General features: G+C 36.1%; 2 protein-coding genes and 1 non-coding gene across 4 annotated transcripts; 2 read left to right on the plus strand and 1 right to left on the minus strand.

Moving 5' to 3' along the window:
* Nucleotides 1-28956: 28956 nt before the first annotated feature.
* PUDP (pseudouridine 5'-phosphatase) lies at nucleotides 28957-92759 on the minus strand. The gene is made up of 4 exons (XM_014884526.2): nucleotides 92293-92759; nucleotides 68932-69150; nucleotides 56752-56981; nucleotides 28957-29542 (listed from the first exon to the last, which is right to left on the minus strand). Exons 1-4 carry the CDS (start codon nucleotides 92372-92374, stop codon nucleotides 29366-29368), a joined length of 708 nt encoding a protein of 235 aa, XP_014740012.1. The 5' UTR covers nucleotides 92375-92759; the 3' UTR covers nucleotides 28957-29365.
* LOC148224918 (small nucleolar RNA SNORD36) lies at nucleotides 58556-58629 on the plus strand. The gene has a single exon (XR_015802016.1). It is a non-coding gene; the product is annotated as a small nucleolar RNA SNORD36 (small nucleolar RNA).
* Nucleotides 91871-215094, plus strand: STS (steroid sulfatase). 2 transcript variants are annotated; one of them, XM_088160179.1, is made up of 11 exons: nucleotides 91871-92323; nucleotides 93155-93328; nucleotides 115833-115985; nucleotides 117683-117804; nucleotides 120743-120865; nucleotides 126417-126840; nucleotides 136602-136738; nucleotides 159531-159668; nucleotides 167194-167353; nucleotides 170024-170145; nucleotides 212862-215094. In XM_088160179.1, coding segments are annotated over exons 2-11 (1395 nt in total). In that variant the 5' UTR covers nucleotides 91871-92323; nucleotides 93155-93326; the 3' UTR covers nucleotides 212876-215094. The 2 variants fall into 2 exon arrangements, with proteins under 2 accessions (XP_088016305.1, XP_088016304.1); XM_088160178.1 differs by having other exon boundaries at nucleotides 91884-92323; nucleotides 194852-215094.
* The last annotated feature ends 73264 nt before the right edge of the window (nucleotides 215095-288358 follow it).

Consider the following 288358-nt stretch of genomic DNA (forward strand, 5'->3'; position numbering starts at 1 on the left):
ATAATCATAAATTCAGGGAAAGCAATTTAAAAATTTCAAACTCTAAGTAGGAAATAGGTCTCAGGAGAATGCCACGCTGACTATGTTAGATTCATCTCATATTTCTAGCTAAGTTCCTTCAGGAATGAGCATTCAGAAATGTAGTCAATGTAATGAAAGGAGGAAATAATACTCAGGTAATATTGCTAAATATGAAGCTTATGGAAGTTAGCATTGCAATAATTACATATAAATTGGTCCCACTGTTGTTTTTTCATACAAGTTTTTCCTATTAATACAAACTGTAATCCTCCTGTATTCTCAATCTTTTATCATTTAACATCACTGAAATTCAATATGTAAATGAAAAGTTTAGGGTTTTTTTCAGGAGAAAGGATTAAGCCAACCAAACATGGACTCAGACCTTGAGGGAAAGAAGTGGAAATTTTGAGCTTCATACTTCTATACGGCCTTACATGTTCAAACTGCTGTATGAGCATTCATTAGTGAAAAATGTCTCCTTTCATCATCTCATGCTAATTACTGAGAGAAGCAGCAAAATGTTAGTAGCACTAATGTACTCTGCACAAGATAGTACCCTGCTATGTATTAATTAGCATGAGAGTAGGAAAGAAAACTGTCTTTAGGAAATATCCCAGGAGTGCAAAAGGAACAGGAAGGGATAATCCTGTTTCAAAGTACTTGAAGGCAACAAGAAAAAAAGCCAAACAAAATAAGCAAATCTTAAGAGCCGACTGCAACATTTTGTTGTTGTTCTTTTTCAAATTGTCATAGCGAAAGGGGAAGTATCTTTTTAATGATGAATCTTCATTCATTCTCATTTAGCTTGTTGCTTGTATTCAGATAAAATAGTAACTGTCTGCACCTCAATTAAGTATTATTACTAAGTAGTCTTTGATTATTACCCTGTTTGTTCCCCATAGTGAGCTTGTAAATCACTCAAATTGAGCACTGTGACTTCCTCAGATGCCCTGCAGGGTGAAGACTGATTTCTCAAACATTCCTTGGGATCGGTCTCTTCCCCTAGGCATTCTCTTACTGGAATTTTAATGTGATTTTCCACTGGTTTGTTCTGTTTTAGAAGTCTGTGGCAACATTTCCTTTTTATTTTAATCAATTTTCCCAATGATTTTCTTTTTCAATGAGAAATGCAAAACTTCGCAATACTTTGAAGAACAGCATCTGTTCATTTGCATGGAGAAGATTTTATTTTGTCTGTTATTTTTCATTCCACTAGTAATTGACAAGCAAGAAAAATTGAAGTATCTTCTGGCAGAAGGAAGGGAAATAAAAATTATTTTTTTCTCACATGTATATAAAAGTGAAAACTATACAGTTGTTTAAAATTATACCAAAGATGTTGTATTTAAAAACTTTCAAACAAACAACCATAGCCAAGATACTACGACTGTTCAAAAACAATTTACTCCAGAACAGCCATTTTCATTAAATAAAAATAAGCATTTCTGTATGTCAGACTTACATCCCTCAAAGCCACATGTGGAAAGTGCTGCTAAATTTTTCAATAACATGAAAGCTTAGTCCAGTAGGAAGTGGCTTTTCTCCCATCACCTCTTTGAGGTTTGAAATCTTTATGGTATGGGATACTGCTTAAAAATGTAATCCACATCTGGCTTCTGAAGTTTCTAGGCACATAAGGAAAGACAGAATATCCAAGCAAAATTCAAAGTTAATTAAGAGAAGACTGCAGCCATGTGGAAAATCATATTACCACATGTGATTTAAAAATACAGATGAGGACTTAAACAAATAGAGTAATAATTTGATGTTGATTTACCCGCAGATTCAAGGATATGCTTGAACACTGCAAACTAATTCAAGGGACTAATACTGTATGTATTAGTTATGCACATTCCTTCTTCACTGATTTGTCAGAAAGCACCTTCCCTAGCAAAGAAACTTTTTTTTTTTTTTTCAGGAGTCCATTACAGCCTCCTCCATATCTTTGTTAGCATAAAGGTAAATTTGATGCCAATTGCTCTTATACTTTTTTTCCATAAGTATTTCATAATCTGTCATTTAAGGGCTTCCTAACACCAATATTTTGAAAACCAAAGCAAAAGCAAGCACAGAGAGTTTTCTGTAAAGCCACAATTCATATCTATGATATTACACAAAAAATATGAAGACCAGATGTCATTAATAAATGATGTTGATCGATATCTCTATGCATTTCACATAACAGAATTTTGGATAAATGCCTCTGTGTTTTACAATAAGTCCACAGGGTATGGAAATAGCTGTGGCAATTTTTTTCCCACTGTTAATTATCTCTTTTTCAGGACAATCATAAAATCATCTCCACTGTAGAAAAAATAGAAGACTACATGGAAGAAAATTACAATGGATTTAGAATTCAATATTCAGCGTTTAAGTTTACTTTATTGCACAAACCTTACACATTTTGACTTGACCAATCAAAGAAAAAAAATATTCCAGTAGGCATACTTTTCTTATTTCCGGTAGCAAATATTAAATCATATTTGAACACAGAAGTAAAATCTCAATGAAAGCAACAACAAAAAAGTCAATTTGCAAGTATTTTTTTCCCATGTAAGTAATTGAAATTGTGAATAATTTGTGAATATATTTTATTCTGGCATATTCAAAAACTAATTATAAACTTCTAAAATCTTAGGTTTGTAAGTTTCAGTTTTGCATCTATAAAATATACTGGTATATTGCTCTGAGTCCTGCTACTGTAGCTAAGTCATATTTTGCATGCATGTGAACATACTTATTTTCAATATTTCAGTCACTTTGTCAACAGTGAAATTTAGAGCTTGGAAGGTGGCAAAAGAAGCAAGTAAATGGATATATTTAGAGAATATATTCTTCTTTGTTTGCATCATATATAGCAGTCTTACTTGTATCTTATAGATACTGGTAGTATGGCAAAGCTCCAAATAATTTTCTTACCTGAAAGAGGACAATAAAATGTGTCAGTCATAGATCAGGTGAAACACTGAAGACTTTTTCATTGCTCATATATTCAAAGAACTGTACAATTTAACTCCCTTGTGGAGGTGTTGGTCTGTTGCTTGTTGAGTTGGGTTTTTTTTCTCTTTTGGTACTTTAAAGAAATTATTTCAAAGTAATGAAATAATAAAATAGATATTTTTTTCCTCTGGAATCTTCATATTTGTTTTTTCAAAAAGTACATATATATATGGCTATGAGGATATGGGTACTATTTTAAAAGAAGGCTCAAGAGACATATCTAGGACTTCATATGGCCATCAGTCTTACTGTCTGGAGCATTAAAAATGAACACTTATATTTTAAACTTGATTTTGCTTCCATTGTTCCCACACTGACTTTCTTGGACTGCAGCACTTATTCTATACAGACAGTTTTAAAAAATATAAGTTTAAAATAAATGCAAGGCATTGATAAACAAATACAACAGATACCATCTGAAACAAGCATCACCCATAAGAAGCTATCAGACTATATATCCATTGGAATATAGTATATAAAGTATATCCATTGGAAAGTAATATCATAAAAATCCACAACATTTTTATCACAAAGTCATTGAGACTTTGCATGCATCATCCTGGAAGAAAGCCAGTGGAAAAATGCACAGACCTGGAAATCTTCAATGTAGTTTCCCTCACTGGAAGCAGTAGCTAGCAGTGACTTGGCTCCCATTCTGTGCTGTGCATTGTGCCAGGGTTTCTTTGCTCTGTTTATTAAGCTGGAGACACAGGCAACTCTAACCCTGGCATTGCAATTCTGTTTGCAATCAGAATCGGTTGTTTCAGTCAGAAAAGCCAAGCTGAGAAAGTGGCAGCAAACTGGTCATCTCTCAATAACTTTTCATCCAAACTTCCTCAGGGAATGTGAGGGAGGAAGGGCACTTTGATCAGAAAGCCAGTCCCTGAACAGTTGAATCTGAAAAGCAAGTTTTCACCCAGCTCAGTCATGTCATCTCCCTTTAATCTGGGAGTGTGGTGGATTCAATATGCTGGACTAAAAAGCAATGGCAATAGAAAACTGAATGTAAGGATGCTCAAAAGAGCAAGAACAAGATTCTTGTTGCAATTGTGTTTCTATTGTGTCCTGTTACACCGTATGCAATTATGCAGAGAACTAAGACATATCTCAAGAGCCACTCAAGCTGTTCTAGGCAGGAGCAGTAGTTTATTTAGATTTGTAGAAAACATGTTAATAAAGATATCTGGATGTCAACTAGTTTGTTCCCTGGCCCAAAGGCAGGGTCCACTGAGAGGATGCAACAGCTGGTGTAGGCAGTACTGAGCTGCAGTCTGCCCAGCACGTCAACATCTGCTCTGATGTGAAGAGCTGAGACAGAAAGGTCTAAAAAAAAAAAAAACTCCTTCCTGCTGTTCCTACATTTTGTTCTTTCTTGAGAAGTACAGTTCCTCATCATACTGGTAAACCTTACTGTCACTGCAGTTCATTGTTAGTTTCATCTATCCTAGGAAATTATATCTGGCAGAAGCATGGTCTGAAGTACAGGCATGAGAGCATCTCATGCAGAGGTCAGCTTGCTTTCAGGCATGGCTGCAGTTTGTGCCAAATAACCTCTGCCTGGCTCCTGTTCAAAAGACAGCACAAGCCAGAGATGCTTCCGAGTCTGCAAACAGTAAAACCCAAAGAAGCACGAGGATTTAGTCACACACACAAACTCTGCTGTGCCAGGGCCACAGAACAGGATCTCGTCAGGTTTTCTTGCATTAGTACAGTTATAGGCACTCAGGAAATGAGCCAAAAATCTAATTTTCCTTCAACTTTTCCCGTCTTTGGAGATCTGGGATTGATCACTTCTTACTTTTGGATCAAATTTCTGTATTTACTGTTGAAGAAACAGGGATACATCCTTGTCCCTCTACCAACACATATTTCTGGCATCACAGAACTCAGCAGTCACAAATTTTCAGTACTCAGACCTCAGTACTCAGAAGAAAAGGAGGTTCACAGAAGAACCTGAAGCTGGGTCCATTTCTTTGGAATTCTATATCAACAACTGAATCTCAGGGTGGTCCTTTATGTTACTTAACAAGTGTTTACTATTTGATTCTGTCTTTGTGGCATTTTTTTACAAAGGTGATATTGCATTATATCCCACTTCCCTTAGTGCATTCTGAAATCTGTCCAATCAGTCATTTTCCACATTCATAGCATGTTACAAACAACCCAAGCCAGCTCGATGCATGAATGACATGCCAGAAAGGCACAGTATAGTCACCATAAAATGAACATAACATTGCTCCCAAAATTGACTGTAAACTAGATGAAAGCATAGGGAGATGCTTATTTGTTTTTCATGAGAAAAGAAAATTATGCATCCGGATAAGGAGATTGTGCATTACGTATATTATGTGCAATAATTATGCTACCATTTGAATCTGTTCCAAGGAGTTCCATTTTACACTTGAAAAAGTCCTTTAAGTCTGCCATAGCCCCTCTGAATTCTTCATAATGTTGACTTCTTTCTACTCAATAATGACATAAGACACACCACCATCAAAATACAATTATATAACATTCCTGTGGCAAATGAAAAAACTACTTACATGTAAAATTTATATTAGGAGAGTAGCATATTTTTTGACATCTTCTAATACAATTTTGCTGCTGGAAATCTCCAAGGAAAGGTACCACTGTGAGCTGATGCAGCTCCTTGTGGCACAGAAATAACTGCTCTCTGAAACAGAAGACTGCTATGTTAAGTGGCCACGAGGAGCCTAATTAACATTTTCACTCAGTACTGCTTTCTTAATCTGAGAGCCAAATCAGATTTCTATTCCAAGGCATTGCATCTAAAACAATAAATCAAACTGAAATATTGCTTGGCCATCTTCCAATGGGCTGCTAAATGCTAGTTCCTCTAAAAATTAGAGATTAGAATCATTATCAATGCAGGAAAAAAAAGCATAAGTTTTGATCTGTGAGTATATTGTCCCTACCTATTTACATTTTATTGTCTCTACGTATCTGCATCTTCCATTCTTTCTTACAGTCATAGCCATTTTCAAATATCTTGAAGCACTGCTGAAGAACAAACAACAGATAAAGATGCTGAGCAATCTTAATCGAAAAAAAAATTATTTTTCAGTGACTTCAAGACATTAGTCCTTGCACAAAACCCTCTAAGAGTAAGCAACCAGACTTTGTATGTGCTGATTTGGCAGCATTGTGCCAATTTGCACTGACATCTAATGCATTGCACTTGGCAAAATCTGGGGTGCATGCTGGCTGTGATGTTGAGTAGGCAAGTATATATAACAAACTGTTGTCTGACTGTATTTTTGTAGGTTTTGTGTTGTTTTTTATTCCCTGTAACTTGGCAGCTCCAAAACGCAACCATTTACTTTATCATTTAGGAACAGCTTTTAAATTTGCTACAGTCCCTAGAGGATCTGGGGTCTTCTAAATGAATCAAGTATTTATGATAAATAAACAGTGTTTTATGTTTGTGATGGATGAAATTTTTCCCCACAGGTCTTTCTGGCCTGTCTAGGAACTGAGGACTGCTGTTGGGTGAAAAACAGATATTGCAATACGTTTCCTGAAGAGGGTTGTACCAGAGAAAGAAATGAGGGAGGATCTTTTCCATGAGCAGTTATACAACCATAAATTTTATTTTGGATATTCTAATTGTGGGAGGTTATTTAGTTTTGATTATTTAGATTTGAATACTAAGAACATATTTCTTCCATAACTTTCTTACTTGCACAAAATTCTACATTCCATAGAATATTTAAGGAAAATATTAAAACCTTTAATTAATATAAAAGAAGCTCCACTGCCATGGATGAAGTCACAGTGGTGACATCAACTGAGAATCTATCACAGAAATGAGATGTGGCTAATGATTGTGAAGTGCACTTCTTTTTGCAAATTGTGGAAGACAAAAATGTGATATTTTTAGAAGCAATATTGTAAGAGACAACTTATGCATGCATGATATTAATGGCATAAGACATTAAGCTCTGAATGATTGCTTTTCCTTGCTTGCATACCAATGCATTATTTTATACTTAACTGATATCTCATATGGCTATCTATTTTTCCACTCCTTTATTTATGTAAGATGTTTTCTCCTTTTTCTCTTTTGCACATTTTGTTTGTCTTGTTATTTTTAGAGTCTGAACATTTATTCTGGGAATAGGTTTTGTCTGTTAGAATGAGTCATGCCCTACCTCCTTCTCTCATCCATACAAGCACACAGGCAGAACTGAAATGTCCCTTATGTCTTCAGAGCAGGAAGAGACTCTCTTGGTAGCATGTAATTTATTTCATATAATAGAGCTCTTATCACAGGTGTACAGTGAACAACAGTTATTTTTGACTTGTTTACAGATGAGTTTGGTTTTGGTTTGTTTTCTTTTAAATCCCAATGGAGATAATCTCTACTAGATTCACACTTATGACCTGCAGACTAATGCAAAACTGTTGGATTCCTTACTGTTTAGTAGAACACATACTTATTTATTCTTATATATTTTTCCCCTGTTTCTCATACTGTTATGTCAATATTGCGTGCATGGCCATACATTATTTTATAGACAGTGTGTTTTATGTCTCCATTGAGAACTTATCTTTCATGTTTTTTGTTATAAAAGTGAAGTTTTTGGTACCATTGTGTGTTTCCTTTGGGCAAATAATATTTCATTCAGTTACATCTCTATATTTCCTTTAAGCTGAGATGTGTTCATGATGGCCATCAGTAACAGTACTTACATTATCTCTTGCAATTAGGACAATGATCCTTTTGCTTCCTGACACACACTCACACATGTGATGCATACATACAGGGAAGTAGCAATTCTAAAAGAAAATTTATTGGAATATATTGGATAAATTTTATAAGTAAGTGTATCCATTTTAATCAGCAATTTTGCCTTTTTTAAAAGATAGATTTATGGATAAAACCTCACAGTAAAACTGGAACTATAGAGAAGATTTAGAAAGTAGGTTTCTTTGGATAATTACATCATCATAACCACTGTAAGCATAGTTTACTCTTTTTTTAAAAATTTCAGTCATGGCCACAATATGTAAGATAACCTTTTTTGTTCCACTTTCAACTCCCACACTTCACTCAATTTTTCTTCTTAAATTGGATTAGAATCTCTTGAGTAGAAGCAATTACCTTGATTCTTTAAATTCTCTGTCGAAGAAAGAAGGTTTCTGAAACACAAGAAAAGAACAATCTTCAAGATTGTTTTTCCTATGTTGCAAAATCTGCCAATCACTTTCCAGGGAGGAACTGAAAAGAAGAGGAGGAGATGAGCAGGGAAACGAAAAAACATGTCAGACACTGTACATGCACTGCTGTCTGTACTTTACATTTGTAACTTTATGGTCAAAAGTCCAGAACTATAATTATTTTAAATCTGAATAATTTGTAATCTTTTAATCCTTTTACTTTGCACCGATCTTTGTGATGTACTCTTGAGAGCATTATGCTCAGACTGTACAAAATACAACCGTTCCATAGTAGATGTATGAAGCTTGTAAACAATTGTATTTTTGGACCTTAGATTCACAGAAATACACTGAAATAACAGACATGTAGGGAAATACAGCTTGCAGACTTCTTAGAATATACAGATTTGTCCAGTGATTCTAACTGAACTTGAGACTAAGTTTGCATGAATTGCATACAGAAGGATCAAGAGAGAGGTGTAGAAGGCAAAGCAAATGTGTAATGCATATTCAGCAGTTCAATGCACAAAGGGAATCTGATGAATACTTTATAAGACTAATTTATAAGTGTACCCCCACTCCCTCAGTGTGCACCGTTTAAGTTAAAAGTTTGTACATCCTGTATGACATTCTCAGATTGTATCAACCTCAGAGTGCTTTGTCTCATTCCTAGCAATGGAATGTGGGTTTTGTGCACATTTTGCAGAGTAAAATGAGCCCAAATACCAAGATACACAAAGAGAATGTGGCCGTCAGCTTTGAAAATGTGTTGGCTCATTTCCTTCAATTCTTCTAATTGCTTAAAAAATCTAATACATATGGGGATTTTTGTCAGCTTAGTTAAACGCTGCTGCTAAACACTTGACGAATAGGTTGCAGATGTCACACACAGCTAATGTAGGCCAAGACAGAGCAGTTGAGTTAAAAGGACTGCATCAGTGGATGTATGATAATTTAGACCTACACTTGATACTTTCAAAAGCTTAGCTTTAGAACACCTCCATTAGGAATGGTATGTTCTAAACTCAGAGTAAGTGAATTTTAAACTCCTCATCCAACAAAAAAAGCTTAAGTAATGCCTGAAAACTTACAGGTACAAAGCCTTTAGCAGGCATGATATTAAATCAATCAGGTTATGTTAATTTTCAGGTCAAAAAGAAATTACTATGTATTGAGAAGGATTCTTGTCTTCTCAAGCTGAATCATTAACTAATGTCTTCACAAATGCATAAAACGCACCAAGGTAAGGATACACAGTATTATGGGCAAGTCTATAGATCTGAACATTTATCAAATGCCTGACTTTAGGTCCAGATATGTGGCGAAGGTAAAAAGTACCACGAAAATTATGGACTATCACTGAAGGTAACTAGTGTGTTTACAAAAGAACAGAACTCCATCTGTTTTGCTAAAAAGACATTCTGTCAGGAAGAACGACCAGCAGAAATTATCCCTTTTATGCATTGAAGAACATATTCTCCCAGATCTTTTTCAACTACAACATACTATTATAATTACTTTTGGATTTAATTTCTCTAAATTTAATTTCTCTAAATACCAAAATCCAATTTATTTTAACTTTCTAGTTAAATTACTTTAAAAAGTTTTCATACCTTATTTCTTTGCTATAAATTCTAAAAGTAAACTTTTATCCTAAGAAATTTTCAAACCCTGGTTATCTTTTTATGTTATTGAAATGGTTTCATAGAGGGTTGTTTTATCCTGTTTTCCAGTGTCTACATCTTCAACCAAATTTGGCAATATAGCCTCTTTTCTAAGGAAACACTGAAGAATTAAATGCTTCATGGTCATGATACTATAAACTCAAGTTCATATAATTAAAATAAAGTATACTTGATTGTGAATCTGTATTATTTCAGTTATATAAATCATCAATAACGCTGACTTTTTTTTCCTCTTTCTTCACTTTTAAAAATGAACAGCATTGCACTAAATGAGGGTGTGTTTACTCAGGAAATGTAATAACAGGAGCAGATACAATTATTTTAATCACTGAAGCATTGTCTGGCAAGTAGAAATTTAACTGAAGATTTGGGCAGATCTGGGGTATCTGTCACCAGGAAGAGTTAATTTAGTGATGGTGCATCTAGAATGCTCCAAAAGAATAAGAAAAGTAATGCCTGTAGGCAAAAGGAATAACAAACAAGAGGCAAATGTACAGAGATTTAATGCCAAGTAAACAGTGTGATTATGAGTATTCAAAGCCTCTAAACAGAGATATTTGACAATAGTCTGTGGTCATTTGTTTTTATAACACAGTAAATAAAATAATCTCAGCGCAGTGAGGTCATAAAGTTCCTACAGAGCAAAGGTCCTGGGTGCTCACACCTGTCACACGATTCCCAACTCACAGATTCAGATCTCTGATCTCTCAGCTTAGGGAGCTGCCAGCAATGAGGATCCTGTAACTGGTCTGGATCATGAATTCAAACTGAAAATTCAAGCATAATAATAAATAATTATTCATAATAATGAATAATTGTAGATCTTAGAAGATCCACTGGAGAAAGTTATATTTTATGTTTCTACTGGTGAGATATGATGAAATACTTTTATTTCATCAAAATGTGGAGGAAGATCCCTCAGCTGAATGCTTTTGAGTCCATAACCCTTTGGAGGAAGATGACATTTTCTATGGAAATCCGTGCTACACTATTAGATTAAAATACATGAGGCAGGTACGTACTGAAGGACATAATATATGCATGATGGAATAAAAGAGAAATGTCACTGTAGCACAAAGAGGTTACTAGAGGTTATTCTCTTAAAATCTTTCAGTCTGGGGGAGGTGGAGAGGGAGGCAACTTTTATATCAAAAGGTCATTTTGGTCTAGCAGACTAGAGCTATTCAGCTAGGCAATCTGTTTTTCTCTCTGTTTGTTTCACTCTTTTAAGTCTATGTCTTTAGCACTCAAAACCACCTGGAATGAAATGTTTACTTTTGAAAGTCAAATAATTCCTTTTTCCCTCTTTAATAAATATGGAGATGCAGAGATATGCAAAAAATAGCTATATTATGAAAACATGCATGTGTATAATGCATGCATGTATACACAGAATCACTGAGGTTGGAAAAGACCCTTGAGATCATTGAGTAAACCCAGAAATGCCAAGTCCACCACTAAGTCATGTCCCTATGACCCACATGTCTTTGAAATACATCCAGGGGTGGGAATTCCACCACTGCCCTGGGCAGCCTGTTCCAGGGCTTGACAACTCTTTCAGGGAAGAAATTTTTCACTACTCTGGCTCTAATTGAGGTTGTTTCTCTTGTGTTATCACTTATTACCTGGAACAAGATATTGACCCCCAGTTTGATATGCCCTCCTTTCATGTAGTTGCAGGGAGTCTCCCCTGAGCCTTCTTTTCTCCAGGCTAAAAAAACCCCAGTTTTCTCAGCTGCTCCTATTAAGATTTGTGCTCCAGACCCTTTCTCACCTCCACTGCACTTTTCTGCAGGTGCCTCCATGTGTTCATGTAGTGAGGGATGGCCTCAGTAGTACAAGAGGACGACCCCTGCCCTGGTCCTGCCAACCCCATTATTTCTGACACAGGCCAGGCTGCCTTTGGCCTTCTTGTCCAGCTGGGCACACACTGGCTCATGTTCAGCCACTGTCAAAGAGCACCCCAGGTCCTTTTCCACTGAGCATCTTTCCAGCCACTCTTCCCCAGCCTGTAGAGCTGCATGGGTTTGTTGTGACTCAGTGAAGGACCTGGCTCTTGGCCTTGTTGAACCTCATGCATTTGGCCTCAGCCCATTGCCTCAAGCAGTCCAGGTCCCTCCATAGAGCCTTCCTGCCCTCCAGCACATCAACAAACATCCTGCCCGACTGAGTGTCATCTTCAAACTGACTGAGCTTCACTCGACCCCCTTGTCCAGATCATTGATGAAGATGTTAAACAGGACTGGCCTCAAAACTTTGCTTTTTTACCCAGCAAAGTGAATGCCTGTCTAAGCCATGGGCTGCCAGCTTCTCCAGCAGAATGATGTGGGAAACAGTGTCAAATGCTTTACAAAGTCTATGTAGATGACATCTACAGCCTTCCCATCATCTATCAAGCACATCACCCTGTTGTAGAAGTAGATCACGTTGGTCAAGCAGGACCTGTCTGTATTAAACCCATGCTGACCGGGCCTGATCCCCTGGTTGTCCTGTACATGCCATGTGATGACACTCAGGATGATCTCCTCCATGACTTCCCAGGCACCAAGGTCAGGCCTTTAGTTCCCAGGATCCTCCTTTCAACCCTTATTGGAGTTTGGTGCCACAGTTTTTAACATCCAGTCAATGGAGACTTCTCCAGTCAAACAGGACTCCTGGTAAATGATGGAAAATGGCTCAGTGGCACTTACACCAGCTTCCTCAGTGTCTCAGGGTGGATGGATCCCATCCAGTCCTGTAGACTCCTTGGATTGTGGGGGTTTCATGCTGGTCCCCATCCATCTCATTCCAGCTCAAGGACAGCATAACCCAAGAACAATTGGTCTTACTGTTAAAGACTGAGGTAAAGAACGCATTATTTCACTCAAGCCTTTTACTCATTCTTTTTCACTGTGTTTTCCTCCACATCCAATAAAAGACGGAGACTTTCCTTAGCCCTTCTTGTATTTTTTCTGATGCATTTATAGAAATGGTTTGTTATCGCCTTTTACTCCAATAGTGAGGTTAAGTTCTAGTTAAGCTTGGGCCTTTTTTATTTTCTCCCTGCATAACCTCTCAATATCTATGTAGTCCTTTCAAGTGGCCTGCTCCTTCTTCCAAAGATAATGAAATCTCTTTTTTTCCCCCTGAGTACATAGATAGTATTTATGTTGAACTATGAATCATTTATTTAGTTTATGAATTTTTATTTAATACTATATTAACCTAATTTGAATACAATACTGTGAATTTGATAATATTGAGAAACAGGAGTCCACATTCATTAAGATTTTAAATATCATTATGGATGAGCTAGACAAAATATTTTCTTCTTCTCAACAACTATTATATGACCTTCTAACGGGTTTTTAATTATATCTACTCTAATAGAAAAAAATAAGCAGTTTGGGAGATTTTTGCTTTTAAGCAAAATATGAAAATTATCCCTGGAGCCTTTGCCTTCCCTCCCTCTGGTCACACTTTTCAGTTTTTGTTAGTATCCTATTAAAAGCAACAGCAAAAGGATTAATGTTTTCATAGTGCTTTTATATTAGTGATTGCATGAGATCACTATGGGGGCAACCCTTTCATTTACATTTTTATTTCTTTCTCTGAACTGAGAAAATAATGGTTTCTTTTTTCCTAGGAAGGCAAAGTTGATGGCTACATTGCCATCCCAGTTCTCAGAATTCTTGTGAGAAGGGGTGTGTTTGAAATTCTTATTTAGACAAAGAAACCCCACAAAACCCAAAATTATGAAAATTTATTTTTAAGGCATTTCCCAAGAGAGTATGTTTGACATATTATACCTTAGGAGATTTAAAGCTGAAGTAAATTTGGAAATGTGAGGTTGTATTTTACAGTGAAAATTTCACAATACAGCCATGTGTCCCTAAAGTCCTTAAAGAATGATGGTTGTCCTGATAGCTATCTTATGGTTTCTAAAAAATGATGAATTGCTTTTGAGATTTATGCATCTAGTACTAAAAATGCATGAAATGTTATGCCTGGCTGTTTTTTTTTTAGAAGAAAACCCTTCACTTAGCAGACCTGGACACGATGTAAAAGGATATTGCAACTCAATGTTTCAATGGCATGAAAGATCGGAAGCATTTTTCAGCTAGGACCTAACAGCTCCTACAGCTCGTCTTCACAATGTATAAGGCAATGCAAAATTACTATGGTCTTCACATCCGAACTACTTTTTGACAGACAATTAAACATTTCCCTGAATTAGGGCTTACATGAATTAAGCATTAATTAAAAACAACAACCACCATACAAAAAAAAAAAAAAACCCTCAACCCAAAAACTTTCTAGTTTTCATTTCTACATTTTGAGAAATAACGAATCCACTACATCAATTGATAAGTTCTCCTAGCAACAACATTCCATTCCAAACATTCATACTTTCTCATTTGAACTTATCTAGCTTGAAATGTAATAGTTCTAGATTACAAAAACTGTGCTAAATTGAAGATCTCCTGGAAATTTCCTTTATCACAGAGGTGGTACCAGAACCAAATCTAGAGCCTATTCTCTGCTTCTACTTTTCATCCCTCTAAACAGGTGCATAAGACTGGTGCACAAGGGAGATCCTCAAGTACAGGTGCCTTTCTGTACATTAGGAAAGCTAACATGACATGTGCCTTCCAGCCTGGGGCCCAAGGACACATCTGCTGGAAATGGGGACATGATCCTCTCACTGGTCACCAAAGGGACCAGTGCTGCTCCTCTGCTTCCCCTCTTGGGGAAGCTGTAGACTGCTACAATGGCGTTGTTCTAGTTCTGGCTCAAAAATTAACATGTCTAAAATGAACATGTCCAGGCTGAGGATAATGTCCGGGTGGGTGATAAAAGCTCTGGTGGGCAGCCTGGCTCTCTAAGCACAGCTCTGGCAAAGAGCCTCAATGCTGACAATGTATTTCTATATTCTCAGTAGCCAACCCTCACCCAGCTCAGGCAGAGTGGGACAGGCAGGATGAGTCCCTTGGCACTGCCCATGTTTGTGTGAGGGCTCTGTGTGTCTGTCTGCGTTACCTGTGTGATGGACAGCTTACTGAACAATAATGAATGACTCCTGATATTTAGGTGGCGCTTAATTGGCTCTAGTCACTTCTGTTACTGATTGTTGCAAAATTCTCTCACTTTCCTCTCAAAGATACAGTCAATAAAATACAGAGCACATGCCCACTGAGGGGTGGTCATATACTGAATGGGGATAACTTTGGGATAGAGGTGTGCAATTGATATTACAATTAGGTTACAATTAACCAAGCTCATTGGAGGAGAATGATTTCACCACAGGTGCAGGCTCAGCAGCAGGACATCTCCCTGTCTGCCCTGGCTGGCAGGTGTTGGGCCATTTCTCAGCTGCAAGCTACCATTGAGTTCCCCTCCCTTTCAACAGAGCTGGGCCATGGTGTCTCCACACTGCTCCCCTCCCTGATCCATCCTCCTTAGCAGGTGCTATGGATGCAGATTGTGGGTGAGAGGAATTATCATGGAATAGCTTTTGAGTATGCCAACTGCATTCTCTCCAGGGAGCAGCAACTGTATTTTACCCTAAAATTCCTGTGCTGCTATAGCTTCTGTTAAGGTGCAAATATAACTTCTCAGTTCCCTCTAATTTCAGCCCCAGTCCCATACCAGGAATTTAATTTTTTTTCTAAGTCTGATTTTATTATGACAAGCTTATTCTAAATAAGTTATTCTATTTTGTCTTTTTTCTATATTGGCAGAACAATAATTTTTGTTCCAGATGTTTCCTGAACATCCTCTATATTTCAATACTTTTGAAAATCAACCTTGACAGTGTAGAGAACTCCTCTGACACTTCTGTTATAATTCTTTCATGTAAATTACAGAGACATGCTGATGGTACAAGGGAAAAGGAGAGTTTAACATCCTTGAGAGTAACTTTGGTAATGGAAATATTTTTAATTGTGAACTATGAAGGGACTATACTATCTGGCTACTTCCCAAAAGAGAACAGAAATACTGAAGGAAACATTTTACTTTGTCCACTGGATTCATTATATTTTATTTTACTTCACGTTCAAACGCAAAGAAGCCAAGCCCCAAACAGAAAAACTAACCACGTATTTTCCTTGCTTACTTGCTACTCTGGAAGCTTTGTGTCCATGACTTAGAACAGTGTGTTGAAACAGCTTTGCCATGATGGGCATGGATGAGAGAATTCCCAGGAGGCCTCCTGATGCTCTACAGTCACATTAGCTCACAGAAAACACATAGCAGGAAAAGGCACAGGGATATTAATTTCACTAAGCAGCTGAAGGGTTGCAATTACATTTTATAATGTCTTTACTTTTACATGGTGATTGGTCACATTTACACTAGAATAAAAGTGAAAAGGAGGTAGAATCAACAATCCAAAAAATCTACTTGATGGATATCTTAACCCTACTCCTACTCCTTAGGCTACCTGATGTATCCTTTGCTCCCATCCACAGTGTGGAAAGATAGCTTAAAAACATTGCTTCCACTTACCCTGGCTTAATGTAGGAAAAGTGATCTTTTTTTCTCAGTCTGTAATACTTGTTTATAATTCTGAGATGCTAAGTTCCTCCTGTGCTGATCAGAGGGAGTACACTTGGCAATCCTGAATTCTTGAGCTCCGTATTTGAAGGGATAAAAGAGAATGAGGGAAAAAGAGAAAAAGGGATAAAAGAGTGGTCTCTTCATAGAGAGAATGGACAGCTAGGGCTTTATGCGTATTTTATTTAGGATCCATTACTTTGTTTGATATTACAGGTTTGTTTTACTTTATTTTCTCTTAATTTTTAGATCCGAAACAGAAATTTTTATTTGCAAGATGTACAGCCATAATTTTAAAATTAAATAGGCAAAATACTGCATTTTGGTACATCTGGCATCTTCTTTTCAATGTTTATTAAGGTGAGGAGTTACAGTTATAACATTCCTGGCACCAGTGGTCTTATAAAAATAATTACAAAATATACTTAAATACTTAATACTTATAATATAATAATATTAAAGCAAATTTCCTTTAAAAGGTTAAAATGTATCACAGATACTTTTCCAATATTTCAAATGCTGTTAGCGCTCTGGCTTGTAAGTTTTTAAATTATCACAATAACCTTTCTTGTTTGTGTTTTGTGATTAATTGCATCTGCAAAGCTCACTTCTGCTGATTGTTTATGTCTGTAATCAGCTGTGCAATCAGACAACTAAAGGAGTTGGATAACTCAACTAGTTTGCATGCATATCCAGAAAACCCTGCAAGTATGGGGCAGGGGGAGTATCATTAGTGAGCAATAATCGAAGACTTCTCAGCTCTGTGTTGGACTTTAGAAAGGGGTAAGGCTTTGCAGTGGTGATGAATCTCACTGCAAGCATTTTGAATAAACAGATCTGCATTCCTGGTGTAAGGTGTTCTGAGCACTGAAGGTGGCTCCTGACACCAAAGGGGATTTGGTGAGGTCTGAATTGCCATGGGGCCACTCTGCAGCAACCACATGATCATTGATCGTGTGCACATTTTGCTCATGGTCATTGATACCTCTTCCCTACCTTTGCCTTGGGATAACATGATGAATGTCAGCTACTTTATGTCATAGAAGCTCTCCTAGCTAACAATAGTTGAGTTATTTGTCCTGAATGTACGTGGTAAATGTGGTCCAAGTAATGGGTTGGCTTTTCATTTAAGGAATCCCAGTGAATTAGCTTTAATCTTCAACATCAAAAGGGATTTTTGTTCGAATCACTAGTGATAACTGTGCCAGCATTCTGAGCTGTAAACTGAGAAATATGAGGATAAGATTCACTGTAAAGCAAGGAACTAGGTGGTGTTTCCCCATAAAAATCCCTCATAAGGTGATAAATTTTACCTTTTAAAAATAAATCTAGGATTGTTTTTCATTTAATTAATAGAATATACATTTTCCCTCTTCACATTTCAAGTAGCTTGTGCTTTCCCTGGGTATCTTTTAGGTCAGAGTCTGTTATCGGCGACAAGGACTGTCTAATTAATAAATGCAAACAACCATGGGAACTCAGAATTCTTGGACATTTTGGTTTTGAATGAATTATATAAAATTTTATTAGACATTTCTTCAAATATTTTACATTTAAGGATAAAAGTTACTGAACAAACAGATAAGAACAACAAATTTTTGCTTTTTCTATGGGTACAAACCTCAACTATAAAAATTATATTAATTTGGCAAGAATAGTTGAATTTTTTTGGTTATCAAGACAAATGACATTAATTCAAATATTTAGCCATACATTTGAGGAGAGCATATATCTTATTTCCTTTTATGTAAACTTAACTCAAAAATACCATACCAAGAATGACACCTCAGCCATGAAACTCAGCAGGGAAGATGGTGTTTAATCACCAGTATTAGAGTCACATGCATTCTGATGACTTCTTATCTTCAAAGATGAACTCATATGAACCATAGTGATCAATCTTGCCAAACACACTGATCTATTGTTAGGAATTTAAATATATATTAATCCTTGGATTTAAATTGAAGCACGCATTAAGCCCAAATGTTTATACCTGGCAGGGGGATGGGAAGAGGAAGGTAACAGGGGGGAGAGATGGGCTAAAAGGAGATTGCCTGCCTATACTTGTGATGTATAGCCCATTTAACAGAGGATTTTATGAGCTGCAATTACCCAGGCCTCTCATGAGAGATATTTTTCCTTCATTCTAGCAGTCCTAGTCAAACAAAAAATGTGTGTGGCATACCTTTGTTCTTATCACTGCCACCAAAATAGGTAGGAAGATGCTACCATAATTTGTTATAAATCATTATAATCCGCAGTATTTTTAAAAATTTTCTACAGAATTGTTCACATCAATTAATTGTTGATGAACTTTGCCTAGCCTGATGGCACAAAATGGATTGGATATTTAGGTATAGAACAAATTCAGTGCACAGAACTAATGGAAGTCTTCCAGCAATACACAACCCTCCTAAACCCAGATGTTTTTCTAGTCTTTAATGGTAATTTGTCCTTATAAAGGTCTTAGAAACAGCACATCTGAGAAAATAATTTTATTCTGTCCTAGCTCCAAACAGGACAGGGTTAATTTTTGCAGTAGCCAGGAGGGGATGCGGCTGAGATCCACCTGATGTTATTGCTGGGGGCAGGAGGAAGCGATTCTCTCTTCCAGGGAGAAGGTGTTTCTTCAAGGAAATGTGGCAGAGGGAGACATCTGATATTGTCTATTATCAGGGAGTTTTTCCTGTGTGAATAATTCCTTTTCTTATACTATTTGTTATTAATATTGTTGTTACTGTTTGTTTTCTGCATCTCATTGCAGTTGCTAGGAAATTGTTCTTATCTTAGCACATGATCTTTACTTTTTGTCCCTCTAGTCTCCCACCCACTGAAGGAGAAAGGGAGGGAAAAATTAGGTGGAGCGAATGGTAGCATGGATTTAGTGGGAGCGCTTATTTGGAGAATACCATTCCTAAATCATGACCACTTGGATGTCTCTGAAGTGACTATTTTGTTTGGTAGTTACTTAACTCTCATAACCAAACACCAAAAATGAACCAAACAACAGCAACAAAACACAAAAACAAATGAAACCAAACCCTCCCAAAACCAAACAAATCAACTAATACTTCTGTTAAAAAGACTTTTTAATAACAACCAGGTTTATGGGAATGAAAAGTGAAAGCAGAAAATTTGTAAATTAATGAATTAAGAATGCAGGGTATTATGTAAAAATAAGAGGCAGACTAGAACCAATAACTGTGAGAGCTCCCAAAGGATGGTCTATCACTTTTGTAAGAACACATCTCAGATACTCAGTATGCTATCCCTCCCATATAGGCTGGCCTAAATTTGCAATTCAATTTTTGGTATGCTCAATATATCAATTAGAAGCAGATACAATAGAATGACAGATGATTTACAGATTAGTTATATTGGGTACTGATACTAGCACAGATTAGAGGTAGCTGTAAATCTTGGTGCACAGCTGAGGTAAATGTTAATGCAGTTAGCTTGCTCTGCAAAGGATGCTCCATGCTGGGTGCTGTTATTTGCTTAACATCAGTCTAGGTCATCTGCACCTGGAAGTGTCACCTACACTGTCACTGGAAAAGGAAATGTAAACGTCCCCATGGGGTGCTCATACTAAGTGTTTAGTCCTTTAAGCAGTGTCTCTTTAAAGAAGAGTTTATTGTGATAATTCCATTCTCTGGGGAAGGTTGATAACCTAAGTATCACAGAATCACTAGGTTGGAAGAGACCTTCAAGATCATTGAGTCCAGCCCATGCCCTAACACCTCAAATAAACCATGGCACTGAGTGCCACATCCAGTCTGTTTTTAAACATATCTAGGAATGATGACTCCACCACCTCCCCAGGCAGACAATTCCAGTATTTTATTATTCTTTCCATGAAAAACTTTTTCCTAATATCCAACCTATATTTCTCTTTGTGCACCTTAAGACTGTGTCCTCTGGTTCTGTCAGTTGCTGCCTGGAGAAAGAGACCAACCCCGCCTGACTGCAGCCACCTTTCAGGGAGTTGTAGAGAGTGATAAGATCACCCCTGGGTCTCCTTTATTCCAGCCTAAACACTCCCAGCTCCCTCAGCTGTTCCTCACAGGGTTTGTGTTCCAAGCCCCTCACCAGCCTCGTTGCCTCCTCTGGATGTGCTCAAGCGTCTCAATGTCCTTCCTAAACTGAGGGCACAGAACTGGACACAGCACTCAAGGTGTGACCTCATCGAGTACAGGGGAAGAATGACCTCCCTGCTCCTGCTGGCCACACTGTTCCTGATCCAGGCCAGGAGCCATTGGCCTTCTTGGCCACCAGGGCACACTGCTGGCTCATGTTCAGTTGGCTGCTGACCAATACCCCCAGCTCCCTTTCTGCCTGGGCACTGTCCAGCCACACTGTCTCCACTCTATAACATTGCAGGGAGTTATTGTGGCCAAAATGCAGTAAATAGTAAAAGTAAATATAATTGAGAAATATCTTGTTTCTTTAAAGCTTGGAAGAAGAGCCAAACAGATCTTATAACCAGAAATATCTTCCACATCAATACAGTGAACAGGCTGGCCTTATGATCTTCCCTTCCCTTCCCTTCCCTTCCCTTCCCTTCCCTTCCCTTCCCTTCCCTTCCCTTCCCTTCCCTTCCCTTCCCTTCCCTTCCCTTCCCTTCCCTTCCCTTCCCTTCCCTTCCCTTCCCTTCCCTTCCCTTCCCTTCCCTTCCTTTTGTCTTGGTTTGAAAGACAGGTGTCTGCTAAGGAAGGGAGGAGCCTCTCTGGAAATGGACAGTGTAAACCCCGTCCCTCCAAATTATAATAATTTTGAAATTAAAGAGTTCTCAGGCAAAGATATGGGAATAGGAATAACAGTTCTTTACTAGGAAAATTAAAATAAAAATGCAGTAATAAAAGAAAACCAAAATAAACCAACCAACCAACCAACCAACCAACCAACCAACAAACAAAAACAAAACAAAACAAAAAACAAACGAAAACAAAACAAAAACCCCCCCAACAACAAAAAAAAATCCCACCAAAACTCTGATAGAGTCAGCACACAACCTGACACTCCATCAGTCAGGCTGTTGGTAGCAGTCCCATTAAATGGTGGCTGTATCCTCCTGGATGACAGATGTGGTTCTGCTGGAGCAGTGCTCCTGTAGAAGGGTACAGTTTTCCTCTGAGGGTCCAGTGGTGGTGCAGAAGGGTCTGGTTTTCCTCTGGAATCCAGTGGAAAAGGCTGCTCTGATGTTCCAAATCTCACATTTCATCTGGGTAGGAAATGCTTGGCTCCTCCCCCTGGCTGGAGCATCTCACTATGGGATGATGTCATTTTATCAGTCCTGCAGTGGGACTCAATGAGCCATTAACAGAAGATACTTCCCTGGTGGAAGGCTGGGTGTGGAAAAGATAAAGAATACTGCCCCACCCAGTTTCAACAGATAGTAACAGAATACATACTTTTGATTGCATCCTGCATTGCAACCCAAGACACTCTTCCTCCCAGCAAAATTTCACACAGGTGTGAACTTCACTAAGGATACAACACTCTCTGCTGACGTTATAAGGGGTATTAATTTCCTATCAGATAAAGATTTGGCTTTAAGAAAAGCACAGATGACAGCTGTGCCCCAGCTCCTTTCATGTAGATGTCACAAAGTCCTTCATATTGGAAGGGGTTTGCAACCTATTCCTGATACAGTTGAGCCTTCACTAGAAAATCAGAACTGAAAGGACCTATGCCCTTTAGACAATTTCATAAACCAAGTTCCTTCAACCAACAAAAATAACAATTATTTGATGAATGGAATGTGTTTAGAACACATAGAAAGTGTTTACGACACTCCAGACCAAAAAAAAAAAATTTCAAACATGGATTTCAATCACATATGGGCTCCATAACATTAATAAAATCATTACTACGAGATACATAACAGGTTAAGGAAATGTGATAGGATGAAATTACATGATTAATAAATCTTACAGTAAGATTTGCTTTAAAGAGGGGGAAAATCCACCATGTTTTCCTGTCTCATATTGCACTGAAAAACATAAAATCAGTTACCTAATACGTTTGGTCTGAAAAAACCAAATGCTGTGGGTTTTGCAATGTTTCAGATGCAGCCATCTGAAATAAGAACAATGTTGAGGGCTGTAATGGATCAGTTTACAAGGCTGCAGTCATAGGCCTCCAGGAAATCCATTTTGACTTAATCAGCTTTCCAATTTTTCAGGTAAAATGTAGCAGTTCTGGATCATATCCAAGAATGAGGACAGTAATAAAAAGATTCAATACATTTTGCATAGTCTTCACATTTAAATCAAGATGCTATTTTAGCAAGGATTAACACTTGTTTTCCCCCATGTTCCCTGTTCCTCTCCATTTTTTGGTACTGTAATGAAAACTCTTCTCTCCCTACTTGAAAGCAGTTTATGATATCCATGTCTCTGCAGATATTCTGCAGCAAGTTAAACACATGAAATATGTGACAAAACTGCTGTCTTGAAATTACATTCTGCTACAGCAAAAAGACACTTCTCAAGGTGTAGCACTATTGAACGTCTTTCAGCATTTTCTGAAAAGGAAAAACATTCCCTAGTGTAGCACTTACCTTCTCTTTCTTCAGCAGAACTACCACGGTCCAGTGCTTGACCATGTCTCTGCTGATTAACTCAGGAGCATGAGAAGCAGCAGCTGAGATAACCACTGAGAAATGTGGCTGTTCTGGTGTGTCACGAAGTCACTTCTCTGCATTTCTGGCAAAGTGTACAGAGATTTTTCTGCAAGTTAAGCCTAAATGTATTCCAGTTTTGGTTTTTTGTTACCTCTAAAGTTCATGTGCAATATAAAAACTGAGAGCAGAGATAAAACTTGTGCATTTCTGAATTTGTTTGGTTAACAATTAGAACCAATTTCATTTTCATGGTCTCAGGCAGAGAATCAGAGGAGGCTCAGAATGATTGATGTGTGTGTGTCTTCCTCTTTTCCCTACATGTTTGTACCTACACTGCCTTTGGAAAAAGTCATTGGGAATTAAACTATTTTGTAGAAAAGAAATATTTACATTCTTCCCCAAACAAGCAACATCATTTTGTGAGGAGCTGGTGGCAAGTATTTTTCTATCAGTGCAGATCAGTGTGATCTCCTACTAAACACTTCCTTTTCACAAAAAGTAAGACAGTTATCTGGACAAAGAATCTCTTGTTTGAAATTCCTAGTGTTTTTAATTTTATCATATTGGAGAGTAAGATAGCAGTTTTACCTGCAGCCATATAGTGATTTGGATTGGATACTATTACTATTAGACACACTGCCCACACTCTAGGTGTGTAGGTAGAAGTAATCAATTAAATTACTAGCAAGACATGGAGATGATACAGTGGAAACTGCTTTGTCAGATTTACAGGAAATTTAATTAACCTTGGTTATCCAACTTCAGAAGTTCTCTCAATGAGGAAAAGTTGCTGCCTGTCAAAGAGCAGTCAGTAACACCGCCATAATACACTTTGCTCAAGTAACCATAATAGCATGGATGAAATGCAGTCAAAATCACTATCCCCTTCTATGGACAAATTTCTCTAGTTGCTATAGGGGCTTCTTATTTGTAGAAACATATATTTCCTAACAGAGTGTCTTTGCAGATGTTTTTGAGTTTTGCTCCTGTTAATGCAGAAAAATTTTCCCATTATAATTGCTGCTTTTACAGTTTTGGTAAGGACAAGTGGAAGACTTTACTGTTTCTCTTCTTTCATTTCACTGGAGTGCTAGGTCCTAGATGGTTTATACCATGGGTCAAGTCCTGGTCTCCAGCTCCCTTCTTCTACCATTCTGTTCTTCTCCACTAAATAATGCTCTCTCTGCTACTTTTAGAATCACAGGAACTTTGGATATTAACAATGAACCTGTTAATATTTTATTTCATGTTCCAGTTCCATATTGCAGATATTCTGGGGAAAGAATCACTAAGAGAGAAGCGAGAGCTGGAATGTTCTCTCTCTACTGAAGCTTGTTTTAATCACCAGGGTGAGCCAGCACCTAACATTTTGAATATGATGGCTTAGAACCCATGAATCAAAGGGCTGAAGAGCAGGAGAGACCAACAGTCTTTCTTATGCCGCCTCCTATCCTCTAGTATATAAATATATATATATATATTTTTACACTGAGCTATCTGGTGCAAACAGAGCCACTGGCAATGCAGTGAGCCCTCCTGCCAGAGTTGGCTTCCTTGGCTCTTGGAAATTCTGGAAGATGTTTAATTTGAGTCCTTGTCCTTCTTCAGCCCTTCATTGTAATAAGGTAATTAGACCCACAACTTAGACTTGTTGGCCAAAGGGAAGGTTTAACATAGTGTTGATCAGAGTCATGTTTTCCTTGGACAGAGAAGTGTTCTGAGAGGATTCTTTTTCATCCATTCCACTATTTCCATTTATGTCCATTAATTTGACAAAAAAAGCAGTCCTATCTTCTCAGTGCCAAAATACAGTAAATTCAGAGAAGATACAAACTGATTAAATTAAGAACAAATGCATGGAAAAAAATTAATTGGAGAAAAAGGGGTTGCGATATTTTTATTGTTTAACAGTATTCTAATATCAAATAATTAGTAAAAAAAAAATTATATGGCCCATAGAACTGTGGAATTTACTGCCTAGCTAGTGTTTTTAGTATCTAAATTTATATAGATTTAAAAAAATAAAGCAGATTTTGATATGGATAACCAGTATCTAAAGGTAGCAAGAAAGCAGCAAATTTCAAGCTTCATTCTCTATTTGTTAAAGGTACATATGAGTTTTAAAGTAGTAGAAAATAATTGCATTTTTTCTAAATATGATTTTTTTTCCTAATTTGGATTCTACTAAAGACATTTTTTGGTATATATGCAACATATGTATATGCAACATGAGTGATTCTGGGCAGAGGCTTCTTCGGTTTCAGTGTAGCATTCTTTAGAAACACATCTAATCCAAATGAGGAGTGAATATCTGAGCTTTTTCTGATCTTTATTTGTAGAAGGCAAATGCCAAGCTTCACAGAAGTCAGATTGCATTTTAAAATTAATCCTGTTCCAAGGCAATGAATTTTTATTTGAATATATTCAATGAAACCCTATTTACGTAGATCTTTGCAATCTGGAAATTCTACCAAAATTAATCACATTGAAGTTCCAGTAAAATGTAAATCCTAATTCACTTGTGAGGTAGAAAGGAGTTTAAGTTCCAGTACAATAGTTTGTAGATCACAAACTTGTCTTTCTTTTTTTTTTCTTAATTTATTTTCATGACTGAATTTAGCTCAATCTTGCTATGCTGATCCTATTTTTCAATGGTAAAAACTTGGTCATTAATCTTTTGCATTTATTTTCTGGAGGCTGGAACCCTTCTCAGGATATGCCTGAAGCACATGTTCTATATTAAGCCAAATAAAATTAAATGTATCCTTAAAATTAAGCTGGTGCTTATTCTTTGCTTAATAAAAATGAATTAAGCATATGTTAACTATTTACTGGGATTGAAGTCTGCTTGCTGAGTTAGAGGATAGACTTTTTGGATTAGTTTTTAACAGTCCTCATCATAAAAACACAGATGGAGCATTCAAATGTCCTGATTGCTCACATGTTCTCATGATCTGTAGCCAGGATCTGGTATGGATTTTTTTCAGTTCAGTCAGAACAGGACTTCATCTGGAAAGCAGCAGATGGAAGGAAGGGAGGGGATCCAAGTTTTTAATCCTTTTTTTCTTTTTTTCTTTTCTGAACAGATGTTGTTGAGATGATCGAGCTACAGAGCCACAAATCCAACCAAAAACTGGGTAAAGAAATATATACAAACATATGTTGATACTTGGTACATGCTTAATCAGGCAGGCTACAGTCATCTACTGCAGACAAGAATATCTCCCTCACATATAATGGAGATGACAGGATTTTTAGGCCTACTGTAGAGGAAGGATTTAATTTCGTGTGCTGTTTAGATTTCTCATTCAGTCAAGAAAAAAGTTAAAAACAACAGTCAAAATTCCTTTAGTAACAGTTAAATGGTTAAATGGACAGGACCAGGAAGTTGGTGAACAAGCTGAAAAGGACATGGAAGAAATTTTACCAGAATGATGGGATGGTTACGGCATATGACTCAGGTTCAGAGACTTCAGTTTGGAGCCATAATTTCACTGACAACTGTCAGGTGGGATACTAAATAAATGGAAAAATAATTGTATGTGATAGGATTTGCTGATGAGTTAAGGAGAAGTATTTTTCTGATCATTAATTTTCATAAAGATAAGGCTATTAAATTAGAACTGTGCAGATCTTACCATGGCGGTCACAATGAAGTAATTCTGATTTTGTCAGTGATATATTCATTGCATCTACATTTTTAAAAACAAAATTCATTACTTCGATGACAATTCCTTCAAAGTAAAGTAGAAATGAGATGTCTCACTTCTCATTTTTTGCAAAACTCACTAGTAAAATTAAATATATGCAAAACTTTGAAAAAGTTACTAATTACAGCTTATTAAAGCTTCTTCTACATAGTAACTTCCTTGTTGAAATTCAGTAATTATGAACAAAGGGGATCCCAACAGGCACCTGTTTTACATTTGAAAGCTCAGAATTATTGCTCTACAGTAAAATTTCGTGCTATGTAACATAAGTCCAAGGAGGAATTATACGGCAATGGTTCTGTTATCTCGTCTGGGAAGACCAGAAATGGAGTTCCGGTTGAATGGGACAGGTCGTTGTCACTATACAAATTGTTATGACTGCAATATCCATGACTAAAAGAAACAACATACTATGGAGAATAGTTACACTGAATTAATATTTACTCTACTTTGAAAAAATGCCTCCAGATCCTTAGAATGGAAAGCATTTAACTCCAAAGCATTATACTACATGTATAAAAAGATTCTGGTATAATCTTGGTCATTTTCAACTGACTGTATAGAATAAAATGTCTTTAATTTCTTGAAGTATAAATGGAACACTATAAAATAAAATAATAAAAGTCTACACAAAAGATGTAAATTATTTGAGCATTTTTATAAATACAGAAGGAAGAAAATCTAAGAAAATTCACCATGAATACTGAAGGGTCTATATTTCATTAATTTATGTTTCTGACAAAATACCCTTAAATCTGAAACAGTTAAACACCAGGAATGCCTAGAAAATATTTTTGTGAGGAAGATCATATATAAACATATTTAAAAACCCTAAATTCAGAGCAGCCTTCTCGTAATACAAGGAAATTATCCAATTTGATATATTTCAGGATATTCATGGATACTTATTACAAATGTAGGGATTTAAGTGCTGAATACAATAATTAATTTTATAAAACTGTCATAAAGCTATATAAATACTATAGCTTTATTATATATATTTTACTTTTTAGACAAGGTAAAAGACATTGCTACCATCATGTCATACATGTAATTGTGGACTCCACCAAAACCTATGTATCTAGTATTTTATAAGAGGCCCTTACTCTTGTACTGACAAGATACCAGAAAGAGACAGAACTAAGAAGGACAGCTGACAACATAAATATTTAATGGAAAGTATGGTAGCCAGAAAAATACATTTTAAGTATTTATCTAAACCAAATCTGCAATTTCTGCACTTTAAAATTGCATAGTTTAAAAAAATCTCTGTAGAAAAATTGGTGAAAAACAAGGGCTCAAGGACAGGGTAAGAATGGAAATTAAGTACAGCCTACAGAAAGCTATTTGGATAAAGGAGTTAGGGCCATAACTTTATCAAAACTGAAGCAGAGAGACAGAACACGCTTATTTCACAAGAATGAAAGAGAAGGCTACATGACACATGGACTATAAGAAGGATATAAGGAAATGAAAAAAACAATATGCAAAGCATTTTGGCTAAATTCCAAGATCATATAACCTTGTATAGCTCCTAGCAGGTGATCAAAATATCAGAAAAGATAACGACAGAATTACAGACTAATGGAGGTTTTAAGGGATGTCTGGAAGTAATCTCATTCAATCTCTAAGAAAACAAAAAAACACAGAAAGTACAACAGTATCCTTGTTGCAAAGTGGGGGGAAAAGAAAGGACAACACAATACAATTGGAATAGATGGGCAAGTATGGTGATGCCTTAAGATTTTAGCCTTTATATTTTTCAGATCCTGTGCTGCATTAGTGCTTAACTCTAAGCTTCATATAAAGTGTTAACTACAGTCTTCACAGTGTGGTCAGACAAAACAATTTCTTGGGGCCTGAAACCCAAGGACACCTTACAGCCACAGGCCCTAAACAGTATAAACAAAAGTGAATTGGAGGGGGGAGAGTGAGCTGGGTGAATATGACTTCATTACCTGAGGCTGTAATTGGACAGTTAACCTCTGATATGCAAACAGACCAAACTTATGAAAAACTCGTGACCATCATCCATCTTGGGCGTAGCTTCTGGAAGGCTTTTGACTGTCCAACGTATATATATTGAAGGCCTTTAATATCCACTTTATTCTTTTGACTTTGTATACCCTCTGTTCTAGGTAGCCAGGCCAAGGCATCAATGAGATGAGGAAAAAGATGAACATATTGACAGCAATAATGGTGTCAAAAATATTTTAATGGGATAAAAGGCAAACCAGAACAGATTTCTGATCATGATGTAAACAGTAAGTAATTCAAGGGGAAACAGAACAAGAAGCTTCCAATGCAGTTACAATAAATTGTCTAAATAATTTCATAATATTCCCAGAAAACATTATGATGTGAATAGAACAAGGCTGGATTCACTTAACAGAAAGATGCTGCTTTAATTTAGCATTTATCAAAAGGACAAATCATAAACATTCCAGACAATTCATGAAAGGTAATGCGTAAAAGACTGAGTGTTAACAGGATTTTTTTGCTCTAGTTTTGAGAAAGAGAGTAAAAGATGGTAATAAAACCAAAATAAAATTTCATTTAATTTTTAATTTATCTCCAGTCAAGAACATGTTCATAGGCATAAGTCATCAATCATATGCTGGTAAACCAAACAGTTCTGGTTGGAAATCTTCCATGGACTTCAGCAGCAGTGTTGCATCCTTTTTAAGATCTGGATTTAATTTTTCATCTGGAATCATAACCACTTGCATTCCTGCTTCCAGGGCTCCTTTGACTCCCTGTGGTGAATCTTCAAACACAAGACACTAAGAAACAAGAAGGTGAGGGGAAAAAATAATTATAATGTTACTGTGAACTTCTGATAGTTTGTTTTAAAAGAGAGAATGATCCTGAATGAAACTTAGTAGGAAAACTAAATTTCATTCTTTGCTTAGACACCCCTAACTAGAACAAGAGCGAACCTCTCGGTTTGTATATCTGCATGGTAATTAACCTTTAATTAATTTCAATTCAAAAAACATCAATACACTTACTTAAATCCCAGAAACTGGTCATCCAGATGTTCCTAAGTGCTTTTATAGAGATGTGTTTAATCACAAGCTTAAAGTAAAATTAAGCAAGTGCCTAAATACCTTTATAAGAAGGCAATTTAACTTTTCCAGACCATCTTTAAAACCTGCAAAATGGCAAAAGCAGTGTTTTCACTCACAGGTATAGCACTTCCTACATACACAAGGTATGGGGAACACAAAACTACCTAGGTCAACAGTAGGACTTTGGATGAGTGGAGACGGACACTACTTATCAGAAGAGTGCTGTCAAAGTCAAACTCTATTTGCTTAATTCTTCCAAAGCAACGATGAGAAAGAAAACAAGCAATTATACAGATATATATATATATATGTACAAAGATACATATATATGTCTTCCAATATATATAAGATAAATATATTTAGAGAAGAGAGAGTTTAGTTAGGTAAAACTTTCGTGCCGTACAATAGCCACAAATCATTCCAGATTGCAGTTTGGAAGCAAAGTTTTTAAAAACAATCATACATTATTTATGTGGATTTTGTAATTTAATGTCAGAATATTGAATAATAAACAAATAAGATATACATATAAAAATCATATGGTCTGAAATTTTATATAATGAAAGATAATGTTTCTTGAACTCATTCCAGAATTTATATAATGAAGCATTTCTCCCTGCCTCTTCCTGTCCATGACCTGCAAAGTCAGTTTGAATTTTTGGTCATGGATAACCCAAAGCAACTTTTGGCATCCAATGACCTCAAAAATCCTGACCTACACTGATGCATGGTTTCTAACACTTCTCCAATTCATGCTGCATTTATTATCAGTATTATTAGCACTGCTACTACTACTAATGCCAAAATCACTGCCACAAGTAATTTTAGTAACTGAACACAGATGTTGGGATGGTTATGGCAATTTTCCTCACATCTACTAATCAATGATCTCAGGAACATGGTGCAATTCCTGAAGCTGTCCTGTGCAGGGCCAGGAGTTGGACTTTGATGATCCTTGTGAGTCCTTTCCAACTCAGAATATTCTATGATTCTATGAACATACAACATCATACTGCAGCTTTTAGGTTCTCAAACACACAACTATTTCACTGCAGAACATAAAGGATGCACAGTGTTTGGTCTGGCTGTTCTGGTGCTCTAAGGAAACCAAGTTGCAACTTGCAAAAGCTTTACTACATTCAAAGAAAAAAAAAATCAAGATGTATTAAATGTCTGCCCTGTATAAACCCATCTATCAGGGACTGTAGAAGGGGAAAAATGAAAGAACCCTCTCCTGATTTCCATTCTTTTAAAAATATTGGTTCTTGCCTTTCAAGATATCAGAAACAACTTGGAGACTGTCAAGAGAAAAGTAAAAGATGCTTTCTACCTTGCATGTAATAAAATAAAACTTAATTAATGAATTTTAGTGAGCCAAAGGAATCACACCGATCTCTTTTCTGCTCATTTCCTTCATACAATCACTGCATTCCATTTTGAACAATGGGATACTTTCAAATGTTGATCATTATCACTATTACTAACTACAAATATGTAACTGGCTGATCCTGGAAAGCTTTGTGCAATTGCTATTAGAATGGAAGCATGGCTCTGCCTATAGGTTTTGTTCTTAACAATGGCTTAGTTCATGACCTTAAGCACTCTGAGGACAATAAATGAAACTCTGACAAGCTTTGCTTCTTGAAGAATAAGCTTAAATGTTGCACAGAAGAGCATTATCAAGACCTTTCAGAAACCTTTTCTGATCCAGCTCATACAAAAGAATGTACTTTGCTGCTCTGCCTTGAAAGACCTAATTGACTTCCACGACGTCACTAAGCTTACTGTACAAGAGGAGCTGATGATTACAGAAGGCAATATGCATAATGAAAAGCTTAACTAATGCCCTGGAACTAGACACAATTAAAACTCTTAATTACCAAAGAAACCAGGCAAATGACCCATAATTACAGTGTCTTGCATGTTACAGGAAATAAGTGTACTAGGTCTTCCTTAAGTCTGTCTTTCTACTGCAACTTATTGTCAACAGCAGTCACAATTTTAATGGATGATGAAAGGTTTACAGAGGTTCACACACAAAATAGATTTATTACTACATGGAGATGTTATAAACTCTTCACTGTCCTGGACCACCCACACACTAAATTTAGAGATACGAAAGCAGCCAAGTTCTTTCCCATTTTGCGTAAGTATTGCAACATCAGCATCACTCCAACTGAGAGACAGATGAGATTTATACAGACTTCAGCTGAGATTCTGGCTGCTCCTCTGCATTATTTCTAAAACTTGTGTCACTGATCAATATTACTCCTATGAGATCTCTCAAAAGGTCATACTAATATAGGACAGTTCTCACTTTGGAATTAACTAAATGCTTAAAAAAGTATAGCAAAGTGTATTAATTTATATTTCACTCTATGAATCTAGAAAAAGAAAAATTAATCACTTAACCAGAGAAGAAATAATATTACTGCAGCACCTTATTACCTCATCCTCCTACATTAAATGTATGAATATAAGAAAAGAGTTAGTTAGGCTCTTGGTATGTACAGCAGGCCCTCTCTACCCTATACACTGCAAAAGTCTGGATGGAATAATTATGTGACTTAACAGGGATATCCATAAGTATTATTGTGGTTAGTGATAACCAAGAAGGCTGGAAGGATAAAAGATTAAAATCAGTTTTAAAATTAAGATTTTGGGAGACCTGTGAAAGTAATATATATGCATAGGGAATGCTTATCAAACAAGTATCCCTTGACGACATATGATACCACTGTATCAGCTCTAAAACAGACTGAAGGATGAGACTAAAGATGCCATGATTTATACACAGAGAATTCATCTGCAAGTTTAACACTACCATCTATTGTTCTGTAAAGAAAGAATGAAAAGAAAGTTTTCATCATCTGTCCTCAAATGACATAGAAACATTTGGTATTGGAATGTGACATGTTTTGGGCTTCTTATGGATTGCATCTTATACTCTGTAACTTCTCTATTTTTAATTGATGCTTTCCTCCTTCATAATCTTATCAACTGGTCAAAAGCTTGATGGGTGATTTGTAAAATTTGCATTGCAGCAATATTTGGTACCCCTATACATTATGTATATGCTCACAATACAGTCTTCTATAAGTGTTTAAGGACTAATTTAAATTTCACCATATCTCTAAAATAAGCCCCAAGACAGACTTCAGGAAGAAATTCACCAAGTACAGCCAGGTCACATGGATATCAGAATGACATTTGATTTATGTAAACCAGAAGGTGCTAAGGCCTTTCATTTCTACAGATAACTTGCTGACTGTTCATTGCTGGAAGTATTTTTACTTTTTTCTTTGTGAAAAACTAGCCCATACTATATGGTTAAAATTCAAAGCTAAGTAGCATTTAAGAAGTAAATTATCAGTCTCAAAGACATTATTACTGCAATGACTGTTTGTGGCTTGTTCAACAACTTTTGTAATTTTTCCTTGCTCAATGTTTTTTAGATTTTCAAAATAATTCCAGTACTAACTGACTGCATTACTCATGTGAGCAACCCAGAAATTTTCAAGAACCTAATATAATTCAGAATACAACACAGATTCCTCCATATACTATAGAAAAATGTTGAGATGCTTAAAAGGTTCTGTTTGTCATTTATGGGAGGTGGTGGAAATTCACAAAAAATAGAGGAAACAACAATTTTAACATCATAACACAGATGCTGGGCTGTTTTTTCGCTCAACTTGTGTTCTCATTTTTCCTATGTTTTGATTTTCCAAACACCTGGGAAAACAGGAAAATGTATTTCTGGGTGACCCATTTACCACAAGAATTACTTAAACATTATTGAATGAATTCATTTTAAGTAACTGCAATATTTGCAACTTTGATCTCCTACTGTGTTAATTCTCTGATGAAATAAAAAAAAAACCCATAATGAAATAATGCGATTAATGTTTCTCTCCTAATCTTTGGATTTACACTCCTTCCAGAAACAGGTGGGAAAAATTCCAATAGTGAATACAATAATGAATTACATTTCATTTTATTTTAAGGACATGCCAATTTGACCAGCCAGGGATAACAGAATTCTATTAAATATGCTGTTATGAGAGTAATGCAGCTTAAAGCCCCACAACTTAGTTCCATTAAGGAAAATGAGGAGTAAGCCAAGATGCTTTCAAATGCTATAACAAATGAATAAACTGCAAACCTAAAATCAAATGAATTAAGCACCAGAATATTCAGCATACTAACTACAGCCACCATTCTTTATGAGTCAATGATTCATATTAAGAACTGTTTGGAAATTACATGCACATATGCTTTTTAATTCAGATTTTTATTAACTCACTACTAGGAGTACGTTGCAGACCAATAAAAGAATCAAATTATTTACTATAAGACTTACAAAACAAAAAATAATTTGCATAATTTCAAAAAAGAAAAAAAAAAAAAAAGGGTTACATCTGCACATAATTAGATCACTCTGGGTTTCTAGCTCTTACATAAATGCCACTTCACATTTCAGACCACACCAGCAGTTCCTCTCTCACAAACCAGTTCACAGAATGTTATCTCAAGGAAGGCCAGAAGGAAAAAAATGGTTTGTATGGAGAAGAAGGAGGAGAAATTTCATATTTCTTGCTAGTTTTCAAGACTTGATCAAATGAAAGGAAGTGTTTCTGTGAGTGACAGTCAGCCCCAGACACAGCGGCTCTGTGAGGCAGGGAGAAGGTCACATTTACATGCGGGGTTACTCTGATCATTCCGGATGGCTGGAGCACTCTTTTCACAGAGCACTGTGTGTTTAAGGACAGCACACTGGGAACTTTGTATGGTAACTTGTGTTACAGGCCTCAAGAAATTCTCAGGCATTTCTGAAACAGTGTCCAATTATCCCAGCAACAGCAATCTAACTCAATCAACTGCAGCTTGGATTAGCCATAGAAGGGTATTGTTCTTTTATGGAGAACACAAGACAAATACTCCAAGATCTTCTCTACTGAGGCTACTCATATTGCATAACATGCTGGAGTTTTATGTCACTTATCTCTAAAGGTAGCCTATAAAGTAATTCTGTACAATGAAATAGCTAATTTGTGCTGCCTTCCACAGAGAACTATCTTTATCAAACCCACTGACTTCCTTGACATGTAATACACAACACATTCAAGCAAAGCACCTTGCATGCAGAGCTCAGAACTCTAGGACAAAATACACTGAGGGGGTGCATGAAGGCCATTTGGAAACACCCTATTCAACACATGTCCAGCCAAAGCAGGCTGCTCAGGCTTGGTCAGGAGAGCTTTGAGCATTTTCAAGTATGCTGATTCCACATACTTCCTGGACACCTGTTCCCATACAGCAAAACCATATGGTGAAACCAGCCCTATGGTGAAAATGGTTTTCCAAGAATCTAGGAGTTTCTTCTGTTCTACCTTCTGTCTGTTGCCTACTGCATGATCACTCTACACCTCGGAGAAGAGGCTGGGCTCATCTCATGAGCAAATACATCAGAAATACAAACCAGGTACATCCAAAGGAGGAATTGTTTTGATGCATCCAAATTCTAAGTTTCAAACTGAAACTGGAAGTAGGCAGCAAAAGTATTTCTTGAATAACAGCAATGAAGTTTTTTCCACAGGGAATGTGGACAAAACCATAGGTCAGGCTGCCAGAGCAGGTACCCTTCCTGCTTGTTTTGGGTAACTGGACACCATCACTTGCCTACAGCTGCCTCAGCAGGTGCTGCAGAAGGTACTTGATTCTCATGGAGAAAGCTATTTTTTTTTAAATCTATTTTGGCAATAGTTTGTTTTTGTTCAATAACACCTCCTTGACCAGTGTTATTTTCCCACAGAGAAAGATCAGCCTGCATAGTGAAATAGACATGAATTTGATCGAAACATTATTTCGCGATTGTGCAACCTCTGATGGAAGCGTTAATAACAGCCCCTATATGCTTCAGACATAGGTCAATTCTTAATTTCTTCAATAAAGAGAGAAAAGGTGAGAAGAGGCATTAACCTTTAAACAAGTTTTCACAGAGAGTGCAAAAACGCCATGGAAAAGGTACTTTTTCTCCTATTCAGTACAAGCTTCTAACTGAACCATACACAGAAGTGTCACCAGTCTGGAGTGACTCAGTGAGATATAGCTGTGTTACACTTTAACTCTTCCTGATCAGGAAGAAAAGAGCCTTTCTCTCAAAATTCAAAGCCGAAAGTAATTGTAGAAAATATTTAAGATTATCAGCATAAAACTCCAAGCAGAAAGCCAGAAACTACTGCCTTTAAATAAAACAAACAAAACACTAACAAAATTATACTAATTATTTTATATGTATTTCAACTACAGAGAAACAACCCCAAAAACATTTAAAATGGCAATTCTCTCTTCTCAATATAGATTTTCAGAGGAAAGTGAAGAAGAATGAACAAAACTAAGTTGGAAAAAGTATTAACTCCTAAAGTTAAGAGGAATATAAATGTTCTTGTTGGGCAGTATCTGAATCATACAGGTTCATTCCTTCAGCCTACCATCTTACACCTGGCATGCCTAAAGCTGATTGTATGTGTGAACCCACAAAACGGCTGTGCAAGTATTTATGAACATGCTCTTTCAAAAGTAAAGCACCTGTGGGCATTGAGTTATGGTTAGTAATGTCATAATTCCATCATTTATTTTTGTAACAGCAATCTAAAAATACCACATCTGAAATGAAAAGCCTCATTACATAAATAATCAGATCTATTTAAATAACTCCTCATGATTTCAAAAGATGATTTCTCAGCCTCTTAGTTTGCAAAGCTTCTTTGACTCTGCCAGCAAATGAAACTCAAAATTTCTTACAGAATTCTTTACCTGAGAAATTATTATTTCTGTGTGCTAAATACAGTATTTCTAAAGAATTTGAAATCTACCACCAAAAGTAAAAGAATCAATTATAAAACCCATATTTCTACATAAACTATGTATGATACAGTCTTTTTGAACTATTTATTATGAGAAATAATTAATTAAATGGACCCACTCTCCTAACCCTGAAGGATTAACTGTAAGTGCACTGAAGTTCTACTAGATCAATACAATTATTATTGGTAAAAACAAAACTTTTAATAAGAATATATTATGTATTAAGAGGACACTTAACAAAAAGTCAAAATTATTTTTTGAAAATTCCAGTAGAGAAGTTGTGCTTTTCACATTGATCTCTTAGCTTGTTTTTATCAGCATCCTTTGTTTATTTTAGAGAAGCAAATACCTAGGTATTTCAAGCTATGAAAAATGCAGAGAAAGAAAACAAGTGAATATCAAGCATTTTGATGTGAATCAACCATTAAAATAGACTGTTCCTCTAGAAAATTTCTTTCTACTGTAAACTCCAAGCCCAAATAGTTCTGTAAATAAGACAAGCAATATACTTTTAAAATGAATTTACATGTAGAAAGTTATTTGAGTCTTAATCTCAAAATATCTCAACATGCTTTTGTTGAAATTCCCCTAATATGATCTAGCTACTTTACATACCATATAGAAACACTTTTTAAAATGCATTGATGACACACAGTTATTAAGCTGTGCCTATTTTTCTATGAGACCAGCTCTACCAGCTAAGTGAATGCTAACAGTCACTTCAGCCAAAGGCTCTCAGTTCTTATTTTGACTCAGGCATGCTTACAGGAAGAGTAACAGGTCATTTTCCATGAAAGGAATAAAGTGTGCATATAAATGAATGCACAGGAGTAAACAAAGAACAAAAATAGAAAACCATGTTTATTTAACTCTGTGTATGTATTCATGTGGATAAATACATGGTGTATGTGGTCTCCATACAGATAATCTCTCTCTCTGTGGCATGAGGCTTAGATATATATTGGATTAGTGACTAACAGAGCCATGACACTGGCTAAACATGAACATTACTTTGAGAATACCAGCCATGGTATCAGTTATTAGTTATCTTGTCACACAACTTCTGCCATAACTTCTTCTGGGTACTCAGTTCTTCAAAGAAACAAATTTATCAGTATCTGGGTTCACATTAGCTTTTCCTAATATCATTTTTTAATCTAAAACTCCCTCCCATTCTGTATATTTCAACCACAAATAATGTTCAGATTCAACAGGGTATAAAGCTGACAGATGGCAGACAATTTCAAAAGGAAAACTACCATGTATTTGCCTGTAAAACAACCTCTCATGGGCAAAGTCCTCAAAACACTTCCTCAGGCCATATGCTCAGGTGAAAACTACTGGTTCACCTAACATAATAATGATTTTATATTAAAAGTAAGAATCACATAGTGAATCTGCTGATCTGAAGTATCCTGCATTTGCTGACCATCAACAGTTTGAGTGAGTTTTTAGAAAAGGGATGAGAGCTAATTTCCCATTTAAACTGTGTCCACATCTCTGAGACTGTTTGAATTGTTACTCTAAAGCTTGCTGCCACATTATTTTGCTATGCAATTATTAACAACTTATTGCTATGTAATGGACCTCACATAATATACATATATATAAACAGAAAATATGCAAATGGTATATAAGTATTGTATGGACTTAGAATCACATGATTCCCAGATGTCTGGTTACAGTATGGTGTTGATAATGCCAAGGTTGTAGATTTGAGCTCTGCATGGGCCATTCACTTAAGAGATGGACTCATGTTCCTTATGTATCCCTTCCAACTCAAAATATTCTGTGATTCTGTGATGAGATTGGAAGCAACCTCTGAAGGTCACCTGAGCCAACCACCTGCTCAAGCAGGGACACCTACAGCCCAGGACAACATCCAGACAATGTTTGAGTATCTCCAAAGAGAGAGACTCCACCACCTCTCCGGGTAACCTGCAACAGTGCTCAGTCACCCTCATGGTGAAAAAGTGTTTAATGCTCAGAGGGAACCTCCTGTCTTTCAGTTTGTGTCCACTGCCTCTGGTTCTTTTATTGGGCACCACTAAAAAGTGCCTGGCTCTTTGCATTCTCCCTTCAGGTATTTACTTACATTAATGTTTCCCTGAGCCTTCTCTTCTCCAAGCTCACTTTGCCTTTCCTGGCACATTGCTGGCTCATGGTCAACTCAGTGTCCACCAGACATTGTAATTACCTTTTTTCTGACTGCAGGAAATCAGTTGGGTTTTCTTTCCTGTTCAAATATGTGCAGCTAGATTCACTGATGCAGAGACAGAAGGCACTGTAATGGAACTTCTAAATTTAAAGGTCTGAATGACAAATGTACAAAAAATACAGACAAAACTTATCACTAAGTGACCATTAGAAAACCTATGATGAGAATATAAAACACTCCATTAGGAAGTGTCTCAGTCACCCCAATACTGATATAAACACATTTCTTCACAGTTAAGTCAAAGACAAATTGCCTTCTCTGCAAATGCCTGCAATCAAATTACAGAGAAGCACCTGAGTGAGAGTTAATGTGCTTATAACACACACTTGTTTGGAAAAAAAATCCGAGGTGTCTCTGCATAAACACAGTCCATTCTGCTTTTCTTCTATTTATAAACAAATTATGTGTATTTATATATTAGTTAGACTACCATGGCATACTGGAAAGAATGATTTTACATTGCTCTAAACATCACAACACATGACCTGAAAGAAAGTACCTCTAATACAGTAATATAGTCAGTTCAGAAAGATGCCAAGATATTGCCAAGAATCTGGATAAACTGACAAACAGCTGAGTGCTACAAGCAACATTTTACTGATAACTTGGAAGCTTCAGCACCCAGACATTATATAAAGATTCCCTAGGGAAGCCAGACTGAAGCAGGTGTGTCAAGGTGAAAAAGTATCACTGCCACACGGTCCTCTGAATTATATGTTCTGGCTACCTGGTAAAATATGCTGTGACTACAGAAAATAAAAGAGGACAGTCTGCCTGTCAGACGAACAAATTTGTGATTCAGCACACAGGAAAAGGCTCAGGTAATTTTTTTTTCTCTTTTTGTTTTTTTTTTTTAAGAAGTTGTAGTGTTCTATTATATGATATTTCTATTATATTTCAAGTCTTTGCTAATTGATTCCAGCTGCTTCTAATGAGCTATAGGTAAGATTCATCATTGAATGGAGAAAATAGATAAATAAAATAACAAGTATGTCTAAAGACTGAGGACTGAAAATCTCATCCACACATAAAGATTGAGATTTATGTTCTGGGTCTGCAGATCTTTGAAGGTGTGGCTAGAAACATCAGTTTCATAGTCTTCAAAGGTTTGTAAGTTCTAGTCTCAACAAGAAGAAAGGTGTGAGAAAAGACACTAAAAATTGTTTTTCTCCATTTACCCTGCATCTACAGAAAAAAAACACTTCAATACTTTTAAAGCCATAGAGAACAGTCTCCTTATTGACAACAGAAGTAGGAATTTAACAGGTAGTTCTACTGGATATCAAGATGATGGATTAAAACTGGAAAGAAACAATTACTCTGTCTAGAAACACTGTTATTATACGCTCAACTATGCTCAACTAAGTCACATTTTTACTTTGCTACCAAAAGTAACAAGAAGAAAATCTTACAAAATCAAGTGACAACTGTCCTTTTTGAGCTAGTTCACATAGATACCCAGTGTCTTACACCTCGATGAACAGCAAAGATGTTGCTCATGACACTCAAAATGTTTTTGTCAATCAGATGTTCTTGTGCTTTCCACTGGTAGCGCCGCAGGCTTCCAGCCAAGGTTCTCTTCATTTTTTTCTACTTCTCCTATAAACTTAAAAAGTTTTTCTCTCTGCTTTGGTTGCCTTCCTGACTACGTTCCTTGAAGAAAAGGAATACAGTTCAGGTAGGCTCGTCTTAATAAGAATCTTTCCTTACAAACACTCTGTGGTTATGAAACGTCATATTACTACTAATTTCAAAGACCATGTGTGGAACAAAAGCACTTAAAATTGCCAGTTTTTCTACAGAGAAGGATCTGTACATTTTCATATGCAGAAATATGTACATATATGCACACATTAGTTTATATGACAGAACTGTACAGAGGAAGAAGAATGGCAGAAACAACAAGGGCACGTGGGGGGAGCCTGAAACACCCTGGGCCAGCTGCTCCCAGACACACTCCAGCAGTCACACACCCCATCAACCCACCAGAAACTAACTCCTGTGCTGCAAGATGGGACAGGATAGCCCCAGCAGCCCTGTGAGGCCCTGGGCCAGCCACTCTGGGTGCCACCAGGCCAGACCCGCACAGACATGCAGAAGCTCCATGGGTCAGGACACCCTGTGGGAATGTGAGTGAGAAGGGGCTGATGGGGTGTCAGTAGGGGTCATCTGTTCTTGGCCATTCCTGCATCAGTCTGTGTAGTCTGTCCTGTCTCCTCCAATTAAACTCCCTTTCTAACAATTTTTATCAGAAAAGGGCGTAAACTGTGCACACACTTGTGCATGGAGTTCTCAGTGTCAGTCCTGCCATGGGACCAGGAGTCCCACGTGCCCACAGTGCAGCAGTGCAGTGATGACGGGTGGGCAAGTGAGGGTGTGAGGGCTAGCAAAGAGCATGCTGGAGTAGCTGGCAAGTAGGTGAAGTGTCCTGGAAGCCAGGCATGACCCTATGGGCAAGAGCACAGTCAGTCCTGACTCTTGGAGGAACAGGGTAGGCACAGGGCAGCCTTGGCCAGCTGTTGCATCTGGGATGTCCAAGAGATCTGTCCTCAGACGGACGCTGTGGAATGATGGAAGCACAAGACTGGGATCCAGGGAAAACTGAGTACCTAAATCCAGCTGCTGGAAGGATCCTTATTGCAGGGTGAATGTGGGGTAGACTTGTCTCGTATGTCTATGCAGGAAAGTGACATAACAGTAACACCACAAGATCAACATAGGTATAGGTTTGAAAACAGGTTTGATTTAAATTCTCTAAAATTTCCAGGCTTATTCATAGCTGCAAAAGTTACTGGAAGCTGTCTACACCATGAACATGGGTACTTGTCGAAGAAGTACAGCATTTTAAACATTTAAGGTGATTTTGGTTTATATTTTCCACACAAACAAGCAAACAAACCCCACCCGAAAAAACCATACAAACTGCATGGAAGACCCATAGATAAAGGCTTTGCAAATAAATTGAGAGCCATGGTCAATTGAAATAATACTGAGACCCTTGCTGTATTTATAAAGAAGTGCAAAAAGATAGTTGGCTTATTTGGTTTTGTCAGGCAACACAAGCTTTTAATATCTCTAGTCATTCAGACCTTTGACTAAGATTTATTAACCTGCCAAACAAAAGCAATTTTACAACATATACAACTGCAGTTCATTTCAGAACATTTATTGCTCTGTAAACAGAAAATCCAGGTTCTGCTTAAACAATCTATTCCTTTTCTTCCTCTTGATGCAAGAAGGAAGGCAGGGTAGTAAGAGAAATTCTAAGTGAAAAAGAAAGAAGTATTTACAAACTTATTTGCACAAATATATAAAAAAAAGCATAAAGTTAGAAATTTAAATAGATTTTTATCTCAACTGAGAAAACATCCTCCACCTTTGAGCAGTATGGAGAGGGGAAGGGGAAATAGAATAGGGGAACAGCTTCACATTTAATTTGCATATTTTCTGCTATGCAGCTCAGCTCAAATGGCTCTGAGAGATGTTTAGAAAGGAGGCAGTTTATTAGGAGGCTGAAACAGGAACATGATACCTACCTGGAACACAACCAGGTTACCCAGTCTCCCTTTATAGAAAGAAATGTGATGCTAGGGAATGGGTTACTGCTATTTAGGGATAGAGCCTCATCTAATAGCCTGACAAAAGGGAGGCAGCCACAGCTCCATGCCCCCACCCAAACAGTAGCAAGGCTGAGCACATATCTCCCAGCAGGCACCAGCAAACACACATAAATATATATATAAATAAATAATAAATAAATAAATATGTATGTGTGTGTGTGTGTATATATATACAGATACATAAGGCTAGACACACAGATCAGTGCAGTTATACTCAGCACTCCCAAGGACCCACAGGGTCGTTCAACTGCCTCATTCTCTAGAGCTCATATGCTTGCACTCAGCCTGGCCACTGGCTCTGCAAATGCCTGGGCTAGGCCCCTGTGACCTGCAACCCTAGGCTGTGGCTGGCACCTCATTTTGCCCAGTTGCTAGCACCCAGACTCGTGCTTGCTCCAGCTGCTGGCACCATGAACAATGGGCCTCTGCCTGGGTCTGGTTTCTGGCCACCTACACAGAGACCGTAGACCAGATGCCCTTCAGCCAGGAAGAGTTAGAAGTGGAATTTGCTAACACAGGAGACACTGCACTGGTAAGAAACCGTGCATGGCCAGACAAATGTCTGGCCTATTTACACATCCAATGTTTTTTATTCTCTTATCCCTCTACTTCCCTGTAATTAATCCTGATCAAACCAAAAACTCTCTTCCTCTGCATCTCATACTGAGTGCCACACCCTAGGCAGCATCTCCCTTCAGTCCAAAAGGCTTAATCCAGAATTGATTTACCTTGATAGCATTTCTGGGACATAGCTGGGAGGGCCCAAACAGGCTGTCCCTCCCTTTGAGACCTTAACTGAGCTTCTGTCTACCTTTGGGACTCTGTGCTGCCCTGGCCATATGGAGATGGGCACCTGATGGGATGATGACTTCTGTGACAAGTGTCAGAACTGTTGGGAAGGTGTGATTTGGGATCCCCCATGTGCTGTCACCTCTTAGCTCTTCTGTGAGCCTGCAAACAAGCTTTTAACACAAACACAAACATCTGCATCTGGTAGCAGATCTTCCTTAGGATCCATCCAATTCTATGCAAGTCTATGCATCACATGCTGATTGATTCCTAATATGCAAGACCAGGAATCCAATTACTTTCTTTTACAGGTCTTTATAACAGGGGCCTGACATGCCATACACTACGCTAAATATAGAAATAGAAGAAAAAGCAATGCTCAAATCAGACATCCTATTTTTCCCTTCTTCTCAATGCTGCTATTATTCCAATGTTCAGTTTGATCCTAAAGCAATACACCACAGCATGTCACAAGCATTATTATGTCTTTATACTGCCGAGTAACTGAAATCCTTTTATTAAAATACAGCATTCTGTGATGGATTTCTTCATCCTTGGACTGACATTGAGCCTGAAGCTCTTACTAGTAATCACTTTACACAAAGCCAGATCACATACTCAACTCAGACAGAGAAGCTAAGGACTCAATTGACAGATTTTTAAAAATGGTGTGAAAGCTGGTGAGACTGAATTGTTCTAGCAAATAATAGACACATTTCAAAATTTCTGAGAAAAACTACACTGAAAGCCTTTTCTAAGTATTCAACTTATAGAACATTTTATTCACCATTCATTAGCACTGCTTTATTTAAACAAAATCAGAGAAACAACAAAGTTACTGCACTAAATAATGAAGAAAATTAAGGCTGTCATTTAGTAATATCACCTGTAAAGAGGAGCTGTAAATATGAAGATATCAATAAAACAGTTTTCCACCAGCCTACTCGTACTCAAAGTCAACAATCATCTTGCAAGCATACTTGCTCTTCTACTGATTGCTAAGATGATAAGGAAAACAAATCAATTGACAGGAGAAAGGGACAGTAATAAATTGTCCAAACACCTTAGAATTAATAGTTAAAGCAATACTAGAATAGAAGATGAAACTCTGACATGAGTGTTTCCAAAGAAAACTTCTTTACTTTGAGAGTCATGCCAAAGTGCACATTTGCAGCCGACTCTTCTTTCCACTATCTTCATGAGATTTTAAATTTAGACATGTAGCATCCTAAATGTTTGAAGAGTTTTTGCTGCAATGTTGGGCCTGTCACATCATCTACCAATCCTCTTGAGACAGAATACTTAGCCTCAAAAAAGTACATGCTTTTATTATTTCAGTATATACATTGTTAACTTATAGACTATTTCCTCACTCTTCATCTACACTCTTTAAAAAATGCTTGAGAAAGCCATAAGGACAAATGGGCTACCACACACTATTAACTCTTTATTATTTATAATGAAGGTATATAGATTTCCTTAGTGCAGTTACAAATTCAAGTTTACATTTTCACCTCCAAGGCCCTATATTATCTTATCCACAATTATTTATGCCTCGCTTTTATTTCTTTCTACTCCCTAGATATCTTCTATCCTTTCACTTAATTGCATTCTTTATCTCTTTCTCCCACTTTCAGCTGTATGTCTTATATCATGCTGACCTCTGTGCCTCGTACAATCTTCATGCCTACATTCTTCATCCTTCTCCAGAAGTATATTTAAAAGTACACTCTTTCAGGAATCATTGGTACAAGCTCTTCTTCCTCCCTTTCTTATTGCTGGGTTATTAAATAAAATTTGTCTTGCTTAAATCGCTTTTGCTCCTTGTTGGACCAGGGCAGCAGAGAACACAGCTGAAAGCAGAACTGTTCTGATTTATATCTTATTTCTATCAGGAATGACCTCTGTTAACTCTGACTCTGAGGAGAATTGAGGGACAATACTTGCTTACCATCTAAAATAAGAAACTGGAATCTTGTTCACTAAAAAAGCCACAATGTTCATTAAATAAATGCCCATCAGTATGTGTATAGTGCTTAGTTTCTACAAACTACATCTGTACTTATAGTCTTAGATGTTTACATTTATTTCATAGTGCTCCAACAATTGTCCAGAGCAGGTTCCACGCCAGTGATCTAGCATACATGAATATGATGTTTTTTATCCCCTCATGGTTTAATGTGTACTTAAATGTAAACATGATGACTACACTGAGCAGCACACTAGCATCAGAAAATCAGGGAAGCATTCCCAGATGCAGTATTGGTCATAGTATGGTAGTCATAGCATTATTTCTGACTTCTAGAACACCTGACCACAGGAATTCCACTTTTCCAAACTTCAAACACCTGCTCCACAATATAACTCTTTATGGAATTATCATATGACCATTGTACTAGTTATTACTATAATTGCAAAAGTACTATCTTCTGAGGAACATCTTCAAAAAACTGTGAACATTTTTTGCTGAAATTAAATAAAAAATCTTCTCAATGAAAATTTTTGGTCTGGAAATTTAAAAACTCACAACTGATATCAGTCTTCAAATGATATATTGTAGCTAATGTAAAGACTGCAAATGCATTCTACCTCAGATACATGATCATTTTTTTCTAAAATGAAAGGTTCTCTTTTAATTTGCTTGGGATAACTGCATTGCTGAAAGTGAAAAGTAGTAAGATAAGTTATATACTATTATGCTTTTTGCCTATGGTAATTTATTGAATCAGTAATATTCTGAGTCTGTAATAGCTCTGAAGTTCAGGAAAATAGGCAATCTCTAATGTCTCCAGCCTGAGCTACAGGATGCAATAACATGTTCTGGAGACAAACTGAATAGATCACTGTGACCAGGTGTCTGTTCAGGAGAAAGAAGATAATTTCTTAATAGAGGAAAACATGTTCTGTAACAGAAGATATTTTCAGCAATGGATGAAAGCTCACCAATTAGTCTTTGTTTGTCAGCAAAACCTTGAGGCTTTGAAGCAACTAACCTATGAAGTGAAGGAGTTACTAACATCAAGAGCCAGTTCCATTACCATGCCACTATCTTAGGAAATAGTTGCAGTTGCATTTTAAAATAACTACGGTGCTTTTCAGGGAAGTGTTGGCTAGTAATCCTTATCTCTATACTTGGTAAAATCTGCTGATAACTCAAAGTTTTATAGGTCATCTGGGATAACATCTGTAAGAAAATTGGAGTGAAAAAGTAGTCTACTGGGCAGTCAAGTGTCAATTGAAACTAAATGGTCAAGAAACATGGCAGTACACATTAGCTGGAAGAAAATAAATTACATATACATTTTCTAACATTTGGTTTAAATACTGGACATCACTGTAAACAGCTCAGTGAAAACTCAGAACTTGGGAGACCAGCTCAGTGAAAATTTAGAGCTTGGGTGATAATGTTTATATTCACAGACATATAAAGTGGTCTCATGTGAAATGCTCTATGTACTATATCCCAAAGACATTATTCTATGTTAAAACGTTTTTGATAGAAGGAGTCTGAAGAAATGCAGTCAGAATGCTTCTGAAGAGAAAAAACCCCAAGCAACCAACCACATCACTGCCCCCACCCCAACAAAAAAATCCCAAACACAACCCGTTCAGATGGTGAGGCTTTGAATAGACTCTAAAGAGCTCAATTTATGGTGCAAAAAGTAAAAAGGGATGTGACAAGCAGTATTTACAATACTGAGTGGCAGATCAATTTCTTCTTATCATTCTCACTCATAACATATAAAAAGCTGACACTGGAACATATACAACATATACAGAATTCATTGTCCCAGGCACACATCAGTATAAAGAAAAACCACACATCCTGTGGAAGAGTTACTACAGCCTATTATTTTTGTTAAAAATTACTTGATATGGGAGCAACAGAATTTAAGTAGATAAATTAACCACCTGTAGCTAAAAAGTGATTCTTAAGCTGTGATTATTAGCTATCATCAGAGATGGTACCAAATAATCTGGACTATGAATGTGAGCATGAACAGCAATTCCTATATTTAGTATCATTTAGAAAAAAAATTAAAAGCTTTGTTTCAAAAATGGAATAGGAGGGAAGCATTTCTACCACTACCTGGAATTGTATTCTACTTTAAATTAGAATCACTTCAGTCTTACTGAAGTTTAACTTGAACCATTTTCTTCTTGGCTTTGGATTATGCTATTATTCTAAGATAAAAAGATGCTGAAATGGAAATATTAAGCATCCTTTTTTAGCAGACCAGTCTTCATGTCTTCAGTTCTTTTGTATACTACAAGGTCTTTTATCTTTATAACACCTATCACAATAATAATAAAACAAAAATCTCCAATACTGCTTAATGGAGTACACTTTGTAATCACCTTCTAAGTGCACTTATTTTGTGATGCAGCAATCAGTCTGAGCAAAAAGCTATGCCCTGTTTAGACTATAAATAATTTACCAGTGTTAATTGATGGTTCTATATGTAGGTTTTCTGCAATCATGCCAAAAAGACAGACTCTTACAAATTCTTTATCACACAACAGAATAAGAAGCCTACCATGTAATACCAGCTCTCAGAAAATTGCCTACAACCGCAGCTCCACAAAGAACAAGTAATTTAAACAAACTAAGAGAAAAAAATAAACTTATCATCCCCTAGCCTCAGTGCATTAAAACAACACATAGCTGACTGTAGTCTTTCAAAGGTTTCCAAAGATTTCCCTATGACAGTAATTTAAAAAGAAGCAACCAAAAAATATTGGCAACAATGCAGTTCCTTCTTTCAGTCTTCATTCTTTGTCCTGAAACTGTTGAAAACCACTGTTACAACAAGCTCTGGGTGATTACAAAGGTAACTCCATATACAGAGAGAATCAGTGCACTAGATCTTATTGAAAGAGGTATTCATTCATGCTTGCTATAACTCAAAAGACATTAAAAACATTTTTTGTGAAAATTCTTGTTAATTAAAATCTAATTATTCAATGACTGCTGTTTGGCATCTCTAAGAAAACGCTCAAGGTCTTGAAAGAAAGAAAAGATAACTGAGTGAGCAAGTTATCATAAAACAAGGATTTTTTCCCTTTTTTCCTACTTACCATGCATAATTAATATGTGATAATACCCATAATGAGTTCCCTAAAACAATTAGCAACACATCTCCAGTGACCTGCTAATCTGAACATAATGCTTTTTGAATTTGGAGGTGCACCAGTCTCTTTGTGCTTACACACTCACCTCACGTAGAAGCAAAGAAGGCTGCAGAGCATAATTTATTATTCTGCATCACATTTCATCAACTCCCTTAGCAGCTACTTGATACATTATCAAGACAAATGCAAGGGAAAAAAAAAGTATTCCTACCTCTCCACCCCCCAAGTAGAGTACCCCAAAGACTAAGAACTAATTATAATCCTTCTTTCCTCTTCCAATCATTAAGATACCTTCAGTGAAAGCAAACCTTGACCAGGTTACTTTTTGTGTGGAATTTCAATGACTTTTTCATCTCCGTAAGACAAATACATCCATAAATAAACATGCACTGCAGTAACAAGGGCAATGTCTGGAACACTTAAAAGTTAAATTACTTGCAAGCCATACAACATCTCACTTTTCTTGCCAGCATGGGGAGGGGTAGGTTGAGAGAGTGGGTGAGTGCACGTGTGAACACACAAGTACACCTGCTTCAGAAGAAAAGGGAGGAAGTAAAACAATCACAGGAACTGAGAGCATGATAATTGAAAAAAAAACCTGAAAACAAACAAATAAACAATCTTTTTACTTTAATTATCTTTTAAGTATAAAATAGTGGCCTATTACGAATTTAGGGAAAAGATGCCTGTGTATAGTAGTGTAGAGGACCGGACTTAAGCATGTTTTGTCTCAAACAGTCAGAGTGTTGCTACAGGAAAGGTGATTAGAGGAGAGGGTCCCATGGAGATGTGGCAGTGCTGTCCAGAGCCAACTTCCTGCTCACCTTCAAGACTTGTGCTCCGTTCCCCCACCCCAACTCATTACCTTTGTGTAGTGGTGTGGTGGCTTGTTTGTGAGCCAGCACCTTCTAAAGAGGTTTTTTAGAGTTGTGAAGTGTACTGTACAAAACTAAGGGCCTGGTAGCTGATACCTTTTGAGTGTAAACATTGAGCTGGCTGCCACAGTTAAGAAGACTGTATAATAAAACAAAAGAGTTCCCTGACATGTGGTCCAGTGCCTTTGCTCCACCTGACAAGAACCTACAACCAACATCACACCCTCTACCCATGGGCTGCAACAAGTAGATCTTCAGAAGTCCCAGATTGTGAGACATGGTTAAATATCTCATGTTCTTTTCTCTACAGATGGAAGGCAAGCTTCCTAACAACAGACTTCATCATCCAGCCTGGGAGACACAAGTAAGGGCTACATGCTTAGACTGCAGCAGCTGAGGAAGGCATTGGATTCAGCCAACAGGCTGTTCACTGATGTATCACAATGGAAGTACATTCCACTGGAGTGCTGTATCTTTGCATCCCAAGCAGTAAACTTCTAGAAATATAAATAAAATGATATTGTTCAATACCTAATTACTTTAAATTGCTCAGTACACAATTTACGAGTATGATTTATTAATAATTTATTCCTTTAAATTTCTCCAGTGTTTGTCTGATATCAATAGCTTCTCCAGTAGGGAGAAGAACCCATAAAAAAAGCTATGCTGTTTATTATTTTGCAGCACCCCATAATAGCAGGAATTCAAGGACTAGTCCAGCAACATACACTAAATAATAAAAAACAAATTGCCATCTAGAAATGCCTTCAGTGACATTGCAGAACAATAAAAGCAAAGGCTTGAGGAATTCAGGAAAAAGTTCTGGCCAAGAACCATTCTGAGCAAAGAGCTGATGTATCATGTGGTAACATGACAATTCCCAAGGAAGTCCAAAGGTTGGGAGACTGAATTTCTCAGGTTCAAAAGTTGCAAAAAGATGTTTTCCTCAATTTTTTCAGGAAGTAGTCCACACAGTGGACAAGACAAGGATGAAACTCTCTTCTGATCTGATTTAAAAGGAAAGCTGAAATTCCAGATTGCTGTTATGTTCTCAATGGAGAATTTTTCTTGGCAGTGTAGAAATGTGCTGGAACTACTTTTCCAATTATGCTTTACAAAAGACTAACTGCTGGGTATTTTTAGTTCCTGATAAAAAGATACAAGCTGTTAAGACTGGGCAATTTTGCATGCATACATAAAAGCAAAAAAATCCATTTCTCCAAAAAGCTAGAAAATCAGAAAAAGGGATGTTCCTTGGACTAGGCACCTCATATTGGTTAGAAGGCAGACAAGTTGAAACATTCTGTTCCCAAGCCATAGATACACCCTTTCAGACTTCACCTGCTATCCACTTTCAACACTTCAGGGCATGTTTTACATGACATAACTAAACTAATCTGGGTACACACAAATGCTGGGACATAGTTCATTCGCTTTTTAATCACTCTATGTACAATAAGAGTAATGTAATCCAAATTTGTTAAGGGAGTGAACCCTGCTTTTGCTGCAAAATACTTAAGCAAGGTGTGAGTACTCAGGAGCAGTGGTTTCAACCTCTCATGGCACTGAATCAGTTGCTGTCCTACCACCTCCCAGGGTGTACCATCCCCACCACGACACACTTCTCCCACGGGAAAACCTCTGCTAAGTTTGGATGCTGGTCACTGTGTAGCACAGGACGCAAGGCTAACAGGAACACTGCCAGAGTACAACCCTGCAGATGTGGGACAACAAGAAAACACACCCCAGAAACACTCAAATATCCCAGACTTTCATTCAGTCCAGTAACCCCATGGCTACACTGGAGTTGATATCAACAAAGCAGACAAGGCAAGAAGTTCTTTACTGACTAACCCATCAAATGCCGAATTAATTAATGAACCAGTGCAGATAAGAATTTCCAGTGGCTTCTGAAAAGAAAGAACGAATTCTGCTTTCTACCTCAAAATGCACCTTCAGCCAGAAGGAGTTGCAGAGCAACATTGATTCTTCTTTGTAATAGGCAGCCACTGGCATATGCTGTGTATGCTTCTGTCAAACCACATGTCTGAGAACAACAGTGATCATCTACAAATTCTTCCTCATCTCTCTTCCTGAATGCAGCCTAGCACTTTATACTCTGACCACTATAATCACAGGTTATATCCACTGGAAAAGAAAAGTATCTAACAATATACTAAAACAGCTGGTAAGAACTGTGAGTCCAAGGATATAAGACAGCAGGGCTTGGGTAAATCAGAATGGTTTATACCATGAATAGCTCTTTAGAAGGCTATTTCAGATGAGAAAAACATTGGTAATCTAGGTCTATGCAAAGAAAGACACAGCCATGGATGTATATTTGAACTAAGCTGAAAAATGTCTGTGTTTTTACATTTAATGCCTTTATTTCTAAAATAAAAAAAATCGTGAATTGTAAACATTTAGGAAAGGGTATAAGCCAATAAAATTGAAAAGGGACAGATTTATGGTGACTAAAACATTTGATTTGAACAGCAGGGATTCCAATTTACAGCTCAGTGCACCACCTAGAATTGCTGTTCATGTCTGTATGTACTTTAAATAAAGTACTCCTAACACATTCAACCTCCAGGTATACAATGAGTAACAGCAATGTTACTAATTAAATATCTGCTTATCTGAAAACTATACTGAGTAAAATATATACGCTACATGCATACATTAAAAATGGAGGAGTTGAGTGGGGGAAAAAAGTAGAAAAAGTTTAAAAATGAAGGGGATAATACAAAAAAATGGTTTTAGCATCCTTTTTTACAAAAGCTCACAATAACAATGTTAGTCACATTAAGTGCTAAATCAGCCTTCTTTATCCTGTTCTAGTTGTATACAATATAGAATAAAATTACAAAATATTTGAATGTCATAATGTTCTGAATCTACAGTTCTTTCCTTATATCTTCTAGAGCAAAAAAGTAGCAGAAAATCTCTTTGAACTTCTCTGTTCTATGACAAAATGCCCACTGAGACTCATAAATCCTAATGCCATTTAATCAGTGTGGAAAAATTTTAATGAGCTCTCTCTAGATTTGGTACAGAGATTATTTGTAACTATGGGATCAATTAATTAATTAGAAATGGAAGAAACTGCAAAGAAATAGTGTTTTAAATTAAGGCAATGATTTACATCACTTGTAACTTTTAAAATAGAAAAGACTGATTCTTCATAAGAGAGTTATGACCATTTGTATTGCTACAATCTATCTGTTTAAAAAGTGGATATAAATGGATTTATTTGCTTTTAAACTACTAGTAAGGTCCTTTATTCTACAGAAAAGCTATAGGCAAATCAGCCAAAATACTGGAAAGAAATGCCTTAGCCTTCAATGCCCTTAAGCAGAAAGTTAATTAATCCATGAGGTTATGATGACAGAAGTATATTGGAAATATGTATAAATCTTGGCATGCAGATGTCAGAAACTCTCTGATTCAGAGTCATATCTAAAATAAATTTATTTGCATACCATTTTTGCTATTATGAAACAAAACTTCTTCAAGATAGCATTGAAAAGTTATAGTTGATATATAAATATATATGTATAAATTATAAAAAATACACACAAATGGCCTGGTTACTATAAACTCTTTTAAGTCAAAAATTAATATTCTAGTATTTCAAATTCTAAAAACATGATTTCAAGTAATGTGAGTCCTATAAATTAAAGCGGAACAGAAAAATATTTTTCAGAAGTATTTTTTTCCCTTATTTTTTTTTCCCAGATCAAATCTGTGAAGTTAATCACTGAATCACAGGATGAGTGAGATTGGAAACGACCTCCAGAGCTCATCTTGTCCAACCTCCTCTGTTGCACAAGACTGTGTCCAGACAAATTTTGAGTATATACACAATCTCCTGGGCAACCTTTGCAAGTGCTTGGTCATCCTCACAGTAAAAAGAAAGTATTGCCTTGTGCTCAGACAGTCTCCTGTGTATGTCTGTGTCTATTGCCTCAGGTTCTGTCACTGGGCACTGCTGAAAAAAGTCTGTCTCCTTCCTCATTACAGTTTCTCTTCAGGTATTCATATGCATTAGTAAGAGCCTATTGAGCATTCTCTTAATTCATCCACCCCACTAAAGAAGATGTTAAACAGGGCTAAATATACCCAGTATTCACCCCTGGAGCACACCACTAATCAGTGGCACCCAACTAGACTTGTGCCACTTATCATAACCCTCTGGGCCTGCCACTCAGCCAGTTTTCAAACCACCTCACTGTCTGTTCATCCACACCATATGTGTGAGAGTGTCACAGGCACTACTGTAGTTCAGGTACACAACAGCCTCTGGTCTCACCATGTCCACCAGGACAGCCACTCCATCAAAGAAGTTTATTGGGTTTATTAAACATGACTTTCCTTTGGTGTAGCCATACTGACTATTCCTAATGGTTTGCTTGTGATTTTCAGGAAAAGTTGTTCCATCATCTTTTTCTAGGGATTGAGATGAGGCTGAGAAGCCTGTAGTCCCCTGAGTCATCCTTCTTGCCTGGCTTCAACACAGGAGTGACATTTGCTGTCTCCAGCCTTCAAGCACTTCTTCCAATGGCCACTATAGATCAAAGATTATGGAAAGTGGTCTTTCAAGGACATCTTCCAGATCTCTCAGTGCTTGAGGGTGCATCCCATTAGGGTCCCTGGATTCATTAATGTCCAGTTTGACCAGAATCCAAACAGAAATAATACTTTGAAAACTATTTTTCAATCATTTAAATAACATTTATGAAAAGAACACAGTGTTTTGAACATTGTGGCCTGAAACTTCTATAACATTCAAGAATACATTGTTTCTACAGATCTACATCTCCAGATGGTTTTCAAAGAAGTTGCATCTGTGCATTTGAGAGCAGAATTTGGAATACATTTTTAAAAAAATTAATTAAAATACAAAATTTCTAGTATTTGATTTCCAGTTAATATTTTGATTACCTGACTGATTTACTTATATACTTATATGATTTTGCATTGTTACTAGTGTTGGAAGTTCATATGATGCTTCATGCAGCACAAGATAGGAGACCTAGGCTAAATTTACAGGCTGTATCTTTTTTGAAATTCCTATTATTTCATCATTATGTTTATTAAGTTCCTAGTTAACCAAAGACTTCAAATCAAAAGGTCAACATCTAAGAAATTTCGAGATGGATATTTATAACATCCTTCAATAAGAGTAAAGCAGATAGCATATCCATTTATAAATCACTTAAATACTGATCTACATGCAGAAGTATGCCTGCATACTTCTGTATAGCCAGTGGCTATATGTACAGCCACTGTGATATGACACTACAGCTAAATTCTATGCCTACATTGTACATTTTGCTAACAGCAGCAACAAAGTTTTGAAGCAACCTTGAAAGTTCTCACTCTCTCCCTTACTGTTTCACTGAGCAGTTATGGTATGCACTAGGTGCCCTAGCAGGCAGCTCCAGTGGAAGTTCTCTGCAGGCACTCATCAAGAAACCTCCAATGTTTAAGAATACAAAACTCCAAAGAACTTTATCTCGGCCTGGAGTCACAGTCAATCCAATCCATTACAAAATGTTCAAATAATATATAGCATCTATGTATGGGCCTAAGCACTACTTACGATGCTCTAACAACTTGTTTTGCTTAAGTCCAATTATTTGCTTATGTAGACATTACCTCCTGACACTTGGCTGCAACCTTGCATGTTAATGATTGCTGGCATGAAATCCAAACCTGTAGCTCTATTAGTTCACTGCTTGGCACAAAACACTGCAGATTCTGCAACTGATCACAAATGTTTTGGGTAGTTTCACATGTCTTGTTTTCATTTCCTTCCTCCTGGGAATTCTGTGCATATGTGAACTTCCCAGATTTTAACATTTGTGACTTTTGTTGATGAAACAAAAAAAGTTCAGTTGAATTATCTGCACTAAGGGAATTTGATGCTGTAAACTTCTCAGAACGGAAAAATATGGATTCAAACATCTATGCTCTTTTTCAAAGAGAAGTTAACAAGATTAAAAATATAAAACTACTGTTAACAATCTATACTTTTGATTGTCTAACATACCTTTATAATTTAAAAATATTAATTGTAATACAGATGCTAATATTTCTTCATATTTTTTTCAATGCTAACACAACTAAAGGATACAAGTATCTACACAGTGTCACTGGTTCACTGCTTTTGTTGGTTCCTTTTGGGTTGTTTTTTAATGTTTTTGGTTTTTTTAAGTATAACCACCTTGTGTGTTTTCTGAAATAGAACCACATAAACTAAGAAAGATCTCCTTCTGCTCCTCCCATGAAATTATAGTTTAATTTGCCATTAACACAGCTGACATTCAATTTCCTTCGTTATGTACATTTGGTGAACATGCAAGCTTACAAATGAAGTAGATTCACATATATAGAACATCAAGAGTAGTTGCAACAGAAAAAAATCAAACCAAAACATAAACCCGGTTTGGTTAACTCTGTTCAACAGTAAACCACACCACATCAAACTTAATTCACTTTGTATTCCCAGGCAATGAAAATACAATTTAGACTCTAGGTGAGAATTTGAAGTATGAAAGGTGTGGAATCTTAGCTAATCATTCCATATGTATTTCTGTAGCCTTTTTTTCCCCCAGTAATTCTACAGAGAGAACAGTAACCACAGTCTAATCTACCTAATTTTTTTCCTTAAAATTAGCATGTAATGCATTTTTCTGCAGTAATGAAACTAACTCCAAAAATGCTGAAGTTATGTTCCACTTGGGACAGTGAAGAAGTGAGAAAAATATTTTAAGGATAAAGGCAATTTAATTTAAAATAAAATGAAGACATTATTTTAACTCTCAGTTCATGTGAAATATTCTCCCTACAGATTTTTATTTCAGAATAGTTTGTAAAGTTATATATATGACAGGAAAACTAAACACATCTACCATTTGAGAAAGACTGCTCAAACCGATATTTAAAATCAGAAACAATAACTGTGATCTCAGAGATTTAGACTGCTAGTAGAAAGAAAGAAATAGCTTCAGAAAAATATGTCCTCTTCACAAATAACTCTATTTAATGTTTTGACACTTAAGAGGTAAATCAGCCATGAATGTATGAAAAATAAACTGACCTATGTTTAAATAACTGTTTACAAACTCTGAATGGTGAAGTTAAGCTTGCAGATTTATGTATACAGCAGAAAATCATTACACTTTCCTATACTGCATGCTACCATGTATCAAATCAGAGCATTCTGCATAACAAACTCTAGATGTAGTGGGGGGAAATCTCTATCTTCAAAAGTACAAACATTTTTGAAAACAGGGGTTGCTGATTTTTATAATGTTTATGTTAATCTAAGTCTTTATCACATTAAAAAAAATTCCAAATATAGCCCAAACAGAAAATTCCTAAATTTAATTTGTGCCCTCCCCCTCTTACCTTTTCTGGTGGTACAGGAGGTTGAAATCTCTTTGCACAAAGTAAAAATGGATCAGGATGTGGCTTGCCACGCTTCAACTCAGGGTCATCTCCCAACACAACATGATGAAAAAGACCAAATAAGTCTTTGTGTCTGGTTGTTTTTGTCTGAAATGACGCTTCACTTGAGCTGCTGGCAACAGCTATGGGTACCTTGTGTTTGTGTAAATGATGGATCAGCTTACTGACCCCTGCAAGACAAATAAATACATTTCAGTTGTTATGTATATGCATGTAAGTTGGTATATGTATTACATAATTACATAGCATTTAGCAATACTTCAACAATACTGTCTTACTGAATGTAATAAACCTATTTCAAACCGTCATTGTAAAAGAAAATTCTCACTATATCTGAAATGTTCCTTCTACACTCAAAAATCATGGAACATTTTGTAAGTTATATACATACTTTTTCTGTTATCAAACAATGTTTTTCTCAAAATATGTAAAAAATGTGATTAACATCACAACATAATGAGACCCACTATAAACTCATTAAGCAATGTCCCCACATTATGTAAATTTATTAGTTGAAACTCTAAGAGTTTGGGAGAACATTTTCTTTCATATACAGTTATGCTCCTGGGAAAAAAAGAAATCAAAGAAGTATATTCTTCTCACTGGATTGCAGAGTTTTAACTTCTGAAGTAAGTATTCCGCTAGTTCAAGCCAGCCTGTAAGAGAGCTGTTTCTCTCTTTTGCAATTACTAAAGCAAGTCACACTGGGCAGAGGAGAGCAGCTGTCAGTCATGGTCCCTAATACCAGAGCTTTATCTATCGATGCTGTGAACCCAGAGTAATGAACACCTCAAGCCTAATGGGTAGAAACTTCAATCTGATCCAGTCTTCTAGGGAAGGTTAATGCAATGAACAGTGAAAACACAACCAGTCTGTGTAAGAGGGAAACATACTTTGTGATTCAGTGCAAGTTTTGAGTTTTCTCTGAAGGGTTTTTAATGTTCCTTTGCTGAAGCATTCTGAATGCCGGATACTTTTCTCAGACGAAATAATTAGCATTATCTAATGAAGATCAAGTGTGGATATCTGGTCTTTACCAATTCAGAAGAGAAATTCCTCCATACCTGTAAAATAATTTTAGCTGTGCTTTTTTGGCATTAATCCCAACTTTACTGGACACAGGATATTAGTTTCAGGTAGTCCAGCTGACTTTTGGCTCTTTGAAACAACTTGAGCACAATTCTGTTTTCATCTTCCAACTAAATTAATTCTTATCCTATTTTTCATGCCTGGTTATACAAAAATAATCTTATTCCTTTCCTCCTGATTCATTGCCATCATTATGTCTAGTCCCCACTCCCTTAAACCATTCCTACTTCTCCTCTGCCACCTCAGCACCTCTGATTTGTATTTCCCTTGTGATCCAGCCATTCAATTCTATAAACAATATGGTTATTTTTTCCAATTTAGTCATATGCCCACCTTTGAGAAGTTCTAAGTACTACTGATAATAAAGTGTGTAGATTAGTAAATAGGTAGAGCAACTAATCTACCTATCTGGAAATAGGACTTGTAGGAATGACTCTCTGCAGATTTCTCATTTTTTCTCCAGAATCTAATCAAACAATTAATAACTGACATTTCCAGCTTCATGCTTGTATTTGAAGATGGCCTTTAAGCTAATGTTAGATTTTGAGATGGACAGACATAGCAAGCACCACTGCTCCTCTAAGGTCAATATATCAGCCATTTAAAAGCCTTCCTATGCTCCCTTAAGTGGTTATATTAAGAAAGTGCATTTTTTCCCAAATGATGCTACTATGTCCTCTCACTGAAATACGATCTTAAATACAAGCGAGCTTTTTATTCCAGATGGCTTATATCTTCAGTCTGAATAATGTGAAATCTATATTAAATTAATGGAAGCACTAAGATTCCTTAATGTAAAGCAGTAGTATAAGTGTCTCTTCCCTAAAATAAAATGCATTCATTCGAAGGAATTTAATAAAGTGCAATGTTTAGCAAGGCTAGCATACATAAGTGTGGTAACATAAAGCAGTCCAAAGATTACACACACAGAAGACTCTTCCTATCTCCTACACCCTCGCTATGATATGGTTAGTTTTCTCAAAAGTTGTGCTCTTTTCAAATAGCTAATTTTCTTCAGTCCCACTGCATCACAGCTTCAGTTCATCTCTCACTGGGTATGTTTATTCTATGTTTCTGTTGGAGGTAGCCAGCCACAGAAAAGCACTGTTGCAGAAAGGTTATTTCTCTTTTATATTCCTAGAGCATGTCATGATTTCAATGTGTAAATGTGTATGCATGCGTGTTTGATTTCTCTCACAATAAGGGAGCTAAAATGCAGCTGTCCCTAGTACCTTCAGAGAGAAAATATTTACATTTTTCAGAGAACATGCCACTTAAAAAAAATATTATTTGCATACATGTAAATAGAGCGAGATAGAAAAAAAAAAAAGTACAAGGGGCAAATCAGCTGCCCAGAAAAAAAAAAATTAAACTGCATTTGGAAGGATAGCTAGCATAACATGACAAGCTCTAAGCAGTAGCAGCTGAAAAATACTTTCATTCCAGGTTTGTTTTCCTCTTTTTAAAAGCTACAGATCAGGAAAATCCATTTTTGTTTGCATCAATTACCACCAGTTTAGCTCTAGACACTTTGCCACCATGTCAAATTACTGACACAATTATTGTACTAATTCAGCATACAATTCTTCATTAAGATAATATCTTCCTTAGTATCTTTGTAATTTTTTTTTAAAGAAAACATCAACAGAAGGAGAATTGAGGAAGTGCTTTAAAGACCTGTAAGAAACTTCTCCTGGCAAATACTGTGTCATTATATATTCTATAGTTACAAAGATTTTTCAATGAAATGACAATCAAAACCAACCAATTCAAAGCTCCATGGCTAGGAAGAAGTATACTGAAAATTCCCATGATCTTCCTAACTTCTAACTTACTTGTGGCTACTATGTAAGGGATCAACGCCCATCTATCCTAGACAGACCCCTCTGCTAGACTCCCTAGGGGGGACTACCCTCCACGTCTCCTACTGAAAACTTAGACATACACAGCAAGAATAAAGATTAAAGAAAGATCAAAAGAATTAAGGATCTCTGTTTTTCCAGTATAAGAATACACTCCAAATGCGGCACACAGGCAACAAATATCTTATGCAGAATCACATAAATTCGTCAAGTAGTTATAAGAAAATTAGGAATAAATATCCCACATTGCTATGATTTATTTCCAAATGTACCCTTGTTTTCAGATAGGTAGAGGTATGTTTTTGCTATCTCTTTAAATAAGAAGTTTTAGATTGACACAGAAGCTTAATATATACTCGCTACAACAGTTAAGCATCAGTGACTACTTCACAGAAAAATAAGTGTAAAGAATTGTAAGCAGAGTTTCATTACAGGACCTGCAAAGAAGGAGGACCAACTTTAAATGTCAGCATCTTTAAAACCCAATTAATCACAAATGTCAATGAAGTTATCAACTTCAAGGAAAAAAAAAGAAAACAAATTAAATCAACAGAAAGGACCTTTTTCTTCTGAGACTACAGACACATCTAAAAGAAAGAGATTGGCTCTTTTGTTCTGAAAATTGCAGGAAAGCATATATATTATGTTTTTGGAAAATGAACTTTTATCCCTCCATTAGACTCCAGATGTGGTGTTGTCCTCTTTAGATTCAGCAGACATAATGGTCACTAACACACTGGATCAACTGACAAACTAAAAATAAGACATATACTGAACAACAAAACCCTTGGGCTAACCCACATTTTCCTTCTAATTGACTAATACAACCATGTACACCAAGAGTTCAAGAAACCAAAAAATGGTACACTAAAATGATCTGAGAATCCCTATCTAATTGCTTACATGCTATTACAACACTGTTTTCTACATTACTCCTTTTAAGCTATCACATTTTATAATCAAATGACATTATTGATCATGAAGTGAAAATTAACAAGACAAAACTCCCGAAGACTAACTAAAATTGATGGAAAGTGAAGAGAATTTTTTTTTCCTTTTAGCTTTAGACAAACATGATCTCTGTGTCATGCACAATAGTTTAGAACAGTGAACAGCACATACATTTTTGCTACATTATATTTTATATAATTTCAAATTTTTCTACCATCCCTTTTCTTCTATTTCTCTATCTCTGAATGAAACACTGTTCTTAACTTGTACCACTTCTGCCTGTCCAGATTCAGATCTATTTCTTTTGAAACGCTTTCAGATAAAGAAGGAAAGATTATAAAGCTCTTCTATTTTTTCAAATGTTCATCTTCAACCAAACTTCTGTCTATGCTACAGAATTATACAGGAATGTTTTTCAAGATAAGCAAGAAAGTGACCTCCATGATAAACTGGGAAAACACTTGACATAAGGAAGAGAATTATACATGCTGCTTCAGGACTGAACCTTAATTTCAGTTTCCTCAGCTCCCCAACTGAATATCTTGTGTGTTGCATGTAGGTAAGCCTTACAAAGGGAAGACTTTGTAAAATCATGGCTCAGGCGTGTTACTTTGGCTAAGCAAAAAAGGACTGTGGGAAAGAGGCTCAGCTGAATTAGGGGTAGAAAAACAGGTTATGTAACCATTATGTGTTCACATCCTGGTGTAAGGTGGTTGGTTGAATTATGTTTGTTATGATTTAAAACTACGCAACTGATAATGGGCTAACAGCTTAAAACGGCCCGGTTTTTGCAATAAAATAGCTCTCCTTTGCACCTGCCTGGGGATTCTGCATCTCTCACCCACACTGGGGTTTTTATTTCTGTTTGCAGTTGATTGACTTGAAGGCATAACACCATCATAGACACAATCACATAGCAAGCTCTGACAATACCTTAGCCTGAAAATCCACTGTTCAATGGTCTTACACATACAGGTGAAGTCCTACAGTCTTCTAGCTTCAAGAAAACAGCTGGTTTGTGTACTACCAGCACAGAGTGCAGGAGCAAGGTCACATAAATGCTCAGGCCTACACAGACAGCCCCCCTGTCTTCTCTAATGTCTCAATCCTAAAATGATGAACATAAGCTATGTAAGAAAAAGCCCTTGAAAATGAACTTCAGAAGACCTTCTCTCAAGAAAAAGCATATGTTGAAAATAGGACAATATTCAGTTAAACACCTAGAATTTATAAGGTAGATTGTATGAAAACTAAGCTTCAAAATCCTTTCGCAAACACCACAGTGTACTATAACCCTCTTGCCAGTGCTTAGCTCGTCCTTGAGTGGCACTTAGATACCAATTACAGCTTATTTCTGATTAAGAGTATTTTATCCACAATGCAATCCCAGAAAGCAAACCAAGAAATCAATAGGCAATAGAGAAATAGCAAATGTGTGTGTGTATTGCTCTTAATTTATCTGAAAGCTAACATTCTCTGGTAGGAAGGACATACAGCAGACATATCCACGTTTTCCCACCCTTAAACAAAATCCAAAGAGCTCACAGGGCTTTCAGATCTGCTCCAACCATCATACATAATATTCCTTTATAATTTACAACTAATTTAGCTAAAGCATTAACCAACAGAAAAATATTTTGAGCAGGCTGGAAGACAGAACCCTCATATACAGTAATACCTCATACTCTTCTAAATGATCACTGTCCTTATTAAAGGAATTACAATGTCATACATCTAATAATCTAAGAAACAATATAATGTAGGATTACTTCATAGTAGGTTTTTTTCAAAAAGTAAACACATGCAAACTCTGAAAACAACTCAAAATAGAAAATGGGTATTTTAAAACTGATATGAGGATGACTTACTATGTTCAAAAGCTTCTCCACACTTTAATTAGTTTGATAAAAATACTACTTCTCATTTCCCAGAATCACAGAATAAGCTAACTTGGAAGGGTTTCACAAGGATCATTGAGTCCAACAACCTTTATTCACATAGGCCTCAAATAATTATGATTGAATTAACAACTTTAGTGCTACCCACTGCTGCTGGGTATCCTTTAACATACAAAAGACTACAAAAATACTTAGAAAAAGTGAGGTATTTAGAAAATTTTACAGATTGTCTTATCCCTCTCCCGAGGTCATTATTGGTTATTTGGTATGTGATCCAGTTACAATCCTCTGCTATGTTTGTCTGTATTTTATAATTCCAATCATTTGGTTGCCAGTTAATTTTCATTGTTGAAAAGATACTCATTCTCCTTATAAGTAAGCTATAAAGACAACTTTCCTTTTTAATATGTACCAATAAGTACTATTAGTCATATTTATATTATTGCCAACTGTAATTATGAGCCAAAGGAAAGATTTTCTTCCCAAATTTTTTGATAAGAAATGTGCTGTTTTGAAAAAATAGAGTATGGGAATACATTACAAAGTTCTTTTTAACAGAGAACAAAAACTGTATTTCATGGGCAACCAGATCTTTCCTTATGCATGTTTTATTTTATCTATACATGCTTATGCTTTCTTGGGAGGGGTAGTTGGGGGTGGTGTAACTTATTTATTTCTTTAAAATAAATTTATTTAATTTATTAATAACATTAATTAATTTTTATTTTTTAATTTATTTAATATTTTAAATATTTAATCACTTTCTTTAATCAAAGAAAAGTTAACATTAGTACTCAGAGCTTTGTCAGGTTGATTAAATTTCTAATCAATTCCATGTTAATCCTTAAGTTCACAAAAACAAATCTATGGCAAGAAACCTCAGCAGCCTCTGAACACTAAAAGCACTCAGCAACAACCTCACTTAGATAAAGAAGATGCTGTTTGCTAACTTAAATAACAAAATTATTTTAAAATATTTTTTATGTAATCTGGTGTGCTACAATAATGTCAAGCCCATCACTGGAGCAATTAATTTTATATACTTGGTCGCAATCCTTAGGTGAAGTCAGGATTGCTGCTGTGAAGGTGACAGTGTGACAGAGGTGGGGTTACCCACTGCTTGGTTTAATTGCCATGAATGCTTTAACTTGGTTAGTCCTGAACAGGCAGTTGGACTAGATGACATTTTTAAGTCCCTTCCAATTGAAATAGATCTGTTCTATTCTATTCTATTCTATTCTATTCTATTCTATTCTATTCTATTCTATTCTATTCTATTCTATTCTATTCTATTCCTGAATCTCATGAAACTATAGAAACACATCTCACATATCAACCTGCTTCTTTATTTGTTATGAAATACTGTTCAAAAATGCTTTTTGCAATGGGATGTCATCTTTTCATTAAGCTACAAAAGTGAAGGTGGAAACCAGCAGCCTACCTCCCACTTTGGTAGGCCATGACTATTAATAAGGAATTTTGTCTTCTCATCTTATTGTTCCCTAAAAAATATCAGAGATCCTAGACTTCCTGTTCATCAAATTATTACCCTCATTTTAATCTAGACAACTGGCACATGCATGGCCATAGAAAGAATGTAAGTACTAAATATTACATAATTCAAAACCTGCATCAACTGTGTTGCTTATTTTTTGATTAAAGCATGTTTAGGATGCAGTCCTTTAGGACTTGATGTAAAGGCCAAATGTTTGGTATCAGCCAAACAGGAAGCATCATTCCAAGTTTGCAGTTAATTGGCTGATCTCTAGGGGTTACAGGCCCACTGAGCACAGACAGCATGGACTCATTAGAGCTTCCTACCATTAAAACAAAAACAGCAAGGAAAAGAAAAGATCATGGTAGGAAGTCTGTGTCAAGGGCACAACATGAATCAAGGAAGCAATAATTAAGCAAATTAGACTGTTGGTTGAATAGAACTGTTCAAGAAAAAAGAAATTTGGAGTGAGTTGCCATTGAAACTTGATCTGTTATCCTTTCTTCTCTTTTTGTGCTTTCTGACTTGGCTTCATTTCGTACTAAAATTGAGGTATGAAACTATCTCTTCATGGCTGCAAGGGACAGTCAACTGTACTTGAACTGGAAAACAGTATGCACAACACATTCTGCACTGGCTGAAGAGATGCAACAACTAAATCCCAGTTATCATGAAAACAACCCAGGAATGGAGAATGTCTGAAAGGCATACACAGCCACACAATCCTTAAAGATCTGTGCTTTGTGATAATGATGATGAGCCAAAACCCAGAGATTAAAGTGAAAGAATAACTGTAGTTTCATAACCCTGACATGATTATAGCAACTGCTAGCAGTTGTATAATTTGGAATTCAGTTTTTCTCACTCTTTATAGATTCTAGGATTATGCAAAAGCACACCTATATACGTATAGGTAAATATATACATGCATGTTTTTCTTCTGTTCTGCTTGTCATTCCCTCATCTTCTGACTATGCACTATGCACTTCTACGCAACATAGAAATACTCAAAATGCATTTGCAGAAACAGAAAGCCTACTGCATTACTCTTGTAGATAACAATGTCTATACTCTGACAGAAATATTTATAAAAGTAGCACAGTGGCAGGCCTGTCATTTTGTAAGTGTCATCTTGGATTAATTTCTTTCTCCACTGAATCAAAATTACCATTCCTTAAGATTCTTTTAGAACTAAAAATAAATCTAACTGTGAAAAACTCTCAAATAGTTACCAGAAAATTCCATATTAGAAATGGATGGAGCTTCTTAGATTAAATTTGCATTTTGACCACAGCCTGATGTATTGAAGCTTGTCTTTCAGTTTGGCCATACCAATATAGCCAAAATTCTGTCTTCAGCCACTTATGTCTCAGAGGTGTAGCAAGCTCAGTGGTATGTCTGTCATTCAGCCTGTGCCACGGCTTAACCCCAGCTGGACACTAAGTACTGCACAGCTTCTCACTTAGTGTGTGTGTCCTACCTGATGGGTCAGAAGGAAGAATCAGGGAAAAAATACAACTTGTGGGTTGAGATAAGAACATATTAATAATCGAAAGTAATCAAATTAATAATGGTAATACTACCAGTTGTAAAACGAAAGGGAGAGAGGGAGAGACAGACAAAATCTAAGAAGAGTGATGCACAGTACAATTGTTCACCACCTGTACACTGATACCCAGACCATCCACAAGCCAAAACTGGTTCCTCTCCTGGGTAACAACCCTGGTTTATACACTGGAAATTTATTCTGTGCTATGGTATGGAATATCCCTTTGGCCAGTTCAGATAAGCTGTCCTCGCCATGTTCCCTCCTGGCTTATTGTGCACCTATTCACTGGCAGAGTATGAGAGAATGAGAAATCCTTGATTTTGGGTAAACACTACTTAAACATCACTGTGTTTGTTATCAACTTTATTCTTGTACTAAATCCAAAACATAGCACTGCACCTGCTGCTAAGAAAAAATAAACTCTATTTTGGCTGGAACCAGAACAGGTTCTAACTTGTCAGATGAAGAACTGCTTTGCCAATTAAATACTCATTCAACCTCCACACTATCCTTAACCATCACTGATATACCTGTCATTTACTTGATTTAGGAATTTACAGATCTTACTTTGGCAAGATCATGTGCATAGCTCATCCAGAAACAAGTGCCACTTTGTTTGAGTCACTTTTCCAAACATCATTGATCATTGTTTAGCAGTGCTTTCCACCAAATCAAATGTCAAACCAATTTTTTGGACAGCCTTTAGAAACTGATTGAAAAACAGAACCTCACCTGCCCATTAAATTTCAAAAGATGACCAAAGACATAGCACTTTAGAGTCCTCTTACACTGTTAATATGACAATTAACTTTCACTTTCCTGTATTTACCTGTAACCATCTGAAAGATTAGTTTAGTCAGAGTACAATGTAAAATCAAAATATTACCACAAAATCTTACATCTTGCACAACACACGCAAGAAGCTTATTCTTAATTCAAGAACATTAAGTGACTGTAGAATAAATTCACAATCCATTAATAAACATCCTCAGAAGATACAAAAAGACAGAATCAGATTTAAAAATGTGGTTAACTGGAGAACAGTTCTTAAAGAAACTGAATAGTAAGTAGCTAGAGACATTTTCCTCTAGCTTATTAGCTGTCATCAACCTGGTTCCCCAAAATTCATGGCATTTTAGCTTGCATCCTAGTTCACATCAATTCTACTTTAGAATATAGATTGAAAAAAGTTATCACGTATATTTAGTTGAATTGAAAAGATAATCAGTTGAACAATTTTGGTGATGATGAAAACGTTTATTTGCTTTTCCTACTATGAATTTTGCTTGTTTTGATGCCTTGAGAGGCTACCTAGACAGAGGTGTTAAAGGAATAAAGTAGTTATTTATTAAAAAGGCCTTCAAAGGATACACCTTGGGCAGTACAAGAGCCCGGCCATGGCTCCACCCAAGATGGGTGCTGGGTCACACATTTTCACACTTTTATAAGTTTGGTCCATTTACATATTGGGGTTAATTGTCCAATTACAGCTCCAGGTTATAAAATCCCATCCTCCCAGATTGCTCTCCTCAATTCACTGTTGTTCATACTTTTTGGGCCCGAAGCTGCAACAGTGTCCTTGGTTCTCAGGCTGGAAAAGGATTGTTTTGTCTAACTAAACTGTGAAGAGAACTCGCTAAAACTTCATATGAAGTTCAGAGTTACATACTAATGCAGTACAGAATCTGGAAAAGATGAAAGCTAAAACTTAAGGCATCATCCATAATAGTCCAGTTTCAGTGAGGTCAAAATTCACTTTCTGAAGCAGGAACAGTAGAAAATTTCATGTTTCCTTTGGCTTATCTGTTCCATCACCTTTCTAACTCTGTTCAAGCCAGCTCAGTCACATTATCACAGTCTTCAGAAGGCAAGGAATATCCACCTAATAGCATCAATTACTTATATTGTTTCTTTACAGCAACTCTTCCCTGTGCCACCTAACATTTTACCTAGTCTGTTCATCAGGCATTTTCTAAACCCAGACAAGGTTTATTTTGTTTGGCTTGCAAAAGATACATTTGAAAAGTCGATCCCAGAAGCTTGAGATGAAAAACGAAAAACATATAAATCCAACTTTCTTGTTTTTCTGAAAAGTTTAACTAGCCTTACAGTTTCAGGTGGATCTGTAAGTGAGAGAGATGCAATTTAAAAAATTTTGCATATAAAAGACTTTAGAGAGATAACTAACAGAGAGAACTAAGTTAGACACAGAATACACTATTTTTTTAAAACTGCTGAAAAAGTCACATTTTTGCTACTTGTTTTTTATTCCTAACATATCACATATTTTAAACGTTTATCTTCTTAATGCATTATGAAACTAGGTATAAAAAAGCATCTAAAAATTAAAATATTAACGCACTGTAGAAATTGTCAGAACAAACGGGCACATGTTCAAAGAGAAAAAATGGTAACTGTTAAACATGTATGGTGACATGCAGTTATTTCACTTCTAATACTCTTCTTAGAGTTGTCTCCTTCTGGGGTTTTGTTTTTTGTTTTTTTTTTCCCCATCATAAATTATTGATATTTGCTCCAGAAAGTTTAACATAGTATATAAAGTTAGCAGCAACCCTATTGATATGTTGCATGGCTGAAGATTTTTCTCTAAGCATTTCAAATCTAAATGTAATTGAATACAAAATAATGTATTTACACTACAGGTAAGATTCATCCTCTTGCTTATTTTGAGTTACCGCATTGAAGCTACTCACTTGAGCATCCTGCACAATCACTGGTAAAAGACATATCTTCAGAAGGTAAGGAAACTCACCTGTCAGGATAACCTGAAAAACCTTCCTTTTCCACTGACACACTCAGACACTGTATTTGAATTACAGTTTTCGAGTTTCATCTCAACAGAATCCCATGGGCCCACATACTTTTAGATGTGCAGGCAAATGCATCTGTGCTTAACAAAGTCAGACTATGCTCATGGCCAGGTAAAACACAGCTGCCAACAACAATTACAAAGAATGTCTAGTTCACCAAATAGAATTCATGCACATGTATCTAGTCTTTTTTGTTCTTTTAAAATATGAAAAAAAGCTTTTCTCCAAGTAAACAGAGAAAAAAAAATCTGTCAACTTTAATAGGTAAAATATCCTTTTAAACAGGTAAATAAACAGGTAGATTTGGGTAAATTTTCTAAAACAAGAGAAATGAAATTTAATGTGTAAGAGCAACTGCTTTGTGGAAAGCAGATTACAAATTTCTACCTTGATTAGCATTTAATTAATTCCATAAAGAGTTTATAAATGCTGCAAAGAAACATACCTGGCATCAACTCAGCAGTAGGGAATATCTTCTCTAGCTTCATTCTACTCTCCGTTAAAAACTCTTCTTTGGTTATTGGAAGATCCAGAGCATTTTGAATAAGCTCTGCCACTTCTGGAGCTTGTCTACCTAGAACCCTGGATTTCACATCCCAGCCGTAGGTCTTTCCAAAACGCTCACAGATCTCTCCATACACTTTTGCATAGAGACTCTCAGTATCTGGAAAAAAAAAGATTATGAACAAACAAGTAAGCAGCTGGTCTTGCCAAGAGATCACATAAATGGTCAGACATAAACTGCCAGGAGCCAGAGGGCACTTAGCAAAGCGGACAAAATGCCTCCCTTTATTTGCAAGAGGGAACCAAGGCTTCTACCATCACTCAGAGGTCTTCCAGGTTTTCCAGGCTGTCATTTCTGCATTAAGAAGAGGTAACTTAGGGTCTCAACAAATAACTATCTGGACCTGCTCTTCCATCACCTTTCTTTACTATTCAATTTAGCAAGCAGTGTCTTAATTAAAATACTCTATTTATGATTTTCATGAGAAAAAAAAGAAAGGAAGGAAGGAAATCTGGTACTTGGGGGGAATACCATTACATATTCCATATAAATTGAGAAAAGAAAAAATATTTAATTATTTAAGAGTGTCTTCGAGAGGAAGCTTCTAAGTGCCTTCAAAGACATCATGGTCATTATTACAGCGCTGCTGGCACCACTGCACTTACAAGAGATTGCTCAAGCTAAACACACTCACTTGTATTTCCAGGGGATTTCAGACAAGAGTAAACTTCAAACTGAATTTGGGCAATGATACTATCAGCTCATATGTCAAAGGTGGTTTTAGGCTTAAAGCTATATTTTTAAATACAAACAAACAATTCGTCATTTCCTCCCCTCCTCCCCCTGCAAATTTTTGAAAAAGAAGGTCATTAACATTTAATTTAACACGAATATGGGGACGAAATGTACTTCCAGCTCTTGACTTCATTTCAGTAAAGATCTCAAACACTGGCTTTTCTACCAGTCTGTTTATCTTTTTAAGTAGTCTCCTCTGAAAAGTCGGCTACTGCTGTTAACCATACTTTAATTTCCTTCTCACACACGTCTGCCTTCTGTATAGCTAAAGAGATGTTTATTATGATCACTTTAGAAATGAAAGGCAAAAGTAAGGAAAGAAGGAAGTTACTCTTATGAGATTTATTTAGAAAATTAAGGACTTCATTTATCAACATGTCCTTTGCCATGTAAAAATATTTTTAATGGAGATAATAAAATAGTGAAGTTATTTATGTGGATATTGTGTCACTTTCTGAATACATAAGAATTATGCAGGAGTGATTAAAAAACTTTAAGCTTTAACAAAGATACTGTGAAGAGAACAGTCTGAAGAAAGAAGCACAGAGCCTATGAGTACAACACATGTATGTCTGATAAATGCTCCCTAACTCACCACAGTAATCACCACAGTGATCTGAGATCAGCAAAAGACTCTGATCTGAAAGCAAAGGAGAAACACAGGGGCCCATTTCACCATCATGTGAACATACAGCAGTGCAGAATACATTCTCTGCCATCTGCCAGAGTGCTCTAGTCCATGTCTCCTTTCAGTAACTAGAGGGGACATTGGGCCAAAAGACCAGATGAAGACCCAACATACTTGTCTGGAGTTTTTAACAGAGTGGCAAAGGGTTCACAAAAAACTCTCACCTTAAAAACAGAGGCAAACCCCCCTCCCCACCTGTACTACTCTTTGTAAACACTCCATAAACAACTACAGTTAAGGGAACAAAATTACAAGTGATCTTGGAGACCCCTCAAACACACAGGAAAGTGAAACACATGTAAATGGGCTCTGAAAAATTTTAAGCTGGCTAACACAAGAAAGAAAAAAAGAAAAAAAAAATAATAACAGAAAGTCCTCCATTTTGCTTGAAAATGCCAACCGGTACTTTCTGTAAGCTAGGAATGTAAATTAAGAATACAGTTTTTAAAATTCACAGTTCTCACTTTCCTTCTTTTTAATAAACTAGTTTTTCTTCTATATTTCAGGCTCACCAGGTGAAGGACATAAAATCCTTATCTTAAGTTTAAATTTGAAACTGAAAATCAATCCTTATCCTATTAAATAGTACATATCAAGCTAAGTAGAATTAAAACAAAGCAAGGAAACAAAGTTCTAGAACATGAATATTTTCCTATGAGTCTACAATACTTACATGTTAATCTATTTGAAGTGAATACTATTTTTAATAGTTTCCTGCATTTTAAATATCACATAGCTGACTTATGAATTAAATTTTATTTATTTTCCTTAAAAAAAGCTTAACAATATCCAGATTGCAGACCTAAAAGCAGTCTTTTATGCCATGTTGCAGTTTGTCAATGGAAGAGCATTTATGAACAAGTTTGAGTCAAACCTATTAAAAGAGGTAATGGCTTACTTATTCATACTGTGTTAGAAAGTAGTTTTCTAGGTGCTGAGAAACAAATAAAACACAAACCAACCAAAGAAGAATACCCCCAAATTATTCAACCTGTTTGAATCCCACATTTAATTTAAATATACCTAAATCCCATAAACCAATGTATATGCTCCAACAAGCAGGATGCCAGAGAGCCTTCCTTCCTTTCCTCCCCTGATTGACTATAGTTTAAATACCTGGCTTACAAAACCTTCAACTGTTCTTCCAAAGAGATCATTTTCACTCTGCCTTAAATCATAGCATTTGAACTCTGGACATTGACCTTTTGTAAAATTCTACATATTTGTATTGCTTGAAAATCAACATGATTTTAATTTTCATGAGTAGATGACAAAAGTATGAATGTGGACATTTTACTTGCTCAAACAGATATGTTACACTACAGCACATGAATAAAATCTGAAATCTGAGGAAAAAATTTTGTACACGTACATTGTAAAATCCAACTGGAATCTGAGAAGATCACTGCTGATAAAGCTGCATTTCCTATACACATGTATAACTAAGGACATGTTTCTTTTGATTGAAGACAAATGAAGATCTATATGTTCCCCTAGTAATTACAGAGCAGTAAATAAATACTAAATAATGATACAACTTCAAGATTTCTTATTCCTATTAGAAAGGAGGAATCTCAAAAAAAGGGCAGGCTAGCTTTTTTACCACTGCAACAAGAAAGAAATCACAGTTCAAAGGATTGATCCAAATTTAAATATATCAGTGAAGCCTAATTTCATACTGCTATAAATCTACTATACAAACAAATTGTGTCTAGCTCCCACACACAAATAAAACCCATTGATGAAATGAAACAAGCAAGAAGAATTAGAATTTCAACTCAAATGCCTAATTATAGGCACCTACTGGTATTTACTCTGGTATGCCCAAGACATCCACACACATCCAATATTAAAAGGTAATTTGGGCAAGACTCATACTTCACATCATGAGCAGCCAGATTCCCTGCAGCACCCCAAGTGTTTCACACTCACACACACATTTCAGCAAGCAAATGCAGCCCCAGCTGCCAGCCTCCATCAGGAACATAAATTGAGAACACAACAGGATATATGTGGCAGTGGCTTGTCCTAATAATGGGAAGGAAAAGCAAGAAGTCTCAGGTTCTGCAATTTCGAGTAAATGCATAAGTTTTCAAAATACTCTTTTTATGTCTAGCTCTCATCTCGAGATATCTTTTACATGGAAATTATCAGCACAACATATTGTCCATCTGCTCGCTAAATTTCACTAGTAATGAATAATACTCATTGCCTAGTCACATATCATCTTCTAGTCCTTTTTATAGTGACCCATCTTCAATGTAAAAGCACAGTCAGCTCCACTGGTGTTGTTTAGAGTCTGTAAAAGCCAGCCACAATAAACACAAATAAAGTGACTAAAATGACAGAGGCACTGGATTAGTCAATTTGCGATCTGGCACAAAAATATGCTGACATGTATTCAGAAAGACCTTCAGGTCACTTGGCAACACACCACAGGGAATATATGAGTGCATGATCTGCTCAAATCACTGCAGAGTCACAAACAGAGGTGCAGATCTACCTAGGCTGGGGCTACAGCAAACATCAAAACAGTATGTAAGCGTTATCTTTATCACTCACACATAAAGACAGTTTAAGACAGAAAAATTCTGACTTAATGAATAAAAAACTTAATTTTTAGAAGGCTACACACCTTCTAAGAGAATATTATGTTATTGCTATTATAAAATAATCTCTACTTTATCAAGGAGATTAGATTAGGCATGAAATCTCCTTTTAGCCATAGATCACCTTCATCACTAGCTTTGAGTTCTTTGTTTAAATAACCCATCTCAATTTTGCATTAAGCTTCCCAGATGAAATACACCTATGATTTACCCTTCTGCAAGGAGCCTAAACCATTTTAAACAGTTTTAATTGTGTGCATTCAATATATTTCCGTAATCCAAAATCAGACCTTAGACAACTAAACGGCAGGATTTTTTTTGTTGTTGTTGTTTTTTTTTGTTTTTTTGTGGTTTTTTGGTAAGAGATAGAAAAGTGATCAAAGAGAAGAATTTTAAGCAAAGCAACAGGTTTCTTGTGTCCATAGCTGTGAGGCAGATTTCTATTCACATGTAGAAGAGAATAATTTTCAGTATCCAATTTAGCCAAATTTAGACACAGTCAGTCATTTTTACCAATGTTTTGGCCCAGGACTGAGAAAGACTCATTAGATTTTCTCACCATCAATACTGAATGAACACATAGGTGACTATGATTTTGCTTTACTATCAGTCTTTCACTTTATTCCCATAATCTCTTTAGAGTACATAACAGTGTAAAAAACCATACAAATTACTCAAATAGAAGTAATTGGGGTACAAGAGATAAATATAATTGTAAATCAGAATAAAATTATAGAATTGGGAATTCTTCCTTTGCTTTTTCACAACTCATTTGGTGGTATTTAGTACAGTATAAACTGTTAACCTGCAAAAAAATCTATGTAAGAGCTGAAATGGGGACAAATTTGGGCTAGATCAATCAAGATTAGATATTTCCTCTACATTTAGAGTTACAGAAATGACATTCACGTTTTCTCACACTTCTGGATTAAGATATAACACAGGCCTTTGTGTATTTATTCTCCCATTGTTATCAACTGAACAGCGTTAAAGAACATGGGATTTAAACAAAGCAGTGGCAAAGCCAAAATAGTGACAGATTTCCCATCAGAAACACTTGCTTTGTCTAGGCCAGAGCATCATATGCTCGGTCATTGACCCTTATGCCCACCTATTTCAATATCAGCAAAATCATGTACTCACAGTTCTTCTTCCTTTCTCTCTCTCAAGCACACAAAAGACATCACTGAGCAGCTCACTGACTGGTGTGTCAAGTCTGTGAGACTCAGGAGTAAAAAAAATGCTGGAGCACTGCATGAAAGCCAGGGAATGGATGTCTTTCAGCTAAGTCTCTGTACTCCAAAGAGATCTCTCATCAATCTTGCCATTCTACAACCTCTCTCCCCACAGAAAGTATGTGCTCTTAGCTCATCCAGTTACACAAATTAACCAATTCTTGAAATATGTGGATTGCAACTGAGGATGTGAGTATCAGTGAGCCATTCAAGACATTTCCAAATGGTATGTGGACTTACCACAAACTTTAGGAAGCAGCACTGGCAAGATAAAAGCCACATGAATATCCACAAACTTGCAAGATTCTACTGGTGGTTTTGGTAAGCAGAAAAAGAGAAAAGAATGGGAACCAATGCCCTCTGAACAGCAAACTTAAAATGGAACAAGGAACATCCTCTCAATGCAAAGAAGAAGTCAAGGTATTACTATCCATAATTTATAAATTACAGCTCCATCTCAAAAAAGACCCAAAAACCCCACAAAACACAAAACCAAAAATGGTCACCGAGGGAGAAATAGCCTATGTCACTGAATAAACATTTGTGCATAGCTCATTCCTCATAATTTTTTCTCTCTTATTTCTTTCAGAGAGAATCCAAGACTTTGCTCTTAGAGTATCAGCAGTCAAACAAGACAGAAAAAACCAATACGAGCAATGCAAAAGAGTAGCAAGTATACAACTGTCACCAAAACAGGTCTGAAACTGCAAAAGTTAAACCACAAGAATCACTTAGGAATTAGTGCTGAAGCCTCCTGAGTTAGCTAAGCAAATAGAAAATAAAGGAGATTTCCTTTGTTTGTTTTTTTTTTTTAATAAACAATCTATAGTACACAACTATCTCGCAATTTGTGTCAAAAGGTCCGTTTTGCACTGCCCCCTCAACATTCTTCCATTCACACTTTCATTACTTTGAAAGTTAATTTAAAAATGCATGACTGTGGTTAGCCATGATGGCTAGCAGGAAAAAAAAAACAAACTGACCTTGAAATCACTTACAGCAGCCCAGTAAAAGTAGGGATTAAGAAGGCAGGCAACAGAAATTACCTTTTGTATAATAGCCTGTTAGAGCACCAGCTCAGAAAATGAAACTCAGTCTCTCAATCCATCCTAAGGGCCTAAGGCTGTTTCTCCAGCATACCTTGACATTTTTCATGCTATTTTGTTATGTACATATACACACTTTTATACAGATAAACCATTTATATGCTTGTACATATATATATATATAACTATAGCATACAGGCATTTATTTTCATATATTTACTTATATATAGTGTATGTATAGAACTGTGTTTTACAGGCAAAAGTGTCTTTTAAAGAATAATACTCAGGATGAGTACTAGCCAATGAATACAAACCAACCTGGAGCCTCTAGATTTAAAGGCTCATTAAAAGAATGTGGTTCAAAATACTTAGCACTGAAAGTACACAAGGAAAAGGAATGTTCAGTTCTTTACTGTAGTATTCCCCCATTCCTTCCATGAACTTGTTTAGGAAGAAAAATGAAATCTAACTTTATCATCTTAGACATACCCATTTCACTGCCACAGGAGGAAATAAGCTGTTTTCTCATATGCTCAAGTGAAATATTTGAGCCGTGCCTAAATGCCAAGGCTGAGGTACCCAACCAGGAAAACTGAACCTAAAGGGAGTCTGGACCACCAAACCAAGGGAAATGCTGCTGCCGTATTCATGCCTTCTACTTTTCCACTCTCATAACTACTACCACTTAAATTCACCTTATTGTTCCCTGGAAGTTAAAGGAAGGTGAAGTATTTATTAAAATAAACATCAAGCACCAAATAATGGCTACTTCACAATCATAAGCTACTTATAAAAGCAAGTTATTTAGTAAACCATTTTACATGATTGATAAACCGTAACTTCCAAAGATAAAGAAAAAAATAAATTATAATAACTGAAAATTGAAATTACTGCTTCCAACTTAATTCAGTAATGATTTGTAAATCATTACATTTTTGAATAGCACTTAAAAAAACTCACTGAAAAGATCCATTATTCATTTTAGTAAGGAGCAGGTATAAGTCTATTCTGGAGCTTTAATTTTTGCAAACCTACTTCTTATTTTCCCTTGTACTTGAATATTAATATAAGTACACTCCAAGGTAGGCGAGATCATGTTACATTGTGATTACTTTACTAAGTCCAGAGAAACATGCTGCTACAAGTTAATTCAGTGCTGTCAGTCTGTTTGCCCTTCTCTGAGAGATGCTACCCTGAATTCAAGTTATTGCTAACAGATTTAAAAAGGAAGTAAATTTGATTCTCAAACAATAGCAGCTGCATGAAACTGTTCCCAAATGAGTATCACGTATTTGCCCCTCTGGGTTTATATTACTGGGAGAATTTTTCAATGGCAGCTACAGAGGAAGCCAATTTCTCATTTTATATGCAGAGAAAAATGGTACTTCTATGGGAAGAGGAAGAAGTTTCTGAACAAATTCAAAAGGCTTTTAGTTTACATTAATAGAGCAGACATATCTTAATGCTATCTTGTATTCATATATACACCTTATCCTTTTTTAATGCCACAGTGAAATGAAAGAAACAGTTCACTAATAAAGCATGCAAACTCTTCCGATGGGGAGCTGTAAACAAATACTCCGGCACTAATGCAAAGCAGCACATGAAAACGCAATGAGAAGTCTGTATTTCAATTCCAGAGCATGAGGGAATCGAACTTCAAAATATAAAGGCAAAATATATAACTTAATACAAAACATCCTAACATGTACTTATTAAGCATCATCTATGTGACAGCATCCCATTAGTTTAAAAATAGAAAAGCTATTGATTCACAGAAACTGCCTGATACGCTTTCTCAGGCTCTTAACCATTAAAGACAGAACTATGCAAACAGCAGTTGATATGGTGCCTGCAAAACCCTGCTTGTTGGATGGAAATCTACAGTTTACAGAGACACAGCTTCTTAAAATATCTATGGAGACACTCAACTCAGGCAACAGTTACCCTGTCATATACTATCAATAGTATATGAGCTAATATACCATGGAAATTTATACAAGCAGTGCTCTCAACCAGAGGAGCAATTACCAGCTCTGAACACCTATCAGCTTTAGCATATTCACAAGGAAGTTAGCCTTTCACCAAGGGAGTACCTCCTCTTCTTGAGATGTTGCTGATAACACAGAGCAGCAGTTCACTGGCCCAAGGAATGCAAAACAAGGTTTAAAAAGTTGTTTTGAAATGAGATGTTACAAGGCACTTGTATAAAACCACTCCCACACAAGGAAGATGAAACCAGAAGGATTAATGTGATATCAAATTCAGCAGAAGAATAGCTAACTGCATCTTCCTAATGAAGAGTCTGGTGGGTTAGCCCTGGTTGGGCTAGGTACCCAGCCAAGCCCCAAGCTACTCTGTCATTCTCCACTCCAGGGACATTCATCTGCAAAAACTTCATCAACCTCTATGCTGCTGTAAGGATTTAAAATTACGGTTGCCTGCCTCAAACACCGTTACCACTGAAGGACTTTGCCCATTGTGGCAAACTGTGTAAAGAGGCAATTGCTCATCTGCAACCACTGAAAGTGTCGCCCCCAAATATACCTGTATTGAGTCCTAGAACTTGAACTGTAAATTAAGCCACCTGATGGAATTTGAGAAAAGATAAAGGTGGTACTATTGTCTGAGTGTTACCTCAGAACAGAGGGAGGTAAAAAAAGCTGGGGAAGAAGAATATATCACCGATAATGGACAAAGAAAAGCAAATGAGCTACACTGCTAAAATCAGCTCAGACTAAATCCGGCAGGGGGAGATCAGCACCCACTGGCTCAAGAAACCCACTGACTCAAAACTCAAAAAGACTGAGCACAGGATTAATTAGCATTAGAAGTGAAGGAATCACTTAACCAATAGAATAAGAGAACTATGTAGCCAATGAACATCAATTCCTTTGTTTTCTAAAATGTATAAATAGTGAGAATTTTTCAACTACTTCAGGACCCTCACCACGAAGAAGCCCAGGGTGAAGAAGGACTAATGGGATGCTGCTGAATCCATGGGTGGTGACTATATTCTGCTTAATCTGTCTGTTGGTCTGTCTGTCTCTCCCTCCTCTCTTTTTTATCTTTCTGCCTCACATTTTACTGTTAAATGAAATCCATACTATTGATTTTGGCATATGCTTGCACCTTAATTTGGATAGAGGCATCTCTCGATAATCAGATCTTAACAACTGCACACAATTATTTTATTGTAGTTGAAGTGACACAGACAACACTTAAAATTTGGCACACGTCAGGTACCTAAAGACTGAAGCACCCACTTTCAAGTAAAATATTTTAGCTTTTAAAGCTTTTCTAAGAGTGTCACTTTCTTGGCAAAGAGGAGATGATCAAGAAATCTTAATTCTTGAGTCAAACTGACCTTGTATTATTTTAGCACATTACGACAACTTTGAAGTAGCATAAGGTCTTCAAATATCAAAATCCATTTAACCTAAATACTACTATCTCTTGTTTAAAACAGGGAAAAAATAATAAAACAGCATCAGAGATGTTTTATAAGAAGACATAAAACTTATTCACACTACAATCCCGAAAGAATACTGTAATTACAAAAAGGTTCAGAGAGAGAATCTCACTAACACGTCAGTGAACCCAATTCACATGAGAACTACAGGAAAAATAGAAAGCTGGAAGAACACTCTCTGAAAGTAGCTGTTAGGGTTATAATTTTATCTATCTCAAAGGGGAGAGGCTGAATCTGCTTTTGCCAGAGAGTGGTTCTGGGCATTATGGAAATATTATTTTATAACTCTGTTTTGAGTGTGACAGCTTAAGAGTTACAAGAAACACTGCTGTGTATCCTACTAAATGAAATTAAAGAAAAATGTGTTCAGAGACTCATAGAGTGCAAGAAATTTCAGTGTATCATTTCATTCTTCCATATGAGTAATGTGATAAAAATAAAAATAGATACTGAGAACTGAACTAGAAGTCATTCCACTTTCCCTCAATCTTTCTTCCCTTCTGCCTCAGTTCTGCAAGTTGAGGTCAAAGTTTACATCTTGAGATACAAACAGCTTCACTCTCCAGTGACTGAAATTTAATAAGCCTGACACAGGAGTTACTACACTGGAGTGTGCTTAGTTTTACTGTAGCAGTGTTTGCAAAAGACAGGCTGGGAAATAATATGCTCAATAAGCAGATAGAAGAGATTTTTTACTTTATTTACAAAAATAGCCTAAACTTCCTTCACTCTATCTAAAAACTAAAGAAGGAAAAAACATCCAGTAGCCTTTCTCCCACAATCTGCAAAAAGAAAAGTGTTTGATTTATTTGCTGAATATATTAACCAAGCCACTGAACTTAATGACTTTCAGATAAAAAGTCCTATACTTTTTGACCCATTATGTTTTTAAACTGTTAGTACACATGCTAGGCATATAGATAGAGCTGCATAACCAGTTAAACAGGGTAACTTACATGTTTCCTAAATGTAAGGAAAAAATAACTGAGGTGTACAAGCTCAATAATAATAAAACAGCTGGTCAACCAAAGACCTTTCTTTTCTGCAAGAGGTGCACACATTCTAGGCCACATCTTTCTAACAACCTCTGGATAGTAGTTTTCAAAGGGATTAAAAACTTTGCACAAGAATGCAAACCTGGTAATCCATCAACAAGAAGAAATACTTATTTTTCTTCTATTTTCTGAAGAGTAAATCTAACTATTAATAAAAAAATCCAATAGTATAGAACATTGCAAACAGAGAAAAGAGAACTGCACACTACTGACTATGGCTACTGTCTACACTCTCTAATACAAAGGGCTTCTTTAGTCATTGACCTCATAAGCAAAGAGATTGGAGATTTTCTCCTTGTGTCAGGTTGACACAGATCATAGTGGTATTGCTACAGGGCGGTCAGACTCTCATCATTTCTTTGCTATGAACTTGTATTCTATACAATTTTAAAATTTTGCCACTAACAAATAAAATTAAAATTACACAAAAAAATTAAAGCTTTTTTTTTCAGGAGAGGGATTTCTTCTTGACAGTACTCTCTACCCTAAGTATTAATTATAGAAAATCTAGCATGTCTCCCGAGAATTTAATTCCCTACACTGGACTCACAGAGGAGCTTAAGTAGCTCTTGAACTGGAAATAGGAAGCATCTACACTGTCAGTACTAAAGCCATTAAATTACATCATCATCAGTATTCTGTAAAAAAAAAGGATTTCCTTGGTAGTTGCAATTGTTCCCAAGGCTCTACTATAGACAATTAAAGTGACTAATACCTTTTCCAAAATTAGACTGCCATTAAGTACAGATATACAACAGCTATAATCATAGATAACCGTAACTTACTTTGTTGAATTCATGATTTATGCTGCTGGGCCTACATTTTCAATACTTTTTTATAGCATGAAGAAAGGGAGTAGCGATTGTTATTTAAACAGAACTATAAGATATCTTCACCAATTCCTTTACTTCTACCCATGGGAGGTGCAGTATTTGTAAGGTACTCCATATTACACCTTTGGTATCCTACACTGCCTAGGTATTGGGCATCTTGTAATCAGTTATAAATACAATCTTTCTGAATTATGTATTTATATGATGCTCACCTCTAGGAAAAGAATGGCATAAAGAACATGGGGTTTGGGAAAAGTTATTGATATGCATTATCAAATCAGCTGCCAAGTCAAGACAACTCAGTTAAAATAGGAATTTCAAGATGGTTGTACGAATAATTTCTAGGAAAATCAGATCAAATCTCAGTTGAACCTAAACTTAAAGAAGTTTTTTTGTTATTCTAAAGCAAGCCTGTTTTTAATTCACAACACAACAACACTTTAAATGAACAGGATGAGAGAAGGAAGGTACACGTACGATCCAACCCTGAAAAAATGAATGGGCAATGAAAGTATTTTTCATATTGTAAGTCTCCTGAGCTATACTTAGGAATGTTAGACTATCAATGTAGTTTCTCATACATACAATGTTATTTCTCATACATACAATTAAAATGTAAAGCAGAGAACTGAAGTTCACAATTGCAGCATGTAAGAGAATATGAAGAGAAAGGCAAACTAAATATGTACTGAAAAGTACCCTGGGGAAAATAAATACCCATGCCTTCTTTTTTGTTACATACAAACACAGAAACATCTGGGTCAAACAGGAATACTTACATTAGTACCTGAATGCTGCAATTATAAAAGAAGGTAGAAAAAGAAAACATGAATCTATTCCATGTTGACCTATAGTATTAGAAAAGAGAATGGATTAAGATAGGAATAACTCCCATAGATTTGTGACAAATTTAAGAATATTGTTTTTCTTTTTCCCCTCTTAATAGAAACTTCTAAGTTAGAACATAGAGCCACTTCTTAATTAACCAGGGGAATGAAGAATATGAGTAATTGTATGTTAACATACAATTTAACATCTTGTATTATTGCCTATGGGATAGCAGGGGAAACATGAAGATTTATACTGAGAGCACTTCAACCAGAATAATGCAGACAGGTACCAGCTACAGATCCTGAAATGCCAGCTCTTAAGGCCAAGAGTTTTGAGTGGGGAAAAACAAAGCCTAGTTTAATAAACATAAGCCCTATAATCCAGTTACTGTTAGCGCTCCACTATGCTAAGAGACTTCTTCAAGAAATTTTTGACATATCTTTAAGGCATTTTTCTTTGACAACTTCATAGTTACTGAAGAGCTGTTCATTATCTTAATAGTAATTTAAATTGAAACTATCTTCTCCTTTGTATACATATACACACATGAAAAGACATCCCCTGTAACTTTAAAGCTTTATATAGGAATTGTAGGGTTTTGTAGAGCACTGTAAAATTTCCAAGCATAAAGAATATTATTTAATGAGTTCTAGAGTGAATGAAAGAAACAGATACCTAGAACAAAAAATGAATTAGCAATACAGAAATGCTAACACTATAATGAACATTTCAAAGATCTTCTATTTATGAAAAGTATTTGAGACAAAAGTAACATTAACATAACATATCCAAAGAATTATATCCTTATATCCATATCTAATATCTGCAGAATTTAGAGCAATATTAGAAAATAACTTAATCAATAAAAAATAAATTTTAGAAAATTCTAATGCTATGACACCTTCCAAGAAGCAAGTAGAACTAAGACATTCCCTGGGAGACCAAGATGCCATATGAAAACTGCTGTATAAAGTATATTTGCATACACGTATAAGTATAAAATCTTAGACACTGTTAAGGCTGCCATTAATATGTGCAGTTACACTTTGGCGTCCAATGCATTGGCTTTGGAAATCACAGGCTATTTGTGCACCCTAGGACCTAAAAGCACACATGTCATATGTTATTTCAAGTCCTGTCCCAATATATGTGCAGACTGTCACCCTTCACTACCCTGCTTTCCCTAGGAGAGGAATGGTCTGGACAGCAGAAGTGCTGCCAGAGCAGACAGCACGCTCCTCTGACGGCCAGTCAGGGGCCAGCCTGGGCAGGGGAGATTGTGTGTGACAGGTCACAGCTACCCAGAAATTTTGCAGTAGTACTTTATGAAAAGAGGCATAAAGATGTAAAACTTTTTTTTTTTTAACCTAAGAACCTAGAATTTTATCTTGCTACTGTTAAATCCACATACTAATTACTTGTTCTTTATAACAAGTTGCAAAAGAATGAAAGGGGAATAGTTCACTTCCCTTTTGAAAAAGGCAAAGCCATGACAGCAAACTATGCCAAATCAACTCCAAATCAAACATTTCAAGAAATTAAATTTTGCAATACTCTACAATTTGCAATCAACTGGCACATAAAACACTTGACATTTTAGAACACACAAAACCAGTACAGCAACACTACTTCTTGCTCTTTACTCCTAGGTGCCTTCATTAATGAAAAATGAGAACATTTAAATTAAAAATGGTAGAAGGATAAATATAATAAAAATATGATCTACAACAACAATAACAGTGCAAGTTATTAGGCAGCAGAATAGCAATTAGATATATACACAATACCTTAGTGGCCCAAATACTTTCATTTTCCTGAGACATGATCCCCATGAAACACTGTTTTTAATTTTTAAAGGCTAAAAATTTATTACACTGTGATAAGCTCTTTATGGCTCCATCTCCCCTGAGCCATAAAGCAAAGAACATTTGGTTAGTCCAGTAATAATATAATGTTACAGAGAAGACTCAATCCTAGAATGAAAAGATCCACCATTTCACTTGGTGCAACTTTTTGTAATAATGATCTTGTAGCAGAATGCTGACTTTATCCAAGGTTAAGTCACTTTACAGGCATGCATGAGTATACTCTTTCGCCCTGGACAGACAGGTCAAAGGAGGTTTCTGTACGTAAACTACAAAACAAAGAAAAATATCTTTACCATAGAAAAATTTATTCAAATTAAGTATGTCTCAGTATACTCATGCTCCACCTTAATCCATTAATTTCTCGTACTTCAAACCTCCTGATACACTACAATCCTAATTTTTTTTCCATTAAACACACATTATCTTTCACTTCATTCTTCTAGTACTAGTAAAGTCTTTTTCCTCTTGCTTAGAAATGTTCCCAAATGACCAGTACCACTGTCAAACTCTTCAAACATACCAATCCAAAAATTAGAATCCCACTTACTATTGGTCAAATAAAAGGTAATCAAATAAAAGTATATTCTATTAGTTTGAATATGTACTCCGTGTCAGTTTACATTACACACAAATGGAGTGATTAAAGCAGAACATAATATTGAAGACACAACATTCCAAAAGATGTCCTGACATAAACAGGCTATTTTCTGTACATGGTGACACTGTGAAAGAGAACCTGAGTGAACTCATTTATGCACAGCAGACAATCCATGCCCAGGGCCGAGCAGCTTGGCAGCAAACCCAGCGAGTGCAGCACGTGTGAGTGCAGGGCTGCTGCAAAGGCCCGGCACGAGCCCATCCTCTGGAGAGCAAAGGTGACACGGGGGCCCTATTACAGCAGGTCAGAGAGCACGCATTAATGAGCTGGAAGAATGAGACACTGTAACACTCTTCATATTATATAATGACAAAGGTCATCAGTAAATTCACAGAGATGTTAGACAAAAAGACTGGACTGACAAATAATAAAGTGGGCTTCCCTCTCAAATGCTTTGCTTTACCCTGAGACAAACTGCATGTGAAGCTTATCCAAAAGAACTACACATAGGCCGAGGCAATTCAAAAATGAACAGCACAGAAAAAAGCAATGTTTGGAGTGTTAACCCATAAGTGGTGTCCTGTAACGACTTAGGCATGGACTCAGACCAGCAGGGAATCTCAATCATTTATTCAAAGAAACGACTTGGTTTCATACACTTTTCAAGGCACAGCACTTCTTTACACAGCAATTCTCACTAGTGACCTACCCCCTTGTTGCTACATCAGCAACACATGTTCTAGATGTCCTTCTATGGGGTGATCATGCGCTGTTCACCTGTCTGTCAGCTTGCAGGCTCCTCTCCCGAGGCCTCTACGCGTGGCACCTCCTGTCCCCAAGGTCAGGTGGAGACAAACCTGTCCGTGCTGCCACGTGCTTCTTTGTGGTGCCATGTGCTTCTGCAAGCGCGTGCCATGGCCTGTAACTCAGTTCTATCCTATCTCTTCCCACGGGACAGAAATCATTCAAGAACTAGAAATAAACTTGTTTCATGAGACACATTCTATTAGTACTTATTTGATGACTTTTACAAAAATATGTCATATATCTCTAAGGGAGACGGGAAGGAGGAAGAAAAGTAAGAATAAATTTAAAAAGAAACCAGCCATTATATATAAAAATAGCCTAGAAAAGTACTTCAGCAAGAGCAATATATGCTTAGACAAAGCTTTTCCAAAATGCAGCATCAGATATACTGCCAAACTACTACTGAATAGGGTATTATAAGAGGAATAAAAAAATTATTAAAAGCTGCACAAGAACAGAAAACATACGTGGAGACCAGCAGCAATTGGAACTGTCAACAGGTATGCAACCCTTCAAGAAACAAAATATTCCCAAAAAAAAGAAAAAAAATTGAAAAAACTTTTTTTTTTTTGGATGGCTGAAAAGAGCCACAAAAGATACATTCTTCATCAGTTATTGAAGTAAAGGAAGCCAAAAACAAAGATGAAAAATACAGGATGTTTTTCCCCTAAGTACCAAAAAATAATCTTGATGAAGGTAAACACTACCTCAACAAACCTTAGGTCAGAACAACGATTTTCTTCTTATTATTATCAAAGTGAGGGGGGGGGGCAAAAAGGGAGAAGTCAAGGTCAGGAGCCTCTGAGAGAACCATTAGAAGCCAGAAAAAATTATCTTGGTTATATAATTCTCAGTAGTCTTGTGAAAGAAATTAGTATCAATACAAAGATCTACATAAATACATAATAGGAGCCGCAGCAATCATTAGCAGTATCTACTTCATGCTAGAGATGTCTATGATGAATGCAATAAAATTTGAAAGGAAAATATATTTGGCTTAATTGCTTTTGTATTTTTAGCTAACATAGTTCCTGGTCTTAAAAAGAGCAATGGTCATAGTGTGAAAATTATCACTTCCATTTAGGTCTGTTGCCAATATAAAAGAGAAAAAGTTAAAAATAATAACAATTACCCCTCCTCCATCAGAAGTATAAATGCCAGTATTCAAGAGCAGGATTGTGTCTCAGAGAAAATATACCAGCAGAATTCAGAGACCAGAAACCACCCTGCTCAAATTAAGATGTTCTGAAAGACTCCATCCTCAAGAGCTCAATTAGCCAACTCACAACAAGGCTACATGAATGAATTTCAGGGACTCAGAACAAAAGCTGCAGAGCTGTGTCCAAGATGGTACAGAGTGTAACTATTGCCAGTATGTAGAGTAATAAATCCAGGGCTGTTAATGCTGTTTTTCTTCTTAAGTAAGAAGAAAATTGGAATACAGTACCTAGAGATTGTGTTATTATAATGGAAAATTCTATGCACCTTTTCTTTGTGTGAAATTCTGTTCCATTTATGACACCTCATTATTTACATTCAAAGCAAAATAATTGGAACTTTATACACAAAACTGTTTACGTACGCAACAAATCCTTATCATCTACAAACAGATTTGAAAATCTGCTTTTAGGCATAGGAAGAGACTAATTTTTCTAAATGGTCAAACTGCTGTATGCACCTCTAAAATAACTAAACAGAACCTTTAGACTCCTAGCATTTTCAAAACATACCTCTCCATTTGCTACAGGCTCTTTATACAATTGCAAATGTGTGACAGAAAATAAGCACCAATACATACAGCACCAATACAAATGAAATACATTTCATTTGTGTGTAATTTCTGTGCAATATTAAAATCAAATCATGGATCTTTCAGCTCGGGAGCATTGCTTGGTTAATTTCTCGAGAAGAAAAAATTATCATTGTTAAGGCTGCCCATGGCATTTTGAAATGTGGTAGCCACTACAGAAATCAAAACCGAAACCCACAAAAAAAACCCCTGTTGAATGTTGAACTTAGCTTTGGTTCTGGACTATTCTAACCACAAATAACAAGTAACCATGTGGATGGGCAATTTGCAAATTAATCAAAGGAATAACAGAAGTCAGACGCTGGGTTAGTATATTTGTTAAGTTCTTGTCAAAATTTTCCTTGCTGTTAAATTAAAATGTTAGCATTCAAGCATATGACAAATCTTATTTACTGTATTTATGGTTAGTTAATTCTCAATGAGGAGTTTCACTTATGCCCAAGATTTGCTCATGAAGCATCTATAGGGTATTTCAATCTAATAATATCCTTAATCTCTTTAGTTTTGCAACAACTTTCGAATACTGAACAGGGGCAAGAGAGTATTTTCTCTTCTCTCTTTGTTCCAAAAATCAGATGGCAAGTGAGAATGACAAGTAAGTAAGTTTCCACTACACAGAAGCAGAAAATAGGCTTACAAAGATTGCTAGGTTATAGCCTAAGAAGATTAATTCCTACATTTAAGGCATAACATAGACCAATCTAGAGAGGACTGATGTTTAATTGAATTGGTGTTGTTTGCTTGGATGCAGAATAGGAAGCTGTTTTAAATAAAAGCATGCACATAAGCAAACTCCAGCATGGAACTCTCATCAGTTTTCTTGTAACAGCCATCTCCCAGGCAACTTGTGCAATAAAATGAAAGAGTACATTTTTGACTTCTGACCTTGTGACAATGAGTAGGTAACACGGGGGAGAAAGAAAACATGCTGAAATTCTTATGAATCTCACAACACTACAACGAATTTAATTGCAAGCTAACTGCTTCTGTATTATAGACCAGAAATGATCTGTCTGGCCAGCCATGCAGCAGTGTCTTCGAAGTTGCACAAAACAGAGAGGTCTTCACACAATGGAGACAGCGGCCATGAAAGTAGCAACTTCTGATCCAGTTGCCTTAACTACTTTTCATCCCTCTAGAAATGATCATAAGCTGGCATACCTGTGCCTGTCAGTCCAACATGACTCCCAGTAACAGTGAAGGTATCCTGCAAAACTGACCTGCTTTAGGAACCACCTCTCATACTTGAACACACTGACTTACCTCATGTAAAGATACTGTTTTCCAACACTAAGAGACACTGGCAAGGAAAATAATTTACAGAAAACAATCCCTTCTTATAGCAGAAATTTAAAAATAAATACATGACTAAACTTCCTATACTTCCTATATTGTGTCATGTTCTTTGTGTATTAGTTTAGCTCTAGTTCAGCTTTGAGAACAATGCTAAGAAACATCTTTGCAGCCATTTTCCAAAGTTCATTTGTTTGTTGGGAAAGGTTAATATTATACATGCAGCTTGTAGAGAATTTTAAATGTTTTCAGCCCCCTATAAGTTTAATCACAGATCAACAAAGGCAACATTCAATCCTATTTGTGTTTTGGTAGTAGGGTAGCTATTGGCTACAATTATATAACAAAAACACTTGTCATAGCTTAAAAAGAAACCAATGCAGTAAGTTTATAAAATAGATCCTGGGGGACATTACTCTAGTTGTATATTTTGTACAAATTAAATATATTTTTCCTTCTCTATCTCTAGCATTGATTTTGTATGTTTTTACAATACAATAAAATGCCAGGATCCAAACTGTACAATTGTAACAACAGGATTTATTTAGGTACCAAATATCTCTAGTTTCTGTTGTTGTTGTCATTATTGTTATTATCTGTTAACTCTGTACTGTGTGTTGGATAAGTGCACACAAAAGTAGGTTTAATATTTTTAACTACACTACATACTAGTGGTTAGAACAGTACTCTTCTGTAGGACCACATTTTAAGAAAAAACAATCTACAATTCTGATAATTTAATGTTATTATTTGCTGTAGGAAATCAAGTAGAAATTTAACTTAAGAAATGTAATGCTTTAATTGAAGTGCTGGGAAGTTTTGTTGTGGTTTTTTTGTTGTTGTTTGTTTTGGGTTTTTTTGAGAAAATATAGCAGTACAAAAAAATCAAGATGTAGTTATTCCTTTTCCTCTGGTTTCTACTACACAGTGCACCACTAATCAATTAGGCTAATTAATGAAGCTGCATTGAGAGAGTGATCAGTCACTGGCTCCCTCAAGCAGTCATCATGGCACCAAGGCAGTCAGAGTTCAAGGAGCATTTGTACAAGGCTCTTAGTCCTCTGTTTTAGTTTTCAGAAGTCCTGCAGGGAGCTGGCCTCAATGATCCTTATGCTTTAGCAAGAGATGGGATGGAGCTGAGCTGCAGGCTGTAGCACACACCTGCAGAAGCACATGGCAGCACAGAGCTGACCTGACCTTGGCAGGAGGTGCCACGCATAGAGCCCTACAGAAAGGAGCCTGACAGACAGGTGAACAGAGCGTGATCACCCCAAGGAAAGATATTTACAAAGAGTTTTGCTGATGTGGCAACAGGGGATAGGTCACGTACTGAGAATTATCAAGTAAGGAAATACTGTGCCTTGAAAAGTGTATAAAACCAGTTTGTTTCTTTGAAAAAATGATTCAGATTCCCTGCTGGTCTGAGTCCGTGCCTCAGTCATTCACATTATGTGTCCCTTCAACCTGAGATATTCTATTATTCTATGTATAACAAAGCAGAATGCAACTGCTGTACATTAGCACAAAGTCTGTTTTTTTCTGTTACAGTTGGAGCTTCCTACAAAAAAGAAGTCCTTCAATTAATTTTACCTATTAAAAAATGAAATATCTGGAAGTGCTGTCACATACTTCACTTATGAAATGAGCGCACTGCTTTACAGTGCTAACCTCCTTGCAACTGGAACAACAGGCAAAACCCCTAAGATTTCATCCAAGAGTTCAAAGGGAAAGATTAGGTAATAAAAAATAAAAATAAAAAGTAATACAAGTAATTTAAGAAAAGAAGGGTAGATTGCATTTATTAGAAATGCAGATAACAATTGTATTAGATAACCTTTAAAACAACTATACAGAAGGACTCTGAATGATAGGGTTAAAAGTATTTGCACAGGCAGTTCAGAGGCAGTAACTTTGGTATTGAAAGTAAGCTGATCAAGGTGTGACTCAAGGACAACTTAATCAGTCTCAATTATGCTACAGAGGGAGAAGGGAGATAAAATATCAGTTGATAGACTTAGCACTTTCACACAGCCAAGCATCAGCCAGTAAAGTATAGGATGCAGGTTCTATAGGGTAATACTTGGATTATTTCCAAAGTCAAGAACCTTGTAAACACCTCAGACCGCATTTAAGGATTTTACACTCACAAAGATTTTGAAAATCTTTCTATCAGAAGATATCCTACCTTCCTTGACCAGAAGCAAGCAGGTCAATTACAGAAAGCAAATTCATGGCACGTTACATCAGATGAATTAAAGGCTCAATTATTTTCTCATCATTTATAGATCAATTTATATTTGTTCTATAAAATCAGTAGGGTTCAGGTGAAAACATCTAAAAATAGTCATGTACATTTGCAGACACTACTTTGGTGGGAAAAACAGCAGAATTTGAAGCTTCAGATTCTAAAAATTGCAGCCAACTATGGGGGCACTTAAAAAAAGTTAGTAATACATATTCAATACCAAAACTTTCATTTCTGCTCTTTGAAAGGAAGTAATTTTGGGCCTCTTTCTGTAGCTTCTTGAAATGTGTGTTATTCACTTTATCACCTCCAGTGAACACTATGTGACACATTAAAAACGTCGTAAGAAAATTACGGTGTTCTTATGTAGGTTAACATCAATATGACTATTTGTCTCATTCATAAGATGAATGAATCTAATTTGTGTATGCCTTTTAGCATTCTTTCCCCTAAATTATTCCAAATTTCTTGAAACATTTAGGAATCTTGGGAAAGTCCAAGCAATTTCCTGACTGCCTTCTTGCCTCCCAAGGGTCACTGCTCATCATGAGACAAACAGATTCACTAAAAATGTTAAAGGTTTCATAGTATTCAGAAGCTGAAACATACTAAAGTCCTCTGAAATGTAGCACACATTATGAGAATGACCAAGGTAGTGTCAGTGGAAGATACTTGAAGAATATTTTCAGTTTAATTCCTTACAGCTGAAAGATTTCTGAAATACAATACATACTTTATATGTAAGTTTTTTAAATAGAAGAAATCATATACCTTTATCATTACCATCCTGTTAAGATGAACATTGTCTGTGTGAAGCAGATTTCCAACTTCTGACAGAGAGCAGTAGTAACTAAAAAAGGCTTTCCTGAAACTTCCAAGGATGGAATTAAAACAACTAGGTCTGGATTATAGGATTACACACACACATATATATGTGTGTGTGTGTGTGTGTGTGTGTGTGTGTATGTGTGTATCCCCAGGCAATTTCAGACTCCAGTGATGAAGTTGAAAATGCAACTAAAATAACTCAATCACTGTTGTGCATAGCATACCCATTTTTGGTTTAAAATGTTAAGTGTGCATTACCTTCACCTCTTATAGCCCTGAAGGAGGGAAAAGTGTACATTTCTTGGAAACACAGCATCATTCACCAGACTTCACAGCAGTCTTCCCAGAAACTGCAACAATTCAGGCTGAAAGAAGGCACTGGAGGTATCTTTTCACCTCATCTTTTCAACTCATCTTTTAAGAGCTCACCTACATCCTACAGTAACTTCTTCTGTGTGATAACTCACATGGACTATTTCAAAAACTAAGTCACATACCAAAATATTCTATTATTCCTCAGCAGAGGGTCCTGATTCAGCGAACAGTTAAGAGCAGACTTTAAAACTGTCCTAGTTACAGCGACTATTCAAACTTCAAAACCCAATCGAAATGTAGAACCGGAAGTGTCAGGTTACAGAACAACCCTACAAAGCAGAAAGTCTGCTGATACCAAAACTAAAAGAAGACTATCGGGCTCTTCAGTGGAGATTTTAGGTCGGAAGGCTGCCGAGCGCTGTCCTGTCCGAGACTCACTGCTCCCGGCCTCCGGCAGTGCGCGGCCCGGGGCTCCCTCAGCCCCGCACTGCATGCCCGTTCTCCTCCGTACCCGCTTTCCCCGGCTTTCAGCCCCAACCTGCCCCTCACCGCTCTCCCCACAGCCACTCCAACCTCGCTCAGCCCATAGCCAGCCAGAGCAAATGTCCCGTTTACATTTAGCTCCGGGTCTGTTACTTTAAGGCGAAATCTGCCCCCGAAAGGCAGCGAGTAGCGGAAGGAGGAGAAGGCATTAATTCGTTTCCTGTTACTTTAATCCCTTCACTCTGGTTTTAGCAGCGCCGCCCGGGGCGTTCTGGCTGCTTGCCCGGAGCGAGGAGGCTGTGAATGAGCAGGGACAGCCTGGGCCGCTCAGGCGCGGGAGGCGGAGGGGGAAGGGAAGGGGCAGAGGCAGAGGCTGCCCGCCGCTAGCTACGGCCCCTCGCCTCCGGGCAGGCGGGCCGGGCCTGGCGGTGCGGCGGAACCCACCGCAGCGGGGCCCGGCCGTGCTGGGGAGAGGGGTCCGGCTACGCACCCAGCAGGAGCCCGTCCATGTCAAAGATCAGGTGAGTGACCGGGTGCAGCGATGCCGCTGAGGAGGAGGAGGAAACGGCCATGGCGAGGCAGAGCGGCCGGGGCGCAGCAGGAGCCGAGGCGAGACTGGCCGGGCCGGGAGCAGCACGGGGTGGCCGGGCACGGGCGGCGGTTTTAGTAGCACCTTGGGGCGGGCCGGGCTAACGGGACTTTTGGGCTGTCTTGTTCGACTTCTAAAACAAAGTCCATTTCGCTTCTTGGGACCTCTTGCACAACAGTGCTTCTTGCCCAGAGAGGTTGTGAAGTCTTCCTCTCTGGGAATATCCAAGAACTATCTGAATGCAATTTTGTGCAGTGTGCTCTGGGATGACCCTGCTTAGACAGGGAGGTTGGACCCACGGTGGTCCCTTCCAACCTGACCTTTTTTGTGATGCCTAAATCCCGTTTGGTGCTGCTGGCGGGAAAGACAGAAAAGCTGCTCTCAGGCTGACAAGCCTTAGACAGTGTCTCCTCCGCATGCTTGTGTAGAGATTTACAGGGGTAATAACACCAGACTGTAGTTGAAACAAAAAGGTGTAAATCCGTGTAAAACTGTGAGGAAAGAGTAAAGCAATGGGGAGAAAAAAAATCTATGAGGAAGGAGTAAATCTTTATGTTACAGGTTGCTGAGTGCAAGAATGCTTAATTGAAGGCTGTTGTGTGTTTTTTCTAAAGCACTCAAGTTCTGAACTTCAAGAAGCAAGAATGTTCTTGAGTTGAAGCAAAATCTTCCTGCATGGACACATCATCTGATTTTTACTGGGCAGCTGGGAGGGAAAGAGGGCACTTACATCAAGTTTTTCCTTTTGTATTCTTTCATGCAGGTAACTCTCCACTGGGCATCAAGCTCATTGAAGCACCAGTTGCAGAGGCAGACATGAGAAGAGCTGTGTCGGGCTCCCAAGGTGACATACTGGTCTGAAGATGTGTTGCTGTGCCGTTCTGTGTGAGGGCACTGGTTAGTTGCAGCTTAACATAGGGGAAGCCCTGTCGCAAATGTAGGTAGGCCTTGCAGCAGTTCTTTTTTCCTAACAGTGCCATCATTTGAATTGGCAGCGCGTCACCATTTTAGCAAATTAGTGGGGGCTCTCAAAGCCTAAACTGTAGGTGTCACATAGCTATATCTGAATTTTAATTTAGCCTCATTAAGCGTCTTACCTACCCCCAAAACCTTTCCCTTGCAAGTACACTCCCCCTACATTTGTGTGAAGTGTAGATGCAGAATTATCCTCATACCTTCTCCTATTCGGAAAATAAGACAAATAAAATATTCTTGGCCTTTACTTGTATGTTTTGAATAATAAAACTTGACTTTGAAACAAAGTTTTTTGAGTTTTGGGTTGGTTTTCTCTTTATGTTGTCTCATTCTGTAATGATAATGCTGCTTTAGGCCCTGTCTGTGTAGGCTAGGAAAAGGATTGTGCACAGTACCTTCAATGTCTGTTAAAAATTCCATGTGTAGTCATGAAATTGGTTCCTGTGTAGATATAAGAAAATGGCTTCTGAGCTTTCAGATTTTTTTGGTAACCTTATGAGTATTAAAAATGCCCATGGCTGTTTTGTTTCTGCAATAAACAGTGTGCAACAAGTCAATATTCCAGTTTTGTTTCCAGCAAGTGTTAATAGTTTCTTTTGCAGCACACTTAGGTGGGAGCATAGCTAGAATCAATAGAGGTAAAATCCTAAATACAGTATGCTAAAACAAGTGTTAAACTTTTAAGGGAAATTTAAAAATAGTAATTTCAATACTTATAATAGTAGTGTTGTGCTATCCTAAGAAAGAATGTGATTCTGCTGTAAGAGTATATACTTGTGACAAGTACTTAAAGAGGATGGGTAATGGTGTTGTATAACAGTGGTATATTTATCAACTTTCTAATTAGCAAATATTCTAAAAATCTGTTTTTTAATTGTATATATGGTGACAGGGTAAAACCTTTATTTGTTACTCAACAGATGTAGCTTTTCTTGTTACCTTGATTTGTTGTTCTAATTAGAAAAAAAGTATTTGGTCACAACTTCTGTTGCTTCTAGCCTCCTAAAAAGGGGAGAAAATCACTATTTTTAGCAAGCATATTTAGCAAGTGTTTTCATCTGAGGAAACAAGGGTTTTGCAAAACTTTTGAGTATTTAAGTAGAAATAAGTCATAGGCAATCAGTGTGAAAGTAGCCCACAAAATTAAAGTGTAATACAGAAGCTGAGCATTTTTAGGGTTAAATGGTCTGGGTTACAAATGCTATGGTACACGTTTCAAGACTGTCACATTGCTGACAGGCTGATGACCTCAATTTGCTTTGCTTTGCTCTGGCTCATCAGTGATAATCAGTGTGATGTTAGCTTACTTGATTCTTCAAAGCTGTGTTCAAACACAGCAAAATCTTCCCAAGATAGACAACTGTTTAGGTTTATTCTGTGTGACTAAGTCTTTTTACCAACAGAATGAAATTAAGTAAAAGTCCAAGCAACTTTTAATTCATGATGGTGCATAGTTTTCTAGATATATAAGAGAATGTGCTGATCTAAGTTTTGTTTGAGCTGTCTTAAATATCTGTATCTAATGACTCACCAGTAGTATTTGGTTTTGTTGTTTTTTTCCTTGAAAAGGAGTAAAAATTTTATATTGAGAATTGTGCAATTGATTTTTTTGTTTCCTACTATTTTCCTATTACTTATTTGAAGCTGGCTTTGACTTATAAGGACTTCAATAACTTTAGAGTTGTGGGAAGCATAACGTAGTTGAGTTGCTGTTAACACCAATAATTAATTATAGTCCTACAAACCTGATGTATACCTATTGAGGAGAATGAACCTGGATGTTATAACCAAGATGTAATTCTGTAACTAGACTTGAATCCTGGAAAGTCTGAAGAGTGCAATTAACTTCATGTATATTTAAGAAATTAATTAAAGTTGCTATGGATATCCTGGTTTTTAAACAACTGTAAATTAGCTGCCTATATGTAGCCCTACTTAACACCAAGCAAATCTATTTTCATTGGTTTAGTAATAAATTAAAATCTCATTGGTTTTATTGTTCTTGAATGTGAGATAAAGTGAAAATACTCAGGCGCCATGGGGTTATTAAGTATACAACACCATGTTTTATGTACTTGGACCTCCTAACCGTTTTTTAACTCCTATATTTGTTTGAGTTTTCTTTACTTTGAGGCTGAAAGTTTTGTACTTCACTAAAATTTTTTGTGACTGAGTTCTTTCCTGGAGGGTAATAGCTTCAGAATATGTTTAAGTGTTTTCGTAGGTAATACATTTCATTCAGTAATTGTAGTTTACTATTTCACTATTTCATATTGTGCTCAAAGCATGGATTCACTTACCTATTTCTTATGCCATTCGTAGGAGCATCAGGCACTAAGTTTCAAACTGAAATGACTGACTTTTTCTTTTTCTGCAGGCACCTTGACAAAGAGGCTAAACAGATTATAGTCCGTTTTGGTTTGAATATTGAAAAAGAATTGAAAGACTTGAATAAATCCAGTAATTTAAAAGCTTTCATAATGATTTACATAAACAGCTGTTAAATCCACTATTAGTAACAAATTACTTGGAATGACTTAGAATTAAATGTAAATTCAGGTATCAGCTGAGATTCTCAACAGTTGCTATAATTAAGGCTGTAAGCCTTCAGAAAATGATGCCCTTCTCAGTGCTGGATGTCACCAAACATGAGCTTTTCACCTTAAGATTATGAATTAGATGAATTGTCTTGTTTCAGTTCATGTTTTTATAGGTGCAAAATGGAAGATGACTATATGTCTTAACGCAATTAAATAGTACCGTGCAACTCCTGATCTAGGTCATATTTTATTGATATAAGTTAAAAGGGTGTATATGCACTTAATCACGTGTGTCTTCTCTCAGACAAGCAAGCAGGGATAGGAGAGCCATCTGTTTTCTAGATTTTGGTATTGACCACAAATTACAAGTGTGTTAATTACAAAGGCATGGAAGATGATGTGTTACCCTGCAGGAGAATGAAGTGAAGATATATTTTTCTCACATGTGTTTATCTTAGTAAGATGAGGCACTAGAAAAAGGTTCTTAAGCAAGAATGAGAGGTGAAATTCTAGGAAAGCTAACCAAGCACACTAGAGGGAACAAGGGAGTAATGCTTTGAGATTTTTAGATCTCAGTTGCTGTATTTATTGATGGGACTGTACAACAGAACAAATTTTCTGAAGCTGGGAAAGTAAGCCTTAATATCAGGCTTTAGGGCCATTTTTGCTTCTCTTAAAGTCACTGAGAACCATTTACTCTCCTTTATGGATTGTGACTTGTTGACATACTTTTTAGTCTTCTAATAAAATATTGGCTGCACATAGGCAAATTGTTCAGGTGATTAGCAGCGTCATTGTAATGAAAAACCTGAGGTGCCTAACAGCTGGGTCCTGCTTAGCCTTAAACTATCAGAAAGATTAGGACAAAAGAGATTGCATCATCCCCTGATAAGATATGAAGTATTGTATCCTGCTTTATTTGTCCTGTGATATGGTTTGCTGTATAACTTTGATTTATTCGTCTAACTTCCCATTGTTACAGGAACTTAAAATATTTCTTACTAACTTGGTTTTATTTTTTGTCTGCATGTGGATTTAATTGCTTTTTTGTTCGTTTTACTACGGTTTGATTGTTGCAGATTATAGGAAAAGTTTTGTATTTGTACTGACATGTGGAATGCACATTCTGTGAACCTTTCTGAGCAAGTCATCTATCACTTGGTTGCTGGTAGTAAAGGTGAAACTGAATGCAGCCACCCTGCTAGTGGTCCCTTTCAGTCTTGGGTTGCAAAGCTCAACATTTTCAAAGGCTGTGGTAATTAGATCTTCTGATGGAGAAGAGAGAGAAAGCATTGTATTCTCAGGGTCACAAGATCTCTAAGCCACTGATCTGTAATGCTGCTCCATGTTCAGGTTTTATATGCATGTTCCCTACTTGGGATGCAACAAGCTGCAGAGTTGAATCTCCACAGCTCAGACATTCAGCCTACTCTGTGACTGTGTGCCCTTAAAAGTTTGTATCTATCCCGAAGAGTTGAGTAGAAATAAATGAACTGGCTGACAGCCCAGAATGTCTGCATGATCAGAGAGAACATACTGACAACCTGGGGAGTGCAGGGAGGCTGCTGGAGGCCAGCTATCATACAGTACTGTGACCTTTCTTTCTTTGCAGTGATTCTGGTGGTATCACCTTCTAGAACTATCTAGGCAGAAACGCAATAGTACCGTGCTGATACACATGAAATAGCAACTCTGTTTGGGAAGCTGAAGTGGTGGAGAGAAGAGAAGGGGCAGTGCCAAGCAGAGTTAGCCAACTTCTTGAGCCTCCATTGCAGCAGAGTTGTGTTAGACATCCAAGATTTTCCTTACTATGGGAGCTGGGACTTTTCCTTGGCTGCTGGAGTTCGTATTCCTCCCTACCAAGTCATCATTCAATTTTTTGAATTCTCTTGCTGCAGAAGCTGCTGTTCTGTTCTCCTTCTCCCATGTACAGACACGCAAATGTACTGGTAGTATATCTCAACATGCTCTTGTGCACAGGCAATGGCAAATACGCTTTGTGACCACTGACATGTAAAGCACTGATTAATTTTTGGTGAGGAAATAGTTCCTCACTAGGATGTCCCCTTACTTTAAGTTCAGCTTATGTTTACCTACCTTAAGGAATTAGGTTGTGTATTGTTAGAAAACACACGAGGAAATGTTGTAGATTTATTTCTTATTTTAGACTTGCAGTTTAAATGTTCTTTGTAGAAGACCAGTAACAGACATACTTGTTTTCATAAAGCATTTATGAAACAAGTAACACCAGTATAAATACTGATACAATTAGATGGTTAGATATTGGGGATACCTTGAAGAATGCAATGAAGTTCAAGTGCTGTCAAGCCAATCAGGCCCTGACTTTTTTCCCTAAGACATCTAGCTCCACTTGATCAGGTAATTTCAAACATTTCATTTTGAGCTCTGTAAGGTGAATGATTGCTTGCACTGACACTGCAGGTTTGCAAAAGTCCTCGATTTCCATTTCATGTACTTAGAGGTAAGACTGCAAGAGACATTCAAGATCTAGATGAATTCTTTGCAATAGGATTGTATAGGCTTAAAATATCTGTCCAAACATTATGCCTAAAATTTTCTGCATCTTTCAATGAATCTTTTGCTCTGCTAAGATATCCTGTGTTTTTCCTCTACTCTTTTATTTTACAAATTTCTTTAAGCTATTAAGTTATGCTTTCTGAAGCTTTTAGTATTTTGATTGCTTTTCAGCATTTTATATTTTCTGTATCCTTAGAGAAGTCCAGCATGCAAGTACATTTATTGTAGCTGCGGGGTTTATAAATGACAAATGGGTAATTTTTTGCTGTTAGATCAACACCTTTGAATTAACATAAGAGCTGAATTACTGTCTTTGCCATAGTTTGGTTTTGATTGTTGATTAGTCAGGTTGTACCAAGCCAAGAGCTTAAAACTTTTGTTGCTATTTGTCCAATTTAAAATTTTGTTTATGGTTCACTTCTCTATGTAGTTTCACTAATAGTATCAGTATCATACTTCAGTGAAAGAGATCAGGGACAATATCTCTAGCCCATTAAGAGCTTATTACCTCTTCATACAGTTCAAAATCTCTTACGCATTTTTAAGTATGAAAAACTACTATCTTGCAAGCCTAATGAGGCAGATATCTGCAAGAATCTGTGCTACAGAATGAATTGTTGTATCCCTGTTTCAGAAATGTTGTATGTGTCATTTAGACCAGTGGCTGTTACAAGCAGAAGGGGTAAGTATTATATTAATGACTATGTTTGACAGCCTGGCTCCATAATCTGTTTTTCACTGACTTTTCCTTTTTATGCCAATAATTATGCTCTCATCTGGAAAAATTAGACTAATGCAATCTTCCAAAAGCTATTAACAAGACTTTTAATATTAAGATGGCTATATATCCTAATGTGCTGTGCCAAAACTAAGCTTATGTTGTGGTCATGAAATGGGGCACGTTAGGGTGTATTCTGGAGTTGCAGAGCATAGTGGAGGAAAGCCTACAGGCTTCAGGGGGCATAGAGCTTCACTCAGGATGTGGCATTCTTGTCACCAGGTTTCTACCAGCATCAGCTAGGGTGATGTTTGCACTTTCTGAAGTTGGTGGAAATAAAGTAAAACCTTGCCTGATTTCAATTTTTCAGTATTTGGATGATTGTTGATTCTTGAAGGACCTGACAACGTGTGGGGACCTGAATATCCATATGCTTTTTCTGACTTCATCACATCCAGGAAATAAAATAAATTACCTTGTAGATCAAATGAAAAATATTTTTCCTACCTGTTTAAGCCCATCTTTCTTTAAAAATCCTGTTCTGTTTATGAGTCATGGTGGCTTAGACCTGTACTATTTGATAGTCAAAAACTATGGTTATAGCAGCTATAAAACCTGAATCTTTATTCTTGCATGGCATAGCCAGCACGTTCTTTCAGCTAAACTCCTCTTAACAAAAGTTAATCACAACCATTAAAAAAACCTTTAGACCAAAACCTTTAGACAATGTCATAGAGTTCTATGTATAAAGGCCTTTGGGGCTTCCTCAGAGCTGTATAAAGTCCTCTGCAAGCCACAGATTTCACAACTTCATGTAATGACTATCAAGATGCCTACATGACTACAGAATTTTTGGGGGAAACTTGGCACTGGCTTTTTTTATTAAGCTGAAAAATGAAGTTTAAGCATCTTTTTTCACTGAAGATTTGTTCATGTTCTCTAGAATCCAATAACCCAATTTGTACAAAGTCCCTAGAACAGCAAAACCATTATCTTTAAATTCTGGGTAAGTAGCTTTCAAAAATATCCTTTGATATTAGCTATATTCCTTGGGTTTCACTATGATGAGAAGTTAACAAATACCCTTTGGTTCATTTTAGTTCTGTAGCTGGTATGTTTCATTTGAATCTAAGTAAAATACAAGTTTGTATTAGCAGATTTATGTGGAAGCAGAAATATTTACATGTGCACCAGCATCCAGCCACGCTAAGACAGCAGCTTATCTGTTTTGTTTTTACTAAGACACTGTACTGTACATGGTAGATGGACATTTAGTGGTATGGTAAAGTTGGATCCTAAACTTCTAAAACTTTGGCACAGATGTTTTGATGAACTGAAACAAAGGGTCTGCCTTGCTGCAGCTCTGCCTTACCACTAAATTCCCATAAATTGAGTCATATATCATTCTTCCTCCTTTTCATTCCAAACACTAACTAAAAACATAATGTCCTTTACCAGTTCAATTAATTGAACTCTTTTATGCATATGAATATTCATAAATAAATTGGTAGATACTGACTCACATTTGTGACCAGAAGTCCAAAGTACCTTAAAAATAATGTATCTAACATTATGAAAGAAAATAAATGGACTCTGTTAATGTCCGTGTGGAAAAAGTAACCCAAACTACAAAAATACCTGTTGGCCAAAATGGATAATATAATCTATTAAGTAACATAGATCGTTGGAAAATACATTACTGGGTAACATAGTCCTCTATTGGCCATGGCTAAATGCAAGCCTCCCTGTTGGCATTTCGGTTTTCACTCCTGCTTAAGCTTTGAAGTCAGCAAGTAATTGTCACTTTAGCACTCTTTAGTGAGCACCCTTTAGTGGTGTTTAATCAAACATGGAAAAGAAAACCAAACAAGCAAACCCCCTCAATTCAGTCTTCATTCAGTACTCTAATTTGAATATGAGAGGATGTTTACACTCATTAACTCATTGTAATCTTTTGCATACTGTTACAGTTAGAATGAATAGATCTTTATACACTGCATTTTGGTATTCTATATCAAATGCCTTGAATTGTCATGCTAATTAGCATAGACAAATCTGGTTTTCATTCATTTTATCTATATTTTGTCATACATATCCTTGTTGTATCATTACTTCCTTCTAATTTACATAGTCACAAGATTTTGAATTAATGTCAATAATAGTTTGTTTTAATAAAATTTATAGTAAATAAGTAGTTATTATTATGCATTTAAGAGTTGCAGTGTATGTATGCAAGAAATGGTGTTTTGCCAGTGGATGTTGCTTCTCGTCTGTTGTATCTCTAGTACTGCTGCTTTTGTCCATATACAGGGGTATTTTTAGTACCTTCTAAAATATTACTAATCTAAAATTATTATTAATCAAAGGGATTAAAAAGTAATTGACTTTTTTTTCGAGAGATTGACAAGATTTTTGAAAATTGTCTTTATATTAACTTGTTAAAGCTTTGAATAAATGCAAGACAGTAGTGCAGTTTTTCAAAGGCTTAAAGTTACTATTTTCTACCAGTATTTGAGATTGATAATTCTTTCAAAGTTGTTAAAGTAGAATGTTATTTTAAGAGAGACAGAGGAAAAATGCAGAAGAAAGCTCAGGATAATCTGTACTGATTTCCTTAATCACAGAAAAATGTAATTTAAACTTTGCATTTAGGCGGCGGTTCAAAAATCTTGGTTCAATTTCCAAGTGACGATTTCTCACCATCATTGTGAGCTCCCAGGTTTTGCCTGGAAGAAAAATAAAATTTCATACTTAGGCTGTAAGGCTTGGATTCTGTAAAGTTTCATCAGCAGTGGTTGTCACACATCTTTGGAGATCCATCTTTCTTTTCCTGATCAAATTTCCTTGTGACAAATACATGAATTGGGGTGAGGAGGACAGTAGCTGAGAAGGAAGGTAATATGTCAACTAACTAGGACTTTTTGAAGTTTAATGAATGATTTTTCACTTTAGGGTCCTTGGGCTTTCTGGAAGCAATAATTTTCTGGGAACACATAGTTTCTAAGACAATGCATATTAAAGAAACCAGGATGGGCTCTAGTGTATGGTGTTTATAAAAAGAGAATCTCAAAATATTCTGTGCCTTCAATGGAAAAGTTTGAAAAACAGTGATCTGAAATTACAGTTTAAAAGTTGTTTCAGTGCTTTTCCAGAGTTGCTACGTAGATATTCTGTAGGAATGCTTCCCATGTGTACAGAAGGCAGAAATGTACCTGAGATTCTGGCACAACCCTTGTTTTCCAAAAATACAATGTAAATTCATGGAAAAGTCAAACAGGAAATCTTCAGTAACAAACTAAAACAAGCATCTTGGTTAGGCATATGTATATATCCATTATGAGAACTGCTGAGATTGTTTCATATTAGTGAAGCAGTGTCTTAGCAAGAAATCCTGTCAATCTTGTATAAATTACCTTTTTTAGTGTTTTCCTTCTTCCCCTCCACCTTTCTGTTTCACTTCATATGACTGGACTTTGTGCTCATATACTGATAAGTGCGCAGCCATCTTGTTTGCATAGGAGAGGCAAAAACTGAAACAATTCCGTGCTGCAAGGTAAAACACCTTTTCTGCCCGAAAGTCTGTAATTTATATATAGTTTAATCGTAAACATTTGGATAATATGTAGTTGGAGTTCATATTTCACAGCTCAAAGAAATTCTTCATGGCAGGAAGTTAGCAATTATGAGAAATAATAACATATTCGGTGTTGTCTTTTCTGCATTAGCTTAATACAGTGTATTTTTTGCAATGAAAAGGAGGTTGCTGAAACCATACACTCATGTCTTTAAGATACTATCAAATATAGTGGCAAATTATTTTGCAACAGAATGCACTTTGTTATCAGGTATTGCAATGGAGTAGAACGTTCCCTGCCTTGAACAGATTAGAAAGAGTATAAGCATTATTTGACTTTTGAAAGCATTTTAGGAGAAAATAGAAAGCAGGGTCTTTATGAACTAGATGATTTTCCGGCTGTGCCACAGCAGTTTTTTTCTTAGCACTTAAACTCTGGTTGTTTAAAAAATAATGTTAAAAGTGTATGTAGTTTTGATTATGGAGTCTCAAGGATCAAATAGAAATGAATTGTTAAATAGTTTTGGAGGAGAGTAGGTTCTGAAATAAGCTTCTAGTTTTGAACTGGTTCATGTGCACTGTATGTAATCTGAAATAGTCCATTCAGTTCAAAGGTGGAAGTAACTTAAAGGGATATTAAATAAATCTAATATTTTCCTTTGTAAACTCATACATATTCAACTTGCAAACTTGGTATAAACACAGCTACTGAGAAGACAGTATCTGTAAGAGGAATCTCTGAGAGAGAGGAGAATGACAGAGTAACAGAAACGGAAAAGGTAAGGAAAAAATCATCACTTCTGGATAGGTTGCATCTGGCTGGCAACAAAAAAGTTGCGTTTGAGCAACCATACTGAGACAAGAAGAAGGAAGATGAAAGAGAAGCCTATGTAACCAAAACAAGCATTGGGAAGCATCTGACCATACGTATTGCTTGCTATGCAATTTTGTAATGACTCATAATATGTATTCCATACATCCTGTGTTCTCACAAACATGTATTTTGGTTTTGCCCTTAGGATGCTCTGTAGGTGGATTTTAGTAAGACCTGTATTAAAGCCCCGTCAGTCCAACAGCTGACACTCACACAGGGAGAGCCCCAGTTGCCAGTAGGGAGCACTGTGTACTGCTGGCCCCTGGAAGAGCCTGTGTTGAGGGAAGTCATGGAGGAGGCAGGCAGCGAGGCACAGCAGCCCTGAAGTCAGTGACTAGTGCTAGAGGGGCGGTGACAATAGCAGTACCTGGGCGAGCAGATTTGGAGGAGTCGAGCCACTACATCCAAAAGGTATTTAGCCTCAGTTTCCATCGATGGCACACTGATACGGGATTCTTGAGTTAGAAGGGATTTGAAATAGGGTAGGGCATGGTTTAGAAAGATTAGAATTGCAGAAGAGTTTGTGGAGTGGCTTCTTGACTGTATGAGCAGAAGTTTGGGGATGAGGAGGAATGAAATAAAAATATTTTAGGTGAGAAGTTTGATTGAGAGGAGGACCACAGGAAAATTGAGATGCCTTTTTAAAAAGTGCTTAACAAGAATTGTGGCTATGGCACTCTAGGCTATGAGTACACAAGTTTGAACAGCTTCAGGTATGCAATGATACTGATTCTGGATTTTTTTGCATCCTGGACAAATGTTTCAAATTTGATGCAAAAATGGCCTCTTCTTTTTGTCTACCATGCTAAAGAATCAGTTGTCTAGCTATACTCACAGGGAAATCTTACAGTACAGAGCTCAAACAGATCTGTTTTTCTCTGTTATTGTTTATATTCTGCACTGTTGACAGAACTATTATGATGAAGAAGATTAGAAGCTATTGACACGGATTAGTCACTTAAAAGAGCAACTCCAAGCATCACATCTCCAGGTTTCCTATATTATTATAATAGACAACTGAATATGTTCTCTAGTATAGCACTTGTCTAATAATAGCAGTGAAGTATTGTCCTGAAAAAAAGTATTTTGAACAGAGGAATTCATATGTTCTTTCTCATTGATGAGCAGAATCCATCCTTTAAAACATAAGGTGGTGGTGTACCTGAAGGCACAAAGCAAAGGAAAACATCTTTTCTTAAAAACTTATTTAAAAACATTCTCATATAATAGGAAAAACATGTTATTTGCTTCAGAAGTACTGGCAGCATGCTCCAGACGAAGCCAAAAGATAATGAGACCCCTGGAGCTATTACTGAGAAACTTTCAAATGTTAATGGAAACGCTAATGCTGGTGTACCACAAGAAAAGGTGTGCCATAAGAAAATAGAAAAATGCCTTTTCTGAATACCTTTTAGTTTATTTATGATCTTAAAATGTCATACAAAATAAGGTGAAAATGTAATTAATTGCTATAGTTTTGAGCTACTGTTAATTTTCATTTTGTCATGTTGGGATTTTACCTCAGCTCATATGTGCAAAAAAATACTGTTCTAACAGCAAGAATTTACAAGTTTCATAGAGTTCCTAAGTAAGCAAGGAGTAAAGAACTAGAGAAAAAGAAGGGGAGGAAGGAAGGGAAGGAGCAAGAGTTTTCTACTTACACAGGTCAGAACAAACCCAGATACCTCTGGCTTAAATTGCTATTTTTCTGTACTACTATAAAACCATATTTGCATTTCTACACTGTTTATTCTGGTATTTTTATTTTCTGTCTTTATCTAAGGATCCACTTAGCCTCTTCTTGCATTGTAGACATTTATTTTTAGTCTTAGAATTATTTGCTGTTTCAGTCATCTTTCACTTTAAGACATTCATTTTAATTTTTACTTAATCCTATGATATTTAAAGTCTATCCCCCAAATATTTTGCCAAGGTAAGTATAGTCACAATTTTTTTTTTTAATTGATGGGAAAGTCGGTTATTCTTTTGGAGAATTATTAAAATTAGTAAATGGTCAAATCTTTGGAATTGGGATACAGATTTGGTTAATGTGTGTATGTCTTGTTTTGTAAATGTCTTTTGCCTTTTTTCTGGCACATTTTTTAGCAGACTCTTTTTCTATGTAGTTGGCAATCAGATGGCTGTATAGCCACTGTGCAGTTCATCATCCTTCTTTTCCCAATTGTATAAATAGTCTTTCTAGGGTAAACATTTTCCTAGTTTGTAAGACCTCCTAATTTCATTATTCTTACATATTGTTTTCAATTTTATTTTGCAATGATTGAATTTTATTTTTAAGCTTTTTTGTACTTTTCTTGTCTAGTGAATAATGTTAGTGGAGTCTCTCTTCATTTAAGGTGGTTAGAAAATTACTTGCCATCTTACTCCCCTCCTCCCCCCTTTTCTGAAGCTCTCTTCATTATGTTACTTGGGGGGAAAATAGAAATGGTGAATGGATAAAGCTATTATCTTTGTTTTAATTTTGCATAAGGTGCTAAAAGTTGGGTCATTTGAGAGTTAATCTTTTAACTCAAGTCAAAGTAATGCAGTAAAAATATCTCCCAGGCCAAACGAACAAAAAAAGTAGTTTGTTTTCACCTTGTAAGTGCTAAACAGGCTATTTTTTATGTTTAAAAGTAAGGGAGAACAATTTCATTTTGAAATTGACTCATTTAAAAAAGAAAAAAAACCCTTTTTTTTTGTTTAAACCCACTTTTTTTTCCTGCTCGAAACACTTTTGTAAAAAAAATTCCAAACATGAATTTCATTCATAACTATTTGCAGAGTGAGAACAACATTCCATGAATATTAGTTGTAGGACAAACGTAACATAAACCAGATTTTCCGGTTTTAGAAACTGTAGGGAAGGAGCTTGGTCTTTAATAAGCCACTGCTTGTCTATTTTTAATGTCTCTTACCCATGCAAATTAAAAGGAAGGAGAAGTTGTTTGTTTATGTCCTGTGAGCCTCCTGCTTATAACAGCAGCACCATAAATCAGTTAGTCTTAAGTTATTTTTTGCTTAATAAGATTTTCTATTTCTCTCCCTGGTAAAAAGTTCACTTTAAGCTCTAGGTGGATTCAATAACAGCAAAGAAATTTTTGGCTCCTGGTAATCAGTGAAAGTAATTTGCCATTGGATCCATTTATTCCTTTTCATTTTAAATGTGAAGGGTTGGCCCTGGCTAACAGCCAAGAACTCACACAGCTGCTCACTCACTCCCTTCCTTCCCTCCTTCCCCGGGGATATGGGGAAAAATTAGTAGGAATGCAAGTGAGAAAACTGGCGGTGAAATAAAGACAGGAAAATCCCTGTCATAGGCAAAACCACTTGGGGAATACAAGTTAATTTATTTATAGGTAGCATAAATATTTAATTGGTTGGAGTATTGAAAAACAAAACAAAGAAAAGGACAAACATTTAATCCTACAGCAAAACCAGTTTTCCTCCTACTCTTCCAGGTTCAGCTTCAGATTCCTCTCTTTCAACTTCCTGGTCTCCTCGCCTTCACTCCAGACACCTGCTCATGCTGCGTTACTGCTGCAGGTTGTGCACAGTCCCTTCAGAGAAGCACTGGGTGGCACACAAGGCTGTAGTCAGTGCTTGGCTGTTTGCCTATGCTACTCCTTGCTCCACAGACCACAGTGCCTTTGGGCACATTCCTGATCCGGTGTGCGACACTTCCTACTGCTCTGGCCTTTTTGTTCTTTCCCCTTCCTCTTCTCCCACTGTTCCTCACAGCCTTTTCTCTCTGTTCCTCCTCACCCCCCACCGCCCAGTATTTTTTGCACTTTCTTAAATATGTTTGCCTAAGGGCTCACCTGTGATCCGCAGTGGGTCCATTGCAGAGCTGACTGGAACTGACTTGTGTTCAGCACAGAGCAGCTCCTGGTGTGTCCTCACAGAGGCATCCCCTGGAGTGCCCCTCCATTGTCAAAACAACCTACCTCTTCTTCTGCCTTTTATGTGACAGGGCAGACATGTGCATCACTGTTCCATTATTAGAATGAATGAATTTCCCGTGGGGTGATGGGGGTCAGGAGAACATGTAAGATACTTGTATATGTGAGTGGTATCATGACCATAGTGTTCACTGTCCATGTGACTTGCTGAACAGTACCCATGGACACTAACAGACTTTTTCTTACTGTGCATCAGGAGCTGAAATGTTTTTTTATTCTGTGACAAGGACCTCATGAAGGAAAGTAACAGGATCTAGTGATCACTAGTGAATCACAGGCTGATATGGTTGCCTTGTGTGTGCTTCTTGTAGGAAAGTAGGCAGGGAGTAGATGGGCTGAGCTCACAGTCTGTTGGCTGATCACCTCTGACAAGAGCTTCTTGATATATCATCCTGCTTGAATAAATTCTGTTTTTTTAGAACTTTATCAAAATAAAGTTTATTTTTCCAATGAGATTTGTGACTGCAACTTAAACACATGCTGGCTATAGCTGACTTCAATTAGAGAATTACCAATATTCCTGTAAAATTATCATTGCAACAGGAATCGATCCAACGGGATCAATCACTCTTGTCTCTTTTGCTTTAGAGTGATGAAAGAATAAAATATTTAAGATGGAATATTCATCATATTGCTATACAGTCTGGAAAGGAAAAATACTTAAATGAGTCCCTTGGAAGAAAATTTTGCTACTAATACTCATTGGAATATATCCCCAGTTCTTAAGATTTCTAGTAGGAAACCGTTACACCAGTAAGGTTGATAGAGCACATACTAATTGAAGAACTTCATGTTTGTTTATTACAAAAAAGTGTTTTTCTCATATTTCGTGCTGAGAGCATATAGGCAACCCATCATCAGGGTAGGATTTATTTCATATAACTATTACTTTTGTATAAATCTAGTCTAAATTAGGTGTTAAGACTTTCTAGTCTGCGGAAAAAGGTCATAAACATCCCTTCCAAAATTTCTTTATACCTGTCTTAACAAGAAACTCTTAAGATGCCTGTGTGTTCCTATTAATTAAAAAGAAAGCTTAGGTAATTAGCTCAGACTAAATGCCTAACTTAAAAATGAATAAATTCACATGGATTGGTTTGCACCCATGAGTGCCTATTTGCTGTGGGCCATATAGGTACTTAAATTCTACATGGGTAAAATCACTACTGGTTGAATTTAGTCTTGTCTTAATTTTTCTATCTGGTACAATCAGCACTATTGAGAGTCCTTAAGTGTTATCATAATGGAAGTATAAATAACAATAGAACTGGTATAAAAATAATAACTCTTTGAGAACAAACTAATTGAAATGCTTTTTTTCTTTAAATGAAGCATCATTTTGGAAATAGCATAACATATTGGGTCATTTTGTTGATGTGTTACTTGCTAGCTTTATGTAGCAAAGAAAAATTAATTGGCCATTTCACTGCAATTTTCTCTGGTAAACCACTCTGTCTAGAGAAAGGATTGTTGGTAGAATAACATGGTATTATAAAATCCAAAGCTTTGATCTTGGCAGACTCCAGATTCTATTAAGTAATTCAGAGGAGAGAGGTGTGTTTTGGTTGAGGTTAATTTGTTTGGTTTTTTGAGCTTTTTTTCTGTTTGGTTTCATGTTTTCCTCTGATAGACATTCAAAGGCAACCATTTCAGAGAAAAGGGTTTAGAAACTGTTTTCAAATTGAAGAAAAATAAAATTAAGTTTTAAGTGTTTGGTTGTGCTACTGTCCCTTCAATGACTTACTGCAGGACTTGAATACCATCCTTCAGATCTGTGCACTATTCCTATGAAGGCAGTGTGTTGGTGAAGTTGAGTGTTTTTAATCCAATATTACTTGTAATTACAACTTCTACTTAAATTTGTTTAGACCACTGCAATGAATATGAATGAAAACTCAAAGGAGTCTAGTTTGGCTGCAGTGAAGATTTCATAACCAGTGAGATGAAGCTGTGGTTTCTGTATTGTCCAGTTCAAATGGATTTAACCAAACTGTTAATTTTATGTGTAAGAGTCACAGTCTTACAGAGCTTTACAGTCCTTATCTGCTTGCATAACTCCAAAGTGCAAAATTTTAGGCGCATAAGTTCTTCAGCATGTCCGTTTGACACTCTTGAAGAAGACATTGTCAAAAATAGTCATTTCACTCAACATCTGTGTATATTAAAGAAACCCTGACTCAACATCTTTCAAAACTATTAAGTATGCTAAATATCATGGCTGGGTTTAGCTAAGCCCTCCAAGTATGTAAGAAAAATTTCTTGTAATTGTTTTGGATACTTATATCTGGTCTCCAGGAAGTGACATGACATTGTTGCTAGTAGTTATTTACTCATGATTGGCTTTTTTTTTTTTTTTTTTAAGATTCTTTGTTCTGAGGATGATGCATACCTGGCAAATAAGATTACTACCTGTCGTATCTCAATGATCTTTCTTACATTGCTGACCAGAGCTCATAACCAAAATCAACTTTTTAATGAGTGTTTGGCTAACAGAGAATATTATGAAACAGTAGCAGGGTAAAAATGTATGTGCTCTAATGCGTGTATCTAATTATATAGGATTTTTATTATAAATAAAATAATGATATTGTATCACAAAAGGTTATATTTTACTCCATTCAGGTTATAATTTGCTACCAGAAAGAATGTCTATTATTTATTAATTCTGCTTTTAGGTTCTGCAATTTAGTTGAGACAAAAGTAGAAAATTCTTGAGGGACTATTTTAAAAAGATACCTAAACTAAACTTAGATCTCATAGGGGCTCTGTGGCTTCATCTCTGTTTAATTCAGATTCAATAATTATTTGAACTTAAGAAATGTGATTATTTGTTTTAATGTTTTCACAGCTTATATTAAGTGAAATTTCTTTCCTGCAATGAGATAACTTTTAGTCAATTAAATACAGATTTTCATATATGTATATAGTTAAGATGCACATTGAAATATAATGAAAAGTTTCAGGAACGCAGTTATATTGCATCAAAGATTCAACACATATTACCGACTTGTAAGAGGAATTAATTGAAAGAATTTAGCAAATCTTAATCTGACACCAGAAAATAATCAATTACACATAATATTACTTTGCTATTTCGTAAAATTTAAAATCTTAATTTTTTTGTGTGTTTGTTTCTCACTAAGCTGAAGAATTTTCTCTGCAGAATCTTATGGAGGGCAGGATTTTCTCTATTTTGTTTACATTGTGATTTTTTATGACTTCAGAGAAATTTTTGGAGTTCGAGCATTCAGTTAAGCAAGCTAATTTTCTTTCTTTTTTTTGCATACTGCTTAAGGATAACACAGCAATTTTTAATGAGGTCAATATCTTTAAATGTTGCTTATTTCATCAGAAAATACTGTACCTTCAAGGATAAAGTATATTAAGCATTTTCTCAAAGGGTTCTGTTACATTAAAAGAGTAGTTTACAGATAAATTGCTTAATCAAAGTTAATAAAAATGCTGAGATGATTCAGTTGGGAAGAGATGTTTGAAAGACTTTCATTTAATTGTTCTTGTAACGATGCATATGTCTGTAGTAGTCAGATGATTATCCAACACACAGTTGGATAAATACATCATGTGACAGGTGAGCAACTGGCTCATGGGTTAGATGCAAAGGGTTATAGGGAATGGGATGACATCAGACTGGTGACCTGTCACTAATGGGGTTCCACAGGGTTCCATCTTAGGCCCAGTACTCTTCAACATCTTCATAAACAATGTAGGACTGGAAAGTATACTAAATGAACTTGCCAATGATGCTAAATTGGGAGGAGCTATTCACTCCCTTGAAGACAGAGAAGCCCTGCAGACACTGCAATAAATTAGAGGACAGGGCAATCACCAGCCATATGAAGTTCAGCAAGGACAGGTGCCAGATCCTGCACCTGGGATGGTGCAACCCTGGATGTACAAACAGACTGGGGAATGAGATGCAAGAAAGCAGTGCCTGGAAAGAGACCTGGGGGTCCTGGTCAATGGCAAGTTGAACATGAGCCAGCAGAGCCCTGGCAGCCAGGAGGGCCAAGCCCGTCCAGGGGGCATCAGGCACAGCATGGCCAGCCGGGCAAGGGAGGGATTGTCCTGCTCTGCTCTGGGCTGGGGCAGCCTCACCTCCAGTGCTGGGGGCAGCTCTGGATGCTGCAATAAAAGGAAGACATTAAACTATTAGAGAATGTTCAAAGGCGGACAATAAAGATGGTGAAGAGCCTTGAGGAGAAGCCATATGAGGAGCAGCTGAGATAATTTGTTTTGTTCACCCTGGAGAAGGGGAGACTGAAGAGAAACCTCACTGCAATTACAACTTCCTCATGAGGGGAAGAGGAGGAGCAGGCACTGATCTCTGCTCTCTGGTGATCAGTGACAGGACTCGAGAGAATGGCCTGGAGTTGTGTCAGGAGAGGTTTTTGTTGGATATTAGAAAAAGGTTCTTCGCCCAGAGGGTGATTGGGCACTGGAACAGGCTCCCCAAGGAAGTGGTCAGAGCACTAAGCCTGACAGAGTTCAGGAAGTGTTTGGACAGAACTCTTGGGCACGTGGTGCAATTCTTGGGGGTAGTCCTGTTCAGGGCCAGGAATTGGACTTTGATGATCCTTGTAGGTCTCCAACTTAGGATGTTCTATAATTCTATGACAGCTGTATCTTGAGTCAGTTATCTTTATAGGGGAAAAAAAAAAAAAAAAGAGAGACTATTCTTTCACCAGCATTTTTTAATGAAGAAAATTAAAACTTAAGTATTCGGTGAAATCATGGTATGTATCTGCTTGGGGCTTTTCTTTCATTTGTTCTTACATATTTATGCCTTGGGTTTTTTTAATGCAAATAGAAAATACGTATTAGAATCCCAAAAATACAGTTTGGAGATATGTAGAAAAAGTAGCACATGTATATGCCCCACATACATGTGTGTATGTATGCATGTCTATAGGTTCCTATATAGTGATTAAAGTAGGTTGAAATAGGATATGTGAAATACAAATACTTATTGTGGCTGTTTTTGTAGGAGATTAAGCACTTCTTGAATCTATTCAACTTATCAGCTACCTTAGAAAGGAAGAAGCTACTTTTAGTTGTATTATATCATGGGGAAAGTGAAGCAAGGGTTAAAATTTGCACTTATGTTCCCCACATACAAAAAAGAAGTAAAATGTTGCCAGATAAATGTGAAACACAAGCCTTCAAAGCTGATGCCTATTGAAGGAACATCTAAAAACTGTTATGGAAGTAAAAAAAAAATTGTTTCAATGCAAAAAACTGCCCAAACCAAAAGTTAATTAATTAAACATAAACTGTAACAAATCCATGAAGGTTAAAAGATCCATGGAGAAATATTCATTACAATATCTCCTCTCCAAAATGACTTTAATGCTGACTGCCAAGAGCTAAAATGGTGTGCTAGTAAAAGAATTTTTTTGCCAATTAAAAAAAAAAATCTTCTCTTAAGCATTTGAATTGGCTCTGGACAGAGAGGAGACATTAGTTAGCTGGAAGCTTAGTCTGATTTTGTGTTATCATTTTTGTGTTAGATCTACACATGCCTGTGTTTTCACCAGGAGAAACTCTGGTGTAATACAGACAGCCCTCAGAATTCTCAGTGCTACATTCTTCTCACGTCCTTCCTTTTTAGCTCCTTTGAATTTCTTTGCTGTTGTCTGTTCCACTCAATTTCATCCATCTGATTTTTGTTGCTTTCTATGCACATCCTTTCAAGACACATGAAAATCTGCTGCAGAAAGAGTACACCAGAGAAATCATTGTTGTTTGGATTATTTCTTTTCCCTGTTTTCTTGTTGATTTCACTTCAGGGACATGATATCAGGTGAAGGCAAATAGCTCAGTGTGTGAGAGTATCTACAGATACTCCTTCAGAGTAGAGAAGTATCCAGCAGTATTGTATCAGATTATATTGTATTGTAACCTTCAATAACTCAGCTTTTGGCTGATTTACAAAATGAGAAATGGAGGTATTACATGAAACTATCTTCTGCAGGTCTTGCAAACATGCATGCAACTCTACTTTATGTCACCAACATACAATGTCACCTTTTTCAACATGTCCATTGCCATTGGCCTTTGAGACCTTTGCAGTCAGAACATAAGAATAGGAACAGATCTGGCAGCAGTTTGTTCCTGTCCTCTTGGGTCAATTTGGGTGTTAATTGTTCTCTTGGAATGCATGGGAAGCAAATCACATTTGTTTATCTTTTCAGGGAAGAAAGGTAAATCTGCACCGTGGTCGGGGCTACACAGCTTCATTAGTATGGTTATTTGATGAAGGATGTGTTAGATGCATCCTATGCAGAAATGCATTTACTCTTTTAGACTTACAGTTTGTATATTTATTTTCCATGTCTGAAGTGAAGTAGATTGCTTCCCATGGGATAAATAAATTAACAATATACTGCAGGGATAAGGCTGGGATCTTTAGAGGCTTCTGGATTAAGTCTAGGCCAGAACTATGGTCACCAAAGTGTTTATAAAATGTACCTTAAGCATGAAAAAATAGCTAATATACTTATTAGTGTTTTGTCTGTATGTGAACTAGCACTAAAAGAGTTAAAGCCCTCTTTGCACCTATACTTTCTGGCAGAACAGCAGTAATGAATTCGGGAATCAGAAGTCCTAGTCTGTTTGGATCTCTTCTCACTTACGTTAGTCCCAAATCTAATCTTCCCAGGTTCTTTCCAATCAGTTTTCTTCATTTACTATTAATCATAACTCCTCAGCTGTTTCCTCCCAGACATTCCCAGTTCTCTCTCACCTCTGTTCCTCTGTTTTGTTTTCCTGTTCACTGTCATCCCTTCCAATTTCTTTATTCCTCTACCATTTCTCCTCATTTCTGTCTGCAGTTCTCATTCCAGCTGGTTCTCAACTTCCATTCTTGCTGTTAAAGTCAGAGTAAACTCTTCTGCCTATTTTGACTCCTCTACTAAAAATTTTCCCCACCTCATTTCTTTGTGAATCAGTCTCCCTTGATGTTTAGTCTCTTTACATCAGGTCTTTCAGTTTGACTTCTTTATCTTCTCTCTAATTACTTTTATCCATCATAACTCATTGATTTACAAGATATTTCTTTCTTGACCAGCTGTCCCCATTCTCTCTGGAAATTGACTCTACCTCCTCTTTCTACAGGTTCACTTACAAATTTCTACCTTAGTCTTGATTTCTTCCACTTCTTGTACAATAATAATGCAGAGGGCAGGTGTGATTCATGCCTCGCCTGCATTTGGAAAAGGGTGGCTGCATCCAGAAAAGATGGGAATCTTACTAAGAGACAGAAGAGAGTCTTGTGTTCTTTTTCATGTGTATGCCTGGCACAGTCCATTACAGCCTGAAGGCATTCAGTTTCATCCAGGGCATGGTCAGCATGGTTTAACACAGAGATATGACAAGTTCTGATTGAGGTAAAATAGCATTCACATCATGTACATCTGCAAATACTCTGCTTTTACCATAAAAGTGTATAATGATATGTTGTATTGTGTACAATGCATCCTTCTTTCTGGTTTAGGTTGGATATGGCATGAGCATTGTTTATGGAACATTGTGATATGATATCAAATATTTTTAATTGATTTTGCTGTAGAACCTGGTGTTTATAATGTTTGTGAAGAACCTTTTCTTCAACATGCTCCTTACAATAATTTCATAGTGCATCTCTTAACCTTATTTTTCATAATATTTATTCCTTTCTGGAAACTTCAGCTGGTTTTTTTTTTTCTCGTTGTTGAAGAGAAATTCAGTCATTTACTTCATTGGTGGAATTGATTAACTTTTTTTTTCCTGCAGTGAGCCTTGGAGGTTTTGGTCCTAAATGATTTCAAATTCTGTATTTTTCAAATAACATTTGTAGCTAGAAAAAAACAAACAAAAAAACCCCCCAAAACAAACCCAAAACCCAAACAAACACACACACAAAAAAAGAAAAAAACTCATAGCATTGTTAGCTCTTATGGTTTATTGCTATATAGAGCATGTGTATATGCAAAATTGCCACTTAAGTTGTACCTAGTTCTTTATTTGTCTTTATTTAAAAGCTTCAGCTGTGTAAAGGAGTGGAAGGAAAAATTAGCAATATACTTAAATATGCATTTTTATTTTTAAGAAGTATGAGAGAGAAAATGTTCTAAAAAACTTTCAAGGAATAAGAATGCCAACTAAAAGTATTCAATCTTTTTTACTATCCAAAGCTGATTAATAAGAACAAATTAGATTAACAATCTATTTATTGTATTTTCCACCTGTTCTTACACACCAGGAAGAAGATGGGGCTCCTTTTACTTCTAATAATTTGCCAGTGTGCTGTAAACAGTGTCAAAACACACAGTGTTTCGAAGCCCAATATAATTTTACTGATGGCTGATGATCTTGGTATTGGAGACCTGGGATGTTATGGGAACAGAACCTTAAGGTAGGATGATAATTTGGTGGAGTCATAGCTTTACATTTAGTTTTCAATGGATTTTAAAAATTAAAATGCCAGAATATTCAGAGGGTTGATTAAGTTTTTTATGAGTAACCGAAGTTAATAAGTTTTCCAAAGATTTGAATATTCAATCCTTATTTTCTTTTTTTTGAACAAAGACTTAGCTAACACATTTATCCTTCTAAAAAGTTGCATTATAAACAGAGGACTGAACAACCAAGCAAATAAGGGTAGCCCTAGAGAAATAAAGTAAAATCAACAATTTTCTTCTAGAATATACATGACACAAGTACTATGAATTAAACATATTTTGAAGCACTCATGATTTGGGACAAGCTTGTTGTTAACTAATTGGAAATAAAGAGCTGATATTTGCCCTTCATTTATCTTCATACAGTAGTCAATATATTAATTAAAACAAATGTTAATATACTTGAATGATGCATCAGTGTGCCCCAGGATGTTTCTTGCTACCAGCGTAGATGTGATGGTTATGTAAACAGAGCAAGTGATATCTAGACATTGTGTTCCAGTGGTGCAGTTTTTGGCAAAGTTAAATAAAACATTCAGACAAAAGCACTGTTCTGTGGAATTTTAAATATTCTTGTTCCTGTTGATGTTAGAAGTAAAATCTTCTCATAACTCAGAAAAAAAATAAAATTCAAGTTACATCTTGGTTTTAAACAGGGGAAAATATATACAATACTGATGCTTGTATTACTCCCCTCACAGGCACCAGAACGACCCCAAGATCTATATTCTGTGCTGGGAGAATTTGGAATTAGATTTTTGGAATATGATGAATTTTCATCTTACTGATTTTTATCAGTAGGTGACTTTACAGATAGAAAATAATTCCGTTTGAAAATTAGTGTTTCTGATTATTCAGTCTTAGATGATGGGAGCACTAGTGTGCCTTGAGGTCATGGTCATTAATCTCCAGGGTCAGAGAGCTATTAGAGCATGCTGCAGCTGCTGGCCAGTCTGCATTAGTAATTTTTATCTGTAGAACCAAGGACACAGGATTTCTTCCTGAGGAACCAATTTTAATCTGCATGATGAGCCAGGTCACAGACAAGTTTCCCATACAGATATGGAAGCTAGGTTGTGCCCCGAGTCTAATATAGCAGACATAATCATGTCAGACATGTAGATATTGTTAATATAAAGCATAACACAGAGTCATAATAATTTGAATCTCTTCTAATCGGTTATAGCACAGCATGACATTATCCCTACCCCAAAAACCTTTTTCTGGGGAGAGACAGAAGAGACACCTAGTAGGGAGCAAGGAAGCACAGCCTTTCTCTAGTCTCTCTTGCCCTCGTTACTGAAACATAAAGGTTGTAAAATTACAGGTCTGGTCAAGGAAAACATTAAAAAGGGTTGCAATATTAATGTCTAGATGTTGCAGTTTAACACTGGCCATGAAGAACAGAAGAAAGTGGGGAAAAAGATTTTCACTGCAATATTATAGTGTCTCTGTTCAGACACCTAATATAAAAATGTTTGACATGATAATATTTGGAACTGCAACCTTGCTACACTTTTGATAATTTATATATAATAAATTTAAACTGGATTTTCCTGATAGTTCTTGCCTCAGATGCCTTGTGCATACCATGCCTGTATCCAAATAGTCATCTTTGTGTATATTGTTTCACCTACTTTTGTTTTTCCAGAACCCCTAATATTGACAGGCTAGCAGAGGAAGGAGTGACACTTACTCAGCATATAGCAGCATCCCCACTTTGTACGCCAAGCAGGGCAGCTTTCCTGACAGGGAGATATCCTATAAGATCAGGTAAAATCTCATCAATTTATTTATATATAAATATAATATTTTATTTACAGTAAATTGTATGCAGTTTTTTTGTCTGGCCTTTTTTGATTTGTTTATCCTTACCAGGTTAAATAATGGTAAATTATCAGTCCTTTCAGTGACTGATCAAGTTCAGCGGAGTTGGTCTACATTTGGAATATTTCTTACATATGGGAATTTTCACATTTCAGAAGAGTTGACACAAAGATAAAGTTTTTTTAGTGATTAATTCTTTTTCTATTTAAATATTGACAAAGCAGTCTGACTATGGTTATTTAATGCCAGCCATGTCCTGGACTGCATCAGGCACATCGCCGGCCAGGCAGGGGAGGGGATTGTCCCAAACTGCTCTGTGCTAGGGTGGCCTCTCACCTCAAGTGCTGTCTGCACCAAACCTGACAGAGTTCAATAAGTGTTTGGACAATACTCTGGGGCACAGGGCAGTGACTCATGGGGATGTCCTGTGCAGGGCTGGATGTTGAATTCAGTGATGCCTGTAGGCCCCTTCCAACTAAGCATATCTTGTGATTCTCTGTGATTCTGTGAAATTCCTCCACTATTCAGTGCAGGCTCTTCGCCTGCCTCCACAGTTGCATTCAGGCTGCTCCCACTGTGTTGGTGGGCAGCCCAAATATTGAATGCCACAAAGATGCGTCTAGAATGACTCAGTGGAAGAACCCAATGTAAACACTTATTCTCAGACATTTCTATTTCTGCTAAACCTTTTTTGTTTAGACAAAATGTTGGATTTGTGTCTTGGGTTTTTTTGTGGTTTTTTTTTTGTTTTTGTTTTTGTTTTTTTTTTTTTTTTTTGTTTTTTGGTTTTTTTTTTTTTTTTTTTTTTTTTTTTTTTTTTTTTTTTTTTTGGTAGGGGAGAGGTAGGGGCAGGACAGTTCATTAAGGTACTCAAGTTGCCCTTAAAACTGGGAAGAAAGCAAAAAATCTCTCATCTATTTGAAATGTTATTTTTGTTCCGTATCTACCCATACACATAGAGCATTAAGTATCCTGTGAATTTAATTTCTTTTACTTTTAAAGTACCTGATCCAAAGCCTATTTGAGTCAATGAAGATCTAGTCTGTTTATTTTAGTGTGCTGGGACTGAGCCTCTCAGTGCTTAGCCATGCAACTTTAACATTCCCTTAACATCATTTTTAGCAAGGATCATTATACATTAATCAGATCACTTGTTCATTAGTGATAAAACATCCTGTCCTTGCTTCTGGGAATGAAAGCAAAGCAAGACTCTGGAGCCTACTTGATACGTTCATGCTCACTCAAATCAAGTAACAAGCTTCTGCAAAAGTGCCAGCTAATATAACTTGCTAAATTTTCCATTACATCCATCTGCAAAGGAAAAATTTATATACCTGTTACAGATATATTGCTATTAATATTTACTGTAGGTAAAGTCATGGGTCACTTTCCATTATGTTCCCTGTTCTTATTTCTGAAAAATTAGCTCTTGAACTAATTTTTTTCTTCACTGATCAGCTCTCAGACATACTTAATCATTTCCATGTAGGTACAAAAATTGAACTTTGTCTTACTTAAGTTACAAAATTTCTAAATATAGACTTCTTCCAAATATCACTGAAGAACTAGTAAAGGTTTATTACAGAAGACACTAGAATCATCATGCGGACAAAATGTTGGAAATATAAAACTCCTGCTAATAGACCTGAAGAAAAAGATTCCAAAATGCAGTATTGGATGAGATACGTGCTCAGAGAAAGATAACGATGAAAAAAGAGAACTGATGCTTCTATACTTTCATTCTGATAACTTAGGGGAGTTACACTGATTTCAGTTACAAGATCTTAAAATATGTAAAAATAAATATAAGTAAATAAAATAGATATATGACTAAAGCTATATGAAGCATTGATCAGAAAAATTATTTGGCATAAAAAACTGAAGTCAGCATTTGAAGGGTAGGTTGAGCTCTCTTTAATAAACCAGTCTAACGAGACTTTTTCTCATGTAACCACAAGGGATACCTGAGGGAGGATTCTGGTTGTCTACATCAGTCATGTAACTTGGGAACTGTAATCATCCAGTTGCATAATTTAGACTTCCTGAAGATACATCTGCACAGATTTGCATAGATATTCTCTGTTCTTACTGTCTATTTTCAGTGCCAGCTCTCATCTGGAGTCCTAGTAATCTAATTTTCATGAACCTGAGCTCTCAAGTTTCTCATCCTGAGAGCAGTTTATAAGCTCATTTGTGTTTCTCAGACTCTTAGTGTATAGAAATGCCTTATTTAGATGTTGTCTTGTTAGCCGGTACCTGATGCTCCTTTAGTGCTCTCAATCTGCATGCATTGGATGATGTGTCTTCAAGCCACTGGAGCACCTCATCAATGCTGACAGCTCAAGCCACTCTATTTGCAGGATCAAATTCTCTCTTGCTCTTTCTGACCTCATGACATTTACATGCCCAGCAGTAAGACCGCCCTATTTCAGTATGCGTTCTCTCAAAAAAACCTTAAAGGCTTGTAGAAAATCACATATGAAGATGGGAAATTCTCAAAGTAGAACTTGAGAATGATCTCACATAGTCCTCATCTTCCTTCCCTCTCTATGTACTAGAAAAATAAATTATACAAGCTCAACTTCTTAAAATTTTGCTACACCTTAGAAAATCTACAGAAGGGCCTGCAGCCGTTTATGGGATGGCTGGCCCCATGGTTACAAGCTCAGAAATTTTTTCTCCACGTCTCAGTTTCTGATGTCAATAGAGAAAGGACCTCACTCCACTAAATGAACGATTGTATCTTCCAGTTGCAGCACTTAGTGTCTGATTGTAATATGTTATTTAAGTGATACGACCTAAGGCAAAAAAGTGCATGCAGAACTAGTGAATGGAAATTCTTTCTTTGTGTTTTCCTGGTCTCATTCATTTTTATTGTATTTAGGAATGGCTGCCTTCTCACGAGTTGGTGTCTTCTTATTTTCTGCTTCTTCTGGGGGACTTCCTTCTGAAGAAATAACTTTTTCCAAACTTCTGAAGCAGAAAGGTTATGCAACAGCTCTAATAGGTAAAATTGCAGATATGCGCAGCACTGTTTTCCTTCATTTCAGTGAAAAGAACATTAGCTTCCCGTACAGGCTTTTAAGGGCCTGCATTAAGCTTTTCTCCCCCACAGAATAATGAATTTATTTTTCTGGAACAAAGCACATTCCCATGCCTATGTGAAACACTAGTCAGGTAAGTACATCTAATTCACTTGTGTAGTTATAGTCTCATTTTGCAAGATACTGAAGAAACATGATAGACAAACTGAAAATTAGTCAAGCTTTTGAAAAGTTTTCCGTATAAATAGGAGTTTGATTACACCTGAGAGACAATGAGGGATTGATCACTGGGTACAAGTCAGCACTGCGGTTATTTTCATTTCGCCGGTGTTCAAATTCCCATAAAGTAAATAACATTGTACCTGGGCTACCATCTTTGTCATCAGACAGAAATGAGCATTTCTAGGAAATTCTTCATATTTGGTAGGTATTTAATATAAAAATGTATTTCTTTCTCATTACAAAGATAGTTCAGACAACTGATTGCAGCATAAATATCCAGTGATGGGCAAAAGGAATCATATAGATTAACATTAAATAGAATTGAAATTAATATCATAAAAGTTAATATGATAACATTAAGAATGTCTGAACTTTTTTTCTTAATTTGGCCACTGAACTTATTCCACATTGCTTTTATTTTTGAAGATTCTTGCGAAGTTCAACTTCTATTACATAATGTGTTTCTGTACTGGAATTTCCAGGGAATAGTTGTACTGGGATATTGCTAAATTAATTTAGATGAAGGATGCGTGCAATTTGTTTTTTAAATGAAACAGAAACTTACAATTTTGAGAGTAATTTTTGTTTAAAAAAACACGCTGTTTAGCAAGGTTAACAATTCATGCCACTGTTCAAAAAATGTCTGTCTTATGTAGATATACCAGAGTCAGTGTTCTCACTAAAAATCTTCCTTAGCTATACTCCAGTCTTATAAAGCATAAAATACCATGATTTCCTAAAAGAATGAAAATAGAAAACCAGAAATTCTAATCAGAAGTTTATTTAGTGTAGGTGTATTAGAAAAATTGTACAAGAAAGCTGTTCATAATTTGTCATGTTCCTTATGGACTTAATTCCTATTTCTCCATATTCAATTTTTTTTTCTATTTGTAACAAGCAATGTAATACAACTCATTTTCTGGGGCTGACCTAGTTACTGTTCTTTTTTTAACTACTTTTGCTGCAACATGACAGCTTGCCACTTAGATCTCCAGAAGTTATCTCCATGATGCTTAATGAACAGTTCTTCCAAGTGGCCTGAATGATAGCTATGAGACCATAAAATGTAATATTACCATATCCTTAGAGTATAATGAAGGTTTCCGAAAATCAAGAAGTGCATTAAAATTAGGGATAAAGCATATGTAAATGACAGAAAGAAAAATTATGTAGATTTGAAGATTAGATAGGCAGTCTGATTCACAACCAGTCCATTTTCTGCTTTTGCTGGTATTCTTGTCACATCATATTGGTCTAAGTCAGGGAGTCTTTGCTTGGTTCAGTCTAACTCAGCAATTCCCAAGCAATTAATATTCAAATCCTGCACCAGTGATGGAGTGGCATAAGGGTAATTTTAAAGCTTTCTGTTCCTCAAGCCCCTAGTGTCATTTCTATTTTTTCTGCCAATCTCTTCTCTAAGGATAATTTTTTTTTTCTTCCCTAGGTGCATTTTTGTTTATTTTTTTTAAATTTTTTCGCCTCTGAATATATGCTTCCTTTTGTTTGATATGTTCCAAAATAGATTTTAACTATAAATCTACTTTATATATACAGTTTTCTACCTTATTGTTTTCTCATGTGATATGAAGAAGGTGACAACCAATAGATCTGTCAGGAGAGCACACAATCAGATCTGCGACAAAACCAAGTTCTATCAAAAAAAAAGCAGATGCATAGAATACATAATATTCATAATATGCTGATATTCTCTTGGAAATAGCTATTCATAATGCTCCTAGCTATTCAAAAATTAACCTTAAATTTGATAGATAGTATTTTAACTACTGCTATACTCAATTACAGTTGAGTAAAGGTTGATTTTTCCTCACTATTACTATCCAGTGTATTGTCCAGTATCCAGAGAAGTTTGAAATCTAAATCCAATCTCCAAAGCTAAAATACTAATTGATTACTGAAAGTTATGTCTTCCAGAATGAAGTATTGTAATGTTTGGACACATCACAGTAGTAAGTGTCCAATTCAAGATTGACTGACCTATGGAATAGAGTTAGTACAACAGTTATTCATAAAATAGCTTAAAATCTGTCTGTGTTAATACCATATGCACACACACTTTTTATAATTTTTGCTGTGTACTTCAAATAAGTATATTTCCTTAAAAACATTAAATATTTCTGTTTGCGTCTTGCTCCACATCTTGTGCCTTGACATTTATCTGAAAAACATAAAATCTTTCCAAAACAAATATATTATTATATAAAAATCAGTCTTTGTGTTGCTCCCTTTTTCACTGTCTGAGGGAAAAATACAGGGGAAATGTGGATTCTGCATTCTGAAAAATAGATTTTCAAATCAAGTTTCTTGGCTGAATGGGACTTGTCTCTCACTCTCACTTGCCTTTCATTGCATTGCTTTCACTCTGCAGAAATCTTAATTGTGGCTGATGGAGAGGGAAAAAAGCCTAGGTCTCAAATTATTATGGTACTCCTAATTTACAATTAACAGCGTAAATTTCACTCAAAAGCTTGGTAGAATCTGCTGAAATGCTTATGATGCTTGTGTGAAGTGTCCATTCTATGAAGCATCACTTGGCATAGAGATGAGAGCATTTTGCATTGCACTCAGATTCAGAAGGGCCCCAGAATCTAAAGCACATTACAGTAATCTGTTCAAGCACTAGCTCAAGGCAGGGGTTATTGTCACAAGGATTGAAACAAAACATGTATTGTGGACCCAGTCATCACTTGCTTTTTTAGAGTAGTGCAGGATCTATCAAAACCTTCTACCTCCCCATCCATTTGAGAGTGGCAATTGTGTCATTCTGTCACACCTGCCGATATAATTTTAACTGGGACTTCTGTTGCTTTTCCTGCTAATCTGATCTCTGCTTTGTTTGGCTTAAGTTGCTTCTCAAGAAATCTTTTTCTGAGGCCCAAGTTCGTCCTGACATTGAACAATTTGTTGTGCTTGCTAAAGTCCTTTCAATAAAAATAGGACCTATATTTCCCCCTGTCCTAATTTGTTATTGCAAGATTTTTCTATCCTGGATTGTAGTTGAGATCCAGCTAAAAAAACATTCCGTATCATAATAAGTGACCCTGAAGGAATACTTAATTTGTCTGAGTTTCTTTTTTTGTATTTTCTTACTGAATTATAGGTGCTTTGAGATTAACATATAATAGCAAAAAAATTAAAATTAAAGCCTGCAGATCATTTGTGTTCATGATTATAAGTCTCTACCTTTAAATCACTTATTTCATTTGATGACAGTTTTTTCATGCTCACTTTGTTACACATCTGGCTTTATGATTATTCCATTAAGACACTCCTCCAAACCTAAGAGAAAACTTGAAGCATTTATTTTCAAAAATCTGCATCTTTGGGTGCTGAGAATGAAAATCAGAGTTCCAGCCTTACCTAGCCCTTTATAGCACCATTATAACTTCTAAAATTACAGTACAATGGTGTGTACTGCTTGTTTTTTTAATTTATCACAATAATTTTCACTGGAACATGTCAAAAATAGTGACCACAACCACTCTGTTCACAAAAAGCAGAATACCACCTCAGGTTAGGGGCCATCTGACAGGGAAAATTTAGGATGGAAGGAGAAAGGTATAGAGGCCTTCATTTCACTGGCACCTAAGCAGACCTGAAAATGTTTTATATTTGTTTTGATGATCTACAGAAGTTATTTTAAACTTCAGCCCATCAAGAGTTTTATAAGGATAACTGGACTCAACTAAGTATTCAGATTCAAGATTTCTGCTTTTTCTCCACCTTAGCTGACAGGTAGACTTAGGCATATTACATTCTCATTCTATACCTCAGTTCTTTTATTTGTGGAAGAGAAATAAGAACACCCAGCTAATTTGCTAAATTTTAAAAAAGCAGAACTGATCCCCATGTTCACCCTCTTTGGTATTGCAGTACCTGAATTTGTCACAGCTGAAGGAAAAAGTGCAGAATGAATATACTGTTCTGGAGACTCAGGAGGAGATGTTCAGGACTGTTTGCATCAGGACTCTTACGAATATGTAAAAGCTGGGATGCTTTGGAAAAGATGAAAATTCTGTATATGCTTTTTTTTTTTCTGTTTTGCATTTACTGCCATGTGTGCTCTGAAGTCTCTAAAACAAATATTTCAAATTTCTTTGGGCTAAGTTATGGGACTGAAGACATACCAGGTTTGCAGATTTTCTTGTTTATTTCTTTTACGATCTCAACTCCTAAATTATGCTGGTCATGTTTAGGTGTTTGATTCGGAAAAATGAATAAAGTTTGGCCCAGTAGTATATAATGTCATCTGTTTTGTCAAGACCAGCATGCTTTTTTTAAATATTCAGCACATTTTCTTGCTGAGAGCAAAGAGCATAGTTCTATCCATAATCTATCTCTATAAGCTTAACTGAATTTTACTTATTTTTATAATTATGCATTTTGATTCAAATAACAGCTACCCATTAGGTCTGTTGTGCAAAGCAATGCATAAGCATATGGTAAGAGGTTGTACTTGAGTCATAGAATGAATTATCTAGATACTTACCATAATCAGCATGAATATAGATCACATTAGTATAATGCAAATCAGGCTCCGTGGTTTCTTGTGTCAGTGTCCAACATTATTACAGAATTAGAGTGATTTCCTAGTGGGACAAAATGCTGTAAGAGATAGTATTTGACTGCAATTTACTTGCTGCTGTTGCTTTTTATTTGTATACATGAAATATATAAATATAAAATAATCAGCCTCTATATATGTGCATTTTGAGGGCTATTGGCAATTTCAGAGATTTTGCAATAATTTAAGTAATATATGCTTTAATAATTTCCCTATTATTGATTTTTTTTCTATTTGTTACTGTTTTTTCTTCCTCTTTTGTCTTTTTTTTTTTAAACAAATCAAATTATTTGCTAAAAATATTTTGGAAAAGTAATTCCATATGGCTTCTTCCTCTTCAATCAGTAGATGCTACAAAATAGTATTTTCATATGACAACTACACATGCACAAAGGCTTAATTTCCAAAGTTAACTGTCTGTTAGGGCTCTGTTGCTCTTCAGTGATCTGCTAGCCAACTCAAAATTTAATGCTCTTCAGCAGCAGCCATGCCAAACTATTTTTAACCGAGATGAAGAGGCAAACATGAAAAAAAATCTTTGATGAGGGCATAAAGAAAGTTTAAATAGAAAATAGGGATCCACACAATAAGTGCTGGGAGCAGGGGGATATCATTCAGACAGTGATGATTACGTGCTTGAAATAATGCACATTAAAAGTAAGTTTGATGATTTAACTACAAAAATACTCCCTGTCCTTCTCTCTTTGTAGGAAAGTGGCATCTTGGGATGAACTGTGAAAGCAGTAATGACTTCTGTCACCACCCCCTCAGTCATGGATTTGATTACTTTTATGGCCTTCCTGTGACCAATCTTAGAGACTGCAAGCCTGGCCAAGGCAGCGTATTTTTAAAAGGGGTTCAGAAAGGCCTTGTCATCCCAATCCAAATCACTGGAATCGCCCTTGTGTCTTTGGCAATAGTGCAGTACATTGGCCTTCTCAAAGTACCCTTCCAAGCATTGAGTTACTTCTTGTTAATAATCACAATTTCACTTGTGGTTTTGATTTTTTTCTTCTATAATTTTCGACACCTAAACTGCTTTTTAATGAGGGACCATCAGATTATACAGCAGCCACTGTCCTATGAGAATCTTACTCAGAGGCTGACAAAAGAAGCCAAGCAGTTTATTGAAAGGTAGGTTTCTAACTGTGTTGTAAGTTAATGTTGGCATTTCATAATGGCAGTGTTTCTGAAAATTATAAAAAAATGTGGGCATAAGGAATATGTCATTATATACTATCATAATTTTTTCCTTTAAAAAATGACTGAAGTTAATCTTTTTGGTAGAAGTGACTCTTGGGTTTTCTCCTCTCAGGTATGTAATTAATTTCTCTATAAAAAGGGAAATATTTAACTCTTAAGAATTTCATGTAACTTGAAATATGAAAAATCTTTTGTGGTGTGACTTAATTCTGTGAAAGCACAATGCAGAGTCATAATCTCTATGACTTTTCTGGAATGGGGAGCTGTTCTTCATCATGGAGTTGATGCATCCATTAAAAGGAATTCCTGTGGCAATTTTTTAAAAAAATACTGGCATTTTAGATTACTCCACTTTTATGACAGTAATTTTGAAAAGATTTAATTTTTAGAAATCAGGGTGTTAGCTTCTGCACCTGGGACAGAATAAGCCCGGCACCAGGACAGGCTGGGAGTGATTTTCTGGAAAGCAGCTCTGCAGAGAAGGACCGTGGGTGCTGGTGGACAAGTTGTCCATGAGCCAGCAGTGTATCCTTGTGACCAGGAAGGCCAGTGGGATCCTGGGGAGCATTAGGGAGAGCATTGCCAGCAGGTCAAGGGAGGTGATCCTGCCCCTCTGCTCAGCCTGGTGAGGCCACATGGAGAGCTGTGTCCAGCTCTGGTATTCTGAGGACAAGAGAGACATGGAGCTCCTTGAGCAGGTCCAGCAGAGGACAATAAAGTTGATTAAGGAGCTGGAGCATCTCTCTTACGAGGAGAGGCTGAGGTCGCTGGGCCTGTTCAGCCTCAAGAAGAGACGGCTGAGAGAGAACCTCATCAATGTACATCAGGATCTGCAGGGAGGGTGTCAAGAGGATGGAGCCAGGCTCTGCTTGGTAATGCCAAGCAATAGCACAAGAGACAATGGGCAGAAAGTGATGCACAGGAAGTTCCACTTGAATATGAGGAAGAACTTTTTTTACTGTGCAGGTGACAATGCCCTGGAACAGTTAACCAGAGGTGTTTTGGAGTCTTCCTCGCTGGAGATGTTTAAGAACTGTCTGGACATAATCCTGTGCCATGTGCTCTGGGATGACTTTGAGAGAGGTTGGACCAGATTATCCCACTGTTGTCCCTTCCAACTTTACTCATTATGTATTTTATGATTCTGTGAAACAATTAGGTGTTTTGAAAACAATGTTTTTAATAGCCATCATATTGGGCCACCTAAACATTGGGTTTGCAAAAGCATTCTAAGTCATGGTTCCTTTTTGCTAAATCAGTTACTTTGCTGCAATTGTCACCAAAGGGCTATTAATGGGATTAAGTCAAAAAAGTATACATTTGTATATTCTAAAATAGAGATCGATGTATTTGGAGAAAAACATATTTAATCAGTTTAACTTCTGGAACAAAATATGTGTATGTATTTTTCTCCACCACTTTCAACACAATTTGCAGCATTTTTAAAAATACTAAATCAAGGTAAAATCATATTCTAAGATATAGAATTACTATTATTCTGAATGTCTATTCCACATCCCTGAATTACTATTCTTTAAAGTACATATCATTATTTTCTGTGAATACATGCATATGGTGTCATTGCTGATGGAAACATGTACCAAGAATCTGCAGCTAAATTTTCTAGACTTAATGACTGTGCAGAGCAGCTGCTTCTAGCTGTTAGCAAAAAAAAAAAAAAAAAGTTTATCTAAAAATCGTGATCTCATACTGCAATTTTTTATCATTTCTATCCTTATGAATATTTGATGTGGCCCTTACTACACATTATACTGAAAAAATGTTTTTTATAACTAATTTATTTAAATGAGTAAGTGTTCCCCACAATCAACATTCTCATAAGTATTTATACATTAACTAAACCATCTTTATTTCCTCTTGGCAATGGGGATAGATATAAAGATGCCTTCTCAGATATATTGTAACTAATTTAACAGTGAAGTACTTTGTTATTACAAATGCAGGAACAAACACATTTGAAAATTGTTGAGAGATTACTTGCTTAGTGACCGAGTATTTGGAGATTTCAAGAGACTCTCAAGTACATTAACTGTATGCTGGTATATTCTTCCATTATTTACAAGAATATAAAGAGCCTGTTGTGATACTGTTTTAGGTATCTATGAATGTTTCACTGATTTCAATGACATGACAATGAAATGATTGCCTCAAAATAAGTGAGTTCAAGATGAAAATCAATGGTAGAAAACTACTAATTCTTTTAACTGCATTAATATGTTTAATGTGCAGTGTTACCATGTAGATTAGTGTTGTTGTTTGACCTCAGTGTTTAGATCTGGAAAAATAATGTATCATCTAAGTCAGCATAGCTTTGTTGACCTAGCTGAAGGTAAGTGGCTTTACATCATTTAGGCACTTGGCCCCAAATGTCAGTGTAGTTTTCAGACAACAGTGATGTTAAATTGAAGTCAAGGTTAATAGCACATATTCATAATTTACAAAAAACTTTGTTAATAGGAGTGCTGCAATTACAGTGAGAATTATAACCTAGACTCTTCATAGTCAATGTTATATTAGAGAATATCCAGACATGCTAAAGTATTAAGAAGCAATTAGGGCATTTGAGTAATCTTAACTGTGCCCTTTAATGAATCCACATGCAAAGTATATGACCATAAACCTTACTCCTGGGGATATGAGTAATTAGATTAATACATGGGGCAGATCAGTTCAGTGAATATTAGTGTGAGCAACAAAATCAATATTTGCTTTGACACACTAGTTTTGACATGATAGAGTTCATACCCATTAACTTCAGAGCACCTATAGACCATTGCTTTTATGACTAAACCACTGACTTTGGCCATTTGCAAGTGAATGGCCACCAAGAGGCAACCAGGTTGGAGAAGTGGAGGGCCACAAGGTTTTTGGAAGGCACAGTGCCTGACAGCATTCTTGTCATACCAGTTCTTTCAGCCCTTTAGCCACACGTTTGAACACTGTATTTGTCACAGTCTCCTTTTCTTTATCTGATACATTAAGTAGCAAACTCAGTCATATACACTGTTAATCCTTGTGCACAATTATACCAGAGCACAAACAATCCTGAAGTTAAAGAATTCAAGCTTTCACCTTCTGAATACACATTTCATCATCAAAATAAAAATCATCAGATATCACGTATCTTTTAGTTGGTTAAATATCTTTACAATATATATATGAATATATATTAATTTTCTCATGTTTTATCTGTGTAAGTTTACTTACCTAATGCTTTTATTACCTCTATAAGTTCTTCAGAGTTCAAGTGATGGACTTCCAGACATTCTCTTTTCTGGCTGTTTCTCAGTAATTTTCAGTTTTGTCACTTCTTACCATGTATAAACATCAAATTCTTCAGAAGGAATAGGCAAAGAAGGAGAGGTGGTGGGGTAGACCTTTATGTTAAGGAGTATTTTGATTATCCAGAGCTTACTGATGGTAGTGATAAGTTTGTGTGTTTATAGGTAAGGATCAGGGGATAGGCCAACAAGGTAGACACCATGGTGGGACTATGTTATGGACCACCCAGACAGGTTGAAGAGAAAGACAAAATATTATATAAGCAGCTGGGAGAAGTCTCGCAATTCCTGGCCTTTGTTCATGAGGGGGACTTCAGTTTATGAGAGCTGAAATGCAGTGCAGTGAACAGGAAACTGTGTAAGTGGTTCTTGGAGTGAATGGAAGACAACTTCCTGACATAGCTGGTGAGCAAACAAACCTGGGGAGGGGCTCTGCTGGACCTGCTCTGTGTGAACAGAGAAAGACTGGTGGGTGCTGTGGTGGATGGAGGCTCTTTGGGCACAGAGATCACAAAATAGTAGAGGTTTTGATTCCTAGGAAAATAAGGAGAGGGGTCTTCAGAACTACTACCTCAAACTGCTGGATATCTGACTTTGGCTTGTGATTCTATATAATCATTAGAATTTTTATTTTTAAAGTCTTATATTGTCTTCATAGTGAATAGCTATGTGCTGTTGTATACTTACTTTGGTCTGGTTTTTGGAGAGGAGGTATTGTATTTTATCTTCCTTAGTCCAGTGCATATTACAATTTTTGTTCATTCCTTAATAGACTGAAAGAGAGCAAATACAAAACTCAATGCCCAAAAATGGCACTGGAGAAGAATGTGTGCAATTACAAGTGTCAGATCTGGTGTGTGAGAACAGGTATTATTTAGTTGCTCACTCTAATTGTAAGTGGGCAGGTCAGCTCTGTGTATGTTAATTCTAATTGTTTTTACCTGAGAGGAAGTGTGTTTACATGTCTTAAACTATCAGAATGCTCTCTTGATACTACAATGTATTTGAAAGTCAAATGGATGATAATTATTTTATGTTAAATTCAATGTAGTTGTCATTCATACCTCTTCAGCATGCCCTTCAATGACCAGCTGCACAGAAAATCCAATTTTGCAAAATGCCAGAGTCCAGTTTCTAGCATATCAGAAACTGACAACATAAAAAATACCACTGTGTGGTACAGAATACTTCTCTGAGAAACTTCCATACCTGATCACAAGTAATAATAATATTTTTTAAAAGTCTAATGAAATCTAGTTTCTGGAAAACAGTATTTAAATACAAATATGATTATATTTAAAAGCTGTGGTGAAGGTGAATTTGAAGAATTTTCTTGCCTAGTTTTACCAGTCATAGACTGCATAAGCATAATTTTCAAAATTTTATGATAACAGTTAATAATTGTAAATTTTCTTTTTATCTATTCTATTTTAGTCCTTGAAACACTGTTGCAAGGACTAGATTGCACTGTTGCAACATATTAAATTTTTTGTTATCTGCTCTAGGAGACTGTGGTTTAGAGTTTTTCCATATATCACCAGGTCTTAAGATCTAACAGTTGTCATGTTGTACTGAAGTTACAGTTCTCAAATCAAGTGTTTTTATGAATACTAGAAGAATGTTCCTTATAGTTTACAGGAAAATAAAAATTACAGAGAAGAGTTTGTGTATTTCTGTGTACATAAAAGTATATGTGCACGAATATTAAAAAATACAGTAACTTACAAGCTGTAACAACTCTACTGGATCTTTATGCCTTTTCTCTCAGACTTCTGATTATGCCGTTTGAACAAAAAGAAAACAGGAAGAAGGGGTGGGTTCATAGAGGGCTTTACTCAATCTTTAGATCATTTAAGAATGATTAGGGACCTCACTAGTTCTGCAGTGAGTGGCAGACTGAGTGGTCAATGGAACACGTCTGAAACAGAAGTAGATCTTTATACTGGACTCCAAAGCTTTGTGGATGAGAGGGTTTAGTAATGAGTTTAATTTGTACTAGATGATAAATTTCTTTTTTTTCTCCATGCTTACAAAAATGTTCTTGAGGAGGGGGAGAAAAATGGTTATAGAGAAAGGAAATACAAACATACGTGAATTGTTTACCTTAAGTATTTAAGGGAAGCAATGAAGTCATGAAATTGGAAAAGTAGAAGTGTCTTGTCTATTGTCATGGAAGAATAATTTCAAAAATGCAGATATAGTAGTAACAAATCCTACTTTTAATATCTACGAGAAAGAGTCAGATTTTCTATATATATTTACATTTTTCCACTTCTCTCTGTTACGTTTTCAACACCTTTTCTGGTTCTGATAAGTTACCTCCAGGTGGTCTTGAGTTCTCTTTCTGATTTTGAAAAAAACTGAAAATAGGACATCTGTGTTTGTAGGTGTGTATTTTAAAAGAACAGGACAGAAACATTAATTCATGGATTCATTCAGACCAAGAAGAGTTTTAGCCCTGTTAACAGTCAGAACAAAACAAAATCCAGCATGTAGAACAGTCCTGCTTTGATACAACTAAGTCAAAATTTGGCTTTTCCTCCTGCAGGAACCAGAAGGTTTAATGAAGTGTATTCATCCAGTCCTATCACAAAGAGCATTGTCTTACTGGTGATCTAATCTACAAGTAGCAGAGGCATCCATGGGGAATAAGCACTAATTAATTTATCCACTGAGAGGATACTGAATAAGAAGAACTTTTATAGTAAAAGGAAAATTGCAGAAGAGGAGATGTTATGTTTCTATCTGCTTGTGTTGACACACTGCTGCTTCACTAAGAGTACTGCATCTAGGTGTGAGCTGCTCAGCACAAGAAAGAGGTGGACCTCTTACAGTCGGTCCAGAGGAGGAGATGAAGAAGATGATCAGTGGATGAAATTCCTTTTCTATGAAGACAGGCTGGAAAAGCTGAAGTTGTTCAGTATGGAGAAGAGAAGGGTCAAGAGAGACCTCACTGCAGCCTTCTTGTTTCTTGAGGGAGCTTATAAAAGGAGGGAGAGGGGATTTTTATAAGGACAGATAGTGAGATGTGATAGTTTTAAACTGAAAGAGGGCAGGTTTAAATTAGATGTTATGAAGGAATCCTTTACTTTCAGGGTGGTGAATCACTGGAACATGAAGAGCAGTGGTAGAGGCCCCATCCCTGGAAGTGTTCAAGGATTACTTGCTGGTCATGCTGGTTTTGGTGAAGCCTGGGATACCATCGGCTTTATGGGCTGCAAGTGCATATTCTGCCAGCTAATGTGGAGCTTCTTGTCAACCCACACCCTCAAATCCTTCTCACATCTGTTCTCAAGCCATTCTTCATCCAGCCTGCATTTGCACTTGGGATGACATGACTCAGATGCAGGCCTTTGCACTTGGCCTTGTTGGATTTCATTAAATTCTCAGGGACCAAGCTCTTGAGCTTGTCCAGACACCTCTGGGTGGCGTTCCTTCCCTGTAAGGTGTCAACTGTGCCATTTAAGTGCACAGAAAAGCAGACAGTTGCCCAAGGAGATTTCAAAGCAGCAAGCATTTAGAGCAGATTTGCAGGGAAAAAGTTAAAAGACTCATATTTGAAGCACAAAGTCAGGTTAGTTTTAATTGCTCTCTCACCCACTTTAAAGCTGTATTTTACAGCTCAAGCCTGAGCTGAATCCTTCAGTAGTATAAAGACACCCAGTCTTTATAAAGTCTTATAAAGAACCCAGTACTCTGCAATGCAGAAGAATCACCAGCAATGTGATGCTTTAAGATGTTTTCAAGATCCATTAAAAATACCCTGAAGAATATCTTATGTCAGATGTATGTAATCTCTCTAGCTACTCAATAAATTGAAAACTGTGTGACTCATGTGAGGATAAAAAAATCTCAAATCTTTTGAAACAGAGATTCTATGTGTTTGGGCTGTATAAAAGATAGTGGGAACACATTTTTGAAAGAGCTGGTTTTTTAAGTGGTTCAGGAGTTAAGCTGTTATTGTCAAATTTCTCTCCTGCCTACTAGCTGGTATTGTGATTCCATTTTCAAGGTCAGAGTAAAGGTATTCAGTTATGATTCTCCTCAAAGTGTTTTGGCAGGAGATAAATAGCTGCCTCTCTGATCTTTTATAGGATATTAATAGGTGAGACACTTCTCCACCTGACAGCAAGCTGTCAATCAAAAGCTCTCAATTTTAGTTGGAAAAAAAAAGAATTATGTAGTGCTCTTTCATATCATTGATTCGATGACTCTTCATGAAAGTTAGATCTTTCTGTGAGTTCAACAAACAAACGAAATTACAACAACAAAACAAACTTGAATTATTACACTTTGAAAATAACATTTGTAATTGAAGCTATTGATACTTTTAGCAAAGCAAGTAGGCAGTTACGAGAATGCAGTCTCTATGGCATTAGAACAAGGTAGTTTGCATGAAAACTAAATTTAACCTGCAGTGTTAAAAGTACAAAATAATTTTTTGTGGTGTTTTACCCTAGAATTTGTATATTAGTCTCAATTCAGTGAACTGTGTTTAAGGATACATAATCCAAGGCATTACAAAATGCAGGTTGTAAAACAAAAATCATCTGCCACGCAGGAAAATTCTCTAGTGAAAGGTCAGTATTACATTTATGTATATATTAAATATATACATATATTTACTACTTTTAAATATAGGTCTTTTTTTTTACTTCAATTGGTGATATTTTCTGCCTTTTTAATTGTCTTAGGGATCTCCTGGTATTTGTTGCTACAGTTGTGAAAAGTTCTCACATATATGACCTTTCAAATAGCAACAAACAACTTTGTATCTTTGTATCAAAGTGTATCTTTTATGTTAAGACAAAAACATTGTCTTAATTTTTTGGATCAGTATATTAATAGGGTAATACAGGATTGATGCACAAATGTTTGCAAGAGAATTAAAATATTTTTAATCTATTTTCTATGTGAAGAATGTTGTATTTCTTCTGAGTTTCCTAAAAAGTGAAATTTTTTAATGAAGAAATAATCCACATCAGAAATACACTTATCAAATCAGTAAAATGGATAAAATTTTCCCATTTCTGTTTGTCTACTACTGTATATGCCAGTAGGAAAAAAACTTTAACCATGCAACTTTTGAAAGAACAAATACAACCAAGGTGAGTGGAAAAATGGATCATAAACATACTAGGTCAAGCAATATTCTTTTTCTTTAAGCGGAAATTATTGATATCAGATTAATCTCTTCTGCTGAAAGACTTTGTTTTAAAGTTCTGAGTGTTAGGATATTTTTTGTTAATTTTGAAGAAATTCTTTTTATGAGCATGCCTGTATTGGACCTCCCCTATTTAAAGGGTGGATGAAGCAACTGCTTGAGAAAATACATGGTTTCCCTTTGATGTTGATGTGAATCACAGGTATTATCCACCACAGCTTGGTGAAGGAAAATATGATAAATGAAACTAAAAGTAGTGTGCAATTAGCTGTGTGCTTTAAGGTGAGATCCAGACAAGTTTTGTGGATAGTGCTTTTGAGGTTCAGCAGATATTTACAAAATGTATATATTATAATACTTCAAATGCTGTTATAGCATATAGCAGTAAATTTTACTAGTATGGCACAATTTTAAGTAAAATAGTATAAATAATGCATAAGGAGAACTACTTGTTTGAGCTGTGCTTTCAAAGCCTGCTGGAAGTGATCATAAATATCATGTTGACAGATTACATGAACAGCAAAATTTACAGAGAGTCTATTTATTGCACTCTTTCTTTTTCTTTTCTTCTATTGCGTTCATCTCTTTAGGAAACAGAGAGAAGACAATGGAGATTGTTTATTACTTTGAGAAGAAAAATTTTTATATTAGTATGACTTTCGGGTTATGTAGAGTCACATGCATAAATATACAGAGCTTTAAAAGAAAAGAGATTTGGTCATATACCTTAGACCCAGGTCCCCATAACAGTTTAGTTCATCAGCTTCCAAGCGACTTTGTGAGGAAGGAAATTGTATTTCTCATAGATATGTAGTGTATGTAGTGCTGAAGGTATGTTTTTGAACAGCAATTGTATTCAAGTTTATAAAAATACACTTGTAAAATGAGGAGAGGTGTTTGTTTTCAGAAACTGCTAGATTCCTGCCTTTAAACAAATCCTTTTTCAATATATAGAGCAAATAGTATTTAGATAGATTTGCCATTTATTTTTGCTTTCAGTTCAGTAAAAGAGTGGCATTTTTACTGGGTATGCATTTATTCAGAATTACCTTGTAATCAATTACAGTATTCCTTTTCACCTTTTGTTTTGTTTTGGTGTTAGTTTGTTTGCAGGGGGACAGGGAGCCTTTTTTTTTTTTTAACTCTATTGAAGAAAGATTTATTTGTAGAAATTTTGTTATAAAATATACTAATGGGCTGTGGTTTTGGTTTGTTTTGTTTTTCAGGAACACTGATAGACCATTTCTTCTTGTCTTGTCTTATCTTCATGTCCATACTGCTCTATATGCTTCAGAAAAATTCAAAGGAAAGAGCATGCATGGTTTATATGGTGACTCAGTGGAGGAAATGGACTGGAGTGTAGGTATGTTATATGTGCTTATAACAGCAGTGGAAGGAATTTATGATGACTTGTGTTCGTGTTCACCAAATTGAGACCAGCAATTTGTGTCTACAATATATCTGTCACACTTGTCCTTTATACTTAGGGGAAAGAAACAGTCATTTATAAAGCACGATAATCTGAGCTTTTTCAATATCTACTTTATTGTCAAATTTATTGTGTCTTACAAAAGCCAATTCTCTTCTTTGACTGTAAAGGTGGCCTATACAGCATGGAGTTATCAGAGATGTTGACATCTAACTGTAAACTTTTGAAGCTGAGTAGTTAAATCCAACCCTCTGAGCTTCTGAGTGCGCCTATTCAGATTATTCTTATAAAACAATATCTTAATTTAAAAAGTGACCATATGATATCAGGATCAAAATATTTTCAAATGACATATATAATATGCACTGTTGCCAAAACTAATTTGCTAACTATTTCAGTGAGTTCTCTGAGTTACTGAAATCACTAAGATGAAGTCCACTTCTGTTTATGAAGAATAATCACAAAACATGAATTTGCCTTTCATTCTATCTGAGGCTGGAGAGGAATTGGTTCTTAAATCTTTAAACAGGCTTCCTGTATCTCTAGATATATTGAAGTGTTTCTCTGATTCCAGAGATAATCACCAGTGAAAACAAGTAGCAGTTCATATTTATAGATAATCATATGGTAGAATAGCAGTACTGTAAACAGTAAAGATATCTTTATGGTTCTCCTTGCTGTACACCCCAAGTTGATTCGCTTCTCAGTACAAGTCAATGCAAATTGGCTTTCCTCAAGAAAGCTTTCTGACTAAGTTGCTATAAACAGATACTTAGCTTTGGTGTATACGTAAATTATACCAGCATGTGCAGTTAAACATATATTCTTTGCATATTTTGCATCAAGAAGTCTGGTTGCAGAAATAGTGGGCAAAAGGCAGTGCAGCATACTTAGTGATTTGAAATGTACTTACTGCAGTATTTACAGGAATGGGAAAAACCCTTGTGGGAAACTGTGATGTGCTTAGGAAGGGTTTTCAATGTAGGAGATAACAGGACAATACTCTTTTGTAAATCATGTTTTGTAAAGAGAGAGCAGGTTTTTTTAAATTCCAGTTCTATTAACCCTGAATCTTTACCATGTCTATCAGTGGCCACCAGCACTTGGTCAGCTGAGTACTTGCATTAGATAAAAGAATGCATGTGTTATAATTTCTGTTTGCATCCACATTATAGCAATCTACTGGGCATTAGCTGGTTTTACTGTCTGTGCTTTATTTCTTTTTTTCTGTTGTGCAATATTTAGCTTATTCCAGCCTAATTGGTTATTTGCTGCTGCCATTACATTTTGCTGTTTCCTTGCTGCCTCAGAGAGTGTCTCTAGGGTTTGAACAGCAAGTTGGAAAGCAGGGTAGCTGACATGCTGCTGTTTCGGACTATTTAGTGATGCAGAGGTGGTAACAGATTGAAAAACACTGCTCTTTTCCAGAATGACCACAGGCTCTTAGGAGATGTGTCAAATAAACCAACTGTAGGACAGAAGCATGCTATTTAAAAAGCTTGGGTTCAGTCAGAGATACAAATGTAATGGTGATAATATAGAAAATTAGAACAAATTTAGATGTAGAGATACACAAGATTCCTCAGATATTGTCCTTTCCTGTTTCATTACAGGAGCATCAGAGACAGTACATCTAGCTTAATCAGGAAACAGATCCACAGCTAGTATACTAGTAAACTAGTCATTTTTTTTCAGCTGGGATCTGGTTGCTCTTTTTTGCTTATGCCTTGTATGATCTTGCTGATGAGAGATGGCATATTTGCTCCAGGATATAGAAAATGTGTTTAGTTCCTCTGCTACTTTCTCCTCCATTATTAGCCTGATGAAAAAAAAATAAAAGTTACGGCTGACATTTCCAAATGAATCTAGAGGAATAATATAGCTTTTCGGTTTTTTTCAGTTGAAGGGAGTACTTATTTCCATTAACCTCCACTGAAAAGTCCAGTTTTAATGCATCAGCTATGTCAGAGAAGGTAGATTGATTCACTGTACTTCTGATGTCAGTAACCAGTATGTTCTTGGAAATGCCTCTGAAGATGATACAGTAGAAAAGTTTTTTAAAAAAGCCTAGCAAAGATGAAAAAGTGAATACTGTGAGCTTTTCAGAAATTGAGGTTTTATCATTCACTTGACAAAAATTAGTATTTATGCATAGATGAATGTAACTTGCAAAAGCAGTAAGAACAAAATAGCCCAGATATAACAATATGCTGCAAGACTTTCTAAGTAAAGACAGCACAGCATATGAAGAAAACATGAGCATATTGAAAACTACATTGTAGAACAATATCAGAAATCTTTGATCTTTGGTAGGAAAAATATACCAACTTTAACTGAGTTCTAAAACAAATTTACAATGCTTTGTGTTGACTGAGACATGTTGTGGAAGACCCTTGTGGATGACTTAAAAAAAAAAAAGTAGAAAATAGTAGAAGTTGCAAGTAGAAGTAGTGCCAGGCCAGTGACAAAAAAGATGAAAGATTGAACGATGAAATGCAACTGGAGTATTATTCCTCATTTGAGAGATCAGCTGGAATCAGAAAGACTTTAGGTGTCATTTTCAAGAGAGAAAGTAAAAGTTTTTCTTTTAAGGTGGAAAAGTTCACTCAAGACTCAGGATTCTAAATACAAAACAGTTCTATTTTCATTTGTTTATTTCTTGAAAAGCAAAATTGGACAATTGTACCAAATTGGACAATTATTCAATTGTAAGGCAATCATCATATTAGAAGGAGAAAAGCCTAAAAGACACATGAATAAAATACTTCCTTGAATATTTAACGTTTGTGGCTTGTTAAACCCATACTGAAGAGTATGATCACAATCCTCATCAAATATCAAAATTGCAAAGTCTCTTGATAAGCTTTGGGACTATGTATATCTATTGCTTTTTCATACTGATGTGTATATAACATAATTCAATGTTGGAAGCATTCATACTTATAATGTCACTGCATGTGACATGCCTTAGAGAATTATTCTGTGGCTAATAACATTAATTTTCTTTCAATGTAGGCTAAGCACCTTATTAATTCTATTAATTATAATTCGTATGAGAGCAGATGAAATAATCTTACAGCCCAAAAATGGAAAAAGAAATGATGAATGAATCAATGAATGCACTATCATCCTTTTCTTCCTTCCTCTATTCCCTTCTTTCATTCCTTCATTCCTGATTGAGTATAGGAAGAAAAATGGATATGTTCAGAAATTGTTTTTGATGTAAATTGCATTACACTAATTTAATTCAGAGCAGATCACTGCAAAGAGTTTTGGAGCCCCCTGTAGACTTGCATGCAAGCTGTGTGAAGATACATTAATCCAACATCACTTTTGCAAATGGCTGGTATTATTCTGTTAGCAGTAGCAGAATTACATATCAGATCTTCTTCCTTTGTAGAATAATCCCAACTGAAAGGCCTAGATGTAAAAAAAAATCTCAGAAATTGTAGTCTGGTCCAGGCTGGATAACTGTAAAGTGGGGGCCTTGTCTGGGTGTCTTTATTATATGAATGCCCTGAAAGCTGAAAAAAATTAACTGCCTCTCTCCCATGATCTTTTGACCTGTCTTAGGATCAAGTTAATATTACAGAAAAATATTACAGTCATCCGATGTTAGTTAATGAGAAGGAAAGGAAAGGAAAGGAAAGGAAAGGAAAGGAAAGGAAAGGAAAGGAAAGGAAAGGAAAGGAAAGGAAAGGAAAGGAAAGGAAAGGAAAGGAAAGGAAAGGAAAGGAAAGGAAAGGAAAGGAAAGGAAAGGAAAGGAAAGGAAAGGAAAGGAAAGGAAAGGAAAGGAAAGGAAAGGAAAGGAAAGGAAAGGAAAGGAAAGGAAAGGAAAGGAAAGGAAAGGAAAGGAAAGGAATCACAAAACATCTTACATGTAACTTTTATTTGAAATAGCTTAAAAGGTTTTATTGAATTTTATAGGAAACGTGTAAGTTGATATGTTCCCAGTATCAAAGGGATAGAGAGCTACTGAACAGTGTCTGGAAAAGGGTTATAAGAGATACTAGAGAATTTTTTAAGAGAAAAACCTGTGAGAGCTGGGACTGAAGCCCTATTCAGCTTGGAAAAGAGAGTATCTTATTGACCTGTATAAATACTTTAAGGAAAGATGCAAAGAGAATGGGCCCAGGCTCTTCTCATTTGTGCCCAGTGGCAAGAAGGGATGGGCTCAAATTGAAACATGTGAGGTTTCCTCTAAACATCAGGGAAAACTTTTCTGCTCTGAGGATATTCATGCACTAACACAGATTGTCATAGAGGTGGTGAAGTCTGGAAATGGTCCAGGGCTACAAGTTGCCCTATTTAAGCAGCAGGTTTGGGCAAGGTAGCCTCCTGAGGCCCTTCCAACACCAATCCTTCTGTGATTCTGTGAGATGCTGGAGAAAACAAAAAAAAGACTGGATAAGCTGAGGTTCTTTAGCCTGGGGAGCTGAGATTTTTTAGCCTGGGGAGGGAAATGTTCCAAGGTTATTGCTGCCTTTCAACATATAAAGGAGGTCTATAAAAAGGTGGAGAGGGACTTTTTGCCAATGCCTGTATTGACAAGACAAGGGGAAATGGTTTTAAACTGAAAGAGGGCAGATTTAGGTTAGCTATTAGAAAGTAATTGTTTGTGATGAGGGCAGTGAGACACTAGACCAGGCTGCCCAGAGAAGCTGTGGGTGTCCCATCACCAGCAGTGTTCAGAGCTGGGTTGTACAGGGCTCTGAGCCATGTTGCAGGGAGATTGGACTAGATGATCTTTAAAGGTCCCTTCCAACCTGAACCATTCTGTGATTCTCTATTATTGTAGTGATTGACAAATTTTGAGAATGCTAATGACGTCTTAAGTAGATTTTCCTTACAAGGAAGTAATAACCCATAACCACTTTTTATCTAAAAATAACAATGCAATTAAGCCTTAGATATCTGAAGAAATTGAGCCTTACAAGAGGAACATTTATGACCTGTTGAAGCACTTGCAATACTCTGCAACACAACTCTGGGGCGACATGTAGCAAGGCAGGTGTAAAGTATACTTACTTCACTGAGGAAGGACAGTGAGATAAAATCTGGTAGGACTGACTAAAAGCCAGACTGCTTTTCAGCTGGTTTTTTTGATTCCACAGTTATCGTTATTAAGAATTATCTGTAAATACATATCTTCACACAGCACTTTCAAATAAGAAGAGAAGGGCAGAAGCTCCACCAAGCCAGCTCCAAACTTTTGTGAAAAACATCTAATTTATTTATTCCCTAATGAGATTTCCTAGTGTTGTAAAAGAGATTATATCAGTAATATATGCAGGATTAAGCTGTGGCTCCTAATCTCTATATCACCCATTTGTGAGATGATGAAAATGAAATCCTTACATACCTTTTATCTGATGAATTTGTGCATGTTTAAATAGTTAATATGCTAAGTATGTGAACTTGATCACATCCTCTACTTTTAATCTTTATTCTACTCTGGAATGATGATGAAATGAAGGTTCTAAGTGAAAACCATTCCAATTTAATATAAACTATTTTTAATGACCCCTGTGGCATCTTTCGCTGTTTTAGTAATAGATGTACCACCACTTCATTAATAGATGAAAATAATGCTTTCAGAAACAAAACAAAAGTTGCTTTGGAAAATGTAATATATTTAGGAGACAGAAAACTGAATTATGCCCAAAAGGCTCATAGGAATTCTTGCTCTGATGAAAGTAACATAGTCTAACACATTCAGAAAGCAAAGAGAAAAAGGAGTATTTTTTTTCCACATTTTAAAGTCAATGTTTTAAACTTACAATCCTTTAAACTCTTAAAGTTGACTTATTATTTTTAATTACAAGGTAATTAAAAATTAATTTTAATATTTATTTCAAGCTATTCTGGTCTGAACTTACATTCCTAGAGATTGGGTGTTTGGGGCTTTGTGGAGGGGTTTGTGGGGGTTTTTTAATGGTCTTTCCAATATTGAACAGTAGCTATCTTCCTTCTGGTAAGCAACACAGTATTGTTAAATTTCATCAGAAACTCTATTTTTCAGTTGCATGTAACTGTTAGTGGTTGTTATTTTGAATTCTCACGTGTTTGTATCACTTTGCAGTGTTTATATACTTTGAACCTCCATTTAGAAACCTATTCTATATGGAAGAATTGTACCACAAATTGTACCACAAACCTTCTGAGAATTCTGAATTATACTAAAAATCAAAATAATCATTATTTTTAATATGAGAAGAAAAAAAGGGATAAATTACTATTGCTTTGAGAAAAAATGAATGAGCTATCCTTATTTTTTTTCCAAGAAAAAATCCTGCACACCGAGATAAGCCTAATTTATCATGGCTTTTCACCTCATGTAGTAATTTGTAACAGTGCAGCATTGATTTAAAAGATAAGTAAAGCAGAATGATGCCAGATGATCAGAAGCAGCAGATAAGCACTGATCTTATCCAGCTACCGTGTATGTGACATAGTGTTGGCTGAGCCTGAAAACTTGAAAAAATAGAATTAAAAATCTGGAGATGGATTCCTGATGCTGATAGTGCATTCCTTGACCTTGCTTTTCTGAATGTATACTTGTGTACATCTCAAATCTATAAGGTTTAATATTAGGCTGGTTTTCTTATCATAAAAGATATTCAGCCAGCACCTCTGAAGAAGAAGGTATTCAGCCAACACAGGTACTCTGTGACTAGGATAGAATTTTCCCACCCTGTCTTGCCTTCTGCTCTTATCCTAGCATTAAGAAACTGTTTCTTCAGCTAAGACAGTAGTTAAGCTCTTGACGCACATTCACCCTTTAGGTCACATCTGGGAAAATTATCAGTGTGGGTGTAGATTAAAAACATTTGTAGTTCTGCCTTTTATGATATGGATGCTTTCCAGTTACAATCTGCTCTAAAACCCAAACTCATTTCATATGTCACTAAGCAGCAATGACTTTCAGTTGCTACTGAATAGGACCAAATTTAAGAGGTGACTAGGTGATGAAAGACTCCTGTTTTCACTATGATAAGCCTCCTGATCTACCTAATCCTCCTGAAGTCCAGTTTCCTTTTTCTATATCACATCTTTGTATACAGCATAGCTCCTTCTCGGAACATTATTTACAAGATTACAAATGGCCACTTCTGTAGCACTTTTTAATCAGTCATGTTCAAATAATGTCTTAGTACTCTATGATGGAAAAATTCAGTGTAATGTAGTTTGGGGTAATAGTGCTGTATAGTTCAAAATTTGCTGCCGGCTGCTTTTAAGAGGTTTCATTTGCATCTGATATTGCAGAAGTTAAATTGTCAGCACAATATGTGATAGGGCACTGCGCATTTTTCTTTACAAAAATATCAACATGTAATGCTCAAAAATGTAAAGGCTTTCTGTTAATTATGAAGCTCTTAAAATTTGGTCTAATACAAAGCCAGTGACATAACATCTAACATTGTGTTAGAACAAAATGTTGTAATCAGTGAAAAAAATTAGCACTACTCTTAGACAAGCTAATTTCCACTAGTAAGAGAAAGCTCAAAGGCTGTTTTAGGTAAACTAGAAATAAGACAGAATCCTAATGATTCTGAGCAATGAGGATAAATCCAGGTAAGGAGGAAAGGAAGTTCTCTAATGAAGTGTGCAACCAACCTTTTGTTTAACCTTTGCCTCTGAAGTTTAATTTTACATATAAACGGTATGGTTGGATTTTGCTCCTTGCTTAAGGTGGGTTGGGAAAACCATTATCAGTGAGATTAAGAACATAGCAAAGATTTAAGCCAAAATTGACCTACAGGAATGCAGGTCAATATGGACAAAGATCTGAGTATGAATATTCAGATAAAGGTTGCAATATGGAAACAAAATGGGGCCAACTCTATTCAAATTGTAGACAGTTTCCAAAATACAGACTAGAAAAACAATTTTAAGGAAGATGCTAAAGATTTTGCTCATCGAGGGCCTTTGTGTAGAAACATTTGTAGCACAGATACTGGGAAGCTTTCAAGAAATTTACATTTGCACTGTGCTAGAAAAGCTCCATAGGAATTTAGTAAGTCAGTCATCCAGAGCAACGGATCAGGATGATAGATTTTACTCACTTTGGAAGAAGTGTTACTGTTGTCAACCTTTAACCTTCAGCACTGAATTAGGAACATGACTTTTGCCATTCTTTTTCATCAATAGTTGGACACTAAAAGCATATCTGTGTAGGTATTTATAGAGCTTGTAATCATGGTTTTATAACGAATGCGACTGTGCTAGTAGGAGAAGGATTTTGCTGGTAGTATTTGCATGTCTGTAAAAGCCTAAGCATGAAACTAAGGAACAGAGAAACTGAAAATGTCAAGGATTTTTAATCTGTGTGTTTAAACCTTCTCATCCACGCCTCTTCCTTGTACCTTTTGATAGTTTTGTAGTGGATTACTCAGTACCTTAACATACCTGATACAGCCCATAAATGTACACAAATATGCAGAAGGCACAAGTGAACATTGTAAGAATATGAAGTCAAGTACTCAAAGACAGAAAAAAGTCATTCTTCCTATGCTTGTGTCTTGTGGTACAGTTTTTTTACCATATGTTTACATGCTATTTCTTTTCCATTGGAATCCTATCTCCTCATCATAGAATGCCTTCTTAATGAGCAGCTTCTCAACAGTAGGTGTATCCCTCATTGTTAAATATGAATTCTCATGTTTTATTTAGCACATGCTATTGAAGTTCTGTTTTGAAGACAGATTCTTTGACATCTCTCATCTTTTCTGTGTCAGTACTTTGCTACAGTGTATAACAGATTTGCAAATAAGCATTTTCATCAAGCCTTTGTAAGAGAGGGAAATCTCATTAATCTGTTTCCCAAGAAAAAAACTGAGACAGAGATGATGTTGAGTTTTACCTACTGAGGTATAACTTTGTTGCTAGTCACCCACTAATCCAGATCTGGATATATAGTAAAGCATTAGGACTTTAACTCAGCTAGCATGGAATTTGGGAAGGAGGAAAGATAAGTAATTTTTTTCACTGTCTTGATCCATGTTGGAGGCTGGAAACGGTTAGAATGTGCACCTGGATTCAGGAACTCAAGTTTTACTCTGGTCCTGGAGATTAAGTGATATTTTTTCAGGATAATTAAATATATTTTCCATATATGAACTATAATGATATGAACAGTTTCTGTTATGACTCAGAGAATGTCTTCCAGCCTTCTACCATTTTTTCATATCTGTCAGAATATCAATTAGCTGTAGAAAAAAACCCTAAAACTGATCATGTGCATTTCAGTTTCAGTGATGATACTGAGAATACTAGAGATTCTTTTAAAATAATCCATGGTGGGTTTTTTGAGAGAGATATGAAACTTTTTCATGCTTCTTTTGAAATGTATCTTAATTGTTTTGAGACTGTGCTGCTTAAAAAAAGGTGAGCTAATTCTGAGTGAAAGCAGTAATCATACAATAAAGCTTATGACAATATTGATTCTGTATTGTTCATCAACACATTGGCTCCTATTAGTGAATATCCATGCAGAATTTCATACTACTGAAACTCAAGGCTCAAATTCCAGATAGCAATAAGCTCTTAGGGATGAGGTTTGTAGAACTGCCTTTTTATTGACTCTGGCTGGTAATTTTTCAATGGTACATTTGACTGCTAAAACAACCACACTGTGTAATAGGCAAGGTGGTAACACTACTAAAGATAAATTTTTTTTTCTAAAAAAGAGTTGCTTATATTTCATTAAAGAAAGCTTTTTATTGCTTTCCTTATAATAAAAAAATGTAATAATGAGATAAATAATTAATTTTTTAGGGCTAGGGGAAGCAGTAGAGTAATGATGCAGTGATTTGTGAAAGGCAGGCTGGTAAAGAGGTAATTTTGCTCTGCAGCTTTTTCCCTCACCACTTGATTGTATAAAAAGGCATTTCTATTTCAATTTAGAATGCTGTTTAAGAAAAACTGAAACTGAATCTTTATTTTTCTTCCCTATCATTCTTTTTTTATTACTGATGTTTGTGGTGCAGGGGTTATGTGTTTCACAGTGTACTCAGGTTATTTTTTACTAGTTTGAATGCTTTCTTTTTGTTTTTGCTTTCTTTTGACTTCATATACACATTTCTATTTTTAAATCATTCTCTCTCCCTACCCATGAAACTTTCTTTATAACATTTCCTTATAAAGAGCACATTTCAGCAAGCCTGAAAACACTGAACTGATTTTGTATTACAGTAGTAAGCTCAATATCCAAAGGAACACCTGACCCCTAAGGGCTGAGTTGCTTACTAGAGATGAACAAAAAAAGACTCCATGATAATCAAATTCTTGCCTTAGACCAGCATGAAGTTATATTCCACAGCTTTAGTGGATCTTGCAGCCTTATGAATCCACAAGAGGGGAGACACAGCATCCTCTCCCTTACCTCCTTTTTTTCTAACCAGCTTCCAGTGAAAATAGAAAGGATAAAGAGAAGAAGAGAGGAATCCTCCTTTTTCAGGAAGTGCCCTTTTAGCAAATTACTGGATGGACTCGTCTATAATGTCACAGTTACCTTGCTTTCAAATAAGTGTGAATAACTTAGGTCCTTCAGTTTACATGTTTTTATAGTACTGTTGCCATTTCACTGTTGTGAGCGTGAAAGGTTTTGGCTCTTTAGGCTCTTGTATTTCAGTGGTTGAGATAGTTATGGGTTATAAATTAAGCTTACTTTCATTTCTTAATCAGACTAGCATTTAGAAACAAAGCAGGAAACAATAAATAATACAAATGTAATTGCATTTTAGTCTTAAAGAATGGCCCAGCCCAAAAAAGCAGTATAAACTTTGTCTTCCTGTGAACTTAATGCCAGATGTTTGAAAGAAATTAATAGTTCAGGATGCCTCATTATTTCTAGTAAAGTCAAGGAAGATACTAGTTGTGCTAATGTGAAAAGAATAGCCAATGCACAGTATTTCAATGTATAGTATATTGCTGTGTAAAAGGTAGCAAAGTGCTTCTAATCCAGAGTTCAGTTGATTTTGACATTACAAAATCACAGAGTATACATTACACAAGTAATAAATGAATACTTTTTAATGTATTTGTTTATAATTCAAACACATATAATTTATCCTTCAATTTGGCAGATGAAAAAATGAACATGAGCCAACAATGTGAATTTGCAGCCCAGAAATCCAACCGTGTCCTGGGCTGCATCTAGAGGAGCATGGCCAGCAGTCGAGGGTGATGACTCTGCCCCACTACTCTGCACTTGGTAGATCCCACCTGGAGTGCCACATCCAGCTCTGGGGTCCTCAGCACAGGAAAGATGTGGGACTCTAAGGGCTGGCCTAGAGGAGGTAAAGATGTGCAGGGGGCTGGAGCACCTCTCCTATGAAGGCAGACTGAGAGAGCTGGGCTGAGAGAGAACCTGGGGAACAGAAGGCTCTAGGGAGAATATATAAAGGAAAGTAAATTATAAGAAAGACTGGAGAAAGACTTGATGCCAGTACTTGTAGTGATAGGACAAAGGACAAAAGTTTAAAACAGTAAAAGGTTAAACAGATTTAGATTGGACATTGGGGAGAAATATTGGACAATGAGGGTGGTAAGACACTGGAAAAGGTTGCCCAGAAAAGTTGTGAACGCTGCAGCATTGGAAGTGTTCAAAGCCAGATTTTAAGCAACCTAATCTAGTGACAGATGTCCTTCCTAAGGCAGGGAGGTTGGAGTAGATGATTTTTGAAGGCCCCTTTCAAGTCAATATGAGGACAGAGTGAGACATAATGTAACCAGTACCTTCTAAAGAACAAGGTTTGAACATCTTAGCAGGGTGTTATGAGCAAAGTGCTGCTGCTATGATGGCTTTTTTTACCAGCATTTTTTAAAATAAGGCACAAAATTGGCAGTTGTCCTAAAAAAAAAAAAAAAAAAAGCCTAAAACCTTTCTGCAGGACATATCCTAAATATTCTTGCCTATTTAGAGCTGAGGTAGTCAAGCTCCATATCCCAAATTTCTCAGTCCAACTTTTGTGTGATTCTGCTGCAGTTTGCCAATCTTCTTGTGCAATAACCCCCAGGTGCTGCCCATAAAAATATAGATGGCCTAGTTAAAGAGAGCTTTCTTGGCAAAAAAAACTGGACAATAATAGCACATTTACCTCTCAGAATATAAACTTATTTTTGATGAGATATTTATTTATTCTCCTTATTATATATATATATAATGTATTTCCTTGTTATATATAATTTATGTATATATTAGTTATATATAACTTTAGAAATTAATGGTAAAATAATAAAAAAGAATTGTTTAAAATTGTATTAAATATATTATCAGGAAATGTATTCAAATACTCTATCTTACTGTTACCTTATTTACTTGTTGAATCTTCATAATGATACAGTAATTTCTTGTGTATATCCAGCCATACTTTTCCAGTGCCTTCTAGAGCAGAAGTCTATTTGCTGGATTGTACTTCTCTCTGCATGTTATACTGAAACATCAGTGTGTTACACAGCTATTCATGTGAAATGTGAAGATTCCAAACATTTCCTGTTCAAAGGCATTTGTTTATATACAAATTCTTACATTTGATTTTATAGGTTCAGAAATGACTAGTTCATAAAAACATCCATTAATAGGAAGGAATTAACCCTCTACCTGCCTGTGTATCTATAGGAATAGTGCTATTCCCATAAGTAAGAAAAGTGGTGCTTGGGGCCTTCAAGTGGTTATTTGCCATCTGTTCTTTGGAGAGTTTACCTTGGCAATAACTCTTTTCTTCCCCAAATAGTGTTTAATTACAGTTAGACTAATTTGTTCTATGTATCTATGTAAATATTTCAGCTGATCTGTGGTGTTTTTGTGAATGATCCTTCCTCATCTCACATTTAGCCTTCAGATTTATCCTAAAAAACACATCTCACTGTGATCCTTATATGCAAGGCAGAGCCCTTTCAGAATTCTGCCTTGCCTTTACACTGGAAAAATATATTGCTCCATTTTTGTAACTTCTCATTACAAACAAAATGACACATAGCATTCATAGTGTTAAACCTTTGTAAACTCAGATTAATTAGTAACTTCACACGTAACCTACTCATTTTATTGTTTTATTATTATATGAGTGAAAATTAGAGAAAAGGCAAGGAAATTAGTCTAATGATCTCAGGGCCCTCTCTGATCTCATGACTCCACCGTATCTTAGGGGCATCAAACACGTCTTGGCCTAAGTAGAGTCCTCAAATATTTCCAAACCAAATCAAAACAGGAATGGCATATTTCTCTTTCCAGGCCTCAGACCAGAAAAAGGCAGATTTTCTTTTTCTTCCTCATAGGCATCTGCTGTGCTACTTGAATACTACTCTAAAACTTCAACAGAAACTCTTTTTGAATAGGCTGTGAATATTTTTTCAAGAGCACTTATCTGACTTAAGGAATCAAAGTGCCATTTCATGAGATAGTGAGTAATCTTTTTGAGCTAGTAATCTTCATCAATGAGGATGACTTGAAAAATTATTTTCCTTCCCTTCAGAAAGGATCCTCTGGAATTTAAGTCGGCATGTATTTGTCATGTTTAACACATACATATACCAGGGGAAAAAAGTGTCAAATCTTAATTTGAGGGTCTAAATGTATTTTGTTTGTGGGTTTTTTTACTAAATTCTAAACATCATCTAGAGGAGGCAGAGTAGAGTCTACATCATTAGTGTAAAAGTCCCTTGAGACAATTTTTGTAGTCAGGTTTCCTTTCTTGTTGGTAGTAACAGTGTCTATACAGAGGTTCATTATCAAGTAACGTGTTTTGGTGATAGTGATTTCACAGTAGGCTTTGAGTGTCTAGAAACACTTAGGCACAAAAGTTAGAGAAGTAGGTGAGCTAACAAGTGTGCATGGTGAGCCTCATGTCAAAGAGAAAAAAAAAGAGGTATTGGGTGTGAGTTAATGCACACCTACTTTTGTGTTAGATTAGATTTGCACAATTGAAATCAGAAAACCAGGAAATTGAATTTTTTGAGATTTCATGATTAATATAATTCAATCTTGATAAAACTCCTCTTTATGGTATGTAATTAATAGCAAGTGTTTAAAACCTGCTTCCAAATTCAACAAAGATAAAAAAAATTGTCTGCTGAAAGACAATAAATGCTTATTCTCTGATGTCAGCCAATTTTTCAGTTTGAATTTTATTTAATAAACATTATAAAAATTAAATAAACAACTGGCAAATACTTGGAAATTTTTAGAAAAGTGCATAAGATTAAAATGGGGGGTTAATTTTTTCCCCTGCTTTAAATTTTTCATACTTCTTCACACATTAATGTGGTAAAATGTTGTCATTATGCATTTGGTTCTAAGACCATCTAGATATTGAGTTTAAAACTTTGTCTGACATTAATAAATGTTTAAACCTTTGAAGACATTGGAAAGAGTTTTCTTTTATCACACCCCATTTTTTCAATCAATCACAATCGGCATATATTGGAATGATCAAATACCTGAAGCCTTAAATTCACCTGGCAGTCTAATTCAAAATTGAATAGTATCCCTTTGTTGTCACTACAGTTTGCCAAGGTCATGCCTAAAGAAATCCCTTTCATAATTTGGAAGAAAACATGGGAGACTGCAAAATGGGAAATGAGACAATGTCTTTTTCATTATTCATCTTAGTTATGTGCAGAATGAAGATGAAAATTTACACAAAAAGTTATCACAGCTGTCATGCAAAGTGCAAATGCAGTGGACACCCCTAAAATTGCATGACTATTTCTCATATTTTAGCATTTTAAGCAGGCTAAAACTCAAGATTTACATTAGAAATACATAGACTTATATTCAAAATGTAAGGTCTAAAACTAAATTTCAAGCAATGCATTTATTAGCTAATTTAAATACTAATAAGGAAATAGCCACTGATTAGCTATACTTTTTGACTTGTAATAATCCATCATTAGTGCTGCAGTACAGGAAGCTTTTGCAGCCTGCATTGTCTCTATTGCCGCTATATGCACAGTTCTTCAGACATCTTAACTCTGTTCTTTATTCCGCACATGTATTTATACACATGTAAAATATCATTCCAACTTTAATATTTAAAAAATATTTTGAACCTATATGCAAAGGAGAAATAAGAGATGTGGTACTCATCTCTAGGAAAAACCTTATGCATAAGTCAAAATTTGGTTGATTTATTCAAAGCTGCTAAGCAGTGTGCTTAGCTAATCTGCTGTGCACTGTACTGAAGATTATCCTGAGGGTCTGAAAGACACATTATACTTATAAAACTGTGTAAACAGTCACAAGTGAATTGCAAGTTTACAGCTACATGGCAATCCAAATCCAAACAAGCAAAAAGCAAGTTCACGCTGATAGGTTAGCTGACTCTACACCAAAGTTGCCTTGTTTTCTGTTTAAAAGACTGCTCTTTTCTGAGCACTTCCAAAGATTTATTTGTCTCACTCTGAGTCTAGGGGAATCTAACAGAAAATTGTTTGATGTTCACTATCAGGACCTAAGAAGGTAGTTACATCTGGGGCAATCGCCTTACCTTACTTCACATTGAAAAGAATTCAGAATTTTTGGGGCCAAATTATTAGGATAGGTGAACTGCATATGAAAATTCATACTTTCTGCTTTGTGTACACTTTATATAAATCCCACCCTCAATGTATCTAGAGCATGCACAGCTGGAGCTAGATTGTGCCTGCACTAGACTTTCAGGGGAGGATTCATCAATCCTACCATGTTTAAAACTACCAACAATGGCAGGTCTGGACTATCTTCTGAGCTGGAAAAAGACTGTCAGCACACCAAAAGAGACAACCCACTTCAGACCAGCTCTACTATGGTCCCTGACTGAATGCCCATCTCTAGTCTGAGTGCCTTAGTTGCATTCCAAGAATTCATCCTTGAATTCAGACTTTGAAAGAAATTCAGGTCACAAAATCCAAGAGGGCTTTGCTATGGAAACATAAATATGTTAACTGTCCATGATTGGATTTACTGTAAATATGCATTCCTGTTACAAATTAAAACACTAATATAGATGTGCTTTTTCAGAACCAGATGCTACTTTTTGGCAGAATTCCCTGTTGACATTGAAGATCCCACTAATCTACCATAGCAGGAGCTAAGCACATTTGAGACTCCAGCTATGGAGAAGACTTCATTGTATGGATTGTTTCCATGGTGTAATTTAAGAAAGAGTAGCACAGTAGTACTGATTCAAGGCTTTGTACTGAAAGTACACTACTTTCTTTATGCAGGAAGAACCTTATACCTTTTGTAATTAGCTATGCATCTATTTTCTGTTCTAGTCAGAGTCATACTACCTAGTATTCACTCTCACCTTTGAGGTTCATATGCTAATGTCCTCCTTATGAGAATCACTTGTCTTCTTAGGTGGATGTGTTCTATTGACTGGCTAGATAATGTGCCATAGCATATCCTAATGATTTGTCCCAGAATTTCCACTCTACAGTAGTTGTGTTGTAGCTCTGAATGTTAAACAAGTTGCATGCAGCATTTATGTACTGTTCACCATATGTGCAGCCACTTCTTGTGTTGCTGTCAATGGTTTTATTATTTTCTGTCTTTACCTCAAGTGTTGTACTCAGTGACTAGGTCTGAAAGTGATAATTACTTCCCCACTGCAGAGACAAACTGATTTACATATTTATCAAAGGGAAACTGGATGGCTCTGAGCGTAACACAGGAACATTTGCATATTTATAACCTGAAATGTCCAAAAGCTAAAATTAAGATAGGGATGTCTTGATCTTCATTATGAGCTTGTTTTAATACAAAGGTTTTAGTTGGTGGCTTTTGTAATCAGATCAGTACATTAGAGTGAAGTATCTTTTCTTCATCATAGAAAATCAACATAGAGATTAAAATGATTGTTAGCTTGTGAATGATGGTATGCAGAATCTGCAACATGAAGTTTTCATAAGGTGAAAATCTTAGCCTTTGAGCCCTGAAGAGATGATTAACTGTGGAAAAACCTTAAACTGCTGTAGCAGAAATGGACTCCCAAGAGGGTTACTATGTAGTAAACCTATGGGTATATAGTTGAAAGGCTTCAATATATTTTCTGGGAGAAATGTGGGTTTCCAAATACTTATGCATGTAGCATTAATTTATAGGATTTTATGCATTTATTCAAAGGTTTGCCACTCACAGAGGTGAGTGCCTGGAGCTGACTACAAGTTGTGATTCTACTTAATGATGCTATTCAAAACAAAACATGAGCAGCAGTAGCAAATTCTGAACAGCAAATAAAAACAATAAAACCTCAACAACAATCAAACTGCCTCTTCTAGGCAGTGAAGTGAGGGCTTATTTTCACAGATTGATCTATTGGAGTCTTTGTTCGATAATTGTCTCAAGTTTACTCTAAGTTTCTGGATACAAAAGAGGCATGTGAAAGTTTACTGGAGTTGGAAAAGAGTGTTACATTAATAGGAATTTCCTTTAACGTCAACTGTCTTTTTCTGAGACAGATCCTTAACCCTCCTTCTGAAACATGTTTTGTCTTTGAATCTGGCAAACTGCTTTTTAAATCTTTCCTCACAAGTAGAGAGACTGTTTTTTCTAATGCCTAGATTACACATGTACCATATTTTAAACACACTTTCAGCAATACTCTAGATTATTTTGAATTAATACAAATAATATTTTTTCCTATTGACTTGAAATGACAGTAAACTAATTTTTGAATTAAATGCATATGTTCATATACTTGCTTGACTAAACCTTTGAACACTTCCAAATCACTAACACGTTTGTAAATATATAATTGTTTTTCAGTGTTTGCACCTTGTTTACAAATGAATAGTCATTTTTTATAAACCGTATCTCTTCATGTATATGCGTACAGTAGGAGCTTTGCATGAGTCAAAATTCAGTAATTATGATCATCGTTAGCAAGGCTGGTTCAGCTACCAATCAGGCTGTGCTGGAGAAGTTGAAAAGTGGCATGGTGCTCTGTTTCCATGCAAAGAACAGTCAATTGCTCTTCTCACTTTCACATGGCTATCGCTCCATTGAAATTTGCATTTTCAAATTCAGAATGAAACAATTCTTTTTAATTTTACACAGCTTGAAGCAAGAATGGAGAGCAGAATATAGAGAGCACTCCTCACTATATTTCACAAGAAGCTTCATTTAAATTTTGGAACACTGATGTACCAATTAAAATAAGTAACAACACAGTCCTCAAGCTGTTTTGTATCTTAAAAAAATATAAATGGAAAAAAAAAGTCCAATGATCTAACACCTTTGTCTGCTACAATGTTAGTCAGCTACATTGATACATTCCTATAATGGCAGAGGTAGGAATAGTTTGATCTGAAATCCTAGCTGCTAAATAGCTGCAGAAATTATGGAGCTCCTTCAGCTAGATTGATTTTGATATTTGGAAATGTTGTATTTCCAAATATGATCTGTTCAAATCAGAAAAAAAAATTAACTGGTACCATCCACATAGATCAGTACTGCAGCTAATTTTTCAGAATGCAGCTTTCAAGCAAGGTATTTTAATTTAAACTCTTTCCATTTTTATTGATAATTTCCTACTCTGGGGATAGTAAGCTATAGTTGCTTGAACAGAGCCATGGTTTTCCTGATGTTTTGGCCTATTCATCCTACAGTTTCATATTCTGTATAAACCCTTGACATCCAAAAATCCTATTGAAATTTGTATTGCTTTCAGAAGCCTGCAATAAAACTCACAGGGGACACTAAGCCAGCTGAAGCCCCATTCTTCTAACTCAAGAGCACATGATGTACAACATACTTCAAATCATATTTTATGGGTGAAGCAATACAATTTTGCCATCATCTCTTACACAGACATCATTTATCTGTTCACCACGATCATTAAAGTGTGTTGTTCATGGAGTTGCATGTCTAGCCTTTTGGGTACAATTCATCTTATTGTCCTTGATGTCTAATATGAAAGCATTTAGTTTTTAGTTATTTGCCTATCTTCTCTTTTTTAGTCAATAGGTAAGAAAAGGTCTTTTTGCAGCTGTGATTCACCTCATCCAAGGCAGCTAAAATAACTGCCATTGCCTGGGAATATTTATACATCAATTTTAACTTTATTCTAAAGTCTCTGAAATATACAGAAGTAGTGAGAATGAAGGAGTTAAAATTGCCAAAAAAATACTTGTAAGAAAAAAAGGGTATGTTTGTCTTCATGATAGTATTTGCTTCCAAAATTCATATAATATTGAACATGAATGATAACTATCCACAGACATCCAAAATGCATCTTTGCATTTTTTTTGCACTGGTTACTATTTAGAAATACTGGTAAGTGAATGTATTTGTTGTGTTAGTGGGAGTCACATCATTCAAATGCACTTAAATGTGGCTTATCTCCTGGTTGCACACACTTTGCTGTTAATTTCCAGTTTTCATTCTAGTAGGTGCCAGTGTTCAAGATCAAAATAGAAACGGAAGGTTTGTTTGTGAGTGTTTTGTGACTGCCATACTCTGACAATACTGTTTTTTGAATTACCATTATTAGTCTATCTGTACAGAAAAATGTTGCTGCTGAGATAAATTTTCATTTTATCATTCATTAATTAAACCTAATGTAGTCAATCCTTTGTGTTTAAAAACCCCTTTGAAGGAAGTTAAGTTTTACCATTGAGTTTAACAACTTTTGGAGGAGAATTTTATATGGCTGGGTTTTTTCCCAAAATGGGAATCATTTGAGTGTCAGAATTTTATGTTTTTTTTCAGAGTAAGTCCAGTTACTCAACCTCATTTAGAAAAAAGTCATTATAATGTCTTAATTTTTATATTAATTTTTAAATTTCAATTTAATTATCTGTGATAGCGAGACAATTTTCATTGCTTCTCGTATCTTCCCAAATTAGTTGGGAAATCAAGGTGGCCATTATTGAATGATTGCCAATGCCTTTGATCACCAGAGATCATTTAATGTTATATATTGAGTGTCATTCTCATTTTCTTTTCATTTTGTTTAATATACAAGATTAATTTGAAAGTTCAATTTCATCATGGAACATGATGTATGTAAAAAAATACTGTTGTGCACATCACTGCACTTATATTTCTTTGCACAATACTATTTATTATTATTGTCATTGTATCAAAAAATCATAGCTTGATATAGGTTGGGAGGGAACTCTGGAGGTCATGTGGCTGAATACCTACACATAATTTCCTAATTTATCTTTATACTTTACTTTTTTATTATCATTGACACATTTCTAAGGGATATTGTAATCACTTAGCAAGTACATTCTCCAAACAATTTCAGAAGCCAATGGGAAATTGCCTCTTTTCTTTTCTAAGTCCACCTTATGCAGCAAGCGCATGGCTTGTCAGATGGATCTACATGATTTTCTTTCAACCCACCACTTTTAAAATGTCAGCCTTTGTAACAGATTTTCTCAGCTCTGTTGGGAAATTTCAACTCCCACAAGGCTTCAAAATTTACATAAACAAATTCTCCTACTCTTACATTTCTTCTTTCCTCCTACTTTACAAACAAAATTAACAGGTATCTACTTAAATTTAGTGGCTGATGTTCTTTTACTCATGACACAATCATTTGAAAAATTAAGACAGTCAACCTTTTCAAAAGACAATTTTAGAATGATATAATATTAAAAGGCAACTAGAAATAGTAGCAATAAAGTAAGGTAATTACTCCTTATCCAGAAAAAGAGCATAGCTACAGAAACAGTGATCTGAAAACCATTTAGAAGCCTCTGTATTTCAAAGTTCTTATCTCATCCTCTTTGACACAATAATTGGGCATCAGATGATGAATTAATTCTTAGTGGACAGGTTAGCAAATCAAAATTAACATTCAAATTGGGCCATTCTTGGATGCTTAAGTAAAAGAATAAAGATAAAGTGGTTGTGAAGACAGAATTAACTTTATATGTTCTGAGATCCCTAAAGGACAGGTTCATTGTCAGGCAGATGTGAAGAATTATATTCTTAAGCTTTGGTCATTTTCCAGGACCAATAATTTTAGATTACTAATCAGTATAAAATTCACTGGAGCAAGTTACAAAGAGCAGCTTTGCTCTCATTCATACAGAAACACACTTTATAGAATTCAGTCTAAGTAGATTTCAGTGTAATTCATATAACTGCAAGGCCCTCCACAAAAGTAGTGTGAGGAACCCTTTGTAAAAATGAAACACGAGCTCAAGGTGCCTAAGAGGTACAAAACACATTCCTGTGGATACTTTTTTTAAATGTGTGTACCTGGGTGTGTTTATTACTTTGCACATTCTGAGTTTAGTTATTTTTCTTGAGATATTAAGGGCTAATTATTAGGTTTGATAATGAAACCACACATGCTTCAAAGGTGGTATGTACATTCTCTTGCCTTTTTTTTTGTCTTGCTGTAAAACTCACATTGAGATTTTTGCCATGCTGCCTCTATAGGTTGCTAGGCAGCAAGGCTTTACCCCCAAACTGTGAGACCTACTCTGCATGCTGGGCTCTTTCCTCAGTGGCTTGAATCTTCTTGCTAAGGGATTTCCTTGATTAAGAGCAACTGCTTCAAAAAGTCACGTGCTCTCTGTGGATTAGCCCTTTTCTCTCATGTGCACAAATCCTCTCATATTGTACTTCAAGAAACCCTGCAGTCGTGGTCTCAATTGCTAGAAGCCCTGTGTGGTTTTGCCCTACTGTGTGCTGAATGTGCCAATTGCTGTGTATAAGAGTTAATGTGAAAGGTGATCTCAAAGAGGCATAAGGACACAAATATTTATATGTGCCAAGGCTAATGAAAAAGTAATTTGAAGTCCCCAGCATCCAGAGGAGGGCAACTCGCCAGGCAAGGCTGGAGAGGGGCTATGAGGAATGACTGAGGAAGCTGGGGTTGTTTAGCCTGGAGAAAAGGAGACTCAGGGGTGACCTTACCACTCTCTACAACTTCCTGAAAAGTGATTGTAGTCAGGTGGGGATTGGTCTCTTTCTCCAGGCAGCAACTTGTTGCCGTAATTATGTCAAGACGGACATAACTGGCACCAACACCAGTCTTTCATTAAAAACTTTTCATGCCTTCTTTTAGGCAGCTCTGACTCCTTTCCTCATTAGCTGCTTCACACAGCACTGACTCCTCTCCTCTCTGCAAGTTTCCTTCTTTCTTCTGCATGACTGGCTAACCCCAACCTGTCCCTTACCCAGCCACCAGCCCTGTCTGTCCCTCACATCTTCTTACCTTATCTGTCCCTTGCACAGCCTTGTGTCCCTTACCCCCTCACAGCACAGCCAGCACACTGAACCTCAAACTTCAACTCATGGCCAGCTAGCCCACTCTTTTATAACACCCATCCTCATTGGACAGGCAAAGCTATTTCCAACCTCAGTAATCAGTACAGCTGTAATTCATTGGGAAAGATTGCCGTCTGCACTAACTTTACAAACTATTCTCCTACACTTAAAAACTATTCTACTACAATAACTGACAGAACAAGAGGACATGGTCTTAAGCTATGCCAGGCAAATTTACGTTAGACATCAGAAAAAAAATTCTTCACTGAAAGAGTGATTGGGCACTAGAATTGTCTGCCCGGGGAGGTGGTGGAGTCACCCTCCTTGGGCATGAAAAAAGATTGGATGTGGCACTCAGTGCCATGGTTTACGTGATGAGGAAGTGCTAGGTTAGGTCATAGGTTGGACTTGATGATCTCAAAGGTCTTTTCCAACGTAGTTCATTCTGTGATTCTTAAAGCTGTCCTTTGAATTTTATTTTTTTTATTATTTTTTTTTCCAACTAGGGCAAATTCTGGATGTGCTGGAGAAGCATAATCTGAGTGACAAAACTCTTGTATACTTTACATCTGACCAAGGAGCTCATGTTGAAGAAATCTCCAGTGCTGGAGAAGTCCATGGAGGATACAATGGCATATATAAAGGTGAATATTCTCTGATTGTTCTTGAAAAATGCAAGAAGAAAGCATCTCCTTGGGTTTGCACCAAAGCTGTAATGTACTCTGTGGCCAAGATCAAAATCTTTGATCTAATCGAAATAAAGAATGTTTGTTTTTATTCTTTTTAATGACATTCAGTGAGTAATCTGTTTATAAGAGATTAGTTTCTTCTCATTCTTTTACTAGGTAGAGTCTGTATAATTTGTTTTCCACTCTTATTTCAGGGGTCAAGACCAATGAAATCCGGTAATTTTTGGAAAGTCATTCACACAACTTGAAACTTTTAGTTGTAGAGATAACAGAGTAAATTTTCCTTAGTTTTGGGGTTTTTTTTTGGTTTTTTAAATATATATATATATATAGTATCACAGAACTACTCATAGTAGTTGAGCCTGGAAGGCATCTCTCAAGGTCTGCAGTCCCAGCCCCTGCAGAGCAGGGTTAGCTATAGCACGTTGCTCAGGATTGTATCCAGTCAAGTTATGATGAAAATCTCCAGTAATGGAAGTTTTATAGCCTCCTTGGGCAATTTTCTCTAGTGTTTGGTCGAACTCACCATAAAAAAATCCCCCTTTTTCTTATGTTTAAATGGAGTTTTCTGTGGTTAGTTGGTGCCCATTGCCTCTTGTCCTGTCAGTGGCCGCCCACTGAAAAGAGTCTAGCTCTGTCCTCTTTACTCAGATAAATCCATGTAATTCCTACAGATGGATAAGATCCTGGTAAGCATTTTCTTCTCCAGGATGAATATCTCTCTCAGCCTCTCCTTATATATTGAATGCTCCAATTGCTTAATCATTCATCACCTTCCTTCAAACTCATTCCAGTATGCCCATGTACCTTGTACTGGGGTGTTCTGCACGTGGACCCAGTGCTCCAGGTATGTCTCAGCAGTGCTGAGCAGAGAACAGAACTTGCCGGAAGCATTCTTCCTAATGCAGCCCAGAGTGATGTTGTCCTTCCTTGCCAGAAGGGCTCCTTGCTGGCTCATATTCAGCTGGTTGCTCATTAGAATCCTCCAGTCCCTCTCTGCAGAGCTGCTTTCCAGCCAGTTACTCCCCAGCCTTTGCTTTGTTAGAGGTTACTGCTGTGAAGATGCAGGACTTGGTATTTCCTTTGCTGAATTTAATGGGGTTCTTTTTGGCCCATTTCTCCAAGCCTATCAAAGTCCCTTTGGATGGTAACACAATCTTCTACTCTTGCCAGATTTATATCACCTGCAAGACTACAAAAAGGGAAAAATTCAGGCATATAGAGTAAGCAATAACCATACAGAGAGGATTTCAAGCAAGAGGACCCCACAGTTTTTAGTCAGTAGATATCTGTCTGAGAAATTTTAAGAGAGCTTCAAAGGAAATGTTAGACAAGAAAAACAAGGAATGCCAAAGTCATGAGGTCTATCTATCAGATGGGTCCCCTTGGGCTAACACCAAAGTGAAATGTATCTTGAATGTTAGCACATAGACCTTGCATAGTGATTTAAGTAATTAAGGAACCATATGGTTACATATCTGTAGCCGTAGGCACAGCCTGAGGTGTTTTAGAAGCTCTAAAAAATATTTGCCTTCTAGAGTGCCAGACATAAGGTACAGGATAAATTATGAGGAAGGAAAAAATACACTTGGGAATATTTCTTCTTGAGGAACTTTGATTAAATGGAGTCTTTTTTCTCAAGCCTTGCAAAATTTTTTTTCTTAGTTACAGTGCAGAGAAAAACTTGAAATAGATCTTACCTGGATTAAGAAAAAAATCTGATTGATAGGTTTAGTTGGGTAGTAATAGGGCTTCTTTTTTTTAAAAAAAGGAAAATTTGAGTGGTTTACAGTTAACCTCTCTGCTGTGCTGACAAGTGAATTAGAAAATAATCACAATGTAAGAAAATTATTATTTGATGAGAGACATTCTTAATAAAATAAAAAGAAGTTAGAAGACCCATGCAATTAGCTGAATATACTTTCAACATTTTAAAATATGAGTTCTGCTTTATATTCCACTCCCTCTATCTCAGTATCAGTCCTGAATTTAACAGGTATATTATACATCATTTTCAAAAGGACTTAAGTAGAAATAATCAATTAATTGCATTACTAGCAATTTTCATACATAGGAATTTATTCATATTAAAAGCCATGTGTGATGAAAAGTGTCTGTACATCTCTGGCAGAATTAGTGACAACCAGACCTGTGAAGCCCCACGACTCAAGCACTGGTATAGCAATGTGCCTAAAAAAGCAAAAGGAAAATCTTTGTGCTGCTTGTGCTTATGTGTGCACACACCAGGAATTTGCTTCCTGTGGTGTGTAGTTTAAAAACCTGTGAGACGCACACATCCTTCCTCCCTCCCTGTCTCTGTTAGTCAATCTCCACTACTTATATTTTTGTATCTAAGTGCTGTATGAATGCAAATATGGATCAAGCCACTTAACCTTCTTGTCAGAGCTGGAGCAGTATGCTCAGCAATAATTGGTTCTGCTCTAAAATCAAAAGCTCTCAACCAATCTCCACAATTCTAACTCACTAATTTCTCTTGATACCTAGCCAAATAAGCACCAATAATAAAATTTAAGAGGGTTTTGGAGAGTTAAGCTAGTGCTGCAAAATTCAATGCAAAAGGGGAAATTGCTGTTTGAAGGTTTTATTATACTGGATTCTAATGAAAGAACAGTTCACCATAAATTTGGATAGCCCTTGAAATTAGAAACCAGATCTAACACAGTATTTAAACAATTGCTGTCGTACACAGTCTGGTTTATTTCTGTAGTATTCCTTTCAGAAGACATTATATAGTAAAACTGAAGTGATGGATCAAAATCTCTTTCCAGTGCCCTTTTTCTGATAGTTGGTTATCAGGATCTGTGCAGTAAATAAAATCCCTAAGAAAATCCTAATCTTAGAGAGTATGACCTTGGTTTAAGATGTGAATCCTGACAATTTAGATTCTACAAAGATTCTTAACATTAATTATATGCATTTTTCTCATATAAAGATGAATTTACACTTTGAGTCTTTCTAAAGTCTGTGTATAACCTATATCACTTGTCCATGAGAACACAGTGTTTTCATTTACTATTTTGAAATGGGACAGTTGCAAATTGCACGGAACATCTTGAAGTTCAATAACATTTCCTCATTGATATAGCATAAAGGAGTAAAAAGTTTTAAATCTTTCCTAGCTTAGATTTCTTTTGTAAACTTTTATGGTGCTTCTTTGCAGAGGCAAAATTCAGAATATAATTATCTCTTCCATCTCTCTTACAATATTTAACTGGTGAATTTTTACTTGTCCCTAATTTCCTGTTATTCTCCCATGGGACTTACTTCCCTTTCAAAATTGAAGGAAATATACTAATATAGTAAGGGGCTTAACACAGTGTAACATCAAGGTAGCTTACTATTGTTTTGGGGAATTTTTACAAAGGGTCACAGGCTGTTTGTTTTCTCTTTTTGTTTCCTGATCGTTAAGACATATTTTGATTCATGACAATCCTTTGTCTCCTAACCCATGATTAATGTTCCAGTAACTTTTCCTGAAGGTCTTTGTCAAAGATCTTTCAAAGGTTTAAATCTAGATACAGCATCTAAAACAAAAAAATAGTGGCTATTTTAGTTAGAACTTCTTCTCAACAACTGAAGGCCTTCTTACCTGAACTCATGTAGTACCCCTGGGATTTGTAGGAGATACTATTAATAATTTAATTAAATGAAAAATGTTACTGTTTAATAATACATTGATATTTACAATTTTATATTGAAATATGGAAAGTAATAGGTGTAACTCAAGTATCTTCTTAAAACTTTCTATGTAATTTTTCCAGATTTTTTTTTCAGATTTATGATATTTTTATATACTGCAGTGATAAGTTAGTTCAGCAGGGTTTCTTGAAGCTGTTAATAAACCTTTTCCTTCCTGTAAGCCACAGAGAAATCAAGCTGCCATTGCTTTGGCCCCAGGAATCATGCTGTGGCATATCTAGTGATATTTGTTGGAGTTTACTTTTGACTTGAAAAAAAGTACCTTTTTCAAAGGTACTGTATTTTTATATTCTCTCTGAAGTGATCCAGATTTTTAAATAATCAACCTATCTTGTAATTTTGACTGAAACAAAGTATCCTCAGAGATAATTTCATTTGATTGGAAGATATGTTAAATGAGAAACCCCCAAATGAGCCATGTCTGTTCTATTCACCTGGACAAGAATAGCTCAGAGTAAAAGTTAACAAAAACAGTACATAAAACAAGTTTAAAATCAGTAAAACAAAAAGTAAACTTGTCATTGAAAATAAATTGTTGTTCAACCGTTTTATAAAGTAGGCAATAAAAATCAGTCTTGATTGTTGACATTTTTGGCATAAAGTCCAGTATAAATGGGCAGAATAATTAATATCTTTGTATTTCTCTATCATTCAAGAGATAAACTGGGTTTGGAAGCTTTGTTTTTAGAAGAATATATTAAGGAAAGGGTAGTATGGTTATAATCCAGGTGATTTAAGAAAGTTATTTAAAATAGTTTTCATCATTCATCATTCATAATATTAGTAGTGATTTATTGCAGTTCCCCTTTATATATCATCCTTAGTAAAAGCTCTATTGCCAGAGTTAGGTAATAGCAGTCAATTTAAACCGGGGGGGGGGGGGGGGAAGACATATTCTTTTAGCTAAGATTTGAAATGAGGTTAAAATGGAAATTTGACATCATGTTGTGGATGACTGCAGAGAGTTATGTCTGTATTTTGCCTCTCCTGCAGATTTTTCAGGAAAGGTGAATGTAGACTATTGTTCAATATAACACTAAAAGGTACAACTACTCAGAAAGCGTAAATAGCTAGGCAGGAAAATACAGCCTGGTGTGTTTTGTGCTGTTTTAAAAACATTTTTAGAAGAACAAAAATAACACAAAGGTAGGTTGCCTAGTGTTTGCAAGGCATACAGTCTACTAGTCGCCATCTTTTCTCTGTTTCTATTTTGTCAAGTCTGAGCAAAATACAAAACTTGTGAACCAGGTCCTTAAATATCAAGAGATTTTGTTTCAAAATAATGACATTTTGTGGATTTTTTAAAAATCATATTAGCCATTTAGCTGTTTGCCACATGTTTCAAGCATCTGTTGTAAGACCTTGGTTTCTTTTTTCTTTAAGGAATAAAGAATGCAGATATCTTGAAGTTTAACAGCTAGAGTTTTAAAGATGATAAATATCCAGGGATTTGTAATCATGTAATGGCATTAAGCACCTGCAGTCACTAAGCACAATTCTAATAAAAATGAACACCACGTAAGCAGAGATAATAGAAGACAGTCTTCTGCAATGACCTGTAATTCCTGCCCTGGTTCCCTGCTATTCCCAGTCTCCAGAGATGTAAAAAAAAATTTCTCCAATTAGCCTTTTGAAAGGAAAACAGCAGTCACTTCTTCATAGATGTAAGTGAGGAGAAAGCCCTGCTGTGGAATCCATTTTGCTTTTTCTGCCATACAGCAGGGCATCAGAGTTTGTGGAGTGTTCCTTTGTGCTTGGGTAATGTGCAATTTTTCTGTCCTTTTCTGCTGATTCAAGAAAATTGTACTGTGAACCTAAGAGCTGTGAAAGCGACCAAATATCTAGGTTTTAAGAGTTGCAACATGTGTGAGAATCAGATTTACCACTTTGAAATTTCTCTGTCTTCAGATTACACAGGAGACAGCAGTATGACTAGACTTTATTTGAACATCCAGTCCAGCTAGCACTCTTACTAGATTCAGACAGGCACAGAGAAATAAAAGGAACATTATACCTAAAGCGACCTAAGATATAGATCAATTCTTAGTGTTTTCTGTCTGTTGATACCGTTCAGCCATAAAGCTGCTGTCATGTGTACACAGAATTAGGATCTGGCTCATGAACTAAATCGCCTCCCTGGTGTGGCTGTTCACTAAAAGTATGTTAATTAGAGGATATCTGTAATTTTATGGCCTTATGCTTGGATTTTTATTTGGATTTAACAACTCCCACTCAACAGGATTTTCTATGCACCAGAGCTCAGTCAGGTTATTAATCTTTCCTGTTGTGTCACACCTAATTCCCACCAAACTTTTCTGACATCAGACTAGACGTGTCCCTGACTACCCAGCATTATGAATTCGGATAAAGCCAGTGAAAAAAATTAAGGAAAAATCTGGTATAACATAGAATCATGTGCTGATGATTATTCAGTCACAAAAAAAGGAAAAGGTAAATATATACAAAAAAGAGTTGTCTGTCTTGATGTTACTACTTACCTTTACAAATAGTGAAAATCCTGTAGAAAACCAGCTAGATTCTGAACCCCATTTGCTGAAATGGAAAAGATCATTGAGAAGTCAGAAAAATAGACAGCATATATAACAAGGCCTGGAGTTAATACTAAAGGTATTGACGTCTATGAGGTGTTTTGTATGTTCAAGATGCTGAGGAAATAGAGCTGTTGAAATATTTTGTCGCAGTATTTTTTCTTTTTTCTTTTTTTTTTACTTGAAAAAGGGAGATGCAGGAAAAAAATAGGAAAAAAAATGTAGTAGTTTTGAGTGACCCATTAATTGCTATTTGATTCATTTAATGGCAAAAGTCCAACCCATATATTCCCGTTTTTCCAGACATTTGAATTTTATAAAATAATCTCAATTTATTTCCAAATGCCCCTGACCATGTTTAACCATACCCAAAACCCATCTATTTAACAAAGATTTCTTTTTCAAGTGATGTATTAATTTCAAAGGTCACCCTGAAATGCTCTACATAGTCACAACTGTGCTGGGTATTGGTAGTAGCATTTGGGATGCCTCTTCATACAATCATGTCAGTTATTCAGTAATGGTGAACAAACTGTCATAAACTCGTTGCCCTTCTGCAAAAGGTGTTGGGAGGACTGGGCATTGATGGATCTTGTAGAAACCGTACATGACTTCAAGTCACTGTTGAATGCAATCAGTTGATAGTGTATTTGATGCAACTGGTTTAGAACACAGAAATTTCTTCAGAGTATCCTGAAAGTTATCATCACTGAAGTGGATTTCTTTCTAATGCATTGAATTGGAGAATTCAGTACCATACTTAAATTAGTACTTTCTTCTATATAAAGTCATTAAGCACTATTTTTAATAAAATATTGCATGCCTTATCTGCGTTCATACCTCAGACATCTAGGTATAGCTCGTTTATTTGGATTCTTGTTTATTGGTCATATGTTCATATATCTATGGGCACACTATCTAGGCCAATTCCTATGTCAAGATTCCAGTGAAGTGCTTTTTAATCTCCTACAACTACTTATTTTGATGTCATTTAAATGCATATTATAAGCTATGTCTAATACATGTTGGTAAATTTACATTGAGAAAGTACTACAGAAAGTAGAATATCTAGAAAATTAAGAATGAGATAAATGCGTCTAATGGAAAGATTCTAGCTAGGCAGAATGTTTAATATTTGGAAATTGAATCGTATGGGGTAGCATTATCTAAGAAGAAATTGATTTCTCAGCAAACAAAACTAATTTTTTCAGGTGGAAAATCAACGAACTGGGAAGGAGGTATTCGTGTGCCAGGTCTTCTCCGTTGGCCTGGAGTGGTACAGGCTGGTGCCTATATTGATGAGCCAACGAGTAACATGGATATATTTCCTACCATAGTTAAACTTGCAGATGCACAGTTACCCTCTGACAGGTATGCTCTGTAGTCATCTCTGTTTTAGAGAGTGTCATGAGTGTTTTATACATTCTAGTGATACCTAGTAAGATATAAGAATAAGAAACTAGGTTTTATACTTGCAATATTATGTTGTCTCTTTTCATATTGGCATACTGATAATATTTTACAGAAATATTGTATGTAAGTACAGCTTAACTCACAGAACAAGCACCAAGCACCAAAAAGATAACAGAATACCATCAGAGCAATGCACTGTCAAATCAAACTTGGAATTACTTACTAAAAGCAAAGATGAATGTATCAAAATGGGTTCTGTTCTGCATGAATGAATTTGGTGGAAAACAAAACTTTAAGTGTAAATTACTTCAAACTTCATGAGCTTAGCCTTGTCCTGCTTAATATCACAAAACACATCAAAATGCCAGATAGGCTTTTCTCACCATTTTGTTTGGGGGATTTTTGTTGTGGTTTTTTTGTTTGTTTGTTGGGGTTTTTTTGTTTGTTTGTTTTGGTTTTTGTGTTTTTTGTTTGTTTTATTTTGATTTTGTGTTTGTTTTTTTTGTTTTTGTTTTGGTTGGTTGGTTTTTGGTTTTTTTCTGTACCTAGTTCATCAAATAATTCCTTACTGAGTTTTGGAGTGTGATAAGAAAAGCCACTGGACTTCCACAATTCATAAGATGCTCTCCTGACACTGCTACATCCCCAGGCTTTATCTTGTTTGGGAGATACACAGTCTCAGTGGCAAGGTGCCTCTGCCTAAAAGCTGTTGCTATCCAAATCCAGTAAGTGGAGAAACCTGTTCATATGCATATGCTTTGAGCACATACATGACTCACAAACAGCTTTTTGAGCACAAGGCATCAAGAATCCACATGGGGAAGCCCAGTGGTGAGCAGAGTCACTCTGCTAATGATTATTCATTGGGTGTTTGAAGGAAGTGGCAGGGCAGGACAAGTCTAAGGCATGAAAGATTAGTCAGGTTGGTCCTGAGAGATGCTCTACAAGCAGTAATTCTGTTGAATCTCAGAAGTTCTGATTGTTCTTTATGTGGCAGATCTTATGCATTTTGTTTTCATACTGCTTGAGTGAATGTACTGATGTTTTCTTTGATCTCTGTTATAGAAATTCAAATATACTTGTGTAACTTCCACTTGTAGGTTGCTCCACTGTGATTCTTCTGTGTTAGACTGATGCCAAAAGTATTGCTTCATCTTAGATCATGGACTAGCTTGAAGTATTTTTTGTTCCAGCAGCTGAGTTCTTATAGCTCCACTGAATTCTTGCTGAGAAATAAGAAAAAATAATATAATTAATATTCTGTCACTGAGGGAGCAGGTTAAAAAGGAATGAAAGAGATGCTCCTAGTTAAAGAAATTAGTAATTGGAAAGAAAAGTCTTGTCTATTCCTCTGAATCCAGCAGCTGTAGCAATGCTTGAGTACTGGAGACATTTTTCTAGAGTTGCCTTTTTCCCCATCAAAAGGCTCTAGAACAGGAAGTGTTCAATAGACATGCATCTGTTAATGAGCAAGCTTGCAAGCAAGAGTCTGGTACTTGGACAAGAAAACATGAAAATCTGAGTGGGAAAGACTGTTTCAACAGACCCCCACAGACAGGGATTCACCCAGGTGACAGTTATCAGACAAGACAGCTTTCAAAATTCCAGGAAGTTTTCCTGCCCATCCTTTGAGAAGAGTGCTACTCTGAATGGCTTTGTTGCATACAGTTGCTGACAAGAATTCGTGCATCACATGCGACTTAAAAAAGTAAACTTAGCACCTGTCTTGTAGTAGTTACATTAACGTGAAGAATGTTTTATGTAACGGTAATGAAATGATTTTGTATGTAAAGGTAATGAAAATCAACATAGACCTCTTAAAACTTTTTATAAGCATAAAAAAAAATATGAGAGGTTGCTCAAAATGCTTGAGAAAGAATTACTTGCTGATCTTTACATCAGCAAAAAGTAATTTCCTATAAAACTTATTGAAAAACTTGTAATTAATACAGGGTCAAAAATGCAGACTCTGATGCAGACCCTGCCAGCTGATGTCAGCAATTCAAATGTTTAATTTAGGGAAACAGTTAAAAGTCTTGCTTGTTTTATAATTCAATTTTTATGTAAATTGACTGACTCCTTCAAAGCATGATCAAATTGTCCAGCAGCATTTAGAGAATGTATGTATATTTATGTGTATGTGTGTGTTGTAGTTGATAAATGCATATTTAAACAGTTAATTTTCAAATTTGAAATTACCATTTCTGTCTTAAATTCTGGCATACATAACATTCTAGACAGAGATATTACCACTACGTCTGGGGATGCTAGCACAGAACAACATATTTTCTCTAGTTCTAGGGTTACTTCGGCCAGACTACTCCCAAAAACCTGAAAAGTATATGTCTTGTAGCAATTTATTCGCTTGTGTCTATTCACTTTCTCAGAAGTGAAAAAAAAAAAAGAGTTGAGGGAACTATTCTTAATGGCAAAATGTAAAATTGCTTCCTTAGGTAATGTAAAACTCAAAGGGAAGAGCACCTGAAAGTTTTTCTCCAAATTGACCAATTGGAGGTGGCCATTCAAATTTAGGGTTTTTTTAAGCAGCAGATGAGCAGAGTTATAATATCTTATCAGGAAAGTGAGGTTTGAGTTCTTTCTCTGATTTTGAAATGCTTCCTTATTCAGGATTATTGATGGACATGATCTTCTACCTTTACTTCAAGGAAAATCTACTCGATCTAAGCATGAATTTCTCTTCCATTACTGCAATGCATATTTAAATGCAGTGCGCTGGCATCCAGGAAACAGTAAGTAAACTTGACTGTTCACATTTTAAATATTTAATATAATTTTTATTGCAGCTTGAAAGGAATCAGGAGGAAGCCTTGGGCTATAGTAAAAAAAAAAAATTGTTTAAAATATCTAGCCTGTTTCCTTCTCTTTTACTTTTGTCTTTGTTGTTACATTCCTATTCACCATTTCACTGTTTGACATTATTTTGCTGTTATATATTAATGTTACATATGAATGCAACACTCAGATCTATGGTATCTGAAAATGTCCCTTTTTAAAACCTTTCTGAGAGAGAGTCTGTGCAACAGAATGAAGTATTCAAAGTTGACTCTTACATTGTCCTAAAAATGCACAGGTAGCAGACGGTTTGCTGAATAACAGCACAAGTATTATGTCAGCCTGGCCATTTTTATTATCCAGATAGCAAAACATAGAAGAATCACTGAGTCAAAGGCATAATTTTCCAATAAATGGATATAGTATTATAGAGTCCTGCTTCATGCATTTTATGTATTACATAATTCTACTTTGTAGGAGAGGGAAAAAAGTATTTCTCACTGATTTGCTCTTTTTTAACTAACAGCTTGCTGTTTCTGGTAGAACCTTCCACATTAACCAAAGCATATTTCTCTTTCTGTAAAAATCTCTGTGCTGAATGAAGTTAAACACACATTTGTCCCATCTCAGTTGACATTGAAAGTGATGGCTTGTGCTATGGCTTCAAAAATAATGATCCAAAACAAGCTTTGGCTTAGAATTTTTTATTTAAGTGTTTTGGGAAAGGACTTGTTCAATAGTCAATATACAAACTTAAAGTATTTGGAAACTCTGTCTTCTTGGTCATCTGTAGGCTGACTCTATCTGTCATGGACTTTAAACTAGGAAAAGGGGAAATATTACATATAATATTAATTTACCATTACTGTGCCTCTATGTCTTGCATTTGATAAATGCATAAGGAGGAACCATCTGTATCTGGTGTTGGATGAAGTTATTCTGCATGAAATGAGAGAAATAGGCAGAGAAGCTGTTTTTCTCACCTTTGCAAGATGATGTAACCCTTGTCTGAGGAAAGGGCCTTCTTTATTATTCATTGAAGGTGAATGTGATGGGAAGTGAATGTGAGCAACAGTGGGAGACTAGTCTACTGTATTTACTTGATGAGCAACAGCAATGTAGATTGTGATTATTCCTTTCTCCAAGGCACTCAAATGATAAAGCCTACTCAGAACCTGGCAATAACATTTTCACAACAAGTGGACTGGCTTTTGTACGGAATGTTGTTGTGGTTTAATTCCAGACAGCAACTGAGTCTGACAGAGCCAATCTGTGGCTCTTTCTAGGATGGAGAAGAGAACTGGAAGGGTAGAAGCAAGAAGACTCATTAGTTGAGATAAAGACAGTTTAATAGATAAAGCAAAAGCCACACATATCAGCAAAGTAAAACAAGGAATTCGTTCATTATTTTCCATTAACAGGCCATCTCCAAGAATGCTAGGCTCCATCACACAAAGTGATGGCTTGGGAAAACAGATGTCATCACTGAATATCCTCCCTTGCTTCTTATTTCTGCAATTTTCTATGTTGAATATGATGTCATTTGGTCTAGGATATGCCTTGGGTCAGTTGGGGTCAGCTGTCCCAGCAGTGCTCCCACCAAGTGCTCCTTATGGACCTCCAGCCTGATCACTGGTGGGGTGGGGAGAGAGACAGAAGAGTCTTGTCTGCTCAGTAATAAATCAAACATCCTTGTTATCTATACTGTTTTCACCACAAATGCAAAACACAGCCCCATACTAGCTACTCTGAAGAAAATTTGCTCTATTCCAGACAAAACAAGCACAAAGGGTTTTTGATATTCTGCCTACATTGTAGTGAGACTAGACAATAGCCAGATATTCCTCTCCATTGTCTTACGTACCAGTCCTCTGTGAGGGCTTGACATCATGTTGAGCATCTTCTGCACTTCTCTGGTAATGGACTCTAACCCCGTTGTGCAACTAGACTGCTCACACCTGCATTAACCATGTAATTTCTATTAATTTCAAAGATGCACTTACTGAAGAACAAAGCAACAAGAGCTTAGAGAAGAAATCTTGCAACCGTTAAGGAAAATGTGATGTATGTGTTTATTGATTAAAGTACAAGGTAATGGTACATATATTAAGTATATGCACTTATTAATGCATATAAAATGAGATTTCTTACTGTATTTATTTTCTGAGAAGCCTCAGTGTGCATGTCAGTGACAGGTTGCATATTCCACTATTTTTTCTAGACACTCAAAAAGTAGGATTAGCTTTGATCCTCAGGAAAAATGCATACCTGAGAATTGAGAGGGAAGCTAAATTCTGCTTAGATATTTGGTTCCTTTTTAACTCCATCACCCCACAGTTCCCTTAGTAATTCCATCTTTGCCATTATTAGATTTCCACTGTGCTTCAGCCCAGTCCCCCCCTTTTTTGGTTTAATTTTTGACTCTTAAATATATATATATGAAACCAGCAAATGTAGTGTGTATTAAATTTTTACCTTTCTTGCAAGTTTCTAGTCCGACTGAAGCAGGCGTATTTCTCACATCATTCAGGGAAGGTCAGAAACTTCAGAGTGAACAATTACCATTTTGCATTTATGTATTTAGAGGCTAAGAGTTCCTCATAACCAAATCAATACACATCTTCATTAAGTTATATTAGTTAGGTCAGTTATTGCATTCACAATGTACTTTCCCCTTCATCAGTCCTTTGAAGGAGCTTTTAGAGGATGTATGCTATGCAATGATCTTCTCAAGCAAGTAATCAGAATTTAAACCTTGTGCTTTCTAGTGAGTCATGAGGAAAACAATCTCTTGGGTTCTCTTTTCTTTGTCTTCCTCAGCCACAGAAATAAGCTAACACCATTTCTTTTGTCATTTTGACTCGACTTTTACCTCATATTAGACAATAATGCACATAATTCTTCACATTCTGAATTTTTAAAAAATGAATGAAGTATCAGGCAATTTTCTTTTGCTCTCACAGACTTGTGCATGCTGATGCTTTACAGAATCATAGTTACAGAATAAGCTAAATTGGAAGGGACCCACAAGGATCATTAAGTCAAACTTGCTATAATTGCCTTAGAAACAGCCAAAATATATAGTCCTAGTCCTTGAAGGATGATTTCCTGTTATTTTGAAACCTTATAAATATTTATAATTTAATTTTTCTGTTGAAAATACAGAGAGGAAAAAACATGTAAAAAGTACAGTGAATTCCCATTATCAGTACTTTTTCTGCACAGTTGCCTGTTGTAAGTCTGATCACACGTTCTTCTGCTTGAGCAAGTTGACCAGTACTTTTGTATTTGCTAACTTTATAATTTAGTATAACTGACTGTAAAAAAAAACTACCAAGAGCACTGTCTCCAGAATATTACTGGCATATGAATAAGTACAATTAAAAATGCATTGCTATGACAACTTAATTATAAGGGGAGGATTAATCAGATACAGAGCAAATCTATAGTTGAATGAAACTGCATCTTTCAGGTTGCACTGACTGTGTGCAAAATTTTGATTTGATAAGGAGGAAATATATTGCAATGCTATGTAACAAACATTGAGAAATAAAATGCAATACAGTCTGCATTATAAAGAAATAATGACCTTCGCAGTATTTTCGTACTATTGATAAAAATAGACTAATGTTTCTGATAAATGCTGGAATGACTTTACTAGCAGCACTTCACTTTTTCTATTTCAAAATGTATTTCGTTATTCAGTGGAATATGTCATTCAGTAAACAAAAGAAAAGGAGATTTTCTATGGCAAGTTCAATTGAAGCAGACAAGACTGCAGAGCCAAACTAGATTATCGTGTAAATATAATTACTTTTAAAAACAGTAGAAATTCACTGAAAAGCTTTATATAGAAATTTCCCACTTTGCATTACTTTACAAACAAGATACATTTCAATTAGTGTTTATATTGACTTTCTTGAATGTTGTGATCTACCTCAATTACTGAAATTATTTCAATCAAATTCACCAATGAGACATTCTTTCTGTAATATCACAGAGTTCACAGATATTCTGATTCCTGGCTGTTGCAATGTTCTCCAGAATCCAACAGTATTTGATGAGACATATTTTGTTCTATGGCTAGGGGTTTTAGACCCTTTCTAGTCATGGAGTTAGCCTTTTTCTACTGTATTTAGCTGAATTTAGCTGTAAAAATTTAATGTTAAAAACAAAAAATAAATGAGAGATAAATATTTAGGTTTGTAGTTTTCAGACTGAATATATAGGATAAATTTACAGAATAGTGTTTTGGGTTTTTTAAGAGGTTCCTCCAGATTTAGTTTGACTAAAGACATTGGATTCATAATAAAGAATAAAAATAAAGAATCAAAAATCTGCTTAGAAGGGTCATTTTGTAACAACTTCTGGTTTGGACAAGTGCACAACCTTTCTTGTGAAATTGAGTTAAAATAAGACCTGTTTCTGAAGAAATTAAATATGAGGAATACCTTCCACTTTTCCTCACCTCTCAAAAGCATGCTTTAAAGGGTGGTAAGCGTTACCTTATAAATTAAGGGGGCTTGTGTTATTTATGGTGCCATTCTTAGCTTAATTTTTTGTAATATCACATTCGGTGTTAATAGTAAAAAACTGTAAAATGAATTAAAATGCTTAAAACACTAACTTGTGAGCACAATATTGTACTCCAAGGAAAAACACAGGAATTGGAGTTTAGACAAGTAGCAAAACCTGAAAAACTTCTATAAGGCTCTAGAACAAACTTGAAATATTTTTTCTACAGTCAAGTTCTCAGTGTGAGGGTAGATGAATCTACTGGTTGTCTCTAGCAAACAGAAATGCATTAATGTGTATATAAGGGAGATTTTGGAGTGTTACGTGGTGCCAAAACACTTGTTTGATCATTTTAGTGCATCTAAGAAATGTAGTTATCCAGACATCCAGTAAGTAAATGAACACTTCTGGTTGCTCTGAATTAGAAAGTATTAAGAGTTTTTCCTAAGTACTTGGTATTTAAAAGATCTCTCTTAATATTGCTTCCACTTTCTGAATATAAACAAGAAATTTCATTCATTATCTAAAGCCTTGTAAGCTTCTTTTTTATTACTTTCTAAGCAATAACAGAGGAAATTTTTCTGTGTGTTCTTTACCATAGGGTGAACAAATACTATAGCAACTGAATTTGTAAGATGTGGGATGTGCTTGTCATACACAGAAGACCCATTGGCAGAATCCATACCCTTGCCTAACTTTTTCCCATTCTTTTTGCTTGCTTCCCTGAGGAGCTTTTTCCATTTACGGTTTATTTCCCTTTACTGTGAGAACAAAGGACTTAGAAGATGTTGTTACAGATTAGTAAAGACTCACATTGACCCTGAAAATGCCAACAGTTATAGTTGTTTTCATTGCTTAACAGTACAAAGGAAGGTAAATTTAATAGAAGCTTGATCCAGAAATTTCTTCTTTTGCACAATGTCTTCAAAGGAGAGATACTATCATGTGACTTCCACTGCTGTCAAGGAAACATTTTGTTTCCTGACAAAGAAACATCCTTTTTTTTTAATCAAATCTTTTCACACCAACCTTGTCTCTTTTCTCAGAAAATAATGGATGAAAAAGGATAAAACAGAATGAATAAACATTTAAAGGAATAAAACTTTACTATTGTCACAAAAATTCTAGATTTCTAGCTAGGAAGAATAGACTTTTTCTTTAGTTGTAGTAAAATCAATGCAGGAACATTTTTGTCTTAGAGGGCTGAAAGACCATGTCCAGTGACAGTGGCATTATACACACAGACTTTCAGTGACCATATTAGAATGCTTTTTCTTCATATAAAAATAGAAATCATAACATACTAGTCTATTGAAATAAAAATATCTTGACCTAAATTAGTAATGTATTTAGTGAACACAGAGAGGTTGACAGGTTTCAGTGGTCACATAAAGGCAGATATTTAAATTAGATAATTCAGAGCTATTTAAATTTTAGCTGTAATGGCGTGCTGTCAGATATTTTGTCATGCACTTGTGACGTGTATGAAAGAAAAATTTTAACGTATTTTTTGTACCCTCCACAGCTAACACTTAAATAGAAAAAGGTATCTGAGTTAGAGCAACTGCCTGATATATTTTAATTTATTTATAAGTTTAGCAGTAGTCAAAATAACCACATAAAAGACTAGGTAAAATGCACTGCAACTTTCAAAAAATTATTTCAACCTTCTAAGTAACATTAAAAGTGAGTGTTTAACAATATCTGGAGCATTGAACTTCCAAAAATATCTTTAGTTCAATGTTGGATTTGAGCCTGCAGCATTTTGCATGTTACATTCAGAACATAGCGCTGATTCATCCTAATTTTAAAATCGGATTCAAATGGCATATGTTGTCTTAGGCAATGTTCTTCAAGGGAAGTAGTTACTGCATGCACAGCCCACATGGATTATTCTGTGTGCCACAGCCTTTAACATCATATTATTACTCCTAGAAAATAAAGAAAACTATCTGTTTATTAGAGAAATTCCCTGGAAACTTGACTGTCAATAGCAAAGTGACTTCTCAGTATGACATAAAAAGACCCTGCCATGAAATAAACATAGAAGAAAACAGCAAATGGTGGCAGGCTAGGTGCACTTGGGCAATACTATGGTGGAGGCCAGTGTGCATCTGTGGATGATGTGCACTCTGTAGTGTAGTTCATGTAATTGCTTCTAAATATAAGTTCTGATCAGTACTTTGGACAGAAAACACAAGCAAAATTGCTCAATAATCAGTGAAACTGTTCTCAGCCTGAGAAAAGCTCACATCTCAGTAGAAAGAGTTTTCTGTTGCTTTCAGACCATTTTATATAATCTCAAAATATCAGAGGGTACGTAACACATTGAATTTTTCAAGTATCTTTTCTTAAGGCATATATAGTCTCCTAAAACCAAAGTAAGGGGGGAAAAACCCCACAGCGAAACATCAAACAGATTTCTATAATTTGTTACTTATTGTGTTGTTCTTAGTACAGAAATTTTGTAGTGGATTTGTATGAAAGCTTTCTGAAACTGAAAGAGACTACATTTCACTTGTAGTTTTTTATCGTAGCTCTTTCAATGACCTCCTCGTAGAAAAGCAAATTAGGTGAAATAGTATAGAATAGGTTCTTGCACATTGTGATATTTTTCACATTTATTTAAAGTTTTACCCCCAAATTTATTGAAAAGAATTCTTCAGATGCAATTCATTTGTTTTCAGGATAATTTTATGGTCTCATGGTTGTGGGACTCTAAGTTGAACATCTCTGAGACTCAATTACTCAGTCCTCTTCAAGACTGACATTTTAAAACAAACTATGTTTCTAGCATGCACAGTACAAAGGAAAAGTTAGAAATCATGGTTCACTCACAACATTAAATGTCAACAAGACTATAAAACCTCAATAAATATCATGATAATTTAACACTTAGAATTAGCACTAATGCAATAAAGAAAGGATGACCCTTTTAGTATTAAGAAATATTAGTCATCCTTAAGACAATTTTGTCATTACCAAGTGTATGCTAATTTTTCATGTACAACCTGTTACCTGTCTGTTGAACATTAATTTTTAAATGGTATTCTATCATAGAAGCTAGATTCTCAATCATCTCACTTGCTCAGTGAGAAGAATAGAGTCTCCAAGACTCCATAGAATTTCAAGATTAACTTAATTATATTATCTGGGCTCTCTTCAATGCCATAGGATTTTTACAGGCGGTTTTTCAGTCTGTAATATAATAATAATAATATCATACCTTTCTGTATGGTCCTATCTGGTGACAAATAGATATTGAATTTCAGTCCTTAAAGCTTATAGTTACCTTAGCATTAGTTCATATCCTTGACAGCAAAACGACTTAGCCACAAAGCTTTGTAGTTTGGACTCAAAACCAATGTCTTGATTACTGTGTTGTTGATAATTCCAGTTTGATTTCTCTACTCTAGCTCTTTACAGAACTGAAATTTTGGAAGGTTTTAGTCCATTCACATGGGGTTTTTTTGGTTGTTTGTTTGTTTTTGTTTGTTTGTTTATTTGTTTGGGGGGTTTTTTGGTTTTTTGTTGTTGTTTTTTGGGGTTTTTGAACAAAGTTCTCTTCCCGTCCCTACCCAATGCCAAACTCCAAATACTATATTATCTTCCAAAAGCCAGCATTGTTAATTAACACTTGATGAAGCTGCTAAAACAGTATCATGATATATAAGCACAAAGTTAATTAGAGAGAGATAATAACAAATTATAAATGGTTAATGGAGATTTTGACTTTAGCACTATGAAAGACTGAAATATTAGACAAGAAAGTGTGAGTAAATAAATCTACCTGAATGAAGAATTACTTATTCTCTGAAAATGGAGTCTCAAAACTCTGGAATTTCTTTTGAAAGCACTTTTCTGTAATTCTAGTATACTCTGAGAAAGATTGAAATTAGGACTCACTAGTTCTTCATAACCATGGTGTCTTAGAACTGCAAATCCTTTAGTTTCATCAGGGTCTAAATCCACTTTATCCCACAGCTGGTCATGGAGGCACTTTCATGCACTTTGTTTACTTCTTCATCTCTCAAATTATCCCAGTCTAGCAAATGGGAATTTGTTGCAACTGCATTGCTGTTTGCTTTTGATCAGCTGTTGCATTTTGCCTCAGACATAGTTAAGTTGTTTTACAGAAAAATTCCTGTCTACTGTAGGTAGACTGTGGGTTTTAAGGCATTGACATAAAAATAGAATTTGCTGTGCTGTAGGATATCCTTCTCTGTTTTATGCAGCATATCTAAATTAGAAGCTAAAACAATTTTTTAAAATATATCAGGTGCTCTATATGATATCATAGTTTTATTGTCTGATTTCTTAAAGCCTAACACTCAAACATAATTTTGATTCATAAATATTATATGAAAAATTTAAGATTATGACTTCCATCCTTAGAGGATGATACTGATAGCTCTATTATACTGAATGGTGGATTGCTTGTAGTGGTTTTAATTGACAATTATTTTTTTACTCTGAAAAACAATGTAATTGTTACTAAAACAAATTTTCAACTATAGCCAGAGGCTCTAAGACCACATACCTTTATGATTCAGAAAAAAATGGAGCTCTTGAACATTTAGGTCAGTTTTCAAAAAGCAACTTGCAAGAAAGCCAGAGATTAAATAAAACTTACCATTTTTTCCAGAGGAAATCAGTTGCATCAGTGAGGACTATTTGTATGTATGCTGTGAAGGCATGAACTTATGTGCAAGTATGAGGAGAAATACATGTTTCACAGAAGTGAAGACACTTTGAATTATGCTGTGAGAGAGAAGTTTTGCCTTAAAGCTGGAAATTTGCTAAAAAAACATAAATATCATATGGAAGCTTTTATCCTAACAGAGCGGATCAGAATAAGAAGGCCAAAGGTAGAATCAAGAAAATAAAGGAGAGAAAAAAATGTAGCTATTATATGATGCTGAAACTGAGGTTTTATATAGGCTGATTTTTTTCAAAACAAATACAGAAAACATGTAAAAACTTTTTTTGGGGTCCTGTTTGCAATGGTGACTTTTAAACTTTGAAGGAAAATTTTAGAACTTCATACATTATTTGATTATCATTCTCTAATTTTATGTTTAAGTAAGTAAGGAAAAGATTAGTAATCTAATGCATTCTCTAGTGGCAGAAAATATAGTGCGTGACCTGAAATAGGGATTATAATAAAATTAAATCCATTATGAAAAATGAATTATGATACTTGAAATATTTGGATTGTGACAGATAAATTTTCCAAAATTAGCAAAAATTACCTTTTTTTTTTTTTTAAACTATATTGAATATCGTACTTTGACAGTTTCCAGGTTTATCCTGAAAGTCTTGCAAAGTGCATTAATAAGCACAAGAGTAAGTGCTGAACACAAATGTCTCAGTTCAGTTTCATGGTCAATGGAAATATAATCAGTCTGTGGGTAGAAAAGCATCTGGGAATTGTAGAAAATCAATCGAGAATACAGGTAGTTTTCCCATATGCTTCAGTTCTTTCAGCTCTGCTCTAGTGGAGCTGTTGGGTCATTTAGAAGTTCTGGTGATTTCAAGAACTCCAAGTAGCTTCAAATACCAGGACTCTGTTGTGGCAACAGAAGGCTGGCATAGAAAACCATTCTGGTATTTACAGAGAGGCTGTGATAATCACGAAAAAAGGTCCTGAGAAATGCTTTAGCTGAATTTGGGAACATGATGCTGAATAGATTATACAAAGCCTGTATGTCCTGATAATTATCAAAGGCCTCATTTTTCACCCCTTTTATATTACCAAAATATTTGGTAGGAATTTGATGTTCCAGATAGGAAGTGTTTAATATATACCAGTGCTTTTAAATGGTGATGACATACTGATTTTTGAAAAAAAATTAGCCAAACCAAAACAATAACCCAGAACTAAGTTCTGAGAAGTATATTTGAATATTTAGCAACTAGCAGGTGGAACTAGAAAAAAGTAAATTGGCCACTAGTACTTCAGAAACTATTTTTGAGTACATATCTTTCAGAGCATTTAATCCATGGGAAGTGTTTATGTTTGGAAGATAGATAATATGAAAAAATCATACTCTCTTTAACGCAGCTTAAATGTGAAAAAGCTATAGATTTTCATGTCTTAATCAAGAAAATAAAGTATAAATTATTTTAATGTTTTAAAATATTATTCCATTAGTGGGTATTTTTCCAACTAAGATGTTGGCAAATGATTACAAGGACAATGTCTACATGTCAAGCTTGATAAATCTGTGTTATTGCCATGGCATGGAGGAGTCAGAAACAGGTTTCTACCTCATTAACATGTGAGCCTTAAGGCTTGGCTGAGCCTGTCAGTACGCACAAGAGCAGTTCCTATGATAATTATATTTGGTCTTTTCTAAATAATTTCAGGCAATTTATTCTCTTTGTGGACCAAAGAATTTTTTTTTGCCACACTGAATTGTTAGATTTTGCATATCAGTTGCTACATACTTGCAAAAGCTATGTGAGGACGCACTGTGTCTCAGAGGTGTAGAGGAGAAGCTTTGGGAAGGCTTAAACTGTCTGCATTCTTGGACATCTGTACAGCTGTGTAATATGTCTGTATATGGCTATCTTACTCCTCCTGTAAATTTTGATCTGCTCTTGCAGAGCTAGTTGTGGAATCAGATAACCTTTTTTATGTTAAATGTTTTGGTCTTTTTATGTTTGATAGATGAGTAGTGATCCAAAGTTCTGAAGTTAAAACTAGACAGTATCTATGAGATTCAGCAGGACAGGTAAAACTTGCAAAGTGAGGGTGAAGATCTGGATGACAGGTGAATTGTTTAGCAGGTCCATCTGCCTGGCCTGACTATCACTTGAATGCACTTCGGTTGGAAGATTTCCTATTCTCTAATCCTAACTGAATTTCAGGTTCCTTTTTATATCTACAGAGTCTATCTACAGAGACTCGGTTAGGAATTCCCTTTGGGTATCAGTAAAGAGTTGAAGAGAGAGTTTAATCTTGGACATGTTCAGGGTAAATGACAGCTAGTTAGAGACTTCTTTGGAAATGTTAGAGAAAGTGTGTTTTAATTAATCACAAGATAAAACTGAGGTAAATGTCTGTCAGCATGCAGTGCACTATAGTATGAAGGAAGGATTACTGAGGGATCATGGTAGTGAATAAACTAGAAAAGCATTTCCTAGTCTTTTCTGCTGACATTACTATTGTCACAGATTTTATAAGGAGTATTTTGACAAAGAAACCAGCTAAAATTTAGAGATGGAAGCTGAGTTTGCACAATTATGAATTAAAAATTTAATGTAAGATTCAACAGTCCAGAAACAACTGCCAGTATGTAGATGTTTCTATTTCACAATATCATGTCATCACTCTTAACTGCGGTGAGGAGGGAGGGCATATATAAAATTTATATCTGTCATGTAGTGCCAAAAGCACTTTCAGTTGTTCTGAGAAAGTACAATGTGTAACTGAATGACTTCAGACTGCAAACAGTTTTATATTCTATTTATTTATATCACTTCTTAAAATAAGGAGTTAGAGTCCTTAAAGAAAACCATAACGTATGGCAACATGCTCTTAGACCAATAAAAAGATGTAGAATTTCATGCTCAAGGGTAAAGCTTTCTTTGTTTGTCTTTGTAATTTTCTTGTTTAACATATCTCACAGTGCCACAAGAAGTAATAACAGTTGTTGGATTAAGTTTATGAAATAAGTGCCCTCTTCAAAGATACTTTGAGTCTTGTTAGAATTATTACATTGAATTATATAGTTAGTAAAAAATAAAAGATCAAGCCCAAGTCAACAAACATGGTTTCTACTACCTCATTCACAGGAGTGATCTACCTACTGTGCTCCAGAAACTGGAGGGGAAAAAGCCCTACCAGTATTCCTTTTGCCACTCATATATCATCAAAATCGCTCGCTCTTCATGACCCATGAAAATTATTGGATAGAAGTTTTAAGTAATTTTTAGGAGAGATATCAAGCCCTGCCTGAATTTCTAGCACTTTTGTCTCTTTTACATAAAAATCTGTAAGAAAATTCAGCGCAGAGAATGAAGGACAGTGGCTGGGGGTCCCAAGGTCCATTGCTGCATTCTTCTCGTTTGAGATGAACTCACTCCATAGCTGATTACATCTCAGCTGAGCACTGTGGGCATTGTGTAGGACTGTCCTATGCTGATGAATCTCTCCAGGACTCCCAAGAGCTGGGAGGGGCTCTGTTGAAATGCTGAACTCAGGTCCACCCATCACATAACTCCAAACCACCTGGATTTACCTGGATATATTAGTATGCCAAGTATACATATACGTGTATCTGCCATAAGAATAAAAAGCAACAAGGTGTTGCCACTGAGATGCTGAGTAACTGAGGAATGTATGTTTGGAGGGAGATGATGTTGTTAAACAGACATGAGTTTAATCTTCAGGGAGGTAAAATGTGAATGTTGAACACTGACTTTTCTACAAGGTAGAAGTTTTTTTACAAGTTGCCCAGTGAACAGGACAGGTAGACTTGGTAAAACTTGATTCAACTTGTTTCTTCTTCCTATAGGCCTTGAGACAACATTATATAAATTCCTCACAGTATATCCATTAATATATATCAGTGTTGCAAAGAAATAAAACAGTTTTTATTAACTCTTTTATTAAGCAGTAACATAGATGGCCAAAAAATAGTTTACTCATTATTTTTCGTCAAATAGTTTGAAATAGGAGATTTGATGGAAATTGAGCAGCATATGCAGTTCCTTGCTTGAACAATTAGTTAAGCATACAGAAGCTTCAGTCATAGAATACATTGTACTTTGCTAAATTTAAGCATGGGGTTATTATTTTAAGCTAATGTAGGAATACTTTGTTGAACTGAAGGCAAACAAGATTAAATCATCAGTAAATTCACAGAGATTTTAGCATTCACTTCAGTGCACCACAACACTACAAAAGGTGTAGAAATGGAATTTAGAATAGACAATACAACACGTAATTGAGGGATGGGGCAAACCAAATTAACTGTGAGACAGTCATCTATACCAAAATCCTTATTTAAACTCCAGAAAAGTTTGTGAAGGATTTGTATTTGAAAAAGTTAGTAGATAAAAAACAAGTGAAAGAAGCATGCCAATAAAATGTCTTTGTCTTCTGCAATAAAGGAAATGAATGATAGTAGCACAAAAGTTACAATAGAAGACACCATACATCAAGGTGCTCTTAGAAAATACATTGTGGAGAACAATTGTGCAGTGGCAGGGAGATGAATTAGATGACAAAAAGAAAATTCACTTGAAATACCTGAAATGAGATTTTTTTCTTATTATCTACAACTGGAACAGAAGAACCTGTATTTATATAAGAAAGATACAGCATCTTGTAAGCAGTCTTGATGTAAAAGTACTGTAGTTAGTGACTATTTCAAAGGTCATTGAATGATCATTAAGAATAAGTAAGACTCATTTTTAAAAAGTAGAAGTAGCATATATGAACAAGGAAGGCAAACCTCTCTATTTTCTGGCCATGTCAGTGAAATACGTGGGTTTTACATGTACTTGAGAGGAGGAAATTTTTAATATCCTGTGGATTAACACTGTGGGACTTCCATAAGCAAGAGCACCATGCAGATAGATATTTGATCTTAAAAACAAAATTGAGGGTAGACTAGAGAATACTGAGAGTATTCAGAGAGACAAGTTCAGCTTTCTAAGCAGGGTGGCACTTCATCCTGAAGTGTCCTGAAGTCCAACAGAACTGTGAATGATCCCTGCACTGACAGTGACTTTACTGACTGGGCAATGTCTTCCAGCACCTGAGCAGAATGAGCAGAGTTGGGTGCTTGTAACAGACTCCACAATAGCCCCTGTCAAAGTGGTGAGTCAGGTTCAAGGTCCATCCAGGGAGTGCAGTCAGGAGCAGGAGGAGATGAGAGCACAGACAGAGCTGGAAGGAAGGCTGTAGCCAAAGACACCTGGAGACAGGGCTGGGAACTGGCCACTGCTGCCCCACTCAGGCAGGGACTGATGGCCTGGGGCTGAGCTGAAATGGAATCCTGGTCCATGGGCAGGGTGCACAGGTGAGGGTCCACCTGAGGGCTGGGCAGGGCCAATGGGGCATTTTGGTGCCCTCAAGACTCATAACACCTTGGTTTTTTAGCAGACTCTGAGGATGGTGATGACAACATGTACGTGTCTACAGTGTAGATGCCTACAGCTGAGATAACCTGAGCGAGTGGCTCTCATCAAAAGGAAACAAGCATAACTCTTCTCATCCTAAACACCTAATAAAGTTAAGAAGCAGATAAGTAGAGGCTGGTAACTAGCTTACATAAAGACCTGCACGCTGGTTGCAGTTGATCCAAAATTAGGTGAGGTGACCAGATTGTCAGATTGAATGCTAAGTAGCAGCAAAGTGATGAGCAATAAATCCTATTTTAGTAACATGAATTTAAAACTGGAGATGCCTTGCTACCTTTTTCAGAGTCTGAAAAATAGTATTATTGTGCTAAGTGACAGGAAGAACACTATAGGAGTCTTTTGAAGTTGACTGGGAATTTTAGACTCAGGAAAATTATTTAATGTATTTTTTTCTTTTAAATCAACAGAGATTGAAAAAAGGGCCTGTCTACAAATATAGATAAATAAAATAGTCATTAGAGTGTGCAATAAAATGGAAAGAATGAATTGGTTTTGGAACACAAAACAGCATTTTATTCATGCATTAGTGTCATGAAAAAACTGACAAGAATGGCCAGAAAGATATTAAAATGCAAATCTTGACTTGAGTGGCATTGTCATAAATATCTTTAAAATCTAATTAAGAAAGCGCCACTCACTTTGCTTGTTCAATTTTCCTTTTAACACAAGACTAAAATTGTCATTTACATTGTCTGTTAGCTATCAGCTCTCTGAGAATCTTTTTACTTTCTCTTGCAAGTGGTGTTGGTGATAGGGCTGCTCTTATTGTGGAAGCATAGGTGTCCCTCCACAAAATCACTTTAAAAAAACTTCATTTAGTCTCATTTAAACCTCATTCCTTGTCCCCAGACTTTGTCTTAATAGCAACACACAGTGGTAATCTATCAAAGAAATTCCACAAAAACTTGTAGCAAAAAGTAACAAGTTTCCATAGTTACATAGACATATGTTTTACTGATATTAGACATTTGCATGTTATAATTTACAGCAAAGTTGTTTCTTGCGGTTTCCTCCAGAGTAGAAGACAAATGCTACAGACCACTTTTCTGGATTTGAGTGCTGCCATTCGTGAAAAACATTAAAGGGTCGGTGTGGTATGGATTAGTGTTTGTTCTCCACTGAAGGACTTAAATAGCATCAGGTATCTGATTCATAATATGTAGGTCATGGGAAAAAATTCACTTTTCCTTCAGTAATAACTCATGAGTCTTCACATTACTTACAGCACAGTTTTGATGAACAGAGAGCCGCCTTTTTCTCCTCTCTGAACTATGTCCTTTACAGCGTTTTCATCCTTTTCCTGTCTGTTTATTCCCCTTCTCTCCTTATTTTTAAGCTTCTAGTCTCTACTGATAATGAGACTCCTTTTGATCCTCTTAATTGATCAGACCCTTGTGAGTCTTTCCCTTCTGCTACTGCAGAAGCTGCAATGAACTCTGACCCTCATGAGGGTATTTCTGTCATTTGCCTTTTGTTTTTCAGTCTCACAAGTTCCTTCACTTCCACCATTCTCTCTAGAGAAGCCTCCTATTATAGAAATGGGTTTGGAGTTGGGTTTTTTGTTGTTGATGATTTTTTTTAAAGATCTTTATGGTTTCTTTCTTTCCTCTTTATTTTCTTTTTGATTATATAAAAAAGAAATATCTTTTTGCTCTGCATGAAACCTCTGAATCACTTATTACTGTTTCTTGTTGTAGTTCATTGGAACCTTTTCATCTACTTGATTATTGAAAATATTTTGTTTCCCTGCTTCCTAACTTGCTTTATGAGCATCATCTTCACTCTGTGTCTGCCCCTTTTGTTTTTTCCCCGTCTCTACCTGATCTTCTCCATGGCACCACATCCAAGTAAAGCTTCCAAAAATCTCAAATCGTCTCCCAAATCCCTTCTTTGTGTTCAGTGTTTCAATCACTGCACTGGAGGAAGCAAAACAAGCACCAAGTGTCATTTACCTAGACTATCTCATTAAGAATTTTAATTTGCTATCTTGAGCCTCAGAGCAGCTGCAGTTGAATTTGGGTGACACAGTTATGGACATATTATTTAATAAGTGTGAAATAACATGACCGTCAAAAGAGAGAAGAGCATTTCTAGCATGAGCAGACACCATGAAACTGTTTGTATCAAGCTCAAGAAAATTGACCTAATCATCTGACACACATTTCTGCTCACAATATTTTAGGTAGGAAAGTGTTCCCCCTGACAAGCATGACAAATACTGTTACAGTATTTTCTTGCCTTTGCTCCGCTCTGTGTCAGTGGCAGCAGAGTTATTGTTAGGCTCAGGCAGAGCTATTTATACCCTGGGATTTGCAGTGCTCCATTCCCTCCCAGCATTCCTCTACTTATTCTGGGAGAAAGAGAGGAAGAGAGAGAGATGCATAAAGGGAATGAAAAGAAATTAAATACTGTCCTTGAAAAAATACTAACTCTACTCCTAATCATAGCAAGAGCATAAAACAAACTTAATATCATAGTGATTTAAGCTGAAATGGAGCTTTTTTTTTTCCCTTTCTGCTTCTTTTCTTGTTTTCAATTCCCTTTATCCTGGTTTAGATTGCAAGCTAAGGGGCACGAATATGGCTGCAGCATGGAAGGCATAGGCCAGACTTCCTGTACACCAATTCAATGAATGAGTCCTTACTTAAAAAAGAAAACAAAAAAAAACCCCAACAACAAATAAAGCAAAAAAAAACCCAAACAACCAACCTGCCCCAAAAAAACAACCAAAAACCAAACACCAAAAAGCCCCAGTAAAACCCTGAAAAGATCCAACAATCAAACCCTGAAAATTCCAGAATTATTTTGTATTCATTGAATGACAGACTTAAGTAGCCTTTTATGAAAATGATGCTGGTGTTTCCATCTAAGTCCTGTATAAGGAACAGTTAAAACATGTTCATCCACTGGACATCTTTCTGTGTTCTTGTTTCTCAGAGGAAGGAGATTCTGGCCAGTTATTGCAGTTCTGAAGGGTAAAGCCTGTTTTTCACTGCACCGTACACATGCATTTTTAAGCTGAAAATTATGAGAGAGTCAGGATTCATTCCTTTTTCCATCACTTACTGTCATCTGGAGAATAGCTGGAGATTTCTGCATCCACTTTGTATCCAACCAAAACAAGAAAATATTCCCATTACTCTACTAAAACTCTTCTTTTCAAATTCAGACATTTTGCTGCCTGAAGAACTGTGAAATCCAGTTTGGCTTTTGCATAGATGTCCAAACTGGAGAACTGCTGGATTTCTCTGAAATACCACTACCATGAAAAAGTCCACATGAAAGAAAGGTTCTAGAATGTTTCTAGAAAGGTTCTTAAGAACAAATTTGTAATTCGTACCAGAGTCCTTGCTGATCATCTGTAAGAGAACATCCTGTGCTATGTCCTTTTCATGCTAAGGTCTTTAATTCAGGATTTTGAAGGATTTTTGCATTGTTTGCTCAGTATCAGGAAAATTGCAAATTTATGATTTAACATAATTTTTCATTTTTACTAGTTTCATATTCTGGAAAATAAATTCATTTTTCTAATATTGGGATAAAAACTGCTCATATTTTAGATGCTAAACTGCACATACATCTTTGGAGTAAAAAAAGTTTCAATCATTCTGATTCTTTTTTTATATTCAGGACAGCCTGATACTGATATTTTTTACACCAAATTACTTGCAAATGTTCATTTTCTTCAATTTTTTTAGTCTCATAAAAGAAACTTCTTTGCTCTGTTGTCATTTATACTTAACTGAATAAATTTTCAATTTTTTTTTTCAAAAGGTTGCCTAAGTGACCTAGTAACTTTATAAAAATAAAGAAAAAAATAAAATAATTCAACTAGCTAATTTATATTTTTCATTTTTAAAGTAACTTTGAACAATTATTTCTTTGGTTTTATATATACATCTGGTAACTTAAATGTAAGGCATGGTAGTAATTTTCATATTATAATTTTGCGTACTTCACTAGCATTCCACATGTCAACAGCTTATTTTTTTTAACATCCAAATTTTGAAAACTTTCTGAAGAAAATAATTTATAAAAAAATTCCTGGGGATGGGTTTGGTTTTGGCTGACACCAACTTGTCTAAAAATATTTGAAGAAATTGCTTAGGACTTCCATTGCATCTTTGTCCCATGTGTTTGATTAGTATCTGAAAAATTGCTCTTTGAATCTTACAGATCTGTTCTTTTCACTCAGAAAAATTGCATCCACTTTATGAAAGAGGAAAACGATTGTCATCAATTTATTTTCTGATAGTAAAATGTATTCCTGAAGGACAGGAAAAAAAAATCAGAATACAAAACAGATCTGAATAAGTTTCTCTTTGGGTTTTGCCATTTTTGGCAAAGTGTTTCTGCATTGTTCCTAAGGGTGTTCTTAACTGATTAATTGATTAACTGAAAGGGTGTGCTTAATCTCTTACTGACTCCCATGGAAAACCACTACATGAAAATCAAGACTGTTTCTTTCAGAAGTGATAAAACAAGGCTTTTCTGTTTTCAAGGACTTTTAATATAGATTGAAAATGACCAGGCTTTGTTTTTTGGTTTTTGGTTTTTTATTTGTTTTGTTGTTGTTATTGTTGTTGTTGTTGTTTTGGGTTTGGGTTTGGGGTTTTTTTCTGGTTTGGTTTGGTTTAGGTTTCTTTTCTGTGTGTGCCAACATTATCTTCTGTCTTCAGCATGCCATCAGCTGCTGCCTAGATGAACTGAAAATTATATGGACCATTCAGCAAGTAAATATTCTTCAAACAAATCTTTATGAGGTGTCTGGATTATTTCCATGAAATTACTACAGATGGAATTTTTCTTCCAGGGCAATATGTATTTTTCCATATTGCTATCACCTACAACATCCAAATATCAAGCAAAACATTGCATTATAGCACTTCCTACTTTAGCAGCATAATTTCTACACCCTTTTAGGACTTTCTTCAACAATAGAACACTGCAAATAATCAATCAGTTCTTTTTAAAGGTGATGATGAAGAATTCAGGAGAAGAATTCTTTTTCATCTACTACAATTCAACAGATAATCTTGACTTCTGAATAGAATTCAGTGGAAGTTTCTCATACCACAGTACTTACTCTGGATAATGAACTCAGTCATGAGATTTCTGTCTTTAGCATTCTGGGCATGGTTTCAGTGTATCTTGTATTTTTCCTGCAGCAGTTGTTCAGTATGATTATTAGATATTCAGGAATGTGCAATCCTTTCTGGTTTAGTGGATACTTAACACTGTAGGTTTTATTCTAAATATTTTAAAATCACTGCTACTGCTGGGTTTTTCATGGTTTTCACTCAAGTACTGTGAGTTCTGCACAGTTCTTTATGCAAGCCTCTTCTAGCAACAACTGATTGTTGTAAAACAACATTGTGTCTTTGAATATTACTCAGTTATTCTCCACCTACACTGGGACAGGATGTGCTGTCTTTTGTAACAATATAACATTATAAAATACCCAGACACTTAAAGGAAATATCTAAAAAAAACCAAAAGCAAAAACAAAAACAAACAAAAAAACCACAACCCAACAAAAAATTCATCATAAGAACAACAAAGTTACAAATTTTTGAATTCAAATGGCATCTTTTATTATCTGTTTGAGGAATGCACATAGTTATAAAAATAATATGTATCATTTCATTATACTAACCAAATAATATTGTTTTTGCTATATAGAGCTATATATAGTTCTACAAGAATTTCACAACTGAAGCCTTTTCTATATTGCTAAATTATCAAAGAGCTGAATATATGTGGTATCTGCTATGCATAAGATTAGCAGGGAACCTAACAATTCTGCATGAACTAAAAGGAAGCAGAAAGAAAGGATTCAATCTAATAACGAGAGTTATCTGAAGAAAGTAATTTTCAAGTGAGTTATAGTTTTCATCTACTACTCTGTAGAAATGTTGAAAAGTGTGAGTTAGAGTGTGGGAGTTGACAATGGCTACAGAACACACTTGAGACACAGAAAAGTCTGTCTCAATTTATATTGGTCTGCTACACCCAAATGGTTCCCCTCAGAGGCATCTGAATTCAAGCAGGGTCTAGCTCCCCAATGTACGGTGGAGAGCAGCCCTGCTTAACTTGTTTTTCTACAGAAAGAAGCAACACAATAATATGAACGTAGGAAATGACAGTAGCTGCAAAACTATAAAGCTACTGTTGGAGATTAAATTCAGTGAAAATGAAGTCCAGGCAATAATGCTACTATAGCTTCTATTCACGTCAAGAACTGCTTATCAGAAAACACCAGCTAGCCATCAATGATTAAGAAAGGTGCTTTTATAACAGAAATGGCATCCCTATCCAGTGTATCACTTTATCTTGAATATATTAATATATCTTACTGAGAGACTTTTATTTAATCTCATAGCCTCTACTGATCTGTTGGACCAGTACTGTTATCTGTACGAGAGGATAAATAGCTGGGTAAAGAATAATAAAAGAAGTCTTCTAGGGAGATTGAACACTGAACAACTATGTTCATAGCAGATTTGCTTGGACTAATGGCAACCTATCTTAATTTGAAGCTATTTAGAAGTACAACTTCTTTAATTTTTGTTTTTCTTAACATGTAAAGGAAAGAGGTATTCTGAGAGCTAACTTATTGGACAACTTAGAGAACTGGAGAATTGCAGGAAAATAGCATTGAAATTATTTATGAAGGACTGGGACAGGACCTTTAAGGGTGCTGCAGGATTAGAGCCTGCCTTATGTTTCAGAAGGGGCTTGATATACCTGGCTTTGGGGAAGCCTTGACAATTTTACTAGTAACTTCACTGTGGAAGAGACATACAATTATCTTTTTGTATAACAAGGGTTTACTATCCAGATGCTTTGGAAAACACAGGTAACCATTAATTTCTGGGAGATTAATTTGATCCCTCTAGTTAACCTTCTGACAAAATGAGATTTCATATCAGCTGAGAGACTGGGAGAGAGCTCTCTGTTTTTAATATCCCACCTTATACAGTCCATCAGCTTTGCTGATTAGAAGTCTGACAGTTCTTAATGTCTCCTGCTATATTGCACTGGCTGCTCCACAGCTGCTGACAGATAGGCTTCAGTTTCTATAGTGCTTAGGAAATTGGTGTTTAAAGTCTGCTGCTGCTTCTCCAGCACAACATGCAGTTCCAGAAACACTGCTGCAGTGCAACAGATAAACATTGCACAGTAACAGGCTTTGCACTCCCAGAGCTCAGTGTTTTGCACTGTGTAATCATGACATACTATATAGCTGCTTATCTGATAAAGTACCATCAGCTCTTCAAAACACTAGCAATGTCACTCGGAAGTGAGATGATGTCACACATGCCTTGTCCCCAAACCCACACATGATTTTGCAACATGGTGTATGCTGGGCATATAACAAAACCTAAACAAGTCTGTTTTGTGCAGGAAAAAAAAATCATGGTGCAACTTCCTCACTTTTTTCTTTTCCCCATTTCTTACCTATATGGGCTGCTTGCACCAACTGCCAGTAATACGGAATTCCCTACTTTGTACTGTTGTCTGTAAGCCCTTGAGCAGACCTGGTTCTACAATGCCCAGCACTAAATAAAGTGGCTGAAAATTTTCTTTTCAATGTCATTCAGCACAAATGTACCATGAAAGACTAATGTGTGGTAAGACAGCTTGACCACAACATTCTCATGTGCATGGCTTTATTGGAATTTCTTTCACCTGACATTTTAGTAGCCATATAAGTTTTTTCTGCTGATCTTCTGTCAAGTTGTTATAGTGTTGTGAATCAAATTCTCAGGTGTGGCAAGTGTTGCATGGTCTACAATGGCATAAAGTGCACTGATTAATCAAGCCCTTTGGCTTTTTATGTTTTTTACCATCCATCTTGTCAATTAAACATGTCTGAAATACCTGAACTAATGCTTAATACAGAATTACATGCCTTCTCAGAATGTAAATTCTAAACCTCAGTAAACGAGAGGTATATTTCTTGGAAATGTTCTGTGCATAAGTTCAAAGAAATTTAAGTGGCAGTATTTGATTTTGTTTATTTTAATTCTAAGAAAACAAGAGATTCAAGTGCCAGACTAACCTTTCAGAATGTTACTGGAGGTAGATGAAGGAATGCCATCTTATGTTACCTGGCCTTATCTTGCTTTGCCTTTCTTTAAATTTCCTTTCATTTTTTTTCCCAGCAAGAGTGTGCCATTGCATCTGTCACAGCCAGAGCCTTTTAAAACCTGCCATATCCTATTGTCTGTGCCAGCAAGACACTCAGCCTTTAAAAGTCCTTCCCCTTTGCTGACTTCCAAGAAGCATTTAGAGGGTTCTCCCAGTCTAATGTGTATAATAGCCATCACCTCTCCGACCCCGATTTAAGTGGAGACAAAGTGAACTGGTAGTCCCCAGGCTCTCTCATTGAATTGATTCCTAAAGGTAAAATCACTTCTAATGTCAAAAATGCTGTGGAATAGAAGAATAGAAGAAGCTGCAAAGAATCTTAAGGTCACCTACTGTCCTTTAAATCCATGCTATAGTCTAGAACTGCAGCCTGTGATTCTTTCTCTTTAAACCTGTTTTACTCTTTAAAAGCTGAGTGTGATGTAGCTACAGCATAGCATATACCAGTTTATGTCTACTCAACCCATCCCACATTTTCTAGTGCCTTCCAATTCTGTTGTACTGATGAACTGATTAATAAATATTAACTACTGTAGCACACACAAATATTTTAAAGTCTGTTACTAGGTTAACAAGCTTTCTGTGACCTTAACAAAATTCAACAAAATGACAAAAAATATTTTTTCATTCAGTATTTAAAAACTTGAGATGATTTAAAAAAAAAAATCACAATAGGTTACTGAGAAATGTAAATTACTGATGATTACAGTTTTCCAATGTTTTTATAGTCTCAGGTGGGCAGGTAATCTGACATTACAGATCTCAGTTGTTTAGTAACCTGCTTTTATTAAGAATAAAATACAGATTTTTCTTACTCTAATTAATTATTATTTGTTCCGTTTCTGAAGAACTATACACTTCATTGGCTGTAGGAGGATGGTGTGCTTCCCTGGAAGTTCTGTCTGCTTCTGCCGTTCATATGTGATACTTGAGTAAAATAGTAACAACATTTTTGTTCACAGCTTTCTTGTTAAGTTTTTTCTGATCCTCCATTGACCTGTTTGAGAGTGCTTCTTGAAAGAACCAACTGATATTTGCTTATTCTTATTCCAAGAAATAACTAAGATTTTTAAAACAAAATTAAGATTCCAACTGAAGTTACATGAGGATGGACAGTTCAGCTTTCTGTACACAGAAAATTAAACTAAGAATGACCAGTCTATAAATTAAGAACTTTGGTTGTCATTTTGCAAAGCAGAATGTCACCTAAGAATTGTGCTACTGTAACAATTATTTATAATTTACATTGGGAAAAATCATATAGAAGCATAAGACAGGAGGTTAGCATCCATTATGTATTTTCATGACGAGTATCCAGGTGTTTTCAATGAAAGTATGGGGCAGAAGACAGTGGGTTAATACAACAAAGAGAGGAAGAGAGGGAAAGGGTAACAATGAAATTGTTTTGATGAGCAAAATGAGAAGCAGACAGTGCCCAGCAGTGGGTAAATATGGTCAAGAGGGAAAAATACATTTTAATGAGCCTTGAAGAAGACTTAGTATATATTTCTGCAAATCTTCTTAGCACTGTTCATGTAAAACACAATGTTATTTAAACTATTCTATGATTAATTAATCAGGATTCTTCCAAGGGAACGAAATTATCATAGTTGTTTCATAAATACGTGTAGCATGGAAATCACCATGTTTTGTTATTTTTGCTTTGCTCCATCATGTTTTAGTCTTTCAGTATACTGCAGTTTCTATTACAGAGTGTCTGTACTGTTTTTTTGCCAAAAGACTGATTTCCCATGTTGGTGGGATTTCCTAAGACCAGGGGATTTCCATTTTGTCATTTTATCACTTTATCACAAGTTGTTTTGTGGCTGTAAATTGCAGGTGAATCTGTCTGGAAAGTCTTCTTCTTCACTCCAAACTTCAGTCCTGAGGACTCCAATGGCTGCTATGATTCTCACGTTTGCTTCTGCCATGGAGGATTCATTACACGACATGATCCTCCACTGCTCTTCGATCTGTCCAGAGACCCTGAAGAGAAAGTCCCACTGACTCCAGAAACTGAGAGCCGTTTCTATGAAATCCTCAGGGCCGTACACCAAGCAGTAGACAACCACACCAGATCCCTGCATGCTGTTCCTAACCAGCTGTCATGGAACAACCTTCTCTGGAAGCCATGGCTCCAGCTCTGCTGCTCATCTCCCTTTCAGTCTTGCTATTGTGACTATGAGTCAGGAGGGAGTTCACTGTAGGTGCATATGGGATAAACAAGCTGCAATTCCCTTTCAGAAACTGGACCAGCAGAGTGTGGGTGTCTGACCTGAACTTGAGGTACAAGCCTTCAAGTTCTGTTTTTTTGGAGGAGGACCAGTCTTCAAATACATATTGCAGTAGAAGAGAATTTCAGTCAAGAAAACGTGCCAAGAGAGGGAAGGCAAGACACACCTTCTCTTATCACACAGCATGAAGGACATGTTGCAATCCTCATCTACACGTGGGTAGACTTGTAGGCATTTTCTATGGGGAATAATTTTCTAGACCTTCAGCTTGAGCTTTTTTCTTACACAGCAAAGAATTTACCTTTTGGTTCTGTCAATCACAACTACTTATTGCACACTTTCCTGTCCTTTTTACTAAGTGTTATCCATTAGTAGGACGTAGCACTGAGTAATTGAAAACAGAGAGACAATAGTGGAGACGTCCTCCTGTGACAGTCATTTGGTAACTGATAGATAGGTTAAGAGCAGACTTGCAACAGATCTCTATCAACAACCATGACAAATATATAAAAAATGACAGACTGCCAACCATCTAAGTTTAAATGTGCCATAAAAATGCACAGAGCTATGGTAGTGGAAGACCTTGTGTCCATATATTAAAATGATGCTCCCCAGGATCCCTGCTGTCCTATTGCATGGCAGCAACCTTTGTTTCAAAAGGTGCACCACTTCAAGTGCACTCAGCTGTGTGCTTGAGTATGTACCATAAGTCTCCATACATATATATATGTGCAAGCTGAATTCATAACCCATAAATCCTTCAATCCCTGATATAGGCACACCCTTATGATCATATTCCAATTGATGAAATAAAAGATTTGGTCCATACATGATATTTGAGTTCCAAATTCACATAATACTACAAATTTGTCTTTCACTTATTTATCATACCTATTCTTCCATTGATGGAAGTAATCACAAATAACTAAAATCTGGTCTTCCTTTAAATATCTTTGCCATCTTTTAAGCTCTCTGAATAGTATTTATCATTTTCTGAAAATAAGCTTGGGCTTGAGTACTTAAAGCCAAATATAACTGTCTCTGAGTTCTTAGCAAGGTCTTGGGAAATCTACTGTCCTCGAGGGCTAATTTTTGTATCCATTTTTATCTCAGTCTTATTCAGGCACATTTTCTTTCCACTCTACAGGCAAACTATTTTCTTTGGCATATTGCAGACGAAAAGAAGATATCAGCAAAATACTGAAATGATTTGATGCCTGATAATAGAAGGTGACTTGCTCCTTATCAGAAAGCAGCAGTTAATTCCCACATTACAATGCATTAAAACCTGTTTGGGGCAAAAGTGATCTGTGATGATAGTAATGCAGTAGCTTCAGTCAGCCAGCATTAAGGTTGTGACCCAGTTCTTATGAGCTATTGAAGCCTTTCCTTTAAAAATATATTGTGATAGATGGTGTATTTCTCTGTCTGTAAAACCTATTTTTTTCCATTGCAGTTTCATTCAAAATGTCATTCTCCACAATACCCAGAAGCCTCTCCTAGGAAATGTACTTTTTCCTTGAAGTCCTATTTTTGATGTTTCACCTTGTGTTCATGATCTTAATTATGTCCTCAGCAAACTCTCTGTAGGAGGCAAAGCCCCGTGACCAGTATTTATCACTGAATGTACTACGTAACCTTAGGAAGAAAAATGCTTCTCATTTGAATACAAATACTCTTTCATGAGAGTGACTGCCTTTCAATGTCATGGCAGGATCCATACATCCCAAATTTTTGGTCCTCACTATGTGGCCCTAGAACCCCTTGGGGCATAGCACTGGTGCCAGCATGTCCCCCCTTGCAGCCAAAGGGCAGCCCAGGCTGTGGCCAGAGTGCTGGAACACCACGGTGTGGAGGGATGCTCTTTCCAACTCCCACAGCTCTGCCCCAGCTTACACAAAAGCTTTTCAAGCATGTACTCCTGAAGAAAATAGGAAAAAAATATGTGGTGTGTTCAATGTTAACTCAGGCAAGGAGTTTGGTGGAATTAGATCTACTTTGTTTCCACAGTTTCTGGTCTGTGACCTTTACAGAGATCTCAATTTATATTCTCAAGGACACCCACATCGACATTTTTTATCAGGAAGATGCTGTGTTGCTATTATTTCTTTTTCTTTCTTTTTTGCAGGTGCAAGAATTCTTTGTTCTGCTAGGCACAACAGTTGTTCTGTGCTGCTTGATCAAAGTATCGAAAATGATGACTTTTCCACTGCTCTGATTTCTTCTTGAAAAAGGATATGACTTTTTTCATAGCCTCCTTGGCTTTTGATGCCATCTTTCTAATCTCCTTTCTTAAAACATCCACATCCCTGAAATACCTTTCCATCTATTTCTTTGCCACTCCGTCCTTCTCCTTGTCATATTGATTGTAGTGGCTATTTTGCCCTAATCAATCAGAAAATGAAAAGTAGTCTTTGTCATAAAATTTGACTTTTAGGGTTCCTTGACTCTGCTAGTCTCCTGCTTATTTAAAATCCAACAAGAATTAACTTTGCATTATAAAGTATAAGTAATTAAAACATACCTGAGATGCTCCAAATAATATAAAATATATCTTGTTTGTGGCACAAACTTCATATTTTCCAAAATATAATTTAGTACAACATTTAATGCTTTGACATAAGCAGTAAAATCTGAAATCTATTCTTGTAATTGTTCCTTCAAGAAAAATTCTGTGAAGAACAGGGCAGTATTTTTCATACTCCATGTTAATACCATATCATTTTACCTAAAATAAACCTTCCCTGTATTGCAAATGTATTATATCTTTCAGTACTATGCCTTCTGTTCTGGAGATGGCATGTCAGATCAAGGTAATTAAAGTACTCTTCTTTATCTGCAAAATAAAATGTGAAGGACAATATAACATTTGTGTAATGGTACTGCCTGATCTAACAAGAAAAATTTTTGTTTTTAACAACAGGTTATTGATGGGATATACGTGATTCACAACTTACTAACAAGGAAGGCTCAAGGAGAATGCGCTGCTCTGATACTTGGAAAATGACTTTCAATCTATCATTTAATGAGCACTGCTCTTGTAACATGGTGCCTCCTTGTAGGATGTCAGTTTAAACTGGGAGTTCAGTTTCAGAGGGTAGTGCATTCCCCTACAGTATTATTTAACAGTATCATATCCTAATTTGTGACAGTCCCTGTACAGCCCAGAGCAAGTAATTTAACCGATTTCTCAGTTCCTCTGCTACATTCAGAAAAGGAAAACAGTATTTCTCTAACTGCTGGGAATACTGAAATAACAGAAAATGCTGTAAGTGGTAAGCTGGTAAAGCTGAACTCTCTAGTACCTTCCTATAGAAGATGCAATTTAAAAGCTGGAAAACTAGGATGTAGAAGATCCCCCTATATGAGGGGGTATGAGATGAGGTTTGCAGGTGGATTCTGTGTGTAGTTTAGTGCATGTGGGATTGTGATCTGGAGGAGAGAGAATAGATGGCTAAGAAAGATATAGTCCTGGGATTCAGAGAAAGCTATAACTCACATTTTTATAATTATATTTATTCTCTTTTTTAGCAATCAGGAAACTACATGGAATAATAAATGTTTTTCCCTCAGGGACTGGATGTCACAGGTTCTCCGCTCTTAATAATAAATAGAGATGTTCTGACTTGCCTCCAATTGTGGTCAGAAAAATCAAAAGTAAAAAAAAACAAGGGAAATAGGAGCTTTGGAGAGAGGTGTCAGCTCACTTAAATCCAACTGAAAGTTTGCAAAGAACTAAGAGAATCTGGTCCATATACATCACAGCTCAGTGAGAATCATCACTTGCCAGCAATCATTTATTTTCCATTGTAATAATGTGAGATCTGGGTATTCAGATATGTGGACAATGTAAAAAAATTCACTTAAGATATCACTTGATATAGGAAAAAATGGAAAATGAAAGAAGAAAAAGGCATGCAGAGCTACAAAAAATATATGTTAAAATATGTTTATTAAAAATTGTTTAATTTATGTTTTTGACATACATTACTAAAATAGTTTTTACTTACATCAGAACATAATAGTTCTGTGCTTAAAATAGATCTTTTCATCTTCTCTGCCATTTCCCTTTCCTCTGGCATTGCCTGTGCAGCATTCTAAGTGTGCAGTAAGGAGCAAGAGGCAGCTACCCTGCCCATATACACTACAAGCTGTGTGGCCAGACACGTGGGCAGGAGGAAGGGCTTAGGCAAAGCTCTGCACTGGCAACCACCAGGAAGCAAACAGTGTCTGGATGTTATCTCCAGTCTGAGGACAGAGATCTGAGATTAGCTCAGTTGGTTAAGAGAGCAGTACTAATAAGACCAGGCTTAGGGGTTCAATCCCCACAGGGGCCATTCATTTAAGAGTTGGACTTGGTAATCCTTCTGGGCCCCTTCCAACTGAGAATATTCAGTGATTCTGTCAAACTGCTGGTCCCTATGGGTCTGTCAGAGACTGCAGGTGACCAAGAGGAATGGGATCCGCTCTTTGGCCAGCTGGGCTGTCTTGTGTTCTGCAACAGGGTCCTTTTATGTCAGGATGTCAGGTGGAAATTAGTTTGGAACCCACAGAATGCAGGACCCCTTGCTCTGAATACTTATACCAAGCAGACTGCTCCTGAGTCATCCTACATGAGATGACAGATCTTAGTCTGACACTCTATGGTAGCAACAGTCTCACACTTTTTTTGCTGGAGGACCAGAAGACCTGAGCCAGGCTCTAGGGACTCCCAGTTTACAGGCTGCTAAAATTGTAAATAATTCAGAATCCAGGAAACACCCTGGCAAATCATATGGCTTTTCCATGCTCTTATTGGTAGCTTTTATTTACATCAAAACTAATAAGAATTGGCCTAAAACTTCACATGTACGGTAAACAAAGGATATTGCAAATTTTTCTTAAGACTCCTCCAGAATTAACTTTAACCTGTGAGTTTGGTACTGAGAACAATGAGATTGTGCCAACATAAGAAACAGCAACTGATGGTTTCTTATACATATGGAAGATGCTGAATTCCAGACTCCCCCTGGAGTTTGTGCTATACTAGTTAGTGAGATAAAGACTGGCTTGATTATCTGTGCATCTCTAATTGCACTGTCAAGGTTATGAAACATTTCTGGACTTGGGAGATGTGAATTATAGGCTTTGTGATGCTTATGCAGCATCTCCTGAATGCCTAAAAAACATTCCTTTAATATAAATCATGATAGGTTCTTTATGTAGATTAATGTTACTGTTATCTATTAGAAAATGGTGTTGCAGGTACCTTCTTTGGAAAATAAAGCTATATATGAAGATAAAAAATTTGGCATGTGGGGTTTAGCTCAGTTATAAAAGCCCTCCACTTTTTATTCTACTGTTATCCAATAATAAAGCCTTTTTATGCAGATAATATTTTATTGTACCTGATTCATGTGAAAAATACTGTCAAACAGTTTAAATTATAAGGCAGAGCTGTTCATTGTGACACTTACTTTAAGAGAATTTGATATAAAGTTGCTTTGGGTAGCAATATTTATTACAAAAGATTAGATACAAAGCATCTCAAAAGCCTTATGGACTCAAGTTGGGCTGCAAGAGAATAACTTTGGTTTAATATGCTCTTCCTTGCTCACAAATGAAAAACAAAGTAATGAAAAAACATCCTCAAACTTTAAGAATAGTTTGCCTGTGCTGCTACTGATAAAAAGAATACTTGAAGTTTGTACTATGAGAATTTTTTTTTCATTTTTTTCCTTATTGTTATATTTTATGTTATAACTCCTCCTGCCAAGCAGATTAAATACAGAAATTTAGGGAAATGTGCTGATTGATTTGCAACTGCCAGCCTTGCATTGTCATATGCAATGTGTTGGGAAGTAAGTGATTAATGCCACTCTCCTGATGACTGTTTAAACTTCAGGGAGATTCTTAGTAGAGGAGATTCTAACACTTCCCTGTCTGGTACCCATGAGAAACAGTCATTCAGCGATGTGCAATTACAGACCAGGCTTTTAAAAAGTATATTATTCTGCAAAACAAGTTGTCTCGTACCCTGTCCTTCTCCTTTATGATGTTTACCAAAAATAAATGGAAATCCTCTCTGATGCTAAGGTTTATGCTACGGAACCACAACCCTCTGATTATCTTTCAAGAAAATTCAGCCACAAAAGACCAACCCCAGCAGCTAAGCACTCTGACCTTTCTGGATTAATGACAATAATGAATGCTAGAGCTCCAGCAGCTGCAGTAATGTATACAACATGAATGCTGCTGACACTCCATTTTTAAGCACTCAGTACTGGGCTATGTAGAGCATCTCCATCTTTACATATTAAACCTATAGTTGGTTTCGGCTGTCTCCTGTGTTTTTCCTTTTTCTCTCCAGACCCACTTTGGGAAATGTAGAAATCAAGATGTACAGGCTGGGAATGAATAAAAAAAAAAAGCTTTTCATCATCTGATTGAAACTGTGACACTGCATGGTAAAAAATTTTAAATCCAGAGAACTTAGAAGAGGGTAAAATTCCCTAGTGGTAAGGACACTCACCTGGGCTGTGATGACAGCTTTACTATGAAACTTCAAGACTGATTAAGTGTTTTTAATCACATGAGGTACACATATTGCCTCTGGAGCAGAGAGGGATGTACCTTTTGGCCATGAAGTCACTTTCTGTCTCCGTTACTCACTGTCTGACTCGGTGAGGGTAGAAGTCTTTGCTTCAGAGAGGCAAAGCTCATACTAAAAAGGCAGAAAGTACAGAGTACTTCTCCTTGCCCACCCTCTTTTTACACCCAGCCAGATGCTTAGGAATGCTTTGTTTTAACTCCATGTCCCATCTAAAAAAATGTCAGGGATGGAAGGCTTGAAAGTATTGTCTGTCTTCTTTGATCCCAGGCTTAGAAATGCTGTGCTTGGGCAGAAAGGACCTCATTTTCACACTGCCAGTAGTGCTCTGAAAGTAGGATCAAAGTATTTAGATGACATAGGGAGGATGTATTCCCTGCCTGCAGAAGAATTTGGAGACCAACATAGGTAGAAATATAGTTCTAGGTCTGAGATTTATTTAAGTTAGATGATGAAGATATATATACCTGAGTTTGTCTTCATTTCTACCCAGGACAGACAAAAAGGAGGTGGGTCAATCCTAGCTTGTGTGGCTGGGTGAGATTCTGTTAGTCATGTCTAATAATGCTATCTTGTTTTTTTTTTCTTTTTTCTTTTTCTTTTTTTTTCCTTAGCTAAAAGAAAAAAAAAGGCATAAAATACAATTTAAACAGCTTAAACATTTAAACATTAAACAGTCTAAACATTTAATAAAATCCCATGGCACCTGTTTTTAGGGAGTAGAATCCTACTTCTTTCTCCTGGAATCGTTGAAATATTTTTTAAGTGAGGAGGCACGTATGATATTTTTAATGGATCATCATAGCCAGAATTTGCAAGCAAATGCCTATTTTTCACTGAAAGCACTTTTTTTTTCTTTTTTTATAAAGGATAAATATCTCTGTTTACTTTCTTGTTTCCTTGGCTTTATTTGCATGGATCTTCAGTTCTTGCCTCTACATGCTCTGCAAGTAAGAGAAGAAATATCTTCTTGGAAGCATTTTAAAAAAGTGTCATCATTATATGGTCAGGCAATTTGTTTTTAAGACCATATTATGCTATTTTAATTATTTTACTGTGATGAGATGTTTCAATTAGAATAGAGTTTTACTAACAGTAACTTAAGATCTTTTCCACTTTATATTTTCTTTTAACATCATTTATAATTGTTTTGAAAGGACTTGAATTGAAGAATACTGATGAACTTAGGGAAAAAATGTTATGACTTTTAAAAGACAGCTTTCAACCTCTATTATAGTGGATGTTTAAGTGTTAAAACATTTACATTGTTATATGCATATGACACATTTTCCATCTTCTTGTATCTTCAGAAATACTTTGGAGCCAAGCAAACATATAAACTGCACTGAATTATGTATGAAAAAATATTTTAGGGCTCCATCTGCTAGGCATTTTTTACAGATTTTTTTCTTAAGTTAAAAATGTTTATGCTGCATTATATTAGGTATAAAACTGGTTGCAGAACCTTAATGGATTTTATTTCCGAGTATTCTGTATTATCACATGACAAACACATACCTTGTAAGAACACAAGGAGAAAGATCCTAGTTCTTCAGGGCATTTAAACAAGGTTTGCAATTTCCACTGTGTTCAGGAATTTTGCTGATTGAGACCACTGAAGAGAGATTAAGTAATGTATAATATTTTTCTTATACTATCAATATCTTTATTCTAAACCAAAAACATTTTGCATGTTTTAATTGCCAGGTGTTCCCAACTTTCCCATTCCATAATTTTAGGAAATGTCCATCAGATATTTGTAAGCTTGCCTCCAGCCTTGCTTTTTTTGAAAATGCAATGAAAGTTAATATTTTTTTCTGAGCTCTACAGCCAATTACTTCTGTTACTAGGATACTGTTTACCCTAAAGATCATGATGTAGAATGTACTGGATAAAAAGGAATAAAAAACTAACAGAACAATGAAAAGCATTCTGAGAGGATAAATCCAAAGGCATTGATGGTCAACTACTATCCAGCTACAAAATGTACCTTTTTACATGGGTCAAAAGAAGCAACACTAAATCCATTGTTAAAACAGAGGACAAAAGTATTTAAATAAGAGGTGAAAGAAGCATTTTACACATGGAGATAGAAATTACCTAAGCCCGGCATTAGCTATTGTTACACTGCCTTATGACTCCACAGATATAAAATGCTGTTGAAAGGACATCCAATAAACCAGCACACAGAAAAAATGGATTTAAGTATAAAATATATGAATTTTTCAAGTAACCACAGAAAGATATAAAAAAAAATGCACACCAGCTCTGCTTATACTTGGATGTATATTGTATATTCATGTACACTTGGAAGTGTATTTGAGAAGTTGTGGCAATCTGGTGAAGTTTCCACTGATTGGAAATGGGGAAATGGGGAACATAACCCCCATTTTAAAAAAGGATAAAAAGGAAGACACAGGGAACTACAGGTCACCCAGTCTCACCTTTGTGCCTAGAAAGTGCATGGAGCAGATCCTCCTGGAAACTTGCTAAGGCACATGGAAAATAAGGAGGTGATTGGTGACAGCTGACATCTTCACTAAGAGCAAATCCTGTCTGACAAGTTTGGTGGTCATCTAGGACAGGGTTACATCATTGGTGGTTGAGGGAGTAGTGACTGATGTCATCTACCTGGGCTTGTGCAAAACATTTGACACAGTCCCCACAACATCCTGGTCTCCATGCTGGAGAGATGAGGATTTGATAGATGGATCATTTGGCAGACAAGAGATTGGCTGGATGGTTACACTCAGAGGCTTGTGGTTAATGACTCAATGTCCAGGTGGAGACCAGGGATGAGTGGTGTTCCTTAGGGCCCAGTGTTCAGACCAGCTCCTTTTAGCATCTTTGTTGGCATCATGAGTCCAGGCCTGGGATTGAGTGCACTCTCATCAGGTCTGCCAAAGAAGAGCAAGCTGTCAGGTGGGGTCAACATGCCAGAGGCAAGGGGTGCCATCCAGAGGGACCTGGACAGGCTTGAGAGGAGAAAACCTTATGAAGTTCAACAAGACCAAGTGGGTTGGGGCAATCTCAAGCACAAATACAGGTGGAAAATGGATTGGTTGACAAGAAGCTCAACATGACTGATCAATGTGCACTTGCAGCCCAGAAAACAAACCCTGTCCTGGGCTGCCTCCAAAGCAGTGTGAGCAGCAGGGCAAGGTACTGGGATCTTCCCCACTGCCCTTCTCTAGTGACATCTCACCTGCAGTGCTGAGTCCAGCTCTGGGGCTCCAGCATAAGCAGGATATGGACATGTTGGGATGGGTTCAGAGAAGGGTCACAAAGATGATAAAAGGGCTGGAGTAGATCTCCTGTGAAGACAGAGAGTGAGATTTGGTGCTATTGACCCAGAAGAATGCTCTATGCAGACCTTTGTGCAGCCTTCTTGTCTCTAAGGGGTGTTAAAAGAAAACTGGAGAGGGACCTCTTACCAGGGCATGTAGTGATGGGAAAAGGGGCAATGGCTTTAAACTAAAAGTGAGATGATTTAGATTAAATATTAAAGTTCTTTACTGTGAAGATGGTGAGACACTGGAACAGGTTGCTCAGAGAAGTTGATGCCTCAGCCCTGAAAGTGTTCAATGCCAGGTTGATAGGGCTTTGAGCAACCTTGTCAAGTGGAAAGTGTCCCTGCCTATGGCAGGAGGTTTGGAACTGGAGGTCTTTAAGGTCCCCTTCAAAACAAAAGATTCTGTGATCCTATAAAAAGATCTGTTTAATTTGGACAGCTATGAAGCCCCGTAATTGGTGGAGGATTTCCCTCTAAATGCCTACTTTTCGTACATAAATTTAATGCAAAAGTTACTTTGAAGGTTGACAGAGGTATGTCATATTTGTGTTAACCATAAACAATAAAATTAAAGACATAGATTTCCCCCTGCATTTCTGCTGAAAGAGAAATTTTCAAAGCTAGTTGTAGAGGAAGAAGCAATCCAGAAGTAGTGGTTTTGAAGTTGTTGATCTGGGGCAAGGGATATCCTCCAGCATTGCCAGCAGCTTATATGGTAAGTCTATTCTTACTCCCCGAATAAAATGAAATAAATACTTAAATGTGATTTCACCAGACTATTTTGGTCAATGTTACAATAATATAATGTTACCAAATACTTAGACAAAATAAATGTTGGGGCAGATATGACAAATTAATTTAAGAAACATGGTGACTGTCTCTAGTGATGAAGAAATTATTCTTTACTTCACCTACATTTTAAATATTTTGTGTTTGAACAGGTATCTAAGTTTTGTTTGGATTTTTTGTTTCTTGGGGGTTTTTGGGGGGTTTTTTTGATTGTTTTGTTTTTGGTTTTTGGGTTGTTTTGGGGGGGTTGGGTTTTTTTGTTTGTTTGCAGGGTTGTTGGTTTCTTTGTTTGGGGAGTTTGTTTGTTTGGTTGCTTTTGTTTGTTTATTTGGTTTTTATTTAATGAATGACATTAATAGAAACTAATTCAGATTTGCTGGAATAGATGCTATGATCCCAAACTGAAAATGTAATATATACAAGTTTCTAATTCTGTTTAAATCCCATTTGTGCTTAGGGACATGTAAGTTTTGGTATGAATCACTAAGATAATAATGGTGCATTCTCATTTCTCTTCCTCACTGTAACTCTGCTTTACCAACTTCCTTTACAATGTAACATCATGATCCTAAGTGCTGTCAAATAACGTCAAATATAATACCAAATTGCTACTACTAAATAAAACTCGAAAGCCTCTTAAAATGTAGCTTCCAAAGGACTAACATCACTTATAATCATAAATTAATCCTTGTTCAGTTTTGTGCTTACAAGGTTAAACTGCAAACCAGCAGCTGGGTAAGCTTATTAAAAAAATCTCATTCTGTCTACATTAGCTGCACCAAAGTATTAAGTACAGACATATTCAAAACTGAAGTCATTTGACATTAGCAAAATATCAGACTCAGACTCACACACTTCTCTTACCCTTCCTGCATGAATACTATAAGCATACATTTCCTTGCATTTTTTAATGAATTATTGGCACTGACTTCCTCAGACAATGCAGCAAGATAAAATATATCCAAGAAACAATACATCCAAAGGGTGATGATTTCCTCTGGACAAATAACTGTCTTAATGGGCTGTGATCCTGATTGCTTGTTTCTGTTTCTAGCAATTCATAATTCATACAGCACAATAGAGAAATTAGCAATGAACCCTTCAAAACCAAAAACAAAAAAAAACCCCAGACAAACAAAAAATAATAATAAAAAATAAAATTAAAAAAATAAATAAAAAACCAAAGAAAGAAAGATATTTCTAAAGATTTTTGTGTGTCAATCTTTCTGGAACATAAAATAGTGAAAAAAGAAAAGTTCAGAGTTGAAGCAGAAGAGTCTCCAATCTTATGCATTATTAATTGCCTTAACAAAAGTGGCATGTACTTGTCAACATTAATTAGAAAATTCAAAGCATATTAATCTATTTAAGGAGTATCATAATTTGAAGCCTACCCAATGTAACTGATTATTTAGAGATAATATGCAATTTTTAGTGGACTGTCTACAACTTTTACTAATCACCTTCAATGAAAATCAAGCCTAGTGATCACAGAAGACCAAGTTTCTTTATCTGTGTTTCAATATTAATTTACATTTAGTTTGACATAATTGAAATTAATTAGAATAAATGTGCATCAAATAGTTAAGAAGTCAGTAACCTGATTTCAGCAGAAAGTTGAATTTCTGTTTCACAGAAATGTTTGCTGTAGCTTTTTTCTATTTCTGTCCATCAAGTTTACATACTCTTTATTTGCAATTTTGTTCATTTTCATCATCAAAGAGAAGCAGAATTTTCTAAAGAAGAGATAAACACTGCTGCTAGCTTTAAGAAATGATTAACACAACATATTCTGGATGAAAATTCAATGAAGTGGGGGAATGAGGTTTAGGAAAAAGTTTAGCCACTACTTTAGAAGATACACCAATGCAAATAAGTGAACCTGCAGCTAAGTTCCCTTAATTGGTGGATACCTCTTATAAAACACCCTTAGACAATTTAATTTCATGTAAAGTCTTCTCTACTCTCCTTGCCTCGCCTCACCCTTTTATTCAACAATTCTTTAATCAGGGGAAGTCCTGCTAAACTTACAGCTCTGTAGTGACACTAATGACTTTTAAGTCTTTCGCTGCCCTGGCGTTAGAGTGGCAGCTGAGCTGGAGGCAGCAAAGGACAGTGCAGGGGAAGGGATGGCACAGGCATGGCTGGAGAGGCTGCCCACAAGCTGAGTGAGGAGAAGATCTACCAGCTGAAATGTTGATGGTGGGGCAAAAAAGGAGTTGAAGCTATGATCAAAACACCAGAACAAAATAACAAATGCACCTGAGAAACAAAGCAGTAGTATCAGCTAAGGTACTCCTTTCATCAAAGTAGAGAAGAGACTAATATCTCAGCCCTAAAAACTAAACTGAAAATTTTGATCAGTCCTCTGAATGTCACTTTTTGTAAATAGACTTGTACTACATGGTTTCCCTGGCTACGTAGGCTTCTTATCCCTCAAGGGTAAATGATTAATATAAATGATTAATGCATTCAATGGTAGTCATTAAAGACTAAACATTTTGGATGAAATATTCTAGATCCTTCCATGCAAAAAGAATTATCTAATTTATTTAAACTAATTTATTTTTAGGAGGCCTTTGAAAGCAGGTACTGAAGCCATTGTATGTTGCTACATGTTTAACTACATTGTCTGTCCTCAGCTTTTTCTCAATGTCCTTGTATGAGTAAGATTAAATAATACTGACAGTTAAAAAGCCTTGATTTAACTTGCATAGATATATCTGGAGATCCATGCCAGACCTGAGTTCATTTAAGATGTTGCTTGACAACCTGATCCTTTGAACTCAATCTCTACTTGATCTTGCACCTCTATGTTGCCATGGCTCCCAGATTAAATAATGTAACTATTTTGCCCTAAAGGCACACCAACAACTAACATATTAGCAAAGAGGTCTTCTTGGTTGTGTTTTCAGGTCTGGAATACTGATGCACAAAGTCTCTTCATGCACAAGCATGCACATAATTAAGTTTCCTTTATAAACCTTCAGAATACTCTTTGGAAAAAAATAGGAAAGAATGAAACTGGAATTTCTAAAACTCCATTAAAATAATTGTTATGGTCTTCACCCTGTTAACCTTTATGATAATTTTCACAGTAGCTGTTAAATTGCTTCCTGAAATATGCCAGAACAGGTGACATTGGCAATTTGTTTTTCATTTTGCCACATCTTCAATGGGTAAAAGTGATTCTAATAAATCTTCAAGATGTAAGAATGGTAAAGGGCATACCATTGTCACACCATATGAAGAGTTCTTTGGAATATCATAAACAAAATACAACATCAAATAAGAATACATGTCATGTAGGAATCGGTGCATTAATGTATTCCTAATGTAAGCAGGTCTTCATGGAAAAGCATGGTAGTTTAAAAAGTAGCAGCAAAACATTTTCCTGTGAAAGGCCGAAGCTGCAGGAGGTGATGGAAAGCTTTGTGATGTCATTTAGTACTTAAAAAGTCATGATTGCTAGCTATAGAATATACATTTTAAATTATTTTTCAAATATTTATCACATTAGTTTAGATTCAAACTGTGCAATATGCAGTCATGGTAGCAAACAGTTCCCAGCAATCACAATGTTTTCAAAGAGCTATCTGTAGTGAAGAAGAATATTCATGTGAAATGGGGCATTTTGTTTTTATTATGAAACTTTTGGTTGTGTAATTGGAGAGGAATCCCAGATGAAAGAAATGAAATTAGATTTTATTTCAACTATTAACTTTTTTGATAAAATTATTTTTCTTAATCTATTGCTTTTTCTTTCCTCCTTTTGTGTTCTTCCTCTATTTATTTATTTGTTTAGAATTTTTTTAAGATCATGAAAATTTGGACTATTTTCGCTTTTTGTGTTTTTTGAGAAAAACATGAACATTTTTTTAATGAAAACTTTAAATTTTGACGAAGATGCACTATCTTTCATTTGTGGAAAATATTTCATGTGTTTTCTATGGGTTAATTGTCTTGTGCATGCCCTGAAAGCATTATTGGAAGGTAAAAGGAAGAATGTATGTCTGATTCCTACAATCAGAGATACGAGTCTGTGTATCAACTCAAAACTAGAAGAGGTTCATTTTACAATTACCAAGTGCTCCCAGCTGTCTGTGATTTAACTCTGAGAGTTAGGTACTTATGTTTTGCTATAAAATATAAAATTCTGCTGTAGTTCAACATTGCTTAAAAAGACATTTTTCAGCCAGTTTAGATTTTTCTTTTCTGAAGAATACAAAATTTTGTCTAAACTAAAAGGTGACTTCTTTTGTGATATTTATTATATAAAATATTTGTGAGTATTCCCTGCCTTCTGCCACTGTGAAGTCTGTTCTTTTTAAAAAGGCTTTGGAGCATGCATTATTTCAGTGTTCAAAACTCGTTATTGTTCCAGTCAGGGTTTCAGTAGGGTGCTCTGTTATTGCCAGAGCACTGTTAGCTCCCATTCAGCTCAGTGTTAGATAACACAGATTCTTGAAGCAGATTACAAAAACAGAGAAAAACCATGTGGCTGAGGAATTAGTCTCTATCATATGTAGTACTTTTACCACATTCATATCCTTGAATTTATAGGGTGTGCAAAGGCCTCTCACATAAGAGCTCCGAGATAGGGAGCAACTGCATTCCTCATGCTGGAGGACTTAATCAGATATAGTACTGACTCCTAATGATGAGAAAGAAGGGACTCTAGTGTTTTCCTGTGTTTCTGGTGGTTTTATCCTTGCCTTGAATAACAAGATAGTACTGAAATAATACTGAAATAATACTGAAATAATACTGAATAACACTGAATCAATGGAGATTAATTTCCAAATTAAACTCGTAACTATTCTGCTTTACTATGATACATGTGATCTTTTAAAGAACATCTGAAATTCCATTGTTTATCAGTTTGTCTGAGTTCCTTGCATCCACATTTTTTGGTTGTTGATACTGTTTAAAACAGTTTATTAAGTGTAATCTTCTGCCCACATCAATACTAATATACTTAGAATTAATCTTCTGTGTTGTGTTGCAAGAGCTCTGATTCTCCTGCCTCCTCTCACTAAATGCTTGTTTGCCATCAATCAAGTCATCATGACATGACACTTTTTTTTTCCCCTTTTAGTTCAAGCATGATGCACAGACTTCCCTTATAAATGAAGCAGTAGGAGCCCTGAAACTGTCAACCCCAGTGCCAGGGTTTCCCCAAAATGAGCGATTTTTCAACACAGAAAACAAAACAGATAAATAAGATAAAGTTGTAGATTAGGGCTTGGGGTTTTGTTGGTTTTTTGGTTGGTTTGTTGTTTTTCTTTTAATAGAATAACCCCCAGCCCTGTTCAACCTGGGACAACCGGACTTGCCAGCTCTGTCACTTTGGTAATTAGTAATTGGAGGCAAGGCTGCTTTTTAAGCCCAAAAGTCAATCTTCAGTCGTGTGATTTCTAGTCCTTCAAACCATCACACCCTTCCCCTGTGATTCTTTTCTTTACTCCCCAGGAGTAGGCCACTTTTGGACACATGCCTCAGCAGTACTTAGGGGCAAGGGTTGGGGGCTTTACTCTCTTTCTGCCACCCTTTTAGGCAGCTCCAGGAATCTCCTGGGTCCTCCCCTTCACAAAGTTTCTCTGTTCACCCATCCCTCACATGTTTCAAGACAGACTCTGTGTGACAGAGCAGAGGGATGGGAGGGAGGAAGGGGGAGGAGAAGTTGATGGGATTTTTCTGGTTTGCCCTACCAAATGTTTGTGAAAGGTATCAGCTGATACCTCTGACCCTCTCCATGTCCATGCCTGTCTGCCACCTCCACAGTGGAGGAGGAATACTTTGCAAGAGGCCTTTAATTGACTATGTGTCGCCTACAGACTGGAGAGAGATCAAAATATTTCTCACTGGCAAAGTTTTAAAGTAGAGGAGGTTGGCGTTTTCCCATCACAAGGAGCAAGCAGGTCAGCAGGAGATAGCCAAATGGTGTTATTTCTTGTAGTCACACCCCGAGAATTTAAGTGTCATGTTATACTAAACGGCCTGGCATATATTCCAGGGGATGTTTGTATTGCTTTATAAAACTTTGATAGTATGTTTGAAGGGATATCCATCAAGTTAATCAAAGTATGAAAGTGAGGACAGGAGGAGTAGGAATTATAACCAGGAGGGAATAAATAAATATAACCAGGAGGGAATAAAGAAAAACTACTTGCTAAGGAAGACTCCCCAAAATTCTTTCTGAAACATAAGAGTTTAAAATGCCAGCTTTAGTTTAATCCCCAAAGAAGATGAAAGTAAGTAAGGGAGCAACCCAGGCACTGGTGGGTCAGGAGCCCTGTACAGCAGTTCAGGCTTGTGTTTAACTCCCCTTTCTCCAAAAAGACAAGGTGGAATGGAATGTGGGTGAAGGGGAACTTTAATTACTAATTGTTTCTTATTTCAGTGGGGTGCATTATTGCACTAGGATGACTGTGTTGTGACAGTTATAATTGCCCTGCTGCTAACCCTAACATAGAGATAAACTGGATTTTCTGATAAAAGATGCCAGACAGAGAAGAATTATTTCTAAGGTGTCTGAGAGAAGGCCATTACCCATGGAATGCAAATTTTATTTTAAGTTTGATCTCAGTAGGAAGGATGCATTTGCATGACAAATTGAGAAAGCAGCAAGTAAAGAGGATGAAACATATACAGAATATTAAGAAACTTTCAAATAGATGGAGGCATGGAGATTAATCTTTCAGTTGTATGGTTTGTCGCTGCCCTACTAGACAACCGAGTGCACAACAACTACTGGAGCAAGTTTTTGCATAAAATCAGAGCAAAATGAGAAGTGTTTAAAAGCCCAGACTCTTGAATGGTAGCCTTGAAATGGATGGCAGACTGCAGATGGGAGGGTGTGCTGAAACAGAATGCTTGGATATTGCTAGTGCTTCCAATACTTTTGTCCAATTTAAACACCTGTGTCGTCTGTTTGCTGAACAGGAGGAGTTGCCTGACATGTTGCAGCTCAGAATTCCAATGGATCCTATGGCCTCTATGGAGATAACCAGAATTCACTGCAGAGACATGATTTTCCTGCATTGCCATGTTTTCTTCTCACTACAAAAATCTGTTGGTTTTTTTACAAGAAACTCTTCTAAGGATCTCCACATAAAAAATTTGGATTTTTCTAATAGAGAAGATTTGTTGGAATGAATTAAAAAAAAAAAGTGCCATGTGATGTTGGCTGACATAGTTTTGGCTGAGAAGGAAGTGGGCTGACATCAGAAGTTAGTGATGGCTGTAGTGAATGGCTGCATTCATATTATGGTGGCTTCAAGTCTGCCAATCACCGTGTTACTAAAAAAAGGACAAAAAAATGAGGTTTGTATTGCAAATAAAATCTAACATATTTCAATTTCCCTCCTGAGGACATTCTACCCTGTGTACAAAATGTGGGTTTTCCTGGGGGTATGTGTATTAGGGGGTTGTTTCTTTTTCATTGCTGCTGGTTTTTTTTCAGTCAAGGAAGCACTCATCTGCAATGAATATGATTTTTGAACTTGTGCTTGAATTGCAAATTACAAGACTCAGATTATGAGATGTCTGATAGTTTTTCTATGTCTTTCAAACCTTTGTCTCCTTGCTTACTTCACATAGCAAATTAATACTGAATCTTATAATAGATATACATAACTCAAATAACCTTGATGTGAAGAAACTCCTCTAATTATGGTAGATATATCCCATATTGCCAAACTGGATGGTGAGATGGAGTATGCTAACTTGCAATCAAAACTCAAGGAAAACTTCTGATAAATGAATATTGACTGCAAATATGTGACTTTAAAAGAACTGATTAAATACTTTGTTATTAATTTTTCAATAATTATTCATATTGGTCTGCATAGAATTGCTCTTCTAATCATGATAACACAATAGCCCACACCATATAATCTTTACAAGACACCAAAAGAGTCCCAGAATCCAGTGGCCTTTTGAAGATAGATGCAGTAAAAAAATCAATAATTTGTTGGTTTACATTTTTAGCTCTCACCTCTCACTAATCTTCCTTGGTTTCTGTGCTAATATAATATGTTTTCTGGTATAGCAGCTCTGGTTTTATGTTTACAGCACTCAGAAAATTATAATGGACTTACCTCATTTGAAGGAAAGTATAAATGTAAAACTGTATATACATTGACTGCAGCACTTCAATTTTGAATCATTCTTTTGGTAATATTTGTATAAATTTTGGATAGGTAGTAAGAAGAGAAAACTCTATGAAAAATCAGTTTTAATTTTGGTAATTTTACAGAGCACAATATCAGTCATACAGCTCAAGAAGAGCTGTACCAAGAAAACTATGAAGTGGTGGAAGTCTCCTGTTTGATATGTTTTTCCATTGAAGAGAGAGGATCAAATACCTTGGAGAGTTTTAGCCACTTAGAAGTCAGATAATTTCAATTTAATCAATTTCATCAATTTCAGTCCATGGAACTTTAGCATCTAAATGACTTTGGGGATGTGTGAAAGAGACTCTACACGTTTAATAAGTATGTTCAGCCACACAGATTAACACCTATAAAATGTCTCTGGGCTAAATTTACTCAACTGCAAAGGACTCATAATTTCGCTTTATGGCATTACTTTAGAAGTTACTTTTCTTAATTAAACAGACAACTTCATTAAGTCATAGTTTAGTTTTTTAAAAAAATCATATATGATTTAATGATGTCATCACAGAACCACAGAACAGTTGAGGTGGGAAGGGACCTCCAGAGTTCTTCTGGTCCAACCCCCTGATTAGGCCAAGCCACCTACAGCCAGCTGCTAAGAACCAGGTATTGTGGTATTTGAATATCTCCAAGGATGGAGAGTCCATAATCTCCCTGGACAATCTGTGCCAATGCTCAGTGACACTCACAGGAATAAAAAGATGTTTCCTGATGCACAAAGGGAACCTCCTGTGTTTCACTTTGTGCCTGCTGCAACTAGCTCTGTCACTGGGTATCACTGAAAGAAGTCTCTATGTCCTACACATATATTCTTATACACAGAAATGTACATTTAAGAGACAAATATTTACCCATTATTATTAATCCCAGATTTATCCCTCTTGCTACCTATCTTGTTTGGTATAACATGGAATTGATACAATTGTCTTAAGTGGATATTTTAGAGTTTTTGTTATGGGAAGTATAAATAAAAAATAGTTCTGAATTTTATTCTTATATGTTTCATGTTTCCTGTTTTCTCTACGTAATTACTGCAGTAAAATAATAATTCTGGTTCTGCAGATGTGTCCTCGAATTTGAGCTGTTCTTCCACAAATGAAAAAAAATATATACTTCTATTACAGAGCTGAGAGTGCTGAAATAGGTTCCAGGTGAAGTACGGTATCACTCTAGGAATTCTGTTTGGTTCCTGGATAAGAAAGTATAATTAAAGCTGGATGTTTAATGCACCTTTTGGATTCCTGTAGACAGTGCAACGAGAGAGAGTCAGGTGCTTCTAAAGGACTGCACATAAAGTTTTTTCCTTTCTTGAATACCAACACTGTTAAACTTTTGCTACAACTAGATTCAGTCTCTTCATAGTTCTTGCTTCTTGTTCATGTAACTATACCAATTTGATTCTTGGTAGGAAATAACTATAGGTATTTTTCTTCATTTTACCATGTCCTAATCTGTGGGCATTTGTACCTCTTTTTATGATAATAGTTCCTGCACGCTGGGTTTTATGGAACAAATTGTTGGTTGAAACACGCAAAGCAGAATTTCCATACAGTGACAATTTATATGTAGCATGTTTTTCATAAGCATCATTCATCCTATGGGTCCATTGGTACATTGCATCTTATGACTTTAGGATGTTAGATTTAAAATTGCCCTTTAGATTTCTCTTCTACTTCTCATCGGTCACATAGTTGGAAGAAAGAACTGTAGCACATAGTAAATAGCAACAGCTGCAATAGCAACAGCAGCAGCAATAATGCAATTTTCCTGTCCGTGCCTATGATGAAATATAAGATTGCTACTTGCAAAGTGCCAGCTGCTGGCACTTCTTTTCTTCTTGACTAAAAGTGAATGAAAAAGAAATGGAACAGATTATTTCTGTGACACACCAGTTACTTCACAGATATTTCAGCAAACGTAAGGGCACATTCCATAGCTGAATATATTTTACCCTTGGATACATTCAATTTGTATTCATTTTAGAATTTACTCTGTTAATTAGAAAAGGTTATAAGATTATTAAGTAGTCATTGCTAATGTATGCAATGGAATATAGGCTTCAGTTGATGTTTTTTTCCCAAAGAACCAATATAGATTAGTTCATACAAATCATAGTCAGAAGTATATCTTATCTTTCAAAGCAGGTCTTTATGTTGCTTTGTAATCTCCGAATAATTTCTAAAATCCCTGCTAGAAAAGCCAACAAAAATCCAGCAAACCATACCCTATGGACAAAAAAATGATACATTGAAACTTCATACACATTTACTGTAGAGCTCATTTTCAAGGATTCTTTGTAGATGTATAATGAGAGAGCTTAGAAACACACAGAGAATACTATAGCCTGTGAAATTACTCTTACTTGTTAAAAAAATGTAGTATTAACTACAGTCTGATGGGTTTTTTCCAGTTTCAGGGCATGAGGCTGACGCTTGGCATGTGTTCCAACCCCAGCCTACATCATGTTTGAGATTCATGATGATGACAGTGACCCAGGAGGGCAAGGTGCTCTCTGTAGTTCAGCAAGATCAATGTGTCCAAATTTCAGCTGACAAAAAAGAAGGTCAGCCAGTGTCCTCTTTTTTGTGGCCACCCAGAGCGGGGTTCACTACAGAATGGTGTCAGGATGGCCTCTAGATAGGTGATTTCCTGATCGGATCACTCGGATATAAAAAAGGCTCTTAAGAGTCAGAATTTTTTGTAGCTGGGAGGTGAATCATCCACTACAGATGATCTCATCTCCACTGCGGGTGTAGAAGAAAGAATGAAATTTCATCATCCAACCTCTTACTTTTGCAATGGATAGAAGAGACAAGTCAGATTTTAGCTAGACCTGGAATCATCTCACATGTCAGTCATACTTTAGTCACTTTAATTTACCATGACATTTTCTTTGTCTGACACTGTGGGCAAAAAATTGCAGCTTTTCTAGATGTTTATGAACACAGACCCAGAAAAATACTCAGAAGCTCATCAACTCTCTCTGCTACTTGTAAATTATCTTGAGATTTCCTCTGACAATTTTTCAAACAGAAAACAATTATCTAAATCTATCCTTTCCCATCAAACATGTTTCTTTCAATATACAGACATCTTTTAGATTAAAAAACCCAAACAAACAAACAAACAAACAAACAAAAAGGAAATATCCCCATGCAAACACCTAATTGTAGGTGTCAATAATCTGAATGCCAACTCACAGGTCAGCTATTTCAGGAAATAAAATATATACTGATGCTTCCTTTTGTACTCTCCCCCATAATTTTGGAAAATGTTACTGTTGAGAGAGAGTCTAAAGGGCATATCAAGAGCTGTGAGTTTTGCAAATTTGAAAAGTAAATTTTAGATTATTTTTTCAATTTTTATAATTTTTATAATTTTTGAGTGGTTGCAAATACATAACTTGCAGAAATTATGTAAACTAGGATTTTAGCTGCAAAAAATGCATTATGTTATTTGAGAGGAAAGTATGTGGGACCCTTAAGAAATTATATTCAAACAATAAATTCACACATGATCCTTTAAATGCTTTGATATCACAGAGTTAAATTGGTTAAGGAAATTAACATTAAAATTAACAAAGCAAAACAAATTTTTATGTAATAAATGGAATTTGATAAATAGTTTAGCTCATGTAATTGGTATATCCTATATTTCATTAGTAAATATAAGGAATATTGAAGGCAAGAGAAAAATTCTGCCCAAGGCAATTGCAACATTCAGGGGTACAATAATTAAATTAATATCAGAAACAATTTTAGTTGCCCATTGAACCATCCTTTATTCTGTTTATTGACTTTTTCTTCCCTGAGAATAAAACCTTTATTTTTCTCTTTACTTTTTGGTGCAAATTATTGTGGTGAAATATAACTCAGAAATGTATAAACACACTTTCAGGAATTTAGGTCTACATATATATATAGTTTTAAACAAAACACTGTCCATCTTTTGTAGGCATAAAAATCTATGTGCATTGTGATCCCTTAAGTGGGCCCACAACTTCATGTGTAAAAATAGTCTTTATTAAAAACATATCATAGTTCTTTATTGTCCTGTAACCTCTTACTGCTTTATATAAATACAGATTGTAGAACTGTTATATTAGAAATTAAATATTAATACACAATGTGCTTTCAAAACACAAGCTTCTAAATGCAGTTAATATTTTACTTTTAGTGCTCAGCTGAAAATCCTTGTGACTTTTCAAAATAAATATGAACAACCACTGGACATTTTCATTTATGAGTAGAGGCTCTCCACATTAGTCTGTGATGACATAACAGTTAATAGACAGATTTTACAATATAGTTTAAAAGCATCAAAACATACTGTGATCTGGTTTATCCCTCTACAGTGCTGTGTCACTGGGTATATTGATCAAGCACAAGGGGCTTTTTAACTGGAGACTAAACTTCCACAGATTTCAGTGAACACTTACAAAAATGATCAGTTAAAAGAGGTTTTGTGCAATGTTTAAAGATTTATTTGTACATTTGATTGCAATATAATTACACAGTCATTTAAATAAAAACTTTCAATTTTGTATACGTATTAAATGAGATAACTAGAATATCAGCTTGTTTGTAGTAGGCACAATATAAACTAAGACTATGAATTACTTCTGTTTCTAAATTATGTTGGTTTTACTCTAAAATTCTGTTTGAAAAGGAAGACATTGAGATCTCATACAGGTTTTAGGAGGACACTAGAGATTATCTAATTGTAATATCTATTATTCTGTTAAGAAGATCTTCTTAATCATCAGGTTTAATCAGAGGTGTCTGGTCAGGTGAGCACTGTTTTCACTGCAGTGATTGACCCACTTTGTCTTTCACAAATAGCTATGCAGAACAGCAATATCAGGTGTCCAGATGTTAAAGGTAAGTATCATCACAAAGCATGCAGTTAAAAGGATTAAATTATCATCCCATGTTATAAAAAAAACCCCAAAAAACCCAGAAAGCCAGCAAGCCAGCAATAGCTTCCTGAATGGCCATATTTGAAAATTAGCATGTTTTACCAAAGCTCTGATATTAGACCTCCGAAAACGGAGGTTAAAGTTAATGGAGAACTGCCTGTGCCTACATAGGAATGTGCTGATAATTTTCAGTGCTTAAGAAGCACAGACAAAGGAATTCAATCCTCACAATATAATCCTCCTTTTTGGAGATTGTACATAAAAGTTGTGTCATCCAAAGAAGCCAGTTTCTCTCTGGTTTGAAAAATTTTTATTTTTTTTAAATACACTTCTGAGGAAGAACAACCAATCTGAGACATTACAAAGAGTGCATGAGCTCACTTCCCTTTGTCCATTCAAAAAGGGAACAATACAGCAGAAAGTAGGATTATGATGCTTGTTCCTCTATCATCTGTCTGACTGACAGCAATAGGAGAGATCCTTAACAACTCAGCTCAAATGGAGAGACTCTAAAAAAGCAGAGTGAAAACTGAGACACAGAGCAGCATTCCAGCCTTAGGAATGATGTTAAGGAATCCCAGATGCTACATGAGAAACAGAGTTAAGGGAGGAACAGAGTTACTGGGTTCACTCTGAAAAGAACAATATTGATTCAGAGATTTAGGCCCAGGATTAACTGTTGGGCTAGGAGTGAACAGCTCTGTGTTCATTAAAGATTTCTGTCTCTCTTGGTCACATGCACATACACACTTTTTCGATTTAGGTACCAATTATTTCTATTTCAGCTTGCTGTTTGTTTTGCTGTTTCCCCAGCAGATATTTAAGATTATAGAACATGGAAATTTGATCATTTTGGATTCTTAATGTCTCATATTTTCATGAGATTACAGAAGGGTTCTGATTGAAGAGAATTAATATCTGGCAAAGATATAAAAACAAGCAAACAAAAAGCATTACCTCTCCTTTTATAACAGAAAACCACTGCATATACATTTACATGTATAAAGTGCTTCTGCCAGAGGCACTTAAAATTATCATTAATTCTTCTCTTTAATTTTGTAAAATCTTCCCATGCCAATGCTTTCCAGGCTTGTAAGTATAAGCTGACAGTGAAGGTGTGACCTGGTCCACCATGAAGCAGTACAGTATAGCAAGTGAACTTCTAGAGAATCTATAAATGTCAAGACTGTTAACTATTTCACTGTTCATCAAAGCATGTCAGGGAACTGAGAGTTTGTTCTCTGAAGAGGTGCTCAATCAGCTGTGACTGACAGCTCCTTTCTATGCCATGAATTTATAGCTTTGGGGAGTGTATTTATTTACCTTGTTTTTTCTTTCCCCACCATTCAGGAGCCCAGCAGGACTCCACAAGGCCTCTGGCAGGGCATGCCTCTGTTGTTATATGAGACCAGGTTTCAGACACTTTCAACCAAATTGTTTCCCACTTGAGCTTGGTCACAGACATGTGGTGCCCCTTGGAAGACACAGGTCTGGAGCTGCTCACTGCTCAGCTGAGGCAGCTGGAGAGCTCAAGCCCACCCTTGCAGTTTTTGATGTAGCTACACTTCTTTGGGGGAAAGCCCTGCCAGGTAGGAAGCTTAATGAGACATAGAGTTTTCTGGTATCAGTGTCAGGTATTTCAACTTATGACAAGCTAAGTCTGAAGAGCCAAAATAGGGCTTATAAACATGTTTCAGATACTGCTGCTCTCCTGCTCCAGACATTTCTGATAAGGGTAGACTTTGAAGAATAATAATGTACTGTTGCCCTCATTTAATAATTGTGCTAAATCAAAGTCCTAATATCTGAAAAATGCTTTGAAAATGTGAGGCTTTCAAATAGTTGGAGAACAGTCTAATGAATAAGTGGTTGTAGATCATCTAAGGACTAGAAAAGCTCTACGCAAGACTCCTATGATACTTTATGGAGGAAAATGTTCAAATGTGCCATCAAAAGACACATAATGTGTTCTGAATAGAATGCTACTAATGACTGTTGTGTGTGCACATACCCACCATACAAAATGCTTAATTCTCTAGTTAGAAAATGCATGTTGGAAGATGGCAATCTTTTGTGATGAGGAATTGTGGGTTTGATTCTTTACATTGGACTGCTGACCAAGGAAGTCCAGTTTTATGCTGTTTGATCACAATGCTACTGTATAAGTTTGTTTACCACAGTAAGCGTCTTCAGATTAAGAAATCTGATTGACAAAAGAAATATCAACCTGGTCAAACATTAAATTAATGTGTTTCCTTAAGAAGAAAGAATTAGATGTAAACTCTGGACCAGACAGTGTGGCCAATGAAAAACATCTGCACCTGGTATGACATAAGGAGGGCGGAGCTGCTGAAATGTTTTGGAGATGCCAGTGGGGCAGGGCAAACATCACATGGTAGAAGAACTGTAAGGACTGACTGATTATAACAATTTACGTGTTCTCTTTTTTTTTTGTTCTTAATTTTTTTGATACTCCCCTAGCCACTCCTTTGCTCATGAGCAAACAGCACATCTTTATATCAAGATGTCTAAGCTGTACCCACAGAGGAAGGAGCAAAGTCATTCTGTCCCTGTCCACACTGCTGTAAGTGCCCTGTTCTTCCTTCCAGCACTGGATCAGGAAACTACACCATTCAGTTTTAAATTTAACAAATGCTTGCATTTTTTTTTTGAGAATTCTTTACAGCCTTCTTTTAATTTTATCAAGGAGATTTCAGTGACCAGAATTCCCATGATGTCTTTTTTCCACCCACTCCACATGATTCCTGTAACACACCTTTTGCATAGTACCACCCAGGAAAAACAACCCCCTTATGCAATTGGAAGTATTGTTTCATCTTCAGTTTCTTGCTTTGCCAGAGGCCATGAGAGCTTATTATGAGCAGGTGGTGGTAGCCAAAGTCCTAGACTTTGCTTTATTATTTGTGTGCATTTACAACCTTTCTGTGTGACAGTCTCATTTAGTCAGTGCTACAGGCAATCTCTGTCTGTACTTAAAATATCTTTTAACAGCTTCATGTAGGGAACAATCACAGGGGAAGGAAAAAAGACATACAAAAGCATAGAAAAAAAAAACCTAGAAAGGAATTGGAGCCAGAGGAATTCATGGCTGGCGTTCTTTTTTTACCTAAAAGGACACAAATTTGCAGAGCATGCAGAGTCTGCTTTTACTGATTCTATTTTTGTTGATATTTTGTCTGTTGACATTGTTTGCTTAAAATAATTTCTCAGGAGATACCTGGTTTCAACTGGCAGCAAAGTAGCTCTGAAACTGAAAAATTGGATTATTCTCTACAGAAGACAACTACTTTATAAAGCACATGAAATATCTGTGAATCTTGGCATTATATATTGGGGAGTGTGACAAGTTCCTATAAACTCACAGACACAACCAAGAAATAGTGCTAAGAAAATATTTTTCTCTCTTTTCAAACCTTCAGCTGGAAAGACTGGGGGGTTGTATCTTTTATGTCTTCTTCTAGTACTCACTGGAATGTTCACATTTAAAAGTTCTTTTATGTCCTTTCTTCCCAAAGTCCTTGTAGCACTTATTATCTCACAAAGTTTGCCTTATCCTCTTCCTGCCACCCTGTCACCACTTCAAAAATTGCTAAGCTAGGGCTGAGAAAAATCATTTGCTCTGTGTAATCCCAGAGTGAAGACCTTAAACTGGCAAACAGAAACCAATTTATAACCTCTTTACAAACTATCCCTTCCTCTGTTTCCATTATTTTCTGTAGATTTTCTGTGCTATAGGTGCTTATGAGTATTTTGACTGAGTGATTAGGCAGAAAGTGCAGTATAGTCCAGTTTGTCATTGGACATGCTCCATCAGGACTGTCTGACAGCCTGCCCGTTTCTGATACTTATCTAAATCCCGATTCATTTCCTTCTTTCCCCACACCCATGCTGCAGCTTTGAGATCATAATAGAAACAAGTTTCAGGATGTCCTAGTTTCTTGAGGGATAAAATTTAGCATTTTCTTCATCCCAGAAGTGTAGGATGGTGAGTAGATTATAAGATTCATGTTGTCTCCATTTTCAAGGTGTTTTTATTTGTTCAACATATTGGCTCACTGAGAAGCTTTAAGTGTATTAGAAAGGAAGACCTACTCAGGAATGTAGAAAATAATGTGGTGTTCCTCATACCCAGTAGAAGAAAATATTTCATTGTATCAAATGTGCAAAGGATGATGATCATTTTCCCAGTCTTTTTACTCTCATATTACAAGGCAACAATAGCAGAAATGTGTGCATATTGCCCCCTATACCCGTGCAAGAGTACCCACACATGCCCACGTATTTTTCTAATTTTTCCCTTATATATCATATCTGAATTATAAGAAGCTTTTGCTTTCTCTGTCCCTCAATTTATTCTGACAAATATTTTTCTACCGTCATAAAATCCTCCAGTAACTGGGATTTTATAACCTGCCTAAGTACTCTTTTCTGGCGCTTCACTAAGTATTCTTAACTCAAATAATTGTCTTCTAATTCCGAAGAGAATTTTGAAAAATAAAACAAAACACCCACACAGACTTCATTGCTTCCAAGTAATTTTTACCTTACTCATCTCTGGCAAGATTATTTTTAGATGTCCATAAAAAATATTTAAAGTTGTGCTGACTCCCATTGGCTCCTTCTACACTCAGTGGAGAAAATGAGACGTTTCTAGACATCTATTCATCTGGGCTATTTTAGCTGATCAGTAGGATTAATCACTACCTGGAATTTCCAATTTCACTCACTTAGCTCAAGTAAATTAAGACATAGAGCTAGAGCTTTACATTTACTCTGGCAAGTTCTTCCTAGAAGAGAACACAAAAACCAATGTTACTACTTAAGAATTTCTGAATTAAAACCAGTCTTTCCTATGGTATCCTGAATCAGCCAATAGCATCACAATAGCTGTTCAAACATACAAGATTAATCTGGTATCTCACAGTCATTTCAAGTATAAAAACAAAACCCAAAAGAGGAGGAAATTTTTTTTAAAAAGAAATTATCATAAAGATGCCCAAGGGTTTTTTATAAAATATATCAGTACATTAACTATGATGAGGATGGAGAGTAGATGCATGAAAATGAGAAAAGGAATGAAAATTCTCCTGATTCATATAATAATGAAATAATGATCTGCTTTTAAAGAACTTAGAATTTAATGAAAAACTGAACTAAAGTAAATAAATGGACTTCTAGCTCTTAAAATAAATGTGGAGTAAACTTTCCAAACATTAATATTTTCAGAGACAGTAGTGATGTGAGTGCCTTGAAAGTGAATGTCTACACCCTTGGATTTGCCCTTTGTCTCTACTCATCTTACTGTGCAGCAGTAGCACAAGCAGTTCAAGCCATCAGAAAGTAATGTGAAGATTTCAATCATAAAACCCCTTGGGGGACATTCAAGCCAATGACTGAAAGTAATAAGGAAAAAGAAAACTCTTGCTTGTATTTCTCTTTCATGCAGAGAAAAATTTGCTCACATTTTTGCAAAAACACAAATTTTAAAATAGGCATGGTTGTCAGTCATGAAGTTAAGCATCTAGAGTTTTTCTTTTTTTTTTATGCATGGAGTTTATACCTATTTTTTTCAAATTCCTCTTTTTCCCAAAAGCCTACATTATTCAACACAAGCGAAAAATTATGCAAAGATTTAGCAAATTTTCAACATTTTTCTTTTATGCCTTGAACAAAAGGTTTCACTATATGAGGAAGATGCTAGAGGCTGTTTCCAGCCAACATTTCCATTACCATTTTCAATACACACCTTGTAACAAGGTTTGAGAATAAGAAGTGGAAAGCCCATTCAGGCATCTTCAGAAAATGTTAGAAGAAAGCATTTTTTCACAGAATAAAATTTAAAATGTAAAGCACTAATCAAGATAAATAGTCAAATACTTGCAAAATGTTACATATGACCCAGTCTAACTCTACAACTACTTTTTCCTTTTTGTGGGTACGAGGTTTGAGCCAAAGACATTGGGGAGCACTGGGATAAGTTAATTTTTATCTGAAATAAAAATACGTAAACACGAAAGGGGACAGAAGGAAAATACTACATACACTTTAGCAGAACTTGCTGTTTATTATTTCTTGTTGAGTTACTAAAAGTGGACGCTTTTCAGAGTAAAAGCCTGGCTGCATATTTTTGCAGCTCAGTGTGCTGAGAGGCACTGAGGCATCCTTGAGGCTGACACTGGGAGTTCTGGAACATAGAAATATCTAGAGAAGTGTGCATTTGATTAACAAAAATAAACAGCTCAGTAACTTCTGAACTGTGAATCAACAAATGAACACTACTTAGCTGTAAAAGATTGAGTTCTAAATGAAAAAAAAAATATTTGCTGAATTTGTGATCACCCAGAAGAAATTTGCATTGCAGATAAGTGACACTTTGAAAGGGTCATATCAATTCTTGTGTGTGTTTCAACACTGCTGAAGCTTAATTTATGTACTGTCATTGGAGAGAGGGAAGTATAATGGATTTTTAATTATTCCAAGTTTCAAAGAGCAAATGGGAGGTAGTCCAGTTTCCAGACAAAGAAGGAAGAGAATTAAGAGTTATGAAGAGCAAATTACACAGTCATATCCTGTTAAAATTTTCTTGGGAATGTGGCATTCCTATTTTTAAAAATGTTTACATTCATTTCTTGATTCACTCCCAAGGTACAATGCTTTATCACATTTTTTAAATGGTTAACAAGGTTGTGTGCACAAATTAACTCTGTTTTGTTTATATTCCCACATACCTTCTCACTTTTGGATAAGTAGGTTGATGTACCCAAAAAAGGCAACAAAGCTCTTCTATTACATTTAATATTTTGGGGTTTTCTTCCAGTTCCTTGACTAAAGAAAGTAGAAAGGTATTCACATACTTTGAAAAATTTCTTTGTTCTCAGATCATGAAAAAAGGTTTAATGGGATTTTCAAGCTTAAGTTCATTCAGCAGCTGCTAGCACTTAGGATGGGAATTTTAAGAGCCAGATTGATACTCTGGTTCTGGAAAATTATTGCATTGGTGTGGTTTTGAATTTTAAATATTTTTGTTCAGTAATAGCTGGTTGATTACAAGGCAGATAGCAGTACTTTTCTGTACCTCTTTTTATTTCTTTGTGTTCCCTAATAACATGATCCAGCATCTAAAAAAGGTCACAAAAAAATCTTAATAATTTTGATATGGATTTAGACCATCACAACACACAGAACATTTTTCCTCCCTAAATGTACCAAAGCTCTACCACTAAAACTAATGTTTAGCATACTCACTGCTCCCCCAACACACATCTTTCCAAGTCTTCTATGTTTTGTTTTTCCTCTTTGCACCCTGGTTTCCACATTTGACATGGGCTCTCATTAAAACAGGTAAACTTCTTTGCATTCTTTTTTAGTTCCATTCATCTAAATATAGAAAATTTTTATGATTAGACAGAACTCTGAATAGTTTGAGTTTTAGAAGATATCTGGAGATCTTACAAGAAAATATTTTATTGAGAAATTTAGAGCTGTTCTGCTTTTTGTTCTGAAATATTGCAACAAACCCTGTTGGTGTTTCATCATTTCCAGTTCCATCTGGAACCCATAAGGCAAATTTACATACATAAAAATAAAATGTTATTTGAATATTTCAGACCTTCATTAAAGGCTTGGTCTAATTTCAGGTCTAATCACAGATTAAACTCTAGTGGTGTTGGGGGACACTTAGATTTGGACTAGTTCATATCTAATTTTCATCATTAGGAAGACTGCCTTCTCTTGGGAAAAGTCAATAATTAATAACTCTGCTTCTTTTTCTCAAGATTATTGGAAAGTGAAACTAGAAGTAAGTGGATTGGATTCAAATACTTGTTAAGCCTTTTAATAGGCTTTGAAGAACTACAAGGAAAGGAAAGTAAGAATTCAAAGTCAAAAAGTTTGCATGCACCTATTGCTGATAATTCATATGATTTAGTGCAGAAACTTCTCCATTAGAGCATAAGACTGGTTGTGGGCTCTCCAAATGAGTCTCTATATGGTAGTGACAGCTATGCTTCAACCATAAAGGAAATAAAATATATTTTTATTACCGTGTTAAAATTTTTGAAATAGATTGGTTCCATTGTTTTTTAGAACATTACTTCATTGTGTTTCACAGCAGAAAAATTCACACTGGGACCTTTTGAACACCCCTGGTGCCTGGAGAGCTCAGGCACAATTTAGAGGGCTTGCAATTGAGCTGTCTGGGAATCCACAGAAGGAAACCACTACTTCCATTATTTTGAGTTATTAGTGTTTTATTCCTTTATTTTTCTAATACATACACAGTGTGTAATGGTTGATTTCTTTTCTCAAATTAGATTTAACAGTAAATGATAGCAGTTTCACCAGAAATGTTCATATACCACAGAGACTATGGCCACATCTGCTATCAATAACATAAAGTAATATCTGGGACACTCCAGAGGCTACTAAAAGTGGAAACAACATCTACAGTATCAAGTTCTCAAACCAGAAAATTATGAAATGGCAACATCATAAAATCCACCTCTGTGAGTAATGGCAGACATGGATACAAGTCTCAGGCTCAGCCTTAAATATAATCTATTACTTCTGTTCCTGCCATTCCCTGGTGACAGCTGCTGCATTCTGCAGGATGGAGAATGCAAGCTACCACAAATGTGTGTTTGCTACTGTTGGTAGACTGTCTGTGAGAGCAACATACAAAAAAGGAAAACAGACAAGTACCATCCTTCCTGGGGAAGTTTTCCCAGAGGTGTTTCAACCTGCTTTGAGGGAAAGGTGTGAGATGACATCTCTCTATTTAGGAAATAGTGGTGGATGTTGGGTGAAGTTCTTTGGGAACAGAGAAAAGAAAAATAGTTAGCTTCTTCTAGGGTTCAAGATTATAGCAGATAAGTGTGGTGAGGGGTAACTAATAATAACATCTATTTCAAAAATTATCTTTCAATCAAAAGAAATATTTTTTATCAAGCAAAACCACAGAATCTGAAGGTGAATGCATTTATCCTTACTTCTGAACACTTGTGTAATTTTCTGCAACATCACAGGTAAAAAAGATACTTCATGTGGTTGGTGATTACCCAGCCCTCTCAGTTGAAGTCCTGCTCTTACTAATGCATCAAGCATTTACCTTGCAGGTGCATAGAGACTAGAAAAACAAGGACCAGAATAATGCAGTCAGTATGGACTATTAAAAACAGTAGCACCTCCCACCACATTGCAGCTAACCCAGCCTCAGAGAGGTGAAAATTGCTTCCTTATACAAATACTTGTTGCTACAGAAATAAAGCTGGGAAAGATCTGCGAATTACATTACCATCATGCACACGTTTTAAAATAAAAGCACTTATGAATAATGAGCAAGTTCTCTCAAGTCTTGACTTGAAAACCCCGAGCGTCTGTGATGCAAAAAATAAAAAGGACAGACATTTAAAAATGATGCCACAAAAGTGTACAGAGAGATACCATAGGTGCTGAATACTGTTCCCAGTGAAGCAATGTAACTGGCCTGCAAACATGCAGTTATCCTATAAGGAGTTACCAGCGAAACTGAGTGATGAGAACAAGTAATGAGAATGAGTAATGAAAAATTTAATCAAGATTGAGCCATTTTTTTGGAGATACATAAGTGTTTTGGACATACATTTTCACCCGATTCCAGTTTGCTTTTCCTTTCCAGGTAATATGTGACCGCTTGGGTACTGTTCTATCAGGAGTAAAGTTCTCCTTCTTGTAAATTTTGATGGGAAAAAGGCCTTTGGCGTGGGTCTTCCACACCCTTTATATATACTTGGTTTACTGGATGATGTGTACTGAATACTTGTGCCAGTTATCCTCAGAAATCATCCAGTCTGATCCTGATAATCTCTCCTTTGGAAGCCAGTACAGTTCCAATAATGGGCATAGTTGTGGCAAATCTCTGTCATCTCCTCTGGTTATATCACTGCCATGACAAGTGCAACTCTTCTCTTTTCAGCACATTGACCAGGTTCAGTCTCCTTTAACTAGTCTCAACCTAGTTATGATACTTTAACTAATAACTGAGGAGTTTCTTACTGACATCAAGAAAATTGATGAGATGAAAGAGAAATTAAATTGCAGATGAAGCCCTAGTGGCTGTTAGATCCACAGATTTGCTATCAGTCATAGCAGGGTTGAAACTTCTTAAACAGAAAGGTAAAAAAGAAAAAGAAGAAAAAAAAGAAAGAAAATAAAAGCTTTTGGAAATATGTCAAGTAAAAAAAAAATGTTTTAATTTTCTTTTTGTCATCACTGGGATATTAACCAAAGGCACCAAAGATCCTTGTGACATGATTGACAAAGTTTCTGTCTTTCTGCCTGCACTCAGAAAAACCCCAAGCACCACAACTGAACTTGTTAAGTCTGTTTTTTGGCAAAATTTACAATATGATCTGAAAGAGCATTTATAAAAAAAAACAAAAAACAAGATGATTTTCTGACCAAAGTCTATATCCTTGCCTGGATTTCTTTGTTGTTCTGGTTAGGACATAGGAACAGACATCAGAATCAAGAAGCTATCACATCAAAGTTGTTTTCAGAGTGTTGCAATTACAAATTCAAAGAGTGATGCTGTTACAGCAGAATATATTTAATCATTTCTATATCATGGTATGAACAGTGAACACACTTTAAAAGCCACCTAACTGAAAAACTAGAAGATCTGACAATCTACAGAAATATTTACAAACAAAAATGCAGACATTACAACTTGCAATCAAAATCTCGTGAACAGAAATTTGCAGGAAATTGTTTAACACCAGAAACGTGGTAAAGCTCGCTGAAAGGTGGGATTAAATTAAAACATCTTAGAAACCATTTTGGTTTTCCTTCACTTCACAGCTCTTTCATTTTACGTCACTGGATGCGTGAAGCTGCTGTAGAAAGAGAGAGAGTGCAAGAACCCTCCTTGCAGCTCAGAAGGCAGAGAGGTTCCCACTCTGTGGCAGTGTACAAGCTCCAAAACCTGCCATCTCTGCTGCTGTCCACAGAAGGCTGATGACCCTTTTATCAGTAAGATCTGTTTCTGTTTCCCTCAAGAAAACTTTATACTCTGGGAAAAACAAAAAGAGCCATAGAGTAAATTTCCATGTGTTCTGACTTTTCTGTCTCTGGAGCGGTGCTCCTAGTGGACTGGAAGTGATGTAGATCCTGTTTTATGGAGATTAGAGTGTAACACTAACTACAGGATCACATAGAGGTGGCAACAGCATTCTTTCACTGAAGGAACTCCATGAAAAACACACAGCTCTGTAAAATGAAATTTAAAGTTATATGTCAGTGAAATAGATTTAATGCTGAAAGTCTCTAAAAAGTTTCTTAGAATCCGGAAGCAACACATTTCCATTGCTTTAACATAATCTGACAGTAAAATTTTTTATTAAACTGAAAAATTGAAAAATTTAATCAGAAGATATTAACAGAAATCTGGTTCTTGAAAGTCAGCTGTGATTAAACAGATGTTAAGGAGCAAAGTCTTTGACAAATACCTCTGACAGCTAATTATTATTTTGCTTTAAAATTTCTTCTTTCAAAGCAAGGTCAGTGCAGGAGGATATGTGAAAATGAATTAAAAGAATGAGCTGTCATTTGACATTCTTTGCTATAAAATTAACAGTATGCATTTATATCAAGGTTATAACAACACAAATGTAATACATTCCATAAGCATCTTGGTTCATTTCATGATAAACTTTGCAGCAAAAGTGTCCACCCCCTAGATCATAAACTGCAATCATGAGTAGCATTTATGTATTTTAGATTGTGGAATGGATAGGAATATAGGATAATGTGTAGAATAATATACATACCAAAGTAGTTAGACAGTGGTTATTTATGTTGTTGACATTGAATAAGTTATAAATAATTAAAATCTGTCATCAGCTTTATGTGTACTCATATTCGAGTGATCGAAAGAAAAGGAGTAAGCATTTTACCATAGGTTCTCTTGAGAATGATATAGGCACATATTCATGTACATGTGTAATTTCTTCTAAATGCATGGATTGAATTCTTTGTTCTGTGAAATCCTTGAATCATAAAATTATTAGGGCTGGGGGGACCTTAAAGATCATTTAGTTTCAACTCATCTGCTGTGGGGAGGGAACCTTCCACTAAGACCAGGCTGCTCAGAGCCACATCTTGCCTGGCCTTGAACACTACAGGGATGGGTTATCCATTACCTCTCTGGGCCACTTGTTTCAGTGCCTCACTCCCTAAGTAAAGAATTTCTTCCTAATATCTAATCTAAGCCTTCTTTATCTTAAGACCATTCTCCCTTGCTCTATCACTACATGCCCTCATGAAAAGCCCCACTCCTAAAATCATTAACTAGTCTTCATTTATAACTCTGTGTATATATGAATTAATAAATTGGGTCAATTTGTACCCATAGACTTCATCAGCACCTCAAAGAAAAGAAAAATGCTCTTAATAATGTGCAGAATTGGAATTACGAATTTTTGGGAATTTTTGTACTACTGTAAATTCTGTAAAGGGTAATGTAATTATTAGACCTATTAACATATGAGATTTTGAATGAATGCCAGCAAACAAGATTTGGTAAGAATTCTTCTCATGGATTGAAGCAGTTTCTCTTTGTGCCTTTAACTCTTTTGGTTGAACTAGTGAAGATGTGATATGTTTCCTGACAGTACCATGCAAAAGGCCTAATTTCAATCCTGGTAAACACATTGTTACCTTCAAAAAAGTTGTGTGTGGTTTTTTTGTTTGTTTGGTTGTTGTTTTTTTTAAAGATGAAAAAATAGCAAATAAGTAGTTTGAATCCTTTAAATTTCATGCCTGACAAACACCTATTTATCTGGTGCAAAACAAAATTATAAATAATTTCTTTCACTAAATATTATGGCATCACATTATACAGAAAACGTCAGAATGAATAGGTAAATTCATGCTACTAATGAATAAAGATATAAGCTGCTGACCCACTGAAGTAGCACATTTACAAAGCTATGAAATCTTCTGGCACTGAAATTTTGTCTGTCACATTCCGAGTGGCATCACCTCACCGTAAGGTGTCTCCAGTATAGGTCTAACATTTATTGAAGGGTATCTAGACCTTAAATTTATTCAGTCAAGACTTACTCAATGGCAACTGTGGCCTCCAGAGGTTAATTCATTCCACAGTAAAGCTGAATGTCGATTTGCTCAGATAACTGCATCCTAATCTCACGTGCCTTGTTAGTCTGCTGTAAAGGAGACCCACACGTGTTACTGACATGTAAAGGTCTGTTTTCTAAATGCACCTACCACTCTTATTGTAGGAATCACAAGACCTTCTAAGAAAGGAAAAGTGGAAGGCAGAGAACACAAGTTTTCTTTTTTTTAGCTTTGTGACGGTAGCCAAGCATCATTTCATGCTGTTAGTCATCTTGAGAGTGACAGCTGAAAAAAAATGAGAATACATGTCTCTTTGCTTTAGTGCTAGTTTACATCGATGTATTAAAGTAGGTCAACAGCAGAATTCACACTTCAGACTGATGAGAAGGAAGAGAATAAAATGAACTCTGTAACTTAAATGACTGACAAAAATAATTTCAACAGAGAGAATAAGGAGAAGTTTCAATGTAAGGGTGTATAAAATAACTATTATATAAAACTCTTTTAAAGTACTTTTTCTTGGACAGCTTTAATGGCAAACTTTCTTTTCCCTTAGGTAGTGACAATGCAAAATTTAGGAGAATGCTTCATACCTCACACAAGACATAAAGGATTTTGTCAGCCAAAGCCATGTGAGGCCCAGAGTATGAAGGTCTGTCTCATAAACAGAAAGCAATTAGCTTTTGTATTTGCTGCTTTGTGCTTAAAATAAAGGATAATGCTAGATTAGAACATTAAATTTTTAAACAAATACAAAAATTAACCAGTTTAAAAGGAAGGTAAATATAATGGATTTATCAAATGAATGGTTATCCTGCAGGAAACGTTTTACTGACATTTGTGTATATTTCTCTCTTTAAACATCCTTTTTCTGAGAATGTAAAGAAATTTAACAATGTAAATGTAAAGATAACATATCTAGGACACAAAGTATTTAGTACTGGAACACAATAACATATTTTATGTGGAATTTATTTTATTTTTTATTTTATATTTTATGTGGAATTTAATACAGGTATGTGTGTTTCTGTGTATGCATACTTATTCTTCCTTAGATGAACCACACAAATGTCATCCTTTTAAACTATATGAAAGACAATGGAAACAAGAAAGGAAATATATACATTCTTAGAAGTAAATGAAGCAATGCTTAGAACATAGCGAGGCATTAAGTCATAATTCTTTTTGCTGAGACAAAAGTTCTCCTAATGGGAGAAAACATCTGGTACTTAAGAAGCAGGGTTCTTGATTTTATCATCTCTTCAGACATTCAGAGACTTTTTGGCATCTCTAAATGACAGAAAATGACCAGAAGTGACAGAAGTGACTATCCAGAATCAATATATACTGTGTGCAGTGAAAACTATCACAAATGAAATTGAAGCATCCCTGCTAACCGAGAAACCAAAGAAAACTAGATTGAAGAAATAACGTTTGCACTTACTTTATGATCACATCTGCATTTTGTCCACTCATACAAAGCATCCTCCTGGCATCCTGTTCAGATTCTAACTTGAAAAGCATTGATTATTTTGGGTTAGAAGCTAGGTTTCATAGTTTGAAAGAATTAATTTGGATTCGGAGGAAAGAGGACGCATTGTAAGTGTAACTACACAGGGCAGATCTACAGTTTGCTTCTCATTTCTGGTGTGAACAGACCATCAGAGGGGAAGAGAGAAAAGATTTCTTAGTCCAGGAAGTTTTCTCCAATTACAATTATTAAAGATTGCTTATGTACAATAATTTGTGAACTGTATGGTTATGTCTACGCCATTTAATTACAAAATAAGATAGTTGTGCTATTCTGTTTGGTTGTATCCTATTTTAAGAACAGTATCAAAGTAGGGAAAGCTTTTTCTTTATCTGAGATAGTTATGAAAGGGAAAAAATCCCAGTATGGTGAAATGATGCAAGTCCTTCACAGTTGTGGGCTAGAGATAGTCTAGGAAACTGCAAGTGATTCAGACTGTTGAGAGTAGACCCAATGATCCGTGAAATATTCCAAACCTATGCTAGTAAGATCCTGTATTCCCCAAAAGTGGGTAGCCATAACCAAGCTATGAGCGGGCTGTGGTCCATTCCCACTATGAACCATGACTGGAAATTGTTTAGGAGAGCGTTAGTGAAAGGTGTCTTCCAGAAACCAGAATGGACCCAGATTCCTGGGCTTGAGGAGGAAACTGTTCCAGGGACTATTCACACAGACATATATGGGGACAGTTTTCAAGACTTCTGAGTCTGCTATCTTTGCTTTGTCAAAGTCCCCCCAATATGCTGCTGATGTCTTTTATTTTTTACATTTCTCCCATCATCTGGCTTGCACAAAATCTTTGTGGATCCCTTCTCCATTTCTTCAGCTCTTCTGCAAGTTTTTGTACTATTATTGCTGCCTTCCCACCCTCTCTATGTGACTGTAACATTGCCTCTGCTGCTACTGCTTATCATAATTTGCCACTGATTTTTGGGTTCCATTCTTAGCAGAACTGCATCACCATGTTGGGACCCTGCATGATCCTGAGACACTCCATTGTCTACATAAGTAGTCAGCAGTCCAAAGCTGTTTCTGGCCTTCTATGAAACAATTTAGTTTTAATCTGTTAGCTAAAATTATTTGGCAAAGTTTTATGTTGCATCACACTTCATATTAAGACTAGTAGGGAAAGACCTGACTGAGAAGCTCTATCCTAGGAGAGTATTAAAAATTAACATTGTGATTTGAAGCAGTCAAAATAAACTGGATATCTCAGCAAGCTTAATGAGCTGAGTGCCTTAACAGTCCTAGGAAAACAAAAATAGGAATAAGCCCTTCCTGTGTCACATGGCTTTTAGCAGGAGATATGCCCCTAAGTCAGCTCAGCCATAAACACTGGGTTTGATGAGCCTTAGATCTTATTTATGGGCTTTCCCAGCAGTGTGACTCATCAGGATCTAAGTCATTCTTTTTGATCTCAATAGATTTGTTCTGTCTTTAAACTGTTAGATTGCCATTTTATGTTATGTACTTACGTGAGTTAGAAACCGTAGCAGAGGAAAACAACCAAATCTTACAAAAAAGCGTACGAAATTGTAGCAGCGAACCTAAACTATACTGGGGATCCTGTTGAAATAAACTGGCATCTTTGCCTTCTGCAAAATCAAAGGCTTAAAATGAAAGTGTCTTCAAATAACACACAAAATAATTTACATGAAATGACAGGGTTTTTCTTATCCACATAAGCCCATCTGTGCAATACAGAATATGACAGAAATAGAAATTGTAAGGCAAGGGGGTAAACATGAACATCAATGTTCATGTAGTAGGCCACCTGAAGTAGCACATGAGCAATATAAAGCTTTGCCTATTAACTTGGTGAGTGTGGTGGAACATACTCTGTGCCTTGGCTGGTCCATTTCTGTATTGATTTTGAAATAGTGTCACAGCTGAGTGATGGTCTTGGTTAACCTGTACTGTAGACTGTGCCTTTGGTTTCTTTAACATAGTTTATCCCACAGCATGCCAATATGGACATAAGCAAATAAAGGTAGAGAGGACCCTTCAAAGGAGCTTTCTTCAGCTAATTGCAATTAATTCCTGTAGAGCATCAGAAATCTGTCCACTGAACTTATAGCATAGACTGGCAGCAGGCTGTCATGTTTGTGGTTATCCAGGCTCATATCCATAGAGAAGCTTGAGGAACTCTGTTAGATCATAATTGTTTGCAGAATCATTTTGGACATGGCAAACTCCATAAATCCAATACTTATCTTTCCTTTGATATTTAGCTTCTGAATCTGTCATGAAACTAGTCTCTGGCTTTTACTCATTTCAGGACTAGCACAAGAATCCTTTCATACGTGTTCTACGAGTAGCTGAAACTGGAAGAAAAGCGTAACAAATGGCAGATTTGCATTAAAGCTTTTGGCTCCAATTGTCCAATTGGTTCTTCAGGGAAAAAAAAAATAATTTTTCCCTCTATATTACAAGATGTTCTTTAACCTGTAGGGGACACAGAATTGCAGTTTCAGAAGTGATACTGTATGGCAGCAGCTATTTACCAATTCATAGCACAGACCATAGAGTTGTATGAACTGGGTGTTCTGATCAAACTGCTGATCTTGTTTGTTGAAGTGTCTTCCTCACACGTAGAGTCTGTATGATTATATCTTAACTTTTTAGACACACAGACAAATTGCTGAAGTCTGTTCCTACTGTAGTAAAGGCATAAACTTTGAATTTTACTTGAAATAAGCACTTCCTTTTGAATTTGAAAACTGAATGAAAATTGTACATTTTTTTTTGTTCTGCTGTGTCTAGTTAGTATGTCAAGCATCTATTCACAATCCCTTGTACTTTATTATGACAATAGAGGGAGGCCTTCCATTTAAATGACATTATTTCCTAGGAAACTTGTTTCATCTCATAACTTGAGTGCCTTAAAACCCCATAAAAGATCTACAATTTGTACAATTTAACTTTTTGAAGAGTCTTGTGACCTTGAGGCAGATCTTCAATGCTATGTGTTGTTGTGCTAGAATTGCAATCTATTTTAAATGCCTTTTAATGCTAAGGATAAAATGAAGTATAATATTTTACTAGTGCTATAGTGGTTTAGATATTTATAGTTAAATATAATGAGCAGAGATTGGGGCTCTTTTACCAGGTAACTGAATATTTGTTTAATTTAATTGTTATTCCCATCAACTCTCGTTTTAGCAAAACAAATGTAACATGATAACTGAACAAAAGTATGGTGAGATGATAATGTGGAATTTATCGCCAATGCCAGAACAATATACAGTCTAAAAATCAAGAGTCTATTTTTCTTCTAAAAACCTCACAGAATTCAGAAACCTAATGTGAAATATCAAAAAAGTAAGCTATATGTTTTGCTTATATCTATGTCTTTATTTTCTATCTTTTTAAAAGGCAGATGTGATCACATTGAATAATATCTTGTTCCTGAGAAACCCATCTATTAATTAATTTATGGATGAATATGCTTACCTGCCTATCACTTTCCTTCTTAACCACTACATGATAACACTTTCCATTTCACTTCTAATTAAAATACCAATAAGTTTATAATCTCATTCTGCAAAACTTCAGAAATGCATTTCTGTATAGTTACAGAATAAGTTGAATTGGAAGAAACATTCAAGGCTCATGGAGTTTAACTCCTGGCCCTGCACAAGACCATCCCCAGGAATGTGCCCCAGAGTATTGTTCAAATGCTTCTTGAACTCTCTCAGGCTTGAGCTGTGACCACTGCACTGAGGAGCCTGTTCCAGTGCCCAACCACCCTGAGAGTGAAAAACCTTTTTCTAATGTCCAACCTAAACCTCCCCAGACAAAACTCAGGCTCTGTCACTGATCACCAGAGAAAAGAGATCAATGCTCCTCCACTTCCCCCCATGAGGAAGTGGTGACTGCAGTGAGCTCTCCCCTCAGTCTCCTCCAGGCTGAAAGACCAAGTGGCCTCAGTTGCTCCTCCCAAGCTTTCTTAAGGCACATGGAGAACTGGGAGGTGATTTGAGACAGCCAGCACTGTGTCACCACGGACAAGTCCTGTCTGACCAATATGGTGACCTTCTGTAATGTGGTGACTGCATCAGTGGACAAAGGAAGGACTACAGATATTATTTATCTGGACTTCTGTAAAGTCTTTGACACTGTCCTCCAGAACATCTTGCTCTCTAAACTACTTACTTTCTGTGTAAGTCTCTTCTGAATGTAGTTGATTTTAAGTGTCTATGTGGAAGACATTTATTTTTTAGAATTTCAGATCCTGATGAAGCATTAAAACTCCACTTCCAAGATATACTTTTTTGTCATAACGTTCTCTTGCATTTCAAGCTAAACTTGTCTTGGCCAGAGGCTTATTTGTCTCTCCTAAGGTGAATTTCATGTTGTATCCTGGATAGCATTTTAGATCAACCTTTTACACATAAAGACAAAAATAAACACATGCACTAAATGACCTCAAAGCTTCCCAAAATTCTTCAACCAATCCATTTGTTCACTGCACAAAAGTACCTTAAACATTTCCTATTCTTGTCTCAGTGAACTTGGAGGAGGAGAGTAGCTACTCTTTTTCAGAACAAAAATATTTCTTTTTGTCATTTAGGCCTCTTTTCGTAATTAGTGGTGAGTACTTTTGGAAGATATGTCTCTTTTGAGCCTCACTGCCGTTGTTATAAATGTGTCTGCCCCTTGGCTGCCACTGGAAGCAGATGGTAGGCTGACAAGATCTATTTAAGTTCTGAGTGCCTTGAAGGAAGTAAAAGCAGTAAAGGAAGGTAATTTGAAGCATGGGGAGTATCAATCATACCTTCATCAGCATAATTGTAAAACTAGGCTTCAGTCCTGGAAGCAAAACTCACACAGGAATCTGTACCTGATACCATCATATGTGGTGGGATGCTGTCAAAGAGTCTCCAGTGCTGATCCTTTTCAAAAATCCCCAAATGTTCCAAGCTTTTATCCTTCCTGAGATTAAAGAATGTGTGTGTGTAGCATCAACAGTCCCTTCAGTCCAGTATGATAGTTTTGACAGTGATCATAAGCTGATGACTAGAGAAAAGCATAAGAACAGGGGAATAATATATAGGGCTTTTCTCCCAGTACTTGACCAATAATCACTTATTTTCATGGATTCCACCAATTGTTTAGCTATTTCTTAATACTGGCAGATTCTATTGCATGGTTCTGATAAGAACCACTGCAATCTGCTGCTGCAATCATCTCTTAGAAGAACACCTTTATAATTTATTTTTAGGGCTGTTGGACAGACAGTGATCTCCACATGTTGGTGAAATGCAGTTGTCTGTGAGATGCCCAGATATCTCCTTCAGATACAAGGAGAAACCAGCTTTGGCTGGGTTTCAAGCATAGGTACTTCAATTAGTTATCTGAGGATATGAATTTTGTAACTGACATTTGCTTTTAGAAGACAGAGTACTGCCAAGTGTTGAGTTGTCTGTCAGGGGCAATTTACAAAAGAGATAGGAATAATATTATTTAGTGCTATAGTGGTTGGGTATATGCCCCAGAAAGACTTTACCAAGATATGCAGATTTTTCCCAAGGTTATGACAAGCAGCAATAAAAGCCAGTTTCACATTTGAAGGTGTCACTACTAACAGACTAGCTCAAGTCTGATATCAGAAATCCAGAACAATTAATCTGAATTTTCCAGCATTCAATGAACAGCTTTTTTGCCTTTTTCAGAAATTCTTTAATTAACTTAAAAGCTAACATATTAATAAACAGGAGGAAAATCCAAAAAGATAAACCGGATAATAATGCCTAATTCCTCGTGTAATAATGAATGTATAAAATTTCACTCAAAGTATAATACTGTCAAATATACTTTCACTCAATTATAAAATAGTTCTCGTTGGGTAGCAAAGCCCAGTTGGAGCCAAACTGCTGTTGCAGTATGAGTTACTTCTGCCCACAGTTTTTGATTTTTTCAGTCATGCTATTCCTTTAGCCTTTCCTTGTTCTTCTGCATGCTGACCATGCTAGGTAGCCTAGCATAGACAGAAAGAGATGTTTATTTTGCACCTGACCAAATGTGGAATTCTTCTGAATACAAAATACAGTCTGTTGCCTCATCTAATATCTTGGTTTTGATCAAATGAAACACACCTAGACAAGATTCTTGATTTCTTACTAAATTCTCAACACTGAACCTTAGTGCCACAGACTATTACTTGAGGGTACATGGCCACTCATGATGTGTACATTTTAGACATTGTTGATGGATTAGATTTCTGCATGAAATTGCAACTAGAAATCTTCCATCATATCATGATAGGGCTCTTTTTTTAATTATAACAATGTCTTTTAATTATAATAAAAATAAAAATGCATAAAATATACATTTTTGTTATCTATTGCTTCCATCACCTTTCTTCTCTAGTCAAAACCAACACTGTCTTTTTTTGGATTGCCTCTGGAATTCTTGATGAAGAGAGCAGAGGAAGCCTGGAAGTTTTATTCTTGTATTATATCACAGCTACCAGCCTACACAAGATCCTCTTCTTTGATGCTATTTACTCATTACTCTGCAGCTGAGAACACAAACATGTTTTATTTATTCATTTATTATAGAGTTTGGAAACTGAGAACATTTATTATAAAGAAAAAGTGTCAATAATATTTGGGAAAAATTAAATAAGCATTATCATTGTTACTCATAAATTGAGAAAAATATAGCAACTTACTTACATTGCACTATGTCTGTGTGCTGGTTTCACGTGGGGAAGGACAGACTCAGAGGTTTTTTCTCTAGAAGGAACTTTCTCTGTGAATTGATGGGACTAATTGAAGGCTGGTTTGGTTATTGACAGCCTGAGAAACCAATTGGAGAGGGCTGGTTCGCTCCGTGAACACACATTTTGAAGGAGACAACTCGGGAAAAAGCTCTTTTATTTCGGGTGGCTGAGCAGGTAACGCCGGCCCGGCCCAGACTCCATGTCATGGTGGGGCTCGGGGGCCGCTGGGCCCCGTTTGCAATCCAGGGGACCCGATGGCCGGGGGGAGGCAGCCAGGCCCTGTCTGGGACACGGGGGTGGCCATGGGCACTGTGAGCTGCAGCTGAGCCCCAGGAAAGCTAATTAACATCTCAGCCTCCCCTCACTCCCCTGGCCAGCCTCTGTAACTTCTGTGTGAAACTTTAACTCATTAGTGCTCAGATAAGATTTGCAGGCCTCCAGCTTTCCTTTAAATGTGAGAGGGGAAAAAAGGAGATACTCCAAAGTCAGTAAAGCACGAGCTAAGTTTCTTTAGATGGAAGGAGAATGAAGAGATGCTGTGAAGATGGCTGAAAATCCTTTTGTAAGATTGTAGGGATGAACTGAAGTAATGAATATTCCTCTAAACCATGGACAAAGACATGGGGGGTTGGAGATGTTCCATTTGATAGATTGTTAATCAAAAAGCATCTGTGTTGAGAATCCTTCACCCCGAGGAGAAAAGGGGATCTCTTTTTCTGGACATGAAGCATAAACAAAGAAAGAGAGATGAAGAGAATTTTTGGTTTAGAATCGTTCATTCTTAAAAGTAATACCCCATGAGTTTAACATGGCCCATAAGCACAGCTTTGGGAAAGCTGTGAAGATGGGAGGAGTTTCAATACTTAGCAAGTTTTTTTCTGAGAAGATGCAAAAAAATCGTGAAAGTGAAGCCACGAGAGGACTGGTTTTTTTCCTTCTTGTGGAGAAGTCCCTATGGCCTGACAAGAGGAAACGTCTCTCTCTGAAGTGAACTGAAAAGGACTGGGAACTGACTGAAGTAGTTTTTTGTGTTTGTTTTGTTGTTATGAAGGTTGGGAGGGGGAAGGAAGGAGTAGTCTGAATATCTTATTCTGAATTTCCTTTTCTTTCTCTTTGTGTAGTTAATAAAGTTTTTTATACCCTTTTAAGTTTTAGGCCTGCTTTGCTCTTTTGCTCCTGGTTCTGTCTCAAAACAGAAAATGAGTATATTTAAATTGGCAAATCAAAACTATGACATTATTTGGTGCGTTGGCCGGGAAATTCAAATTAAACCAAGACATTTTTGGGGGAAATTAAATTAAACCAAGACAGTCTATATTTCAATTTTTGTTCTAAAACAGGCAAAAACTAACCTGAGACAAAACATATTCTGGCAAAGTAAAAAATGTAAATCTCTGACAAAAACAGAGAATGAAGCTGTTCCTTGATTTTTATATAAAAATGTTTTCTACCTAGATATATAACTCATAATAGTCATTAAACTATTTTGCATTTGTTTTTTAAGCATGAAATAAGTAAAATTTCTTTTAATGATGATTTTAATAAGAGAATATTCAAAAATTACTGAAAATTGAATCAATAGTTGTATAGAAGATAAAATATTATGACATTTCAGAAGATAAAAAATTATTAAGAAGATAAAAAATTATTTAAGAATATATAACAGGTAAATTACTTTTTATTACATAAGTACACACATACATTTATAAGCCAATTTTGTGTTACTTGCCAGCTTGACCAGTTACGTGGAGACCTTGCTAAAACATGGAAGAAGCCTGGGTCAAAGAACTTGTTCAATTACTGCAATAGTTTCATTTCCTGCAGAAGAAAAAATATTTTACATACTTTTAATTAAAAGGTCAAAGAATCTAAGACTACATCTAAGATAAAGAAAGGTCAAAAATGTGAAACATCAAGGTGCATATACACATATAAGACAAGTGTTTGTTCTACTGTAGTAAAATGCAGTAAAAAACTGCCTAAAGGTGGTGCCTCTGACATGTCTATACTCTGCAGAGGGAAGACAGCAGTTCTCCTCATCATATGATTCCAAATAGAAAGGATCTCCACACACAGCTCCAGAGTAACTCCCTTAGACGTGCACGTTTCATACTTCACTGCTCCCTGCAAGTGTGATGTGGATTAATTTTCAAAGTGTAGGTTGTGTGGCCTTGTTCAAGGAAGGAAAAACCTTTTTAGACAAATTCTGATTTTCGTTCTTGGAATAAGGGAGTAGGATGGAAAGGCACAAAGAAAAAAAATCTGGTTATAACTAAGCTCTCAAATACAAATTTGTCCTGTTGAATCTAGCCTTTCTATAGTGATCTGGATGATTCGAGGATGATTCTCACTTGAAAGTCAAAAATAAAAACTATCATTTAGAACTACTTACATCTCTAGCTGTCAATTAGGCTGGTAAATTGTATTTTATTTTGATCCTTGTTTTAGGGTCAGAAGGCTACATGACTATCTACTTAAAACACTTTAAATCATCATTTATTGAAAATATCTTGGCTCTTACACTTTCTTGATGGTTTTTAAGTCTAAATAGACTGTGTGCATATAACTCCTTAAATACATCTTCCCATCATATGCACCACCTTCCTGTATGCCTTGGGATGATTTTATGATGCTGTATCCCTTATTTTTCCTTCATAAGACAAAATATGCATTTGTTAGGGGTATTAATACAGATGAGATTTTTGCAGTTTCCAAGTATCATTACATTATTCTTTAAAATACCAGCCAGAACCATGCTTATTGCACAATAAACATCTAAAATATAATTAGGAGACTATTCCAAAGCTCCTGTTTTGCACCTCAGCATGTTATTGATCCACAAAAAGCATCCTTTACACTCGGGGATTATAGCCTAGAATTTCCCAAAAGTTTTCTTTGGAAAATGGAGACAGATGAAGCCTGGAATCTTCTACCTTTCTAAGTATAAAGTAATAGATTTGAATACAGGGGAAAAACATGTACATATCCTTCTTTTACCAGATCTTAGTTTTCCCTTCACTGGATAGTACTGAAAAATCACAGGCTGGACTCTATTCAGAGTGAAAGGATGCTGTTAATTCTACATCCTTTCTGTGAAAGCATTCCACTCCCCAAGAGTGCGCAAAATACTGAACCTGCCAGAAATCAAGACATGTGCAAGACTGACTAGACCAACAATTAGGGTATTTATCTATCAAGGGAAATTCAAAGGTTCTGGTTCATAGTCTCAGACTTTTATCATTCATCTGTACAGTCTTTCAGAACTAGAGCAGCACTTGCTTAACCCAGGAGAAAGTATAACAACTTTACAGTTCCTACAGAGTTAACATTAGCAAACTGTGAGCACAGAAAACATTTATGAGATTAAATACATTTTTTACATAATGTTCTTTGTTGGCAGCAGACCCAGAATGGAGAATGCTTAATGGGTGTAGGTAACTCCTGCCGACCAGCCCTGTGAAAGATACATGGTGATGACAGCCCTTAAGTGAAAAGAGATGTATGCATAATTTTCAGGACCTAAAGTGTCTAATGAGAAACCACACCAGGGAGGATAATTCCCATCATTATAAACCTGTTATGTGAACTTTGCACAAGCAAACCTTATAGAGAGACATAAAAGCACTTATTACTGTTTTACTTATTATATTGTGAGTAAACAGTAGCAATGATTATGGTTAAATGTCTCCCTCCCTCTTATTTCTTTATTACCTTATTCTGCCAGGTGACATCTAATGATGTATATTTTACATTTTGCTAAGACACTTCACAGTGTAATTGCTACTCTGTGTTTCAACACGACAATAATTGGTGCCAGTCTTAAACTCAGTGTCCTTTATGGTGTCCTGGATGTCCTACTATTTAAAATGTCATACTAAATCAATTTCATAAAATCAGAATAATAGAATCAAAGATTCAGAGTGGTTTGTATGCAACTCCCCTGATATGAGCAGGGACATTTTTCAATAGATCAGATTGTCTGAAGGCCACGTCCAACCTGGCCTTAAACACATCCATGGAGGAAGCATTACAGCTTCTCTGGGCAAAACGGCCCAATATCTTACCACCTTTACTATAAAAGGTCTTCTTCTTGTATCCCATCTAAACCTATCCTCTTTCAGATTAAAATCCTTGTCCTGTAACTAAAGACCCTGCTAGAAAGACTGTTTTCATATTTCTTATAAACTGTCTTATAGAAATCAGACATGCCAATTAGGCCTCACTGAGCATCTTTTTTTCCAGACTAAACAAACCCACCTCTCTTAGCCTTTCTTCATGGCCCTCCTCTGGACCTACTTTAACAAGCCCACATCTTTTCTGTGCTGAGGACTTAAAGCTGAATGCAGAACTCCAGGGGAATCTCACCAGAGCAGAGTAAAAGTGCAGAATCCCCTCTCACCCTGTTGGCCATGCTGCTTTTGATGCAGCCCAGGCTACAGCTGACTTTCTGGGCTGCAAGCACACATTGCTGTCTCATGCCCCAGCTTTCATCTACCAATGTCTCCAAGTCCTTGTCTGTAGGACTACTCACAATCAGTATTGTATTAATATTGGGGATTGCTCTATTGAGGTGTAGATCTTTGAATTCGGTCTTGTTGAAGTTCAGGAGGTTCACATGGACCCTCTCCTCAAGTCTTTCAAGGTGTCTCTGGATAACATCTCATCCTTCAAGTGTATCAGCTGCCCATGCAGTCATCTGCTACCATGCTGAGGGTGTACTCAATCTCATTCTCTATGTCATTAATAAAGATACTGATCCACATCAATCCCAATATCACTCCCTGAGAGACACTGTAATAATTATGTCAAGAAGGACACAACTGGCACCATCACCAGTTCCTTTATTAAAAACTCCTCATGCCTTCTCTCAGGCAACTCCACACAGCACTGACTCTTTTCCTCACAGACAACTCCACACAGCTCTGACTCCTCTCTTTCTCTCAGCACATTTCCTTCTTCCTTCTGCATGACTGGCTAACCCCAGCTTGTCCCTTACCTGGCCACCTAACCCTGTCTATCCCTCACACAGCATCTTCTTACCTTAGCTGTCCCTTGCACAACCACATATCCCTTACCTCAGCACAGCCAGCTGCAACTTACTCTCAACCAGCTAGCCTACTCTTTCATAACACCCATCCTCATTGGGCAGATAAGGCTGTTTCTATGCCTCAGCAATCAGTACAGCTGTAATTCATTGAGGAAAATTGCCTTCTGCACTAACCTTACAAATTATTCTCCTACAGGACACCATTTCCTACTGATATCTGTCTGGACACTGAGGCATTGATTGAAATTTTGATGTGGTCATCCAGCCATTTCCTTATTCTTAACCTCTATTTCTGATAAAGACTTAGCGTGACTTTGGAACCTCGGTCTCTTTCCCTTTGGAGAGGGAAATCCATGTCATCAAGATTAATAAACCTTATACTTTAAATTTTTGAGTTCAAAATATAATTTGTGCATAAATATTTGCAGAAAGTTATCACAAAATTGAGATGCAACCATAGATGTGACATTTTGAAAGAAATGTGTCAGCATCATCATTCAAATGCACATTTAAAATTTAATGGCTTTGTAAATTTTTATAATGCTTGTGCGTATGTCTGCATTTTGTGGTTTCTATCTTTTTGTATATCCTGGCTTCAGCTAGGGTAGAGTTCATTTCTTGTCAGTAGCTGTTACAATGCTATATTTGATATTCAGAATAAGAAGTGTCGATATCACACTGATGTTTTGGTCTGTTGCTAAGTTGTGTTTATAATAAAGCAAGGACTTTTTAGTTGTCTCATGCTCTGCAGTGAAGAGGTAGCAAAAGAAACTGGAAGGGAACATATCTGGGAAAGGTGACCCAAACTAACTAAGGGGGTATTTCACACCATGGAATGTCATGATCAGTATATAAACTGGGGGGAATTACTCAGAGGGGAGGCTGATCTGGGTTTGAGAAGGTGGGTCTGTCATCAGTTAGCAGGTGATAAGAAATTGTTTTGTACATCACTTCTTTTTTTCCCCTAATTATTATCGTTAATAACACTATTACTGTATTTTTAGTTTATTTTAGATTATTAAACTGCTCTTTTCTCAATCTACAAGTTTAGCTTTGATTCTCCTCCCTATGTCACTATGTTGGATGGGGGAGAGGTGGGATGAGCAAGTGGCTTTATGGTGCCTAACCTCCAGCTGGGCTTAAACCACAGCAATGTACAATAGTCAAGATTTAATATAATAGGATCTTGAAGTTAAGATGTGTGATTGATGTTTAGGGTCTTAAGCATAAGTCTTGGTTTTCAAGGAACATTCATTAAACACAAACCAGGAAGATATGCTGGCTCCTCACATCAAAAAAATGTACAAATCTAATAAGCATTTAATGTAAAGTAAGTGTTAGAAAATTGCCTCTAGAACTCCAAAATGAGTTGTGTACTGAAATCAACCTTTCATGCCTAAATTTTAGAACCACTGAGCTAAGAAAATCAAAGTTAGGTAATGCCTTTGTAAGGATACTTTTGCACTGTGAAAAAAGTTGTTATTACAAGATCATATGCTATATTAAGAGTGGAATGTCTTTATTTTCCACCCTTTATAATCAGCATGTTTTTCTCTCCCTTATTTTATTAGGTTCCTTAACCAAAGTTTGCTTCTGAAGTTTTCTTTAGCATTCATCGCTACTGGATTTGTGAATGTAAACCTTTTGTAATGTATTACCCTAACTCTTCTGTAAAAGCAGTTCCATTTTGGACTGGAAGAGAAGAACAGGTAAGGTAAGTGTGAAAATGTTGTGTTAGATTAGGTCCCTAATTTGACATTTCTAGTATCTGTTATTTGCAGAACACTTATCACGAAATGGAACTTCTTATGTCCAAAACTTAGCTCTTACTCATTGCTGTTTATTACTGTTACTGAGTAGCAGGTCCATCAGTTAGATCAATTAGATCATCAACCTGAGCATTCAGAAAATAAGAAACACATAATAGTGATCATCTGTGAAGAGGCAGATTAACTGACTTGACATAGGAATTTTCCATAGAATCATTTGTTTGCTTTGACTAATGAGACCTTTTCTCTCTGCTTGCAATCACATTAGTCACTCAGTATGCTTTTTCTAAATACAGCAACAAGAAAGAATCCTGCAATCAACAGCTTTCTTTACCAAAAATGCTGACTTTTTGACACAGAAGATCTACTGCGTACATCCAATGAAGGAAAAAGAAAATAAAAACTAGAAGGCAATGACATAAAAAGAGGTCATATAAAGGAAACCTCTATTCTGTTCTACTTAGGTGATCATAATGTCTTGACAGATTTTAGCAGGATGATGGCTGAAATTGATATGCTTTGCATGGCTAAAAAACATTTCTTAATATACCTAAAAAGCAAACTGGAAAACATAGATGTGATCAAAATGATACCCATTTTAAGGCATAGAACTTAGGAGAGATGAGTCACCTTTCACAGGTTTCTATAGTCTCTTTTATTTAGTCATACTAGAAAAGCTGGAATCTAGATTGAGTGCCTTTGTTATGTCCTTGAAGAGAAACAAAAATTAAAAAATAAAAATAAAAACAAATTTGATCCTTTGATATTTTGATAACGCCATTGTTATAAAGTCATTATAATGAATGTCTTTTGCTTTTTACATTTATGCTATTATTTCTGCTGTTCATTGGGCAAAATTATAAATTTCAGTATACTGTTAATTGATAACAATTTGCTCATAAGTATAATTTTCTTTTTGTCTCTCTTGTTTTCACTTTACCATGCAAACTGCAAGAAAAGTCATAGACTTCCTTTGATACATTTCATTTTTGGAAATTTGGTGCGTTTATACACTCTTCTGTTACATAACTGAAGGGACTGAACATATCTAAAAATGAGACATCTAAATAATACAGGACATTTTCGAACATACTTGTGTCTCACAGAGCACCTCTAATCTTATTTGCCAAAAGCTTTCACACTCCTGTCCAAACAATGAGCACTGCCTCAGAGCTTGGTCTCACCAGGCAAAAATACAGTGCAGAGAAGGAAAAGGAAAGTCTGATATGAAATGTGAGGATACTAGGGAGTAAGAGGAAAGTTAGATGAGGAGATCTTGGCAAACTATGGCAAATATTCCATGGAAAGGATAAGTTGCATTGCAAGGAGACTGTTGGAACCCAGAAGCCTGTGAGTTTTGAACTTTCTGTGCTTTCTGACACTGACCCCAGAGAGCACTGCTTTTGACTTGAGGCCTTGGAGAAGGCTTCCAAAATTGAGTGATAGGGTTAGAATCACTAGTGTGATTAAAATCACTAGTGTAGTTAAAATAAACGTATGTAATTTCACATGGTGAAAAGTTTTGAATTTCGAGTTTTAAAATATGGTAATAAGTAACAAGACAGAGATTCTTGAGTATTGTCTCTTTCCTCCTTCTTCTTCCTTCTTCTTCTTCATGCTTTCAGGTAGTTTTTAGTTAAATAGAAAATCCCGAAATGCAGGTCACAGGTGTTTGGTTATTAAGTCAAAAGTATAAATAATATAAGTGTTAGCTTTTAATTAGACTGTTTGGCTTTAAAAGACCTTCTAACTAGCTAGATTCACTTCCATTTTGCTCACTTTTAGCTAGTAGCTAGAAGTGCTACAACAACTCTCTGTACTTTAAATAACATTTAATAAGCAACCAAGTCCTAATGAAAAATCTGTCTCCTTCATGTTTTAATCCTGACTCTAAGTAAAGGCAAAAGAAAAATAAAGACAAGGCACTAACCCATTGCAGGAGACAATTCTTTTCTTGCAATAATTTATCTTTATGTATGTTTAGACAAGCTTTTTCAGGTGAAAAGGAGACCATACTACTTAAATCTTGAGCTAAGTGGAAGTGGTGTGGATGCATTGCTGCATAACTGAGCCTGATAAACACACCGTCTTGTCAGCAGGATTTAGCACTACACTAAACCAGGTGCTATGGTAACTGCATAGTGCAAACACCTTTCTGGACTAAGCAAGCATTTTGTACAACAACCTAGGGACTTAGTTACTGCAAATTTGCATACAAAGCTCACATTTATCTTCTCATAAATTTATTTGTGTTGTTAATATTTTATATACTAGTGAGAATTACATACACCGGTATAGTCAGTAGTTCTAAGGTTCATGGGTCTTGATTTCATTGCCTTCCTACACCACTGATTTTTCAAGCAGTCTTAGTCAATTTACCATATTTCAGTTCCTCTAGAAAACAGAGAAAATAATTTTATTATACAACCTTAGGCAGGAAGAACATCGAGAATTTGTGAATGTTTCAGATACTAAAAAGGGAATTCTTCTAATCATTTAATAGGCTTTTATACATTTTTCTTAGTATCCTTCTGAAGAATATATATTTTAGGATGCCAAAAGTAATGAAAAAGGAACAGACAATAAACTAATGTTAAACAAACCTTTAGGAGAAAATGAATGGTCATGATAATAAAGTGTATAGTGGTGTCTCAGTGGTGGACTCCATCCCCATATACAGGGATGAGCAGCCACACGGCCAAGGCAGCATCATGTGATACAAATGTGTGATGCATCAGACAGAGGGGAAGTGGTAGGAAGACAGAGCTTGAAATTCCTTGGTTCCTTTCAGTTAGTGCTGTATATGCAAGCCTCCTCCTGAGGGGGTGAAGCCTAGGGAAAAATGCTCATCTGACACAACTTTATCACTTTTTTGCATTGTATTGGGTATTGCTTAACATCATTGCATTACACACATCACTGTTTGGTGGGTTTTTTGGTGTTTTTTAGGGGTTTTTGTGTTTTTTTGTTTGTTTGTTGGTGGGGGTTTTTTGTTTTTTGTTTGTTTGTTTGTTTGTTTGTTTGTTTTTGTTTTGTGGTTCTTTGTTTTGTTCTGTTTTTTAAAATTCAGATAATTATTTTTTTTTTTAACCATAGTGGTCAGCTGTATGATTCTCATTCTTTGTTAGTTTGAAAACATTCCCACTTAATCCATTCTCTGTATTAGCTGCAAATACATGGAAAATTCTCATGTATGGAAATTATTTTTTAAGGATAATGCTTTAATCCAGACTCCTTGTAAGTACGACATTTTAATAGTTGCAACATATCGTGGTTTTGATTTTTTTATTTTTGCTTCCAAGAAAAGAGTAGAATCCAGGGGTTTTTGTGAGTCATGTAGAATTTAGATGCAGTAACTTACTAAATTGAATATAATTGGGCCACATCTGCCCTTTTAAGACTCTCAAAAAAACACTGTGCCTGTCAGACACAGTCTGTGATTTGTCAACTAAACTCATTTTATTTCTCATTAATGGATTTTTTTTAGTTATTAAGTTAAATTCCCTAATTGCTATCTTGTTTTTTCCAGGGAAAAACTAATATTAAAATAATGTTGGTAGTTTCCTTAGATAATTTTTTTTATTGGCAAATAAAATGATACTTTCTTTTCATCTACTCATTTAACAATGCCTTTTTTCTTCTACAGATCCATTTTCTTCCTTTTGTAACTTCCCCTTTTACCCTATGTTTTATTCTCTATACATGCACTCCAGGTAAGACTTCTTCATCTTTGTTACTGGGTTATCCATCACAGCTGCCAGCAATTCCACCTTTTTTTTGGCAGTTGGCCTCCATTCCTTCATTCTATTATTAGATACTTTTGCCTTCTTATGTACTAGGCACTCTCCACATCTAAAAGACACTGATGTACTTAGCAAAAGAAAGCATTAAGGCTGAGATTATTTTCCTGTTAAACAGGATAATTATCATAAAATCCAGAAATTCCTCTTTATACCCATGGCTGAATTTCTCCCATAATATTTTATTTTATTTTATTTTATTTTATTTTATTTTATTTTATTTTATTTTATTTTATTTTATTTTATTTATAGTCATTGCAGAATATTATTTGAGAAAATTACAAATGTCAAGGTAACAGAGAAATAGAATAATAATATAAGAATAGAGAAAACAGACCAACCTGTAGCCATACAGGCGTAGTTACTTTTGGACAGATAGTTCCTTGCAATCCCTCATGAAGAATAACTATTCTCTTTGTCATCCACTCTGACCTTGTCATTAAATACTGAACACAAAATCAAACTCTTCGACAGGATTCATAGAAGAAAGTTATTCTGGAACAAAGTGGAAGAAATAGAGATTTGGGTTTGGTTTTTTTTGACAGCCAGAGATTCAAATCCAAAGCTCAAATTTGTAATCATTTAACAGTGTAACACCATTCAGAAACTGTGATGACTCCAAATCTGCTTTGCTGGCAGTGGCTACCTGTCTGTTATTACATTGCACCGCAGGTTAAAATTCTGCTTTCACCAACTCTGCCTCCCTTGGAAAAAGCCTCTAATATCAAGAACAGTTCCATTCACTCTGAATCCTTTTGGCTATCAGGCTCAAGAAGCTGGCGTCTCTAACAAAGTGCTTCCTACCCAATAAATGAAATATGCACTTTATCACCTGCCAGCAGACCTCAGGACCTTTGTTACTCATCCATATACATCAGGACAAAACAGGGAAAAAAGCTGAGCTGTCTTTGGAGAAATCCATCTTGGGTGACCAATTTGTTCTCTAGATAAAGAGAGGAAAATAAAGGTATATGAATGGGTTCTTTAAGAGAAAAATATTGGAAAGCTCTGCTAATGTATAGGCTCTAGTTTGTCATTCAGATAATCTAAGAAAATGGGTGTCAAAGATTTTATTTCCATAATTAATGTATTTTCAACATCTCCCTCTAGCTTCCCATAACACCTTATCATCAGTTTTAGTTCAAGTCTGCTATTGTTCAGGATACTGCTGCTTAAACAGAGATGCAAATTCCTTTGGTATTTCTGCAAGTTTTTCTTCTTGTTCACTTGTGAAGCATCAGGGAAGATATAATTGCATTGCTTGCATTTAGTGGTCTGCCTCTGATTTACTTAACTGCATCCATTTGTTCATAAATTTTATGAATATTTTTAAACAGCAAACAAGGAAGGAAACACTGCCAAGAGTGTTGCCAATATAGCTTACCTTTTTCTTCTATATATATTTTTTTTTCTGAAAAATGAATTTAGGGACCCAAGGAATATACTATCAAACTATGGGTACCAAGATTTTTTTTCAGCATAGCCTGACATAGATTTGCTTATAAGAAGAAATAAAAAGCAGTGCATGCATTCTCAAAAACGCCTGCATAATCTTATATATGAGGAATGTTAAAATGGAAACAAACCTTTACACTCATTCCTGGGGATTTCTACTCCTTTTACTGCCTTCTAATCCCAGTAATACACATGGGCTCCTTCATCATATTACTTATCTAATTATCTCAACTATTTGCAAGAATTCAGGTTAAAACACAGTTTCAAGTTCATCCAGGATTACAGAAGGATTCCTCAATATGTTATTATTGAAATATGATCAATATTTCTCAGTTTAGACATGGTTATGTGTTTAAACAATCTATTCCTAATCTATTCCTGCATTATCTGATTTGAATCGAGAGATGTTTCTTGGTTTCATAACAATTCGCAAACTACATCTCATAAAAAAAAAATCAATGAGATAAAATAGCAGATCATATTACAATTTATATAACTGTAGATAAAGTAGTAAATCTTTCATAATATTGCAATATTAAAGTAACTTGATGAGATTACTTTACAGAATGCTTTCCATTGTTCATTGATTTAGGATTTGAAGCATCCATTTTGCTCCACATCTCTTTCAGATTTATAGGGTCAGTCTGCCACAGAATGCTTTAAGAGTAGAGATTCAGAGCCTGTCATTTCTGAAAGGATTTTTGGTTTGCAGTGTCTGTTTGTCTGTGAAAGTTTAGCCTGATAAGACCTAAAAGTTAGCTTTCTATCACACTTTTCTGTTAAAATAACCTTTGAGTGCTGAGAAGTTGACCATCTCTTTGTAGTAAAACTGCCTACACGCTGTCATTATAGCCATTAGAATATATTTCAGTGGTATTTCATTGCCAAGGAAAAGTTGATTTTTATGAACAGTAACAGAAAAAAGTCACGAGGCATCCCATCAGACTGGTTAAAATTAATCATGCATGAAGCATTCCTCCAGATTCTATGTGTTCCTTGTGTAAACCAACATTATTATCAAGGTTTCCCAGATCCAATGAAAGGAAATCAATAATTCATTAAACCTGTAATCTGGTATTTGGAACGACAAGCTACACTTCTCTCACATTTCTTTGAGGAGAAAAGAAAATGCTGATTCAGGCACTGCAACACCTCAGTTCAGGCACTGAGTCAACACAGAGCACTAATGCATGGGCTGAAGAAGTTCTCGTGAGAAGGACGTGCGCTTATTGTATGTGTTAATGAAGGTTCATTCTCTTCATTTGTGGCACTTGTCTGTGTAACAGATTTTTTGAATGTGTTCACAGAAGTCAATAAATGGATTTGGGGTTTTTTTGATGTAGTATCCATACAGACAACATGATTTAAATTCTGGCAGTTCATTAACTGTCCTTTAAGACTCACATGAAAGTGTTTTCCCCCCTCCTTTCTTCTTTTACATGTTTGGTATGCCAAAATAATATATATCTTAGTTATTTATGGTTTTACTACAGTGATGTAAATCTCCTTGTTAACAAATACATGCAGTTGCTTGATTGTCTTATTCAGGAATTCTTTAAGCAACAACTTTAAGTTAAACCAGATGCTGAAATCTATAAATAACTTATACAATTCTGTGGCACAGATTAATTAGCATTGCCACTGTCCTTGGTAATTGTCTCAGATGTCTCACTGTGCCATTTTTATGGAGTTCTGAATTGCTCATAAATTCTTCTTTTTACTGTATGTTTTTAAAGTAGTTTTCACTCTCGGTTAAAGCAGACAGATTGGAACATGTGGACATTTTTATTTTAATCTGGTAAGTAAGTAATATAAGGAAAATAAATTCTTGCATGTGATCTATTGCTGTGATGTGCCCTGATGATGAGACCTTCTGATGGTCTTTAGTCTTGTTCTTTAGTCCCATTCTGTCTTGATTTCCTTTTGTACTGAGAAAACTAACCGAATTTTTTACAAATGCAAACTGCTAAAGTATTTTCTTTTATTTTTTTACTCATTTTCTAATGTGGAAAATTAGGCCACTAGAAAGCAGACTGAGATCAATGCATTTCAATATGCAGCATGAAGCAACCTTCTGAAAGTAATATCTCTTATTTAATAACTTGAGCTCAGTAGTGGAAAGATGATGTCTACTTTTAGAAATCTGACTACTACCCCTGAAGCAGTTATGCAATCTCTGATTTAAAACATGAAAACATTTCCACACATAAAGATTGCTGAGAAGTAGGCTAACCCTTTGTGAGATAGCCTTTGAACACTGGTGCCGTGTCTCTGACCACCATTTAGATTAGTTACATTTTAAAGTGTCACAGCTTCTTCAAAGAGGCAGCTAGTGAAAGGACATTTTTTTCAGCTTGTAAGATTTATTCTTGTCCTCCACTGAAAAATTAGATAAGAATTAATTAAATATTATTAAACACTATCCCACTTCCAGATAACTGTTGCAAATTGTTTATCCATTCCCCAGATGTGAGGCAGAAAACAAACATTGCTTTCAGATCAGACTGACAAGGATTGATTTTTCTTTTTTTTTTAAATTTTTTTAACTTGTCTTTTTTTTTTGCAGCAATAGATTTCCTAGAGTCATCTGAGGACCTGATTGTGAAGCAGATGGTATTTTCTTTCCAGGGCACATTTTGGTCTTTGGGATAAAAGATTTAAGAAGGGAAACGTAGTTGATGTGGGAAAGCAATTGCAACCAGAGAAGAGAAGAGTGAGAATTTGTGAGAGAAACAGCCCAGCAGACACCAAGGTCAGTGGAGGAGGGGGAGGAGAAGGTTCTCCAGGTGCAAGTGCAGAGATTCTCCTGCAGCCCATGGAGAAGACCATGATGAAGACCTTGGTTAGGCAGCTGTGCCCCTGCATGCCATGGAGGTCCATGGCAGGGCAGAGACTCACCTGCAGATGGAGGACTGCAGGCTGGAGCAAGTGGGCACCTGAAGTGGGTTGTCACCATGGGAAACCCTGCTAGAACAGGCTCCTGGCAGGACCTGTGGCCCCATGGAGAAAGGAGACCATGTTGGAGCAGGTTTGGTGACAGAGCTTGTGACCTTGTGCTGGAGCAGCTTGTTCATGAAGAACTGTACCCCATGGAAAGGACCATGTTGGGGCAGTTTGGGAAGAACTGCAGTCGGTGGGAAGGACTCACATTGGAGTTCATGGAACACTGTCTCCTGTGGGAGGAACCCCAGGCTGGAGGAGGGTAAGACTGTGAGGAGTCCTCCCTCTGATTTAGAATGCGTGATGGAAAGGTATGATGAACAGACAGCAGCCTCCTTTCCCAGATCCTTGAGCCTATGAGGGGAGGAGGTAGGGAAAACTGGGAGTAAAATTAAGCCCAGGAAGAAAGGAACGCAGGGGAAAAGGTTTTTTTATAAGTTTGGTTTTATTTCTCAGTATCCTACTCTGATTTGATTGGTAATAAACTAAAATGATTTATTTAAATCGAGTCTGTTTTACCAATGCCACAGAAGACCAATACATGTATATGCAATTATCAGTATGCTAAATTGGCTTGCATGTCTTCTTAGAGCTGATACCACTTAGAAAAAAGTAATTCACATTATGAAATAATTCTGCTTTGGGTTTTACAGTTTGTAGTTGGGTCATTAGAAAAGAACAGTGCTACTGGAAAAAGTGAATCATATCAACCTTATATTGTAATAATTTCAGGATGTGAATGTAAATAATTTCTAGCCAACCACACGTTATCTATATTTAAATACAGTTTTTGTTTTTTAAATCTTTCTAAGTACTTCAAATACCAGTTAGGTACCCTAAAGTGTAGATTAAGGCTTCCACCTGTTCAGAACCTCATATATGAACAAATAATACGTTTTATCATTTTATGGGAAAATAGTAAAAATAGATGTGCTTTCTATTACATATCAAAGCACTTTGTGTTGCACGGTGAAATGAACTCCAAGACTGAGATTATATTCCTCTTACAAACAAAATATCCAACTTCTATTATTAAAGGAAAAGGATAACATTTAATGTTTTTCATCTTGCTATCCTCAGGGTAGCAGATATGAAAGGTCAACAATGAAACCACTTTCCAATAAAAAGATGATAAAATAGTCAATAAAAATGGAAATCAATGAAGGCCAGAGCACTTTCTCCTACCAACTGCTTTCTCTGAGCACATAAAACTATAGCACCTGCACGAAGTTTTCAGATCTTCACAGAGGTCTGCATTGGCCAGAGGTGGATCTGTGCTGGAGCCATCTGGCATTGGCCCTGGTGGGCACAGGGGAAGGCTCTGGCAGCTTCATACAGAAGACACTCCTATAGCCTTCCCCTGCACCTACCCTCCACAAAAAGCTTGCCATGTAAATCCAATACATTACAACAGAAAAGCTGGATAATATAGTGAAAGAAACAGCTTTTATAATGATAAAGAATCATTGCAAGCAGGCAGCATTTTGCTGTTGTGCTCCTGTGGTCTTTAAGGTTGGTTGTGGGACACATTCATCTGTCTACACCATAGTTGTGGAAAATCTCATCTTAATCATCAGTTTTGCTCTCTTGATGTACAGACCAACCAGGACTTGTTCAGAGCAACTTGCACACTTGATCGCTTATTTTCCACCTATTTCATCTTCCTGTGTGCCAAGTCCACTTCCCAAGGTGTCTTAGAGCTGCATTTCTGCCCTGTTAGTGGTGACTCACCAAGTCAAATCACTCCATGCAATGTGCAAGCAGTGGGATTTGGACAGGTAATTTCGATGCTATAATACCTATGGCTGTATAGAAATCTTTTCAGGCAATCCAGCTTTAGTTCTTGAATAACACACCATGAGTTTCTACAAACAGTATGTGTCACTGTTAAGAATATCTAAGCAGTAAGTGAAAAATCTAGCATTGATAACTTCTTCCCTCTTTCCCTTAAATATCCACAGAAAAATGGAGTGATTGTGATTTTCAGGCCTCTCTTTGGTTTGATTTAAGAGTGAAAATTCTAGGGGTTTAAGATAATAAGCATTTAGAAAGTATTACAGTCTACAACAGCCTTAAAGATCATACCCCAAACTACCGTAAAATATTTCAACATCCCCTTCCTGCTTGTGACTTACAGGATTATCTAAGAGAAAATGGAGGGGAGAGGGAGTGGAATTCAATCAAAGATGACACAAGATTATATTCAGGAGAGGAGTGCAAACTGTTGTATCAACAAAAGCACAAAGATTTTGCAAGTATTAGCAACGTCTAGACTTTCAAAATGCACTTTCCTTTATGGTCATTGCTTAATGGCATGTTTACACAGAGAGGTTCTACTTCTACACATACACGTACATTCTACTGAGGAATATAGGTGTGCTGCTGTGAACGTAGTGAAGAAAGAAAAACACAGAAACAAACGGAACTGCAATAGTGATATGCTACATAATTGGTTTTTTCAAGATTAAGCTCCTACCTTGTTAAAAAAATAAGTTCTATTAGTCATAAATCCAACAATGTTATTAGAAGATCATAGTTCAAGTTATAGACCAGCTGTTGAACACCACTACCTTTAAATTTTTCTCTTCTTCTCACTTGTACAGCTACAATGAACAAAATAGGGTCTTCTGGGCATATTTTACACTTTATGAGTGTATTATAGTCCTTATCATCTTGAAATCTTGAGATTTGCTTCTGTTTAAATACACTTACTTCATTTTATTTAATTTATCCACCAAATCTTTTCATGATTGCATGGTAACAACCAAAGATAAAAAGTCTGAAGGCTAAAGCTATACTAAATCCATGGAATAAATAGAAAAATTAAAAATATTATTTTATTTTTTAAGGAAAAAATAAGACATAGTTGGTAGTGACATCTCAGTACAAAGATTGTTTTAGTGGTAGATATGATTACAATATTGGAGATTTTCTACATTTGCATTGATCTTTAAACAGTTCTGCTTTAAAAGTCATAAAGATAAATTTAACATCTACCTTATATGTAAATTTTTATGTATTATTTTCTTTTTGTCTAATAAAATGTTATAATCTTCTTCCAGTCATTGAAAGTTACTCATGTTAAAGCACTTTCTACTACAATCTCTGAATTTATTAGTTTATAACATGCTGTTCACTAACACTTCAAAACTGCTAAACTGTATGATACAGACTTTTTATTACTTATTCTGTTGACAAAAATTTACTACAGACACTTTATTTTTTAATGGCATGTTAATGATGTATCATGCCATGAATTTATGTTTAACACAAGTTGCGTCAGCATATAATTAATAAGCACACGAATACACTTTGGTGAAGAGATTTTCAGACCTCCATAGGAAGGGCCACTTACAGATTGCAGCCTGATAAATAAGAGCTTCCTTATTTTTACTTTTCATACATGAAATAGTTTTTACGATAAACTTCAAGTGAATTTCAATTCCAGATCAATTTCTCCCTATAGTACATTTATCAAGCTTCCTCAGTATGCTCTTCACCATAGAGTCCAGTGTATCTCAGCCCTGTTTTCTCCACAGACTACACAGAGAAAACAACTTTGGACCCACATTGAAAGATTGGACTTCCTGACCTCCTACACCATTCTATGAGCCTGTGAAATATCAAAACACTAATGGTAAGTGCTGTCATGAGTGTAAAAAAGAATAAATTCAAATTCCTAAGGATTTTTTAACAGGGTCGTGAACTTCAGTGGAAGCTTTCCTATATCTGGGATCTCTGTAAGATCTTTCTCTTCGTATGAGCTCACTAAGCTGTTCAACACCATGAGAGTTTCAACTGTAAACTCTCCCACAGACCAAGCAGAGAAGTGTTTTCCTCACCGTGGCTCTTTTACTGGTTGTTTCTCAGTGTAATTTGCAATGTGAAGCTTCAGTTGAGTGGATTTGGATACTATCAGGTTCAACAATTGGCCTACCCAAAGATGCTTCAGTTTCCTCCCACTTCCCCTAAAATGTCAATCTCTCCCAATCACATAAAACTCGTTCTCTTGGGAAGACTGGATAAATGGAAGTAAGTGAACCCTTTTGAAAGTATCATCAATAAATTAGTCTGAAGATAGATAATGGTACTGTCAAATTGCTCTCTGTTGCCTATTGTTCCTCCTGCCTAGGAATGGAAACATGAAAATTTAAGATTACTAAAGATTGCATTATTAACTGCAGGTGGCAATAGAGTAGAATCTAATAGATTATTAGTTTCAATGAATTTCAATCAATTCAGGGCAGGAAGCAAGACTCATTTATTTTGTTAAGCATTTGATTAACTGTTTTTGCTTGGTTCTAATTTTGTGTTTTAATTTTCCATAATCAGCACTTAGCTGTCAGGATGACAGGTGGGTTTAGGAATTAGAAAATTAAATTAATAAACCAGTTATTTGGACTTATCTGTTTATCTATAGGATATCTGACCTCAGAAAGTACTGTCTTCTCCAGTACAAAGAGATGGGAAAGTTTAAACAGTCTGGAATTAGCAGTGTATACTGTGTCATGCTGCCTGAAAATTCTGTATTTTTCTTATACAAAGTTTAAGGCTTTTTGTTAAAAAAAAATAAATGGCCAAGTAATTTAGGAATAGAATGAAAATGAAGGACAGCATTTTCACATAGTCTAGGCTTTTGACTAGTTTTTCTTTATTTTCTTCAAAACAGGGTTTTCAAACCTCACACTGTCAAGGTCTTTCATTATAAAGGAAGGGAGACAAGGACTTTAGTTTCTCAAAGGCTGAAAAACCTATGTCAACAGCTCTTTAGAATTTATTGAATTTGAATAGTCTCACTAAAATGTTTTCAGTTTGATGAATGATAAAGATGCTTGCTTAGAATTGGTTTTGGAACATTCTACTGGGACCAACTGTTCTTATCAGATGGATGTCCTATTTATTCCAAGTTTTTGAAAGACAAGTAAAATTTTACTACTAGGTACACACAGGAATAAGTTAGTATAATTACTGACTAAGTAGACAATATTGAAAGAAAAAAGTATTTTCTCTGTCCATATGATTCTACAGATATTTGCATTCATACTACAAAATTTAGTGAGATTGGGACCCTATTGTGTTACGCAGCACAAGTGCACACATTTAGAAAGATTTTTTAAGACAAGAAACCATTTACAGTAATATTAATGGACTACTACAGGAAATTGCTTCTTTTGCTTCTGAGATTGTCATCTCAGCACAAATTTCTGAGAAAGATCAGGTATGAACAGATCCACAGTCTGTCCAGAATCTGATTGAACCTAAGCATAAATCCACATTTCTTTGCAGACTGAACTCACTTGTTACCCTTCTGCTCCCTTAGCATGGTACCTGCTATTGAAATGCATTTAAGGCTGATTCAGTTCCTTTCCATCTATCATCTTTTGTGGCTTTCCTGTAAGGACACTCACCACACTTCACTGTTGTTGTCTGTGGCAAAGACACATCTGCAGAACTGTCAGTGGATGATGTTGGGAATCACACAGAAAAGTCATCTTGGACTGCACTTTGGTTTGTTAAGCTTTTACAAGAAACCTAGCAAACTATTTCAATGGCAGTTCTTTTTCTAGATACCATTTACTTTCTATAGACTCTCTAGAAAGAAATCCTTGAGGATCTTGAATGTCTAATTACTAGAAGAATACATTTAGTTTTGATAAAATTTAATGGAAATAATCTCAGATGAAATTTAATATTCATTAGAAAGCAACTGTCTGCACCCAAAGCTTTTGTTAAGGGTGACTTCAAATGATTGGTTTGGTTTTCTAAAAGAATATGGTCAACATCACAAGGCACCTGTGCTTGTGATAGTGCAGCAGAGGGAAAAGCTAGCAGAAATTCAGGTTCAATATTGTTTCTGCTGCTGCAGTAGCTGTTTGTGACAATGGCTATTTCTGAACATCCATGTTATAATTCTGAGGTTTGGTCAGGGTTTTTTATGCACCTTTTGCCAGAGCTGTAGGAATAAGTTTTATCTGTGCTTCTATTGAAACAGTTTTTCAGTGGGCAATGTCTTCCCAGACAACCTCATCTTGCAATAGACTGGGCAGAACAAGAGCCGTCTGAAGCTGCTCTGAACCCACTCTTGGAGAAATCTGATACTGAAGACACCGCTTTAAACTAAGGGACGATGAAAAAAAGCTGACTGAGGCTTTGTCTGCACGGCCTTTTGTACAATGGCTCAAACTTAGGCTTAAATTTGAAGGAAGGCTCCGTCAGGCTTTGCCAACACATCACTGTCTCTGCACTGATCTTAGCTCTAACCCATACACAGTGCTCCCCTGCCTAATCCACCACCAGACTATCTGTTCCTGTCCTCCCCCTTGGTGCAGGTTTGGGGTAGAATGGCAGTGCAGGTGGTCAGTATACTGGGCTTCAGCCCACAGCAGTGTGCTGCAGTCACCTCCAAGCCTGTATGGTGGATGAGACACAACCTTGCAGCCTGTACAGAGCATATGAGGGAAATATTCATGATTTCATGAGCTACATAGGTCAAATAATGTATTAATAATGAATCTTAAAAGTAGCCAATGAGGTAGAGGGATGAGTTAATAAAAATCATTTAATGCCTCTGAGGAATCTGAAGTCTGGCTGATACAACAAACAAAATCTTATTTTTTCTCTTTAAAGTAAGCTGAATTGAATTTTACTTCAGAGATTATTTCAAAATAAAAAAGAGAATGGAAAGCAATTAGTAAGAAAAGTTTTTCATGTACTGAGGGAAGATAAAGACAGCAGGTCAAAGACAATTCAACAGAAAATTCCACATAATGTGTTTCTGCTGTAGCTTTCAGGTAAAGGTGAAGCCAACAAAATGCAAAATGGATTTATATAGTACAATGTCAAGCTGCGGGTGAACCGCAGATAAAATCCTATTAGTATAAACAGAGAGGCTACATGAACTCCTAGGTTTTTAATGATAGGGTCTCTGCTCTTGGACAATGAGCGAATGACAGTCTAAAGCAGGTTTAGTAAATAGATTTATATGAAATATATTTAGTCAGAAGCATTCTTCTACCAGTAAAATAAATAATTCCATTAGCAAACGCTCACTCACCTTTATTATGTACAAATTGTTATATCATCAATACACTCTGCACTAAGTATTCATCTGCATTGTCTTGCTAATAAAAATTCTTCTCCACAGGTACAGTGCTACAGATTGCAAAGAACATCAGTCAGTAGAAGTGGTTTACAAGTTAGACCTAGTGGGGTAAAGTAGTTTATTAGTGTGCATCTCATTCTGTGGCATGTAGGATTACCCACATGCAACACTTGAGTGGTAAAGATTTCCATTTGCAAAAGGTGATGAAAATAATTTCAGTAACTTCAGTACAACCCATACTTACTGCATCACAGTAATACTCAGCACCCTCATGTTTAACCTGATGGCAGTCAACAGAGCATAACAGTGAAGAAGGAAGATGACATGACTGAAGCACAGATAGCTGGAACAGCTTCCTGCCTATGTTCTGGTAGGGTGTAGGACATTTTCCAACCCAGAAAATAGCCTTAGTAATGCTCTTTAAGGTAGAGTGACCAAAGCCCTGGTTAATATACAATTGAGAAAACTTTGGAATGTACTTAATTAGATTATATAGTTCTTTTCTATTTCAAACTTCTTCAGCTTTAGGGCATTGGGTAAAATTACTGAACTTTTAGTAAATTATTTCAAACGTGCCTTGATGCATTTTTCATTATGCAAAATATATCTCATGTACCAGTGCATTCTATTTCAGCTCATTAATTCAGGATCACTTTAATATTAGGAAGTATTTTCTCCCCATCAGTGAAAGACAAATCCTGTCCACTTTTCCCAGTAGTTGACAAATAAATGGATTGCCAGTTCATTTTTTTCCTTCTGAAATTCCATAAATACCCATGCATTACATGATTACAGGGAGTTTCTAACATGCAGGAGAACATTCTCAAATAATAATTGAACATGGTTTCCAAATGATGAGGCTATAAAAGAAATTTGAGATTGTAATTTTTGCTTATTACTGGTTTCAATTCATAATGTGGCAACAGTTTGCTACATTGTTTTGCTACCTTTCTCTTTTGTAGTAATAGATATGTGTAATGGTCGGTGACCTCCCACAAGCAAATAATTTGAAATAATATTACTCTGCTACAAAAAAAGAATTTTTAGATGTTAGTGTACAATGATTCCTTTTGTTAGATTCTTTTCTGATTTCTTATTCTTGGACAATGACTTCTTACAGAAGACTGTACACACTGGGAGTTTGGTTCTTATTTTTTTCTACTGAGAATTTATATTAATATATAAGAGTCTTTCTCTGCTTTGGATGTTTCACTAAATTTGACTGTGGGAGCAGCAGACACCCATTAGAGTTTGACTCAGTACAGGTTTTGACTTAATGCAATAGGTATTAAGCCTAAATAGCACATGTTTTAGTAAGATAATGTAGGGTATTCCACCTGGCCTGGAGATACCAGAACAGAAAGCCTAAGTCTCCTATAGGTCCTGTGCTGCATCTGCCAGACTGCGCAGACTTCTTGGCTGGCACTACACCCATGTGTTCAAGTCTAGATGTCCATATGTGAGCTAGAAGTTCCCATCATACCCACCACAGGTCTGGTGAATACACTCGTTGGATTGTAGAAAGTATTTAACTCATTTGTCAGTAGATGCATATATTTCACATCATAGCTCTCTTGAGTTCATTAGACTCAGCTGAGCACAGATATTACCAGAGAGTAGTATTATTTTGCTTTATGTTATACTGGAGTAGCTGATTTGAAACACCTGCTTATCTTCATATTTTCACAAGAGAATTTTTCATCAGATGTACTGACCTCTTAATTTGATATTGGGTTAAGTATCTGTTTTTTCAAAATATTAAGCAGAATTATGAATCTTCAACAGACTTGTTTTTCTGGTTCTGATTTGAATCTAGCCAGGATGCTGTTTTCTTTTATATGTCTCTTGGAAATAAATACCTGTTCCTATTTGATTAGCCCAAATAGACAGATTGGCATGTTTTTACCATCTTTGTGTTCTGTGTAAATTTTCTATATTAAATCGGTGTTGGGTCTTCTATCTGCTGATTGAGTTTGTTTTGCTGGGACATTATACAGTAGTTTCGAAATGTGTGGTGGTAAGCAATGTGCTTACCTTGCAGATGTTTCTGGCTAAAGTTGGAATTTTTCCTCTTTAATTTATGACAGGTTTAATTAAAGTACTTTCCTTTGGTCTAATCATTATGTTAGTAATTCTAAGTTACTGCTTGAGCTCCTGTGTCACGTTCTGGGGACTACTTAAAAAAAATGTGTCTTGCCATTTATGGAATATAGGGGTTATGTTTTATAGGTACTTGCCATTTATGATTTTAGAACTGGTGGCTTCTATTAACTCTGATTTCTCTGTATCATCCTCTAATTTATTTTCTTAGTTTGAGTTTGTGCAGCTAGAGCCTTTATTTATCTTTCAGGTGTTTTTCTTCTGACCTTGAAGAGTCAATAAACACTGTTTTTAGTTAAAGTATGGAAACATTGCTTCAGGCTTCTCTTCCAATATTTTTTGTCTCTTTTTCTTTTATGTTCCTGCTTTTGGAGATTACATATTTGACCATATGTTGCTACTTAATTGCTTTTTTTTACTTTTATATTTGCATTCTTTTTGCTTGTAAGCAGTAGCTAGTGATTTAAGATGATGTACAAGCATTCATAAAGAAAACCAGCCAGCTATTCACTTCCCCACGTTCTTCATGCCCTTTTTAATACATGCAAGTATATCCAGTGTAATGAAAAATAAACTGTTTGTTTGAAATGGGGACAGGAATTGGGTATGTTAGTTTTTCTGCTCCATTACTCAGCTGGAAAAAGGAACAAACAGGTACTTATTTACTTTCTGAGTTGTTCTTTGCTTGTGCCTCATATTCAGATTGACTCAATGCTTCCAACATGATGGAACCAAATACATTTCCATGCCTGTAGTGTCTATTTTGCAGTGGTAACCTTGGGCTGCCTGGGAACGATTTGTTAACCTCTAAATTTCATATTTCATTGGTCAGCAATAGCATCAGTTGGTCTGCTCAAGTAAAATTCTGTCGTGGGTCTTGGTTGTGGCTGGGATAGAGTTCTTTTTTTCCTTAAAAACAAAAAAAAGGGGGGGGGGGAGGGGAATAAATGAAAGAGTGTTTCAAAGAAAAAGGGGAGGTAGTACAAAATGATCATGGAGAAAATAGCCTTTCCTTGCCCTCACATTTTTCCAGGCTATATTTTTAGCAATTTTATGTAGTAATCCTACTTGTAAAATGTTACAGAGAACCTTCCTTATGGGATCATAAAGTTCAGGAGTTTAGGTGATTGACTGAATAAAGTAGAGATGCTAATTCCTGAGACGTGCATTGTGGCATAACTCCAGAAGAGCAGGCTGAGGAGTGGGATGCAGTCTGTGGCTGGGCAAAAAGCCAATGAACTGCATCATTGTCATTGCAGATGAAATAATAATTATTTGTGATAGCTTGCTAATCAGTGAAAGCATGGAAAAGGCTGCTGACAAGCACCATCAAGGTAATTAAGGTGAAGCATTGAATTTGCATAAATTTACACTTTGATCACTGTTCACAAGATACTGTCTCTTGAAATAGACTTGGCTGGTTTTAAGAGAGCACTAAATCAAAGCAAAGGAGTGCAATAACTTCACAGATCAATAGTGCTTACAAAATACAGATGCACCTTACATAGGCAATTATCTAAAGAATCTATTGTCCTAATCAAAGGATGATACTCAAGTTACTTTTTCAAATTACCAAATTGTCCTAGTTAGCATATGCCATTCTAATTCCCTTTAATGAACACAGAAAAATCATGAAGATGAGATCTTTGGAAAAGACAAAAATTGATTATTCACTTTTCTTAAAAAAAACTAACCTCCTAAATGAGGGCAACTGAAGGTATAATTCCTCATATTATTTTGACATACATATACAACCTGCCTTGGAAAGATGTATTGAATAGGTTTCTTTAGGAGCTGCAAATGTGATCTCCTCATGATCTCAGGCTCTAAGTCACTGCCTCTGAGGAAAGGTTAAGCTGAAGTCCTTCAGGTTTTCCCATGCAGGTTTCCTGAGTATCAGCTACCAGAGTAATTCTGGTGATCAGACCTGCAGCCAGAGCTCTGTGCTCTGCCTGAGCTCCAGTTCTGTGATTCTTTTCTCTCTGGGAAAGAGCAACGGGTCTCTTGACAGTGCAGTCTCCTAAAGGAAATAACAGTTTATGTAAAACAAAGGACTCTGAACTCTCAAAGCATGCATGCAAAGAGCAAAAATCTAGAGTGTACACATCTATTCACTCTTCCCTAAGGTTTATTACTTACTGGAAAAACCCTACTGAGACTTCTGCAGTCCTTCTTTCTGTCAACATTTCTCTACAGATCCTTCTGACAACTCATTTTCCACTCTTTTTTTTCCTATGTTTTTTTCTAAAGCTTTTTTTTCTTCCAGATTTAGGAGGATCATCTTATTAAAAATAGCAATAGGTTTTAAAGTAATTATATGGTCAAACCTAATTTCTGAATATTTGGATTTAGATTATATTGCTGATTTCTCTGATTCTGACTAACATCATCCTACAGGAAACTTCTTTTCCTCCCTTGCTGAGCATGTAATATTGATGTTCCTAATTATTTCAGAATCTATATATCATAATGCAAATATTCTGCTTGTGTCATGAAGGTAATCACATATAGACATGAAATAATAATTTAGATGCTAAATGATTTTAGCCACCCATTCTAGAATTTTTTCTATTGCCCGCTTGTGTTCTTACCTCATCTTCTACCTACAATTATGCTGCCTAAACTTAAAAGTCTACTAAAATTGTAATCTGCTGTAAAGTTTTTGCATCTTATTTATTTATTGTGTTTTATTTTATTAATGACTTATGCATGGTCATTTGCTAACAAAGTTGTAAACCATGCTGTCATGAGTTTGGTTGATTTTTTTTTCATTTTAGCCATGCAAATTATTTTTTTACCTAGATACAAAATTTTAGTAGAAATAAAATGTATTTGTCTAGTACAGAATGTGCTTGGCATGTTTTTATATTGTACTTATTTAGAAAGATGATCTCTTAAAGCTGTTGCTCTGACACAGCCATGGAGTATGTAGAATTTGCTTTTGCAGTGCAGCAATAAACACATCCACTTAGGTACCAGAGATTTTATACTAAGACAGTTCTCTTGGCATGCTGCATTTGTATTCCAGGCAACCTCCACACACCAATGTAATTATTTGATTAAGAGCAAGTCTCATTATTGTCTATGAGAACATTCCATGCACAACTCTCCTGGTGATGCACACACTGTACATGTCTTAAAAGTGTCATCTGTTCTGCTGTTGTTTTTCACCTGTTTATTAATAAATGAATCAAGTTACTTTATAGAATACTAGAGAATTAGGACATGAAATACATACCAAATGCTGAAGCTGCCTTCCCTACTATAAATCTGATGATCTTATCATATAACTCAGAAGTCATATCTCAGATGAATGTATGAAGTTTTTGAGAAATTTGATAACACTAGAATTATTTTGGAAGTTCTGGTCTGAATGTCTGGCCCCAGTAAATCTATAACAAATACATACTGTTTTCCTGTTTTCAGCATGGCCAAGGTTTCACTGATGGTATTCAGAATTATTTCTTTAAAATTAATTCATTTAGCTTTTTGAACTCATGATTTTTTTTTACACTACTGGAATGAGATGTGGCAAGGAAAAGAAGAGAAGCTAGCATAAAATATACATAACAAAAGTGTGTGCATTTTTCATAGGGATTTTTTAATGAGGGATTAGTTACATAGGAGCTTTAGGGATTAATTAACCAATACCTAATTAAAGCACGGTTCTAAAGTGGATTCTCTGTAAATCTGAAAGTCATATTGAAGGAGAAAAAGTAGAAAATGAAGTGATGTGCAATGATGTAAAGTAATGGGTCGTTTCTAAACTGAGGCAATATGTTAGATCAAAAAGAATGGGAAAAAATCAGGAAAATAATCTAGAAAAGTGAGAACAGGAGGTTGTTGCAGTCTCTTTATTGCTTTTGATTTTAGTAGATAAAATATCTTATTTTTCTGGCCCATACTTTGAACTATGTTTACAAACTACACTTTGAAAAGTCATCTATTTTTACAATGGGGCTTCCTGTAATGCAGCCCAGAGTGTCTTGCTATGTTTCTTCTTGACTCACTGAGGATAGGGGAAAAGACACATAAGAGGAGGCAGTGATACAGAAGTCTACTCTCATTACTACCCTTGATAATCTTCATTTTCTGTATATTATCCCCATTCTTGTATCAGTTTCTCTGACCTGATATTTTAACTGCATATTCATTCTATACCCTCTGTGCTCTGGTGCCTTTATTTAGAGTATTTTTGAGCACAGTCACTTAGAGTTTCACAATAGTGAAAATAAGATGCTTTCTTAGAGGAGTAATATCAAAAACATAATGACTCTATAAAATAACATCAACTTGCACTTTGATTTTTTGACTATTTTTCCAAGTAGCATGTAAAATAGAGCCAGTATTTTTGGGGAGAAGGGAGGAACCCTGCATGGTCTTAAGCTTTTCATTTGAAAAGTAGCTTCAACAAAAATTATAAATCCAGATTATAGAGTGAGTCCCTTTTTTTCCTCCTTCCACCAATCTTAAAGTTAAAATGAGCCTTAATGCATTTTTATTTAAAGCTCCTATATAATATTGACTATAAAAATTCACCTTGCAATACCTTCATTGAATCTAATAATTTTTGGATGAATAAGTACAGATTTTACATAGATAGTCTTAGCTCAAAAACTTTTATGAAGGTGGCTCCATCATTTCTCCAGGGAAGTTTCTCAAAAGGTTAATCACTGTTAGAATATGTCCTTCTTCCCTTTTGAATTTGTCTACCTCCCATTTTAGCCCTTGAATTTTTTAATGGTTTTGGAAATTCATGGTCAGGAGGTTTGGCAGCATGGTCAAACACTAAATCTTTGTCAAGGTCATTGCTTCTTCCCAGGATGTTCGATAATCTTTTGTCCCTCCATATTTATGTCTTTTCATCTGACTCTAGGAAAAATGGTAGCAGACAGAGCCCATTATTCCTCTTTGACTGTGACCCTCTTAAAAATGGTTTCCCTCAATTCAAAAATGCCTCCTGCTTTTATCTGTCATTTCACCAGTCCTTGGTAGTCTATAAACCTTGATGGAAAATTGCTTATATTTTCTTCACATCTCTGATGGAGACATTGAGTTGCATTGGATTGAGGCTCTGTGTTCATTCTGTGATTTCCTATTAGCAATTACATTTTGTTATCCACCAGTTATCACTTTGTCATCTATTGACTAGGTGGTACATTGATCTTGACTACTGCTAATTCCTTTAATCAGAATGTTGTATGGAAAACCCCAGTTTTGCTGACCACATCAAAACCCAACAAAACCTGGCTCTTTTCATCAGAATTTATTAAACCAAAAGAATATATAATCAAATGAAAAATCTGTTATTTACTGCAATATTTATCTGATTGTATGGAACAGTCAGCCTCAGGAGTGCTGTTTGCACAGAAAAGATAACCAATCCCAGCAAAACTACTGTGATTGTGCCACTGTCTAATGTAATGTGTTATATCACTCTGGAATCAACACAGCATAGCTTTGCCTGACTAAATACAAGAGGAACATATTCAGTTGTGAGAACATGTTCCATAGATTTAAAATTAGAGAATGTACATTATCTGTAGTTGCGAAGTAATGCTAGGTTACGTTCTGCATATCTTATTAAATTTCACAAATAGAAATGTAGTGGCTGCCACTCCAGGAATCTTGGTTACCTTTTACTACTGTTACTTCAGAAAATGGGATTTTAAAAAATTTTCTTTACAGCAGTACCTTCTAGTGGTGATGTATGTTTTAGAGACACAACTATCTTTCTGCAGTTGAATCAGAAAACTCAAGATATGGCACTTTTAAATTCTCTTAAATAAAACTGACTTCAAACCTTGCATTGGGTGAAGTTTTGTCTATTTATTTCATTATTGTCCCTTAGAATTCAGAATATTAGAAACAGTATTATAATTTTCTCCATAGTCAATGATCAAATTCACAGTCAGAGTCAATAATTCATATTTAGCACATACCAGTGATAACTTTAATTTTTATGTATCTGGCTCAAAAATGTCTCCTTCCTTTTACACAGTACAATTGTACTCTCCTCCAATGAGCTTGGTTCATTGTAACCTAATTGTAATATCAATTGCACACCTCTATCCCAAAGTAATCCCCATTCAGGATATGACCACCCCTCACTGGGCATGTGCTCTGTATTTTATTGACTGTATCTTTGAGAGGAAAGTGAGAGAATTTTGCAACAATCAGTAAAAAAGATATGTATGACTAGAGTCACTCAAGCTCCACCTAAACCCAAAGAAATAGTATAAAAGTAAGTTGATAAGGGGGAAAGTTAGAGAAGACTCCATCTTAAGTGCTGGGATCAGTCGATAGGCTAAACCTGTCTTCTCACCCATAGGGACACCTACTGGATAAAAACCATACTCTGTGTTCTGAATATTTTATTGGGGATTACAGCTTGTGTATGTATTACTTTGAATATGTTTTTGCAGTCAGATATTATCACCAACAATCCTCGAACCTTAACCTGTCACAATTTTCTATTAATAAAGAGTGTTATTCCACAAACTCTTGGTGTGAGTCCTTCATGGGTGCTGGCTATAGCTGGCAGTGGGTAACATACTTGAATAAAGTGGAAGACCCACTAAGGGATCATAAAATAGGAAGACCTACTGAGAAGTTTTCCTTATGCTGTTGGTGTGTCCCTGAATAAGTCAATTGAGCCACCCTCTGAACCAGCAGGACCACTCAGCGAAAGGTCCCCATCGTGGGATGCTGAGAGGCTGGTCAGGCACAGGGATCTCTGTTCTCCTGGGGCACTGACAGACAAATCAAACACTAAGGGCTGAGGTAACTTCCCCTTTTCATGTGACAGTGCATAAGTGAAACAATTAACTATTTAAAGTAGTTTGGGACAAATGGAGAGGGAAGTTCAAACATGAGCAATTGTGTCAAAATACGTAATTAAATAGGTTTGGAAAACATGGCTTTAATAATGAGTTAAGAGAAAACCAGTGGGTTTTTTACACCTGTATCTGGATGTAAGGGGTAGATGAGTAACTGTGGTAATGCTGCAATCAACAGGAAAAAGATCCTTTTCCTAGAATAGTACTTCAAGCAACTGTAAAGCTATTTCTAGTGTTAAAATTCATGTCAGTCAAACATACCTAAAAATAAGTGTTATCCCCAGAAAATTTGGAAATTATAAGATGAAGGAAACATTGTTGACATGTGAAGCAGTTACTTGCATCCACCTTCCATGGATTTCTCTAAAGAGTTCTGTCACATCTGGTCTTCAGCTAGTATGAGCTGGGGAGATGTGTTCTGTTCTAGAGGAAAACATCAGCTCTAACATGATCAGTGAACCAGATTTTTATTTAAGTACAAAACATTTATGGTCTATAAACAAGCAAAGTGCCTTTAAATTACTTGAATAAGCACTTTGCAGAAGCAGAGTTCTAGCATTAGCAGTTGTTATCACAATGTGGATGAACAGATAGCAAAATATTAGACCTATTTATCTGTATTGTTTCCTGTTTTGAGTATCATTGCTATTGGTTATTTGAAGGAGCTTAAGGGAAGTAAGAGTGAGAAATAAAATACAAGGATAGAATAGAATGATAGTAGAATAATGTACAGAAAATACAGGACAGAAAGCTATGGTGGTGGCTTTGAATAAGTTTTTATTGTTTGGAATTTTTTTGTCCATGGAAAGACATCCAGTGCCCATGCTAACAGATAAACTAGTTTTGTTATGAGTCAAAAAAACCCTAAAAACCAAACCAAACCAAACACATTACAAAGGTTAGATATAGATGCTACAAAGAGAAAATACTGTAAAAGATTTATTGATATTTGAACAGTAAATGTCAGACAAATATGACTGAAATTACAATCATACAGAAGAGATAAACTAGACATATTTATAGAGTTATATGATGTCATATTTCTAGTTCGTATGGGGGAGGTAATCTCCAAATAGATTAAGGATTTTGGAGTGTTATGAGGAGGACTGGAAGGCTGTAGATGTGCTCTGCATTTCTTCACCAGCCAGCTGGAAGAGTGGGTAAAACTGAGGTGTACAGAACATTACTTTCCAGGTTGTTAATTTTAGAATAGGTGCTTTATAGCCTTAGCACAAAAGGCATCATTAAAAAGCGATTAATGTTAACACAGTATTTTGTTTACAGTAATAAGATTGCTATCTATTGAGCAATTGGATAATTATACTAGTTGTGATTATTGGTTGCACAGATGGGAGGGTTTAAAAGAAAATTACCTGATCAAATTCTGTTATTGAATTTTAATTCACTTTTGGATATTTTTCTTTTCTGTCTGAAACACATAATCCTTGTTACTCAGTTTACTTTAAAAGGTAAGAGCTTGTATAAACTCTAAACATTTGGGGGGAAGAGTGGGCTGTCAGTCAATGAAACTTATTTGTGCTTCATATTACTCAGCCTAATATACACAACTAATAATTAGGATGGACATTTTTTTCTAAGTCAAACATATCAGTGACTAAAGTTTAAAAAAAAAAAAAAAGAAAAAAATCAAGAAAATCACAGAATCTCAAAATGGTTGAGGCTGGAAGAGACTTTTGGAGGTAACCTGGTTCAATCGTGTTACTCAAACAGGGCCACTTGAAGCACATTGCCATGACCATGTCCACACAGCTTTTGAATATTTCTGAGGAGAGAGACTCAATCACCTCTCTGGGTAAATTGTACCAGTTCTTGGTCATACTCACAGTAAAAAAACAAAAACAAAAACAAAAACAAAAACAAACAAACAAACAAACAAACAAACGAAACAAAAAAAAACCAAACAAACAAAAAAAAAACCTCCTGATGCTCAAAGGAAACCTTCTGTGGTTATGTTTGTGTCCATTGCCAGTGCCTGGCTCTCCCTTTAAGTGTTTGTAAATATGGCTAAGATCCCCCTGCATCCTTCTTGTCTCCGGGATTTGCTTTCTGTGCATCAAGAGCCCATTTCTGATTCATATCTAAGCCATTGTCCACCAGGACACCCAGGTCATTTTCTGCTGAGCTGCTTTGCAGCTGGGTTACCCCCTGCATATATTGGTGCCTGGGATTGTTCCTCTTCACACTCAGAATTTCCTGAGTTTCCTGACGTCCTTTTCTCTGACTGTTGAGGTCCCTCTGGATGGCAGCATGGCCTCTGGCCATGATATCAGCCACTGCTCCCAGTTTAGTGTCACCTGTAAATTTGCTGAGGGTACACTGATCCATCACCCTTATTGCTATGAAGATGCTGAACAGGACAGGATGCAGTACTGACCCCTAAGATACACTGCTGGTCACTGGCATCCAGCCAGACTTGTGCTGCTCATCACCACCATCTGACCTCAGTAAATTCAGCCAATTTTCAATCTACTTCACTGTTTGCTCATCCATCAACAACTCCTTCATGGAACTCTTATAGGAGAGAGTGTCACAGACACTACTGTAGATCAGGTAACAACAGTCTCTGCTCTCACCATGTCCACCAGGTCAGTCACTGCATCAAAGAAGTTTACCAAGTTGGTAATACAAGATTTCCCATTACTGAAGCAATGCTGAATGCTCCTCCATGGTTTTCTTGTCTTTAATGAGCCTAGAAATGATTTTCAAGATTAGCTGCTACAACATCTTTGTAGAGATCAGCTAATAGCTCCCTGAGCCTTCCTTCTTGCCCTTCTTGAAGAGAGACATTTGCTTTTCTCAAGTCTTCAGGTGCTTCTCCAAGTGTCCCTGATGGATCAAAGATTATGGACAATGGCCTTAAAATGATTTCTGCTATCTCCCTCAGTGCTCATGGATACATTCCATCAGCACCCATGAATTTATCTTCCACCAAAAGTATGTGAAAACAAAACTTCCTAGAAGAATAAGTTTCCTGGCTTGTACGTTTTCTGGATTGTGTATCTTTTACTCTCTGTGAAGATGTCTCATTAATTTTCCCTTGTTATGGTTGTCTAGTAGAATTATCTGTTTCCCAACATTGTTTACAGACCTCGGATTACATCATTTGACCCAGCGTGCCAAACACTAAGCAGAATACAAATGAAATACCTGCATCTTCCAATCCAGAAGATCTCACAGTATCTAATATATATTATTCTAAAGGTACTAAATGGTTGCAAGTATTACTGTTTTCCCTTAACTTTTAATTTCTGTATTGTTTCAGTACTTTAAAATAACATTCTTAAGACAACAGTCATACCAAAATAGAAAATTGCTCATAGTTAGTCCTGTTTGTGTCTTTATTCTGACTTTCTGAAATTAAAGGATTGTGAAATAGGACAATTAGATAACAAATTAGATAAAAGAATACTTATTGTCATTATTACTACAGCAATGTATTTTAGACACAAAACAAAACTAACGCTTAAGGTAGAATAAATACTTAGCTATATTATACCTAGCAATAAAAATTGCACATATTTTGGTTTTATGTACAATATTAATTGATTAGTATTTCATAAGTTTATTGGGCTGCCGAGCTGGAAGACCTTCTCAGTGTCCCAGATCTGTCCAGCATTGCTCAGACAATTAAAGTAACATACGTTTTAGCAATTGAGCCTCATCTATTTGTTTTTAGCTTCATTCATGAATAAGGAAGATTTCAATATGTGTTTTTAACACCATAAATTGTCCATTCTTATTTTCAGTGGCAAATAAATGGCTTAGAATGAGTAACTCTTAGTGGTCCAATAGGGAAGAAACCAAACCAACCAAAGAAAACCAACAAAAAAACTCACTACAAAACAAAAGGCAAAAAAACCCTAAAAGCAACACAAGGTTTTAGTTGCACAGTGTCAGCCTTTGGAATAACCTTCCACACTCCCATATAGCAATTGTTTCTCTAAAATGCAGCATCTAGTTGAGGTTTTGTTCATTTCTTGTTTTTGCAAAATAGTCTTCTGAAAAAAATACTATAAGCAGGATCAAAATGCCTAGAAGTCATGTCTTTCCCTACATGAAACATTTTCAAAATTAATTTGGTGTTACTAGGAAGTGTTGACATTCAAAAAAGGACAAAATTGTCTCAGATATTATTCAAGACTCCTGTTATGGTGTAATAATCTGCATTATTACATCATAGGTGTTCCCTGTAGAAAGCCACCAAAGCCCAGGTTTCATGGATCACAAGCCTTACAAAACAGTATTCGTTATGGCCATAACAGAAAGCCCAACTGGAGAATCAAAATGATTAAAAGTGAAAGAACGAGAGCATTTGTTCAATTCAATGCTCATCTATATGCAGATCTGTCAGTGTTATTGTTAGACTATGCTGTCTTGGATCCAAATGGTTAGGTAAACAAAAGCAGAGCTCAAGAAGACACAGGAGGTCTTTCCTTATTCTAAAACTTTCTTTACAATAAATGAGAGATGAATAACAGTGATAATAGTAAACATTAGAAACACTTTATGTGCAATGTGCTGAGCATGTGGAAAGAGAAGAGTCACTAGTTCAGCCATGTTTGGATAGGCATGAGCCAGAGTTTATCCTTCATCTTTGGCTCACTAATTGATTTCCCACATTGGCAGTGAATGGAACTGGATTTCAGCGTCCTACATCTGAACACTGGGCAATTGAACATAAAAGCCAGCTAAGTCTCCTCTAATCTTACTTCATTCAAAGCGTTGCCTCGTGTCACTGCTAGCTGTAAGATTAGCTATAGGAATGGCAAAAGAAAACCCAGCGACCAATCTCTTCTCAAGATAGAGAAAGGGCACTTTATTGTAAAACTACATTCACTTATATACACTAGATGGCTAAACCGAGAATAGAATACAGCTCATTGGTCAGAGCGGGCAACACCTCTTGCACAGATGTTTTCACTGTAAACTACACAGTTCTCATGGTACACACTCTGTAAACAGTAGCAGATGCATATTGTTTAAGATTCTTTCCTTTCTGTTTTCTGTTTTCCTCCAAGTTCCTGGGAAAGCTTCCCAGACCGTATATCTACAGCCTGGCAGTGATTTTCTCACAACTATGAGATCGCTGTGCTTCTACAGAAGCAGTGTGGATGAGAACAGACAACAACCCTCTAGACTCTGGATCACATTAGCTGTTTGGGTGCAGCCATTTTCAAAGGAAACCATTCAAACAGCATTAAAAATAACCCTGGGTGCTTTCACTGATGAAGGTTCATATGCCGGAAGATTTGATAGTATTACAGGGATAAGAAGCATTTAAATAAAGAAGTTGTGGACTTTTGCTGGGAGGTTGCAGGGACATTATAAACAAAGTCCAAGACTTAGGCAAACGTAACCATTCTTACATGCTAAATCAAGCTCTGAAAAGCCAGATGTGATCCACTGTTCTGAAGACATCTCTCCATAAAAATGTTTCTCTTCAGATTAAAGTTTCTTTGAAACATGATGCTTGGACTCAGCATATTTGGTTCTACAGTTCCTGTCTGCCCATGCAGTGCACTGCATGTGCACTGAAATGTGAAGGGGTGATGCTTCACCTGATGTGGTGTTTTCCATACTGTAAACATTTTGGTTTCTTCTGACTTTAAAATGCTAACCTCAGAACTGAAGACTGAGATCAGCTTACTCTCATGTGGACTAGATATTAGAGCAATAGCCCAAGGCTTCTTAAAACACTTTGTTGCCATAGATTGAGATAAATGTTTCTGGCACTAAACGGTGCCTTAAGAACAGTAGCTAACACTTTGTCATTTAAATTTCATAACACCCCCTAGAATCAGATGAATCATTTTGCATTGATTTTTCCAAGATGCAAGCCTATATATATGTAATCTCAACTAGCCTAGAGAAGAATGGGAGGCAAAGTGGCTGCTGTTCAGGTTGACTTATTTCTGACAGACAAGAAGAACAGAAAACTTCTGTCAAACCTCTATTGGTTTAAAATCAAAGTCTATTTGAGTAACAACATCATGAATCCCCAGAATACAAAATGGCGCCATTATTAGCATAAATTATATGACAGCAAATTTTAGTAATAAAAAAATTTCTTCATTTGATTTCCATATTTTTCACTTTCAGGTAAAAGGAAAAAAGTATGTGATATTGCACTATAAAATTTAAGGCAGCTCAAGAGCTAGCAGCTAGTCAAAAACACTGAAACACAGAAAAGTAACAGACATTTATATTTAATCGATCCTATTGAGCCAAGAACAATATTTTAGAGAATACCTCCATTGTTCTGTGACAGAGGTGTTAACCGGGTGAATGGGATCGATCAGTGATGAGATTAAATGTAAATTGCTATTAAAGGTCTGCTACCAGCTGAGCAACTAAAAGAGAGAACTGTGATTAAATGGGTATGGTTACCCAGCTGAAAAAAAGGTTTGGGTCCTGCTGCTGAAGACTACTGATATATTTGCCCCATTTTTCCAGGCATATAAAAATTACTGAAAAAATGGCAATGCTACTGTTCCCTCATGGACCTGGAAAATGAGAACTTTCCCTCCCTGTTCTGAGGAGTAGTAGGTGAATATAAAGTATGCAATTCACCATTTTAAACTCTGTAATGCAAGCATAGAAATGAGCAGCTAGAGGGAGGGAGAGTCCAGAGGTCTCCTTTTACATAGATTCCAAGTAAAATTTTCCTGTCAAGGAAGATAACAAAAAATTTTGGTACATCTAACCACACAAATACATGAATTCTTCAGGTTCTGGTGTGCCCCCTGAAGAGGTATTAGTCTGAGTTTCTATCATCTTGCCATATCCAATGCCATGCCTTGCCAGTCTGCTAGTTGATCTGCTTCATAAACTTTCAATCAAATGTTTAAACTAACTTGGCTTATTTTCCCTGAAGTAGACTAGGGAGTGATCAAATTATTATATCAGCTGGCAAATCTGAGACAATGGTCATCCTCAACCATTTACTCTCAGGGGCAATCAAACAAGTGATGGCCTGGAGCTGATAAACTTCTGCCATGGAGTAGTCGGAGCCAAAAGAGGATGTGTAGCTCATTCTTAGTTATAAATGTATAAAATTATTTTAAAAACCCTCAAACATTTATTTGGACACTTTTTCTTGTGTGCTCAATTTATAAATTAGCCACAACAGAAGAAATATTGAAAACAAACAAGATCTTACGTCTGAAATCCTAATCTGATATTTGCTGGGATCTGCAAAGAGGTCTGCAACCTCAAAATCACCATCTATGATTCACTTTAGTTTTGATCAATACAAACAGCTTTTCTGCAGAAAAGATGCTGAACTGGATTGACAGCAGATCTTCTTTAGAACATTTACAGCATTCTTTTATCAGCAAATGTATTAATCATGAGGACCATTAGGAGAAAGCTGTGTCACATCCAAGATAAGTCAAGGGATAACAATTGAGGCGTCCAGAGAAAAATTAGACAATCAGTCCTCCAAAATGACAACAGTAATTGGGTGATATAAGTCCCTATCTAGTAAAGAAAGAATTAAGGAGAGTAAAAAATAATAATTTTTAGAGTCTCATAAATTTAATTTTTGTTTAAGAAGAAAAAAGTTCCAATGATTTAACTGTTTTGTCAAGAATAAATTTTACTTCAGCACCAGGAGACCTATTCCAGTAATCAACTATTACTATAAATGAAAGTGCAACATTCAATTACTTGTATTACTTTCATTCCTAAATATTTAGAACCTATAGCCTCTTAGATCATAAAGAACTGGGTTCTTGTCTGCTTGTCTTAAATACAGCAGTAATATATGACTCTAAACAGAGGGAAAATGGGGACAGGCTTGTATGCCACCTCAGAAAATGATCAACTAGAGATGTAATTGTTATCATGAGGAAGAGGGTGTTAAAGTCCAAATTTGAACCTCATCACATTCAGGCTTTAAAAAGGAACATCCAGTGTAATATGTCTGTAACTCTCATTTTTTTATCCAGGATTATAAATGTTGAATACACCTGAGGATATGTGCAGCATTGCAGAAGGCAGCTTACATGACAAGACACAAAGAAACATATCTGGAAGTAGCTTCATAATATCTATTCACAGCAATTTACAGTTTTATAAAAGTAAACTGCATGTTGCACAGTTTCTTTGTTGATCAGTGTCATACAGGTTTGCTGAGCACACACAATTTTTTCTCTAAGAATTTGATATACAGTACTAAACAATCTTCTAAAATTAATTTTACCATTGATTGCATAAAAATCAGGGGAAAAAAAAACCACAAAAAATTTTGCAACTTGAGATTAGATATTCTGTCCAGAAACATCAGATTATCTTTTTTAACATTACACATGAGGAAAAGTTAACATGGTAACATTATGCAACCTATACTATGGAAGGCACATAACATACTCCTCCACAGACACACTTTCAATGTAAAAGCTGCTATAAAGAATTAGATAAATAGTTCTCTATGTATGCAATATACAATAGATTAAACGTTACGACCATACTCTATGATTGTGGGGTCCTGTATATCTCCAGCTTTTCTCCCTCCTTTCTCCAGGAATGACTTAGCTATCATAGATCACCAGTGCACTAGATTAATAACAAATATCTCATTACCTGAAAATCTTTTATCTAAAGACAAATTAAAATACAATTAAACAAAAGATCTGCAAAGCACCAAAGAAAGCTCTGTGGCTAAACCAGTTTATCAGAGTAAGATGTTGTTTTCACAGTGATTTATGCCTCAGAGCAAACACTGAGGCTGCTTGCTGTGCTCACAGCCCTTTAAGGAGACAAAAGAGAAAACCTGCCAATCTAATAGTTCTGTGACTATCGTGCATGGAGAGTTGTTCCATTAGATACAATTTCACAGTAGCTTCCAATTTCTGTTTTATATGGCTTCTTAATGCTTTGTTGGTTTTTTTTTTTTTTTTTTTTTGGTTTTTTGTTGTTTTCCTCCTGGTTAGTTATCAAATACAATACAGAAGATATATTTTGAAATAGAATACTTTAAAAGAAACATTTAATACACTTCCCTTTTGCTATAAAGAGGGAAAATAGTAAAACTGAAATAAATGTCTATTCTATTGAAAATAAAGCCAGTTTTATGAAGGGAGAACAGAATGAAAGCCTGAGAGTATTAATCTGCTGCTATACTGACATACTTTGGTACTGTAGTAACAGGATGATGTTTACTATTTTGCTAGGAATAGATAAGATTTTATTTTTCACATTTGGGTTGGGACTTTGTGAGAGGTGGCTGGTTCAAGGCAAGTGTGTATCTTACCCTGGAGCACTCCAACCAGTCAGCATGACTAACAAACTGGGAATGATGGGTGAGGAGAATGCTGAGGTACTCAAAAGTTTTTGCTTATATCTTCAATGATAGCATTTCTTTCACACTTCTGGAGTGGTTGACCTGCAAGACAGGGGATAGGGGAGCAGAATTACTCTCTATATAAGGGAAGGTGGAGTTCATGACCACCTGGGGAACCTGAACATTCGTAAGTGTGTGGGACCCAATAAGAGGAATCCCGAAGTCCTGAGGGAGTTAGCTGATATAGTCACCAAGCCACTCTCCTTGATATTTTATATGAGCTATTCAGCACAGGAAACAGAAAGCTCCAGAGATACCTTACTGGGGCCTTTCAATACCCAAAGAAGGCTATTGAAAGATGGAGACAGACTTTTAGCAAGGCCTGTTACGATAGGTCAAAGAGCAACCATTTTAAACTGAAAGAAATTAAAAAATATTTCGAGTAGATGTAGGGAAGAAATTTTTTATGATGAAGGTGATGAAACACTGGAAACATTCAAAGGGGGGGTTGAACAATCTGATCTAGTTGAACATGTCCTTTCTCATTACAAGGGGGATTGGACTTTGTGACCTTCTGGGGTCCCTTCCAACCCAAGCTATTCCATGTTTCTATGATTAAAACTAGACAGCCTTTGGTGGTTTAGGAGAGGTTTGTACACCAAAGCAGAAAAGTAAATATTTCTAGGTGGTCTGGCTGACTCTAATTTTTGCACATATATAATCACCACCAATATGTTTTATCTATTTTCCTTTAAGAAACACTCTCATAAAATCAACCATTACTTGAAGCACCCAAGTTAATCTTTTGAGATCAATGTTTTCTCCTACCTTTACTGATTCACTAGCTTGGCATGGAAAAAGTTGCATCTCTTTCTACAGTGAGTTTTGAAATGAGAAAACAATATTTCCCGTTACATCTGGCTACTTCCAGTGCTCCATCTTAAACGACCACTGAGAACAAAATGAAATGACAAGCCTTTGGAGCAAATCCAGCATGAGATGTGAATATAGGCCACCAGAGCTATTGCTATTTATTGTGCCTCCATTTCACTCTACTGAGCATGCTGACACAGTATTAATTAATAATCTATTCTGAATACAAAACCTCTGATACCACTTACATTATAATATTTTTATATCATGTTATATGTCATTACAATCGACATAATGATAGCATCCACTTTGTAATGGAAATAATTTTAATAGAAAGAGCATTAAAACAACATGGTACATGAAGAAAGTGTTATTTGGTATATATTCACTGAAGTATTGCCAGAAGGCAGAACATAGCAGGATGAGTAGAAGGCTGCAAATATCATTACTCTGACTCCCTTAATAAAAACATTATATCTATTTTGATTAATATCTGTCTTACTGTCTTAAATCTTAAATTTTTTTCTCAATCATCTTCTCTGCAAGTTGTTGGTTTTTTTAATACAGGTTCATGTTTTTATGAAGCTGCATTAAATGCACAGAAACTTTAAGTGAATTCTAGGATTTGGACTTGTGAATGAAGAAGGATGATTGGACCTTGTCATTACAGGGATGACTGTGTCAGGTCTATGTGATATGAGTGATAAATTTTCAGGGATTCCCACGGGGAAAGAATTGTTCCATGTGATAAAACATACAAGCCAGGACTGGACAATATCCCTTCTATTGCATTAAGTCTGAATCCTAGAACCCATTTGGTGTTTTCTAAGCTGTGCAGGCAGTTTTGCAAGACACAATGTCAAACTCTTTCTCTTACCTGTCTATAGTATTCAGTAGGCTGTGTTGTAGATCTTTAATATACAGATACGGTTCCTGTGTAGCTAGGTGGCTGCTGACTAAAGGGGATTAGGGCTTATTATGGGATGCACAGGGAAGAGCATAGCCTTGCAGTACAATAAAACTTGTGCTATGGCTTGTTGTGGTAGGTATCATCATCAACCAATATGTGTCAAATCTCTGTAGATGCAAAAAAATTATATAAATTTTGCTGACAGTTTGCTGCTATTTGATTATTTTAGCCCTGCCAGATCTAGCAGTCAGATAACAAGGATTGCTCAGGGTACCACAGTCACACTTTGCTGTAACTTCTGTCAAGCTGCCTCTAAATACAGCATTAGATGAAACAGTCACTTACCTTTTGTGGGGGAAATGAACAATAAACATTTGACTGCTTAACTGTTTTTGTGTTGTGCTCAGTGCGCGAATGTGTGCACTTATGCCTTTAGAAGATTATTCTGAGCTTGGTGCTATAAAGCACAGAGCAAACACTGCAATAGGTGGCCATCAACACCTCGTACTGAGCGTGTCCAGGTGTCATTTCTCTCTTTTGGCCTCAACAACAGAGGCCTCCAAGGCAGCTACACCTACATGACAAATGGTTTGGTTAGTACTTCTGACAGCACATATCCACCTGCATCCCTTCCTAGTGGAAAGAAAAATTTTTACAATTTAGATTCATTAGGCTATTCTCATGGGTTTTGTAAGAAAGGCTATACAAATATACACTAATCTGTATAAATAAATGATTCTGACAAATAAAGTATTTTGGATTATTATTATATTAACTATAACTTCTAAGTCAATTGAAAATACTCTATTTGCTGAGCTGCTTTGTACTCATTTCCAAGCCTTAAATACAGAACTGAAATGGCTATTTTTGGCTTTGTTGATATTCAAAAAAGGTTAAAAATAAATCGCACTCCTACTATTTAATGCAGAGTACGGGGAGTATGGGGATGGAGGAGCTAAGCTTGGAAATCTGGAGGCAGTTTCTCATTCTTAGCACAGATGCATCATGACCTTTACACATTGGCACAACAGTATAGGATTGTTGCTACATATTTTCTGAGATATACTCATCTCTATTGCTGTTTACTGAAGAACAAAACAAATTTGAAGTAAATTAAGCTCTGCTTGAATCCAGAATTACCTTTTTTTCATTTTAAGGTATGTCACTACACTAATCTGTTTTATAGCAACAACTAGGAGCTACACCCAAGATCAGAATAGAAAGATGGCTGATTGTTCTACACTGATTTTTAATTATCATTCATTGCAACAGTAATTTAAGTTCATTAGAGCATCAATTTCTTAATGACTAGACATATTTGAAAGACAAAATTATTGGTATGAAAGGTAAAGAAAAAAAGTGAAAAGCCCATTTTTTCCTCCTGGGTAAAATAATGCCTACCTTAATATTACTTTGTACAGATGTAAAGGAGTTAAAATTATAATTTTATCTATGATACATATACTTACATTATGTTACCTGACTTCAGCTAGTTCAAATTTGTTAGAAGCAACAGATAGATGGAAATCACCCTGAGGTTAATATCTCTTCCTTCTGAAGTGCCAGCTTCCAGCAGGTTTTTTTATATCCTTAATTTTGGTATGCTGCTACTTGCAAATTCACACTGTAAGCATTTTTCTTCCTGTTTTTCCACTTACTTTTGTGTGTGTGTATGTGTGTGTGTTTATATTCTTCATTACACATCAAGGGCATTTTATGCCTTTTTATTCATTATATTCACCATAACTGTGGTCATATTCTTGTCCTCATGAGTCTGCTGTTTGATCACTTAGAAGAATTTGCTATCAGCTTTGCATTTCTCACAACAAGTACTCTGAACATATCTGTTCCTTGCAGTTCATCCTTCAAAATTATTTTGATTTTCACTAAAACTTGCTAGAAATCACATGACAGTTATTTTTATGTGAAATGCTGAATGTTTAATCCGTGTAAGATATTCAATGTATGCTTAAGGCATAAAATGTGTGTTCTTATACTATGCAAGTATGAAAAGCTACAAGTAGCTGATAATGTTGTACATCAGGGAAGTGAAAAATCTGCCGAAAACCGGGAAGGGGCTCACTGGAAAATCCCATTTCTTTATTTTTTATTAGGGGGGCTGTAAAATAGTCAAGACTGCATTTTATCACTATCCAACAAATAATATATGTTGAAGTCAAAGACTTTTTTAGATACACAAATTTATACTAATAAGTACTTCAGTAAAATATGCTGCATTACTTCACAGATTATCACAGAAGCAAAAATTAAACAAGATCTATTTCATTGTACACATTTTCAGACTCTTTCTTCTTTTAAGGAAAACCTTTTGAACAGTAGTTCTTTAAAGCCCATGGAAAAAAATCCTGAAGTGTAAAACCTTGTTCAAAGCTGCCCTGCTATTCAATATCTCATCAAAACAGGATATTGTGTATATCTGTGTGTGTGTATGTGAAAGATGACTATATTTGAAAAGTATCAGAATTGCTATCTCTGTGTTCCATGGGAAACACACAGAAAACTGCATGTCTCTGATAAGCTTGATCTTCGATATTCTTCTCAAAAGAATTTAGCACTCTTGATATTACACATACTTCCAAGTTACTTAAAACTACTCATTAAAAGTATATTCTTCGAGTTGTAAAGTTAAGTGCTCAGAAAAACCCCATGGAAGGTCAAGATTATATTAGTGTAAACCCCCTCCTGTGCATGGACATTTTAATATAGTCATTAATTACCCAGGCAACGTTAACGTTTTCAACACTTGTCTGTGACACCAAGAATTAGGGGGTTTGCCCTGTAAAATGTCCATGGTTGAATCAGACATAAAACCACATACTGGATTATCAAGTAGTTTGTGATATAACATTCACTAAACACATCTTTAGCACTTGAATTACTAGAATAACAGCTTTATGTTGTGCTTATCTGTGCAGACTAGGATTAAAGAAAAAACACTTGGCCTTGGCATTTAATGAACACATGCTGAGAGCATACACTAAATGGGAAAGAAAAACTTTAGGTAATATTTCAGGTTTTGTTGAGAACTACATGCTAGTGTTCATAGCTCATTGCAGCATTTTAAAAACTTTACCCCCAGGCCTTTTTTCTTCTCAAATCTTTTATCCCTACTCTCTTTTCCTCAGTTTTTTGTTTCGTCATTCCAAGCCCAGTTTTTTAGATTTTTTGTTTAAGTTTCTACTCAATATTTTTTTCCATTCTATTTATATTTGTTTTCACTGGGGAAAAAAAAAGCCCTCAGAAAACAAACCAGGTAAAATTAGTGAGTTGAAAAATGTGTTCTGCACAATCAGCACAGGTACTTTGTGGGGCCCACAGGAACCCAGCTATAGCATCAAGGACTCTCTGTCACCAGGTTGAAGCATGACCAGTAGGACTGAAATCTTGGCAGATTTAAGAATTTTAAAATAAACAAGTCTTCTGAGAGCACATGTGTACTGAAGTGATGAAAAAAAAAGTCCTTAAATTTGACCCACTTGTGCAGAGTTTTTGGAACATAAAAAAAAAGGTCACATTTCCTACATAGCCCTTTCTCTACTGCTTTTCAAGATCTTTTACTACAGAAGAAAAAGAACCAGAATTATCAGAGAAAATGATACCTTTTTTTTTCTTTTACAATGGTGAAAAAAAGTATTTCCCTTTATTCCAAACCCTAAAATGCCTGGATAACTTTATTCATTTCTTTTTCTTTTCTGTTTCTTTTAGTCAGCCTACAGGCTGGGAAATTTCAGTCCAGATGGCTGAAGTTTGGCAAACTTATAAACAAATGAAATCAGGGTCTTAAAATGGAAGTGATGGGCAACATTGCTAATTAGGCATTCTATATTTATTTTGCCCAGCTGCCTCCTCTTTTCCATCCCCAAATAAAAATAACCAAGAAAACAGAAAATTGAATTTGGTAAGAGATTATGGGTTTGGAGCTTTGTTTTGGGGGAGGGATTAATGAAATCCTGTGCATTAACATCTAAACATACTTTTAGGTAGCTATCGTCCTTGGAAACTTTAGGTTTTTTTCCAAAACCCGTCTAAAATTGTTTGAGTTATTCAAATTATACTAACGTTCTCTCTGTAGGTGTAAATGTTTGATAGCTATGCACATTCTAAAAAGAGTGCATTCTTGTCCATTCACTGTTCTGTCTCATCTCCAGCTTTATAGGTTTACCCCTTGTGTCCAAAGTCAATGTCCAAGCAAAGGGGAGAGTCATGTTGGTGGCACTCTGAACTTTCTGATCCTGGTTTCAGATGGCTTGCTTTGCCATCTTCCTGTTTCCCTTCAGCAGCTGGAACCCAAGAGCAGCAGCAGCAGTGCCAGCAGCCCACCAGGCACCGGCCGCACGCCGACCGCCAAGCGCGTCCTCTCGTCAGCCCCGAGCGCCGCCGGCCGGCTCCACGCTGGGAGCACTTCTGATATTATGGTCTCTATTTGAACTTCTGAGATCTGCATTGCTGGAGAAGATTTATACTCTGCATCTCAGATCTGGGAATGGGGAAAAGCTGGAAAAAGACAGCCATGGAACCACAGCACCATCAAGTGACAATTGCCTCTGTCACTGTAAACTCTACTTCATGAGCACACATAGGTCGCTTCACTTTTGTCTCTCACCCTCTTTTGGCCAAAGGTAATGAAAAATGCATTTCTAAGAGAATTGTAACTGTCACATAATTAAATTGAACCTATTTTTACTTATGTAAAGTGAAACTTTATTCTATTAGTGTTTTATATCCTGTAACATATTTGGTCAGGATATATACCAAAGGCTGCAATGAGATGACTGGGCTTCCTTTCCAGCCACTTTTCACTCACAAGGTAATATTAGGCACATCATTTAGTATTTCTATGCTTTAGTTCTCCTAAATGGAGTGAGAAAATTGTAGCTACCCCTACTTTAAATGCAGCTGTACAAATTAAATACATTATATCAAGGAACTATATGTCTAATTCCTTTATCATATTTTTTATTTCTGTTCTGTTTCTCTAAGGAATTCATGGGGATTTAAACTGACAGCATTACCTGTTGTGATCTTGCCTGGACAAACAAAGGTATTCACAGGAATTTTATTAAGTCCATACCAGCACTTTCAGTGGTTCAAGCGTTCCATCAAATCTACAAAGCAAAGAACAGACCACATCAGGAAACTATCATAGGAACCACAAGATGGGCATCAGTTCTTCTTTCATCAGGCCCCAAAGGGGACTAGAGGACAGCAAAGGACCCCAGTTAGGCTTTGTATTGAGTGAAGGGCAGAGGTGATTTTTCCTCCTTCTCCCACAGTCTGGAACTTTCTAGCATCTGCTTTGAATCCACATGCAGAGAGACCCTTAAGCTGTGCTATCTCAGACCTTGAGACTATGCCTTTTTCACATGTTCAGAGCAGAGGACAGGAAAATGGGGCAAAAATAGCTTCATGTCACACTGAGATCCTTAGAGGTGGAATGCAAGTCTAAATGGACACTATCTTTTCCAATAGCATATCTCCCTCATAAATATTCTATCACATGAAAGGAGAGACATGACAACATGTAAAATACGAGGTTTTTACTGCCCAAAATTATTTTACCATAATATAACATAGAAGGAGGATTTATTGACCTCCTTCTTATTGTATACATTATATATTGGTATACAGAAAGATACCTAAATATATGGACACGTTGTGTATAAATATATGCATTGTAACAATTTACCAGGGTATTTTTCACTTTTATTACTCTTGTGAGGTTTATTCACAAACATGACCACTTAATAGTGGAATAATAAGCAAGGACTTCACAAATATTTTACTCAAGCACT

Source organism: Sturnus vulgaris, chromosome 2, assembly GCF_052056855.1.
Source record: "Sturnus vulgaris isolate bStuVul1 chromosome 2, bStuVul1.hap1, whole genome shotgun sequence".
Taxonomy (NCBI): Eukaryota; Metazoa; Chordata; class Aves; order Passeriformes; family Sturnidae; genus Sturnus; species Sturnus vulgaris.

Coding starts and splice junctions, on each gene's coding strand:
- PUDP (XM_014884526.2), bottom strand. CDS start 92,374: ATGGCCGTTTCCTCCTCCTCCTCAGCGGCATCGCTGCACCCGGTCACT. Junction 56,982..68,931: donor TACTGCTGAGTTGATGCCAG/GTATGTTTCTTT, acceptor TTTGTCTTGCAG/GGGTCAGTAAGCTGATCCAT. Junction 29,543..56,751: donor CTCCTGTACCACCAGAAAAG/GTAAGAGGGGGA, acceptor CTTGTTTCTTAG/TGTCTTGTGTTTGAAGATTC.
- STS (XM_088160178.1), top strand. Junction 120,866..126,416: donor TTATGCAACAGCTCTAATAG/GTAAAATTGCAG, acceptor CTCTCTTTGTAG/GAAAGTGGCATCTTGGGATG. Junction 136,739..159,530: donor GGAAATGGACTGGAGTGTAG/GTATGTTATATG, acceptor TTTTCCAACTAG/GGCAAATTCTGGATGTGCTG.